This window comes from Capricornis sumatraensis, chromosome 1 (assembly GCF_032405125.1).
Source record: "Capricornis sumatraensis isolate serow.1 chromosome 1, serow.2, whole genome shotgun sequence".
Lineage (NCBI taxonomy): Eukaryota > Metazoa > Chordata > Mammalia > Artiodactyla > Bovidae > Capricornis > Capricornis sumatraensis.
In genome coordinates, this window is record NC_091069.1 from 2,591,629 (window position 1) to 2,862,772 (window position 271,144).

Consider the following 271,144-nt stretch of genomic DNA (forward strand, 5'->3'; position numbering starts at 1 on the left):
CAGACCCGTCTGCCTCTCGGGCTCCAGGCCCGACTGCGCCCCTCCTGAGCACCGCTGGCCCCCGCGGAGACCCCCTCGGAGGGTCCCAGGGGCGGGTCCTGAGCCCACTTTGCAGATGAGGACCCTGACGGCCGGGGAGGTGGCAGCTGGCCCTCGTCCCTTGGGCACAGACCACTGAGTTGGTAGTGGTGCCCAGGGTCTTGCCAGACATCCCAGAGGCATCTTCTTCTGGCTTGAAGGAACACTTTGGCATCTTGTGGGGCGGAGGGGTCTACCCAAGGGTCAGAGGGGAGTGCCCAGGAAGGGGACCGGGAAGAGAGGCAGCCTCCTCCACACCCCAAGACTGACGAGGACCAAGTGCCATGGCCTTCAGGCTCCAGCACCTCCGATCAGTGTCAGGGACTCCTGGGGTCTTCAGGCCCCTGGAATCTGAGACTCAGGTCCCTGGTGCAGGAAGCATCCCACCCCAGGCCATCCCGGGCCACCTTGGGCTCCAGACAGGACTGCCTCTCCCACCCAGCCCCGAGGCAGGGAGGACTGGGGTCCCCGAGTCCTGAGACTTCCAACAGTGAGTGCCTGAAAATGTCCTCTGAGATGTCACTGGAGGCCTCGAGCGATGGCGTGCCACGGAACTCGCTTTAACAGTGGAGACACTCCCCCGGTCCAGGCAGCATCCGCCAGACGCACAGGCCCGTGAGCCTCTCAAATGTGCCTGGCAGAGCTGGCTCTTTAAATGTCAGCTGAGTCTAATTGATCTGAATGTCAATAGCCACATGGGTAGGGTTGCAGGTAAAATACAGGATGCCTGGTTCTAGTTGAATTTCAGATAGTAGGTGATTATCTTGCCTCAGTGTGTCTTAAATTTGGGGCACGCTTGCAGGAGACCTACCTAAAAATGACTCTCTTCCTCTGAAATTTAAATGTAACCCAATGTCCTGTGTTTTATGGGGCATCCAGCCCCCACGGCTAGCAGCTCCCCACTCGGCAGGGCATCTGCAGAAGGATGGGCAGCTCCCTGGACACGTGGGTTTGGGTGCCCAGGGTTCACCCAGGCGACACAGTCAGGGAGGCTGCAGCGCCCAGTGGGGGCTGGGTGAGGCGGGGGCTGGGCCGGTATAGGCCCACACTGGCCTCTCGGGGCCTGGGCTCGGCTTCCAGACCCTGCGGAGTAGCCGATGCCCTGCCGAGCACACGGATGCCCCGGGCCCAGGCTCATGGCCGCCTCTCCCCAGCACACTAGCAGCCCGGTCGGGGGAGGAGGGGGGCGTGGCGCACACCTCCGGCGGCCCAAACGGAGAAGTATTATAAACATTCGCAACAACGTAGACAAAACAGTCTATTGTAGCAGGCCCCTCCGCCTCCCCCAGGAGCTGGGGCGAGGCTGGCACGGCGAGAGGAGGGCTCGGGCCCCCGCCAGGGCGTCCTCTGTTTGCACAAGCGGAGGTGCTTTCGTCTGAGGGCAGTCTGCACGCTGTAGCCTTTGTCGCGTCTGCTACTGAGATTTCCTGTCTCTGCTATTCTCTTCCCCAGGAAGACCATCTGAAACCCAAAACTTCTATTGCCCCTTTTTAGAAACGGCTTTGCGGCTCGCCATCTCCTGCATCCCGGTCTGTTCCGCCTCCCGCTGCGCGGGGCTGCTGCAATTGTAGTTAGGGGAGGCCTGCTGGGTGCTGGTGCTGGGGCAGGAACTCGCCCTGGTCTCCGCCGCAGGGTCTTGGCGGCAGGAGCGGCAGGGAGGAGGGCCAGGTATGTGGGCAGGACGATTCTGCAGAGTCGGCAGGAAGCCCCGGGGTGTAAGACTCAGGCCTGCAGTTTAGCTGGTTAGCGCGGCTGTGAGCTGAGGGCCGGGGTCCGCAGACATACGGCACATGCCCCCAGGGACCTGGCCACCCCTCTCGAGGCTCTGTGCCCTGGAGCCTGGCTCTTCCCATCCCTGCGCCCGCTTTCCCCACTTTGACCGGGAGCGGCAGCCTCTCCCCGCCCGGCGCTCAGGCCCATGAGGGTGAATTAGGTCAGAGGCTGGCTGGACTGAAGAGGTCTTGGGAATAAAGGGAAGAAGGCAGAAGCAGGAGGCGGGAGGTGGGGCCAGGGGTGCTGGGAGGCAGTCAGGGTCCCACCCGTAGTTTCCCACTACGTCCCCAGGCAGGCTCACTGAGTCCCCCGGGTCCTCTCCCCCTCAATTTGTCCATTTGTAATAGCGCTCACTTCGCGTGGGTTTTTCCAAGATTAAATGAGATTATTGAACGCAGAGCACCAGCAGAGTATTTCTTTAAACGTCACCATTTAATGGTGTCGCTGTCATCATCAGTGGTCACGGACGAGGAAAGGAGTCTCTCGAAGGTAAGTAGAGGACCCTGACTCTCGGGGGACGTTCACCCCCAAACACTCCCATTTGACAAGGAAACAAAATGCTTCAGAACAAGCGTTTATTATGCATGAAGGGATTAAGCAAGGCGGGCTGCTCGGAAGAGGCAGGTTTGAGGCCGAAACTAGAAATGCAAGTGGACGGAACCACGTGGGCCTGTGCACACCTGGCCCTCGGACCTCTCCGGGGATGGCTTTCCAGTTCCGCACTCCGAGTGTAACCGTCTCCCTGAGCTCCTGCACCCTTCCTCAGAGCGGCGAGAGAACCGCTGCTGACCTGAAGGAGAGACGGTGCCAACAGCTGAGAGGGGAACGGTCCCTGCTCCCGTCGCTGGCGTGGGTGCCACAGAAATCACCGAGACTCGTCCTGGGAGCTCCAAGGAGCGCTGGCTCAGGACATCTCGGCACAGGAAGAATTCAGAGAGAGGCAAAGCGAGAGAACGGTGATTTAGGAGAGCAGGACGCTTAGGAGGCTTACGAGTGGGTGGGCGAGAGGGAGCCGCACCACGAGAGCTTAGTGGGCTGCAGTGTTGCAATCAAAGGCAAAGTGTGGGGGGGAGAAGACCCCCTTCTTCCTCCCTCTGGAGGAGACATCACGCTTGCATCATCAGCTCCTCCGCCACGTCAGGCAGCAGGGTTTCCTTGTCCCCACGTGGTCAAGCCAGGACCGTCACGGCACAGTGTAAATGAGCAGAAGGTGGTAACGTAAGCTAAAATAGGCGGATGGCCTCAGGTCTCGGTAGGATGCCGCCTTTCCCTTATATTCTTGTTTCCAGTGTGCCCCGAGGAGCATGTCCTCGGAATCATTAACTCGCTGAGCTCCCGGGGCAGGGCGTGGGGCTCACACCACCGTGGTTTTATGGTTCCGGGGCACATCTCGCGCTTCTGCCACACGGCTTTGTTGCTTGGCAAGCCAGCTTGGTTTTGTGGTCACGCGAACCTGCTTTCTTGAGTAATCATTAACTTCCACGGGTCTCCAGGACTTTTTTTTCTTTACTTAAAATCCCCTAGCGGGATTAACTATGTAATCCCCCTCTACTCTGCCCCTAACACCAGAACAGGGCTTCCCTGGTGGTGGTAAAGTGTCCGCCCGCCAAGGCAGGAGACACAGGACATGCGGTTCGATCCCTGGGTCGGAAAGATCCCCTGGAGAAGGAAACGGCAACCCACTCCGGTATTCCTGCCTGGAGAATCCCATGGACAGAGGAGCCTGGCGGGCTACAGTCCATGGGGTCGCAGAGAGTTGGACACAACTGAGCGCAGGTCAGCAGAGCAAGAGAGGCGATTCCATCTGGCGACTCAGGGTCCAGAGGCGGAGGAGGAAGCCGGCTGCCCTGCGTGGGCACCGAGCGGTCCCCCAGCCCCTCGGTTCACCAGGAACCAGGCAGACCTTCCAACTCCCACGGTCTAGCGGGGACAGCAGAGCCAGGAATAAGAGGCGAGGGCTGGGGGTCAGGAACATCCCTGCAGAGGGTGTGCTGTTCACTGACTTCAAGCAGATGGGGCGGAGCTCCAGGAAGAGGGTGAAAGGTCAAACAGGTACATCTGGGAACCGCAGGGTCTGAGTGACCATGGACGGCTGTGGGCAGGGCGAGGTCGAGAGTGGATGGGTGGGCTCCCGAGGGCCCAAAGGCTCTGTGGGAGGATTTTAGGGGGTCAGGTCCCACTGCCGTGAGAAGGGGGGCAAAGCCCAGGGAAAACAACAGAGGCTGCCGCCCAGCAGGAGGCCCCGGTGGGCCTGGCGAGGGCAGAGGAAGGGGGCGTGGGGGAGAGGGCAGTCCCTGAAAGAGGGCAGGCAGCGCGTGCACCGGGCTGGCAAATGCTTGCTGGCTGCCTGGCTGCCCCCCAGGGAGGTGTGTCTGCATCCTCTGAGAGTCCAGGAGAGTCATCGGAAGCTTCTGAACAGCCCGCTGGTTGTGCCAGGTAGCGTAGAGTCACAGCCAGCCCCAGGTCATGGTCCCTCACCCTCCTGCATGATTGTGGGGAGGCGGAGAGAGAGGTGAGGACCGGCTGGCCCAGCGGTCCATGACAACGTCATGCCCAGAGGGGCCAGGAGGCATCTGAGTCCCTCTGAAGTCTGAGAGCTCAGTTGGAGGGTCTGAATCCGCACCCAGCTCACACTTACCCAGTGTGGGTCAGACCAGTAAACAGGCACCTCTTTCCATATCTGCTGTGGTGAGGGCCGGCTCACAGCTCCTGGGAGAGCCCATGCTTGATAGATGGCTGGTCTGTGACCTCAGAGGCTTTAGCCTTGACCCCTTGCTGACTTGTCCTCGCAAAAGCCAGAGAAAGGGGAAGGGGCCGGCTTGGAGTGCCCACTCCCAGGGGCCATGCAACCCTAGGCGGCCTTCAGCTCCCAATACCTCCAGAAACAGGGGCCCCTGCTCATCCTGCTGGGGCCATCCAATGGCACTTCCCCTGTGCCCCTGCCCCAGCTCAGGAGGGCCTGCAGAGGCACACAGGAGCCCCTTCCACCAGCGAAGGGGCGCCATGCTGTGAAGTACCGCCCCTCCCGCACAGTGCAGAAGCAGAGGCTAGCGGCTCCACCTAGCCCTCTGGGAACCGGGCCACAGCTGGAGAGACTCAGGGCCCAGGCCAGGAGGCAGCCAGAGGCGGCTGCGACCACCCCACGTTCAGGGCCAGCCTGGGGACAGTGGAGAAGGAAGCGGCCGGCGAGTGCCTGCAGCCGCACATCCAGCCCTGCCCGCTGCCTTGTCTCCCATCAGGGCGGCTGGGCCCCCGGCGCCTTCACCGGGAACTTTTCGTTCTCACGGGAGCCTGTTGGCTGAGAGCCCCAGGTGGAGCCCAGTGAGCGGGCAGCCGTGGCCACATCTGGAAGAGGTTTGGCAGAGCCCCGGGCTCCCCGCGCCACAGCCGCCAGCCTCGGAGCTGCAGCTGATAAGCGCCCGCCACCAGCTGGGACTCCAAGAACCTGTTGGGCCCAGACTCACAGCCCCGAGTCCAGGGGTGGGCGAGGGGGCCAGGGGCACGGGGCACTGTCTGTGCCAGTTCCAGAAATCGCATCACGGCAGGCCCCAATCGGCAACCTCGCTGGCTCCGAGGGCCGGCTCATCCCTGCTGCAAACGCCTGCTTTTCTGCACGAGGTTCCCAACGCTGTGTCCTAGGGATGGGCATCGTCACCCCCCACGTCAGACTCCAGAGCCTGGAAGAGGCTTGCACACCTGTGATCGGCCCTTTGTCCCCATGCTTCTTGGCCATCCCCCTGCACAGACTGGAAGATGTGGATGGCCGTGTGTGGCTGTGTCTGGGGTCTCAGACCAAGAGATCTGAGATGTTACCCTATCTGGCTTGGGGTTTCCCCATCCAGCTCGGACATCCCTGGGCTTCCTGCTGCCACGGAAGCCTCACTGAGGACCAACCAGCCAGGCCACCGAGCACTGCACCCGGCCGTGAGCGCTCAGCGAACTTGGCTGCTGGGTTCTTGGCCACCTCTGTGCAGCGGTGACCCCCTCCAGCTGCCTGGGGGCCCCAGGGAGCCTCCTCCTCCCCCTACCCCCACCCACAGCCAAGTCTGGGGCACGACTGATCACACTGGAAACCCCAGCAAACAAACCAGGGCAAGAATCAGAAAAGGAGCAGGAAGCGGAGGAGGCGGAAGGAGCCGGAGGACGAACGCAGCCCACACCTCGCCTGCCGGACGCTTGCCCACGCGGCTTTGTGTTAATACGAACTGACTCCTGGCCCCTCAAGCTCCGAGACAAGCCTTGAGATCCACTTTACTTTGATTTCCATGAAGACGTGTTCTTGATTCAATTGTGGATAAGGGGATTCTCAGGCGATTTTACCGTGGTCATTATTACTGATTTCTGACTGGTCCTGAGTTCAGCCGATGCTTCAAAATGGGCTGTAGTCACTTTACAACCGAGGGCGTGTGGTCAGTGCCCTGGGGGCCTTGGGGGAGCCTGGTCACACTCTGGAGGGGCCACCGGAGCCGGCGTGCCCGCTGTTTCGCTCAGACCGTCTGCGTCCTGACTAGGTGGTTGATGCCACTTGCCTGTGTCTGGTGCTCACTCAGTCATGTCTGACTCTTTGTGACCCCATGGCCTTTGCAACCCGCCAGGCTCCTCTGTCCTTGGGATTCTCCAGGGAAGAATACTGGAGTGGGTTGCCATCCCTTCTCCAGGGGATCTTCCCAATCCAGGGGCTGAGCTCGGGTGTCCTGCATTGCAGGCAGATTCTTTACTGCTGAGCCGCCGTTTAGCGGGTTTGTAAATCTCATGATCTGGGACACACAGCCTTTAGAACAAAGGATGTCAGGGCAGTTGGTTGTCCACAGTCAGAAACCTCACACCCTGTCCCAAAAATTAACCCAAAGAACCAGAAGGCTTCCAGCAGAAAACATAAGAGAAAGTCTTTGTGATCTTGGGTGAGGTGCAGAGTTCTAAGGTAGGACACCAAACGTGCAATCCATCCAAAAAACATCAATAAACTAGACTGCACAAAATTTAAAGCTTTTGCCCTTCAAAAGCCACCATTCAGTCAGTTCAGTTCAGTTGCTCAGTCGTATCCGACTCTTTGTGACCCCACGGACTGCAGCACGCCAGGCTTCCCTGTCCATCACCAACTCCCAGAGTTTACTCAAACTCATGTCCATTGAGTCAGTGATGCCATCCAACCATCTCATCCTCTGTCGTCCCCTTCTCCTCCTGCCCTCAGTCTTTCCCAGCATCAGGGTCTTTTCCAACGAGTCAGTTCTTTGCATCAGGTGGCCAAAGGATTGGAGTTTCAGCTTCAACATCAGTCCTTCCGATGAACACCCAGGACTGATCTCCTTTAGGATGGACTGGTTGGACCTCCTTGCAGTCCAAGGGATTCTCAACAGTCTTCTCCAACATATTTGAAGGATGTATACAGAATAAGGGTTTTCCTGGTGGCTCAGATGGTAAAGTGTCTGCCTGCAATGAGGGAGACCGGGTTCAATCCCTGGGTTGGGAAGATCCCCTGAGAAGGAAATACAACCCACTCCAGTACTCTTGCCTGGAAATTTCCATGCACGGAGGAGCCTGGTAGGCTACAGTCCATTGGGTCATAAAGAGTCGGACACAGCTGAGCAACTTCACTCACTTCACTTTGTACACAATAAAGACCTTGAACATACAAATAAACTTTTAAAACTCAATGAGAAGACAGACAACTGAAGAAAAAAAAATGGGCAAAAGATTTCGACACTTCACCGAAGATTTACGAATGGCCCATAAGCAGATGAAAAGATGCTCAACATCGTAAGTCAACAGGGAAATGCACTCACACTAAGGTGGCTATAATCATAACGACAGCACTTCACGCAGACAGAATCATCCAGTTCCCACAAGAGGTAAAACTAGAGAGGCTGATCGTGACTGCCTAGGACTGGGGGTGGGGAAGAAGCACTCGCCTGCAGATGGGCGCAGGGGGAGTTGGCGGGGAGGGTGGTGGGCGCTTCTTAAAGCTGGACTGTAGGACTTCGCTGGTGGTCCAGTGGATAAGCGTCCACCTGCCAGTGCAGGGGACACCAGCTCAAGCTCTGGTCCAGGAAAATCCCACGTGCCAGGGGTCGCTAAGCCCGGGCACCGCTACTGCGGAGCCACCCGCTCCAGCTCCTGAATCCCGTGTGCCTGGAGCCTGTGCCCTGCGCCGAGAAGCCTGGGCGCTGCCATGAGGAGCAGCGCTCGCTTGCCGCAACTAGAGAGCCCGACATGACCACGGAGACCCAGTGCAACCAAAGACGAGCCGGAGTGTCGTTCCATTCACAAAAGCATTGGGTTTAATGTGGGTGCATTTATGGCGTGGAAACTGCATGCCTAAACCCGTTTTTCGACAATTCTCCCATTCCACACGGTGGACTTGTGGCTTCTCCTTCTAGCTCTGCCAAAGTTTGCTTCATAATATATCTTGAGGTTTAGGTACATCCGAAAGAAGAACAGTTCTATCTTCCCAATAAACTGATTTCTGTTTATTACTAAGCAAGGAATGAACAACTCTTTCTAGCAGTTCTTTTTGACTTACAGGGTGTTTTTCTCTCTTTTTCCCCCAAACTTTAAACTTTTTACGTTGCACTGGGGTATACCCCATTATAGTTGAATACTCACGGGAAGGACAGATGCTGTCACTGAAACTCTAGTATTTTGGTCATCTGATGTGAACAGCCGACTCATTGGAAAAGTCTCTGATGCTGGGAAAGATTGAGGGCAGAAGGGGAAGACAGCATCAGAGGATGAGATGGCTGGATGACATCCTCAGTGCAATGGACGTGAACTTGGGCAAACGGTAGGAGATGTGATGGACAGGGAGGCCTGGCGTGCTGCAGACCTGGGGTCGCAAGGAGTCGGACACGACGGGGCGGCTGAACAACAACAACATAGCCGATTAACAATGCTGTGGTAGTTTCAGGTGAACAGAGAAGGATAGAGTGTGTTTTCCTGATGTGAAGACAGTCTTTTCCAACATTCTCTGGCTTAGTATTTGCATAAATGCTTCCTTTCTATCTTCTTGCGTCTTTATGTCTCAGTTAAGTTCCTTACAAAGATCAGCTGGATTTTGTCCTTTTTATCTGGCCTGAAATCATAAAGTCTCATCACTGTAACTTTTAACTGTTCTATTAGTTTCTATGTATTGTAATCGTCAATAGAGTTGGACTTATTTCTACCACCTTATTAATATTTTGTCTTTTTCATGTTTTGTTTTCCCTCTCTTTGCCTTCTGAATTCTCGAGCTTCTTTGTCCTGCCTCTCTCTCCATTGGTTTAGAATTTATGCACTCTATTTCCATTCTTTAAGTGATTGTATATCGAAGTCGATTCTAAATTAATTCTTTTTCTTCTCTTTTAGAACCTATTCATTCCAACCGACCACACACGCCCCATCCCTGCAGCTTTAAGGACAGCCTTACTTTGCGTGTTGCCCTGTCCTCATTTAAACCCCACACGGCACTTTTGCCGTCCACGTTTATCCAGATGTGCCCACATGCATAACAATGTCTTTGACTTCCGTCCTCTCTAACATTCCTGTCGTCCTTTTGGGGTCACTTTCCTTCCGCCTCCAGTATGTCCTGTAAAACTCTCTCCAGCGTAGCTGCTCGTGGGACGCTTTCTTGGTTTTCCTTTGCCTGTTACCGCTTTCCTCTGTTGACTTCTAGGTCAGGAGCCTTCTGCTTGTGGCGTTTTGACGATACCACTTCTCTATTTTCAAGCTCCCGTTGTTGCTACTGAGAAGTTGGCTTTCCACTTCAGAGTCCTTGAAGGCGACCTGTGTGTCCTCTCTGTCTCAGGGCTTCTGGCCTTGGTGCCCTGCACGCTCACTCTGAAGTGAAGAGGTGTGGACCCCGTGTTCTCATGGTGCTTGAGCTTCCTTGGGCTTCTTGTGCTTGCGGTCAGCTGTCTCTCATTGAATCTGCAGCCGTTCCAGCCTTAATCCTCTGCAAACACTGCCTCTGCCCCTCTCTCTCTCTTTTTCTCTGGAGCTCCAGCTAGCAATATACCTACCCTCTCACTCCAGCCTCTGTGATCTTTGTTTTCATATTTCCCAGGTGCAAGTTTCCTAATTCCTTTGAGTTTATCCTTCAGGTCACTGATTTCTCTCCAGTTGTGTCTAAGCTTGTTGTTACATTTATCCTTTGATTTTTAATTTCAAGCATTGGGTATATTTTACTTCTAGGAGGTGGCTTGCTATTTACTGACGTATTCAAGTCTCTCTTATTTTTTCTATAAAACTTATTCATTTTGTTTTCTGGGCCTGATAGTTTTAGCCTCTGAATTTCCTGCCGATCTGACTCTGCATGCATGCTCAGTCGCTCAGTCGTGTCCAGTTCTTTGTGACCCCATGGACTGCAGCCCACCAGGCTCCACTGTCCGTGGACTTTCCCAGGCAAGGATACCGGAGTGGGCTGCCATTTCCTCCTCCCAGGGATCTTCCTGACCCAGGGCCTGAACCCGCGTCTCCTGTGTCCCCTGCACTGGCGGCTGATTCTTGGCCACAGGCGCCGCCGGGGGCTCTGGCTCTGCTGCCCCCTATTTCGGTCCGCTTTCACTCATGGTGCCTTGTTTTCTCGTGTATGTGAAAGTGAAAGTGTTAGTCGCTCAGTCGTGTCTGACTCTTTGTGACCCCACGGGCTGCAGCCCACCAGGCTCCTCTGTCCATGGGATTCTCCAGGCAAGAATACTGGAGTGGGCAGCCTTTCCCTTTTCCAGGGCATCTTCCCAACCCAGGGATGGAACCCAGGTCTCCTGCATTGCAGGTGGATTCTTTACCAGCTGGGCCACCAGGGAAGCTTGCGTACATAGTGAACATTTACTGAGTTGCTCATTGGCTCTGGGACTCTGTGAAATGTCTCTGAGGCTTGAGATGCAGGTGGATTCCTTTAGAAAGTGCTTGCAGGACTTCCCAGGGGTCCAGGGGCTATGATTCCGCATTCCCAATGCAGGGGGCCCTGGTTCGACCCCTGGTCAGGGAACAAGAGCCCCTGTGCCACACCTGAGCGTTCCATGCTGCCACTAAAAGCTCCCACACGCCGCAGTGCAGATCAAAGGTCCCGAGCGCTGCAGCTGAGACGGGGGCGGCCAAGTAAACACACAGCTCTTTAAAAAAGAAAGCGCTGGCGATCCGAGAAGCCTTTAAACTAAAATCCCTCGTTTGCAGTTTGGGGATAACTGAGAGGAGATGGATTCAGGCTGCACGGGCCCCGAGGGCGATTCTGTGACGATGGATCCTTAGAGCCCAGTTCCTCCTCTCCTCAGCTCCCAGGCCTGAGACAGCAGAGCCGATGCGCTACCTGGAGGCCAGGCCCAGCGAAGCTGGATACGAGGTTGAGCCCTCGGGAACCCTGGATGCATCGAGGTGGTCCTCCCTTGGGCCCCCAGTACGCCCTCTCTGCGCTTTGTCTTCTGACCCTGAGATCAAAGGGCGTCAGAAAGCAAGAACAACAACAATAAAACCAACCAAACAAACAGGCAAACGATGCCCCGGTTCACCCGCCAGGACAGAGACGCTTCGATTCTCCCAATTCAACGTGAGGAGACAGGTTGTTCTTCCACCGCCATAGCCAGTGAACAACAGGACCAGCTGTCTGTTGGTGACCACCAGCTTCGGTCAGCCAGTCCGCGGGGGTCACGCCCCAGGAACGGCACGGGCTCGCTGAGGACCACCCAGTGCCTACCTCCTCCCCTCTGACAGTCCTCGGGGCCGGACGCCGCACTTAACTGAAACTCCGAGCCAGGCCGGCAGGAGGCGTGCCTGGGCTCGCGACCGCGGCTCTCTCCATCCTAAGGATCAATCCATTCAGCACTTTTGCTCACACTTGGGGGCGGCAGCCTCGTGGTCCCTCCCTCGAAGCAGAGCCAGTTTTGGCTTGGCTGCTCCTCTCTGGGCCCCCACTTTTGCCAGCCTGCCCTGAGGACTCCGCACCTCCTAGCCAGCTCAAAGGGTCTCCCAAGTGGCTCAAAGGTAAAGAATCCACTTGCCGATGCAGAAGCCACAGGAGATACAGGTTCAATCCCTGGGTCTGGAGGATCCCCTGGAGGAGGGCATGGCGACGCACTCCAGTATCCATGCCTGGATAACTCCATGGACAGAGGGGCCTGGTGAGCTACAGTCCACGGGGTCACAAAGAGTCAGACATGACTGAGCAACTGCTCACACACACAGGCACACACGCGCACACACACGCAGCCATCTCAAGGCAGCATTCAAGAAGTCCCTCCCTGGCGGTCCAGTGGTGAGGACTCTGCTCGTTCACTGCTTAGAGCCAGGATTCAATCCCTAAGATCTCACAAGCTGTGCAGTGTAGCCGAAAAAAAAAAAAAAAAAGACAGCTTTCAAGATGAATATCTTATTTTACCCAGAATGTGTAGCTACTTTTAGTGAGAGGCTGTGCACAGGTTCTTAACTGGGTGTCGTGATGGGAACAGATATCTTTCACCTTTATTTTACAGATGGGGAGACTGAGGCTTAGTATGTTTGTGTGTGCGCAGTCCTTTCTGACTCTTTGCAACCCCCATGGACTGTAGCCCACCAGGCTCCTCTGTCCGTGGGATTCTCCAGGCAAGAACACCAGCATGGTTTGCCATTTCCTCCTCCAGGGGATCTTCCTGACGCAGGGATAGAACCTGGGTCTCCTGAATTGGCAGGTGGATCCTTTATCACTGAGCCATCTGGGAAGCCCAGCTGAGACTTGGGGACACTCATAATTCACAGACTCTAACCTCGGAACCCAGACAAACTGCCTCCCGGCTCTATGCACTTAACCTCTGCCGTTGGCTTGCAGAGGCGCGGGCAAGTGCCCAACGAATGAGTCAGTAATTGGTGAGTTCATTCATTCACGCATCAAATATTCATTGAGCTTCTTCAATTTGCTACACGGTCTGAGGGCCTGAAGATACTGCAAGGGCCAAGGGTGACATCACTGCCCCCAGAGACTTCACATTCCAGAGGCCGTCAGGGATGGTCAGAGGCTCTGCATCTCTGCAGAGACCTCGGCCCGCACTGGCCACTCCAGCAGGGCCTCAAGTCTGGGACCCCTCCTCTAAGTGGGAACCCATTAAGAGGAGTGGGGGGACCCCTCCTCTAAGTGCTCATGCCTCTGGGAGGCCACAGAAGTGACCCCGCTGACCATGGGAACCCCGGGGCCAGGCCAGCTCTGTGATTTCCCAAGGTTCGTGGCCAAGCTGGCCTTGAACGCAAGCCCATGGTTTTCCACCCTGTCTCCATCAAGGTGAGAGTTCCAACAGGATTCAGGTGAGCGATTCCCGGCTGACATCTCTGCGCCCAGGAAGGGCAGCAGCCACAGCGGTCAACTGGCCTCCCTCCGCTGGTGACCCTGGTGGTCACGATGCAGGAGTTACCAGTCATTCCATCAGAAGCTGGCGCCACTCCTAATTTCACTAGCGTGACACCTTTGCCTGCAGGCGAAGGGCGCCCCAGGGACTGGGCTGTAGACAAACCTCAGCTCTGATGTTCCCCAGAGAACTCAGCACTTGCCCACAGTTCAGCCAGCCAAGCAGGCCTCAGCCTCCACCGTTACCCACTAGAGTCTTGGATCCCCGAAAGGGCCCTCACACCCATGTTCCTTGGTCAGCTGAGCAGCAGGGGCGGACGGTGGTGCTCCGGGAACAGCTGGGCACAGCTGCCTCCCAAGGACACTGCCCCCGGTGCGCCTGGAACACAGGGTCAGACGCCCTTCATTCCCCGCAAGGGCCCCACTCCAGCAGGCCAAGCCAAGGGACGGCGTGTCCTGGGGCGGGCTGGCCCCCGGCCCAGCCTGACAAAGCAGTGGCAGGGGAACAGAACTCCAAACCCGAGGAACGCGGGCCTCCTCTCTGCAGCTGCTGCCCCGAGCTGGGCGCTGTCTGTGGGGCAGGGTGGCGTGCTGGCCCTGGAGTGGTGGGGGTTGGGGACGGGGAGGTGACCTGAGCTTCTGGAGCCCGGGGCTGTGGCTTCCACCCCCGCCTGCTCCGGAGCCAGCACTGGGATCCGGGGACCTGGTGCAGCTTGTCCCGGAACCCTGCACACAGGCCACCGCAGGCCACGGGGCACTGCCCTCCCAGCCCCCGCCCAGCCAGTCAGGTGCTGGGACCAGGTCACCATCCGTCTCCAGCTAGAATCCCCACATTAAACCCCCCTTGCCCGTCAGACCTGCAGCCTCGGGTGGGAGTGGCAGCAGGGGGGTCTGGCCTCCGTGGCTCCCTGGCTCCGTCTTGTCACACGCCCACCCTCACCCCCAGAGCACTTTATGCCTCCATCGGGAAGTGGGGGGAGGTGAGTGGATGTTCGTGTGTAGTTGTGATGTGTGTTGGGGGAAGGGGTGAGGGATGGGCAGCAAGGTAAGTGGGTGGGGGGTGAATGGGGGGGTGGGGGTGAGTGCGGGTGAGTGGGGTGAGTGGGCGTGAGTGGGGTGAGAGGGTGAGGGGTAGGGGTGAGTAGGGGTGAGTGGGGTGAGTAGGGGGTGATGTGAAAGGATGAGTAGGTGGGGGGTGAATAGGGGGTGGGGATGAGTGGGGGGTGAGAGAGTGAGTAGGTGGGGTGAGTGGGGGGTGAGAGGGTAAGTAGATGGGGGGTGAGTGGGGTGAGTGGGGGTGGGGTGAGAGGGTGAGTAGGTGGGGGTGAGTAGGGGGTGGGGTGAGTGGGGGGTGAGAGGGTGAGTAGGTGGGGGTGAGAGGGGTGAGTGAGGGGTGGGGTGAGAGGGTGAGGGGGTAGGGGTGAGTAGGGGTGCGTGGGGTGAGTAGATGGGGGGTGAGTGGGGTGAGTAGGGAGTGGGGTGAGTGGGGTGAGTAGGGGTGAGAGGGTGAGTAGATGGGGGGTGAGTGGGGTGAGTAGGGAGTGGGGTGAGTAGGGGTGAGAGGGTGAGTAGGTGGGGGTGAGTGGGGCGAGTGGGGGGTGAGAGGGTGAGTAGGTGGGGGTGAGTGGGGTGAGTGGGGTGAGTGGGGGTGAGAGGGTGAGTAGGTGGGGGTGAGTGGGGTGAGTGGGGCGTGGGGGTGAGTGGGGGTGAGAGGGTGAGTAGGTGGGGGTGAGTTGGGGGTGGGGTGAGTAGGGGGTGGGGTGAGTGGGGTGAGTAGGTGGGGGGTGAGTAGGGGGTGGGGTGAGTAGGGGTGAGAGGGTGAGTAGGGGGTGGGGTGAGTGGGGCAAGTGGGGGGTGAGAGGGTGAGTAGGTGGGGGTGAGTGGGGTGAGTAGGGGGTGGGGTGAGTGGGGTGAGTAGGTGGGGGTGAGTGGGGGTGAGAGGGTGAGTAGGTGGGGGTGAGTTGGGGGTGGGGTGAGTAGGGGGTGGGGTGAGTGGGGGGTGAGAGGGTGAGTAGGTGGGGGTGAGTGGGGTGCGTAGGGAGTGGGGTGAGTGGGGGGTGAGAGGGTGAGTAGCTGGGGGCGAGTGGGGGAGTGAGGGGGTTGGACGTCATCTTCCCAGCACCCGGCCGCCCCATGTGCCCCTCTGCGCGCCCCCCACCTGCTCTCATCCTGCCTGCCTGCCTCTCCCCTGAAGGCCTCCCAAAGCGCGCCTGCTTCCTCTCCCGCCCCTGCCCCCGCCGCTCGCCCCTCGGCTGCTAAGGCAGCTCTTGCATCCAGGTGAGCATCACCCCCTGAGACCCCTACACCCCCGCTGACCTGGCCTGCCCTCGGCTCCCAGCCCTGCCAGCAGCTGCCGCCCATCAGCCTCCGACAGAGGAGAGCTTCCTGGTGTTCTCACTCATTTTCACTTCACTTTTTTTTTTTTTTTTAACCACATAAGCAATACATAGGTAGGTTCAGCTTTGGTCAAAGCAGCCATTTAACTCTCTTTCAAAATGGGAATTCCCTGGCGGTCCAGTGGTTAGGACGCTGCACTTTCCCCCAGGCCCAGGGTCACTTCCTGGTCGGAGAGCTAAGATTTCGCAAGACGTGAGGCCAAAAAAGTATAAATAAAGAATAACTCCAGTCATTGTAGAAAAATTCAAACGTGGTGAACAAAAAGACCGTCCAAAGCACCTGAGGTCGCTGGCACGTTTCTCTGCAAATGGGCGGCTGGCGAGGTGCCGAGGCGCCAGCCGGAGAGCTCACTCCATCCCCAGACGACCCTGAGAGGGGGGCCGCTCTCCTCACCACTTACAGTGAGGGGACAGAAGTGCGAGGTCAACGGTCAAGGGCGCCGATGGCTGGGAACCCGTGGGAACACCACCGGCTGTCTCTCCTGTGACCACACCCCGTCCCTCTGACCACGCCCCATCCCTCTGACCACGCCCCCATCTCTCTGACCACACCCTGTCCCTCTGACCACACCCTGTCCCTCTGACCAGGCCCCGTCCCTCTGACCACGCCCCATCCCTCTGACCACGCCCCCATCCCTCTGACCACGCCCCGTCCCTCTGACCACACCGTCCCTCTGACCGCGCCCCCATCCTTCTAGGTCGGCTGCTGAGCCTTTTCTCAAGTCTGTCACCTCACAGGGTGGACAGACGCTCTGGGTGGGGGGGGGGGGGGGTTGGTCCCTGTGGGGACGGCCCGGCCCCGGGACCCCTTCCCTGAGGCCAGGCCGGCTGCCCCCACCCCTGGCTGAGGCAAGAAGTCCAGCTCCTGAAAGAGGAGAGGCCAAGTCCACTCAGCGCAGTCTCCCAGAGGCGAGGGGCTGGTTCCAGGTCTCTGAGGCTGCAGTCCAGGTCCGCCAGCGTCGGGGAAGCAACGGAGGGGTCCACCCGGCAATGACGCTGCCCTGACCTCAGGCTGAGACGTAGGGCGTAGGTGAGCTGAACTTCCCACTTGGCAAGTCCCGTCCAATGGACAGTGTAAGCATCACGAGACTGTTGCCCCAGCAGAGTCCAGGGGACCGGTACGCTCAGCACACACAGAGAGAGCCAGGGCCGGGTCCTGCAGCCAAGCCACGTCTGGACCCTGAAGAGCACCACGTCTTGCAGGCAGAGAGGGGGCCACGGGGCGACAGTCAGAGGACACGCCTGGACCATGTCAGTCTCCAGCCTCGGTGGGCGAGCTGCTCCGGGGGCCATCCTGCTGTTAATACATTCATGCGGGGAGCACATCGCTTCTGCCGATGGTGTGCTCATACGGACCTCATTCCCAGGAGATGGTCACCACGGGCCCTGGCGAGCTGAACTGGAGGAAGGCCAGTCAGCCATGCACGTAGGCTGCCCACCTGGTGGATGCTGGGGAGGCCCAGGCCTGGCCAGGATCCTGGGCCATCCAGCCCACTCTCAGCCCCTCCCACAGCCAGGCCTGCTCCTGGGGAATGTTCCAAAGAGAGTGGGAATCCAACCCCAACAACCAGCGGCCCCCTCCTCCTCTGCCACCACCCGACTCCAGACCTTCCACTGCAAGCAAGCCCGTCACGCCGTCCCTTTAAGGACCACAGGGACCCAGGCTCCATCCTTCAGGCCTTAGAGAGCAAACCCAGCTCCTCACCTGTGAGCCAGAGCCGGGCTCCTCCAAGACCCCTCTCCTGGGGTGGCTACCCTGTCAGCCCCAAGACCTCAGTCTTGCCACGCCGGACAGCCCCTTAGACCCTGGCCTCCGCGGGGCTCCCGGCTCACAGACCCGCCAGGGGCTGCCCTCCCCAGGGGCTGCATCTCCCCAGACGGAGCCTCCAAAGGCCGGGGGCGGCGGAGGGCAGGCCCCCCGGCTGCTTCTTTCCCTGAGATCGCAGCCACAATTCCAAACACACGAGGCCGTCCAGGCCGACAGAGCAGCTGGGAGCCAGGCCTCAGCTGGGGAGACAGCGGACATAAAGCACACATCCGGCCCCACGAGGCCACCCCACTCCTGGCTCAGCCCCAGTGTCCAAGGCTGCCCCTCGACAGTCCACTCGGCCTCAGGCTCCAGATGCCCCGGATCCCGCCCTGGGGCCTCACGAGCACCTGGCCTGTCCCTGCAAGCCAGCACCCAGCCCCCTACACGGGCATTTACAGAGCTCAGGCGCCCTCAATTGGTGCCAGGTGTGGGTGGCCCCCATCCAGGCCGGCTCCCGGGCCCCCTCCCATGTGCCCACTTGCCGAGCTTCTGTCTCCTCCAGCAGAGCCCGAGCCCCCGCAGGGCAGGGCCGGTCCAACCCACCGCTCGGCCAGGAGCCGGGCACGAGGAGTCCCAGAGGAGGGTGTGGCCGGTGTCCCAAAGCCCAGGGCCCCCAGCCAGCCTGTCCCACAGGAGGCGGGAGCGCACGCGTGTCCAGCCACCCTTGTGGGTTCAGTGGGCCTGGCCTCCTGGCCTCCCTCACCCGGGGGGCAACGAGCATTCTGGGCCCCCTGAGAAGAAGAGCCGGTGGGAAAACAGGGTCAGCCACCAGCTCGAGCAGGGAGGACCCCTGCCCCAGGGGTGCCACCCATGGCGGGCACATGGCCCCGGTCCCCGGACGTTGGGGTGCTCAGCCTCCAGAGCCCACTCAGCTCCCACCCCATCTCCTCCCCCCGGAGACTCCTGGCCCTCCTGGAAACTCGCTGGGGGTGGTGCTGAGGCTGGTAGAGAGGTCGGGGTCAGAAGCTCGCCTGAGCCCAGGCAGTGCGCCCGCCCACCGGGTCAGGGCTGCCGGGCTCCCAGCCCCAGGGCCGCAGCCTTCCTCCATCTCTCTGCCCATGGCCAGTGGATGTTCCTGAGGGCTGGTCAGGGGGCAGAGGGCGGCCTGGGCCCAGGATGAAGCCCACCAGGTGGAATCCAGCCTCCCACGACCCCGAGGTCCTCCCTGGGACAGCGTGGTGGTCCTGGTGGAGACACTGGAGTCGCGGGACTGGGCTGCAGACCCACGGCCACACAATGGAGCCCCTCAGAGAAGATGGCCCGGCCTGGCCTGCTGTCGTGGCCTCTGGTCCGTGGCACTGAGCGCAGCCTGGGGGAAGGGGGAGACCCCTGGGGATAGATCCCACCTGTTATTTGGAGCCCCCAAGCCCTGCTACTGCAGATCAGGGTGAACCCACCCCCCACAGACGGCGGGCAGAGCCCAGGCACAGAGCCCTGCAGCCACCTCCCAGCACGGGGACGTCAGCTGGTCACAGGGCAGCTCTGAGCCTCGGAAGACAGACTCCCTCCCCCACCCCCCGCGTTACCAGGAGCGGGTTCTCAGTGTCTGCATACAGACTAGCGCTCCAGGGCGCCGATGGACAGCAGCTGCAAGGGACGGCCCTCGCTGACCCCTCCTCCTCCTCTGCCTCTCCAGGGGCCCCAGCGGTCCAGTCCTGGGTGACCCCCACGGGGCGCCCAAGCCCCCTCCCCTCCCCCAATCTCGAGGTGCCCTCGGGTCTCCCCCGTGGAACATTGTTGACATACTCTAAGCCATCAGCAAAACAAGATGAGAATTCAGTAATTGCTTTTGGCAGGGAGTCCCTGGGCCAGCACAGGGGCCAAAAATAACCGAGGAGAGGGTTCCCGGGCCACCTGCAGCCTCAGTGCGGGCTCCGTCTGAGCGCTGGAGAGGGGCCCCGTCGCAGGGCAAGGTGGGCGCAGGGTGGGCTGGAGGGACGCGGGAGCGGCGGGGACAGAGCGAGGCTGTCGCTTCCAACACTGCAAAGCAGGGAGCGTCCGGCCGTCCAAAAATACGTGACGTCACTCTCGAGCAGGAGGAGCAGCTGCTGGGCGACTCTGCGGCCCACACATAGTTGGCCGCGTCCCGGGAGAGGGTGTTGGCTGAGGCCGTGAAAAGGCGGAAAAAAACGCCAGGCTGGCCGGCCACGCTCGGCCCCAGCCCCGCCCTCCCCAGGCCCGGCCAGTGCTGGCTGCAGGGGAGGGGCGTGAACCCCAGGGTGGTGGGAACCGGGGTCACAGTGCACCTGGCCAGGGCGGAGGGCGGGGCAGGGAGACCCTGGGTCTGACCCTTCCCAGCGCAAAGGCCAGAACAGGAAGGAATGCGCTTCACCGGTCAGGCCTGACCCAAGTCCACGTCACAGGACCAAGCAGGGGCAGGCAGCCAGCACGGAGACTGGCCAGCCTTGCCCCAGCCTTTGCTGTTGCCCCTTCGTGCCCCAAGCAAGACACACCTGCCCATGAGGCGTGCCCGGCCAGAACCCCAAGAACATCCCCGGAAGCATCTGCTGGGGGCTGTCTGGCCGGCTCTGTGGTGAGGAGACCAGAGGAGTCCAGCCATGGTCGGGCTCTGGGGACTGGCCACCCCGCACCATGGAGAAAGCTGATGGTCCCCTCTGCCTACCCGCCTGCCTGCCCCTGGTGCCAGCCCCTCAGCCCCTGCCCCTTGAGGGGAGGGGGTTTCCAGCATCACCTCCCTCCTGCCTCTTTAACTCTCACCTTGCCAAGGATGCAGGGCAGGAGCAGGTCTCAGACACGGGCCCTGGAGGCCCCCGCTCCCTGTGGGAGGCCAGGCCAGCTGTCTGGGTCCCCTCGTCCTTCTCCCCCCAAGAGATGCCTGAAGGCCTCTGAGGACCATTCCCCAGTGCCCCGGTGCCCTGGGGCTCAGCACAGAAGAGGGGGCCCGGGTCTGGAGCACACCCACAAGCCCGCCCCTTCAGTCTCCAGGCCACTTCCACAGGGAAGGAGGAGTTGATGGTCCGTAGCAGTTAGCAGTGCTTGAGGCTGCGACACCCAGAAAACCAGCCCACACAACAAGGTGCCCAGCCTCCACACCCCCAAAGAACCAGCTCCTGCTTCATCCCTGCTCATCATCCTCGCCTGGGCTCCCACCTCCTGCTTGCAAGAGGGCTGCTGCACCGCCAGGCAACACGACTGCATTCCAGGCAGGAAGAAGGGGATAGGACCCGAAGCCCTGCTAATCAGGAAGGCGGCCCTCCCTGGACACTCGGGACTAACCACACCCCTGGCCAGAAGGGACTCACGTGGCCAGCCAGCTGCAGGGCGGCTGGAGGGCCTGTGAGGTGAGTAGGCACGCTGCCACCCGACACCATCAGGGCCCCTTGGGAAGGAGGCAGGATGGAGCGGAGGAGCAGCGTGGTCCCACTGACCTGTGGACCGACGAGGGAAGGAGGCTCGGCCTGGGGCTCGCCCACGGCCCCAGAGCTGGAGAGAGCCTGGCAGAGAGGGAGCCACGGAAAAGTCTCTCCCCCAGGGCGGGGCCTCCAGGCCCTGGGGGCCGTTTGAACCCTGCCTGGCAAACACCCACAAGCTCACACCCAGGCTACGAGGAAAGAGGCCAGCTCCATGCCATCCCCAGGCTCCCGTAGCAGGGCCAGACAGAGCAAACACGCACACGTGTGCGTGCACACACGCCTGCTTGTATACACACAAGTACGTGCGTGCATGCGTGCTAAGTTGCTTCAGTCGTGTCTGATTCTTTGCCACCCTAGGGACTGTAGCCCGCCAGGCTCCTCCATCCATGGGGATTCTCCAGGCAAGAATACTAGAGTGGGTTGCCAGGCCCTCCTCCAGGGGATCTTCCCGGCCCGGGGATCAAACCTGCATCTCCCGCATTGCAGGCAGGGGTTTTTTGTTTTTTTTACCGCTGAGCCACCAGGAAAGCCCACAGAAGTACATGCATGCATGCAAACACAAACGTTCATGGTACACATATATTCATGTACATACATGGGTGTGCATACGCACATTCACACACGCACACATGAGCATGTGTGCGGAGACGGGAGTCCATGGGTTCACGTGTGTGATGTGCGTGTACATGTGCAGCACACACGTTTGCAGCCCGTGGGCACAGATGTATACATGCAGACACACATGTACACATACATAGTCACACACAAGCTGCCAGCTCCCAGATCCTTCTCTGCCAAAGGGTTTGTTCCAGGAGCAGGCCTCCAGCCCCAGCCCGGCCCTTCCTGTCACCCTTGGCAACATCCAGCCCGCCAAAAGCCCAGACTTCCCCAATTTCAGGCATCTGGCTGCCCCAGCACCATTGGAGAGAGGGAGATGGAACAGCAAAAATCCCAAAGGGAACCACAGTGTTTATGAAATGGGTCACTGAATCACACAGAGCAATGCTTCCCTCACAGGTGTCGTTCCTTTCTGGACCAGCTTTGGACAGACCCCGTGCCAGCCTCGGGTTGGGGGCTGGGAGTGCAGAGGGGATTCTGCGGCCTGGAAGAACCACAGGGGCGGGCCGGAGGCCATGCTGCAGCCGCTGACACCCCAGTGAAGCCACATGGCATTTTCTGGGGCCTTTTCTGGGGCGCTGGACAGAAATGCAAACAGGAGGCTGCTCACAATCTGCCCTCACCCTGCGTGGGGCAGCGGGCAAGGCTGAGGCCTCGGGCAAGGTCCGGAGAGGCCGCTTCTCCCTGGAGAATGGAGGATTCTGCCTCAGGAGGGGTCCTGACAAGTGCTTGCTCAGTGAGAGTCGGGAGGGTCCCAGGGCCTCCAGCCCCGACCTGAAGGTCTCCACGGCCCACCCATCCCCAGAAATGCACATCTTCCCCTCCAAAGCCCAAGGAGGACCGCTGTGGGGCAGAAAGGCCCCGCGACCCTGGGCAGACGCCCCCTTACCGCCCCTCCCACCTGCCCCCACCAGACCTTACACACAGTTCTTCCCACCCCTCTGCCTCCTTCCCGATGCTGTTTCAGATCATAGATACGGAAACAGGAAAAGAACGCAAACAGAAAATGGCAAAAGAGGTTCCCTCTGGGTAACGAGAGGTATGTATGCTTGTCCACAGTCTCAAATTTTTAAAAATAAAACACCTTCACTTCCCGGGCCCTGATGGAAACCCCAGAGGGCTCTCAAAGCAAATGGCGTGATTCTCAACTTCAGCCACCAGGTGGCGGCCAAGACCAGCGCATCCCGCCTTGGACCCGCCTCAGCGCCGGGGAGGGCGTGGGGCTTCCTCCCGGGGTCCTCTGGGTCCCAGGAGGTAGGAGAGGGCGACACCCGGAAGGAGACTGTCAGCTGCGGAGGGCCACAGAATTCCTCCCTCCCGGTGGGCCCTCCCGACAGTGCCCAAGGGCAGGGATTGCCACCCTCACTGGATGACTGGGGAGCTGAGGTTTGGGCTGGGGCAGCGCCTTGTCCACCCTGGAACGGGCCAGCGTGGACAGAGCCTGAGCTGCAACTCTCGTCCCCCAGCTCAACCTAACCCACTCCGCAGACACCCAGGGGTCGCCTGGCTTCACTGCTGCACTCAGGATGCAGGGCGGGGGGGCGCACCCACCCGTGGCCTGCAGCAAGCCAGGATGAGCCGGTTTTGAGCCCGGTTGGCCTGAGCACCCACAGCCGCCCCGGACCTCGTAGTCCATCTTCCGCAGTCATCCCCAGGGGTGAGGCTGCAGCAGCGGCCTTCTGCAGCCGAGTCCAGGACTCATCGGGGTTCCTGCACTCCAGGGATCCAGTAGCGGGGGGCCCTTGGGGGCCTCCTGGGGTCCCACTGGGGTTGCCACAGGCAAGGGCGGAGCGCTGGGTGCAGGGTTTGGCCCAGGGCACAGCTGGGAGGCTGTGCCATGCCCGGCCCAGGGACACCCTGACCCTGGCTCGGGAACCCATGTCAGCGGGAGTCTCGGGGGGCACTGTCCCATACCAGCCAGACGGAGACCAGGAGGAACAAGAGGACCAGGGCTGCAGCCAGGGTCAGAGAGGGCGCCAGGTCCGAGTCCTCAGGGCCGGGGATGACGTCAGCCGGGGCATGGTGGGGGGCGGCCAAGGCACCAGACAGCTGGGTGTTCGAGACCTTCTCCCCAGGGGGCCCGGGCTGGCCCATCTGTGAGGAGGAGATGAGAGACAGGACTTCCTCTGGGAGGGGCCCACCTCACACCCACCGCCCCTCCCATCCGTCCCCCCATCACAGCAGGAGCCAGGGGCCAAGAGGTGCCACCGGGCAGTGACTCCCTGAGCCTCACTGTTTTCCTCTGTGAAATGGGTACGCGGAGGACCACGGAGGGAGGGCAAGGACCAGACGCGACAGCCCCGGGGGCCACCGTTGGCCCCGCCAAGCTTCCCACCTTCCCCCTCTCGATGACGGGGCCAGAGGTCAAGTTCAGCCCCACTGCTCCCTTCCCCGAAGACCTTTCCCCCTGTGCCAGGGAGTCTGGAATGCAGCTCGGTTAGTTTCCTGGGCAACTGGAAGCCAGCGGACTCGTCTGGAAGGCCCTCCTCACATTGCAGAAGGATTCGCAACAAGACTACCAGCTGCTCTCCGCCCGCACGGCAGCGAAGGACGGGAGCACCGGGCTGTGTCCATCTGACAGATGAGAAAAATGAGGCTCGCTCAAGGAAGTGCCCCCTGGAGCAGGATTCCCAAGAAGCCCGAGTCTGGCAGAGAGGGTTGTCGTGGCCTGAGACGCTATCCTCAGTCTCCCGCATGGGGAGGACTAGGTTTGGACTAGGTTGGTCGCTTGTTAAGCCCCATGCCCTCGATCAGCCAGCAAGGTCCAGGAGACACGGAGTGTCTCTGCCCAGCCCCTCCCAAACCCCCAGCCCCGCTGTTCTGCAGGACAATTACCTTCCAGCCATCGGGGCTCCCGCGTCCTGGGAGAAGCCTGCCCCAGAGCTGCCATGTTCCCCAGGGACAAGGGCCAGTGGGTGGCGGCCTGAATGGTCACCTCAGCGGCCGCCTCTCCTCTAAGGAAACCACCCCCTCTGGGGCTTCCCCCAGGGCGTGGCTAGAGCTGGAGGCGGGTGTGAGCCCCCCCACCGCCAGGTAGGTGTGTCCAGGGCCCTCCCAGGCCCTGCGGAGCCAGGTGCCTCTTTCCCCAGACAGCACTTTCTGCTTCCTCTCAGCTGAGGCTTCCTCGTGGGGGCTGAGGGAAGAGGAGGTCCTTCCGACTCTGCGACCCTGTGGACTGTAGCCCACCAGGCTCCTCCATCCATGAGATTCTCCAGGCAGGAATACTGGAGTGGGTAACCACTTCCTCCTCCAAGGAGAAGGGGCAGACTCAATTCCAGTTGGCAAGAGGCTTCTAGGCACTGGCTGTGTGCCCATGCTGTGCCAGGTGGGCGGGGGGGGGAGCGGTGGAAGAGGGGTATAGGCCCACCCCAGCGCCAGGGCCAGGTTCTGGAGCAGCCCGTCTGGAGCAGACCCAAGTGGGAGGGTTCGGAGGCCGGAGGACCACAGAAGTGATCTTTGCTGAAGGAAGTTAGCCCTTACCGGCAGAGGCGCTCGTCCCATCGCTAATTTTAAAAGCAGAAAAGGTAAGGGCTTCCCTGTTGGTCCAGTAGCTAAGACTCCATTTTCCCAGGGCAGGGGGGCCTGGGCTGGAACCCGGGCCAGGGAGATAGCTCCCACCTGCCAGAACTAAGATCCAGTGCATTCAAATAAATAAATATTTTTATAAGCATATTAGTTTGGGGGAAAAAAAGCAAAAAGGTGTGAAATAACCTTCAGTTCAGTTCAGTTCAGTCACTCAGTCGTGTCCGACTCTTTGCAACCCCATGAATCGCAGCACGCCAGGCCTCCCTGTCCATCACCAACTCCCGGAGTTCACTCAGACTCATGTCCATCGAGTCGGTGATACCATCCAGCCATCTCATCCTCTGTCGTCCCCTTCTCCTCCTGCCCTCAATCCCTCCCATCATCAGAGTCTTTTCCAATGAGTCAGCTCTTCACATGAGGTGGCCAAAGTACTGGAGTTTCAGCTTTAGCATCATTCCTTCCAAAGAAATCCCAGGGCTGATCTCCTTCAGAATGGACTGGTTGGATCTCCTTGCAGTCCAAGGGACTCTCAAGAGTCTTCTCCAACACCACAGTTCAAAAGCATCAATTCTTCGGCGCTCAGCCTTCTTCACAGTCCAACTCTCACATCCATACATGACCACTGGAAAAACCATAGCCTTGACTAGACGGACCTTAGTCGGCAAAGTAATGTCTCTGCTTTTGAATATACTATCTAGGTTGGTCATAACTTTTCTTCCAAGGAGTAAGCGTCTTTTAATTTTATGGCTGCAATCACCATCTGCAGTGATTTTGGAGCCCCAAAAAATAAAGTCTGACACTGTTTCCACTGTTTCCCCATCTGTTTCCCATGAAGTAGATGGGACCAGATGCCATGATCTTAGTTTTCTGAATGTTGAGCTTTAGGCCAACTTTTCCACTCTCCACTTTCACTTTCAAGAGGATTTTTAGTTCCTCTTCACTTTCTGCCATAAGGGTGGTGTCATCTGCATATCTGAGGTTATTGATATTTTCCCGGCAATCTTGATTCCATCTTGTGTTTCTTCCAGCCCAGCGTTTCTCATGATGTACTCTGCATATAAGTTAAATAAGCAGGGTGACAGTATACAGCCTTGACGTACTCCTTTTCCTATTTGGAACCAGTCTGTTGTTCCAGGTCCAGTTCTAACTGCTGCTTCCTGACCTGCATACAGATTTCTCAATGCCCACGAAAAAAGATTCATGAGCAATTCCAGCTTCATCCACTTAATAACCTTAAAAACCCCATAGGAAGGGGCTGTGAACAAGGAGAGTCATACAAGATTTATCCTTTAGCCCCAAACTGAAAATGGCCTGTCCAGGAGGGGAACCCCTCCTCCTGCCCTTCTTCGTTATTTCAGCTGGTCTGATAATTAAATGGACACAAGGCAGATCAGGAGGAAAACTAAACGAATTGAATTTCACACATACAGTGCTCTCGTAGACATAGAACCCAAAGAAATGACCGAAGGCAAGAAGCCTTTATGTTATTTAGACAAAGAAACAACAAATCTGTCAAGAACTGACAAGACAAAGACACTTAGGCTTGGGTACCAGTTAGTGAAGAAACTGGGCGGGTTTGTTACCAGTCTTGTTGCCCTGATTTCCCCATCTCTGGGGATGAGCCTGACTCTCTGCCTCCTGGTGCAGGAAGGCTAGCTTCCCCACGGGAAATTCATTCCCTTCTTTCACAGGGACAGAGAGTAGGGGCAGGGCCTCCTTCGGCATCCACTGCTTTCCTCAAGTAGCCTAAATTCAGAGTAATCAGCCGGCCACTTTGCATATTTTAGGGTGACTTGCCCTGAGCCCCGTGAAACCCAACCACCCGTAAAAGAGTAGCGCTCACACACACAGCAACAAGCAGAGAGTAAGCCACTGGAGAGCACAGCACAGATGAGTCTCGCAGACGCACCGCTTAAAGGAGCCAGAAAGGAAGCACGTACCCTCCAGGTCTCTTTCTGTGAAGCTCTGGGAAAGGTGAATGCAGTCGACAGTCGGAGACGGACGACCAGCAGCTGCTTGGGGGTGGGGGAGGCATACTGACTGGGAAGGGGGATTCTGGAGGGTGGTTCTCTGTCTCGACTGGGGGCCAGGGGGTGATACAGTTGTCAACACTCATCGACCTGCACACTTAAAGTGAGTTCATTTTCCTGTGTGTGTAGATTGTCCCTCAATAAAGCTGACTTTAAAAGAAAAAAAACAACAACAACCTGGGGACTTCCCTGGTGGTCCACTGGTTGAGAATCCACCTGCCAGTGCAGGAAACATGGGTTCAATCCCTGATCCGGGAAAATCCCACATAGAAAAAAAAAATTTTAATGGAAAAAAACTGGGGGGATGGGGAAGAGCCAAAAACAAGGGCAGGAGTCCATCCAAGAGTTCCAAGAGTAGGGCAGTCCAGTCCACGAGGACGGAAGCCAGCGACGGGGCCTCAGGAGCGCCCACGCGACTGGAAGGAGGTGCCTGGAGCTCTCTGGAGGTGATCAGAAGCTTCTTTTTTAATATGTATTTATTTGGCTGTGCCGGGTCTTAGTTGCCGCATGCAGGATCTTCAATCTTTGTTGAAGCATGTGGGATCTAGTCCCCCAACCAGGGATCGAACCTGGGCCTCCTGCATTAGGAGCTCAGAGTCTCAGCCACTGGACCACCAAGGAGGTCCCAGAAGCCTCTTTCGTGATCTGAGCTGCAATTCCTGAGGGGCACACAGAAGCTTACTCATTGTGCCGTACGTCTGACATGTTGCTACTGGGCTTAGATTTGGCTGCTTGAAGCTTGCAATCCAATACTCAAGGAACAAGTATTGGTGGGAAAGGAAAGCTTGCTTTGTATAGGAGGCCAGCAACCTGGGGGAGAAGGCCGACTCGGGTCCAAAAGCCAACTCCGCTCGCTGCTCGGGGGATTTCGGGATTTTCACAGGTGACAGAGGGCTTCCCAAGGGCTGGGCCGCATTGTGGTTAGTCACTCAGTCCTGTCTGACTCTTTGCGGCCCAATGGACTCAGCCCACCAGGCTCCTCTGTCCATGGGGGTCCTCCAGGCAAGAATACTGGAGTGGGTTGCCATGCCCTCCTCCAGGGGATCTTCCCAACCCCAGGGATCAAACTCAGGTCTCCTGAATTGCAAGTGGATTCTGTACCCTCTGAGCTACGAGGGAAGCCCAGGTAGAAGAGAACTGGCCTGCCAATGGAGGAGGCATACCAGACACAGGTTTGATTCACGTGTCGCCACTCCAGCATTCTTGCCTGGAGAATCCAACGGACAGAGAAGCCTGGCAGGTTATAGCCCATAAGGTCACAAAGATTCGGACACAACTGAAGTGACTTAGGTGGAGGGAGGGGGCCACATACCGAAACAGCACAGTCAGGTCCAACAATCATCTTGAAATCGGTCACACAGTGGTCTCATCAGCATCATCTTAAGTACAGTTAATTTTCAGTTCCGTGGTTGGCTTGGGTCCATTTCTTTGAGGCCTGCAGCACCTCATGTCGTGGCTACGATCTGGTCATCAAGGAGTTAACTCCTTCCACCTGATGGGGGTTTCAGAATCAGCCAACAGCTCACAGGAGATGACTCAGAGTATTATCTATAGCCTTTGAGGAGGAACTAAGAGGTCCTTGACTTTGTTTAACGACTAAACTTTATTATTTTTCCTGTTTGCTTTTCTTTGCTTCTGCATTTTTTCCCCTTTCTCTGAATAAGTTCATTCTATGGCTAATGTTTTTCTATAGACAAAAGGCAGGTGATGTTCTGTCCTGGGAAAGCCCCATCAGGTCCTGCTCAGGGTCAATGTCTTCTATCTCAATTTTCAAACTACGGTCATGAGGACCACGCAGCATTGTAGCTGGAGTCACCACTTATTGGATGTGCTGAGTCCAAAGACTATGTCCCTGATAGCAAGAAGAAAGTGCTTAAAAGACAGCGTGAAGTGTCACACGATCCGATGCACATCCAGTGTGCAAATTTGCAAACAGGTACGTGGAGAAGAGAGGGGAAGCTGACGCTGTTGGCAGAGCGCGTGGTTTTCCCACGTCTCTGCTTTGTCTATTCTAATATATATGGTTATATATACTGCAATGAGTATAAAAGAGAATTGTAACAACTTTTTAAAACTCTTTGCTATTTTGACAGATACAATTTGGAAATAATCCAAATGCTCAACAACGAAGGATCGGTTTTAAAATATACGTGGACGTCCATTCAGTACAATAGGGTCTGATTCATCTTCCTCTCTCCTCTCTGAAAAAGCCCAAAGGGAGAGTTGACACTATTGACTCAGTAATTTTTGTCATTGTGTGGTGTGTGCGTTCGTGTGTGGGTTGGGTTGGGTTTTTTATTTGGTTGGTTGGGGAGTTTTTTTAGGTTGGACTTCCAGGGAATTTTCAGTTTCTGCTTTTCCTATTTGTAAATTGTATCTTATTACCTGGATGATTTGCTACAAGCCCAGGTTACTCCCCCAGTCAGAAATAGGAAAATATACAAGTCTCGCCCACGGGAACCGCCACCCCCTCCTGCCTTCACGCCACACACCCTGGCTGAGGGGCCCCTGGATCTGGCGAGCCTGCCAGGTCTCACCGCGTTAGGGGACTGCGGTGACTCCAGACGCATTGTGGCAGGGAGAGGGCGTGGAGCGCAAGGCGGAGCCCACGGCCTTCCTTCGAAGGGGCACAAATATCCCCTGGGTGACCCTGACGCCTTGCGGCCCCTCTCTGGGTTTCAGCTTCCCCCGCTTATACCAACTGGGCCCCGGGTGGGATGCAGGGATGCGGTCTACGCCCCCAGGGCTGGTACCCAGCCTGCACCAGGCCCCGCACGACTTCCAAGAGTCTCCCCTCTTGAAGGCTCCTATCCGCCTAGCGAGCCCTGCTGCCTCCAGGGGCGCACGAGGGGCCTGCGGCGTCCAGGGAAAACCCTGCCTCCCGGTTCCGGTTACTCCGGCCGGGACGCGAGTCGGCTCCCGGGGAAAGCCCGGCCGCCCCACCCAGCTCGGCGCCAGCATCCTCAGCATCCGCACCACTCGCGGCCGCCCCATTGGCCGACGCCCGCTCTGCAGGGCCGCCCCGCAGCCAATCGCGGCCGGGGGGCGGAGCTCCGGGCTCCGCCGGATGCTTCCATCCGCTGCGGCCCGACGCGCCTCTGGACAGAGCCGCCCCGGCCACTCGCGGCGCGCCCGGGCGGGAGAAGCCGGTCATGCAGGAGCCGCTGCTGGGAGCCGAAGGCCGGGACTATGACACCTTCCCCGAGAAGCCGCCCCCGTCACCAGGGGAGAGGACGCGGGTCGGGTGAGAGTCGTTTGGCGTAGGGCCTGCGGGTGGAGGATGCGGATGGCCTGGTAACCTCCAGTGGGCACCTGGCTCCCCGACCTTGGGCCTCCACTGACTGTCTGGGAGTGGCCCCCAAGGGACCGCCTCGTTCAGACACGCTAGTCGGGGTTCCCCCCCGCCCCCCGAGTACTAGGCCAGCCCCCAGCTGACAGAGACAGGACCATGGATGCCCAGGGAAGGTGAGGGGTTTGCCTAAAGTCAAGCAGCAAGCCTTCTTGCGTGGCAAAGCTGGGGGCAGACGCCAGGGCTCCTGTTCTGGGAACAGCGCCCTGCACCCGTGTCCCAGCCCCAGCAATGGGCTGTCCTGATGCCCCGGGGGCTTCCCCAGGAAGCTGGTGCTCAGGCCCGGGAGGTGCCAGTCTGACCAGCTCTCGACCCAGCTGTCCCCAGCACTGCCCTCTGAGCGGGCATCCATTGTGCTCAGGCCAGGCAGCAGTTAGAAGTGGGGGGACTCAAAGATCCTGACAGCTCTGCACCGCCCCCACACACACCAGGGTCCTGCAGAACAAGAGAGTGTTCCTGGCTACCTTCGCTGCTGTGCTGGGCAATTTCAGCTTCGGGTACGCCCTGGTCTACACGTCCCCCGTCATCCCCGCCCTGGAGCACTCCTCGGATCCAAACCTGAATCTGAGCAAAACCCAGGCATCCTGGTTCGGGGTAAGAGCCGTGCTCTGAGCTAAGGGACAGGGCAGAGGGGCCGGGGACCCACTGCCCTCTGTCCCCAGCTAGGAAACCAGCCCCCTTCCCCAAGCAAAGCCACAGGACCCCCTCCAGGGCCCTGGTCTGCCCCTCCCCCACCCACCCCAGGTCGGCAGTAGGGGTGGGGGGTAGTGAGGCCAGACAGTGGCTCCGAATGAAAGCGGGAAGTGAAAGCTGATGGAGAAGGCGTGGGAAGGAGCAGGTGGGGAGGTGTCCCTTAAGATCTCTACCCAGCGGGGCTGAGGGTTCCCCAGACTGCCCCCCACAACAGAGCAGGCACCTCCCTGGACAAGGGAAGGCAGGACACTCTGGTACTGACGGGAAGAGCACTGCTGGGCCACAAGGGTGCCAGGAGAGATGGTGGGCGTGTGGGTAGGAAGAGCATGGGTCCTCGGAGTCCCAAGTGTCTAGAACTGCTGTCTTAGTAGCCTTGGATTTGCAACCTCAGCATGTTAGCTAAGATAATAACACCCAACACGCGCTCTGCACCTAGGCTGTGCCGGGCCCCTGCTTGGCACGTCCCACGAGAGCTTGTTCACTCCGGGGCCAACCCTGTGGCATGGGTGCCACTGCTCTCCCCATGATGTAGCTGCAGAAACTGAGGCTCAGGCTCAGCAGGATGCCCAGGTTGCTAACTGGGTCCAACTCCCTGTGTGCTCAGCAGGCAGTCCGAGAACCCCGAACCTTAGAATCCCAAGGGCTTCAAGTCACAGAACCCTCCTCTCTGCTATATGACAGTACTAAGCGTTTAAACATCCGGCTGGATAGAACCACGGCAGACACCTGTTGTGGCTTCCCTCACCAACAGCTGTCTGTGTGCTGCTTGTACCCCTCTGGGGACAGGAGGCTCACTACCATCCAGAGCCTCAGTCCTGCAGCCCAGGCTCCCGGGACAGCCTGGGAGAGCAGCTGTCTCTAGGCTCTGATGGGGTCGGGGTGGGGATGCTGGGTGCCCAGAGCGCCCAGACATGCCTGCCCCGCACCCTCCTCTGCAGTCCGTGTTCACCCTCGGTGCGGCCGCCGGGGGACTCAGTGCCATGGTCCTCAATGACCTCCTGGGCCGGAAGCTCAGCATCATGTTCTCAGCTGTGCCCTCGGCAGCCGGCTATGCGCTGATGGCAGGCGCCCACGGCCTCTGGATGCTGCTTCTGGGAAGGATGCTGACGGGCTTCGCAGGGGGGCTCACAGCTGCCTGCATCCCGGTAAGGCCAGGACTGCCCAACCTGGTCCCTTCACTGCATCAGTATTTGCACTGACCACCATGAGCTGAGGGCTCCTGGCTTCGGGGGCTCCCCCCCACAATCCAGGGGGATATGTTTGCCAGGGAGCCTCAGCTCAGCACCCCCAGGGAAGCTAACTTGGGGGAAATGTGACACCATGCCCCAAGTTGCCCCCAGTCTGGACTCCCCGAACTTCCTGTCTTGAGGCCTGGCAGACTCGTTGCTCAATCAGAGAAAATCCACATTGAGCAACGTAACAGGGAGGAAAAGGAAGTCCCTGCCCTGCACCCCTCCTGGGACCCAGCATGTTACCCATCGATCCCACGTCGGGGCTGGGCAGGCCCAGCTGGGCACGAAGCCCTAGGTCAGGGGAGCGGAGGCCAGAATCTGGGGGCCCTTGGGCCTCCACGCCGTCAGGGCTGAGTGGTTCTGCCCACTTGACTGTTCAGGCAGCTGAGGTCCTGCTGAGATCACGACCAGGGCGAGAACCCACGGAAGCCCCCACTCCCTTGCTTCCCGGGGCTCACTGGGCCACCCTGCTCATCTCAGCCGGGCCTGGCACGTGTGCTCAGCAGAGGCTGGGTGGGCTGTGTCTTGCAGGTGTACGTGTCTGAGATTGCTCCCCCCAGCGTTCGCGGGGCCCTGGGTGCCACGCCCCAGCTCATGGCGGTGTTCGGGTCACTGTCCCTCTATGCCCTTGGCAAGTATCATCCAGAGGCACACGAAACACCTCCTGCGTGCAGGCTGGGGGGTGGGGGGATGGGGCCGCTGAGCAGCAGGGGCTGGAAGGCACAAGCCAAAGCGTGAGTCACTCAACCGGGTCCCACTCTTTGGGGCCCCGTGGACTGGAGCCCACTTGGCTCCTCTGTCCATGGGATTCTCCAGGCAAGAATATTGGGGTGGGTTGCTATTCCCTTCTCCAGGGAATCTTCCAGACCCAGGGATCAAACCCAGGTCTCCTGCATTGTAGGTAGACTTTTTTACTGTCTGAGCCACCCGGGGAAGCCCGACCCAAGAGAGGAAGGGACAAACCTGCCCACGAATGAGCCCGCTGCCGGGAAGCCAGGGGTGGTGGCTGCCACTGTGCCGCGCGCCTCCGGGCAGTTCCCTGCCCCTCTCTGGTCACGAGGCCCCACCCCTAACTGGGCCGTGAGGGTTCTCTTAGGCTGGCAGTCTTGTAAACTGTCTTAATAGCAGAATGATTTCTGGCAAATAGTCTTAGGTGGGAAGTTCATAGATTGAAGTGATCAGGTCTATGGCCATAACACCCAGAATGCACCCGATCTTGTCAGATTTCAGAAGCTAAGCAGGGTCGGGCCTGGTTTATACTTGGATGGGTGAAAAGTGATCGGAGTGCGGCCGGCTTGCGGGGGGTGGTCAGTGTTTGCTGGTAGAGGCCCCCAAGGGCCTTGCTGCTCAGGCTACTCCTCCGTCACCCTGCTGTGACCCTTGGGGCCCTCCAAGGACCTGGGCCCTTTGATCAGAGTGCAGCCCGGCTTGGAGCAACCAGGGTAGGCTTCCTGTAGGAGGCGGCCCTGGGACTAACCCTGGAAGCCGAGTGAGGCTGCTCAGAGGCCCCCCGATGGGAGGGGTTGTGTCCAGCCCCGCCCCAGCCCCTCACAGCTCCTGTCCGCAGGCCTGCTGCTGCCCTGGCGCTGGCTGGCCGTGGCCGGGGAGGGGCCAGTGCTCATCATGGTCCTGCTGCTCAGCTGTATGCCCAACTCCCCTCGCTTCCTGCTCTCCAAGGGCAGGGACACAGAGGCGCTGCAGGCGCTGGCCTGGCTGCGAGGGGCCGATGCCGACACCCACTGGGAGTTCGAGCAGATCCAGGACACCGTCCAGAGACAGGTGTGTGCAGGGTGGGTGTCCTGCAGCGCTGTGGGACACGGGCCTTTCACGCCGGTGGCATGAGCCTCGGTTGCTTTTCCTGGGAAGCGGGGATGAGAGCAGTTCCCACCTCCAGGAGCAGGGGGTGGGGGCAGGACATCTTGGGGTCTGGCCCAGGGTGTGTATGCGCCGCACCATGGATGCCCGGGGACCCGGCCATGTTGTCAAGCAGGGGGTCTTGCCTCAGCCCACCCACTGACCGGGGAGCCTGGGTCCCTTGGGGGTCCCCACAGCCAGGGCTGCCCCAGTGACAGGGACCTTTCCTGGAAGAGGGAAGAAGGGAGCCTCCTACCTAGCCCCGGGCAGCCCAGGCCAGGGTGGCTCCAGCCGGAGGGGCCGGCACAGCCCCCCGCAGCGGCAGCCTCGTGTCTGCAGAGCAGCCGCCTGTCGTGGGCTGAGGCCCGGGACCCCCACATGTACCGGCCCATCGCCATCGCCTTGCTGATGCGCTTCCTGCAGCAGCTGACGGGCATCACGCCCATCCTTGTCTACCTGCAGCCCATCTTTGGCAGCACTGCCGTCCTGCTGGTGAGAGCGCGCCCCCGCCCCTCGGCCCCCGGGCCCAGGGAGGCCGTGCCCGCTGAGCGCCTGCCCTGTCCGGGGCCTCGGGCGCACCCGCGTCTCGTAACTATTTCTGTGCGCCCGCTTGTCCCGAGTAATGTTTGTAAGGCTTCCACGTGGTAAGCAAGATACTCGGAATTACAAGGGAGACCAGACTTCTAGAAGAACTGACCCCGTGGGAGCCACAGATCCCAGGTTCCGGGCATCTGTCACTCGCTGAGGAAGTCAGTCCCCTCTGCCCCCCTGCCAAAACCTCAGCTTCCTCCTCTGCCAACTGGAGATAATAGCCAGCAGGCCTTCACCCGCCTGTCCTGGGCTCAGAGATGAGATGAGATGTGAAGATTAGGGGCAGTGGTGCCAGGATCCAGTGCCAGCCCTGGGCTTATTGGTGGGCATGACGGTTGTGCCCCCTGCCAGCGAGGCCCCGCGGGCTGGGCTGGGTGACTGGCAGAAAGCTGCTGAGCCCGGGGCCTGACCCTGCGGAGCCTCGGGGGTGGGGGAGAGGCCCAACAGGCTAGGGTGGCTCGGCCTCAGGGCCCCCTCCTCGCAGCCCCCCAAGGATGACGCCGCCATCGTGGGCGCCGTGAGGCTCCTGTCCGTGCTGATCGCCGCCCTCACCATGGACCTGGCCGGCCGCAAGGTCCTGCTCTTCGTCTCGGGTGAGTGCGGGCGGTCGCCTGTGCGCCCTCCCTTTGCTCCTGCAGCTGCCGCACTCGCAGGCCTGGGTCACAGCTGCCCTGCTCACCTGGCGCAGGGCTGGACGTCCAGAAAGGCCGGCTGGGGCTCGCGGGAGTGACCTCGCACGCTGGGTGTGGCAACCCAGATGCCGGCGGGGTGGGAGCGGGCGGCACAGGGCGCAGGGTGCCGAGGGGCTCGGGCTCACGGGGTCCCGGCCCCCCGAGGGCCGCTGGTCTGTCCACAGCCGCCGGCATGTTTGCTGCCAACCTGACCCTGGGGCTGTACGTGCATTTTGGTCCGAAGTCTCTGGCCCCCAACAGCACCGTGGGCCTGGAGCACGCGGCCCTGGCGGGCACGGAGCAGCCCCTGGCCACGCCCACCAGCTACCTCACCCTGGTGCCCCTGCTGGCCACCATGCTCTTCATCATGGGTAGGGGTGCCCGTGGAAGGGTGGGGGGCGGGCCAGCGTCGCGTTTGGATGGGCTGGCGCTGCCATCTCGGTGGTTGGGGAGGGCCTCCCAGCTGCTCCAGGGAGACACCCCCCCCGGCCCCCGGACGGGGTCTGAGTGCACCCTTTGGCCCCTCACCCCTGGCAGGCTACGCCATGGGCTGGGGCCCCATCACCTGGCTCCTCATGTCGGAGATCCTGCCCCTGCGGGCCCGTGGCGTGGCCTCAGGGCTCTGCGTGCTGGTCAGCTGGCTCACCGCCTTTGCCCTCACCAAGTCCTTCCTGCTGGTGACGGTGAGTGCTCGGCCCGCAGGCCCCTCTGGCCGGTGCCGGGGGCCCATGAGAAGGCATCTCCGTGTGTCCCCTCGGCCTCAGCACATGCTCCCTTCACACCAGGCCAGGGACTGCCAAGTGACAGCGTGACGAAGGCTCTTTCGGTTCAGCAAACACTCGGCTCAGGGAGCTGTCGGGGGGAGTCAGGCAACTGACCCCCAGACCGAGGTGAAACCACAGAGCCAGGCCTGCCTGCCCTGCCGCACCCTCCCGGGCAGTGAGCGTGGTCCTCCCTCCAGTGGGCAACTTGGGTCTCTCAGCCGAGCGCTTCCCCATCCTAACTTGACTCTAGGCTCAGATTCCCAGCGGGCCTTGAAGCCAACCAGAGTCCCCAGTCCCCGGGCGGGAGGATCTGATGCGGACAGCTTGGGGAGGGCCTGTCCTGGTGCAGTCAGTGCGTCAGGGCAGGGTGGGGGCACCCACAGCTGGTGCCAGGAGAAGGCAGAGCGATGGTGGAGAGGGGGGTGTTGTGGGCAGAGTAGGAGCCTGTCCCAGGCCACGCGTGGTGGTGAGCCTGCTGCATGCAGGCGCGTGGGAAGGCTGCGAGTTAAGGTGGGCGTTGGGACCTGGGAGAGAGAGGCTGGTGTCTGGGGCCAGGGTGGGCTCCAGCTCAGAGGAGGTGGTCAGTCCCAGGGCCCAGCACCAGAGGAGGGCTGCCTGCAGCCCTGGGGGCCCTCGTACGCCCTGCTAAAGTGGCTGGATATCCTGCCGATGGTGGGGAGCCCTCGGGTATCTGACCGGGTGATGTGATGGACCTCTGCCCCCGCCCCTGGCTGGCTGGCACGAGCCGGGCCAGAAGCTGGTGCTGGGCTCCCCGTGACCCATACACTCTTCCCCCTAGAACGCCTTCGGCCTGCAGGCCCCCTTCTTCTTCTTCGCCGCCGTGTGTCTGGTGAACCTGGCCTTCACCGGCTGCTGTGTGCCCGAGACCAAGGGCCGGTCACTGGAGCAGATCGAGTCCTTCTTCCGCACCGGGAGGAGGTCCTTCCTGCGCTAGGGAGCGGCCCCGCCGGAGAGGGCCCCGCCGGAGAGGGCCCCGCCGGAGAGGGCGGTAGAGCTGGGCTCTGGCCCCGAAGCTGCACCCTGCACCCAGGAGGCAGCAGCAACCCACCACCGACAGCCCAGGCACAGGGGGGCAGCCCAGAGGCCTGACAGCCCCCGGAACACGTGCCGGGCCCGGGCAGCCCTGGGCAGGCAGCACCGCCGTCGAGCAGTGTCACACACTCATCCGCCGGACCTGCCAGCAGAGGCAGCCGTCACATGGCTTCGGGCCAGGGACAAGGCCTCGCTAGGAGACCTCGTGCTGAGGATAAACGGGGCCAGTGCTGGTGGACTGGCTCTGCACAGGGACGCCACCACCCCCGTCCAGCTGCTCCCATCACCTGGTGGCCGCGTGGGGACCAGGACAGGAAGCTGCACCTGTGAGGCCTATGGACACCACAGGGGACGTGCTGGACGCCCACCGGCCAGGGCACAGGACCCTGCATGGCCTCTGCCTCCTACACCCGCCCCGCTTCTGGGAACAGGAAGCGCTTGAGGCCGAGCTGTGTTCACCCTATTTATACCAATAAATGAGAGGAGGAAGTGGGGAGTACTCCCGTTGGGGGAGTCGCCCCCAGCGGCCAAGCCAGACCCAAGACTCAGCCAAGGTCACCAGAGCCTGCTACCCCAGGCCACCCCAGTCTGCCCACAGTGAGGCAGAAGGAAGGGGCGAGGGCTGGGTCTCCCCGGCTGTGAGGTTCCAGCTCCTCCTAGCTGTGCGCTCAGAAGAGCCACCTGCGCCGTCTGAGATGCTGGGACCAGGCTGCACAGCACCCCAATGACACGGTGGGTTCCCCCGGGGCCGGGGGCCCCTGTTCGGCTGCTCTGGGGTCGGGGTGTTCCTTCTGGACCAGAGGGAAAAGGTAACGAGCAGAGCACGGGAGCAAGCGTACAGACCGCCACCAGGCTTTATTGCTCAAAACACAAGCCAGACACGGAGAGTCGACAAGGAGCTCGGGAGGACAGGGCCCAGACCCCCAGGGTGGGCAAGTCCTGGCTACCTCGGTGGGTGACCTGCCCACTCTAGCCTGTGACCCAGGGGCTGGAGGGCCTCCCTAACACCCGCCCAACTTCCTCACAGGCCAGAGCCACAACCCTGCTCCACACACAGCCAGCTCTTCCCTCCTGCAGCAAGGAGACCCCCATCAGCAGGAAGGGCTCCGTCAGCAGGGAGACCCCTGTCAGCAGGGAGACCCAGCAGAAGCAGGAGTGACCCCAGAGCCCCACTTCCTGGGGAAGGATGAGCCAGGAGGTGGGCAGGGCCCTCGCTGCTCCAGGGAGGTAGACAGTCTGATCCACAGCACACACAGGAGACACACGCACACGCACACGCACACGCACACGCACACACCCTGCCAGCCTGGAGAGGCCTACAGCCCACAGCCCTTTGACCCCGGCGCAGGCCTAAGGAAGATGGTCCCAGAGGACCCCTGAAGGCACGTGTCCCGCCGGGCTGGCCGCACGGTAGACCCTGCCGCCCCAGAGCTCAGCCCAGCTGAGGGCTGGGGGCATGCTGCTATCCCCGGGACAGGGCCTGCCTCCCAGCCGCCAACCCTAGCAACCCCCAGAGATGAAGGTCCATCTGGAAGCAAAGACTGGGTGCAGCCCTGGGGCTGGCTCCAGAAGGTGGGCGCAGCCCCCCAGGCTCCTGGGAGGAGCAGGGGCGGAGCCCCAGAGCCGCGTACGGCTGGCCCAGGCCGGCCAGGCCCAGGGGAGAGGCCTGCTTCTGTGCTCGTCCACGGTGCCGGGACCAGAGGCCGGAGCACACCCCAGCCAGCGGTCAGGCTGCCAGGGCTGCCGGCGGGGGCACTGGAGGGGCGTCTGGGGGCTCCCATGGAGGAGACTGGCGGGGCCTGGGTGGTGGTGGGAGGCCAGACAGAAGCGGCCCAGGCAGCTCAGCTCACGGGGTATGCTCCTGCCTGGGAGGCCAGGAGGCCCGAGCGGATGTACCCCCACATCGAGACGGGACCCACATCCCCAGGAGCAGCTCCTCCCAGGCCTCCAGCCGGTCACAGTGGGTGGTCCCGCCAGCCACTCGAAGTCTCGAAATCCACCCCGTGGCCTGTGGCCGGCCAAGCCAGGCCAGCTGGAAACAGTGGGGCCAGGAGGGTGTCTGTGCAAAGCCCTGCAGCTGGTCACCCCGAGGCTCCCTCTGCTCACCCTGCTGCTGCTGGTGAGGCCCTCCGAGCTCTCACCCTGCCCCTTGGCACTTGGCTCAGGGTGATGCTAAGGGCGGGGCGTGGCGGGGGACAGAGAGAGGACTCCGGGCGTGGGGACAGGTGAGCAGGACTGAGAGAACCAGACGTGGGCTCCTCCCCAGACCCCTCGGGGTCCACGCTCCTCGGCACAAGCTCGCTCAGACCAGGAGGCGGGCGGGGGCAGGAGGGCCCCAACCCCCTCACAGCTCCCCCTCCAGGGCGTCCGTGAGCTTCTCCTCGTCCACCTGCTGCCTCTGCTGCTGGATCCTGGCGTAGGAGATTGCGTCGCCCCTGGGGAGACAGGGCAGTCAGCGCTACACGGGGGACAGACCCCAGACATGCAGCCGCCCGGCCTCTGCCCCGTTCCTGGCCTGGGGCCCTGTTGGGGGGCCCTCCCTAGCGCTTGCCACGCCCCCTGGTTTCCCCAGATGAGACCCTGTCACTGAGGATGGCAGAGACCCATCCTGTCGCCTCTGAGAGTGGCCTGGACTGCTGGGGATGTGAGTTGAAGAGGACTGGGGCCCTCGGGCTGTGCTCTGCGGGACTGGGGGGGGCATCGGAACACCGAGCCAGGAGGGGCCCGATGGCCAGAGGCTCTCCAGGAGCTGTGCCCCTGCACCCCTGCCAACTCTGCACCCCAGGGGTCCCGTGAGTTCTCCCACCTCCACCCCTTAGAGCTCAGACGCCCCGGAGGTGCTGATGAGGGTCACTGACGGTGGTAAACGGCCGCTCCCAGACCTGCGTCCCCAAGAGGCTCCAGAAGGGAGAGGCCACCCCCACTCCCCCTGCAGCCGGGCCGGGACCAGCGGACGCACTTTTTGCCCAGCGCAGACAGCCCATACAGCACCCCGGTGGCGAAGGCGATGGCGTTGCCCAGCAGTGTGGTCAGGGTCAGGCTGATGACGACGGGAACGACCGCCATCCTGCGGGAGGAGCAGAGGTCACGGGGCAGGCCCGCCCACCCATGGCCACAACACCACTTCCTGCTGCCCAGGCTCACCCAGCCCCTGCCCGGACAGCGGGCACAGGAAGGGACCCCGGGCATCAGCTGGGACACAGGCTCACAATCCAGCTTCACAGAGTCCTCAAACACCCATGAGCCTGTCTGCAGAATTCTGTGCATTGGGGAGAGAAACCAAGGCTTTCATCGGATTGTGGGGAGACCTCCCCGGTGGCTCAGTGGTAAAGATCCCCCTTGCCAATTCTGCAGACACGGGTTTGATCCTAATCCAAGAAGGTCCCCTATGCCACTGAGCAATGAAACCCATGGGCCACAGCTACTGAGGTCTCGCCCCATAGAGCCCATGCTCTGCAGCAAGAGAAGCCGGCACACCGCGACGGAAGCGCAGCCCCACCTGGCTGCAGCTAGAGAAGGCCCAGACAAAGCAACAAGGGGCTGGCACAACCAAAACACAAGCAAAATTATTAAAAAAAGAAGATTTTTGAAAGGGTCCATGATCCAAAAAGGTGGAAACAGCGCTGAGATGGTCCAAGCCCTCAGTGTGCATAGAGACAGAGAGAGGAGACAATTCCGGTGTCCGTTCAGGCCCCTGCTGGCCTTGTGACTCAGGGCAAGTTATTCAACTGAGGCTCAATCTCGCTACGGTGGGGTGGGATCAAATCTCAGAGGTTGTGAGATGGAGCAGGTAAGGCGTGTTGACTGCCTAACACAATGCCTGGAACAGCATAAACAGTAAATAAACTAAGGCTCCGACTGGCGCAATGAAACCAGCCACATCTCAACAAGGAAGAGTCCAAAGGTTAAGCTGCCTGGGGCTTTCCTGTGACGAGGCGCACGCGGAACGCATCTCTGGTGAGGCAGCCCCCGCTCTGTCTGGTCCCACTGGCACCACCTGGAGGAAGGCGGCCGCTCTGGCTTATGCGTCCACAGGGTCAGTGGCTGGTCCTGGTTGGGATGTCCAGACCAGTGGCAGCGATCTGGGCTAACACACACAGCCGGTACGCAATGAAGACAAGACTGTATGCCCTCTTCTTGGGCGCGACCAACTGAATTCTACCTGCGTGTCCATTCTGGCGGGATGTGTGATCGTGAGGTTTTACTGGAGTTATAAAATTTCCCAGTAATAAAATAATAATAGGAACCGTGAAGGGAAAAAGAGACCGTGGGAAAAAAATCTTCTGTTAAAACAAAATTAAAGGCAAACAGCAGGCTGGAAATATATTTACAGGGAACACAATAAAAGATGACGGAATCTTTAATACAGAAAACACACGCAGCTTACTAAGTAAGACATTAGGATGTCAACGGGTAAAAAGAAAACTAGACCATTGATTACCAAAAAAGAAAATGCAATTAGTAAAAAGCACAGAGAAAAGACTTCGCCTCTTAGCTAACAGACACAAATGTGAAAAGGCACACGGCCCAGGGCCAGGGACAAGGAGGAAGAAACCCAGGGAACCTCTTCAAATTGTGGAAGACAATTTAGCCACACACTGGAATCATTTAAATGACCATAATCTTTGACCCAGTAACTCCGCACCTGGAAACAGATCCTAAGGAAATCATCAGAAACACAGAAATTTTTAGCACCAAGATGCTCATCGCAGCCTGACCTGTACTTCAGTTGGCAAACTAAGAAAAGCGCGACACAGCCAGTGGGATAAGCATTTCTGTCATTAACAGTCATGTTATGAAGCCTTTGTGGTAAAACTGAAAACATCTGTACCATGATGTTAAGGGGGGAAAACCAGGACACAAATTTACTTGCAATGGTTAAAACTGGGTGAGAAACGGGTTTTTTAAAATGCCTGCAGACAGGCTGAAAGAACACATATCAAAATGTAACAGGTAGTGGGGCTTTGAGTAACAACTTTCTCTTCTCCAGCTTATCTTTAACAAACATACATTACTGTTAGCATTTTAACACACATTTAAAAAATAAAGGTCAAGGCAAAGGACATGCCGACCCGCACTTCATTCCTCTGTGATCAGACGCGGGGGAGGCGGTCTAGAACTGACCACACAACCACTGGCCTCCAGGAAGGGAAGAAACCTTTGAAATAAAAACCTCCGTGTTGACGCCTAAGGATAATCCAGATAACCACTCCTGCTGTTGCCTGGAGCTCTTAACAGCCTCCCAGACACCAGGCACTATTCTAGAAGCTGCAGGAGACACATCCTGAAGTTAGTTCAACCTGGGGGTTCAGACGCAAGGACTCAGATGCAGAACTTGTTACTAGAAGTGGGAAAATCTGAGAAAAACATATCTGGAGGCCCTATTTCCTGTTCCCCCTTCCGTGTCAGGACACCTCGGTCGGCCACTGTCCTGAAAGGCTTTCCAGAGGGACACAAGGATCTACCAGAATCCGCCCAACAACTCCCAGCGGATGGGCCGACAGCCCAGGCGAGCCTCCCTTCCCTTACCACCCTCGAAGCTGCGAGGCGCACGGGCCTCGCGGCCGGAGCTGCGGGCAGCGCAGAGCCGCTGGATCACGGTCAGCTGGTCCACTGCGCGACTCGGCACAAAGGCCCGTCCCCGTTCAAACCTCCCTGGGGAGTACACTGGGGTGGTCAGCCGACCCCTCCCTGCTCCCGGCCAACCCCGCCGCGTGGGGCAGAGGCAGGGTCTTGGGGAGCCGAGTCACGCCCAGCCCGCGGCCCCTCACCCGCAGTAGAAGACGGCCTTCTGCCAGGAGCGCAGCCGGTCTGCCTTAGCTGCCACAGTGTTCGCAAACTCCATGAACTGGCAGCAGAAGGGCGCCTCGCACAGCAGCAGGACAGAGGCATTCATGCTGGAGGGCCGGGGAGAGGAGCAGGCTGACACCGGGCCGGGCTGGTGGGTCCCGGCGCCTGTGTCCCCAGGATGCCACCCCTCCTGCTGCTGCCTCGGGGAACACCCCCTCCATGCTGCTCACCCCACCAGGCTCCGAGACGAGCCAGAACAGGGTAGCTGGAGCAGGGCTCCCAGGGCAGAGCTGAGGCTGGAGGCTGCCACGGCCCCCCTCGGGGGGCTCCCACGGAGGAGCCCAGGTCCCAGTCGCAGTGACCAGATCCTGGGCCCTTCCAGCGGGCTGGGCCCTTCCATCCCCCCAGCCTGGAGGGAAAGAACCCCTGTTTGCCCCAAGAACCCCCCCGAGCCCCAGAACAGGAACTGTTCTGCACAACTCACACCCCCCAGGTCCCCAAGTCCCCCGCACACCTCCAGCATCCAGCAAGCCTCATGGACCAGTGCTCCCAACTCGACCCCCGTGGGCTCCCCCAGCCCTCCTGGGAGGTGAGGCTCTACACACATCCCCAACCCCCCAGGCAGGACCGTCGCATGCTTACTCACACCATCCACACGCCGGCCGCGATGTTCAGAGGGTGGATGGTGATGCAGTTGAAGAGGCCCGAGATTGCACAAGCTGGAGAGAGAGACACACGAGCGGGAGTTGGCCGGGGGAGGCCACCCAGGGAGACAGCTCAAGACAGCGCGAGAAGCCCTTCCGACTCAGCCCCAGGCTCTCCTCACAGCACCCAGACATCTGCCCTCGGAGAGCTGGCCCCAGCGACGCCAGCACACGGCTCCACGGACCACGAGGACAGCTCAGGCAGGTGAAGCGCTTGCCCAGACCCCACGGCCAGGGCGCAGCGGGATCCCGGAGCTGGCTTGCTCGAGGGCTCAGCAAGGGCATCCTGCCCTCTCTCCGTTCCGGGCCTGGGGGAGCCTGCCCTCCGAGCCCCAGCTGTCCCGACACCCACCTTGCAAGGTGAGCAGCATCAAAGAGAGACCATCTATCAAGGGCTCGGGGCAGGGCAGGCGGCACCACGCACCACGTGGGCCACAGAGAAGCCCTCTGGATGTAGCTGCAGACAGGAATGCCCCTCTTGGAACAGAAATCGGGATCAGGTCAGCCTGGGTCACAATCCCCTCTCTGACCACAACCCAGCCCAGTGACTCTGGGTACGGTCTTTTCACCTTTCCAGGCCCATTTCCTCTCCTGAAGCCCAGCCCACCCACCTGGAAACACCCAGGGCCTGTGGCGGGGAGGAGGCATCCTCTGCTACCCGGGAAAACGGCTTCCCTGGGGCCCCAAACACAGAGCCGGCTCACCCCTCCCGATGGCCTCCCAAGGCAGGGTCTGTGCACTCGCCTCCCTCCGTCCCCAGGGCCCCAGCCTGCTTCGCCAAGAATTCCAGGAGCCTGCCAGGCAGGGCCAGGAAGCCAGTTGCTGGGCAGGAAGCTGCCCCCGCCCCGAGGCAGCAATGAGCAACCAGTTCATTAAATTTGCAACAGCTCCCTCCGCACCTGATCCCTGAGAAGGCCTGGAGCCCTCCTGGCGTGTTCCCGTGTAACCCTACGCAGACAGCAAGCGATGGAAGACGAAACCACGTGAAGTGAAGGGGACTGCCCCGTGTGACCCCCAAGGTCTCCTGCAGCAACAGACGCGCTCCGGCCTTCCAAAGGTGGCACCTGTCCTGGACCGACCGTCACACTCATTCGGGCAGCAGGCTCCCCAGGGCCACAGATATGAGTGCCCCAGACATGACGCTGCTTCTGCCCGACGGTCCACTGGGCTCAGTCTCGCCTGACAGAGGCCCATATGTCCTGCCTTCCACCTCCAATCGTGTCTACCAACAGCCAACCTTCCGGAAGGACCAGGTTTCAACCCAGACAAAGAGGCTCCAGCCAGGAGCCCTTTAACCATCAAGTGCTGGAAGATGTCCCTTCGGGGGCCTCTGATGCTTGTCGCAAGTGAGGGAGGTGTCCAGGGCCAGCCTGTCTCCTCCAGATGACAGCCAAGCCCCCGAGGAAATGCCTCTCCAAGGCCCCCTACCTGAGGAAGGTGGTGCTTCCACACAGCGACCAGAGAGAAGCAGGAGCTCTACCTGAACTCTAGTCTCATCTCTAAAACTCCCGTGTGCTTTGCAATTGACCCTGTGTTATATGCTTTTGGGAATCCACATGACAATCACGTTCCCAAATCTGCAGGGGAAAGTGACATTTCAGGGTGAAGCCACAGGTCTCTCTTCATCTTCACGGGTCAGTACCCCAACACCATGAACTCCTGATGCGGCCCAGGTATCCCACTTCAAAAGCACAAGCTGGATGGGATGCCAGAGTCAACAGGGGACTCAGCCTCATGGCTCAGCTGGTAAAGCATCTGCCTGCGATGCAGGAGACCCGGGTTCGATTCCTGGGCCGTAAAGATCCCCTGGAGAAGGAAATGGCAACCCACTCCAGTATTCCTGCCTGGAGAATCCCATGCACAGAGGAGCCTGGCGGGCTACAGTCCACAGTCCATAGAGTCGCAAGAGTCGGACAAGACTCAGTGGCTAAACCACCACCACCGGCAGAGCTGAGGACCCCAAGACAAAGGGAGGAGGGTGATGGCCCACAGGACACAGTCAGGCCCTCCACTCCCCACCCCATGCCTCATCAATGTCAGTCCCACAGCAGCCTCACTTTGATCTGCCAGGGAAACAGCTACCCAGACTCTGAAGGATCATACCGAGTCTCTCCTACAAAGTCAAAAGCATGCTTCCTCTGAATAGCAGTGACAGGGACTCAGAGGCCCTTTGGTGACTGGCAGAGGGCCCACCCACTCTGGCCTCTGGACAGGGGCACACCCTGCCTCCACCCGCCTGGGAGGGCCATGAGACTGGAAGGGGACCCTAAAGAGGTGCTGCTCCTTCTGGCATATCTGATCAGGGTCCGCCTGGCCCCGGCCCTCTGTGCCAATCCTGAGAATGCCTGGACAAACAGACACTCCCTCTCTAAGGCCCCGGGCTGTGCCCGCCCCGGTCCAGTAATTCACAAGGTTGTGGGTAGCAGCCTTTCAGCTAGACTGGCGCTCGCCTCAGAAGACCCGCCACGAGATCCTTCTTTCACTGAGTAGCAGGTCCACCTTCCTACATCTGCTCTTTGGAGGGTGGTTGTAGTAAAAGAGCCTGGCTTCCCGGAAAACTTGAGGTTGGGTGTGTGTCCAGGACAAGCCTGCATCCCGGGAACATGAGGATGCGTGGCGCTGCTGCGGCTGAGTTGACAGCCGGAGGCAGAACTGACATCAGAGGAAGCGCACGTCTCCAAGTGGACAGCGAGGACCCAGAGGAGGGGTCACCTTCCTTCCTCGGGGATCACCTGCTCCCTGACACCACCCGCCCCTTGGGAAACCTGGCCAGACCTGCACCCGCCCCACGTGTAAACAACCTTCGCCGGAAGGATAAGGCGGCCGCTGTCCGCACGCGCAGCAGAGTCAGCAGGCGGGGCTGCCCTCCGGCCAGGCGCGTTGTGGGAAGGGGGGTGGTGCGGCGGTGAGGCCACGTCGGGCCCGCGGCTCCCCGGGCGGTCACGCTCCACCACCCCCCCGCCGGAACGCGCCCTGAGTCCGGGCCACCAGCCGGTAACCATGGCAACCACAGAAGCGCCCGCTTCCTGCGAGCCCAGCGCAACCAGCAGACTGCATCTCGAGCGGCTCCCTTCCAGGAGGCACGCGGGGTAGGGGGCGCGGGGCCGGGCCGAGTACTCACAGACTGCCCCTAACACCCCCGACAGGCGACACAGCCAGCGGTACCACCACGTCATGCCCTCCTCCTGCGCGGGCTGCGCCGAGCTCGCGGGCGCCACCGCCGCTCCGCCCGCGCCGCTCATGGTGCCGCTGTCAGGCGCTGCCCGCCGCGCGCACAAAGAGCCGCGGAGCCGGCCGCGTAGTCCCGGCGCGCGGCCTTGTGGGAGAGGCGGCCGCTTATTAGCATAGGGGGCGGGGCTGGCGGGGCCGGGCGGAGGGAGGGCGCCCGAGAGGCCCGGGCTTATTAGCATAGGGGCGGGGCGTCGTGTCTTTAGCATGGGGGCGTGGCCCTCGGGAACCTGGACGGAAAGCGCCCGGGGGCCTCGCGCTTATTAGCATAGAGGCGGGGCTTCACGTTATTAGCATAGGGGCGGGGTCCGCTGGCGCGCCCCGGGCGGCCTCGCGTTTATTAGCGTAGGGGGCGGGGCCGCGGCGAGGCGCGCCCGAGAGGCCCGGGGTTATTAACATAGAGGCGGGGGCGTCGTGGCTGGGCGCGGGGGTGGACGCCCGAAGCTCTTGTTCATTAGCATATGGGCGGGGCGTCTCATTAGCATAGGGGCGTGGCCCGCGGGGAGGTGGACTGAGCGTGCCAGGCCCCCTCGCGCTTACTAGCACAGGTCCGGGCCCTGCCCCGCGGGACGCTCCGACGCTCTGCCTCCCCACTCAGACTAGCAGAGGGGCGGGGCGTCGCAGGGAAGCGACAGGAGCGCGGGTATCAGGGCCTCGGGACTCCAGCCTCCCTCCCTGCATAGACGGACGACCGCTGGCGGTGGCCAGGGGTTTTCTGGAATCGGGTGTGGATGTGGAGCCCGACTGCGGCCAGGGAATCCCCTTTGTGCGGTGGGCTGGGTTTTCAAGCCGTGTTCGGGGACTTTGGGTAAAGAAAACGCTACTCAGACGGAACGCTCAGTTTATTGGTACCCGAGGGGCTGGAAGAGTCCCGCCTCCCACCCCCTCGTGTTCTGTCTGTTGGAGGAGGCACTCAGACACCAGAGTCAGCTCACCAGGGCTGGACGGACACCTGCCAGGTGTTCATAAAGGTCAGGCACCTTCCTTTCCCTACTGGTACTGGGAGGAGGCATTCCACTGTGTCCACCGAGCAACTTAGGGATGCGCTTGGAGAGGAAGCTGAGGCAGAGGATCGGCTGGCTAACGGGCTCTCGTGTGGAGCGTCCAGTACTGGCCCCGAAGGCTGGCGTGTGCTTCCAGGAAGCCCTGGCTAAACTCCATCTCTGCCTGGCTGCCCTCTGACTCCCAGTAGAGCGTCTGTTGCCCACGAAATGCCGTTGTCCTCAGGCTGTGGATGTCCCGGATCTGGGAGAAGAGAGGCAGCCCAAAGGACCGACCGCAAATAATAATTAGCATAAGCACTTACTGTGTAAAGTATCGTACACCCAGGTCACACAGCAGCCCATCACGAAGACGCTGCTATTCTACCTGAGCAGCTGAGGCTCAAAGAAGTTGCACTCCTTCCTCAAGGACACACAGCCAGAATGCCAGAGCTGGGATCTGAGCCCAGATTTGTACAGAGGCCAGACAGCCTCCTGCAGGGAGCTGATACCTTACAGAGGCCAGTTCTCCCAGAACACACGAAAGCTCATCGAGGGAGGGCTTGGCCTACTCTTCTAGTAAAATTATCTGATGCGCTAAAATTATGCTTCAGTCCTGGGTGAACCGGCTGTCTACATCAGCTAGTTCCTGTATTTCATTCTTGTAGGGAGCTCAAGAAACATTTGCTGGGAAATAAGTGGAGGAAATTTATCTCCCATTCATTCACTGATTTTGAGGATTTTGGTCTGAAGTAGACTCAGTGGGCCCAGCAACCCTCCAGTCCAGTCCCCACCCCTGTCCCCAGGGACGGCTGTCGAGAATGATGGCAGAAGTCAGCCCCTTCCTGTCCCCATCCCAGCAGCCTCACCAAGATGTAACTGGCATCAGTTCCCTCAGCTCTGGTGCCGCTGTCCACGGTCAGGGCATGGATGGCGATCCTGGCCCGCGGGGCCACGTCGATGAAGATGCGACAGCCCCCCACGTTCCTCCCACCCGGACTCATTGATGGGCTCAAGATTTTACCCCGGGGTCCGAAGAGCTGCGTGTCACATCCTGCAGGGGAGAGCAGGTGGACAAACTGTGTGTGGACCATCTCACACACAGAGGATGCCCCAGGAATGGCTGCTCCTGGCAGAGGCCAGGGCAGCTCACAGCCGGGCAGCAGTGGGGATCAGTGCGGCACCACGGTCAGGATCAGGGGCCCCGGCAGAAGTCCCCACTGAACCCCACCTCTACCACTTCCTGGCTGGGTGACCCTAATGAAGGCTTTAAATGCTCCGGGCTTCAGTTCCTTCTGCAAAGTGAAGGGAACAAGAGCACACACTGGGCAGGACAGACTTTAAGAGATCTCAGCGAAGTCACACGTGCAAGAGAGCTTGACACCGACCCGGCCCGGGCGCAGCCCTCCCGAGTCTCTCCCAAGGCAGGTGCCTGTGCGTGGGGAGCCTGGGAAGTGAGGAGCGAGGACCAGGCCGGCAGCCAGGGCCTGTGCTCCATGCTGAGGGGCCAAGGAAGAAGGGTCCCAGGGTCCCACTTCCCATCTGAGGTCTGGGGGGCCCAGAAGTGCCTGGAACCCCGAGGGAAGCCACCTTCCAGCAGCTTGGGCTGCAGGAAGAGGGCAAGATCCCCAAAGCAAGCCAGAGGGCAATCCATGGATGCGCTGGGGCCCCAGGCTTGCAGGGCTCCCGGCCACTGTCCTGCATATGAGGTGTGCGCGCACACACACCCGGCTCTGCAGAGGATGAGCCAAGAGGACAGTGCACTCAGTGGGGCTGGGCAAGGCAGCATGCAGAAGGCCCTTAAAGGATCCTGAAGGACTGAGTGCCAGGCCAGGGTGTGGGGCCTCGGTGGTCTGAGGGAGGGTGTGAGCCCTTGTGCCACGGGGCCCCAGAGGAAGGGAGGCTGCACAGCTCAGGACCCTGTCCTGGGCACACGTGCAGGGGTGGGGTGTCGGGGGGTCCAGGAAGGCACTGCATTTCATTCGCAGTCAGCTCATTACTTTGCGACAAAGGTCCGTCTGGTCAAAGCTACGGTTTTTCCAGTAATCATGTACGGATGTGAGTTGGATCATAAAGAAAGCTGAGTGCCGAAGAATTGATGCTTTTGAACTGTGGTGCTGGAGAAGACTCTTGAGAGTCCCTTGGACTACAAGGAGATCAAACCAGTGAATCCTAAAGGAAATAAACCCTGAATATTCATAGGAAGGACTGATGCTGAAGCTGAAGCTCCAATACTCTGGCCACCTGATGCAAAGAGCAGGCTCATGAGAAAAGACCCTGATGCTGGGAAAGACTGAGGGCAGGAGGAGGAGGGGGCAACAGAGGATGAGATGGTTGGATGGCATCACTGACTCAATGGACATGAGTTTTGAGCAAACTCAGGGAAATAGTGAAGGACAGGGAAGCCTGGCGTGCTGCAGTCCGTGGGGTCTCAGAGAGTGGGACACACGGAGAAACTGAACAACAACAGCAGCTCAGTCCTCCGTCTGCCCCGCCCACCAGTCCATCAGTACTGGCTCCGCTGGCAGGTTCTGGGCGGGTGGGGAGGCTCCGTTGCCTCGCGGTACCTCGGTGGAAGGCTCCCGGGGCAGGCTGGCTTGAATACCGCAGCAGCACTCCGCCTCCGGGCCGCACAAGACGCTGCCTCACCAGCAGCGTGTTGGCTTGGGAGCTGAAAGCCATGCCGGCCGGCTTCCCGCACATCTTCCTCCACACGAGCCTGCCCCAAAGCAGCAGCATCTCCCCTGGGGAAGGGGCAGTGCAGTGAAGACCCAGCACCCCAAGTCCAGTAGCAGCCCAGTGGCCTGGCGCAGACTCAGCTGAGTTCAGGTCCCGACATGCCCATGCAACACTAAGGAACTCCATGTATAACTTAATCTCTTCTAACCTCAGTTTCCTCATCTGTGAAATGGGGACAACCACACCCCAGTCCTCAGCTGGCTGTAGTGATTACACGTGGGGAGGCACTTGGAGCATGCTCCCAGGCATGGGGCACCCTCGAGTGACCCTCACTGGCACCCCCAGACCCCGGCACTGGCAGCAGCTGCTCCTGTGGTCCAGACATACCAGCACTGCAGTTGAAAGAACCCTCCAGGACCCGGAGGGTCACCACTTCACCCAGGGGCCGCCCGATGGCCACCGCACAGTCCGGCCGCGTCGTGCCTCGCATGTCGATGATTCCCTTTGGCTCAAGGTGCTGCCGGCCACAGACACCTAGCCAGCGAGCAGCAGGAGGGCAGGTGAGCAGCGCTCCCAGGCGGGGCGTCCCCCGCAGGGCAGGGCCAGGGGAGGAGCCTGGGAGCTGGGGTGGCTCATGTCCTCCCAGGCCCCACCGGAAGCCTTCTCGGGTGGGAAGGGGGCTGCGTGGGCCAGCGTATCACCACCCCAGGCACAGAGCCATGCCTGCTGCGCCAGTGGGTCACACGGGTAGGGCTTTTGACTCTTCTCAACCTTCGGGTCCCTCTCCCCGATGATAGTAAAAGTGAGCTTGCACTTTCCCAGTGAGGCAGAGGGCCCAGCCTCCCAAGCCTACCCCTCCAGTTCAGCTGCGCTCAGCCCAGGGTCCAGAGTCCTGCAGTCACAGGTCCACCCCCCTGAGAGGCCCCCATGAGGAGCGCAGTCTGACTCTCCACGGTGAAGATGCCTTTGCCCCCCCTCCTGCAGCACCCCCACACAGAAAGAAGGAATCAAACTAACTGGTCTCCACTGGGCTTTCCTGGGGCCTGGGCAGGCGTCCTTGAGCTGGGGAGAGGAGGTGGGTGTGGGGCTGGGGCCACTCCGGGGACGCAGCTGTGGCAGCTGTGGTCTGGCCTGGAGCAGTGGCTTCCTCGTGGGGCGCCGGGCTGGCCGTCCCCTGCCCCGCACAGGGCCCGGCCTGGCAGCCCCGCACGGTCACCGGCTTGGGAAGGTGCTGGCAGAAGTCGGCGGGCACAGGCACCCGGGCCCGGGGCCCTAGGCAGGCGTCATGCCGATGCTGGATGCCCTCCCCACAGGAGACGGAGCACTGCCAGGGAAGAGGGACAGAGTGAGGCTGACCCTGCCGGGGCAAGACAAGCACAGTGGTTGACCAGAGGCCAGGCAGGATCCAATATAATCTCTGCCCAACGCAGGAGGAGAGCATATGTGCCCATTCTCCAGATGATAAGACTGAGGCTCAGAGAAGTCACCCTGCAAGGGTCACAGAGAGAGGAGTAGCATGGATTCAAACCCGAGTCTCTCCCTGTCGCCCTCCAGGCCTCGCTGTCTCCAGGCCCCAGAGTGGGGACCCGTGGCTTCCTCCTCCTGCCCTCCATCACTCACTGCAGCGCAGCGTCCACCCTGCCTGCCCGCCCCGCGCCACCTCTTCCAAGTGACCATCTCTCCACCCTGGATGCCCAGGCTCCTCCTGACGCTGGCGGCCGTGTGCTCCGCCTCTTCTCCCCTCCGCGCTGTGAGTGAGCCCCTCCAGGGGGAGGGACCCAGCCCTGTCTACCTTCGTCTCTCCAGGGCTTTGCAAGGTGCTGGGCACAGGATGGCAGCTGCTCTCCTTCCGGAGTTATCAGCCCTTCATCTTCCGACGTCTCCAGACCTCGGGGCCTCTGAAGGCCTACCTGTCCCCTGATACCTCTAGGTCTTCCATCCCTCGGTGTCCTAACAGGCCTGGCTCTCCCCCTCCTTTCAGGAGATCATAACCCCCTGCCCAAGGTCCCCATGCGTGAGGACCCTCGGCTGACACACTGGCCGGCCAGCCCCAGCTGCAGCGCTTACCTGTGTCCAGGCACTGACGTGCCACCGGTAGGCGCAGTCGGCGATGATGCAAGGGATGCTGGTCTGTGGCCGCACGAGACCCCCGCAGGCTGCCCTGTCCACCTCCGTGTCCTGGCCGCGGTCCAGCCGCACACAGGCCACCGAGCGAGTGGCCGTGCCAAGCCCACAGCTGGCCGAGCACGGGCCGAGAGACGTGACTTTCCACCTGCAGCAAGAGAAGACCCCAGGGAGAGGTTCGACTCCCCCAGAGGTGGCACTGCCCAGGGGGGCTTCTTGGACGGCCAGCCAGGACCAGTTCCGAGGCCCCCGGGGGGGTCCAGCAGCACAGTCCCTGGGCCCCTCCTGGCTGATCACGGGCTGAGTGGCACGGGGGAAGCTCTGCAGGAAAGAGAGCTCTGTTTCCTTAAGAAGGTCCCCTTTGTCACAGAACACCTGTGGCACCAGCTGCTGGCTGGGTCAAGAACAGGGACGGGGCAGCCGTGCCCTGGGATGATGGACAGCTGATCTCCGTCCCCATCATTCACTCCTGCACATGGTGATTTATCATCTTTCAGCAAATGATGACGACTGGTACATTCAGAGCCAGGGCTGAAGCCAGGCAGGCTGCCCTGGGGCCTGGAGTCCTAATCACTACACTAGGCTGCCCCAGCCCCAAGACCTGAGATGCCCCCTCCCAACCGCGTGCCTCCTGCGGGCTTGGCGCTGTTCCAGGTGCCGAGATACGGCCGGGAACCAGACCAAGACCTCCCCACCCGCCTTGGAGCACACACAGGTCTCCACCTCGTGACGTTTGGGGCCGGATAGGTCTTTGTCACGGGGCCATCTGAACAGTGAAGGGTGTGTGTAGGGGCACCCCCGGCCTCCACCCACTAGATGCCAGCAGCAGGTCGCCCCACCCCCACCTGCGTTGTGACAGTGTCTCGGGGGGGACCCCCTGCCTCCCTGTGATGGCACTTCGAGCAGAGCCAGGGGAGGGATTTCTGAGGAGACACATACAAGAGCAGCAGGAAGGCAGGTGCACAAGCATCGCCTGGAATGTTCCAGAACATCACGGAGGCCAGGGTGGCCACAGGGACATTCCAGGGGTGAGTGGAGCTCCTGTGTGCACGAAATTCCCATTTTAAAAATCCCACATCATCTCAAATATGATGCACAAAAATAAATGGAGTGCATGTTTTAGCGTGAGCGAGGAAATCAAGGGACACAGGTATGGACAGCAAACGGATCATAAAGGTACAGCGATTAAAACACTTTGACTTGGGGGTGGCGGTAGGTGGGGTATAAACCAACAGAGTCTGGTAGGAAGCCTCACACAGGTCCGACACAGGAGAAGTCAGGCGCAATGAAGGAGGCACCTCGCAGGGGCCGGGGGGGTGCAGCCAAGGCTGCCGCTAGCCGTGGTTCGGAAAAACGTTTTGCTGCCCTACTTCGCACGCGTGCTAAGTTGCTTCAGTCGCGTCCGGCTCTTTGTGACCCTACAGACTATGGCCCTCCAAGTTCCTCTGTCCATGGGATTCTCCAGGTGAGAATACTGGAATGGGTTGCCATGCCCTCCTCCAGGACATCTTCCAAGCCCCAGGATCGAGCCTGAGTCTCATGTCTTCTGCGTTGGCAGGCGGGCTCTTTACCACTAGCACCACCCGGGAAGCCCCCTACTTTGCAACAGACCCCAGATAAATCACAGATGAGTTTAAAGGTTTCAGCGTAAGTGAAGCCGTCCTGCGGTAGCATACTTCTTTAAAACCATGGAGACAGACAGAGGAAACAGATACGGAAGCATCTATGAAACCTGGTGGTGGGACGCGGGTGACTTGCATTCTTTTCTGGACGTTTCTGAGTGACACACAGGAGCACTGCATTATCTAAAGTGCAAAGTTGCCAAGAGAAGCCACGGGGACACTGGGAGCTTCCCCACCAGGCTCCCACCCGTCTCTGGACGCCCCTGGCGGGACCCACGCTGTCCCCGTGGCCTCGAGCGGTGCTGAGCCCCAGGTGGACAGCTCTCGGGCTCTGCTCAGATGCTGCCTCCTCCACCGGGAAGCCCCCAGCCCCACCCCCGTTAGAACCGACAGCGACTGAGTTTGCTGGAATGACCCCGGATGCAGCCTGCCAGGAGGGGGGTGGGGGTCCTATTTCCGGTGCCCCTGAGACGCCCGCCCCGTAACCCCCACGGCCCGGCCCCACGTCAGCACTCGGCAGGCGCTCAGGCTGCCCGCTGCCCAGGCTGGGGCTGCTGACCTGGGCGGGCAGGGCTCCGGGCTGCAGGCCTCCTGCTGCTCTGGGCGGGGCAGCCCCTGGCACTGGGTGTCCGGCAGGATCTCCTCGTCCATGTCCTCCCCGTGGGCCCGGGCACAGTACAGGATCCTCTGCGCCACCCCTCCTCCACAGCTCAGGCTGCAGGCCGCCAGCTTGTACCGCCACCTGGGGCAAACAGGAGTCAGGGGGCGCCCCGGGGGAGCGCGGCTTTCCCTCACGTCCACCCCAGACCGGAAAGGGCCTGGGAAAGGTTCTCTCTCCGGGGAGCCGCTTTTACGTCTCTTCCGGGAGGAGCAGCGCAGGAGACAGAGAACATTCAGAAGACCCCGCTTTGCAGAAGGGGAAGTTGAGGGCAGAAGCGTCCAGGAAAGCAATGGGGAAGGGGCCGGGCACCCAAGGGGCCCTGCAGTGACATCGGTCTCCAATAGGAATCCCAGCCCCACCATCACCCGGACCCGCCCCGCCAGGACTCCCAACCTTCTTCCCCACTGTGTTTCCACGTCACACCAACACCGTCCGTCAAATTATACGTATACACACAGACATATATATATATCTTCCCATCAATCTTTGTCATGCGTCCCCCCGCCCCCAGTCCCCGGCGTCTGCTCCGTGAGCACGGGGCTGCCTGACTGTCTTGTTAGCCGTGGTGTCCCCTTGTGACAGCTCAGCAGCTGGGCATAGCAGGTGCCCAGTAAAGAGCAAGTAACGAAAAACGAGCCACCAACTGCATGTGCCCACAGCATTCCAAGCCCTGTGTGATAAAGCCCCCACCCCCCAGTCTTCTGTGCACCAGTATGACCCCCTCCTGCGGGTGAGGACGCCAAGGCTTAGGAGCTAATGGGAGCACCCTGCAAGGATGCTCGCCTAGGACTACCTGCCTCCTTAGGGAGGGGCCCACCTGGCAGGGCAGGGCTCCGGGCTGCAGTCCTCCAGGGGCCTAGGCCGGGGCATGGGCCAGCACTTGGAGTGAGGCAGGGAGACGAGGCGGCCTTGGTCCATCCTCACACAGCGAACAGCCAGTGGCACCTGCCCGCCTCCACAGGTCACTGGGCACGGTGCCAAGGCTCGGGTCTCCCACCTGCAGGGAGGGAAGGCCAGCGCTCCGTAGGGAGCCGCAGCCAGGCTGGAGTGCCTTCCTCCTGGGGGCACCCAGACTGCTGCCCCTCTGCACGCCCTCCCTCCCTCAGACTCACCTGGCCGGGCACGGGGCAGCCTGGCAGGCCTCCCGCCGGCTCCCGGGCTTGCTTGCCAGGTCACACAGCTCTTCCCGTACGGGTGTCCTGAGGGCAGGGTCCATGCACACGAAATGCAGCTCTGCCAGGCCTGTGGGGAGGAAGGAGGAACCCCGCACCCTGAGAAGGGGTTCAGCGAGGACTGTGGGGGCCCCAATCTCTGGACAGCTGTAGCAGATGAGGCCTCCCTGGATTTGAGTCCCGGCTTCCCTCAGAGCTCAGTTGGTAAAAAATCTGCCTGCAATGTAGGAGACCCCAGTTTGATCCCTGGGTTGGGAAGATCCCCTGGAGAAGGGATAGGCTACCCACGCCAGTATTCTTGTGCTTCCCTTGTGGTTCAGCTGGTAAAGAATCCACCTGCAATGCAGGAGACCTGGGTTCAATTCCTGGGTTGGGAAGATCCTCTGGAGAAAGGAAAGGCTACCCACTCCAGTATTCTGCCTGGAGAATTCCATGGACTGTATAGTCCATGGGGTCGCAGAGGGTCGGACACGACTGAGCGACTTTCACTTTCTGCCACTTACCAGCTGTGTGACCTTGGACAAGTGACTTAACCTCTCTGAACCTCAGTTTTTTCATCTAATGGTGCCTGACTTGGAGGGATATTTATCAAGATTTTTCCAGGAGACTAGACAGTGCTTGACGGGCTTCCCAGGTGGCTCAGTGGTAAAGAACCTGCCTGCTAGTGCAGGAGTCACAAGAGACACGGGTTCGTTCCCTGGGTCAGGAAGATCCCAGGGAGAAGGAAACGGCCACCCACTCCAGGATTCTTAACCTGGGAAATTCCATGGACAGCGGAGCCTGGTGGGCTACAGTCCATGGGGTCACAAAGGTTGGACTTGACGGAGCAACTGAGTATGCACGCACACACAGAAAGTGCTTGGCACATAGTAGGCACTCAAAAATGGTGGCTGCTCTTTTTTATTGAGGGGCATTATAAGAGTTGTTACATTAAAACCTCTTACTGTGTCTACCGCCAAGATGTTATTAGGGCCATGTCCTTGAATCTCTCCTTTAGGAGTATCCACAAAAGAAATCTCTGGCCTCAATTCTAAACATGCTAGGGTTTAGCTGAGCAAGTGATTAGGGTTTTAGGTTAGTTAGTTAGTTAGTTATTTCCAGCCTTGCCTCGCAGCTTGCCAGATCTTAGTTCCCTGACCAGGGATTGAACTCGGGCCACGGCAGTGAGTCCTATTCACTGGCCCACCAGGGAATTCCCAGGGTTTTTAGTTTAAAACACTCTGTATCTTAACATTAATTTTTGCTTCTCTGGATTGGCTGCCAGAAAGCTCAGACCTAAGCTTGGGGCCCGCCTTAGACCTTAAGAATATGCTCTTGGGTCCCAGCACGGCTGGGTTTTATGATCACTTCCTACCTTCCAGCCAATCAACGGGCACGTTCACGTGGTTGCTGTGCTTGGCTGGCCCCAGTCTCCTTGCTTATAAGGTCATGTCTTTGTGTATGCCACCTCAAACGCTATTCTCGAGTTAGCCGACCCTCAGGAGTACCAGGGCCTCACCTTGACCGCAGGAGGCAGAGCACGGCCCTGCCAGGGGTGTCCACACGTGCGTGGCGAGCGCCTCCAGCCTGGGGCCACCGGTTGGGGACGCAGCCTCCCGCCCCGGGGACCGCACGTCCAGCTGCAGGGGCCAGGAACCGAGCAGGTGGGTCTGGGCCTCCCACCTCCAGACCCCCGGGCACCTGGCCCTCCACTCCCACCCAGCGCACCCCTTCAGGAGAGAACAGAAGTGGTCACCAGCACCCAAAGGCCACCCACCCATGGCTGCTTTCCCGGGAAGCTGGCTTCCTGGCCCCGGGGGTGCCTTCACGCCCCACCCTGGCCTCTGCCCCAGAATGAGCAGTCACTGTGGGGCAGGCAGCGCTGGGCCTTGGGAGCCAGATTAGCAGGCACACCTGGCCCTGAAGTCCCCCCCCCCCCCCCACCGCAGCCCAAGGGAGCTGGGGGCACTGTCCGGCATGCCTGTCTGAAAGCAGCGCCTCCCAGCTTGAGCCCATGGACGCTGGCGGGAGCCTGGCAGCAAAATGCCATCATCCTATCAGGCTCTGGATGTTTCAGGCTGCTCGCCAGTGGGGAGGGGGCGTCCCAGCACCCTGAGCTCTGCGTCGAAGTCTGCCCTCTGCCCAGGTGCCTCCCGGCGACAGCAGCCCTGCATGAGGGCAGTCTTCCAGCTCTGGCCAGGAAGCCAGCGTCACCAGAGTTCCCCTTCTCCCAGGGCGCTCACCTGGTCCCAGCTGGGAGGGCATGCCACCTCGACACAGGGCTCCAGGGCAGGCGGCTTCTCGTCTGCAGAGCAGGGCCCAGCAGTGGCCGACAGCCCCGTGCCATCTGCCCCTGGCATACACGTCGTGTTCTGCACGGCCGGGTCTGCTCCACAGGCCGAGCACGCGTCTGTCTCCCTGAGGACGGGACACGACAGCCATCAGGCCCTGCCTCTGCCTTCGGGCGGTTGTGCAAGCCAGCTCCTGGCACAGAGGCGGTGAACCTGCTCCCCAGTCTCCAAGAGCCCAGAAAGGGTTCCTCACAAAGAGGCAAGGCCAGGGGCCTTTCCCTGAAGCCTGGCTGAATGGCTGCGGGCCTCTGCTCAGCACCCAGGGTGCAGAGACCAGCCCTGACCCTCCCGCCTTCCAGAGGCAAAGGCGGGTCCCCAACCAGAAAACAGCGAGGCTCTGCGCAACCTAAACCCAGCGGTGCTGGGAGGCACGTGCCAGGTGCAGGCGGCTCGCCGGCTCAGGGACAGCAAACGTGTCTCCTGTGCCGGCCCTGAGAGCTGGAGGCGGCCTGGAGCGCCGTGTGGAGAGGACCCCAGGGCAGGCTCAGCCCTCACCAGGAGAGGGCAGTGACTGCTATGTCTGCCGCCGTCACACGGTGTGCGGGGGAGGGGGGTGCCCAGAGCCACCCGCCCACCACCAGCAGCCTAGGCCACCCCACCCCCGCTGCCCAGGTGACAAATCTGGGACCCAGAGAGGGAGGGGACTGGCTCCGGTCCCCCAGACGGCTAGCGGCAAATCAGCCTGATAAGTCTCCGTCAGCTGGAACGCTACGGGGTGGACGACGGCAATGACAAAGTGCCGTCTGTGGCTGGACATCTGTGGGTTTGCTCGGTCCTCACGAGTTCGAAAAAAGTTCAAAGAGAGGGGACTGGCCAGTCCAGGGCCTCTTGGGTGGGAGGGTAGAGGGGCCCGGCCAGAGGCCTCGGGAAGAGGGGACACCCCGAAACGGAAGGGCTCAGTGCAGGGACAAGCCCCGCCGGGAGGCTCTGCCTGGATCTGGCCTTGGTGGGCCCTGCCCACCCCGTGCTCACCTCTGGGGGCAGGGCTGGGAATTGCAGGTGTCCACGGCCGCCGGCTGCGGGGCCAGCGCTCGGCACCGTGAGCGGGCAGCGGTCCTCAGCAGGCCGCCCTGAGCCTCCACGCAGCGCACCTCCCGCTCCCGCAGGCCACCCCCACACGAGGCGCTGCAGGGGCCGAAGTCTCCAGCCGCCCAGCTGAGGAGAGGAGCAGGGCATCGCGCAGATCCATCTGTGACACGTTAGATCACTTCCCTGGCCGGGGCGGGGCCCAGGGTCCCTTCAGGGACCTAGACGCTGTGTGGGGGCCGCCGCCCAGCCCTCCAGCTCTCCAGGTGTCCCCGAGCCGCACCTGAGCCTGAGGGCGTCTGTTTGAAAGCGCCAGCGGCTGGCTGCCCCCGCCCCGCACCCGACAAGGACCGCCTCGTCCCTAGCATCATGCTCCCCCCGGGCTGTGGTCCCTCCCCAAGCCAACGCCACAACCCTTGCAGGCAGGGCGGTCCTCTCCGTGTGGTGGGCGCCTGAGCTCAGAGAGGGAGCGAGCTGCCCATAGACGGGGGCAGCAGGTCACACTAGGCTGACCAGCCACTCGGGTCTGCCCGAGTCTCGGTGTCCGCACCTGCCACCCGGGGACACTGCCAGGGCCAACCAAGGACTCGCCTGGGCCCTGCCGGCTGTGCTACGAGGGCCCCTGAGCCACCCCCACCCCCGGGGGGCCACAGCCAGCACTCACTGCGGGGGGCAGGGCTCGAGGGTGCAGGCCTCTGACCACGCCGCTGGGGGCCGGCTCCCGGCACAGCGGGCAGCCTCCACCCACTTGCTCCTGGACTGGTCCCAACAGCTGTAGGTCACCTGGCGCAGCCCTGGAGGGAACAGAGGGGCTGGGCCATCTCCACGGGGCGGGCGGCACGCTGGGCTTCCAGGTGAGCCCCACCCCGGGCCCCACCTGCCCCGCAGCTCACGGAACAGGGCCCCCGCAATGGGGCCCACGCCCAGGCCCGTCGCTGCTCGGGCTGGAAGTAGGTGAAGGTGATGTCGGGGCGGGCGGGGCTGCCGTACTCCTCGCCGTAGCGCCTGTAAACCTGCCGGCAGAGCGGGGGCTGTCACGGCCGCCTCCTTCAGGAAGCCTTCTGCCCTGCCTTCCTCCCTCTGTGTTCTTTCACTCAGCAAGCCGCCACTGATGCTGAGCCCACCCCACACGTAGCGGCCAGGACACTGCCCCCGGCTCCGGGAGCTCATGGTGGCTGGGGGAGGGTGGGCTGCAGGCAGGTTCAGCGACGGGTGTGCACAGGGGGCCAGGGAGCACACAGAAGGGCCCCCGAGGAGGCTGAGCAGGGTAGACAGCTGGAGGAGGCCGCGGAAGGGGTGAGAAGCCCACAGCTCTGGCTTCTGCAGCACAAGTGAGGCCCCAGGAAGGGCAGGAACCGGCTGCATGTGGGGCTCTGGAGGGGGCCTGGCAGTCTGGGCTTGGCCCTGAGGACACAGGGGGTTAAGGAAGAGGGCCCAGCAGGGAGGCTGGGCTTGTCTGTACTGCAGAAAGGTCCCTGGGTCCCGGGAGGAGCCAGCCTGGAGGGCAGAGGTCCCAGCCCCCGCCCCCACCCGTCACAGCCCTCTGCTAACGTGCGGGTTCTCGGCACACACACCACCCCCCACCGTCACCAGCAGATCCCGGGTCAGAGGCCCTGAACAGGACCTGGGAATCTGTGTTTCTATCTGCGCTGCAAAGGACGCCAACAGAACTGCTCGACAGTCAGCATTTGGAAGGAGGCTCCTTGGGGGTGGGGAGGGGACTGAGCTAGCTAGGCCACATGTGGAGCCAGGGAGGGGGTTAACCGCTCCCCAGGGGCTCGCTCTGGCCTGGCCTTCTGGGGGAGCCCCGCTGTCTCCCCAGCTGTGGGAGCAGGAGTGGGCTGCTAGACCAAGTCAAGGGCCGTCAAGACTCGGACCACCCCCAGAGGTTCTCTGGGGCTATTTCACAGCCTCCACTGCTTTCTGTCCAGCCCTCTAAGCACCTTTCTCAGCAAAGCACACACAGGGCCGCTCGCAGGCCAGGTCCCAGCGGGAAGGACCCGTGCAGACACAGCCTGGGCTCCATCTGCCCCAGAGAGACAGCAAGACCCACATCCACGCTGAGCTGCCCCAGGTGGCCAGCACTGCCTGGCGCACAGCACGTCCCCTCCCCGGGGCCCGCCCATGACCCCAGGATTGCAACCCGTGTGCACGGCGGGGCGGGGGTGGGGGGGGGGCAGTGCCAACGCTCTGCCGAGCGCGTATTGTGCCATATCTTGGAAAAAATAAAAGATGAATCTTCACAATCACTTTATCTCAGTGTGCTTAGCTTCGTTTCGCAGACGGGGGAAACCGAGGCTCGGAGAAGTAAAGCGTCTGCCCCAAGTTTCTGTGGAGCCAGGACTGAATGCTAGGCTGAGCCCCTACCGGGCTCTTGACCCCTGTGTCACCCTGCTCCTCCATCTTGGGCTGACTCTGCTCCTCCTGTTGGGACGACAGACTCCACAGGGGCCTCTAACCCCGGGCGTTGGCACGGCCTCCCCCTCTGTCTAGAGGCCCACGGCCTCCGTGGGCGGGTCTGACACAGCCCAATCCCCACTGCACCTGCACAGGGGACCCCCAACAGCTCCCCAGGCCCCCAGGAGGAATCCCAAGCCCCTCACACGGCCAGCAAGGGCCCTCAAGGTCTGCCCAGGCCTCTGGCAGCCTCGTCACCGGAGGCCCCCTTCCTTCCCGCCCCTGAGCGCCCCTCCACTGCAGGCCCTGGTTCCCCAAGACTCTCCCCTCCCTGCTAGCCCACAGCCTCAGCTCGCCCTCCCGGACCTCAGCTGCAAGGCCCCTTCCCGGGAAGCCCCCGGCCCCTCTGCAGGGCTCTCCCTCTGAGCCGCTCTCAGGACTCCAGGGGCTCCGGTGGGCTCTGAGTGGGACCCCAGCCCCCCAGCAGCCGCGGAAGGAGCGGGTGTGGCTCTGAGCCGATGGACAGGCCGACCCCGGCGGGGGCCGTGCGGTCACCTGGATCTCCATGTCGTCCCGGGTGGGGCCCTGGATGCGGATCTCCTCCCGACGGGGCAGCTGATCCTCGCTCAGGGTCACTCTGTACTCCACGCGGTTGTCCTCCAGGAGGGAGGGGTAGCTGGTGCTGGCAGAGATGCTCCCGTTTCCGGCCACGACGTAGCGGCCACGCACCCTCACTGCTGTGGGCGAGGTGCCATCAGCACCGCAGGGCCCCCCACCCTGGGAGCCAGAACCGCCCCCTCTCACAGACAGCCCTGTTCAGGGAGAGGGGACAACTGGGCCGGCGGGACGCAGCATCCAGGGCTTCACCTGCCACACCCGCCCCGGGCCCCCAACCCTCCCGGGAGCAGCCCTTCCTGGTGCCCCACGCACCGTTACTCTGCGCCTCCTCCCGGAACCTGGGGAGTGCTGTGGACCCGCTCCCTCACCGAGTGCGGGCACAAGGACCTCAGGGTGAGCACCCCAACCCAGATCCAAAGCGCACCCTCTGCACAGAGAGGCCCACGGTGTAGAGGGCGGCCTCACCCAGAGACAGGTCTGACCGGCGGCCTGTGCCTGACCTGATCCGTCTTTGTTTAGGGTGAAAGGTCAAATATGTGATTTAGGGTGGGGGCTTTGAGTTACCAAGCCTCAGCCAAGCTGGAGACTGACATCGGAATGATCCGGGCAGCGATCAATCAGTCCCTCAACCTCATCGACATAAGGAAGTCCCCATGACACCCGGGCACTGAGCTCAGGAGAGCTCCCAGGGTTGGCAGTACACCGCGTGTGTGGCTGCTCTCGAGGCTGGACACAGAGCCCTCCCTGACGCATCTCTGCCTTTGGCTGTCCCTTGTAATAAGCCGTAACCGTGAGCGTAACAGCTCTCCGAGTTCTGGGGGTCCACCCGGTGGATCCTGCAACTGAGGGCATTTGAGGGACCCTCACACTTGCAGGTGGCATCGGAAGGGAGGGCACCTTGGGGCTGTGCCCTCCAGCTTCACGGTCTGGCCAGCTCACCCAGGTGTGTGAAGAGAGGCCTGCGGTTGATGACGGAGATGCTGGTGAGGTTGGGAGTGACGGTCAGGAACGTGACGTACTCTAGCAGGAAGCAGAGGAGGGGGTGGTCTCAGGTCGCTGAGGTCACAGTCAGAGGGAGGGAACGTTAGCCCCAGAGGGAGGTGGGACTTAGCTCCTCCACCGACTTTGCAAAAGACCTGACTTCTTGTATGAACAGATCAAAGTCAAGGATTTTCCAAGCACAGCATCGCCCGTGCTCAGATGCCTCCAGCAGGAGAGGAGAGAACAGCCCAAGGCAGACGACCCGTGTCTGTGTTTTTCTGCATCACAGGTGCCGAGAGCAACCGTGAGTGATGGGCCACCTCATCACCGACCTGAGCCTCCTGGGGAGGCTGAGACCCGCTGGGAGGGCCCAGGACCGAGCTAGCACGCAGCCCCCCACCACCTGGGCAGCGGGCACCCGGGCTCTGGGCTGCGTGTTTTCCTGGAGGCTGGGGGCCCTTCGCCCCAGGGAGGCCCTACCTCTGGCCCTTCCGGCCGTGAAGGAGCCGTTCTGCGGCCGGCACGTGCTGCTGTCCCCGCCGCACACCTGGCATACGTCCCGCACCTGCCCGGAGTCCATCCTGCCATCACAGCCGAACGTCTGTGCAGAGGAGGGTGGGGGGTGAGGCCCCGGCGGTGTCTTCAGACAGGGCTGGCCTTTGAGGTTCACACAACCTCAAAGGTTGGTTCTGCCATTTCTGGTGTAGGAAGTGAGCTTGGAAACTTGCCCCAGGTCACGGCAAGGCTCTTGACTCCAAGCTCGGCCTGTTCCCCAGCACCACCCAGCACAGACTCTGCTGCCGCGGCTTCGTGGGGGCCGCACCCCCAGACCTGACCCCCTTGAAGGCCCCTTCATGCCCTGGCTTCTCTGGGGAGAGCCCTCGGAGCCACAGAGGGTAGAAGGGCACTCCGCCACGCACACACACTTACCCTGCAGCTGCCTGACACGCACAGGCTCAGGGCCCCATCCTCCTGAGAGTCGCCCAGCACACAGCGCGTGCCGTCCAGGAAACGGTCCCCACGCCGCACCATGAAGCTCTCGCCGACAGCCCGGCACACGTGTCTGCACAGGGCGTTCCCTGGGGACAAGCAGAAGGACAAGGAGCCCGGTGGGAGGGTGCAGGGAGCCGGGGACAGAGACTCTGCGAAGCTGGATCCAAGTGGGCTCTCACTGACCCCCAAGCGCCATCTCACTGCGCTCTTTGCGTTTGGGGTTGGCGTGGGTTTCACTTCCCACCTGCCTCGCCTCCCGAGGCAGTAATCGCATCGCCATGCGATGAGTGTGCAGACTCATGAGCCGAGTGCTTTTCCAGCATCACGCTACGCCTCCTGTCTCCGTTTTACAGACAGGAGATGGAAACTCAGGGAGGAGAGGTCAGGGCTGACCTGCCAGCAAGGGCCGAGCCGGGGCAGGGGGCATGCTCGGTGTGATACAGAGCCTGAGCCTGCTCGCAACAGCATCGGCATGACGCTGGACCTCCCCCAGTGACGCTCCCTACCCGGGGTCTCGAGCCTGCCCCCCCACCTGGGCCCACCTTTGCTGTACTGCTCCGCGGTCCCCCAGCGGTAGAAGGAGCTGCTGCCCCCCGGGGAGAGGTGCAGGGGCTCGCCATCTGTCTGTGCACACTGCTCGGACATGAACTCCAGCTGGGTCGTCTCACAGGCCTGGATGGAGGAGGCGGAGGACGGGCATAGGAGGGGCCGGGGCAGGGGGCTCGGTGAGGGAACCCTCGCCCCCGGGAGACAGCAAGAGCCCCCGCAGCGAGGATGAAGACGCGGGTTTGAGCCTGGCTCCTGGCTGTACCTCGGTTCCCTGCCCTGGAGACTGCGGTGTCGAGAACCTTCCTCTGCTGACAGGAGGATTCTACAAGAATCTAGGAGGACACAGGGCAGGGCCTGCCCCCAGCAACGAAGAGGAAAGAAAGCCAGACAGAGAGCTCGGCAGAAGGGAGGCCCCGTTTACGGGCATCCACTACATCTGTGCTACGTCTAGTCAGAGCTGCGGTTTTCCCAGTGGTCACGTATGGACGTGAGAGCTGGACTATAAAGACAGCTGAGCGCCAAAGAATTGCTGCTTTTGAACTGTGGTGTTGGAGAAGACTCTTGAGAGTCCCTTGGACTGCAAGGAGATCCAACCAGTCCATGCTAAAGGAGATCAGCCCTGAATATTCATTGGAAGGACTGATGCTGAGGCTGAAATTCAAATTCTTTGGCCACCTGATGCGAAGAACTGTCTCTGATGCTGGGAAGAAAAGACCCTGATGCTGGGAAAGGTTGAAGGCGGGAGGAGAAGGGGACGACAGAGGATGAGATGGCTGGATGGCATCACCGACTCAATGGAGATGAGTCTGAGTGAACTCTGGGAGTTGGTGATGGACAGGGAGGCCTGGCGTGCTGCAGTCCATGGGGTCGTGAGAGTCGGACACGACTGAGCGACTGAACTGAACTATGTCTGTGCAGGTATCAGTGTTAGAAAAGTCACAGGAGTCAAGAGCAAAGGGCCTCTGCACAAGAAGTTGAGCGCCCAGGTGGGCTGGCGTCCTGGCCTGCTCTGCACTGGAGTCTGAGGAAAAGAATTGGAGTGGGCCTGCTGAGTCCGCCTGGGGAAGGCGGGCAGGGAAGGTCTCACCACGTGCAGATCTTAAGTCGAGGCCAGGGGAGTGTCTCCACACCGTCTACGATGGCCTCGTGGGAAACACAAGTAAGGGCTGGAGGGGATGTGGAGACATCGGAACCCTCACACACTCCTGGTGGGAAGGCCAAATGGTTCAGCTGCCGTGGGAAATGGCTTGGAGGTTCTCAAGGAGTTAAATGTAGAATTACCATGGGATCCAGCAATTTGGCTGCTATTAGGTGTTACACCGCAAAGAGTGAAAGACTGGTACTCAAAAAAGCCCACGTACACACATATTCGTAGCAGCGCTACTCCCAAAAACCGAAGATGGAAACAGCCCAAATGTATCAACAAATGGACAACGGATGAAGGGATGAGCAAAAAGCGGTCCAGTGGAGCATTATCGGATAATATTCCATCCGGTGGAGTATTACTCAGCCACGAGAAGGAGTGGAGTTCTAATACACATGCTGCACATGAAAATACCACGCGCCGAGTGGAAGACGCCAGATGCAGGAAGCCACACGTGGTGTGATTCCCCTTATATGAGGTGTCCAGCGCAGGTAAACCCCCAGAGCTAGAAAGTGGACTGGTGACTGGCAGGGACCGGGGGGAGGCGGCAGGGGAGTGGCTGTTTAATGAGCTGGGGTTTGCTCTGGGGTGACTGGAACTGTTTGGAACTAGAGCAAGGTGGTGGTCGCGTGGTGCTGTGAAGGTACTGGTAACACAGAACCGCGCAGTTTCACACGGTTGACTTTATGGGTGTGAGAGTCACCTGAGCTCATAACTAAAACAATCGCCTGCACTCTCCCAGTGACGGCTTGGCTGTGGGAAGGAGGGGTGTTCTCAGCGCAGGGAAGTGCCATCCAGGTAAGGAGGGGAACACCTCGGAGGGGGCTGCTTTCAAGGGTCGGACGGGCCTGGGCTGTGTGCTGTGGTCCAGAAAGTGAAAGTCGCTTAGTTGTGTCCAACCCTTTACAGTCCATGGAATTCTCCAGGCCAGAATACTGGAGTGGGTTGCCATGCCCTCCTCCAGGGGATCTTCCCAACCCAGGGATCAAACCCAGGTCTTCGGCATTGCAGGCAGATTCTTTACCAGCTGAGCCACAAGGGAAGCCCAAGAATACTGGAGTGGGTAGCCTACCCCTCCTCCAGCAGATCTTCCCGACCCAGGAATCAAACCGGGCTCTCCTGCATTGCAGGCGGATTCTTTATCGACCGAGCTATAAGGGGAAGGTATCAATAAAACCACTTTTGCTCTCGAAAGTGCCCTGTGTGAACCACAGATCACAGCCATCCTGACCCCTGGGCTCCTCCAGGCCAGTGCCGCCTCTGACCGCAGCCCCTCCCCTGCCCAGGGAAGCAGGCCTACCTGGGTGTTGCACATCTCGGCCTGGAGGTCAGAACCTACGCACGCACGCCCCCCAAAGGCAGGTCTGAAAATGCCCAAAGACGACGGGGTGAGAGGTGACCCAGGGCCCCGAGCCAAGGAGTACGGAGCGGCCGCCTCCATGCAGTACCTGGGGTTGTCGCACCGCCGCCTCCTGGTGACCACGCCGCCTCCGCAGGAGCGGGAGCAAGGACTGGCGGGCCCCCAGCCAGACCAGTGCCCGTGCACCACCCGCACGGGGGCCAGCTCCGCCAGCGAGCGGCAGTGACCCTTGGAGCACCACTGCAAGAGAAGGATGGGACCCTGTTCAGCACCCAGGGCCCCCCACACCCAGGGCATCCCACATCCAGGGCATCCCACATCCAGGGCACCCCACACCCAGGGCATCCCACACCCACAGGCACCCCACACCAAGGGCCCCCCACACCCAGGGCCCCCCACACCCAGGGCATCCCACACCCAGAGCCCCCCACACCCAGGGGCCCCCCACACCCACAGGCCCCCCACACCCAGGGCATCCCACACCCAGGGCCCCCCACACCCAGGGCCTCCCACACCCACAGGCACCCCACACCCAGGGCATCCCACACCCACAGGCACCCCACACCCAGGGCCCCCCACACCCACAGGCACCCCACACCCAGGGCCCCGCCCCACACACACACACACGATTGCAACCTCCATGCTGCTGAGGAGCCAATGCTAAACAGAGGACAGCCAACACCTGCCCGCAGTGCAAGGACTGCAGGAAGGTTCTGGCCACACAAGGCAGAGGGGACACGCAGGGGAGCTGCAGGCCAGGTGGCCAGGGCAGGGCACACAGAGGCCCGTGGCCGAGTGGTCACAAGAAGCCCTGCCCCTCTGTGAGGCCGCTGACAACACACCCCTGTCCGCAGGCCACCACACCGGGCCCGGGAGCAGGCATCCCAAAGTACACTGCGCTCTCGGGGCCAGTGAGGAGGTCAAGAAGGGGGTCCTGGACCCCTGCCTGCTCCAGCAGAGTCACGAGGGTCCCGTAAGCCTGGAATAAAGCCACTTGCAGAGGGGGCGGGGCAAGCACTGGGCTGCCTACCTCTCCTGACCAGCGCACCTGGGACAGTGCCAGGGCCCTCTGCCCCAGTTTCCTGAGGTCCTGCTGTCTCCCACCCCAGGAGGAGGGCTTCAGGGTGCAGGTCTGGGCGAGCACGTGTGAGTACACACACGTGTGCACACGCACACGCACACACACACACGCACACGCTCCTCCACGCCCCGCTGACCTTCCCCACGCCACACTCTGTCCCGTCCAGGAGAGGAATAAGCAGGCGGCTACAGCTGCTGGGGTCCAGGGGGTCTGTGTGGCAGGACAGAGCCTGGCACATGTCCTAAGAGGGGGGACAGATGGCCAGGTGAGGGTCCCCCGGCCCGTGGGGTCAGTGTCCAGCCGCACCTGCCCCTCCCAGACCACAGGACAGGGGCAGAGCCAGCGCCCTGGGCAGTGGAGGACGGGGAGGGGGCCTGGCTGACCCCGTATTGGGAACAGGAGCAGCGGCCAGGGCCCACAGAAGTGTCTTCATCTCTTTTAAAATCGGAAGAAAAAAAAGATGGTCTTTTAGATCAAATAGAATGTCCTAATATATAGCATTAATACATTTGTGTTTATAGAAACACCTGTAATATCACATATTTTACGAAAACACTAAGATGTAATTCCCAGTATTTTGTAAGCAGGTAGGGCAGAGGCAAAAGCGGCTGCAAGCCCTGTGCAGCCCTGGGAGGAAGTCTGTCTTTAGGGCGCCTGCCCGCCCTCGGCTCCCCTCCCACCGCCAGCTCCCACCCCTGCTGTAAGGTTGGGCTTGGAGGTCACTTCCTCCAGGAAGCCCTCCAGCTCCCACATAGTTGGAAGCTGTTGGTAACCATCTGTTGCAGGATCAAGGTCCATGGGCTCAGGGGCTCTATCAGAGGCAGCTCTACATAATTTGCAGGGCTTCCTCAGAAGGAAAACGTGAGGGCCCTTGTTCAGAAATTGAGAATTTCCAGAGGCATCTGAGGGTCTGGGCTAGTGGGCAGGAGGGCGAAGAAGGGCGGTGGGGGCATGAGCGGGCAGAGGGAGGCCCCGGTGCGGAGGGGCGGGTGTTGGGGCACGTCCCCCACGGCCGGACTCACCAGGTGCTCCCCATGGAAGGTGCAGGCGACCGCCGTGGGGCCGAAGGCAACGCGGCACTGCTCGTCCGCGCCGTAGTAGAGGCCGGGCTGCGCCTCGGGAGGCCGCCCCGCGGGCCCGGGCCGCGGCGCAGGAGGGTCCCACACGCAGCGCGCCCGTCCTGCGCTGCGACAAGGCCGCGGTTCAGGCCGGGGCTGGACCTCGGGTGGGGGACCCCCGGGAGGGGGCGGGATGGAGGGGTGGGCACCGGAGGTGAGGGCGAGGAAGGCCGAGATGGAGGGGTGCCCCCCGAGACGGGCTGCGAGCCGAGGAGAGGTGGACTGGGGCCGCGACGGGAGCGGACACCGGGCGGAGGGCCGCTGGAGGGTTGGGCCGGGGCCCGGAGGAGCGGGGCGCGCAGAGCGGAGACGGGGGCGCAGGGAGGGACGGGGGCGCAGGGAGGGGCGGGGCGGGGGCGCAGGGAGGGGCGGGGCGGGGGCGCAGGGAGGGGCGGGGTGGGGGCGCGGCTACCTGAGCAGACTCAGCAGCTGCCGGCGGCTGCAGGGGGACCACGCCGGGCCCCCCAGGGCGAGGGCGGGCGCCGCGCCGTCCGAGGCCATCACGTGGCCACTGGGCCCGCAGCCGCTGCCCGGCACGCCGTCGTGCTCCAGGCCGAAGCTGCGGAGGAGGCGGCTCTGAGGGCGGCATTGACCCGGGGTAACCCGCCCACCCTCGACTCCAGCAGGCTCGCCAGGTGCCCAGCCTCGGTTCCCCCACCCAGGGAGGGAGCGCTGGGCCGGCCAGGTGGTTCTGGCCTCTTTTAGCCGATACACATCTAAAGGCTTTAGAAACGTGCAGGCCACACTCCACGGGGTTTGGAATCCGGGAGGACAGCGCTCCAGGGAGGGCCGTGGAGGCCCTGGTGCTGTTCACCTTCTTGACCTGGGCTTGATCGGTGGGGTGAACACAGCAAAAACACTGCATTCTGGAGAAGTGGAAAGGTGGGCTTCTGGCCAGGGTTTCTGCTCCCAATGGAAGGCAACGGTTTTCGATTCCTGTTTGTTTCTCCAAACAAGACAGATGGAGGAGGGACTTCCCTGGCAGTGGTTGAGAATTATTCATTTTCCAGTGCAGTGGAGGGTTGGTTCCCAGGGGAACTGAGGTTGCACATGGTGGGGGCTGGGGGGCACCTAAGACCCCATGCAACTAAATAAATGAATAAATAAATATCTTTTACGAAAAAGATAGATGGAGGAATTGTCATGGCCGGGTGGGGGGAGAAGTCAGGCAGAGATGCAGCGAGCTAGGGTAAAAGTGGCAGCTGTGGGTAGGAGCCCAGCCTTGTCCTAGAAGGGGGGATGGGAACTCCTCCACGCTGGCAGGAGGCCAACAGGCAGGATGTGGGAGTGGGGGCTGGTGGGCGAGGAAGTTAGGCACTTTTCACTTTAGGAGTCTCCGGTACTATTTGCATTTTCACAGAAAGCAGGTATTTGCTTTCATAATGAAAAGACTAAAAATCAGAAAAGCGAGCCGCCCTCCACTCTTGGTAAACAACACAGAGGAACCCTGCTGCTGCTGCTGCTGCTGCTGCTGAGTCGCTTCAGTCGTGTCCGACTGTGCGGCCCCACAGACGGCAGCCCGCCAGGCTCCCCGCCCCTGGGACTCTCTGGGCAAGAACACTGGAGTGGGCTGCCATTTCCTTTTCCAATGCATGAAAGTGAAAAGTGAAAGTGAAGTCGCTCAGTCACGTCCAGCTCTAACCAACCCCATGGACTGCAGCCCACCAGGCTCCGCCATCCATGGGAGTTTCCAGGCAAGAACACTGGAGTGGGGTGCCCTTGCCTTCTCCGACAGAGAGCAGAGAGTTGCCCAAAGAGCGTGTAACAGTCATACAAGGAAAAGTCTGAAAATAACCAAAGCATCTAACACTGGGGAATGGATTGAGTAAAATACGTGCATACCAAAAAAATCAACATATATTGTAAAAGAACATTTGAGAAAAATGCTTGGGATATATTCTTACATAAAAAGGCAGTTAACTTGGCTTCCCTGGTGGTCCAGTGACTGGGAATCCGCCTGCCGGTGCAGGGGACAGAGGTTCAGTCCCTGGTCCAGGAAGATCCCACGCGCCTCGGAGCCACTAAGCCCGTGCGCCACACCTACCGAAGCCCTGGAGCCTGCGCTCCGCAGTGAGAAGGCCGCACACCACTGCTAGAGGGGAGCCCCCGCTCGTGGAAACCAGAGAAAGCCCAAGAGGAGCCAGGAAGACCAGCGCAGCCGAAGATAATTAATTTAAAAAATGGTTACGTGGAAAAATTATTTTTAAAGGCAGGTAACCAACGTACAGCATGATCCCAATTTTGTGGATGAAAATGATGTATGTGCGTGCGAAGAAAAGATGGACGTTTTCTCCGTGTGGTGGGATTTGGGATGATTTTTACAGCCTTGTTTTCCTTTACATTAATTTCCTACAATAAGCACTTTTTAACTCCTAAGTTTGTTTTGCTTATATTTTGGGGAAAGAAAATGTTTTAATTATTCAGTAATGAAGAAGTATCAGATTCCCAGCCCTTGCCCCTCACCCTCCTGAGTCCACTGGGGTCCACCTGGCTCTTCCTGAAACCCCCACCAGCCACGACCTCCCCTCCCCAGGTCACGTCCTTGCCTGGAGCTTGGGGCCAGGGCATGGGACCCCTTACCTGTGCCCAATCTCATGGGCGATGGTGAGCCCCAGGTCAAAGCCGGTATCCTCAGTGATAAGGCAGCTCCAGGAGGAGGAGCAGGCGCCCCCCAGCTGGGTGACCCCCCGAACCTGCCGGTTACCATCAGGCAATTCCAGGTCAAACCTCAGGAAGAGAGAACAGACACCGGGGGGCGCTGAGATGCCTGCCCGCCAGCAGGCCACCTTGGCAGAGAACGGGAACAGCTCCCCGCGGGGGGCTCGGCTACCTGGTGATGTACAGGACCAAGTCGGCATGCCCAGGGTCCGTGTCGTCCTCGGGGTTGACTGTCTTGCTCCACTCACAGACGCTCAGCAGTGACGCGGTGATGTTGGCTGTGATCTTCGGAGCATCCTGGGAGGCCGCAACAGAGCACACACCTAGGGGCTCCGCCCCAAGCAGGGTGCTGACTGCTGCTGCAGCCTCAGTCCTCACGACAACGCTACTACCGTCCCAGGGCACAGAGGAGGGGCCTGGGGCTCAGCAGGGCAGAGCTGGAGCTCGGGGCCAGGGCCGGCAGGCAGGAAAACATCACCCCTGCTGCACATCCACTGGAGAAGTGAAGTGCAGGTCGCTCAGCCGTGTCCAACTCTGTGGCCCCGTGGACAATACAGTCCATGGAATTCTCCAGGCCAGAACACTGGAGTCGGTGGCCTTTCCCTTCTCCAGGGGAATCTTCCCAACCCAGGGATCAAACCCAGGTCTCCCGCATTGCAGGCGGATTCTTTACCAGCTGAGCCACCAGGGAAGCCCAAGAATACTGAAGTGGGTAGCCCATCCCTTCTCCAGCAGATGTTATAGACAGAGGTTAAAGACTGCAGAAACAGGTTTCCCGGGGACTGGGCTCCCGGCTCAGCACCAACCTCAGGCTGGGTCAGGATGACCATCTTCACCAGGTGAACTCGGAACTGAGCCCCCAGGGATGGGTCCCTCAGCAGCTCTGACCCCTGTGGAAGGGCGGGCAGGAGAGGTGACACGTGAGGGCGGCCACGGCTGACTTCGGGGATTCAGGAGTGGGGTGGGGTGCCTGGAGAGGATGCTCCCTCAGCCTGGGGGGAACCTGAGGTGCTAGTCCTCCAGCTGGAAGCCAGCCATAGAGACAGTCGGTCCTCCGGCCCCCCCTTTGCTCATGGCTCAGGAAGGCCAGCCAACACAGAGAACCCTCGAAACAACAGGATGCAAATAACTGCCATCCATCTAGAACGTTCCTTTCAAACACAGGTTTCCCTGGTGGCTGAGATGGTAAAGAGTCTGCCTGCAATAAGAGACCCAGGTCGCTCCTGGGGTCAAGAAGATCTCCTGAAGAAGGAAATGGCTACCCACTCCAGTATTCTTGCCTGGAAAATCCCGTGGCCGGAGGAGCCTGGCAGGCTACAGTCCATGGGGTTGCAAAGAGTCGGAACGACTGAGCGACTTCACTTTCACTCCTCTCGGCCTGGAGTCACCCTGTCCTTTCTCAGCTCCATCCAACACCTCTCTCATCTCTGCTCATCTCCACGAGGCAGCTGAGGACCTCCTCCCCTGTCCTGTGTCTCCTCCCTGGGCACCCCAATGAGAAGGCTCCCCTCCAGGTTCCCAGGCTTCCCATGTGATGCTAGTGGTAAAGAATCCACTTGCCAATGCAGGAGACACAAGAGACGCAGGTGTGATCCCTGGGTGGAGAAGATCCCCTGGAGGAGGAAATGGCAACCCACTCCAGTATGCTTGCCTGGAAAATTCCATGGGCAGAGGAGCCGAGTGGGCTACAGTCCATGGGGTCGCAAAGACGTGGGCAGACCTGAGCGACTGAGCAGTCTTACAGCCGGCTCCGCCCTCTTCCCGGGCATCTGCCGAGATGCCGGCTGCGGTCGCCTTGCACAGCGCTTGTTCACACGAGCTGGTCCTCTAGAGACGTGGCGTCCGGCAAAGAGGACGTGGCCGCCACCGGCCTCAGCTGGCCTGAGTCTGAGCCCGGCTTTCCCCTTACCTACCTGTGTCCTCAGGATCCTGTTAACTAACCTCAGGGCCCCAGTTCCCTCCTCTGCAAGAAGGAGAGAAACACTTCCATAGCTGTTGGCAGACTTAGCAACAACGCAGCCGGCACACGGTGGGTGCCTGGTCATGACGCTGGCCGTTACCACGACCGGCACCACCTGGGAAGGAGCCAGTCTGCAGCCTCCTACCTGACCATCGCTGGGCCTCATAAAACACGTTGACTGGCCAGAGGGAGCGTGGTTTGATGATCAAATTTCAGTATATTTGAGGCAGAGGGGCCCCCAAAGCTTGAAAACAAGAGCTTTCAAGTGACTTAGAGGGACTATTTTCCTCCTCTGGGGCTGGGAGTTGGAAACCCAAGCTGGCTTGTCCTGGACTTGAGCCAGCTTCTCCGGGGGTTGGAACCTTCCTTTCGTCCAAGATAGCTGGGCACACCTGACGCTGGGAACGAGGTGATGCCAAGCACCCCACCTTCTGACGCTGCCCGCCCTCCAGGGTCCACTCACCAGGGGAGCAGCTCGGGCCCTGAGCTGCCAGCCGGGGCATTGTTCTCCTAAGGTTTGCGGAAACTTCCCTGGCTGCCTAGGACGCGTGTGTTTCTGTGTATTTACAGGCGAACGCGCTCTGGCGTGGCCCGGCTCTAGCGGGAGAGCGATCACCAGCTTTGGGGCCGCCTGTTTCTTTGCTGCGTCTTTGTCTCCAAGATAATATTCAGTGGGACCTGTGCGTCCTGCCCCCGCTGTTACCCCAGAGGTCAAGTGAGGGGGAGCCCCTCCCACACGGGGGTGCTGGCAGGAAGGGCTCTGACAGAGCCCAGCATGGGGGAGCCCCACTACCAGCCAGTGTAAGCTGAGGGGCCCCCAGTTCAAAGGGACGTTGGGGGAGAGGCTAGGCTTGAGGGTCCCGAAGCACAGGGACCCAGGAGCAAGGAGCTAGCGGTTGCTTCTTCTTCAAACTCCCCAGTTGAGCGGGAGATAAGAACAGATAGCATCTCTCCCCACCCCAGGACCCTGAGCCTCAAATGCGACCCCAGCCTCAGGCTTACACAGAGTTCGACCCACCAGATAAGCCAGCCCACTGACGCTGTGCACAAGCCCCAGGTGCAGGGCGCTGTGTCCACAGGCTCCCGAGGACGGGCCAGCGGTGGCCTCCAGGGACCGCCGCCGCCCCCTGCCCCTGAGCCCACCCCGAGTCTGCACTGCCCACAGAGCCCGCTGCCCCAGCCCGCTCTCACCATGTTGAGGTTGGTGAGCACATAGCGCTCTGTCTCCTCCCCGTGGGTCCGCTGGACGTCGGGACCCACGGCCACCAGCAGCTCCAGGTGCAGGACATGCCCGGTCGCCCATCTCCGGAGGCGAGGGGCAGGGGGGCGGCCTGGTGAGGGAGCGGGCAGGGCTGAGAGCCGGGGTCCTGGAAAGCAGGTGAAACGGGGCTCTGGCCAGCGGGCCGGCTGACCTCAGGGCCCCCCATGGCCAGGCCTCACCAGCCCCCGTGCTCGTGGGCTTGGAGACGCGGTGGTGGGAAGCTGCCCCGTGCCATCCACTGTGGGGAGGGGGAGTTGGCGGGCCCCAGCCTCAGCTCTCGCGGGCAGCTGCCTCTGGCAGGGAGAGTGAGCGGGCAGTCTGCTGGTTCTTTTCTAGTAATTAATTTGCTAAGCATTTAGTTAGTTAGTTAATTAACCTATATAGAGTAACTTACAATGTGTTAGTTCCAGGTGTACAGCACGGTGACGCAGTTATGTGTGTATGTGTGTGTGTGTGTGGGTGTGTGTGTTCAGTTGTTAAGTCAGGTCTGACTCTGCAGCCCCATGGACTGTAGCCCTCCAGGCTCCTCTGTCCATGGGATTCTCCAGGCAAGAACACAGGAGTGGGTTGCTATGCCCTTCTCCAGGGGATCTTCCCGACCCAGCGATCGAACTGGAGTGTCCTGCTTGGCAGGAGGATTTTTCACCACTGCGCCACCTGGGAAGCCCATATACAAACCCACACACATGTATATGCGTTCTCGTCCAGATTCTTTCCCCTCTTAGGTTATTACAAAAAAACTAGCAGTTGAGCAGAGTTCCCTGTGCCATAAGCAGGACCTTGTTTATCTATTGTGTGTGTATTCAGTCGTGTCTGACTCTTTGCAACCCCACAGACTGTAGCCTGCCTGGCTCCTCTGTCCATGAGATTTTCCAGGCAAGAACACTGGAGCAAGTTGCCATTTCCTCCTCCAGAAGATCTTCCCAACCAATGCATGGAACCCAAGTCTCTTGTATCTCCTGGTGGGCTGCAGTCCACGGGGTCGCTAAGAGTCGGACGCGACTGAGCAACTTCCCTTTCACTTTTCACTTTCATGCATTGGAGAAGGAAATGGCAACCCATTCCAGTGCTCTTGCCTGGAGAATCCCAGGGATGGGGGAGCCTGGTGGGCTGCCATCTATGGGGCCGCACAGAGTCGGACACGACTGAAGCGACTTAGCAGCAGCAGCAGCAGTAGCAGTGTGTATATGTTAACCCCAAACTCCTAATCTACTGGTCCCCTCTTCTCCTTTCCTAACTATAAGGTTGTTTTCGGTGTTGAGCGAGCAGTTCCATGCTGGCCCTCCTCGAGCTGGCTTCTCAGCGCCTGTGGTTTTGTGCCCTCAGACAGCCACCAACTGAGTTAGGACATCTCTGCCCTCCTCGGGCAGGGAGTGGGAGGTGCCAAGCTCTCGCACGTCACTCACGCCGTGACTTTTAGAGCAGACGTCTCGCCCGACCCACAGGAGAGAGTTGGCCAGGTCTTGGGAGGATGGCTGTCTCAGGTGGAGAGACTTCATTCCACCCCCCTGGGCTGGCTGGGCATGCAGGGCAGTGCAAGGCCCAGGAGTCAGCTACTCTGTGGATTTTACATCCTCTGGTCACCCCAAAGCCCCACTGTGGGTACACTGGAGAACAACATCACGCCAGGATGGTAAGAAAAGCCCAGCACCCCACCGTGCTTTCAGCAGACGCAGCCTGGGGAAGGCACAAGCAGGCCTGCGGGCAACAGAGCCGACTCCCACAGTGGCTGTGCCCGGCAGTCCTTGCGCAGGCTTGCAGTGGCCACTTCTCATCTTTGGGCCTCTGGGTTCCCATCTGTAGCATGGGAACTCTCAGTGACCTCTGACCTAGGGCCCAAGGCTCCAAGGCCCATGTCAGAGAACGTGCTTTGTAGATGGTGAACGTCTGTTCAGGGGCGGGAGGTCTGAGCGTCCGCCAAGCAGACAGTCTGAGGGCACAGCTGGTGGCCATGCGCCCCCCGGCCTGCCCCGAGGGCTGGCACACCCTGCATGCTCGCGAAGGCGGCTTGAGGAGCTCGGCTGTTCCGCACGGCCCCAGGCATTAGGAGAGCCGGGCCCTCCCCCAGAGCCGTCCCTGCCCACAGCCCCCTCCCCTCTCAGGAGCTGTACCTGGAATGGTGGGGGCCCCAGGGGGTGGACCTGTGGATCAGGTGGGGCTGTGCAGCCCCCCAGAGATGCACCAGTGCCCGGTGCTGCCTCCTCAACGGCTGGATGTTGAACCTGTCTGCACCCACCAGGATGTTGCCCTCCTGGAGGACAGAGAGCCATCTGGTCTACCAGCCCTTCCCCCTGTGCAGTGAAGCGCCTCGCTGGGCCGTCACAGCACCAGGCACGGACTGGCCCTGGGTCTCTCCCAGGGCTCCTCCCCAAGTCCAAGGCCCAAGAGCCCATCTGTGGGGGCACAGAGGGGGACTCATGCCCTCTGGGGCTGCACCCACTGACTGCCACCTGCCGCCTGCCCGCCAGCCGGGTTCCCGTTCCCCGTCACGTGCTCAGGCTTCAGGCCCCAGACTGCAGGGCCTGGTGAAGACCACGGGAAGGATGGAGGGGGTCTCAAGGGCTGCGCTGGGCCTGCGCTAATGGACAGCGCTGCCTGTCACCGGGTGGACCCCGAATGCCCTGTCTTGGCCTGGGCTGAACCGCCCAACCAGGCAACCTGGCAGCGGGGGGGCGGGGGCTCTGCTCACTGCGAGACACAGTGGCGACACATGACGCCAGTCCCCGCAGCCCCCAAGAGGCCGGGGCCGCCTTCACCGCACCTCGGGGACAGCACAGGCCAGCGGAGGGGCCGGCCCCAGGTCAGCTGGACGAAGGGGCGCAGCTGAGCCCGAACTCAGCTCTGACTGCAAAGCCCACCCTCTTTCCGTCCCCCATGCCCCGGGCCTGCACTCAGCTCTGTCCCCTGCTAGCTGGGTGGCCCTAGGGAACGCAGCGGCTTCTCTGAGCCTCCGAGCAGCAGGTCCTCACTGGGTCAGAGTCTGGCTAAGACCCAAGGGGTCTTGCTCTCGCATCTGGGGGCTGGGGGACACGTCCGCCCCATGGTGTCCCCCCAGCCAGCCTGCGTGCCCACTCACCACGAGGCCCAAGCAGTAGGTGAGCCTGGCTGCTGCCTCCGGGGGGCAGCAGGGCCCGGCCTCCTGTGAGGCAGGGGTGGGGAGGCCCCCTCAGCAGCCACAGGGAGGCACTGACCGCGTGCTCGCTGGCGAAGGAAGCAGCCAGCAGGCCCAGCTCAGGCTGGAAGCAAAAGGAGACGAGCCGGCCCAGGGCTGCCAGGGAGCAGCACAGGCCCTGCAGGGCGGCCCCGCCAGCCCGCCCTCGGCCTCGTGCTTGCAGGCACAGGCCAGGGAGGCCACGTCGAATGGGGGCGCTGCGGGAAACAGGAGGCTCCGCGCTCACCCCTGCCCGGCCCTCCGGGTCCTCTTGGGGGTCCCCGCTGGCCCACCGGCCCGGCCCCGCACCTGACCCCGACCCCAGAGCAGTCACGAGCGGGACACCCCTCACTCTCGGCTCGCCCTGCCCCTGGTCCCCACCGGCCTCTGGATCAAAGTCCCCAGTGGTCCTCGTCGGAAAGGGGGCTGGCACCATGGAGAGGCCCACAGAGGCAGCCCAGGAACAGCGGGAAAAGGCTCTGGCAGGAGTGCGACCCAGTTTCCATCTTGCTTCTCACAGAAAACGTAAATGTTTACATCCTGGCCAGAAACCCACAGGACTTCCTGAGCCGTCGGCCCAGGCGAGGCGCCGGGCTGGGAGAGACCAGATGATGAGTGACCGTTGCCTCGAGATACTGAGTAGACTCCCAGGGTCAGAGCCCCAGCTCGCCCGGAACACCCAGACCAGTCTTTATCAACTTGGCAGACAGGGCCAGAGTTAATTAAGAGCAACAGCGGCGCCTCTGACTTCCTCCCAGGAGAGCCTCCAAAAAGTCGGGCCCCCTGACTCAATGGTGAGACGCCCCTGCCTCCCCCCACCCCCGTGGGCTCTGAGAAACCCCCTTGCAAGGGGGCCCGCCAGGACGCGTACCTTCAAAGGCAGCATCAGGGCCAAAGTAAGAGGTCACGTCCCCTGGCTCCAGGGCCTGCAGAAACTGCTGTGAGACAGAGAGACAGCACTGAGGAGTGAGGGGACACAGGGAGGGGAAGTGGGGGGAGCAGGCTGAGGGGCAAGAGAGGGGCCCTGGACGGAGCGGAGTGGCGGGGACGGCATCCGCCCTCAACATCGAGCGCACAGCACTGAGGCCGACTCCATCTCCAGGGAGCCCAATTGTCCCCTGAACCCCGAGTTCAGACTTCCTCCCCCTCTGCCCAAGCGTTGTTGGGCGCCCCTTCACCCCCCAGGGAACCCAGCCCTGAGCCCCAGAAGAGTCTGGATTCCCAGCTCCTGGGCTCCCCCAGCACCACGGCCCCGCGGGCCCACCCACCTGCCGAGGATCAGGGAGCGCCCAGCAGCTCAGGAGGAAGAGCACAGAGGTGAGGGTCCCCCGCATGCGCCTCCCCAGCGTGGAGGGAGCCATGCTGCCTGCGATCATCTGCCGGAATCCTGGCGTGCTCCTGGAGTGCCGGGCAGGCAGGCCTGCGGGGCTGGTCCAGGAGGCTGGGTTTACTCCCAGGCGCTTCCTCCCAGGGCAGGCGCTGGGGGACTGGGCGGCCTGCTGGCTCCTCCTGGCCATGCGTGGGGCTGGCTCTGATTCAGAGGGCTGCCACCCAGCCTGCCCCTAGGAGCACGGGGCTGGGGTTGGGGATTGGGGAGGGGTGGGATTCATCTCCCAGCGGTGTGACTGCCGCTCCCCCAGGGACACCCTGCTTTCCAGGGACATCCTGCACTCCCATGTCACCTCATTCCCTCCCTCTCGGCCACTGCCTGGCCTGTGTCTGCACCCAGCGGGTGCTCACAGCACTGGGCTGGGGGCACTGGGCACACTCGGCGTCACAGGCTCCCTGATCCCCTCCGTTTGTTGGGAGGCTCTCAGGAACGTGTGCCCCACTCCCTCCCACCTCCAGGAGGCCTTCCCCAGCAGGAGGCTAATGAGGGAGGGGGCCCCCTGGCCTGTGCCCACCTCAGCCCCCTTCGAGGCCCATTACACTAGAGGTGCCTGCCCGTCCATCTGGGCGCGTCCGCTTCCCCTCACAGCTCTCAGCAGCGGTCTGATCCTCCGCCCTTTATCTGCCACGGGCATCCCACCCCAGTGGGTGCTGCTCTTGCCCGACTCCATCTCTGGCAGTGCTTCCCGAGACCCAAACTGGCACACCGTGCTCATCCAGCCATCTCATCAACCTGGGCTGGGATCTGGACTGGGCGCCCCACCCGGTCCCTTGGCTCTCCCTCCCCCCTCCCATCTGACGTCCTCACGCCCCAGCTCTGCCCTTAGGATGACACGTCCACTGAGGCTCCAGGCCTTGTGATTGCCGTCTGGCCCCGTCAGCCCTCTGCCTGCCTCCCCAGCCCGGCCCCTGTGCTCACAGACCTTCAGCTACCCACCCCCAGCTTGCCGTCCGTCCCTCAAACAGCTCCAGTGTCCTGTCCACCCCCTCACCTCTGGTCTTCACAGTCCAGTTTCAGCCCAAACATCACCTTCTTCATGGCGCCATCTAAATACCCCTCGCCCCACGAGGGGTGCCACATTTAGGAAAAAAGTCAGGACAGCAGTGGAATTTGAATTTCAGATAAACAACGGAAGTTTTTTTCTTGCTCTGGTGTACAGGTGAAAGTAAATGGACGCAGGCAAAGTGGTTGTCTTGGGAGGTCTTACAAATAGCCGAGAAAAGAGAAGCAAACCACAAAGGAGAAAGGGAAAGGTCTGTCCCAGTGAAGGCAGCGTTCCAGAGAAGAGCAAGGAGGGGTAAGGAAGCCTTCCTAAGGGAACAGGGCAAAGCCATAAAAGAAAGTGGCAGAATGGGAAAGACTAGAGATCTCCTCAAGAAAGGGGACGTTTCATGCAAAGATGGGCTCAATAAAGGAAAGAAATGGTATGGACCTAACAGAAGCAGAAGATATTAGGAAGAGGTGGCAAGAATACACAGAAGAACTGTACAAAAAAGATCTTCATGACCCAGATAATCATGATGGTGTGATCACTCACCTACAGCCAGACATCCTGGAATGTGAAGTCAAGTGGACCTTAGGAAGCATCACTGCAAACAAAGCTAGTGGAGGTGACGGAATTCCAGTGGAGTTATTTCAAATCCTGAAAGATGATGCTGTCAAAGTGCTGCACTCAATATGCCAGCAAATTTGGAAAACTCAACAGTGGCCACAGGACTGGAAAAGGTCTGTTTTCATTCCAATCCCAAAGAAAGGCAACGCCAAAGAATGCTCAAACTACCGCCCATCTCACACGCTAGCAAGGTAACACTCAAAATCCCTCAAGCCAGGCTTCAGTAGTATGTGAACTGAGAACTTCCAGATGTTCAAGCTGGGTTTTGAAGAGGCAGAGGAACCAGAGATCAAATTGCCAACATCTGTTGGATCATAGAAAAAGCAAGAGAGTTCTGCTTTATCAACTACACTAAAGTCTTTGACTGTGTGGGTCACAACAAGCTGTGGAAAATGTAAAGAGATGAGAATACCAGAACACCTGACCTGCCTCCTAAAACTGGTGTGCAAGCCAAGAAGCAACAGTTAGAACAAAACATGGGACAGCAGACTGGTTCATAATCGGGAAAGGAGTACAAGGCTGTATATTGTCACCCTGCTAATTTAACTTATATGCAGAGCACATCATGGAAAATGCTGGGTTGGATGAGTCACAACCTGGAATCCAGGCTGCCAAGAGAAACATCAAGAACCTCAGACACGCAGATGATACCACTAGACCAGCAGAAAATTAACAGCAACTAAAGGACCTGTTGAGGGTGAATGAGGAGAGTGAAGAAGCTGACTTGAAATTCAACATTCAAAAAACTAAGATTAAAAATACACGTGTATCTCATCCTCATTGCAGCACTATTCCCTATAGCTAGAACACGGACGCAACCTCGATGCCCATCGACGGATGGATGGACAAGAAAGCTCTGGATATACACACAGTGGAATATTACATAGTGAGTGAAGCCGCTCAGTCGTGTCCGACTCTTTGCGACCCCGTAGACTGTAGCCTACCAGGCTTCTCCGTCCATGGGATTCTCCAGGCAAGAATACTGGAGTGGGTTACCATTTCCTTCTCCAGGGGATCTTCCCGACCCAGGGATCGAACCCGGGTCTCCCGCATTGAAGGCAGACACTTCAACCTCTGAGCTACCAGGGAACTCAGCCACAGAAAGGAACTCATTTGAGTCAGTTTTGATGAGCTGGATGAACCTAGAACCTGTTAAACGGGTGAAGTGAGTCAGAGAGAGAAAGATAAATATTGCATTCTAACGCACATAAACGGAATCTAGAAAAATGGTTCTGAATAATTTATTTGCAGGGCAGCAACGGAGAAACAGACGTAGCAAACAGACCTATGGACATGGGGAGAGGGGGAGAGGGCGCGATGCATGGAGAGAGCAACATGGAAACTTACATTACCGTATGGAAAATAGATAGCCAACGGGGATTTGCTGTCTGGCTCAGGAAACTCAAACAGGGGCTCTGTGTCAACCTAGAGGGGTGGGGTGGGGAGGGGGATGGGAGGGAGGGTCAAAAGGGAGGGGAGAGATGTGCGCCTATGGCTGATTCGTGCTGAGGTTTGACACGAAACAGAAAAATTCTCTAAAGCAATTATTCTTCAATAAGAAATTAATTAAAAAATAAAACTAAGATGATGGCATCCAGTCCCATCACCCCATGGCAAACAGAAGGGGAAAAAGTGGAAGCTGTGACAGATTTTATTTTCTTGGGCTCCAAAGTCACTGTGGACGGTGACTGCAGTTGTGAAATCAAAAGACGCTTGTCCTTGGAAGGAACGTTAAGACAAACCTAGACGGTGTATTAAAAAGCAGAGACATCACTTTGCTGACGAAAGTCCATATAGTCAAAGCTATGGTTTTTCCAGTAGTCACGTACAGATGTGAGAGTTGGACCATAAAGAAAGCTGAGCACCAAAGAATTGATGGTTTCAAACTGTGGTGTTGGAGAAGACTCTTGAGAGTCCCTTGGACAGCAAGGAGATCCAACCAGTCCATTCTAAAGGAGATCAGTCTTGAGTGTTCATTGAAAGGACTGATGCTGAAGCTGAAACTCCAATACTTTGGCCACTCGATGCGAAGAGCTGACTCAGCTGAAAAGACCCTGATGCTGGGAAAGATCGAAGGCGGGAGGAGAAGGGGACGACAGAGGATGAGATGGTTGGATGGCGTCACCGACTCAACGGACATGAGTTTGAGTCAACTGCGGGAGTTGGTGATGGACAGGGAGGCTTGGCGTGCTGCAGTCCATGGGGTCGCAAGAGTTGGACATGACTGAGCCACTGAACTGAACTGAACTGACAACACTTGTCCCAGCGCTTTATCCTTGTTATCGGATGCTGCTGGACTGCGGAGAGCCACTTGGGGTCGTCCCTCCTGGCCCTGGACCTCAGTGTCCCCGCCGCGTAGGCAAGACGGGCCGGGGTGGGAACAGCGGCCGGCGGACAGCGGCCCGCAGGACCGGGCGTCGGCTCCACGCCCGCTGCTCCCCGGTCCGGCCGCCCAGCGCCCCCTGGCGGCCGCCGGCCGCGCTCCCCGCCGGCCCGGCCTCGGTGCTACACCAACAGCGGTCCCCCTCGCTCCCCTTCCGGCGCTCGCCTTTCTCGGCCCCGGGCCGGCCCTCAGAGACATCCCGGGCTTCTTCCAACCCGACCCGGGGCCTCCAACCGCGGACGCCGCTCACCAGGGCGGCGGCCCTTCTCCTTAGCAGCCGAGGAGGCCCGCCCTTCTCCCGGATGTGTGGAACCAGAGGCGAAGTCTCGGTTTCCAGCCCGGTTGGGGAGAGAGAGAGCACTTCCCGGAAACCGGTGCCCACGTGATGGGGGCGCGTGCCGGGCGACTTCCGGGGTCCCGGGCGGCTTCCGGGGTCCCGGACTGCGGCCAGCCGGGCTCCAGGGCCGGCATGGTGAAAGCAAGGGGAGCAAGGGGGCCGGCCGCCGCGCGCGCCCCGCGTGGCCCCGCGCCTGACGCTGGGCCCGTCAGGAAGCCGAGGCGGAAGAAAAGGGTCTGGAGGAGCAAAGCGCGAGAAGCTGGTGGGGCGCCGGGGAACGACCCCGGAGTGGTCGCGGTGCGGCCCCCAAAGGCCCCGGAGGACTTTTCCCCGAACTGGAAGGCGCTGCAGGAGGCAAGTCCGCGGGGGGCCTACGGGCAGAGAGGGGGGCGGTGTGTGGGTCCCGGGGGGCGCGCGGGCTGGAGTGGACCCGGGGAGCAGAGCCGATCGCAGAGGCCGGAGCGCGTGGGCTGCGGAACAGCAGAGGCTGGATGCAGAGGACCCTGCTGACAGTTCAGTTCAGTTTAGTCGCTCAGTCGTGTCCGACTCTTCGCGACCCCCCTGGACTGCAGCACACCGGGCCTCCCTGTTCATCAGCAACTCCTGTCCATCGAGTCGGTGATGGCCATCCAACCATCTCATCCTCTGTCGTCCCCTTCTCCCGCCTTCAGTCTTTGCCAGCATCAGTCTTTTCCAGTGAGTCAGCTCTTCGCATGAGGTGGCCAAAGTATTGGAGCTTCAGTCTCAGCATCAGTCCTTCCAGTAAACACCCAGGACTGATCTCCTTTAGGATGGAGTGTTTGGATCTCCTTGCAGTCCAAGGGACTCTTAAGAGTCTTGTCCAACACCACAGTTCAAAAGCATCCATTCTTTGGTGCTCAGCTTTCTTTATGGTCCAACTCTCACATCCATATATGACTACTGGAAAAACCATAGCTTTGACCGTATAGACATTTGTCAGAAAGAAACGTCTCTGTTGTTTAATATGCTATCTAGGTTTGTCGTAGCTTTCCTTCCAAGGAGTAAGTGTCTTAATTTCGTGGCTTCAGTCACCATCTGCAGTGATTTTGGAGCTCCAAAAAATAAAGTCTGTCACTGTTTCCTCATCTATTTGCCATGAAATTCTGGCAACACTGGGCCTTTAATCGGTGACCACTGCTACTGATCACTGAGCGCTTCACATGTGCTTTAGACACTGCTGGATGAGCTGAGCTGATGTGTTCATATTTAACCTGAGACCGACTCTGAGATCTTTTATCATCTGCATTTTACAGATGAGGAAGTGGGCCTGAAAGGTTAAGTAGATTGCAACCAGGTCAGCAGAGCCAGGAGTCAGACCCCATGCCCCCTCCCATCAACTCCCTGCTCGTAATGCCACTATACCTCCTTGCCTTTCTGGGCCATCAGTGCACCAAGACTTGCAGATTACCTATGGGCCACTATCTCCTGGGTGCTGTTGTCGGCTGAGCTTCACTCGTAAATCACCTTCGCCAGAGTTGGCTGCTGCTGTACCGCTGTTTTCTGGATGCGGAGACTGGGAGGGGTTGAGGGACATGGCCCAGGGTCACACAGCGAGCGCCTGGGGTGCAGGTGCACAGGGCTGGGTGGGAGTTCGCACTCTTTGCTGCTGCCGACCCTCATGGTGTCTCCTCAGCCTCTTCTGAGCTCCTGAGATCTCTCCGGGAGCCTCAGAGTGGGTGAGGGGGAGCGCAGAGAAGGGCTTCTGAGACTGTTAACCTGCGCCTTAAGCAGGGAGTCCAGATCATTCTCCTGTCCTGATACATAGACCATGAAATTCCCTCGGGCAACCCCAGGGGTCTCAGACTTCCTGGGCTGTAACTCTGCCTCTTTCTTACAAGAAAGTAAAGCAAAAAGAAGCGAGCAGAGGGATGGGTATTTATTGTGGGAAGAAACTTCACGTTTTCTCTAATTCATACAAGAAAGGCAGCTCTCCTGTTGTTTAAACATCACGGGAACAGCTAGGTAGGAACTGCCTCCTCACTCAGCTGGTTGTGGCACAGCAGGGTCTTAACCGAGGGCGCTGGGCTGGGAGACCTCAGCCCTCCCTGGAGGGGAGCAGGGGTATGGTGGTCCACCCCGTGTCATTGGACGTGACCATCTCTTCCTGAGACCCTCACAGCAGGAGCAAACCAAGAAATCTGACTGAGGAAGTGGCCACCGTGCATCAGCTCGGAAGGAGGAAACTCTGAAATAACAATGTGGGAACAGGCTGCTTTTAGACACAGACATGCTTTTTTTCCCGTCTCTAGTGTGTGATTTCCAAATTACAGTGTGTCGTGTATTTTGTTTTGGGTTCTATTAGCTGCTGAAACAAAGGCCACAGACTCCACAAGAGCCTCCACTTCCCTCTCAAACGGATTCCAAAAAGCAGCCGCAGCGTGTCCAGCAAAATAGAAGCTCGATCTCAGATAAAGCAAAGAGAGATGCGATGGGGACAGAAAACACAGACCCTGAGGTCACAGGGGCCTCTGGGCCCTCGGGATCACTGAATAGCAGGAAGATACAGGCGCAGCCCAAGGAGAAAGGGGCCGAGAAAAGGACCAATGGTGACATTTCTCGGCAGCAAGGCGACATCAAACATAAGAAGCGGAAAGATGAGGAGCCAACTGCCCCCTTGCCTCCAGCCCTGCCCACCAAGTACGTACCACGGGACGTGATGATGGACGCGGCCTCCCCAGCCGCCCTGTGCCTCAGCCTCCTCCCCGGTCACAGCCACTGAGGCCTCTCTCCCTAAGGAGGCCGAGGCTGTTGGCCCCTCTGCCACCTTATCCTGGCGTTGTGGGCTTCTTCGTGGGTAATTCAGGGTGATTCAGCTAGTTTAGAATTAACCTGGGGTAAGTCTGTCCCCCTAGAGCGCAGGTGTCCTGGCATTGTGGGTTTCTTCGTGGGTAATTCAGGGTGATTCAGCTAGTTTAGAATTAACCTGGGGTAAGTCTGTCCCCCTAGAGCGCAGGTGTCCTGGCATTGTGGGTTTCTTCGTGGGTAATTCAGGGTGATTCAGCTAGTTTAGAATTAACCTGGGGTAAGTCTGTCCCCCTAGAGCGCAAGTGTAGCAGAGGCTGACCCTGTCCCATAGCTGCGGTGCCTCCAGGGCCCTGAGCAGGGCTTGGCACCTCGTGGGCCCCCAGGAAAGACTTGTGGAATGAACGAACACCAGAGCCAGAAAGACTTGAGTTCAAAACTGACCCCTGCGTCTTGCCAGTTGGGTGGTTTGGGGCCAGTTCCTGAGGTGCCCTGAACAGCAGCACGGCCACCAGTGCTGGAGCTGAGGCGCCCCTGCTGCCCCAGTGCATGCCGGTTATGCAGCAAAGCCTGGGTGTCGCCCACGCGGGACCGGTCAGCAGCTGCCTCTGCATGGCTCGGCAGGGGGTGGCGTGTCTGTGAGTCCGCCTGGCTGTGTGTCGCCGGGGGCTGAGGACACAGTGGCTGAAGGTTTCAGGGCCTGCGTGTGTCTCGGTGCCAGGCGCCCTCTCGGGAAAGAGTGGTCCCAGCTGGGCCCTGCATCGAGAAGGGGCCGTCAGGGGGCGGGGATGCACTGATTCACCCCGAGGTGTGGTCGGGATCAGTCCTGCGAGGGAGGAGCCTGTGCGGGCAGAGGCCAGAGGGCCTGTCCAGTCGGCCAGTGCGTCTCGGAGGAGAGGACCCGGCTGCTGAGCATCCCAGCCCGGGCGCCCCTGTCTGCGGGCTCGGCACGGGGACGCTGCGGGCACCAAGGGGTGTCTGAGTCTCCATTTTCCTGGCAGCGTGTTTATCTGTGGTCCCTAAATGTCTGGTAGCTGTTCGTTCTGTCATTGAGAAGGAAACGTCGCAGCCGTCACACCCGAGTAGGGGCGCAGGTGTGTTTCCGTCTCGTGTTTTTTGTGTTGCTCTGAGGTTCCTCCATTTTAGCTAAAGGGTGTATTTTTTAATTAAACGGGAAAGTGCCAAGGTGATCACCATGGCCGGTGGCCAGGCACACGGGCCTGAGCCGCCCTGAGAGCGGGCCATGCTCACCACCGCGCTAAGCCCGTTCTCCCCTCTGTCTTTTAGAGATGACATCTGGTTTGACGATGTTGACCCAGCGGACATCGAAGCGGCCATCGGCCCAGAGGCAGCCAGCATAGCGAGGCGGCAGCTGGGTCAGAGCGAGAGCAGCGCCACGCTGGTGAAGGAGCGGCCCTTCAGCGGGTACGCGGGGCGCACTCAGCCTCGGGGGGCGGCGGGGGCTCTTCAGGAAAGGGCTGCTTCCCTCCCCTCCTGTCGTGTGGGCAGGCAACTCGGCACCTGGCCAAGCCCAGTCCTCAGCACGGCACTGAGTGGTGGAACCGGGTCCTGGGTCCCGCGGGGTAACCTGGAGCCTTGGTTCCTCCCCAGGCTGACTAAAGCCTTAGCCATGGACTGCGAGATGGTGGGCGTGGGCCCCAAGGGGGAGGAGAGCATCGTGGCCCGCGTGTCCCTGGTGAACCAGCACGGGTGGTGCGTGTACGACAAGCACGTGAAGCCGACCCAGCCGGTGACTGACTACAGGACCGCGGTCAGCGGCATCCGGCCCGCGGACCTGGCGCAGGGTGGGTGGCTCAGCCGGGCCCAGCCGCCACGGGGGCCCGGCAGTCTTTCCTCCCTCCCAGGTGGGTGGGCTTTGTGTTGGCCTGGCTGCCTCTCGGCCACCTGACTGTCGGCTGGGCCAGTGTCCCCAAACTGCGGTGTCGCTGGGCAGCGGGGACGGACGGGGTGTCAGAGGAAGAAGGCCGCTGGGAGGTGAAGACGGGCCTGGGGAGGCGGCACAGGCAGCAGGGTCTTCTAGATTATTGGGAAGCCGTGGGGATGGGGCGAGCAGCGGGAGGCCTGGCCTGGGGCAGGTTCTCGTAGGTTCCCTTGGGATCCCTACATTGGGAATGAGGTTGGGGGGGCGGGCGGAGGTGTCCCACCTTGGGACACATCCGGGGCCCTGGTCTGTAGAGTTTGCCCTTGGGCGAGCTGTGCTCAGGGGCCTTGAGATCTGGGGCCTGGAGGGATCCTGAGGGCGGGGGCTCGAGGTAGCTGCCCTCCTCCTCTGGGTGCGTGGTCTCTGCCGTCCGCGCCTCTCGGGTCCTGGAGCACGGCCCGTGCTGCGGCCTGGCTGCTCCTCGGCCCCAGGCTCTGCCAGTCCCGCCTGGGCCGGGTGGGCAGCCCGAGGGCACGAGCTCGGTTGGCGCAGCCTCCCCTTGGCCCGCCCTCCTGAGGCCTTGACCCACCCCGGGTCTGACGGGGCAAGAGCGCTCGCTCTCAGCACAGCACTGAAACCTCTCCCGTGCGTGGCTTCCAGGAGAAGAGTTTGAAGTTGTTCAGAGGGAAGTCGCGGACCTGCTCAAGGGCCGGGTTCTGGTCGGACACGCGCTGCACAACGACCTCAAGGTGCTGGCCCATGCCTCTGTGTCCCGCGGCGTCGGAGGTGCCGTGCGCGCCTCCCGCCGTGGGTGACGTGCCCGCAGTGAGAGCTGGGGCAGGGGGCAGCTCCTCACACACCCGGGTAGACGGAGCCGTGGCTGACGCTGCCGCCCCGCCCAGCGACGACCCCACTCATCCGGGCAGAGCCCCCTCCCCGGGCGGGGGCACCCCCGGTGCCTGTTCCCTTGGAACCCCGGGCAGGCCCCGTCTCACAGGCTGGCCCACGGCGGGCGGCAGGCCAGCTTTGAGGGCCCCTTCCTGTGCCCCTGAGGGTGGGGCTCGGCCGTGCCCGCCAGGGTCTCTGCCCTGGGCTGCACTGGCCCGCCCATTGGGATGAGATGCTTGGGCAGCACGTGCTCTCAGCTCGGAGGCCCTGAGCGCTCAGCCTCCCGCTTCAGCCCCTGTGCCCTCCCCACCCTGGTAACCTGGGCAGACTTGCCTTCCACCCTCTCCTGGGCCTGTCTTGAGATCGTGGGGGGCCCCGTTTCATCCCTGACTTTCTGTGTGTATGTGTGATGCAAACTCAAATACGGGACCAACGGCTGCTGGCCCCTTGGTGACTGAGCCTCCGCCTTCCCCGCTTGGAAGGCTGTGTTTCCGTCCGCGCGCTCTTCCTGCTGAGCGTCGCCTGTCCCGCGATAATTGCCCCCGGGAGTTCAGCCTCTCATCAGTGCCTTGTCCTGTCTGTGTGCCAAGTGTGGGATTCTGAGAGAGGGGTGCACCTTTCTCCAGATAAACACCGAAATGCCTGTCGTGCCTTCCTCCTCCAGGCGCTGTTTCTGGGCCACCCAAAGAAGAAGATCCGGGACACTCAGAAGTACAAGCCTTTCAGGACCCAAGTGAAGGTACCTGAAACCACGTGGTTCTGAAGGCATGGTTCACGTGATTACGGGTTCTGGTCCCTGGAAGCTGGCTTCCTGGTTAAAGGTGTTTGGGTTTGGTTTGGTTTTCCCTTTTAACCTTTAAAACTAAGAGGAGGGACTTCCCTACTTGCCCCGTGGTTGGGACTTGGCGCTTCCATTGCCGGAGGCCCAAGGTCAGTCCCTGGTCAGGAAACAGAGATCCTGCATGCTGCAGTTCAGCCAAAAAAAAAAAAAAAACAGTGAATAAATAAATGAGAATCACAGGAGAATTAGACATTAGGAAAAAAAAGTAATCTTAGAGAAGACTTGGCCAACCCAAAGTTAGCTCCCCTGAGGGCAGTGAGTCCTCTCTCATCTGTGATCACACCCCCAGCTGCGGGTCAGAAGGCACGTTGTGTGTGTTTCAGAGGCAGGGCCGCTGCCCCGACAAGCAGGGACCCCCCCACGAAGAGCAGGGCCACTCCCCCCGCCCCACGAGCAGGGCTGCCCGGAGCCGACGATGCATAGTCCCTCCCTGGTCCTCCGCTGGCCAAGCGGGCAGTCACCAGCCCACACAGCCACTTTGCGTGGGAGGGACACTCACAGTCCCTTGGGTCAGTGCTCGGCGGGCCACCCCCTGCCCAGGCCCCACCCGAACGTGGCGATGTCCTCCCCTCTCCCCGGCAGAGTGGACGGCCGTCTCTGAAGCTGCTTGCAGAGAGAATCCTGGGGATCCAGGTGCAGGAGGCGGAGCACTGTTCAGTAAGCACGTCCCGGGTGACGGGGCGACGGGCCTCCGGGTCCCGGGTGACGGGGCGACGGGGCGCCGGGTCACGGGTGACGGGCCTCCGGGTCCCGGGTGACGGGGCGACGGGCCTCTGGGTCCTGGGTGACAGGGGTGAGGGGCCTCCGGGTCCTGTCTAGATTGCAGACCCCCAAGGGCTGAGGGTGAGGCTGCGGGCCCACAGAGCCTGGCCCTCTGGGCATCGAGCTGGGCCCGCAGCCCTCCCATCTGCCTCCCGAGTTGTGTGGCATCCGGGGCCCCTCGTGAGCCAGCACGCCCATCCCTCCTGAGTGGGAGCCGTTGTCAGTGGTCGTCCTCGCCCCACGTCTGGCGGCAGGACTCGGGAGCTGTGGGATGGACGGGGGTGGGTGGCCACACCGGCCACCACCAGGATGGCCGTGGTGATGGCCCGTGTCCCCCAGGTCCAGGATGCACAGGTGGCGATGAGGCTGTACGTCCTGGTGAAGAGGGACTGGGAGAGCCTCGCCGGCGACAGGCGGCCCCCCGCGCCCGAGGCCCGCAGCCAGGACGCCTAGCAGGGCCCCGCCCCAGGAGACCGTGGCGCCCGCGGGAGCTGCAACCACATCAGATGGCGGTCGGAGCCCCGGAGCCCCGGAGCCCCCGGAGTCTGACGCTCAGGGCGGGTTTCAGAATCGCGGCAGCAGCAGAGGCGCGTGGCGTGCGTGCTGCTGCGCTGAGCCTCTCCCGCACGGGGGCCCCGGGGCTGTCCCTGCGGTTCCCCGGGGCCAGGGCGGGAAGCATCTGGTTGTCTGACGGGTCTTCATCACCTTCCTCTGGGGGGCCCCTTTCCCTCACTGCCGTCGGCAACGGGAAGAAAGGAACACTGGGACTCGGGCGTGGACCGCACAGCTGCCCCATCGCCCCCTCATTGAGGGATTTTTCTCTGCCACTCGGGGGCTTGGGGGGATCTCCTGAGGCTGGGGTTCCGCTCGCCCCACCCGTGCACACCCACTATATTCAAGTTCTAGTTTTAGAGCCCACAGCAGGCAGGGGGGCTCGGGCTGCCCAGTGTGGTTTTCCCGGAGGTGGGCGCCCCCCGACCTGAACGGACGAGTGAGCGTGGGTGCCTGGGCGGGGTGCAGGCTCTCCGAAGACAGGAACAGCCTTCTGCACTGAGGGGAGCGTGCAGTGCCCTAGGCTACGCTGAGCCCCCGCCAGCCGTGTGAAAAGTCCAAAGCCACCACGAAGGTTGTGTGACATAAATGCCTGTTTTTACTTGAGCTGTGCCTTGTGGAGGCCCCGTGTCTGAGAGGATGGCTGGGTCTCACCTCTCCTGACCCCCTGCCCCCCAGGAGACGCCCGTGGCACTGGGCACCCGGTCAGGTACAGGTCGATGAGGAGAGGAGGGCCAGGCGGCTCCCCAGAGTGGCGTCTACCGGCCGCCCTCAGAGCTGGGCTGGACGGCCGCCTCCAGTCTGTGGAGCACGCTGGCTGCGTAAGAAACGAGCTCCTGCAAGGAGAAGGCGGCTGGCTGTCCTGGGCGGTGTCTGGGCGGCCCCCCCTGCCCCGTGGGGTGTTCCGCAGCCCTATCGGGGCCCTGCAGTGAGGCAGGGAGGGCCCGCCAGCACTCACCAGGCTGGAGGTGAAGCGTCCGTGGATCTCCACAACCAGGGGCTGGATGCCGCTGGACGCCAGCTCAGACAGGATCTCCTCTGCGGGCAGAGGGGGTTCCTGAGGTGGGTGCGACAGGGCCGGGCCTCCACGCTTCGGGGCTCAGTGAGAAGCCCTGGGACTCGGGAGCACGGTGTCTGGCCCAGCGCGTTCCCGCCCTCGCCCCCACCACAGCCGTGAGCCGGGAACCCGCTGTAGGCGGCCAAGTAGGCCAGCAGCAGGCACACGCTCTGCACCACCTCCGGGTCATCACAGCACAACCGGTAGCTCTCCCGGATGAGGTCCAGGCCGCCGCCGGTCTCCCTGGGCACCACCACCTGCAGGGCGGCCAGCTCTGGGCAGGGGGTAGAGGGCGTCGTTCCCTGATGGGTAGGCCTCAGGGTCCTCCAGGAGATGGGGGATGGCCATACTGAGTTTGTGGGGTTGTCGAGAGCCCAGAGCGCTGTGGGCAGCAAACCTCAGCCGGCTGAGGACACCATGGTGGCCCCGGGGACCGCAGCAGTCAGGCCTTGACCACTGCACACCTTGGGGGTGTTCTCCGGCAGAGGGCACCTGTCTCTCCACCCCAGCAGTCTCCCAGGCCAGGGGAGGGGGTGCCCCCACGCGAGGAGGCCCGTCAGGGCAGGTTAGACCCGGCTCCTGATGCCATGTGATCAGGTCCCCTGGAGTCCCGGGGGAGGCAGACACCCCAAGGCGTCAATAAATCCTGTAACCCTAACCCAGACTCTGACTCAGGTCTGGCTCACTGGGTTCTGACAACCCAGCTTCTGTGTGCTGAGCCACGAGCCTTTTGCTCTCGGCTCCAGGCCCTGTCCCCAGCCAGTTTGATGGGATCCCAGATGGAGTGGGGGCAGGCCTGCAGCCTAGGGTGTCTCCATAGAAAGGGGAGACCCTGCCCCACCCCTGAGCTTCTCTAGGAACGAGGGTCACCCCATCTAGCCTGCGTATCCAAGCAGACCAGACCTCACAGGCTGAACCACCCTGACGCAGCGGGCAGCCCTGGCTGGACTCCAGGCCCCAAGCATCTCTAGAGGGCTGTGGTCCCGAGTCGAGTGCAGAGCCTGGCCGGGGGGCTAGGTGACAGCCGGGGTTCCCGTGGCGGTGGGGTTCAGACCCCATCTGCTGTGCTGACTTCGGAGCCACACCTGGAGGAGCACTTCTGCTCACACCAAGTGTGTTCGGGCAGAGGAGGTGGTCATGATACAGGGTCACACCAGCAAGTGTGACGTGGGTGCAGAGGATGCGCTGGGACTGTGGGTGTTTCTTTTCCCTGCTTGAGTGTGTGCATGGTTTTGGTCTGTGGGCCACCAGCAGGCTTCACTGGGAGGCCTGTCCCCCCGCCTCAGAGCGGCAGCCCCGCTGGGTCCAGGCTCACCGGACACCTTGGCGAGGCTGGCCAGCCCGCGGTAGGCGTTGTTCACCAGCAGAACTCGGTCCTGGTGCAGCCGTATGCTCTGCAGGAGCAGGTCCACCACCTCCGCACACTCCTGCTCCTGGATGCAGCCTGTGGAGGGGCCAGCACACCTGTGTCCAGGGGCCCGGCCAGCCCTCCGGCCCTGGGCCCCCAGCTGCTCACCCAGCAAGGAAAGCAGCCACAGAACTGCACAGCCAGCTTCAGCCACGTCCGCATCCCCGGGGAAGGTGGCCAGCACCTCGGCGACGCGAGCCGGGGCTCTCTCCAAGGGGGCCTTGTTCACAATGATAGCTGCAACGGGATGGGGTGAGGAGGAGGGGTCGCCCGCTTCCTGGCAGGGGGAGAAGGGCCTGCTGTGTGTGTGGCCCCCGCCCGCCACAGGGACAGCAGGAGCTATGGGGTTCGAGGTCCGCTGTCCTCTGAGATGGGGAAACGGGAAGGCCGATTCCAGCCTGCTAAGCAAGTCTGGGCAGGCATCAGACCCCAAGGAGAGGCTTGGAGCATCTTGCACCCAGCTGTGCTCAGGGCCCTCCAAAGCTGGGAGACCTCTTGGGAAAATGACTGTCCAGGTGCTGGAGCGCCAAGTGGGACCTGGAGAGGGAGCCATTCGGCTGGTGGGGGTCCCCCTTTCTGAATCAAAAGTCAAAGAGAGGTCGCCCAGTGCTAGAGCCAACCTGTGAGACCAGGGATGCCAGGGAGTCCCTGATGTGTGCAGGCAGAGGGCCTCCTTGGGTGGGTGGGTGGGGGGCCTAGGGTCAGGGTCTGCCCCTTCCCTTCGCTTTTCCCAGCTCTTGGCTGATACCCCAGCGGGAAAGGGTATCAGCCCCGGGCCCACTCACCATCCACCAGCAGGGCCCAGAGCAGGCTCAGGCCATGGATACAGATGTCCCTGTTCCTGGGGAGGCTGTCCAGGCGCTTCAGGATGTCCTCAAACAACCCAGCCCTCTGCAGCTCGTCTATGCCCAGTCCTGTGGGTGGGCCCTGGAGTGAGGCCACGGGGAGCCCCTCCTCAGGAGGCCTTCCCTGGGGGCCCCTCCCTTCTGCCCTGACCTCGGGCATCACGATCTCCATGCGTGCTTAGTCACTAGAGCCTGCTCTGGGCCAGCCTCGTGCCCAGCTTGGGACCCAGAAACGGGTACTATTGGTCCATCCCCTGGGCCACCATTCCAGCACCTCCCACCCCGTCACTGGGCTGGGCCCAGCCTCCAGGGCTTCTCTGCCAAGGTGTTTCTCTCGGGTGGTGAGCAGACATTGCCAGGTGGCCCTGACTTACACCTGTCGTCCCAGCGTGACGGCGCATGGCAGCCCTTTTCACTCCCTGCTGTGAGATCAGTGGACTGCGGTGGGCTGGTTAGTGCGGCCAGGCTCCAGGTGAGGGCCTGGGCTCTCTGGGGCCCCAGCTTCCCTTTCCAGAGGTGAGTGGTCAGATGAGAGTCAACTCGGGTAAGGCCCTGGGGGGTGACCCTCTCCCATGCCACCCCTCGACCGGGACTCGCCGGTGGCCATTGTGAGGTGGGGCGGAGGGGCAGCAAGGGCAGGAACCTGAAGCCCATGGTGGTGTCGCCGCCTGGCAGGGCCCGTGCCCGTAGGCAGAGGGATGCACGTGGGCACAGGGCGGCTGGAGGCAGTGTCTGTGCCCCCATGGAGGGGCTGGGTGCCGCCCGCCCTGTGCCTAGCGCCCGAGGACGGCCCAGGCAGCACCCACCTTGGCTGGCCACGATGGTGAGCAGGCTGTAGACCGTGGCCAGGAGCTGCTCCTCCACGGGGTGGCTCTGCAGGATGCTCAGCAGCACAGCGGCGATGGTGCTGGTGTTCACGACGGTGGCTGCCGCGTCCTGGGCCAGCGCTGCGCAGGCCACGGGAGAGGAGGGTTTACTCTGGGCTGGGGGCTCGGGGGGCCTCCGTGATTGCAGGGAGGACGCTGAGGTTAGGGCACAGAACGGGTCCCCACAAGTGCTGTGTGACTGAATCAAGGACCGCGGGGCTGGGAGCCCGTGCCAGAGTAGACATTTATCAGAGTGGACACATAAAGCATTACGCAGGAATTCAACCTAAATAATAAAGTTCAGAAACGTAGTGAAATACTTCCAGTTTAAAAACCAGGTATTTAAAGCTTTCTTTAAAGACTCCAGGAGGAGCCCTGACTGTTAGCTGCAGCCTCTCTCGCTGCCCCCTCAGCTGACCCCCTGGAAGCCCATGCTAGGACCCCGCCCAGCCTGCCTGGGGTGGGGGGGGGGGTGGTCACACCGCAGAACCCCCCCAGTCCAGCTCCTCCTTTTGTGCCTGGAGACCAGCCAGAGCAGGGAGGAGTTGGCCCAGGCCCAGGGCCCCAGAGCAGGTCACAGGCAGGCCCTGGGTGCTGCCCCAGCCTCCTGGCCACACTGCCGTCATCCTGGGGTGAGGTTGGGTGGCAGAACACCCAGAGGGTCTGGATGCCAAGGCCAGATCTGGTGACGGGGGGTTGGGGGAGCCCACCCAGGCCCATGGTGGATGTCGGGAGGTTGGGGGAGCCCACCCGGGCCCATGGTGGATGTCGGGGGTGTGGGGAAGCCCACCCGGGCCCATGGTGGGTGTCGGGGGGGGCAGGGGAGCCCACCCGGGCCCAGGGTGGGTGTCGGGGGGTTGGGGGAGCCCACCCGGGCCCAGGGTGGGTGTGGGGGGCCGGGGGAGCCCACCCGGGACCAGGGTGGGTGTCGGGGGGGGCGGGGGAGCCCACCCGGGCCCAGGGTGGGTGTCGGGGGGGGCGGGGGAGCCCACCCGGGCCCAGGGTGGGTGTCGGGAGGTTGGGGGAGCCCGCCTGGGCCCAGGGTGGGTGTCAGGGAGGCAGGGGGAGCCCACCTGGGCCCAGGGTGGGTGTCAGGGAGGCAGGGAGAGCCCACCTGGGCCCAGGGTGGGTGTCAGGGAGGCAGGGGGAGCCCACCTGGGCCCAGGGTGGGTGTGGGGGGCCGGAGAAGCCCACCTGGGCCCAGGGTGGGTGTCAGGGAGGCAGGGGGAGCCCACCTGGGCCCAGGGTGGGTGTTGGGGCCGGGGGAGCCCGCCTGGGCCCAGGGTGGGTGTCAGGGAGGCAGGGGGAGCCCACCTGGGCCCAGGGTGGGTATTGGGGCCGGGGGAGCCCGCCTGGGCCCAGGGTGGGTGTTGGGGCCGGAGGAGCCCGCCTGGGCCCAGGGTGGGTGTGGGGGGCCGGAGAAGCCCACCTTGGCCCAGGGTGCGCAGCAGCAGGGTGCAGGCACGCAGCTGTATGTCCAGGATCCTCTGGTGCTGCCTCATGACGGTGAGCAGCACCTCCACCAGCTCCGCCGGCCACGGCAGACCTGGGGGGTGGACAGGAGCAGGTGGGGGAGGGGCGTGGGCCAGGCCAGGGACCAGCCCCCCTGGGAGTCGGGGGCATCGTGCGTGGGCCCTGGGTGGTCGGACACTGTTCGTCAGGTGTGCGGGGTGCCTGCCACAGGTCTGCCGTGCCAGCTCCCTATCCCAGCAGCTCTACAGGGTCAACCCTCCGCTGATGAGAACTCAGCTGGTGTGACTCCAGAGCGCCAGCACCCTTGGCTGCGGCTGCCCTCAGAGGGGACGTTTGTGGGCCCCTCAGACTGTCGGCTTGGCGGCCCGGGACCTGTGCTGAGCATAGGGAGGGGAGCAGGCCATGGCAGCAGGGCCCAGGCCCAGCTGTGCCCTTCCCACTGCCGTCCTCTCCCCCAGCCTGTGTCCTCATGGTGAGAATGACAAGGTCAGAGGTGCTGGCGCCAGGGAAGCTGAGTCATGGCTGGCCCGTCTCCAGACAAGGTGCCTGAGGCTGGGGTGGCCACCAAGGCCCCCTTGGGAAGGGACCCAGCACCGCCCTCTTTCCCCGGGAGCAGATTCTCCTTGCCCATGGACTCTGTCCTGGCCACAGCCCAGCTCAATGGGATCGCGGGGAGGGAGGAGGGAAGGGAAACGGCCGAGGGGAGGTCTCCACGGCCTCAGGAGGGCGCTGGGGCTTGGCCTCCGTGATCTCTGCAGCCCAGCCACTGGGACACCCTGCTATGGAAGGATGGACGATGGACAAATGGATGGTGGGTGGATGGAGGAGGAAGATGGACGATGGATGGAGGGGACAGGTGGTGGGTGGATGGAGGGGAATAATGGACGATGGACGGTGAGTAAAGGAGACGGATGGTGAGTGGGTGGATGGATGATGGACAAATGGACGGCGGATGGAAGGGACCGATTGTGGGTGGATGGGTGCATGAATGTAATATTCAGGCTGGTGAGACAGGCTGAGTGCAGAGATCTTCCAAAACCATGTTTTGGTAGAATTAACGATATTAGTATTAACACTTCATGGTGATGCACTCTTGAGAGGTGAATAGGTTGGTGCGTCTGCGCAGGCAGTGAGCAGCATCTGCGAAAACGTGAAATACTCAGGCCTGCACATCTGGGGTCTTACTACGCAGAAGCAGACGGAGCGCTCAAACGCCCCGAGGTGGTCTGTGTGAGCTCGGTTATGACCCTGGGAAGTCAGCAGCCACTCATGCCTGACCAGAGGGACGGTGGAGAGGTGGGGTGTCTGTGTACCGTCTGTGAAAAGCAGGTGGAATGAGGCCACAGGAGATGGTTCTGACCCCGAGTCACCCACCACCCACCACCCTCGGCTCAGTAAGAGAAGTCCAGGCCCTTGCTCCCGCCGATGCTGAGGGATCAGGCCTCGGAGTCCAGCCAGGAGCGCTGGAGGGGGCGGGGCTCCCCAGGAAGCAAGCGCACAGGGGCGGAGTGGAGCTGGGACCCGGGGCTCTACCCAGCTGGTCTTCAGTCATCCTCAGGAGCCTCTTCAGGGCCCTGAGCTGGACTTCGGGTCGGCTGGAGAAGTTCTGCATGACCTCTGCAGGGGACAGGGACCGTGGGGAGTTCTCGGCTCAGGGCCCATCTGTGAGCCCCCACCACCACACAGACACACGTGACCAGGCGTGAGGCCACGCCCTTATCCCCACCTCCTGGGCGGAGCCACCGGGCCAAAGTCCAGGGTCAGCCTTGGCACCCACCCAGGGGGCTCAACTAGGGCGACTCCCTCCAGGCCACTCAATTAGCGAGTGGTGGGCTTCAACTGGACCCACCTGTCCACCTTCAAAGCCCATGACCACGAGACGGGGCGACTGGGCAGCTAGGACCCAGGGGGTGCCCCTTCCCCAGAAAGGGAGGCAGGGGGCCACTGAAGGGGAGGAGGGAGTGAATGGCCCACCCACACCAGGGGCAAGGGGGTTGGAGGGTGGAGCCAGGCCTGAACTGAAGGTGACCTCCAGACCCACCGTCCACCCAAGAGCAGAGATGTGGCCCCGGCGGAGGGGTCTACTGAGCAGGGCCACGCTTGGGATGGATGAGGGGCAAGCCCACTGGCCACACGGGAGGAGCAGTCCCGGGGACCCCCAGTTTTATAAAGAGGCCACAGGGCCCCCCCTGCGCCGGCCCCTGGGCCCCCGTCGTCACCGAAGATGCTGGCCACGTTGCTCTCCAGCAGCACGTCGATGATGAACTCGGGCACCACCTGCCGGCGCAGCACCTGGGCGATGCCGGAGGACCGGAAGTTGCTGCGCACGAAGGTGAAGTGAATCACGTCCCTGGGGAGGAGCAGAGAGCCACCGCCTGCGCCCGCGCCCCGCTCGCCGGCAGCTGCGTGGCCTCCACCTTCTGTGGGCGCCCACTTTGCAAGCACCTCTCACAGCAGGCGCCCCAGCATGTCCCTTCCAGGAGGGACCCAGCACTCGCACCCGAGTGGGCCCCTCCCTCCATAATGTAGACCGAAAAAAAAAAAATTCCCGGCTGTGTTGAAGGAAAGGTGAACAGAACTCAGGATGGATCATTTTGTTCTTCTGACTTTAAAATACCTTAGAGTTCAAACATGCTTCTGAGCCCGGGGCCGTGGCCCCTGTGGGGTCAGGGCTCAGAGACGCGGCCACAGTTTGGGACGGCCCAGCTCGGAGGAGCCACTGTCTGTGGATGAAGCACTTTGTGGCATTGAAACCCTAAGTGGCCGCTGAGAGATTGAGAGGGGAAGACAGTGACAGACAAGAGTGAGGTGGGACCCCAGCGCCTGAGCTCACCTCACGGTGACTCGCTCCGCGGGGTCGGCCTGGAGCATCAGCGGCAAGAGGGCCTGGAAGGTTTTCACGTCGGGGACCTTCCTCTCCTCCATGGTCCTCAGGACGCTGCTCAGGCTGGCGGGGGAGCTCCGGATGGACCTGCGCAGGTGCATGGCTCCCAGCGTCTAGGGGAGAGAGGACCGTGTGCGCTCTCCCTGCGGGAGGGAGGAGGCCTGACCCTGGGCAGAGGGAGCTGCGGTGGCCGCCGCTGTCAGGAAGGCATGGAGGCCTCCTGTGCCCCAGAGTTCTGGTCCAAAGAAGAAATGCTGGTTCGGAGAAAAGCCAGTGGCTGTCTCACTGACTGGAGGGAGTGGGGACAATCTCCCTCCACGGCCAGGACCCCACGCTGGGCTGGGTAGCGCACCTGAACTCGGCGGATCTCGTCCCCGAGGGGCGGCTGTGGCAGGCAGGTTGGCATGTTACCAGCATCGCCCCCACACAAGGGCCCAGCGGGGTGGAGTGCCGGGGGCTTCACACGGGGCACACCCATGGCAGGAGGATGCCTTGGGGAGCGTGTGCCCCTCTCAGGGCCAAGGTGGGCTCCCGGGGCCTGAGGGCCGGGGGCGGGCGGGAGGCCCTCACGTCCAGGAAGGAGCAGCTGGCCATGTCCAAGATGATGCAGCCCAGGGACCAGACGTCGGACTTCTGGCTGAAGGAGAAGCTGAGGGCTTCGGGGGCCATCCAGGACTTCTGGAAGGGGTCTGTTGGCAGGAGCGAGGCGGACCATGCGTGAGTCCTGTGCACCCCGGGGAAGCAAGCAGCTTGAAAATGGGCCCCTGGTCACTCTCCTCGGGGGAGGGAGAGACATGCTGTCTGAGGCCCTGGTCAGTAAGATCCTGGCCCGTGAGGCTGGGGCCCACCAGGCCGGCTGTGTGCGCCCCTGAGCCCATGGTGGCTGCAGGAACACTTGGACGGGGCGTTTCCAGGAAGGCTGAGACCTGTGTGCTCGTTCAGCATCTTGCCTCTACATGCCAGGACCTCGAGGCAAAGCTCTAGGTGCCCTGCTCCAGTTCCTCAACTTGAAGCCCAAATGGGGAGCCAGCAGAGCAGGGTCCCTGTCCAGCTCTCAGGGCCGGACCTGCCTCGGGCACCCCTCCCTTTCTGGACCCCCACTGCCCAGACAAAGTAAAGGGGGGCTCCAAGGACCCCTGCCATTTACACTACCAGCAGACCGGCCCATCCACGCACCTGCCTGCCCACCCACCCGTCCATCCACCTGTCCATCTGTCTGCGTGTCTAGCCACCTGCTCACCCGTCCAAGGGCAGCATGCCACCAGTACCTGCCGGCCCAGGACTCTGCCGTTCTCCCGTGGAGAGCCGCCCTCTCCTCTCACCGCCCTGATGGCTGTTAGGCTTGAAGCCCAGCTCCCTTTGCCCTGTGGTCTTTTCGGAGGATAGAAACGTCTCTCTGATTCTTACCTCTACCATCTCCTGGGTTACTCTGAGGGTCAGTAAAGAAATCCAACCCGAGGGGCTTCCCTGGTGATGCATTGGACCGGTTCAATTTCTGGTCCGGGAAGACCCCACAGGCTGCGGAGCAACCAAGCCTGGGTACCACAACTACGGAGCCCGAGTTCTGGAGCCTGCGAGGTGCAGCTCATGAAGCCTGCATGCTCCAGGGCCCGCAGACCACAATTGCTGAAGCCTGTATGCCTAGAGCCCGTGCTCCGCAACAAGAGAAGCCGGCACACCGCATGTAGAGAGCAGCCCCCACCGTCTGGAACTAGAGGAAGCCGTGCAGCGATGGAGACCCCGTGCGGCCACAGATAAATAATGAAACAACCCGATCTGGTGCCCGGCGTCCACCAGCCCTCCCCGCGCGTCCCTCCCCCTCCTTCCTGCGGAGGCCTCCCTCCCCCTCCATGAAGGGGAACATTTTCTGGGTGTCTTCTGGACCCTGTGTACGTCCCACCCCTTGGCTGCACCCTGCTCGGTTACAGCCCAGGCAAGGGGGCCTCTGTGGAGTCCACAGGGGTCTGGGGGGGGCAGTCTCGGGGGACCTTCTGAGCAAGCAGAGGTTTGCTGTTGCCCTGTTCCAGCTCCTAGAGTGGCCCTCGCCCTAGACCCCTCTCGAGGGAACAGCTCCCACTGCTCCCAGCCACTGCTGCCCCCAGCCCGGATGGCCAGCCACCTTCCTCTGCCCGGACGTTCCACTTGGCCTTGTCGGTCATGAGCGTGTTGGAGCTCAGATCCTGCAGTTTGCAGTGGTCGTTGCTGACGAGGGCGATGTTGGAGGGCTTGAGGTTCCTGCAACCGAGAGGCGCGCCCTTCAACCTGCTGCCTGGCGGGGCCGCGTCTGCGAACCCTCCACTCCCACCACACCTAGGGCCCCCATCCCTTCTCCCTCCTCAGTAAATGCCCTGTTGGGACCACTTTTAAAATAACACTTCTCGTAAGTGTGAGTACACTCAGTCACTTCAAGTGGGGAAAACAAGGCAACTACAAGCGGGGAAACGGGCGGTCCGCCCGCGGCCCCTTCACCGCCAGCCTTCCAGATCTCAGCCGAGGGCTCGTTGGGGCCTGGCTCCCATCAGTGACTCTAACAGGGTCCCGAGCGCTCCCGGCCTGTGTCGGTTCACGTGTTTCTCTCCTTCAAGCACGGACGGGTCCGTCCGATGACGACTCTAGAGCATAGCTGCACTGCTGCTGTGACTCCCAGGGTCAAAAGCTCGGCCTGGGAGGGCCCAGAGGCCACGGGTGCTCTCTGCTTCTTTCCTTGCACTTTAGAACCTCCTGCCCCTTGTGTGCCTGGGGAGGGTCGCGGAAGGGGTGGCACTCCCTCTGAGTCTGGGAGGTGCTCCGGGAGGAGCAGGGCCCGCCCTCGTCCAGGCGTCCCTCCCTCCCATGGGCCTGCCCCTGGCAGACGCTGCCCCGGGAGGTGCCACCCCCGGGAGGGGCCTGGCCACCCGCTCACCTGTGGATGACGTCCAAGTGGTGCAGGTAATCCACTGCGTCCAGCACCTGGCCCAGCATGTTCCGCAGCCACTGGGGAGAAAGAGACGCCGGGATGGGTGGCCGGGAAGTGCCCGCCCTTCACAGGCAGCTCGGAGGCTACTCAGCACAGCCCGTGGGGTCTCGTCCGTTTCCGCCCTGTGGGTCGAGATGGGCCTGAAGCCAGTGGCCAACAGCTCAGAGCCACCACGGGAGCTTCTGCTGCGGGCTGCGTGGGGGCTCTCAGGACAGCAAGACCTCGTCAGTTGCAAGGCCCTGGGTTCCAGCTCTACCTGCACCCCACTCCTCGAGGGTGCCAGAGATACTGAGTGCTCAGCTCTCACTTGGGACTTTCCTGTCCAGGTCATTAGTGTGAAAAGAGCCCTGAGAACATTCTGGAAGCAGTTTGTGTCAGCAACAAGATCCATGTAGTTTCTAGGGAAGTGGTTTTCACACTGTGTTCCTTAGGATCCTGGACCTCACCTAGGGTGCCAGAGAGGGGCTGAGGGGCAGGACCTCGGACTTCCTACTCCCACTGACCCCAGGCCCCTGAGTAGAGTGCCTCTGATCTCCTTACTGGGGTTCTGAGAACATCCTGTGCTTGACAGGGTTCTGCAAACAGAAAGTTTGAAACCCACTCTGAGCCTGTCTCGAGGCCCACCTTGGGAGAGGAGCCGGGTGCCCCTCGGAACACCCCACCACCACCCACCCACTGCCAGCGGGGAGACGGTTCCCAGAGGCCCACAGAACAGAGGTGTGTTCAGAGCAAATGTCGTGTGGTGTGGGTCACAGACCTACGTGTGAAAGCGAGATAGAGCCAGTCTGAGGACAACCGAGCAAGACATTACCCTAATCCTGGGCCAAGAACAGCTTCCCCGAGGGCTCAGAAGGCACCAACCGGAGGGAACACTGATGAACCGCAGCTGGTGACAGCTAAGGAAGTGAACCGGCAGCCGCAGACTAGGAGGAGACGCTTGGACACTGTGTCCAGAATACAGACACAGCCTGTACGAATCAGTAAGATGGGCGACTGTGTTTAAACGGGCCAGGGCCTGGACAGACACCAAAGACGATATCCAAACGACCAAAAAGAGCTCACCATGGCCACGCTCAAAATCAGTGAAGCTGAAATGTGATTTTTAGTTAAAACCAAGAAGGCTGGGACTTTCCTGGCGGCCCTGTGGTTAGTACCTGTGCACCCAATGCTGGGGGCGTGGGTTTGACCCCTGGTCAGGAATGAGCTCCCATACACTGCAAGTGAGCGTTCACACGCCACAGCTAGAGATCCCGCGTGCCCCAGGGAAGACTGAAGATGCTGCATGCTTCCACTGAGACCCGGCGCAGCCACGCGAAGAAACGCGAGGAAGAAGATTGACACGGAGCAGTGTGGCCGGGATGCACAGCCCGAGGGCCGCGCCTTGAGGGCCAACACCAAGTCGACTAACCGTCCAGGAAACCTGGCACGCTGGCCGCAGCAGTGCACGCAGCCACTCTGTGACCCGGCAACTCCATGCCAAGGGACTCCCCCAGGAAACAGATGTTTCGGTCCATCAGACACCCGCCCTGCAGTGTTCATGGCGGCCCTTGCTCACAACAGCCCCAAGCTGGAAGCAATCCAGATGCTCACAGCCCTGGACCAGGTGCGCGACGGAGATGCGGCCATCCGATGGAGCCGCACCTGGCTGTGGACAGACATGCTCTCCTGACACCCAGTTCAGTTCAGTCGCTCAGTCATGTCTGAGTCTTTGCGACCCCATGGACTGCAGCACACCAGGCCTCCCTGTCCATCACCAACTCCCAGAGTTTACGCAAACTTATGTCCATCGAGTCGGTGATACCATCCAACCATCTCATCCTCTGTCGTCCGCTTCTCCTCCCGCCTTCAATCCTTCCCAGCATCAGGTCAGTTCTTTGCATCAGGCGGCCAAAGTATTGGAGCTTCAGCTTCAGCATCAGTCCTTCCAATAAATATTCGGGACTGATTTCCTTAAGGATTGACGGGTTTGATCTCCAAGGGACTCTCAAGAGTCTTCTCTAACACCACAGTTCAGAAGCATCACCTGGTGTGAGTCAAGCATGAGTCGCCTGACACACTCACAGGTGAGTAAATCTCAAAGCACCAGGACGGACAGGAGGAGCCAGACACAAGCAAATGTCATGCTGTCCGAGCCCATCTGTGGGAACTTCAGGGACAGCAGGGCATCTCCAGAGGCGGCAGTCAAGCCCTGGCACCGGCTGGGGGCGTCTGGAGGGCCAGGAGCACTCTGACCTCATGGGAGGCGGGGATGGAGTGTCCGCCCATGCAAAACGCAGCCCACTCTACACTTAAGATCTGTGCACATTACGGCAGGCAAATACCGTCACTCATAAGCGTCAGAAGAAATGAGCCCGGGCTCCAGTGGTGCCTGCCCCCGGCTCTGCCCGTGCCCCTCTGCCCCCGCTGTGGGGCCTCACACGGTCCAGGTGGGCCCCAGGCCTGGCGCCCCTGACAGCCTGTCTCACCTCGGAGTCCACGGCTGTCTTTGCCGCCCTGTTCTTCTCAATGACGTTCTGGAAGCTTCCCTCGTGGTGCTCCATCACCAGGCAGAGGAAGAGAGAGGAGGTCTGCTGGGGACACAGCCCCTTAGCCGGGGCCCGCTCGGCCCCCTTAGCCGGGTGCCAAGTTCGGGCCCCGGGCAGCCCAGGCCTGGGACCTCCTGGGCCATCACCGCTCCAGGACCTTCCTCCCCTGGGCTGGCGGTGGCTACGGCAGCACTGCCCCCATCCCCCAGGGGCTGGACACGGCCCATCTCGAATGGCTCCCCGCTCCTGCCCCACTTGGGCTTCTCTTAAAGGTGCCTGAGTCCACCATAGCACACGCAGGCCATGGTGCCTGGGGCCCTGGCACCTTCATCCCTTAGGGCTCAGCCGAGACCCACTCCCTCTGAAGGAGACGGGACCCAGCAGCCCCCAGCTCAACCCCATCTGGAGTAACCGGCAGGCAGGCCTCGGGGTCCCTGGAAAGACGAGGAGTCAGACGACCACCGGGACCCAGCGCAGGGCTTAGGGGCTGCCAGGCCCAGACTTGAGAGACATTGGGTTGTTGCCAGCTGGTTTCTGCCAGCCTTTTCCTGGAAAGTGGGATAATGAGCCCCACGCAGAGGCTGTAGGGTCCCAGGTGAGATGCTGCCCAGAAGCCCCGCATGGCCCGGAGGGTGCAGAGCCGGGTGCGCCCCGCAGAGGTCCTGCCATTGGCGCTCACAGGGTTACAGTCGGCAGGGTGGGGGGCCCTCTGTGCCTGCCGAGTCCGCGGGGCCGGCTCCGACCGACCTCACTCTTCCACATGATGAAGAGCTCCTGGTAGATGGAGATGTGGGCGTGCTGAAGCTTCAGCAGCGGCACCAGCTGTGGACAAGGGCAGACGGGGTGGAGGTGTGGGGAAGACCGCCTCTCAGCCAGCTCCTCTACCCAGGGCAAGGGTGGGGTCCCGGGAGGGTGGGCGGCCCGGAGGTTAGGAGCCAGATGGCCCGGGGTAAGTCCTGTCTCCAGGATGTGCTGGCTGTGCTGTGTGACTGAGGACAGGCTCCTCAACCTCTCTGAGCCTCCCAGCCCCATCTGGAAAGAGCAGTACCCACGGTATCTGCCTCGTGGGGTGTCAGGGGGACCGGGTGAGCTGATGCCGGCAGAATGCCTGGCACGCCGGAAACAAGCAGAGTCCGGGATGTCTGGGGAAGGGGGCGTGGCCAAGGGGAGGGGGGTTACTGCTGTGCCCTGGCCCCCTGGCCTCCTGGCAGTGGGCACTACAGGTCCCAGGCCCCTGCCCTCAGCTCCAGGTGCTTTGAGAATGATCGCAGTTAGGCGGCAGAAGTGGCTTCCTTAGCAACTTGGAGCCAGATGGACAGCTGCTCGTGATGGCAGGTTGGGTGTGAAAGGCAGTGGCCTAGCAAGACGTGGGAGGGAGTGAGGGCCGGCGGTGATGCTTGCGGGGGTATGGGATGGCCCCCCACTTCTTTCTTCCATGAATGTGGCCTGGGTCCACCACTGTGCCTCAGAAACATTGTGCATGGAATAGCTGCTGGTAAAGCTCAAAAGCTCATGATTCCAGAAAGAAGAGAAACGGGTGGCCCTTAGATGGAAGGGGAGACATTTAGCTTTGTGTAAAATTCAAACAACTCAGAGCCTTTGCCCAGCAAACTGAAGTATACGCAGCTGTTTCTGCTCTTATTATAAATCTGGATGTTACCGTCAGTGCCGACAGGCAGATCTAAGGAATGTAAAAGAGTTTATATTTTCTTCGTTAAACAATTCTCTATTTTCCAAATTTTCTGTTGTAACTGATACTTTCAAATTAAAGAAAAAGATCTTTTAAAAGATGGTTATTGGTAGAACAGCCTAGGGACCTAGCCAACATTTAAAGGTAATCTTCTCTGAGAACATATATTCTAAGTTGTCGGCACCTGGATTGAGAAATGTTTGGGGCACAGACTCCGGTCATGACCTGGGGGGATCTGGCTCCACAGCAGCAGCCAAGAGCTGGTCGTAACTCTCCAAGCCCCCCGCAGCTCCCACCCTTCACTCCACAGGCGGGTGCCGAGCAGGCTCTGCGTGTCCTGCATCACACCCTCTGGAGAGCTGATCCCCCAGAGAGTTACCTCCTCCAGGGCCTCGCTGGCCTGATGCTCGTCAATGCATTCCACCTGGAGCAGCACAGGAGAGCTCGGTCAGTCGACACGCAGTGGACACCCCCATCAAGATCGCCACCACCGCCATCACCACCGCCAGCATCAAAATCCCAGTCACTACCATCACCACCACCACCAGCACCATCAAAATCACCGTCGTCACCACCACCAGCACCATCAAAATCACCACCACCAGCACCATCAAAATCACCACCACCAGCACCATCAAAATCACCACCACCAGCACCATCACCCCCATCAAGATCGCCACCACCGCCATCACCACCACCAGCATCAAAATCCCAGTCACTACTATCACCACCACCATCAGCACCATCAAAATCACCATCATCACCACCAGCATCAAAATCCCAGTCACTACCATCACCACCACCACCAGCACCATCAAAATCACCATCATCAGCACCACCAGCACCATCAAAATCACCACCATCACCACCAGCAGCAGCATCAAAATCACCATCACCACCGCCAGCATCAAAATCCCAGTCACTACCATCATCACCACCACCATCAAAATCCCAGTCACTACCATCACCACCACCATCAGCACCATCAAAATCACCATCACCACCACCAGCATCAAAATCCCAGTCACTACAATCATCACCACCACCACCATCATCACCACCATCAAAATCAGCATCACTACCATCATCACCACTACCACCATTATTCACCAGGGGTGCCAAGCTCCTATCATTCGTGACCCACCACACAGCACCAGATGGGCCTGGAGAGGCTCTAAGGGATGGATCCAGAAATACTTTAAGCAGTGAGATCATCTTTGCTCCTATTGCAAGGATAAGTTTAGGACAGCATAACATAAACTCCAAAGCATCATTAACCATTTTCAGACCATTTTGAAAGCCGGAAAGAAAACAATGTGTCGCCCCAGAGCCAAAGAGCTTGGCAAAGTGCCAGCCTTATCCTGCATTTCTCACTCGGGTCGGGGGGGCTGTCCCCAGCGCTGGACGTGGCTGCTGCGGAACGTGTGCCGAGGGAGGCAGGGCGCTGGGCAGAGGGGCACCAGCTTCCATTCTGCGCCAGCCTTGGTGGCAGCGACTGTGGGTGCACACTGTCCCCGCATCTTACCAGATCCTCACCCAGAACTTCTGCTCATAAGATCTACCAGCAGAGAACTCCTGTAATCAGCTGATCACAGAGGAAACTGCAGATAGAGAGTGGCTCCCAGACCCACGTGAAGACCCTGAGACGGGTGCGCTGTGTGTCCCCTTCTTCTGCTCAGGGGCTTGTGCTTAAGTCATTTTGGCCAAAAACATACTGAGAGCTTTAAAATTATCACCTCTTTTTGACCTGGAAATCCCACTTCTAGGAATTTATCCCAAGGAGATCACGGATCCTCAAAAAAAAAAATTAACCGTAAGATTGTTTATCAGAGTTGCTTATTGTTGTTTAGTCACCAAGTTGTCTGTGACTCTTTGTGACGCTATAGACCCCATGGAGCCCGCCAGGCTCCTCTGTCCATGGGATTTCCTAGGAAAGAATACTGGAGTGGGTTGCCATTTCCTCCCCCACGGGATCTTCCCAACCCAGGGATTGAACTCGAGTCTCCTGTAAAGGCGGATTCTTTACCACTGAGTCAGGGAAGCCCTATCAGAGTGGCTTCTACAGAGTGAAAAACCAAGAAAATGTTAGCGCTTGTTGTTCTGAGTGGATAGCTGGGGGGGTCAGTCCTCGAAGCCAGCCCACAAAGGGGCAGGAGGCTGGTACGGATTCCCAGCCTGGCTGCCTCGGGGGAACTGCTGCAGAGACAGGAGGCCTGGCACAGCGGACGGGTGTTGGCAGCAGCCAGCAGCAAAGCTCTGGCCTCGACCCTCCACTCTTCTGGGCCACCTGGGCCTGGACATGCCAAGAGGCACACTGCACATCCCCCTGAAGCGCGCACTGCACCCTGCCGTGCCAGCCCTGGTGAGGAGGTAGGGGAAGGGCCCAGGGTTGGTGCCCTGCCCTTAGACTTGTGTGACCTTGGGCAAGTCCCTGCCCCTACTCCCCAGCCAACCTTCTTCAGTTCAGTTCAGCTCAGTCACTCAGTCAAGTCTGACCCTTTGCAACCCCATGGGCTGCAGCACGCCAGGCCTCCCTGTCCATCGCCAACTCCTGGAGCTTACCCAAGCTCATGTCCATTGAGTCAGTAATGCCAACCAGCCTCCTTATCCTTGGCTATAAAGAGGGGTCATCGGTCCCACTTTGTTGAGTTGGTGGGCGGTTAAACAAGATGACAATGATGCCTGGCACCGTGTCCATGTAAATGGGGAGTATGGTGGTGGTTGCTGCTGGAATAAACATGAGCATTCCTTCCCACATCGAGGTGGAAGAGTTGAGTCTCCAGGGAACCCCAAGGAGCCTCATACCACCCCCACGGCTCCCCCCACAGCCCCTCGCCACCCCTGGATTGCCTCCAGGACTGCTGGCAGACAGGAACCCGGCGGTCGTATGAGGAAGCCTTCCTCTAGGGTAGGGGAGGTCCGTGTGTGTTTGGGGCATGGCCCCACTGGAGTGCCTCGGGCACGGCCTCTCACCTGCTTTATCACGTGTTTGACTTTGGTTTTTGTCTCCTCTACCACGAGGTTCACCCCCAAAGCCCCAGGATTCAGCCAGTCCAAAATCTGCCAGCAAAAGAGAAGCTTTCAGGAAAACGTACCCATCTGTGTACTTCCCAAAGTGTGCCCACCTCCAGGGTCTGTTCCGGTCCTCCTAAGTTTCTTCGTGGGCTGGCAAAGAAGGAAATGACCCAGAAGGCTGAGGAGGCCTGCAAAGGCAGAACCTGAGCCCGTCTCTCAGGGGCCGATTCTGGAGCTCCATCCACCACCCCAGGCCCCTTCTCCAATCTGTGGTTAGGACCAGCCAGCCGTCCGAGAACCAGCACCTCCCTGGGGCAGACGGTTTCTTCACTCGCTGTAGCCCCTTAGGATCCCAGCTTCCAGCGGCCACCTCCAAAATGGGCCGCCAAACAAGAAAGTAACTGGTCCATAATTGGTGCAATCATAAGCCATGGCCCGTGTGAGCCTGGCATGTGCCAAGTGCTTTACAGCCACCCACACAGTTGGCACTGTTGCTTGTCTCCTCATTTACACTGGAGGAAACTGAGACGCCAGGAGCTGGGGCCTTGCCCAAGGCCTCAGAGGGCCTGGCCTGGCCTGGGAGTCGGGAGCCTGACTCCAGAGATGGTGCATGGACGCATGAGGCTGGTCGGCGCGAGCACATTCGTCAGAGGATGAAGGAAAGGGGGCTGCAGGAGGCAGAGGATTTCGTCCAGGTGGTGGAGCCCTCAGTCTACGGACCCTCAGAGTCCAGGGCAGTTTTAGGGTTCTGTAACCCAGCACCTGCAGCCTGAAGCCTCTCGGGGGTGGCAGGGGTGGAGACCTGAGCAACTCATGCCCCTGTAAGAAGGCTCACACTCAGGCACATTCAGCAGGCAAATGAAACAGTAAGATGCACTGGTGTCTCAGATCAAGGCTTTTTTTCCTCTTAAAAAGTAACTTTGCCTTTAAAATTCTCTGGTCACCCAGAAACTCGTCTGCTTTACCACTGCCTCACTCCCCACCCTAGACCACCCCCCCCCACACCCCCCCCACCCATGTCGCTCCAACACAAAACGGGATTCTCACAAACTGAGCAAAACCTAACTTAACGAATCATTGTCAGATTAATGAATCTTTTTACAAAGACCGACTCTAATATTTAATAAAGTGGACATTTTATGCATTTGGTAAACATTCAAATGCACTCATCCCACATGCTAGTAAAGTAATGCTCAAAATTCTCCAAGCCAGGCTTCAGCAGTATGTGAACAGTGAACTTCCAGATATTCAAGCTGGTTTTAGAAAAGGCAGAGGAACCAGAGATCAAATTGCCAACATCCGCTGGATCATGGAAAAAGCAAGACAGTTCCAGAAAAACATCTACTTCTGCTTTATTGACAATGCCAAAGCCTCTGACTATGTGGATCACAATAAAGTGTGGAAAATTGTGAAAGAGATGGGAATACCAGACCACCTGACCTGCCTCTTGAGAAACCTACATGCAGGTCAGGAAGCAACAGTTAGAACTGGACATGGAACAACAGACTGGTTCCAAACTGGAAAAGGGGTACGTCAAGGCTGTATATTGTCACCCTGCTTATTTAACTTCTATGCAGAGTACATCATGAGAAACGCTGGACTGGAAGAAACACAAGCTGCAATCCAGATTGCCGGGAGAAATATCAATAACCTCAGATATGCAGATGACACCACCCTTATGGCAGAAAGTGAAGAGGAACTAAAAAGCTTCTTGATGAAAATGAAAGAGGAGAGTGAAAAAGTTGGCTTAAAGCTCAACATTCAGAAAACGAAGATCATGGCATCCGGTCCCATCACTTCATGGGAAATAGATGGGGAAACAGTGCAAACAGTGTCAGACTGTATTTTTGAGGGGCTCCAAAATCACTGCAGATGGTGACTGCAGCCATGAAATTAAAAGATGCTTACTTCTTGGAAGGAAAGTTATGATCAGGCTAGATAGCATATTCAAAAGCAGACACATTGCTTTGCCAACAAAGGTCCGTCTAGTCAAGGCTATGGTTTTTCCAGTGGTCATGTATGGATGTGAGAGTTGGACAGTGAAGAAAGCTGAGCACCGAAGAATTGATGCTTTTGAACTGTGGTGTTGGAGAAGACTCTTGAGAGTCCCTTGGACTGCAAGGAGATCCAACCAGTCCATTCTAAAGGTGTTCTTGGAAGGAATGATGCTAAAGCTGAAATTCCAATACTTTGGCCAACTCATGTGAAGAGTTGACTCATTGGAAAAGACTGTGATGCTGGGAGGGATTGGGGGCAGGAGGAGAAGGGGATGACAGAGGATGAGATGGCTGGATGGCATCACTGACTCGATGGACATGAGTTTGAGTGAACTCCGGGAGTTGGTGGTGGACAGGGAGGCCTGGCATGCTGTGATTCATGGGGTCACAAAGAGCTGGACACAACTGAGCGACTGAACTGAACTGAAACACTCAAATGGCTGTCTGAGGAGGTCTTACAAATAGCTGTGAAAAGAAGAGAAGCAAAGGAGAAAGGAGAAAAGGGAAGGATACAGCCATCAGAATGCAGAGTTCCAAAGACTAGCAAGGAGAGGGAAGAAAACCTTCCCAACTGATAAATGGAAGGAAATAGAGGAAAACAATAGAATGGGAAAAACTGGAGATCTCTTCAAGACAATGAGAGATACCGAGGGAACATTTCATGCAAAGATGGGCTCAATAAAGGACAGAAATGGTATGGACCTAACAGAAGCAGAAGATATTAAGGAGACAAGGATACACAGAAGAAGTACACAAAAAAGATCTTCATGACCCAGATAACCACGATGGTGTGATCACTCACCTAGAGCCAGACATCCTGGAGTGCAGTGAAGTGGGCCTTAGAAAGCATCACTACAAACAAAGTTAGTGGAGGTGATGGAATTCCAGCTGAGCTATTTCAAATCCTAAAAGATGATGCTGTGAAAGTGCTGCACTCAATATGCCAGCAAATTTGGAAAACTCAGCAGTGGCCACAGGACTGGAAAAAGTCAGTTCTCATTTCAATCCCAAAGAAAGGCAATGCCAAAGAATGTTTAGACTACCACACAATTGCACTTATCTCACATGCTAGCAAAGTGATGCTCAAAATTCTCCAAGCTAGGCTTCAACAGTATGTGAACCAAGAACTTTCAGATGTTCAAGCTGGATGTAGAAAAGGCAGAGGAACCAGAGATCAAATTGCCAGCATTCGTCAGATCATCGAAAAAGCCAGAGAATTCCAGAAAAACATATATTTCTGCTTCATTGACTACACTAAAGGCTTTAACTGTGTGGATCAAAACAAACTGTGAAAAATTACTCAAGAGATGGGAATACCAGACCACCTGACCCGCCTCCTGAGAAATCTGTGTGCAGGTCAAGAAGCAATGGTTAGAACTGGACTGGAATAATGAGCTAGTTCCAAATTGAGAAAGGAGTACATCAAGGCTGTATATTGTCACCCTGCTTATTTAACTTATATGCAGAGTACATCATGTGAAATGCTGGGCTGGAAGAAGCACAAGCTGGAATCAAGTTTGCCAGGAGAAATATCAATAACCTCAGATATGCAGATGATACCACCCTTACGGCAGAAAAAGAAGAGGAACTAAAGAGCCGCTTGATGAAAGTGAAAGAAGAGAGTGAAAAAAACTGGTTTAAAATTCAACATTCAGAAAACTAAGATTATGGCATCCGTCCCACCAGTTCATGGCAAACAGATGGGGAAACAATAGAAACAGTGAGATACTTTATTTTGGGGGGCTCCAAAATCACTGCAGATGGTGACTGCAGCCATGAAATTAAAAGACACTTGCTCCTTGGAAGAAAAACTATGACAAACCCAGGCAGCATATTAAAAAGCAGAGACATTACTTTGCCAACAAAGGTCCATCTAGTCAAAGTGAAAGTCGCTCAGTCATGTCTGACTCTTTGCGATCCCATGGACTATAGAGTCCATGGAATTCTCCAGGCCAGAACACTGGAGAGGGGGGCCTTTCCCTTCTCCAGGCAATCTTCCCAACCCAGAGATCAAACCCAGATCTCCTGAATTCCAGGTGGATTCTTTACCAGCTGAGCCACCAGGGAAGCCCAAGAATACTGGAGTGGGTAGCCTGTTTCTTCTCCAGCAGATCTTCCTGACCCAGCAATCGAACTGGGGTCTCCTGCCGTTGCAGGCAGATTCTTTACCAACTGAGCTACAGGGAACCCCTCATCTAGTCAAAGCTATGGTTTTTCCAGTAGTCATGTATGGATGTGAGAGTTGGACCATAAAGAAAGCTGAGCACGGAAGAATTGATGCTTTTGAACTGTGGTGCTGGAGAAGACTCTTGAGAGTCCCTTAGATTGCAAGGTGATCCAACCAGTCAATCCTAAAGGAAATCAGTCCCGAATATTTATTGGAAGGACTGATGCTGAAGGTGAAGCTCCTGTACTTTGGCCACCTGATGTGAAGAACTGACCTGATGCTGGGAAAGATTGAAGGCAGGAGGAGAAGGGGACGACAGAGGATGAGTTGGTTGGATGACATCACCGACTCAATGGACATGAGTCTGAACAAGCTCCGGGAGTTGGTGATGGACAGGGAGGCCTGGCAGGCTGCAGTCCATGGGGTTGCAAAGAGCTGGACGCAACTGAGCGACTGAACTGACCTGAAACATTCATTTCTCTTTATTTTCCAACTTTCCTTTTGTTTTGTGAATTTTTTTAGGCCCTAAACATTTTCACAAGCCCTGGAAAAGGCCCAGTTTCCCCCAGCTGGGGACTACTGATGGGGTGTCTTAGGAGCCTGAGGGCTGCAGATGTTGAATTCTGAATGTTCTAGGGTTTGCAGGAGCTGAAGCGCATGGACCTGTGGGGAAAAAAGGATGAGGTGGTTTTCTAGCATCCTATATTCAGGCTGGAGAGGCCTTAATTTCATCCGTCATTTTAGAGAGGGGAAAACCCAATGGAGAGGGGCAAAGGACACCCAGGAGGTCACCTATGAGCTAGGGGTAAACACTGGCTCAACATGGGCGCCTTGCCTCCCTGGGGTCAGACGTGGAAGCAGGGCGGCTTTTCAGGTGTGCTGCGCTTAGTCGCTCAGTCCTGTCCAACACTTTGCAGCCCCATGGACTGTAGCCCGCCAGGCTCCTCTGTCCATGGGGTTCTCCAGGCAAGAATACTGGAGTGGGTTGCCGTGCCCTCTTCCAGGGGATCTTCCCCACCCAGGGATCGAGCCCGGGTCCCTCGCATTGCGGGGCGGATTCTTGACCCCTGGGGGCCACAGGGACTGTGACCGTTAAACCGGTAGGAACTGGGGGTAGTGGCAGCAGGACCGGGTCCTGGGCTCGGCCCTGACCATCGGCCCCTCGTCGTCCCCGCCTACTCGCCAGGGGACCACTCGGCACCTGGTACTTTTCCATAGGGTCTTCAGGGGAAGACTCGGCCTCCCTGTCCCTCTGCGGGGCGCTGGGGTGCACCTCTGGCCCGAGCCGCAGTCCGACCCCGGACTGAGCATGCGCAGTGAGGTCCGCGTCCGGTGTGCGCCCATCCCCCACCCGGGGGACACCCATCAGCCCCCGGGAGCTCGCTGGCCGACCCCGGCTCTCCCTGCCCGAACAGCGCCGGCTGCAGCGTCCTTTCGGCCGGCCAGCCCTCAGGGGCGGGGCCTCGCGCGGGGAGGGCGGGGCCTGAACGCGGCGGGGAGGGCGGGGCCTGGGTGCGGTGGGCCGCGAGCGGCCCCTTTAAGGCGCGGCCGGGGCGGGCCCTGCGGCGCGGCCCCTTTAAGGCTTGGCCTACGTGGCAGCCGCTGGAGCCGCGGACGCGGAGCGAGGCCGGCCGCGGGGTACTTCCTGTGGAGGCCGCAGCGGGCGCTGGCGCCGACGGGCCGAGCGCCGAGGGAGCGAGCGAGCCAGCCAGCCAGCCAGCCGAGCCTCCCGCCGCCGCCATGGGCCAGAACGACCTGATGGGCACGGCCGAGGACTTCGCCGACCAGGTGCGGCCTGCGGGCCCGTCCGCCCGGGGCGCCCCCCCTCCCCGGCCCTCCTGCTGGGCCCCCGGCCTGGTTGCCTCCGGGCGCCGCCCGTGCCCCGCGGAGCCGGCCCCCGGCCCCCGGGCCGCCCCGAGGCCTGGGCCGGGCCCCTCCCGATGCCCCCGCCGGGCTCGCTCCCCCTCCCCCAGCCGGGGCCCTGCCTCCCGGGCTCGCCGCCTGCCCGCGCCGGGGGCACCCCCAAACTCGGCCTTGGGAGGCCCAGCCCGCCCTTGCGCCGCCTGCGCGCCGGGGCGCCCTGGGTGTCTTGCCCGGGCTTCGGGCGCCCAGCTCTGTGGGCCTGTCCTCCCCCCCTGATCCGGCCCGGCTGGTCCTAGACGCCGAGGGGCGTCAGCGGCTGTCCCCCCGCCTCCCGGGAAGGGGTCTGAGGCCCCGGGGTGGGATGCGGAATGCTTGGGGAGCGTCCTCGCCATTCTGCATGGCTGGGTGGTCCCTGCACGCTTGTCCTTCCACTGGGCACTCTTAGGGGGCGGATCCTGAACAGGGGGGTTGGTCAGATTGGAGGCCTGAGGGGGTCCTCCCGGTGGAAAAGGGGGCGCCCTGGTTGGCACCCCCGCTGCAGAAAGCCACGGCACTGTTTCTTTGCTCTGTCCCAGACGTCTTGGGTTCATGGGGTCCCTTTGACCCTTCCCTTCCATCCTCCTTCCCTGTCTGGACTCTGCCCCGCGATGAAATGAATGGGTATCTGTCTGTACATACAGCTAGGGGGAGGGGGACGCCTGCCTTCCTGTTCGCGAGTCCAGGAGTGTCCAGGTGGCATTCCTAGCAACAGGAAAGCGAGCCCTTGAAACCGGCCACTGAGTCACTGCTAAGGATGTTCGGAAACTAGGCGAACAGAACCAGGTCCTGCAAATGGGACAGAGCTCTCCCGCCATCTCCTTCAACCAAGTGTGGCCCGGAGACCACGGCGGTGATTCTTGAGCCGTGTGCCTCTTGCTTCTGAAAGTGTCCCGTTATGTCTACAGACCGATAGGAAGAGCTGCAGCTGGCCCAGCCGCCATGCTCTCTTTGGTTTACTTAATGGGTGTGTGGCTTCGTCAGAGTTAAAAGTAGTGAGGTTTAAGTTTCTGTTTTTATGGGGGTGGTTATAATTCATCGTACTCCAAGGCTGGACTCACTGGAAGGTGTATGTGTGTGAGAGAGAGATTTTTAAACAATAGTTAAGTGAGCTGTTTTCTAATCAGTTATTGGTGAACAAGATTTCCTGTTGTTCCCCTGACGGATGAGATCTCTCTAGCATGGCCTCCCCGTTGGGTTCTTGCAGCCCCACTTTCCTGTGAGCTGCTTGTGTTATAAAACTGTGGGGCTAAAACGGTCAACTTGAAGAAATGTTTTTCCCTCAGGTCACGATTTTGTGTTTACAATCTAAAAATTGTATCCCTTGCAAAAACAATTTGTATAGAAAGCTCTCAAAAACCAAGCCAGCCGACTTTGTCCGCTTTCATTGACATGATTTTAGTGACCCAGTTTTGTTTCCCCAAGTAGCCGCCACCTAAGAAGACGGCTCAATTCAGCCCTGGTAGCCGTGAGAGCCTCGTACACTCTCTGCAGCCCGGAACAACCCCGGTTTTGCAACTGAATTTCATAACTGAATCTAGATAAAATGTCTCCACTCAAGTTGCTGCCAACTATCAAATGATAAACCCTCCTCTTGCCAAAAAAAAAAAAAAAAATCAGACTCTTTACGTAATCCTTTCTTTTTTTCCTCCATGCATTTCGTTTGCTTTAAATGAAAGAAGCAGAATCTTGGAACTGGAAAGGCCCTGGAGGGGCACACAGGATCAACCTGTACCGGTTTCACTGCTGAGGCGCCTGGGGCCTGGGGCCACAGCCCCGGGCAAAGCCCAGTATCACACGCAACATGCTTCTCAGGCTTGGGGTTTTTCTGTACGAGAGCACGCTGCCTAAGGTCTGGAAAAGCAAGGCCACGTCTGCCGGGCAGGGCAGGCTCCTGCGGTCAGTTTTTGAGGGCCAGAGCCCACCTTGGGGGTGACATCTGCCCGCAGACACCTCCATGCCCTTCCGTGGGAGGGCAAGGCCGGGCCGTGCTGTCACCACCGAAGTTAGGAGCTGCTTCTGCCACCCGGCCTGGTGTGAGCGAGAGGCATGGATGGGTGATGGGGTGCAGAGCAAAAGCGATGGCTTCCTGTGGACAGAATCTGGCCAGGCTGGGCTGGCACTTTTGTTTTTTGACATTGATCCACATAGTGTTAGAACAGCTGCCAACAGTAAAGGTGTAGAAAGTCCCGGCTTTTAAGATGACAGTGATCTCACTTGAAGGGATTGGGGGGAAATGTCATGAAAGTCACTGATGTGACTAGTAAATATAAGCATGACATACCTGTCTTTTCTAACCTCATCTTCAGAAAACAGAAGCAAAAATAAGGGACAGAAAGTCAGCCAGAAGTGAGCAGGGTCTCAGAAGGGCCACGTGTCCCCTGAGAGCTACGGCAGTAATCCGGAATCTTCGACACTCCGGCATGGCGCCCGGTCGTCCGTGGACACTCCTTGTGTTGCCTGAGGGTCCCGGGAGCTCGGGCCACAGTGCTTCCATCTTCAGATGCAGAGCGGGGTGGGGGTCTGTGTGGTCTTGAGTGGCACGTGGTGGCCTGCCACATGGAGTCGGCACGCTGCGACCTTCATTCAGGTCTGTAGAGGCACGAGTGTGGGTGAGTGGTCTGGCTCCTTGCGGCCAGCAGGCTCAGCTGCCTCTTTGGCATCAGGCTCCTTGCCCTGGGTGGCAGGGACAGCGTCCTCCTGCTGGAGAAAGTGCTGAGAGAGCTGTCTGCGGAAGCTGGCATTCGGAAGCCATCTGAGCCTGGGTCTGAAGGGGCCAGAGACTAATGAATTCAGCAATCCAAAATGACGCCCGTCCCCTGCAGCTGGGACTCAAGGCCAGGCTGCAGGCTGTGACTCCCAGGCACATTTGCCCCAGTAAATAGGAGTGTTAGCACTTAATGGGCTGCGTCACCAAGGTGACAGATAAGCCGCCTGAGGCCTTGCTTTCCGTGTGGCCTTTGGTATTTCCACCTGTCCCCTGGCAGGACAGAGCCAGTGCTGGGGGCTCACACCTCCAGGAGCTCCCTTTGGCCTCTGGTCAAGCGCTGGGGAGCGGGGGATGGCCCTGGCGGGACACTGAGCCGGGCCTCCGTGGCCCCCGGGTCTCGGGGCTGTGCCTTCACCCCGTGTGGGGCCACCGGGGTGGGTAGGGTTCGGGACAGCGCTGGGTGGCTTCTCTGTGTTCTCCTCCTGTTCCTTTGCCATCCCTCCCCCACAAGGGCTTCCGGCCTTACACCAAAAAGGAGCGGGGAGAGGGCAGAGAGGAGCCGGCTGACTCACTGTCCCCTGCTCCAACCTCAGACAGGAGGTTCTGAGAAGGCGCCCTGCCTCCCTGCCTCTTGGGGAGCAGGGTGGAGGCGCAGGCGCGGGGGTGGTGGGGCTTCTCCCAGAAGGCCCCAAGCAGCCTGGCACTGCTCCTCGCAGTGGCGCTGTGTCCCGTATGGGTTTTCGGTGGGGAAGCCAGGCCCTCTCTCTAGGCCAGGGCCGAGCAGCGCCTCTTCTTGGACCTCCAGGTGCTGCGTGGCTTTACAGAGCACTCGGGGAGACTCACTGGGGGTCCGAGGGCCCTGGTGGATGTGCCCCTGTGAGTCACCTGGCTCAGGTACCAGCCCTGACTCAGCCTGCTGGGCCAGAGGTCACTGGCCGCAGGCTCTAATCTTCTGGGGTGTGCAGGCTCGGAGCGGCCCTGGAGAAGGGTAGCCCCAGTTCTCAGGGTGCATGGAAGCCTGACCTGCCTCTTGCCTCTGCCTGCAAGTTCTCATGAACCAAGAATGGCAGCCTGCTTTCCTCAAGTCCCTTTTGTCCTGAACACTGAGAGAGAGTAGGTTTCCCCGTGTTCTGTGGGAGCTGCGGGTGGCTGTGTGACATAATGGCCGTGTGACGCGATGGCCGTGTCCCAGAGCCACGTCCCAGGTTGGATACAACTGCTGCTTGAATCCCTGCTGCTGGGAAACCACAGCCCCTTGTACGGAAACCTTAGCTCTGTAGGTGAGCCCTCAGATGGGGTCCTGCTTAGGACCCATATGCCATGCTTGACCGTGAGCTTCCTGCGAAAGGCCTGCCCCCCAGAGGCTGAGAGACCCGGTCCCTTGTCCTGCAGGCCCTACCCACTCAGCGTCTCCTTCGGCCTTCCCCTCGTGATCCTCTGTCTGGGCGCAGGGCGTGCACTGCCCGTGACCACTGTGGGTGCATGAGCTGCAGTCAGCCCCTGGCCTCGGGGCCCATGGTGTGTGCAGGAGGCCAGCTTAGTGTGAGCACTGGCCGGGCGGCCTCTGGGTGCCTGCTTTAGGGGCTCCTCTGCCGTGCCAGGGGGCTGCTGTCTGCAGCAGCACCGTGTGGGCCCAGGGGCCAGGTGCTGAGAGCATAGCGTGTGCAGGCGAGGCTCACGTCGGTTCTGCTCCCATGCCATCCCCCTGGCCACCTTCCTCCGTGTTCAGTCCAAACAGGTGCTCGTTAGAGGGTGGCTGGTTTCAGAGAGGCTCTGGATCGGCCTGACTTATAAAATAGCCCTAAACCTAGCCCACATTGTTGTTTAGCTGCTAAGTCACGTCCAATTCTTTGTGACCCCATGGGCTGTAGCCCACCAGGCTCCTCTGACCATGGGATTTCCCAGGCAAGAATACTGGGGTGGGTGGGCTGTCATTTCCTTCTCCAGGGGATCTTTCTAGCCCAGGACCCACACCTCCTGCACTGGCAGGCGGATTCTTTGTCACTGAGATGTGCTTCGTTCAGAGCACAGACACCTGAAGCTTTGCAGTGTTTTCCACTCAGAGAGCTGTCTGTACTGGCATGTCTGCACTTGGAGGAAGGACTGAATTACCTGTCGGAAGAGAACTTCTCTCTGCCGCTCTCTAATCCCCTTGACCCAGACACTCAAATTAAGAGCGCAGACGTGTCATGGAGGCTTTAAACACTGCCTCCATCTTGCGGTTTAGGGGCCAGTGGAGGCGAGTTGGCCCCAGCCTGGGATTCACAGTCTGCACTGCCCCCCCGACGGGCGGTGCCAGCCTCGTATGGCTTTCCCCAGGTTTCAACACTCTGCTGAGGCCCGTGTTGTCGCCAGGGCTTCTTGGCTGGTGGCTGGGCCTACCGGGCTGGGTGATTACCCCATTGCTGGGCGTTTTGATTCAGGCCCTGAGGCAGAAACAGGAGGGTGTGTGGCCTCTGCTGTTCCCACAGCTCCTGATCTCAAGTGCTTCTACCCTACATGGACTCCAGAGTTCATGTAGGTATATTTGGGACCTCTTTTTTTTTTTCCTTTTAAAGACAAGGTCCACTGTCTTCTTTTTTCCTCTGCTCATTAAGGTTGGAAAGAATCTTCACGACTATTAACCCAGTGGTCCTCACTTTGTAAGATAGTAGAGAACCCCTGCCCCCACCAAAGCATTCACTCAGCTTGTCCACAGTGTGCTGGCCGTCAGGGGGTCAGAGCCAGGGTGGGCGCACCAGCCGTCAGCCTCGGCTCCGGGCCCGCCTGCTCGCCTGTCTGTGCGTCTCCCTCTCTCACTGGGACTCTGGCGCGATTCCATGGGCGTCAGGGGCCAAGCAGATGTGTGCAGAAGTGACACCTCGGGGCCTAGGCTCTGGGACTTGGAGAGGGTGGACACCTGGCTTGTCACCCCTCTGTCCTCAGGCCAGGCTGCTGTGGCCCAGAGCCCGGGGGAGGGGAGGCGTCTCTGTGCTGACTAAGCCAGAACTGACAACTAAAGGTTGGTCTAAACAGCTGGCGGCTTGCTAACCATGGTGGACGGCTTTAGCAGTGCCTAGGACTTTCAGTCAGCTTTTCAAAACACCAAAATGGAAGAAACGCTCCCAGGCACACCTTCTTCTATTCCAGCAGCAGGTTACCCAGCCTGAGAGGTTGTGACACTCAGTGTCCCTTCGAGGGGTCAGATTCACGGGTGCCCTTCAGACTCTGGCTGCTGACACACGAGTCACGTGGGCGGGCACCCGATCTTTCTCCCCAGTTCCTGCTGTTACCGTATCACAGGGTGTCTTTCCCTTTGTCCCTCCGCTTTGAGTGCTTGGGAGGGGCAAGTGCATGCGGTTCACCTGAATGACGTTCGTGCCTCGGTTTCGTGCGTGTTCCTTAGTCAGCCGTCGTGAACGGCCTGGCTGGCGCAGGGCAGGAGGCGGCTGTGTCTGCAGGCGTTTCTGTCACCGTGGGGGCGGGGCTGTCCCAGCAGCTCGAGGGTAGTGAGGCCAGGCAGGCTCTCACGGCCTTCGTGGATGCCCCGCGACAGACCCTGGGCGCGAGCCGGGGCAGCGGTACTGCGGTGGAGAGACCCGGGCCAGGGCTTCGCCGAGGGCCCGCTGAGTCTGTCGTGGGCCAGTCTGGCTTCCCACGCCCTTGACTGAGGTGGACGTGCTGTCCTGCAGCAGTTCCACGTGTGATGACTGTAGTTGACACGCACACACTGGCTGAAATCACAGAGGAGGAGGTCGGGGGCCGGCCTGAGGTCTCCCTCTCCTCCAGGCAGGGTGCCCGGATCCGCCCCCCCGCCCCCTGGGCAGTGCTGGGAGCGGCTGCCAGGCCTCCCCCCACCCCGTCCCACTGCCCCTCACCATGGCTTTCCCGGCCCTGCAGTTCCTGCGTGTCACGAAGCAGTACCTGCCTCACGTGGCCCGCCTCTGCCTGATCAGCACGTTCCTGGAGGACGGCATCCGCATGTGGTTCCAGTGGAGTGAGCAGCGGGACTACATCGACAGCACCTGGAGCTGCGGCTACCTGCTGGCCTCCTCCTTTGTCTTCCTCAACCTGCTCGGACAGCTGAGTGAGTGGCACCCGTGCCCCCGCGGGTCTCCTGGGCAGCGGCCTGGGAGCCAGCCCTGCCGGCCCTCGGCTGGCTGCTCTGTCTCTAGTCCTGGCCACATTTCTTTGCGGTCCTCGGCTCAGTGCCCAGAGCAGGAGGTGCAGGGGGCTGGGGGGCGGCCAGTGAGGAGCCGAGGCACCCCGAACCCAGGGTCTGGAGAGGATGCCAGCTGCAAACGTAGAAGGGTGGGCCTCGGACGCCTGTGCGGCCGCGCGGGCTTTGGGCCTGGCTCCCACCGGCCGTCCCCTGTCCTCGGGGGCCAGGACAGGGCTGCAGCTCCTAGCAGAGCTGCCTGTGACACACGGCGACTCTAGCCAGGAGTCCGCTTTCTGGACCAGGGCTGTCGATAGGTAGAGGCCATCCCCGCCAGAGGCTGCTTTTTGCTCGGGCGGGTGGCTGGGCTGCCGCGGCGCCAGCAGCCAGGGGAGGGGCCGCAGCCCTGACCTCAGCCTCCTTGCAGCTGGCTGCATCCTGGTGCTGAGCAGGAACTTCGTGCAGTACGCCTGCTTCGGGCTCTTTGGCATCATCGCACTGCAGGTAAGTGGGTCTCCCTCTCACCCTGCTTAGAGCTGAGCCCCGGGGACAGAGGCCGTGAAGACTCAGCCCCACTTGCCTTCAGCCGGCTTGGGGCCAAGCTCCGCTTCCACCGTTGGCCGCTTCCCCGAGCTCCTGTGACAAGGCAGCAGGTCACAGGGCTCTCTACTTCACAGAGGACACGCAGCTACTCGTGAAACGCTTAGCTCACAGTTCATCTGCATCGGGTCTTGGAGCCGCCATGTCCTCCAGAACTGTCTGGGCCCAGCTCTGAGGAAGCAGGGGCTTGTTGACAGTCCAGGCCACCACCCACCCCAAGGGACGCTGAGCCCGTTGCTGAGTTTGGGGCTGTTGATGTCCCGAAAGGGTTTTGTCTGTCTTGTATTTAGGTTTCTCACGTATGTTGGAAGAATTGCCTGATGCTGTTAATTCTGTAGAAACAGAAATTTGTTTGGAAACACTGAGACTGAAAATGCTCTTTCCTCTTCCCTCAGACGATCGCCTACAGCATTTTATGGGACTTGAAGTTTCTGATGAGGTAGGTATCTTCTGGTTGGTAACTAGTGTATCTCCTCGTGTCTCTAAAGTCAGTAGCTGTTGGTTGAAGTGAGTTTCTCTGGGTCAAAACCATGCTTCTTAGACTCTGTAGTGGACGTTGGTGAGGCCTTTTCCTCCCCATCCCCGAACCACCACGTCTCATGAGGGCTCATGGGTCCAGGGGGAGCGCCGGTCAGCAGGAGAGCCTGGCTTGGGCCCCGCGGTGGGTGCAGACGCATCTGTGTCTCCGGTCCTGTCCATGGGGGTCAGCGGGGTCCCCTTCCTGCTGGGGCCTCCGACCCGGTCCGCCCGGCACTGGCAGGGCCAGGGGGCCTGAGTGACCGCTTCGGGGGTGTGTCCCGCAGGAACCTGGCCCTGGGAGGAGGCTTGCTGCTGCTGCTGGCCGAGTCCCGATCCGAAGGCAAGAGCATGTTCGCGGGCGTCCCCACCATGCGCGAGAGCTCCCCCAAGCAGTACATGCAGCTCGGAGGCCGAGTCCTGCTGGTCCTGATGTTCATGACGCTGCTCCACTTTGACGCCAGCTTCTTCTCAGTACGTCTCCCCCGGTTGATCCCCCAGCCTGTGCGCTGCACACTGCCGAGGGGCCGTCAGAATGGTCCCTGACACTGCTGAGTTCTCGGCGCCAGGAAGCTGCCCTGGCCTCACCGCAGAGCCCCTCCAGCTGGGGGTGCAGGCTCACAGCAAGCACACCTGCCTGCAGCGTGTACTGTTTGCACACCAGGGGTTGGGGCTGCAGAGTCGAAGGCTTCATCCTCGGCCCTAGGAGCTCATAGAGCTGGGGCCCTGGCTGGGCAGGGTCCTCAGGAGGGCTCTTGGCGCTGGGGGCAGGGAGCGGTTGGTCCTGAGCAGCTCGGGGGAGTGTGGTCCCAGCTAACAGGGCCCCTAGGGTCGGCCGTGAGTGAGTCCCACTAGTAACCCTGCCTGTGAACCGCAGACCTCTCTCCGTCCGGGCGGCCGTCTGCTGCCCTCCGCGCAGTAGCGCCTCTTCTCCTTCCCTGCTTGTGATGCTGGCTCTCAGCACGCCCCGTTACTCCACCCTGGCGCGGAGCCTACAGGGACGCGGGCAGCTGGAACTGGCCTGCGTATCAAGCAGGACACGTCTCTTCTTCACATTCATTCTTGTTCCATGCCTTTCAACCCGTGCAGATCCTTCAGAACATCGTGGGCACGGCGCTGATGATTTTGGTGGCCGTCGGCTTCAAAACCAAGCTGGCCGCCTTGACTCTTGTCGTCTGGCTGTTTGCCATCAACGTGTACTTCAACGCCTTCTGGACCATTCCTGTCTATAAGCCCATGCACGACTTCCTCAAGTACGACTTCTTCCAGACCATGTCGGTGATCGGAGGCTTGCTCCTGGTGGTGGCCCTGGGCCCAGGGGGTGTGTCCATGGACGAGAAGAAGAAAGAATGGTAACGGAGTCCTCCCTGCCTGGCTGGGACCCACGGCCGTCGAGGACTGGTTCAGGGTGGGTTTGAGTAACTGCCAGCGTCTCCTGTACCCTCTTCCCTTCCCTCCCGTGGTAAAGGCACAGATGTTTTGAGAACTTTATCTGCAGACACCTGATCATTAATGGCTAAACCTGCTATGGACCCACAGCCTGGCATCTGACTGTGCGGAGCCGGCCGGCCGAGGCCAGCGCCCCCCGCCCCGGGGCAGGGCCATGGCTTGTTGGAGTGAGCATCTTGCTTGGCTGTGGCCCGTCGGCCCAACTTTTTTCTTTTTTGGGGTGGGGGACCTTGAAACTGTACTGTGAGCAGATACATTTGTGTATCATTCAAAGCAGTCTCCCTTTTTTTTTTTTTTTTTTTTGAAGTTTACCTTTTTAGCTAAAACTACTCAATGATTCGGGGTGGCCCAGCCCAACATCAATACACTGGTTTAGGCCCACACCAGTGCCTTCCCCGTGGCCTCCGCCCTGCGCTGTGATCCTGTTATAGGGCCGGTGAGAGCGTTTAGAGAAACCCCAGACCCCAAGAATACGGCAGTATTAGAGCAGGGGCTGGAGCTGCAGTTTACGGCCAGGGCGTTCCTCAGAGAAGCAGCCGGGGTCGGTGCAGTTTCCACAGGGTGATGCCTGGGAGCGCGAGGGGCTCATGGCGGGGACAAGGCCCTCAAAGGCCACCCGGAGCCCACAGGGGCCGGAGCCCAGGCCTGGCAGCACGTGTGGGCCTCATCAGTGCCCAGATGGGGAGCAGCCGCCGCCGTGGGCAGGGCTGGGCCGGAGCGGGCGCTCAGACCAGTTACCTCAGGCCGACCTGTCCCAGAGCTGCAGCCGGCGCCCCACTGCCCGGCGCCCCCGGCCCGCTTGCTCCCTGCCCTCACGAGGCCGCTGCTTGCTCAGATTGTCTGTTTGCTATGCTGAATGCAGCCCCAGCTACTTTCTACGATTTGTGATGCCTTACCGACTGGATCTTGATCCTGTATTTAAAGTTTTCTAACATTGCCTTATACTGTGTTTCTCTTCTTGGGGGTGGGGCCGCGAGCTCTTCTCACTGTTCTCCGCTCCTCCACCTGGTAGCAGAGGCCACGAGGTGACGGCAGCCCCCGTGCCGCCCCCGGGTTCTCCTGGGGGCCAGGCCTTCCAAGGTCTCGCAAGCCTTGCCTTGGAGCGGGCCCCATCTTCTCTGGATTCATCTGCTGGGGGTGCGAGCCTGACCCAAGGGCCTTCCCCAGGGCCAGTCCTGAACCTGGATCCACACGGACCTTCGTGTCAAGCCAGGGTGAGGGGAGCAAGCCCCCCACCCCGACCCACTTGAGCCCCTGGCCAGCTTCACAGGACCGGGGGAGGCTGGCTCTTACCCACTAGAGCTGCTAGAACCTTCCCTACAGTCTGGAGCCAGCTAACCCAAGGGGAGCCATCGCCACCTTTCCAGCACCACCCGTGCCCCCCCCACCCTGAGCCCCCCACTTCAGAGGCTCCTTATACACCACCCCCAGGAGCCCACTTCCCTACTCCCCGCGTGTTTATAAGGATGGAGGGCTTTCTACTTCCGCCCCTGGGGTGCTCCCACGTGATGGGGTTCTGACTCTGTCTCAGTCTGGGCAGGGTGCTCTTTCAGCGCATGCCTGCCCAGTTAACCCAGCCTCCCGGCCCCAGGGACAGCCCGCTTGGCTAGGCCACAGCTGCCTGTGGCATTGTTTCTGGCGGGGTACAGTTTTTAGTTTGCAAAAACTGAGACTGCCCCCGTGGTGGTCCCCGGCCCACCTCCCCTGTCCCTGAGTGGGCTAGTGCTCAGGGCAGGGGTGGATGCTTATGTAAGAAAAGGAAAAAGGACCTACTAAATTGGTTTTAGCAAAAAGAATTTCTGAAACACACTTTTTTTTGCTCTCTGTGGGAAATAGGTATAAATCTCATGCTGTATTTTATATCTTAGTTGTGTTTGAAAACATTTTGATTTTTGGAGACACGTCCAAATAAATAATGGCATTTGTTGTACGCAGTGTGGTCCTCTGGTGTCCTCCAGCCAGGTGGGGCTTGGCCAGGGCCCTCCCTGGGTGCCCCCTCCAGGTGTCGCCGGAGACCGCGTCCAGTCGGAGGTCTTCCTTCGGGGTCCCTGCCGCTCCCTGGGTGTGGGGTCAGACCGCAGCCGTGCAGGCAGCAAACGAGGAGTGCGTGGAGCAGGTCTTGGGAACTGGACCAGTGGGGACCCTGGCGGGCAGCTTCCGAGGACTTTCAGAATTCTCTCAAGATGTGTTTTCCCCAGCGACCTTTCATCAACCTGACTGTTTAAAAGAGCTGAAGCTCTTAGGTTTGCGGTGGTGACTTTTGAACTTCTTTTTCAAGGAGCTGGATCGCATCTGTGGCACAGAGAATTCCCGTCAGCGGGGGCATTCGGATGTGATACCGGGGTGCTGTGAGCCTGCCTCCCAACCCCAGCCCGCAGGGAGGAAGGGACTTTAGTGGGAACCCCTGGGCAGCTTTCTGCCTGCGGCTTCCGTGGCAACTCGGCCGGGCAGTTAAAAGGCAGCACTCGGACCCCAATCGCACAGTCCTGCCCCCCCCCACCAGCCCAGTGCTACGTCACTGACGGAACTTCTTTCCTGCCCCAGTCTCAGAGGTTCCGGGGGCTCTGATCAAGTCCCCTCCTCGAAGTCCCTGCGCTGCTCTCTGGACGCCCCACCTTAGACCCAGGGCCCTGAGCCTGCTCCGTTCAGCCCCTTCTGCGCAGACCAGGAAGCAGCCCCACCCCCACCGAGCAGCCCCACCAGCGCTTGTCTTGTATACTGCTGGCTTGAAATTTCAGCTGTGGGAAAAAAAAAAACGTTTCTGATTTTTTTCTAAAGCTGAAACCCACAGCTATACGAAGCCGCTGCCGCGCTGGCAGCCCGGGGGCCAGCACTACCTTCCTGCGCTTGAGGACGCACTCCTGGCCCGCTCCCAGGGCCCTGCCGTCTTCAGGGCCCAGCTCTTGGGGACATCTCGGCTTCTCGTCCTCGTCCTCGGTCAGAAAGTCGTCAGTGCTGTCCCCAGGCCCAGTCGCTTCCGGGTCCTTCTTGGTGAACAGCTCAGCTGCAAGGGGTAGAGGTTTAAGTGTACCACCTGTGCCGAGGGGTCAGCCAGGCCCAGGACCAGAAGCGGACACACAGCGGGAGGGAGCTGCTTGCTGATGGAATCCGCGGGGGCAGCTGTGACCGAATCCCGAGGCCGGGTTGGGGGGCCGCTCTAGCTTACGCGGGTACAGGTCTGTCATGCTATCATCACTGTCGCTCGGGGCGGCGCCATCATTGCTGGACGGGGGTTCCCAGAAGGCTTCTCTAGGATGTGGCAGCCCATCACCGTCCTGGTCTTGCCTCCTCCTCCTCTTGTGCAGGAGGCAGGCCGGCACGAACTCCACGCCCTGCTCCTGACACTCCTCATCTGCAAGACAGACCGGTATGCTGCCTGGCTCCCTCGCGTCTCCCCATGGTCCCCCGGCACACAGCTGGGCTCGGCCTGGGCCCTGCCTCCCCAGGGAAACGTCAGGAGAGCCTTCCGCTCGGCTCCTCCTGGGACTGCAGCCAGGTGCGTGGGGGTGCGGGCCAGGGGCAGGACAGCGGAGAACGAACCGGCCTGGAGCACCCATTCCTTCGGCTCCAGCCAGTTTCCAGGAAGCCACGCCAGCCTGCCACCCGGAGACTGAAGTCCCCTCAAGCACAGCAGCTGGGACCCCTCCCTGGACGGTGTGCTCCATAAAGGCCCGGCTCTAAGCCTCCAGTGCACTCCCATCCAAAGCTGCCAAGACCCTCTGTGGTCTTGTCCCCACCTGCCTGGTGGCACAGTAGCCGTCCTACAGAACTGCCCCCCTAGCCGAGCCGAGCACTCCCCGCAGCCCCTCAAATCCTGTCTGAAGAGAAGCCCTGAGAGAGCCTCCTGCGTCAGGCAGGCCCACCTGGCTCAGCACCATCTTCTTCGGAGCACTTGACCTCTCCCGCGCCACTCTGGGGTCTGCTGCCCGCCCTGTGCTGCCCCTACCATCACCCTCTCCTCACCGTGCTGGGACCGGGCCTGGCGCACCCACCAAGGGCCACCAAAGGCTGACCAGGCTGCCGGTTCTGCCTTCTAGGGGTGCTGGTCCTGGGGAGAGCACGCAGGCACCCAGACACCCACGTCCCGCGAGGCTACTCACACTTGCGCAGCGCCCTCTGGTACCGCCGGCCCTGGGTGTGCCTCAGCACGTGCTCCGGGCACTTGTTGATGTGTCTCAGGGTGAGTTTGCAGAACAGCTGGTGCCTAAGGGGCAGTTCACAAGCCAGGGTCCAGACCCACAGCTCGGTACCACGGCCACGGCTTAGAGTCCCCCCTAGAGAGGCTGGTGGGGGCGGTCTCTACCACGGCCACGTCTTAGAGTCCCCCCTAGAGAGGCTGGTGGGGGCGGTCTCTACCACGGCCACGTCTTAAGAGTCACCCCTAGAGAGGCTGGTGGGGGCGGTCTCTACCACGGCCACGTCTTAGAGTCACCCCTAGAGAGGCTGGTGGGGGCGGTCTCTACCATGGCCACGTCTTAGAGTCACCCCTAGAGAGGCTGGTGGGGGCGGTCTCTACCACGGCCACGTCTTAGAGTCACCCCTAGAGAGGCTGGTGGGGGCGGTCTCTACCACGGCCACGTCTTAGAATCACCCCTAGAGAGGCTGATGGGGGAGCTCTCTACCATGGCCATGTCTTAGAATCACCCCTAGAGAGGCTGATGGGGGAGGTCTGCCGTGTGGCTTAGGCATCAGGATTCTTCCAAGCTTCCAAGCAACTGCAGCCTGCCACTCCTCCAGACAGCCTCACTGTCCACCCAGAAAACAGGCCCAGACAGCCTGGCCAGCCTCCCCCGACTGCTCCAGCAGGAGAGGCATGTGGACCACCGCTTCACAAAGGGCTGGACAGTGCGACTGTCTGCCACCCCCTTCATCTTGACTACTACTGTCAACCGTGCCCTCTCGGCTAAATCAAAGCTCTCCTTTAAACTAAAGAAGGAAAATGGCCACCTTCAGAACCTCAGGTCACAAAGCACAAGTGCACCAACCCTCTACGAAGCACACAGGCCAAGGTGGCAAACCTTGTGTTTACAAAAAGAAAACGAAATATCAACTTCAGATATCCAGATGGTACCACTGTAATGCACTACCATCCAGTAGTCATGTATGAATGTGAGAGTTGGACCATAAACTAAGCTGAGTGCGGAAGAACTGATGCTTTTGAATTGTGATGCTGGAGAAGACCTTTGAGAGTCCCTGCTACAACAAAATCAAACCAGTCACTTCTAAAGGAAATCAACCCTGAATATTCACTGGAAGGACTGATGCTGAAGCTGAATCTCCAATACTTTGGCCACCTGATGCGAAGAGCCGACTCAATGGAAAAGACCCTTAAGTTGGGAAAGATTCAGAGCAAGGGGAGAAGGGGATGACAGAGGATGAGATGGTTAGCTAGCATCACCGACTCAATGGACATGAATTTGAGCAAACTCCAGGAGATGGTGAAGGACAGAAAAGCCCGGTGCACTGCAGCCCACGAGTCGCGAAGAGTCGGACACGACTGAGCGACTGAACACGCCCACATACAGACATGAGCAAGACGGGGACCTCACTTGGGGTCCTAGGTGACTCACAGCTCCAGAACTGCCCCCTGCATCTCAGGTCTCCTATCAGAAGGGAGGGTGGGCGCTGCCAAACTGGCCGCATCTCTGAGGAGCGCTCACTCTGCGGAGAGGGGTCGGGGCTCCGGAGTCTACCCAGTCCCGGCCAGACTCAGCACTAGGAACTGTCCCTCCCCCGGCCTGCCCGGCAGTTCCCGGCCGCCCCGCCCCGGCCTGGCCACGTACGGGTTCTTGGTGCTGGGTACGATGTGCGGCTCGAACTCGGTGTAGTCGAAGGCCGGGGAGGCGCGGACCAGCCGCCGGTACTTCTTGCCGCGGGTGTAGACCTGGAGCTCGGGCAGGCGACAAGGCAGCTCGTGCCCAGTCAGAGCGCACCGCACCTGCGGGCGGGAGCGCGGCGCGGTCACGGGGTCCGGGCGCTGGGGGTCTCGGGGCCCGCCGTGGGGTTCCCGCACCCCACCCCCGCCCCGCTCCCACCTTGCAGGCGCCGGGCTCCAGCCGCAGGCTCGGGTGCTCGCGCAGAAAGGCGCGCACGTCTGCCGGCAGCTCGCTCATGGTTCTGCGCGCGTAGCTGGGCGCCGACCTTCGCCGGAACCACGTGGGGCGGGGCGGGGCCAAGCGACGCCCGGGAAGCACACGCCTCCAGGGCCCGGAAGTGAGCGGGCGGGGCGATGGCGGCGGCGGCGCGGCTCCTGGGGCTGCGCGAGGCGGGGCTGCGGCCGCTGCTGTGCGCGGCGGGTGCGGGGCCGGTGAGCTGGCCGGGGCGGTGCGGCCGGGCGGGGGTGCGGCCGGCCGGGCGCGCCCTGGGAGTGGGCGAGCTCAGCCGGCCCCTCACGTCTCCGCAGGCCCCGGCCAGCGTCGTCTGGAGGAGCGTCCTGGGGATCTCCCCGCGCGCAGGTGAGTTCTCATGCAGGGACGCCCCAGGCGCCCGGGGAAAGCCTTTCCGTCCGTGCGTCCACTTTGCCGGGGGGCGAGGGAGTCGCGATAAGCTCTGAAACTGCCGCCCCAGCCTCGGGAGTCAGGCCCTGGGTGCGCGCGGGCTGTTCTCCGTGCTGCCGCCCTCCCGCCGCACCCAGCCGACAAGTGCAGCCACTGCCCGAGGCCGCCTCTGGCTGAGGCGGGGCCGAACCGAGACCGAAGCTGTCTGGAATCCTAAAGGAAAGCAGGACTTGTCAGTACCGTTTGCATGTGGTCCCCGAGGTTCAACAAAGGGTGTTTGTGTATAGAGCGCTGTGCACCCTGGAAAGGCGGCTGTAAGTCTTACTCCAGGCCTGCCTTTTTTTAACCATCCCTAACACCTAAGATGCTTTCCATTGATGGAACTCACGCTCTGAGAGCTTAAAGGTACCTCTTGTGTACGTTTTTCCAATTTTAAATTTATGAGCGATTATCGTTCTGAGAGCTCTGTAAACCACTCTCCTGAAGTGTATGACGTCCTGTCTCTGCAGAGCATGGGCAAGTCCTTGCGTCTAAGTGACAGGATATGTCTCAGCATGTTCTTGCAGGAAAGCCATGAGGTGGTTCCATGAGTTACCCAGGGTCATGGTGGGTGGCAGAGCCAGGCCCTAATCGCTGGATCTCATTCAGTCGGTGACTGTCTGCTGAGTGGGTGTCCTGCGCCGGGCGCTGGGTTAGGAGCTGGGCTAGGAGCTGGGCTGGACGCAGCTGCTGGTTGGTTGCAACTGCCCATGCTGGCCTGGCCCTCCTCCTGTTCCACGTTCTCTCAGGCAGTCAGGGCAACTTTGAGGAGCTGGCTGCTCCAGTTCTTTGTTCAAGGGCTTCCGGCCCCATGCCCGTGCTGTGACATCTCCTAGGGTTGGCCTGGAGGCCCCGCAGGTGTGGCAGCTCTTCAGCCGAAGCAACTGCCACAAAAACCGAAGATGAGGGCTTCCTCCGCTGGTTTCTGCTTCTCATTCCTGTGACTGCCTTTGGCCTGGGGACGTGGCAGGTAAAGGCTGACGTGGCTCTCCTGGCCCTGAGCCCTTGACCGTGCTGCCGCTCACTTGGGCTTACGCTCTGTGCCCACAGGTCCAGCGTCGGAAGTGGAAGCTACAGCTGATCGCAGAGCTGGAGTCCAGAGTTACGGCCGAGCCCATCCCGCTGCCCGCAGAGTGAGTTTGTGCGGCTGGGCTGGGCTGGGCTGGGCTTGCTCAAGGTCAGCAGCGGGGCCTGGCTGCGGCTTGCCTTCCTGACTCATCAGTGGTCCTGCTAGGCTTCTTGCTGACACACACGTGTAGAAAGGCTTCTGGGCTTCACCTGTTTCCAGGCCTGGTGCACTGAGGGCTTCCGCAGTGCCGACGGCCTTCCGTAGCAGGAGTTCTTAGGTGGCGGGAATGCAGACGTCTGTCGCGTCTGGACATGAGTGGTGTTATGAAAATGTGCCTAGTGATTCTCCTGGCTTCTTTCCCTCCTTTAAAAGCACTCCCCAAGGACAGCTGTCATCATGACGCTTCCCATTCAAGGCAGCAGACGGTGGGTCGTATTTGCCTTGCAGATGGTCGCTTTGGCCCCTGTGTTTTACTGAGTTCAAACAGGCGTCCACAGCTTTAAGCTTTTCTTGAAAACGAGGGCCTTTTGGCAGCAGATCCTCGTTCCCATGTGGCTTCCAAGGACTCAGCCCCGCTTAGAGGGCACAGCATGCAGCCCCCACGGTGCTTGTGCATCACCTTCTGCTCCGGCCACGGTGGGCGTCGTGGTCTGCAGACCCTCAAGTGGGTCTCGGCTCTCCTTCTCCCACCCCATAGCCCAATGGAACTGAAGAACCTGGAGTACAGGCCCGTGAAGGTCAGGGGGCACTTTGACCACTCCAAAGAGCTGTACATGATGCCGCGGACGATGGTGGACCCTGCCCGGGAGGCCCGGGAAGCGGGCCGGCTCTCGTCAGCGGCCGAGAGCGGAGCCTACGTGGTCACTCCCTTCTACTGCACTGAGCTGGGGTGAGTGGCGTGTCAGGGGAGGGGTGCTGAGTGGCCTGGCATAGGTACTGGTTCCCACGTTCCTCCTCAGCCCCCAACCCCGGGGAATCCAAGCTACCCAGACAGCTCAACTCCTTGGAGAGTTTGAAATGTCATCCTGGTTGTCATTAAGACAACTAATTACTGAACTTCATCGGCGTTGTCAAGCTCCAAAGGGCAAGGAAAATTAAACCGGCCTCTTTGGAGAAAACCGTTTAGTGGCTGACACATTTAGTGATTATGGGGCGATGGGAGGGGCCAGCAGAGGAGCCCCAGCCTCGCATGGAGGGTTTTGGGTCAGGGGAGCCTTCCCAGGAGTGTTTGAGTAGGAAATGGTATGTACTCAGCACCACCCTCGCAGCACCACTTCACCCCCAGCCCCTGACCAATATCCAAAGCCAAAGCATCAGCCTAGGAAGGGAAGCCCAGGGCCAGCCTTCACCTTCTGGTTTCAGGTGCAGGATGGGCCCTGGTGCGGCGGCTAGGACAGGACAGGGAACTGAAGGCAGGAGTTGAAGGGAGAGGCGGCAGCAGGCGAAACAGCAGAGGTTGGCGGTGGGGAGGGCGTGACCCCCCCCCCACCAGCTTGCTCTGCTTCAGTCTTCCCCTGGGGCACCCAGTGGACTGCTTGCTAGTCATCACTTGCATTCAGAACCTCTTCCCTGCCTGAAACAGCGTGTTCTTAATACTCTAGATTCACCATTCTGGTAAACAGAGGGTTTGTACCCAGGAGGAAGGTGAATCCGGACACACGGCAAAAAGGCCAGGTGAGGGGGCTAGACTGTCCTCCCTGGGAGGAGCCGTCCCAGCTCTGCAGAGACGGCATCTCTCACCCTCCCTCACAGGTTGAGGGAGAAGTCGACCTGGTGGGGATGGTGAGGCTCACAGAGACCAGGAAGCCTTTTGTCCCCGAGAATAACCCGGAGCGGAACCACTGGCATTACCGGGACCTGGAGGCCATGGCCAGGCTCACAGGCGCAGAGCCCATCTTCATCGACGCGGACTTCAGTATGTCATGGCCAGCACACCCCAACACCTCCCTCCTCCCCTCCTGTCCTCCACACCCCGGCGTGTATCAGTGGCAGGAGTGTGCCCACCTTGGCTGAGTGCCCCACAGCCACCGTGAGGACACCTTCCATGTTCCTGCAGAGAGCACAGTCCCTGGAGGGCCCGTCGGAGGGCAGACCAGAGTCACCCTGCGCAACGAGCACCTGCAGTACGTCATCACCTGGTGAGCCGGGCCTGGCCTCGCCCACACTCCCCCCCACCCCACCAGCCCCTGGCAGCGTGCCCACCCCCCAGGCCTGACAGCGCGCTCTGCTTTTCAACCCAAGGTACGGACTCTGTGCGGCCACATCGTACCTCTGGTGCAAGAAGTTCCTAAGTCGGACTCCTGGTGTGTGAGGAGGTTAGCAGAAGTCAGCCTGTCCCTGAACAACTGAAGCCACTTAGAGAGATTTGGTTTTATGCTGATCATGTGCCCTTGTATTAATAAATCTCTACACCACACGAAGTGCCGTTCTTTCCGCCCAAACTCCAATGCACCACCTAGGACAGCCTTTTGAGAAACTGGAGACGTGCACACACAGGGCTTCCATGTGGCAGCAGTGAGGCCCTGCAACAGCCCACACACAGCTGGCGTAGCCCCTGCTCGCCACACACGGGAGGGCAAAGAGCCTGCGCAGAAGTGAAAACAAAACCGGACACACAGCTGATGAAGGTGTTGTCGCCACCCCCAAACTCTCACTCCAAAACGCCTGACACCAGCTGGACAAGAATCTTCTTTATTACTTTTATGTACAGAAAACTCAACAGTGCACACTCAGCCCAGCTTGGTGGCCAGCTCTTTGGCCTTCGCCTTTTCCAGCTTGGCGATGCGAGCCACTGACTTTGGCCCCAGGACATTGCCTCCCCAGTGACGACGGATCTGTGGGAGAAGAGGCAGTCAGCCTGCTGTTCATTTCCTGAGGCTTTCAAACCACGCTAGTGCATGCAGTTCTATTTCCCTGTTCCCAGCTGACTGGTGTATACGACTGCTCAGACAAGAGCAGCCAGTCTGACTAAAGGCTTCACTCAGAGCCAGTATCTGGAGTGAACACGCTTCTTACCTCGTCGTATCTGTCATTGTAATTGGTCCTGATGGCCTCCACCAGCTTCGCCAGAGCACTCTTGTCCTCCCTGACAAAGCAGAGGGAAGTTCAGGTCACTGGCCTGTGAAGTTAGCCCCCTCCCTCAAAGCAGACAGGATGTCAGTTTAGACCCAACACAAGCCTCTTGCCTCAGATACAACATGACCACATGGCTTCTTCAGGTGAAGAAATTCATAACCATCACTGGCAAAGATTCAGAAAATGCTCTTTTTAAAGCCTGGTCTTTAAGGTAAGATCCTGACAAACCGTGGGAACCTGGGGTGGGGCAGGGCGGCCCCCAGTGCCGGGAACACCGGCTCCGCTGCACTTACGAGTTGACCTGCGTGAAGGCCACGGTGGTGCACGTCTTCCTGTGGACCAGGCGCCCCAGCCGGGCCTTGCCCTTGATGATGCAGTAGGGGACCCCCATCTTGCGGCACAGGGCGGGCAGGAAGACCACGAGCTGGAAGACAGCGTTAGCGCTAGCGCCATCTGAAGCTAAAGCAGTAATATAAAAAGGCTAGCGTGGTAGCCATCGCTCAGAGTTAAAAAGCTCATGTGTTTGCACTTCAAGGTTTAATTCAGTAAGAAATTCACATCATCGCAAAAGCCAGGAACTGCACCCCTTGTCAGGACTTCCTTATATGAAAAGCTGACCGTCCGTGTCATTCCACCAGAGCCTGTCAGGCCCAGCATCTAGCTTGGCGCTGTCTTCCTGGTACAGACAAGCACCCACCAATCTAAGCCCAGCAGTTGGCACAGGAGAAGCAGCCACACACACCTCGATGGGATCCACGTCGTGAGCCATCACCACCAGCTGCGCCTTCTTGTTCTCCACCAGGGTGGTGACCGTGTTGACCCCTAGAACACACAGCCAGTTTGCATGAGGGCGGGTGGGGCTACTGTTCCCAAAAGCAGTTCCACTGCAGCCTGGCTGTGACTCAGGGTTAAAAAGCTCGGATTTTACTCTCCACAGTGATTCCAGGAGAAGAAATTCATGCATCATTGCCAACAGCCTGCCCCACAACTCACCCTCTTCAAGGAGAGGTCCACTCACCTGCTCGGAGGACAGGCGGCCTCTTGGTGGGGACATCACCTTTGCCGGCAGCCTTCTTCTCGGCTCGGGCCAGCAGCCTCTGCTTCTTCTCCTGCTTCGTCTCTGGTCTGTACTTGTGGGCCAGCTTAAGCAGCTGAGTAGCTGACAAAAAAAAAGACCACCGTTCAAATTTGAAGTTGCAGTATTTGTCACTTAACATAACAAATGCTCGATCACCATCCTGAGTACAACCAGAGTCCAAGAGATCTCAGACCCAGTTCATTATCCCATCAGTATATCATGCTGTGGAACGAAACGAGGAAAACCAGCCTATTAAAAATACCCACTACCCCTTCAAAAGCCTGAGTTCTAGCAGGGCCAAAAAAGGGTGTCAACCACGCCCAAGAAAGCCCTTCCCAACAGTGTTTTTAGGCCACAGAACCTCACCTGTCTGTCGGTCCAGGGCCTGGGTGAACTGGTTTATCGCAGGAGGCACTTTCAGCCGCTTATAGAGAATAGCCCTTTGCCGCTGCAGCCGGATGTAGCGGGGCCATTTGACAAAGCGGGTGAGGTCCCTCTTGGGCTGGATGTCCTGTCCTGTGAAGTAAAGAGTAACTAGGTGAGGCTCAAGCTCCTTGTCAAGTTCAGGTACAGAGACACACTCAAGGATGTAGGTGCATCAGCGATCTTGGTGGTTTAAAATGTCATCACCGTCTTCCAGGGAACAGACTCTTGCATCACTTGCACACAAACACCAGAGAACACAGGGAAGACTACAGCGCCACCTCTTGCTCAACAAGCAACCGAGGCGCAGTCCGCCCCATCACCTCTGCTCCGGGAACACCAGTTTCTTGATGGCCAGCACCCAGGCTCCACGGTAACCATGCTCGGGCTTACAGTGAGGCCACCGAAAAACGACCATCACTGTCCCCCACCCCCGGCTCAAAGCAAGAGATTAAGAGCCAAGCACAATTTAGTTAGAAAGTGGCAAAACGTGAGAATTCCAACCCACGTAAGCCTCGATTCCAACCCCAGTGAAATCTAGAATAAGCCACGACCTTCTGTTCAATTACTGTTTTTCTCTATCGAGGATTAGGTGAAAACACAACATCTCGCGTTTCTTACTCACCAATGCCAAAATTCTTGGGCCTCTTCTCGAACAGGGGGTTGACCACCTTCTTGGCCTCCTGCTTCTTCACCACGGCCGGGGCCGGGGCCACCTTCTTCCCCTTGGCCTTCTTTCCCTTCGGCTGGGCGAGAAGAAACACCAGCTTTCGCCGCCGCCTCTGCCGGTTTCTCTGCAGAGGGGCGGGTCCCAGGGGCCATAGCCCCCCGAAGACGAGTGCGGACGGCGGGCGACCCCGCCACCCCCGAGGGCAAGCCCGACCCCTCCCTGTGTCGGGCGCCGCGCGGGCCCGGAGGCCCCCCGGCTCGTACATCAGCGATCTTGGTGGTCAGGAGCGTCCTCACCATCGCTCAGATAGCAAATATTCATTCACATCATCTGCACGAGGCCGGCGGGCCCGCGATCCCGCGGCGCCACCCCTTCCCCGCGACGGGGACAGCCTCTTCGGGGACCGGCAGGCTCCAAACAGCAGAGGCAAGCGAAGACACCGCGCGGGCCAAGATCCCCTGAGCGGGCCCCCAAGAAATGGAGGGGACCCCCACCCCCGGGGCACCGGCGCGCTTCGGCCCCGTCCGTCCCCGAGCCCCGCACTGCGGCGCTGCCCGCCTCGGATCCTCATCCCCCTCTGCCAGGCGAAGTCGGGGAGTCTTATCCAGCCCCAAGGCCGATGAGCGAGGTCCTGCGGGGCGCCCCTCACTCTGGGCAGTGGAGGGACCCCCGCGCAGTCGCGCTCCGAGGAGGATGGCAGCGGATAGAGCTCAGACGGCAGAGCCAGCACCACAGGGAGAAACCAAACTCACCATCTTGAAAGGCTGGCGTAGAGAGAAAGGACGGGGTATTGTGGGTAATTTGTAGGCGTCCTCGGAGATCGCGAGAACTGGCGCCGGCGCGGGATTTCGGATTTAAAGAGAAAGAACTCCCTTTTCCCCCTGCTCGGTCGGGGGCGGTGCCTAAAGCAGGAAGAGCCGTGGGAGGCCCGGGGCAGGGCCGCGGAGACTGACCCGCAGGGGCGCGCGCTTGTCCCCTACTCCGCCCCCAGCGAGGTACGCCGCTGAGGGAGCTGGGGCGTCGTGGCTCGGTCGGCGTCCTTCTGGTGGGGTTTACTCCCCCGCGAATTCGGTCGGGGGCCCTCGCCGGGCGGGAGCGCGCGCAGCCCGGAGGCACCTGGCGCGGGGCGAGAGGGCGGGCGGTCCCGGGACGGAGGAGCCCCGACGCCTCGTGGGGCGGCCCTCCAGGGGCCGCGGCGTGGAGACGGGGGCGGCAGAGTCGGGGTAGGACCCGAGCGGCTCTTCGGGCCCGCGCGGGCCGACGGGGACGTGCGTGAGCCTGGCCTCCGAGAGGGCTGCGCCGGCGCCGGCTGGGTAGTTGTCGGGGTCCTGCCGAGGGGGCGCGAACCAGAGGAGAGCCCGTAGCGCGTGTTTGGCGGAAAGGGCACCTCCGGAGAGTCTGCCCGAGGGTCCTACCCAGGCTGGTGCCTGCAGCGAGGAGAGAAGCCGGAGCTGGCCTGCTCACACCCAGACTCGGTTCCAGGTGCCCCCCTCAGGCCCCGCCATGGCCCAGCAGAGAGCCCTGCCGCAGAGCAAGGAGACGCTGCTGCAGTCTTACAACAAGCGGCTTAAGGACGACGTCAAGTCCATTATGGACAACTTCACCGAGATCATCAAGACCGCCAAGGTGGGTGGGGGCCGCCGGTCTCCGGCTCCCTTGGAGACCAATACGGTGGTGAGCAGAGCTGAATCGGGGCGTCCGCTTTCAACCTCCCAGCCAGGTGGTGGCCATAGTGCAGTGAGCCCATAGGCAGGGCCCTCGTGCCCATGGGGAGAACGTTTGGGAGGGCCTGGGATGGGGGGGGGGGGGGCGGTGACCGCAGCAGACAGGTAAGTCAGCCGGCTAATTACAGGCCCTGGGGAGGCATCTGTAGGGGACTGCAGTCAGTGCCAGGACCCGGCATCACTTACTGGCAGCAAGGGGTTGGATGACGTCCTCACTTCTCCGTGCCTCGGTGTCCCCTGCAGCATGGCAGCCTTGTACTGGTGGATGAGTTATCCACGTAAAGCGGTCACTGTGGGGACTGTCGTGAGTGCATGTGGTTGCCGAAAACAGCTGGGGAAAGCCCCTCATGTGGGCAGAGAGAGGGTCGGCGGCTGGTTCTGGGCAGGCAAGCCCGCTGACTGGAGTGGGCTGGAATTCTGCATGACTGTTCCAGTCCTGGAACTCGTTTGAGCCTTAATAGTGTCGGTTGGGTTCCCTGGTGACTCAGAGGTTAAAGCGACTGCCTGCATTGTGGGAGACCTGGGTCTGATCCCTAGGTAGGAAGATCCCCTGGAGAAGGAAATGGCAATCCACTCCAGTATTCTTGCCTGGAGAATCCCATGGATGGAGGAGCCTGGTGGGCTACAGTCCCTGGGGTTGCAAAGAGTTGGACATGACTGAGTGACTTAACTTTCACTAACTTTCAGTGTCAGGCTGAGCTGTGAGGGCCCTCTGTGTGCCGTCCCGTTTAATCGTCACAAGAATGCTATAGGGCAGGTCATTGCTGTCCAGTTCCTTTTCAGAGGAGGGAACAGGGACTCAGAAGCTTTAGCATCCTGCCCCAAGTCAGGATATTCTGTGAATATCCAGCAGGGCTGGAATTGGGACCTGGGAAATCTGGGTCCCTACCATTTAGGGTGCCCTGACCCCTGCCCGCACCCTGGCCTGGTGGGTGGGTTGGGACAGCTAATAGCCTGGACCTTGGACAGAACAGGTGGGGCAGGACACCTGGCTTCTCCAGAGACCGTCTGAGACACGTGGAGTGCGCTCAGGTCTGTCCCGGCTTCAGGTCTGCCCACCAGGGAAGGTGGTCGAGGCTTCAGTGAGAGTTTCCTAAGACGATGGTCAGGTGCTTAACACAGTCCCTGGCACCCAGAAAGTGCTCAGTAAATGGTCACTTAAAAAAATACATTGTCCTTTTATTCATCCATTCAGCAGGTCACTGACTGCCCAAGCTAAAAAGATGGGGGCAACCCCTCCTTGCACCTGGCACAGCAGCCTTCGTACTTGGGCATCTGTTGGTCCTATGAGGGTGCCCGTTACCCCTTAGAATGGGGCGGGGGGTGCTGGTGCACGAAGCCGGAGGTCTGGGGGCGGCGCCTGGTGCAGAGAGCACGACGGGCCACAGGGCGTGGCGAGTGGGGGTGCACTGCCGTCGCCGCCGGGCACCTGTGGGCCAGGGCACCTGCCCACGCTGGACTTTCTCGTTTGCCCCGCAGATTGAGGACGAGACGCAGGTGTCAAGGGCCACTCAGGGCGAGCAGGACAACTACGAAATGCACGTGAGAGCCGCCAACATCGTGAGTCGCCAGGTGGAGGGGACAGTCTGGGCTCCAGAAGCCTGTGGTCCCTACTGGGGTTTCCGGGGGGCAGAGGGGCAAACCGCTTCTCAGGAGACTCCCTTCCAGGGGAGGGCTTTCCTCAGCAGCTGAGGGAGGGGCTGGCAGGTAGTGGGTACGGTCACGATGTCGAGTGCTGGGCAGGGGTTACAAAGAGGTCAGCCCTTCCTCTCTGAAGGTCCTCTGTAAGTGCAGGCTCTCTATAAACGAAGGTTCCTTGTAAGTGAAGGTTCTGTAAATGCAGGAAGCAAACGGCCAGACGAAACAGGACAGGCGTCTTGACCCCTTTCCATGCCACAGGATAAGCAAAGCCACCAAGCATTTCCACGGGTCCACACCCACGCTGGAAATGCATACCACAGGGTCCTAAACGGGTCCCCCCCAACTGGCAGGTATGCTGGTCCTGAGGAAGAATAGGGCAGGTTAAACGGATGGCAGCTTTGTCTGGGGTTTGAGGTTTTCAGAAGCAGGATACGTGATTGAATAAAGCGTGCAATTGGCCGTCACACCTGCAGGAGTGGCAGCCAGAGGCCCAACGGCACCTGCCTAGGCAGTGACTCACGTGCCTGCGGGGGCTGCCAGGGACCCCGCCGCCCCCTCCTCGCCTTCTCGTCCCTCACTTCTGACGACGACCCTGTGTGAGTGCCGTGGCCCCAGTTTGCAGAGGAGGCCACCACTGCCATTGCCTACCCAGCGTCAGGCACGGGGGGGCAGGCAGTCCCTCACCACGCCCCCAATCCCCGCGGCCGCAGGTCCGAGCTGGCGAGTCCCTGATGAAGCTGGTGTCTGACCTGAAGCAGTTCCTCATCCTCAACGACTTCCCGTCGGTGAACGAGGCCATCGACCAGCGCAACCAGCAGCTGCGAGCCCTGCAAGAGGAGAGTGACCGGAAGCTTATCGCGCTGCGGGACGAGGTCTCCATCGACCTGTACGAGCTGGAGGAGGAGTATTACTCGTCCAGGTACAAATAGGGCTGCACCCCGCGCACGGCGGACCTGCGGACCGGGGCCCGGCCAGCAGGCGTGCCAGGCCCCACCTAGCAGCCTTGTTTCCAAATCCTTCCTGGTCTCGGCAGCAGAACCCTTTGTCTGGGTTTCACAGCAGACGTCAGGGTCAGAGCGTCTGATCAACAGACAACTGATACTGCCTACTGGGGCCCAGGCATCAGAATGAAAATGAGAACCTCGAAGGTTGGGTGTGCCAGGCCAGCGTTTCTGTCTGGGAGGCCAGCTCTCCGAAATAACTGTCTAATCCAGATCTAAATAGCCCAGCCACATGGGGCCAGTGCTCTTGGCTACCCAGCCCCCATCCAGGACCCCAGTGCTTGCCCAGGGTTGTGATTGCCATGGGTGTCACTGAATACCCACTCTGTATGTGTGTGTCGGGGTGGGGGTTCCTGGGAAGGAGGAGGAGAAAATCCAAACAGAGCGTGGCCTTGAACGCCAGGCCTGGGCACTTATACCACTGAGTTCTCATTCAGTTCAGCGTCATTCAGACCACAGCCCTCCTGCACGCTGGGCCCATTACAGCAGCGGGCAAGGCCTGTGACACCAGCTCTCGTGGCCTGCTTAGAATCCTGAAACCCAAGGCAGTTTGAGCTGGAGGGGCCCCAGGAAGTCAGAATCCAGGTGTAATTTACTCACGGGGAAGCTGAGGCTGGAGAGGCCTCACACATCCGTCCTTGTTAGCTTGGAAAAATCAAGACTCAGTCCAGCAGACACCAGGTTGGCACCCCCTCGCCCTCGCTGGACAAATGTGTCTTCCTGTCATGGATTTTCATTGCCCCTTTCTGTCCGGTGGTGGCCAGGCTGGAGCCACAGATGCCCAGAGCCAGAGTGTCTGTGGGTTGAGGCTGGATTTCTCTGTGTGGGTTCCAGTGCCGCCCCTCACGGTCACTCACACCTTTACCTTCGTGGGAAAGGACAAACATCACTGCTCAGTTGGAGTGGTTTAAACTCTTCCAGAGGGTTCTGGGGCCATCTCTCATCTCTGATGTGTACTGGCTCAGCAGACACCTAGCAAATGCTTCCTACATACTAGCCTTCAGGGAGGGGTCCAGAGTGGTCCCTGGGGGGGTTTCAGACCCTGCTGGGGACGTTGCTCCTTATGTCCTTGTTTGCCCCCCTGTGGCCCCCATGGGCCAGGGCCATGGACTGAATGTCTGCAGGAGAGCAGCTTAGGCCTGCCTTTTGAGGCTGAGAGCAGTGGGGGCTGCAGGAGAATGCCTGAGAGCCAGGCTCCTCCTGTCCTGGCTTTGGGCCATCAGTCTGGCCCAGAGGGGTTTCTAGTCCAGCCTGGGGTCTTCGAGAGGCTGAGGCCCTCCGTCTGTAAATGCCTGTGGCGGCCGGGGCTCAGCTGAGTCAGGGCCAGCCGGTTGTGGGCCCCTCCCTGCTCGTCCCCTACACAGGCGGCGTGTCCCGCTGCACCTCCCCCCCCCAAGCCACCAGCGCTCAGCTCGTTCTCCACGTGCATCCCCGCTGCCCACACGCTCGCTTCTCCACTTTCTGCTCACGATTTGCTGTTTCTCTCCCTCTCGCCTTCCACTCTCCTCGAAACTCTGCTCTGTGTCCAGGATGGTTCTGAGGCTGGATGCTGGGGGCGGGAGCAAGGGAGGGCGCATGAGGCAGGATTTGGGAGGAAGCCAGTGAGACGTGTGGGGACGGGGCAGGCCCCACTCGCCCCCTGGATGCCTTCCGCGAGCCATGCTCTGTCCACGTGCATCCTTGCTGAGGCCAGCCATGCTGTCCCCGTATTAGACGAGAGCTGGTGCTTTCACTGTGGCGTGGCCGCAGATCGTCCCCGTGTTAGAGACAGGAGCCTGAGTTCAAGGCGCTGGCGTCCTGTTTGAAGTCACAGAGCTGGTGCAGGGCTGCAGGACAGAACGCCAGGGCCTCTGCTCCTAACCGCTACCCCATTCAGGCTGAGTCCCAGACCCAGAGAGGAGACAGCGTCTCTGTCCCCAGGGGCCTTGAGAAGCGCAGGGACTGTGGAGACCACTTCTACATGCTGGTTCCTGCAACTGGAGAATGGAGCGTGTGGTCAGGCTGGCAGCTCCCCGCTAGAGGAAGGCAGCTAGAGCCAGGACAGGAAGGGGTGGCAGGAGGGACACAAATGGGTCAGTAGAAGGGACCTGCTGAGGTCACACAGCCTGCCAGTGGCTGGTCCCAAAGGGGTCCCTGTGGAGCCCCTGGAGGGCCCAGAAGCAGGAGCAGCGCCCATGCCTCCCCCTCAGCCAAGCCTACTTGGTGGAGGGGCCCGCACACGGGGGAGGAGGGGGATGCAGGTCTGCGGTGTGGTCTGTGTTTCCTTAACTGCTTCTATCTTGCTTTCCTTCCCTGGCTTCATCTCTGCCTGCTCCTGTCTCTCCCTGGGTTTCTGGTGGTGGAAAAGCTCAAGTCTATGTGAAGCTAACGATCTGCCTCTGTGCGAAGCTTACTGGAGGCTGGACCAGGACACAGACTCCGCTGACTTCCTCTCAGCCCCTCTGCTCGCGTCCCCAGAGCCCAGTGCTGGCGGCCCCCTGCAGGCTGCAGCCCCTGCCCACTCCCACACTGGTGGCCCCGGCCCCACGGAACACACCTGAGCCTCCCAGAGCTCTGCCACCCTCCCCACTCCAGGGCCCCTAGGATCTTGGGAATGAGATCCAGTCCTCACCCCAGCCTCCGCTCCCTTCAGCCTGGTTCCCGCTTGGGGAGCCACTGTGGCTTCCTTGGGAACCTTATCAGCCCAGGGACAGCCCACCTAGGAGTGCTGGGGGGAAGGAGTGCCCCCTACCATTTTAGGATGGCCCATCCTTCCTATTTGCTACTTTCTGGGCTGGCCAGAAGGGAGTTTCCAGGAGAATTTGTCCCGTTGAGGACCTAGCAGCAGAGCAGGAGGATGCCCAGTGTTGGGAAACCTGACCTGTGCATACTGTTTACCATGGGGGAAGGGGGGAGGTGCTCAGAGTGGACAGTACTAGCCAAGGCCTGGCCTCCGTGCACAGCTCTGCCGACTACCTCACCCTGAGGCTCCTCTGCTAGCTGACTGCCCCTGCAGGGCTGTGGAGAAAGGGGGCTGCCCACTCTCACGGAAGTCAGGCAGGGTCCTTCCTAACGCTGCTGCTGCATACACTTGGTTATTTTTGTAATAAAAGACTGTTGAATAAAACCACCTCTGCCCTTTTGCATCGGTTGGTTCCTTTTCTTGCTTTTGGACCACTCAGTCTCCCAGTGGCTGTCGGGAAAGAGCCCTGGGCTCTGCCTAGTCAACCTGGGCCCTCGGGTCAGCTTTCGGGCCCCGGGGTGCTCTATCAGCATGGGGTTCATGGCTGAATTTCCACTGCCTGGAAAGAGCCGACTAGGACCTAGAAGGGCCTTGATGGTAGTACTTCGTGAATGTATGAGAAACTACCGTATCATGTGGCCCGGGCGCCTGAACCTCCGGCTGCCCCCAAGTCGGGGCTGTGGTTACCGGCATCTCAGGGAGGGAGGAGCTCCGTGGTCTCCGAGCTGGGGAGTGCAGTGAGAGGGGCAGGACTCAACCCAGGTGGAACACGAGGCCGCGTGCCCGGAGCCAGGCTCACCTGAGGGGGGCGGGGGCTGTTGCCCCAGAAGAGCCGGGACGTCAACCCTGCGCCCTGTCTCCTTCCCAGAGGGAGGTCAGCGTCCCAGTGTACGGAGGAAATGGCAGCCCGCGACCCGACACCTGCGATACTCGGAGTTTATCACTAGGCACCGAGGAGCCACACACTCGGCAGGGACACCGCCGCGTGTTTTCTTCATCTTTTTTTCTTTTCTCGCATCCCCGGGGCTTGGAACCTGCCTGGCGCGCAAGTCCTTTCCGGGCGAACGCGGTCTTGCCAGCTTCCCCTTGGGGGCCGAGCTCCAAACAGGCCTCAATTACTACAGGTCTATTCCAGTCACCCCGTAGGTTACCGGGCGCCCGGGGCGTACGGGCAGCCGCCTCTGCCCCACAATGCTTTGCGTCCCGCCCCACAGTGCTTTGCGTTTCCCGCCCCAAAGGCTTCTTCCGGCGGCATCGAGGCCCGGTTAATCGATCGCAGCGCGCCGGCGGCTCGGCGCTCGGCCAGCCGCGCCTGCGCACGTGGTGATTTCCGGCGAGCGCCGCTGGGCGGGTGAGGGTCTTGTCTCGCGTGCGGGGCCTGTGGGCCCGGCGGCGGCCCGGGACGCGGCACCCCGGCTCTCCTCGCTCCGAGCAGGACGGCGAGCGAGCCCCGGCCATGACTTCTCTGTTGGCGAAGGACGCTTACCTGCAGGGTCTGGCCAAGAAGATCTGCTCCCAGCCCAGCACCGAGCCGCAGAAGCGCAAATCGGGTAAAAGCGCAGCCCGGGGGGCCGGGGCGGAGAGCGCTTCGGAAAGGGTACCCCGTCCACCCCCGCGGCGCTCGCGTCCCCACTCCGCTGCACCGCCCCTGAGCCGTCTTCAGGCGGAGTAGAGCCGCAGACGCGTGAAGCAGGCCTGCGGAGTACCAGAGGGAGGTACCGTGAGAGACGCTCAGGGCCGCGCCACTGCCCTGGCCCGTTGGGGGCCCCCGTCTCGGGGTCCGAGGGGGCTCAGCCGTGCGCCCCACCAGGCAGGAAGCTCGGCTGGGGTTTGGAGGAGGTGACTCTGTGGAACAGGCTCGGCCAACTCTCCACATTGAGTGGAAAGACTGATGTGAGCGTTGATGAGAAAAATGACTTACTCAGCCCATTACTGTGGGCAGTGTGGGGAGAAGGGAGGAAGAAGATGGTTCCTGCCGATGGCAGTGTACGAGGCAGGGGTGACAGGCCCCCCTCATAGACACAAATAGGCGAAGCAGACAAAAACGCCTTGTGGGGAGCCGGGGCTGGTAAGTCCCGTCCAGCCTTGGAGGAGAGGGAGAGCGGCAGGGAGGGGCGTGGACCTACCAGAGGAGACACGGACTTTCGTTATACCCGGAAAACCTGTTCACTCTCGGGGTTAAGGGAATTTCTCATCACTCAGTGAAAAGTTAGATCTTTCTAGTTCCTCTCCTGTGTACTTCTCCCGGAACCAATTGGCTCCCTACTTGGTGCACTCATTTTTCATTTTCCTTTTAAAATGTAAACATTTCCTCCACTTTTTTCTTTTCCACATCACTTATGGGATCTTAGTTCCCCAACACACATTGAACTCAGCCCTTGGCAGTGAGAGTGTGGAGTCCTAACCACTGATTTCAGTTCTGTTCAGTCGCTCAGTCATGTCTGAGTCTTTTCCACCCCCATGGACTGCAGCACCCCAGGCTTCCCTGTCCATCACCATCTCCCAGAGTTTGCTCAAACTCATGTCCATCAAGTCCATGATGCCATCCGGCCATCCTACCATCGGTCAGCCCTCCCACCCCATCCTGACTCCTACTCCTGCCTTCACTCTTTCCCAGAATCAGGATCTCCAATGAATATTCGGTGTTGGTTTCCTTTAGGATTCACTGGTTTGATCTCCTTGCAGTCCAAGGGACATCAACTCCCAGAGCTTGCTCAAACTTCTGTCCATAGAATTGGTGATACCATTCAACCATCTCATCCTCTGTCGTCCCCTTCTCCTCCTGCCTTCAGTCTTTCCCAGCATCAGGGTCTTTTCCAATGAGTCAGCTCTTTGCATCAGGTGGCCAAAGTATTGGAGCTTCAGCATGAGTCCTTCCAATGAATATTCAGGACTGATTTCCTATGGGATTGACTGATTTGACCTCCTTGCAGTCCAAGGGATTCTCAGGAATCGTCTCCAACACCACAGTTCAAAAGCATCAATTCTTTGGTGCTCAGCTTTCTTTACGGTCCAACTCTCACATCCACACATGACTACTGAAAAACCATAGCTTTTGCTATATGGACCTTTGTTGGCAAGGTGATGTCTCTGCTTTTTAATATGCTGTCTAGGTTGATCATAGCTTTTCTTCCAAGAAGTAAGTGTCTTTTAGTTTCATGGCTGCAGTTGTTTTGGAGCCCAGGAAATAAAGTCTGTCACTGTTTGCACTGTTTCCCCATCTGTTTGCCATGAAGTGATGGGACTGGAGCCATGGTCTTCATTTTTTGAATGTTGAGTTTTAAGCCAGTTTTTTCACTCTCCTCTTTCACTTTCATCAAGAAGCTCTTTAGTTCCTCTTCACTTTCTGCCATAAGGGTGGTATCATCTGCATATCTGAGGTTATTGATATTTCTCCCGGCAATCTTGATTCCAGCTTGTGCTTCATCCAGTCCAGCATTTTGCATGATATACTCTGCATATAAGTTAAATAAACAGAGTGACAATATACAGCTTTGACGTATCCCAATTTTGAACCAGTTCGTTTTTCCATGTCCGGTTCTAACTGTTGCTTCTTGACCTGCATACAGATTTCTCAGGAGGCAGGTAAGGTCATCTGGTATTCCCATCTCTAAAAATTTTCCACAGTTTGTTGTGATCCACACAGTCAAAGACTTCGGTGTAGTCAGTGAAGCAGATGTGATCCAGTGGATGTTGGCAATTTGATCTCTAGTTCCTCTGCCTTTTCTACATCCAGCTTGAACATCTGAAACTTGTCAGTTTATGTATTGTTGAAGCCTGACTTGGAGAATTTTGAGCATCACTTTGCTAGCCTGTGAGATGAGTGCAATTTTGTGGTAGTTTGAGCATTCTTTGGCATTGCCTTTCTTTGGGATTGGAATGAAAATTGACCTTTTCCAGTCCTGTGGCCACTGCTGAGTTTTCCAAATTTGCTGGCATATTGAGTGCAACACTTTGACAGCATCATCTTTTAGGATTTGAAGTAGCTCAGCTGGAATTCCATCACCTCCACTAGCTTTGTTTGTAGTGATGCTTTCTAAGGCCAGCTTGACTGCACTCCAGGATGTCTGGCTCTAGGTGAGCACACCTTCGTGGTTATCTGGATCATGAAGATCTTTTTGTACAGTTCTTCTGTGTATCCTTGCCACCTCTTTTTAATATATTTTGCTTCTGTTAGGTCCTTTATTATGCCCATCTTTGCATGAAATGTTTCCATGGTGTCTCTTAATTTTCTTGAAGAGATCTCTAGTCTTTCCCATTCTATTGTTTTCCTATATTTCTTTGCATTGATCACTTAGGAAGGCTTTCTTTGCTGTTCTTTGGAACTCTGCGTTCAAGTGGGTATATCTTTCCTTTTCTCCTTTGCCTTTTGCTTCTCTTTTTCTCTCAACTATTTATAAGGCCTCCTCAGACAACCATTTTGCCTGGACTGTCAGAGAATTCCCTTTCCACCTGTTAACATGAAAGCGTGTATGCGTGTTTTCAGTCGCTCAGTTGTGTCCTGCTCTTTGCGGACCCCATGTACTAGAGCCTGCCAGGCTCCCCTTGTCCATGGGATTTTTCCAGGCAAGAATACTGGAGCAGGTTGCCATTTCCTCCTCCAGCGCATCTTGCTGACACAAAGATCGAACCCACATCTCTTTAGCAAGTGGATTCTTTACTGCTAGCTCCACCTGGGAAGCCCAAAACGATATACCCCGTTTTGGGCTATATAATTTGTTGTGGGACATGCCATCGTTGTCCCTGTGGATGGATATTTGGGTTTTCCTAGTTTTTCACTCAAAAAAGGATGCTATGATGAATATCTTTGAGGCCAGATCTATCTGCACACCGGGAATGAATTTCACAAGTAGACCGCTGGGTCAGCGTGTTACACTCTTCAGGGATTGATAAGTGTGACCAGTCTGCTTTCCAGGAGGTGTGTGGCTCTGAGCTCACAGGAAGGTCCCCACGACTCCCGTCTCGGCTGGCTTTTGGCGTCCTTCCGGAATCAAAGCCTTTGCAGGGCCTTCTTAGCTACTGACTGCGTCACAGGGACTGAAGTGGCAGCCCTTTCTTGTTTCTTGTTTCAGCTGGCAAAACTCAAGTCTCAGATGCTGCTGCACCCCCCAGGAAGAAGAGGAGGAAAGCACAGAAGAAACCCCGGGAGCGTGAGGAGAAGACTGTGAAGCCCAGGGCCCAGGCCTCCGCGAAGTCTGAGGCCAGGAAGCCAGAGGCGGCCGAGGAGGAGGAGGGAGCCACCAGCTCCACCAGAGCCCCGGCGGGTAAGGGGGCCGGGCAGGCAGGCAGGGCCCCGGCAGGTGAGGGGGCCGGGCAGGCAAGCAGGGCCCCCGTGGGTGAGGGGGCCGGGCAGGCAAGCAGGGCCCCCTGGGATCTGGGATAGGTGTTGTATGTGGCCCTCTCTGGTCATAACAGCACGATCAGGTTCACTGGGATGGTGTGAGGCTCTGCAGAGGACAGATCGCAGGGTCTCTGGGTGGATGGGAAGTTCAGGAAGGGCACAGACGTCCCAGGTCATATAGTAACTGGGACGGGGAGGGTCATGGCCGTGTCCTCTGAGATCCTGAGAGGCCTGGCACGCCGAGCTTCACTGCCCTCAAGTCTCTGAAGTGATGTCGTGAGAGCTGCCTCTGGGTGTGGGTGGGTGCCGCAGAAGTTGGAAGAATCCAGAGATGGGTTTGGCCCGTGTTACACAAGCAAGCCCTGCCCCGGAGGTGAAGAGTTGAAGAGGTGAAGAGGTGAGCTTCACTAGAACTGCAGCTTGAAGAGGTGAAGAGTTCACTAGAACTTCCCTGCAGGTCCACCAGTGGCCACTGGACAGGAGTGGGGGTGGGGGGCGCACATGGAGGCTCAGGCTTGGAATCCGGCACCGGGGCGGGGGGGGGCACAGAAAGGTCGGGAGGGGTTCTCCTTCTGGATTTCTGATCCTTCTTTGCAGGTGGCCAGGCCGCAGAGCCTGACTCTTTGTTTGCCTTGGACGTTCTGCGGCAGCGCCTGCATGAGAAGATTCAGGAGGCACGGGGCCAGGTAGGTGTGGGGTGGGGGGCGGGCACGGGTCTCTGGGAGCTGCAGGGCTTTCCCCACCCCACCTGGAGGAGGAGACACCCCGTGCTCTCGGAGGTCGGCTCCCTGCTCTGCCAGCCGTCACAGGCCTGGCAGGAGGGTCTTGGCACCTCTGTTCTGCAGGAGGTCAGGTGCTGTTCGTGTCATCTGGGGGGCAGTGCAGGCTAAGCCCCCATGTTGAGCTGCTGGCTCTTCTCTGCTGCGGCCTTTGAGAGGCTCGGGCTCCTCTCTCAGCAGCACTTCCTGGGCGTTCGTTCTTCTGATTGCCCTGACGGCCCCTGAGGTGAGCCAGGGCCTGAGATGAGGTGACCTGCCCGAGGGGACCGCCACAGGACCGGCGCTCCAGGACGTGAACCAGCCTCAGTGCTGAGTGCTGAGTGGGGTCGCCTCCCCTCCTTTCCCTGGGGACCTCCCCAGGCCTCTGCCGTGGGGGACAGGCCCGAGGGCCCTGCGTTCCTGCGGTGGTCCAGAGCACTCTTGTCTGCCGGGCGGGGCTCAGTGTAGCACCGGGGTCTGCACAGGCAACACTGCCTTGTTCTGACCGAACCTCCCGATTTGGTGGTGGCGGTGCCCCAGCCCCCTGCCCTTACCCCGTCTGGCCGGATGGAGGACGAGGTGCCCCTTGTTGGGTCATTGGGTGGACTTAGTGGCCCCTTTTGGGAGGTGCCCTGGCATGTGGTCTGCGCCTGGAATCTGGAAGCTGTGGTTCTCACAGGGTCCCCTCGTCCTTGTCTCGGGCGCACTCTGGGGCCAGGTCATCTCGGGGAGGAACGCCGCACCCCGCCGGCCCTTGTCCTGACCTGACTGCACGTGCTAAGCTGGGGGCCCTGTTATAAGAACCTTATGAGTGAGCGCGGGATCACCCCACAGGGCAGCGCCAAAGAGCTGTCCGCCGCTGTTTTGGAGAAAAGACGCCGGAGGAAGCAGGAGCGCGACCGGAAAAAGAGGAAGCGGAGGGAGCTGAGAGCAAAGGAGAAGTCAGCCAAGGCACTGGAGGGGGCGGAGGCCACCGAGCCGGACCCGCAGGTGCCCAGGGAGGAGACGCAGGCGCAGCCGGGGCTGCTCTTCAACAAGGTGAGCGCCGTGCCGCTGGGCTGTGCGCGCGCCCTGTGCTTTCGTCAGGCGGCCAGAAGTGGGCCCCTGGGGCGGGCGGGGAGCGGCCCTCAGCTCGCGTCGCCCTCTCCCCCGAGGTGGAGGTGACCGAGGAGGAGCCGGCCAGCAAGGCCCAGCGCCGGAAGGAGAAGAGGCAGAAGCTGAAGGGGAACCTGACACCGCTGACGGGCAAGAACTACCGGCAGCTGCTGGAGCGCCTGCAGGCGCGTCAGGCCCGGCTGGAGGAGCTGCGGGACCGGGACGCAGGGCAGGCCCAGGAGCTCGAGGCCAAGATGCGCTGGACCAACCTGCTGTACAAGGCCGAGGGCGTGCGGATCCGCGACGACGAGCGCCGGCTGCAAGAGGCCCTGAAGCGCAAGGAGAAGAGGCGCGCGCAGCGCCAGCGCGCCTGGGAGAAGCGCACGGCGCACGTGGTGGGCAAGATGCAGCAGCGGCAGGACCGGCGGCGGCAGAACCTGCGCAAGAAGAAGGCGGCCAAGGCCGAGCGCCGCCTGGAGAAGGCTCGCAAGAAGGGCCGCATCCTGCCCCAAGACCTGGAGCGCGCCGGCCTGGCCTGAGGCCCCGGTGCCCGACCCCCGTCCCGGGCGGTGCAGGCTCCGGTGGAAAGTGGACTCTGCCTCGTGCCCCTCACCAGTTTGAGGCTCAGGCACCCCCGTGCAGAAGAGCCTTCAGATCCGGGGAAGGGGCTGACCCAGATCCAGCTCCAGCCTCCTCTTATTAGACCAGAGGCTCCCTGCAGGTTGTGGGGTAGTGGACCAGGGAGCTGTGAGGAGGGAGCGGGCACCTAGGGAGGGCTTTGCTGGCCGCCTCTTCCTCTCATTGTCACAGCAGCAGGAAAGGAATGGCCTTCGTGACTGTGGTGTTAGCCCCGGGCGCGCTTGGGAAGGGTGAAACCAGCTCCTGCAGCAGAGCTGAAGCGGAGCTGATGGGCTTGGCAACGGAGCAGGCAGGGTGTCCTCAGGCACCTGTAATTGAGTTACACCAAGTTGATGTGAAAAGTGGGTAAAGAGTAGAATTTAAGGTGAAGATGGTTATTAAAAATTCTAACTACTAAAAGATAGTGTTACTGGCGTAGGAGGGAAAAGAAAATGGAGCTGGCTGGGTGGTATCAGTCTAGGGGGAGGTGGGAGAGAAGGGGTAGAACCTGGAGAACTACGTGGGGTGGATGGAGGGTCCGCAGTGACAGGTAAGTGCAAGCCCACAGGCAGGCAGTGAGGGCGGAGATGGATGGTACGGTATGTGGATTGTATTTCAGGAAGACTGTTCGTAAAATTCTTCAGATTAAATTCCAGTTAAGAAACATGGTAACCAAAATGATGTGTTACTAGAATTTAAAAGGTATTGCTAGAGAGAAAAGATGGCACTGAATGATAAAAAGGGTTCAGATCGCCTGGAAGGTCAAACAGCCTTGCACCAGGAACAGCTGCAGATCTATCAGAAGCTGGCACACCTGCAAGAAGTCAGGTCACAAACCCAAGTGGGAGACGTTTAACATCCGCTCTAGGGACTGGTGATCAAGTAGACAAATCAGATGGATCTGGAAGATTCGGATGAGAGCATTCATAAGCTTGATCTAGTGGACACACAGAGACCCATGTATCTGGAAACAGTGTGTCCTAGGATTTCCCTAGTGGTCCAGTGGTTTAGTTCAGTTCAGTCGCTCAGACACGTCCAACTCTTTGCGACCCCTTGGACTACAGCACACCAGGCTTTCCTGTCCATCAGCAACTCCTGGAGCTTGCTCAAACTCAAGTCCATCAATTTGGTGATGGACTCTGTTCCAATGCAGGGGTACGGGTTTGAGCCTCGTTCCTGGTTTCTGTTGACCCACTCTGCCCCTGGCAGTTGCTCCCAAATTAATGTCCACGCGTTGCAGTCAGGAGAGTGGGGAGTGTAACCCCCTGTGGGAGTCACAGGAGGGTCTCCCGGGGCCTGGTGGGCACGTGTCATCAGGTATCCGCTCCTTCCCCTGAGGCCTGGACGGCCAGGAAGCGTGCCCCTCCGGCCTAGGGTGCTGCTGTGGCCTTGGTTTCACGTGGCTGGGGTGTGAAGCGAGCAAACGGTGCGTTTCGGTGGCAGGTGGCACGAAGCAGCCCTGGCCAACAGGAGTCAGGGACGGAAGGGTGAGGACGCAGGGAGCACTCACCTGGCGGAGACCGTCCGCGTCCAGGCGTAAACATGAACGCACTGCGGGCCGTCCGCACTCCTGGCTGACCCGGGCTGGGAGCTAATGGTGCACAGGAGCAAGGATGCGCCACACTGCGTTCAGGGCAACAAGCGTCTCACTCGCAGCAAAGAGAACGTTACCGGTGAGTCTAGGGAGCTGGATGCCAACCTCTTGGGTGCCGTGTGCCTCGAGTGCAGGTGAAATGCAGAATGAAGAGAGAAAACGTCCAACAGGCCTCGTACCTCATGTTTTCAGGACCAAACGACAAGAGTCTCCAGGTCAGAAGGGCCCCCCTCCTGGTCTGTCCAGTGAGTTGGATAAAGATAGCCCCAACCGGGACACGTTCATGGACTGTGGTTCACCAGGAACCGGGGTTCCAACAGTCCTGCAAAGACAGGGTAGACTTAGTCCACTGGCCCCCTTTGGGTGAAGCTGGGGAGAAGGTTCCAGCCAACCTTTCCTTCTGCTTGGGGGCTCCAGGACTTGAGTGAACTCATGGTTAGAAATTCAGTGAGGGGCTGTAAGCAATTGAGTAGCTCAAGTGAAGCTTCTGTTCAGCAGAGCTGCTGTCCAGGTGCAGAGGCAAGAGAGCTGTCTCCAGACCCCCATGGGCTGGCTCACTGGGTCACTGCACTGTGCGCTAGCTTGGCCAACAGTTGAGGAACCTCACACAACCATGCCACAGCGTGTTCCCTGCTGCCCTCAGGCCCCCGGTCTGCACTGGCCTGGGAGCTTGGTTCCGCCCCTGTGTCTCCCACGGCATTCCGTCCAGCCTTCAGAGAGCCACTGTGGTGCCTCTGGTGCTTTTCCCAGGACCTTGGGAGAGGCTGAGTCTTACGTAGGCTCCCCAATCTGAGGTGGGTAAGCAGGTAACACCGCTAAGACCCTCCAGCAAGCCTGCCCCTCTACTGAGAGTGCTTAGCTCTTGTAAGGTATTCCTAGGGGTTTCTGTAAAGTTCACTTAACCTTAGTGTGGGCCACTGTGGGTTCCAGGTTTTGGCTGAGCAGCAAAGGAAGTAATGGGAACTTTTCCAGTTCCCTAGCCAGCCCACTAGGTCTTGCTTCTGGAAGGAACCGTATCTGAAACTGCCAACTCCTTTCTTGGCCAAGCACTTCTAGAATTAGTTCCCACATAGTTCCCTGATTTTATTTTTTCCCCCAAACTTTTTTTCTTTTTTTTTTAGGGAGCTCTTCTCCCCCCCCGTTTTTTTGATGGAGAAGGGGATGGCACCCCACTCCAGTACTCTCGCCTGGAAAATCCCATGGATGGAGGAGCCTGGTAGGCTGCAGTCCATGGGGTTGTGGTGAGTCGGACGCGACTGAGCGACTTCACTTTCACTTTCTCCCTTTAAAAAAAAAAAATTTCATTTTTGGCTGTACTGGGTCTTCACTGCTCAGGCTTTTCTCTAGTTGTGGTGAGTGGGGGCTCCTCTCTATAAATAAATGGGCGTTATTCCAGTGGCCTCTCGCGGACCACAGGCTCAGTAGTTGGGAGACACTGACTTAGTTGCTCTTTGCCATGTGGGATCCTCCCGGATCAGGGATCGAACCCATATCATCTGCATTGGCAGGCAAATTCTCTACCACTGAGCCACAGGGAAGCCCCTCAAACTCTTCTGACTGACTTTGTAATTGACCACATGGGTCCTGCTGAGACCTCACTCATATGTATCAGTCTAGAGACAAGGTGAGATGGGGGTGAAATGGAGGAGACAGGTTTCACCTTGGAAATAACGCCTCAGATGAGAGTTTTTAGATATGACAGGGATTGATTTCTCAAGGTGGTCCTCGGTAGGTTGGATATTCAGGGTGCCTGAGGTACCCAAGATTGTCCAAATACCCCCATTTCAATTCCCGGGACTGATGAGTGCTCCAGCTTTCTCGTGAGAGATCTGGTAAGGTTGTGAATTCACCTGTTGGTAGGATTTGCTGGTGAACTAGCTGAAATTTTGGTCTTCTGTTAACTCAGTCTTGGCAGTTGCAGACTCAGAGATTCTTCTACAAAGTAAGAGAGAGTTCCTGATTCTCAGCCCTTGTCTTAACCTAAACCTTTAGGACTTTGAGCCCGTCATTGCCTGTTGACTACCAGCACTGTTAAAGGAGACCTCCCCACCCCCAGCCGCCCTGCGAAGTCCTTGAGTTTCTCAAGTCTTACTGTTTTTAAGGTGGTGTCAGCTAGTCTCAAAGTCTGGCCTTCAAAAGATATTTGTCTCTGGTGTCCGCATCTCCAGATAAGTGGCTTTGTAGCTGTGTGCCAGTATATCCAGGGCCCCCCGCCCCCGCCCTTGGTACTATCTAAATCACTGCCCTCTGCTAAAATCATGGGCTTCCCAGGGGGCACTAGTGGTAAGGAACCCACGTGCCAATGCAGAAGACACAAGAAACATGGGCTCAGTCCCTGGGTCAGGAAGGTCCCCTCGAGGAGGGGATGGCAACCCACTCCAGCATTCTTGCCTGGAGACTCCCACGGACAGAGGAGCCTGGCGGGCTACAGCCCGTAGGGTTGCCAAGTGTCAGTACGACAGAAGCATCTTAGCATACACAGCTAAAGTCCAGCCAGATAACAAGCCCCAGACTTGCCCCGATTCATTCATGGCAGGCCACGTTATGGTGCATTCACAAAAGTGCTGTTTAGCAAAAGTAGGAGTTTAAAGCCATGTGTCTTAGCAACTAGGAATAGAGGAAAGTGCCCTCAACTGGGTAAAAGTTTACCAAAAGTGTAAAAATCCCATCATACTTAATGCCATCATCAGAGTTTTCTTGCTAAGATCAAGAACAAGGCAAGAATGTCCCTTCTCGTGGCTGCATTTCAGCGTCACACTGAAAGTCCTGGCACACGCAATAAGACAAGAAAAATGAAACACGCAGACGGGGAAGGAAGGAGTCGAACTGTCTGCAAAGGACGTGATCATCTATATAAACATCCAAAGACAACAGAACCTGAAGCTAATAAGTGATTATGTCAGGGTTGCAGGGTAAAAGTAAACATAAAAGTCAGCTGCTTCCCTGTATACCAGTAATGAACAAATTATCATTTTCACTATGTGATAATTGATACACGCGTACCTCAGATATATTGCAGTTTATTGCAATATCCAGGTATTGCAGATAGTCAGACCCCCACAACAAAGTGAACATTGCGTGAAAGTCACACCTTTTCCTTTTGTGTCCCAGAGCATATAAAAGGTTTGCACTATATTGTGCTTGGTTATTAAGTGTGCAATAACATTGTGTCTAAAAAAATGCACATACCCATACCTTAATTTTAAAATTATTACCAAAAAATGCTAACCATCATCTGAACCACCAGTGAGTTGTATTAAAATCAAGGGCCACAGATCACTATAACAAATACGATAACAGTGTAAAGTTTGCTTTCAAGATTGTGAGAGTTGCCAAGATAGGACATAGAGACATGAAGTAAGAAAACACTGTTGGGAAAATGGTGCGAACAGACTTGCTTGATGCACCAACCTTCACTTCTTAAAAAAGCAGTATCTTTGACGTTCAGTAAGGCAAAGTGCAGTAAGAGGTGTGCCTATAAAGGGGAATCTCGCTGAAATAGAGCTGAAAGGACAGAAGCAGAAGCTCTCATGCACAGGTCACTCAATACAGTGTCCATAGGAGATGGGCCTTGCCTCTCAGGCAGGAAGGACACCACTACTGCCAACAGGAGGGAGAGAGTTTCTCCTTGCCTGGTGATCGCTCAGTGTCAGGCTGTCACAGCTCAGCTAGAGAAGACCCACTGTGCGTCAAATCCCAGCTTGCTCCAGTGGACACTTAATTTTTAGTTTCCCTTTCCAGCTTCCCCTTCTGCTCTATAAAAGCATTTCCTTGCAGCTTCCATGGTGCCCGGTGGTAAAGAATCTGCCTTGCAGTGCAGCGTATGTGGGTTCAAACATCGGTCAGGGAACTAAGATCCCATATGCCATAGGGCACCTTAGTCCACAAGGAAGAGCTACTGAGCCTGCGCACCACAGCTGGAGAGCCCATGCACTGCAGGGAAAAGGTCCCATATGACACGGAGAAGATCCTGCGTGCTGCAACTAACACCTCACGCAGCCACTAACTCCTTAAAAAAGTCTCCTTTTCTTTACTGGACTTGCGAGCAGTTCACCGTAGTTGCAGGTCCTGAACTGCAATTACTTGCTGCTCCTGGACAGGCCTTGTTTTGTTGCTGGTGGTAAACTAACTGGCTGTCTTATTGCTTTAGGTCAGCAATTAGCTTCCCAAAAATGAAGTAATTGGGTATAAGTCTAACAAGCCGTATACTTGATCTATATACCAAAACTCTGATGAGAGAGACCTAAAGAAGTAAATAAATGGGGAGATATTCTATGTTCATGGACAGGGGGCTTGATATTGTCACGATGTCACTGCTCCCCAACTTGATCTACTTGCATTTTCAGCAAGTTATTCTGGATATTGACAGATTTATTCTAAAGTTTATGTGGAGAGACAAAAGACCCAGAATAGCTGAGTCCATATTAAAGGTTCAGAAGGACACAGGTGGAGGACTGCCACGACCTAACTTCAAGACTAATAAAGATACGGTAATCAAGACAGCATGGTGTTGGCCACAGAGGACCCGGAAATAGACTGACAAACGTAGTCGACTAATCTTTGAAAAGAGAGTAAAAGAAATACAATGGAGCAAAGACAGTCTTCTGAACAAGTGGTGTAGGAGAAACTGGACATCAACCTGCAAGCAAATAACCTAGACCTTACACCTTGCACAGAAATTAACTCAAAATGGATCACAGATCTAACTATAAAATGCAAAACTATAATACTGAAAGAAAGTAACAGTGGAAAAGCTAAATGACCCTGGGTGTGGTTATGACTTTTAGAGACAAAATCAAAGGCATGATACATGAAAAAGGTAATTGGTACTAATGACCTCATTAAACACTTGTGCTCTGTGGAGTACAATGCCAAGGGAATAGGGAGAGACTTAATCTTCTAAGCCACAGACATAAGACATAGACTAGGAGGAAGTATTTGCAAAGGATGCAACTGATAAAGGACCATTATCCAAAATATTCAAAACAAGAAACAAAACCCTCTAAACTCAGCAATCACAAAGTGAATGTAATTCAAAATGGGCAAAAATCATGAACAGATAACAGGGAAGAGATTCCGACGGCAAATAAGCGCATGAAAAGATGCTCAATATATGTCATTAGAGAAAGGCGAATCAAAGCAACAACTAGATATCACTAACACACCTGTTAAGGTAAAGTTGCTCAGTCGTGTCTGAGCCTTTGTGACCCCATGGACTGTAGCCCAGGCTCCTCCGTCCATGGGATTCTCCAGGCAAGAGCGCTGGAGTGGGTTGCCATTTCCTTCTCCAGGGGATCTTCCCGACCCAGGGATCGAAGCCGGGTCTCCCGCGTTGCAGGCAGACGCTTTCCCGTCTGAGCCACGAGGGAAGCCCTAGCAGACCTGTTAGAAATGGCGAAAAGGCAGAGCACTGAGCGCGCTGAATTCTGGGGAGGGCACGGAGCAGCACAGAGCGCCATCCATTGCCAGACGCAAAGTGATACAGCTGAGTTAGAGCACACTGGCAGTGTTTCACAAGATGAAGCAAGTTCTTATCACGCGACCCAGCAATCATACTCCTTAGTATTCACCCAAATAAAGTGAAAATTTATGTCCATACAAAATCCTGCAGAAGGATGTCTAACAGCTTTATTTACAGTTGCCGAAACTTAGAAGCAATGAAGATGTCCTTCAGAGCAACCTAGATGTCCACTGACAGATGAGAAGAGAAAAAATTGTGGTACATATATACAATGGAATATTACTCAACTATAAAAAAGAATATATTCAACTCAATCCTAAAGAGGTGGGTGAACCTAGAGCCTATTACGCAGAATGAAGTAGGTCAGAAGTTCAGTTCAGTCGCTCTGTCGGGTCTGACTCTTTGCGACCCCATGGACTGCAGTACACCAGGCTTCCCTGTCCATCACCAACTCCCGGAGCTTACTCAAATTCATGTCCATTGAGTCAGTGATGCCATCCAACCATCTTATCCTCTGTCAGCCCCTTCTCCTCCTGCCTTCAATCTTTCCCAGCATCAGGGTCTTTTCCAGTGAATCAGTTCTTCACATCGGGCGGCCAAAGTATTGTGGCTTCAGCATCAGTCCTTCCAATGATTATTCAGGACTGATTTCCTTCAGGATTGAGTGGTTTGATCTCCTTGCAGTCCAAGGGACTCTCAAGAGTCTTCTCCAACACCACAGTTCAAAAGCATCAATTCTTTGGTGCTCAGCTTTCTTTATAGTCCAACTCTCACATCCATACATGACTACTGGAAAAACCATAGCTTTGAGTAGATGGACCTTTGTTGGCAAAGTAATGTCTCTGCTTTTGAATATGCTCTCTAGGTTGGTCATAGCTTTTCTCCCAAGGAACAAGCATCTTTTAATTTCATGGCTGCAGTCACCATCTGCAGTGATTTTGGAGCCCCCAAAATAGTCTCTCACTGTTGCCCTGTCTATTTGCTGTGAAGTGATGGAACCAGATGCCATGATCTTCGTTTTCTGAATGTTGAGCTTTAAGCCAACTTTTTCACTCTACTCTTTCACTTTCATCAAGAGGCTCTTTAGTTCCTCTTCACTTTCTGCCATAAGGGTGGTGTCATCTGCATATCTGAGGTTATTGATATTTCTCCTGGCAATCTTGATTCCAGCTTGTGCTTCATCCAGCCCAGCGTTTCACATGATGTACTGTGTGAGAGTTAAAGAAGCTAAATGAGCAGGGTGACAGTATACAGCCTTGACATACTCCTTTCCAGATTTGGACCCAGTCTGTTGTTCCATTTCTGGTTCTAACTGTTGCTTCTTGACCTGCATACAGATTTCTCAGGAGGCAGGTAAGGTGGTCTGATATTCCCAACTCTTTAAGAATTTTCCACAGTTTGTTGTGATTCACACAACTATCCACACGCAACTATAAAAAAGAATGTATTCAAGTCAGTCCTAATGAGGTGGATGAACGTAGAGCCTATTATACAGTGTGAAGTAAGTCAGAAAGATAAAGACAAATACTGTGTATTAACACACGTGTATGGACTCTAGGAAGATGGTATTGATGAACCTATTTGCAGGGCAGCAATGGAGACACAGATATAGAGAGCGGAGTTGTGGACACAGTAGGGGAAGGAGAAGGCGGGATGAGCTGAGAGGGTACGGAAACATATACATTGCCATATGGAAGACAGATAGCAAGTGCGAGTTTGCTGTGTGACCCAGGGAGGTCAACCTAGTGCCCTGTGGCAACCCAGAGGGGCGGGGTGGGGTGGGCGATGGGAGGGGCGTTCACAAGGGAGGGGACATATGTATACCTGTGACTGATTCGTGTTGATGTATGGCAGAAACCAACACAATATTGGAAAGCAATTATCCTCAAAAAAAAAAAAAAAGATGTCCTTCAGGAAGCCAATGGATAAATAAATGTTGGTCCATTCAGACCAACATAAATACATAATACTAAGTGAAAGAACCCAATCTGAAAAGATGACAAACTGATCGATTCCAGCTATTTATGACAGTCTGGAAAAGGCAAAACTATGCAGACAGTAGAAAGATCAGTGGTTGCCAGGGATTAAGGGGAGATGGAGGGACGAAAAGGCAGAGCACAGAGGACGTTTAGGGCACTGAAGCGATTCTGTACGACCCTGTGATGGTGGGTGCACCCCATTATACATGTGTCAAAACCCATCGGGTGCACAGGGCTTCCCTGGCGGCTCAGATGGCCAAGAATCCACTTGCAATGTGTGAGGCCAGAGTTCGATCCCTGGGTCAGGAAGATCCCCTGGAGATGGGAATGGATACCCCCTCCAGTGTTCTTGGCTGGAGAATGCCATGGGCAGAGGAGCCTGGCGGGCTACAGTCCTTGGGGTCACAAAGAGTCAGGCCCGACTGAGTGACGGATGTTTTCACTTTTCACTTTCGAAGAGTGTACAGCGCCAAGAGTGACTCTTAGTGTAAACTGGACCTCGGGTGATGACGGCGTGTCCGTGTAGGTCCATGGATCACCATCTGCGGTGCAGGATGCCGGTAGTCGGGGAGGCTGTGTGTGTGGAGACAAGAGGTTCTATGGAAACTGTTTATACTTTCCACTCAATTTTGCCGTGAACCTAAAACTGCTCTTAGGAAATAAATGTAGGGACTTCCCTGGCAGCCCAGTGGTTGAGCCTTCATGCCTCCACTGCGAGGGGCATAGTTTCAGCCCCTGGTCAGTGAGCTGAGATCCCGCATGCTGCTTGCCTTGGCCGAAAGAGTAGCAATAGTGAAGTTTATTGGTTGAAAAACAGAGTGCTCGTTGAGACAGTGCTTTTCCCTGGGAGTGTGGTGTGTCACTTCTGGTCACACTTCGCTGCCCAAAGCACAGCACACGGCTGCAGTTCTACATGGAGAGAGAGAGCAAGGCTGTTCTTCAGAGCCCTCATGCCTGCTGAGCAAATGCCACCTGCCTCCACTCTTGGCACAAATTTTTATGTCAATCAGGACTCTTAGATCCAATTAATTTAATTGCATTCATTAATTTAAGCAGAAAGAGAATTTAAAAGATATCAGGGCATATCCAACTTGAAGATTCCTCTAGTCTCCTTTCAGAAAGTACCACAGAGCAACTCGGAGAGAAAAAAAAAAAAAAATCACCCCCTGGAGGTAGCTAAAGATGCATTTACTATCCTGGACCATACAGAAGTGGGCAGGGTGTGGAAAATAGTAGAGAGGCGTCAGGAGAGCCAAATGAAGGGAGGAGGGGTTGTGCTGGGCTCCAGATCTCCGGAACCAGTGGAGAGGCCCCTTCTCCAAGGTGCAAACACAAAATCCTGCTCTGGCAATGAGGATGGCATGGGCAAGGCCGCAGTCAGAGCCTGCGTGGAGCTCTGCTTGAGCAGCAGAGGGCAGGGCGTTGAGTGGAGACCTGCATGAAAAGGTTTATTGGCAGGACTGTTGGAGGCTGGGATTAGAGAGACGAAGCCCTGGGAACAACCTTAAAGCTTCCTTTTCTGACTCAGGGATGTAAAGGCTAAAGGAACTTACACATTAAGGAAATCCTTATTGCCCTTAATTATGATCTTGTTCCCTCCCACAATGACGCTTGTGCAACTATCTATGCCAGGAAATACCTTATTTGTGGATGAGTTTCAAAATGGGAAACAGCAGACGATCTATGCAATAAGATTACAGGATTAAAAAGAAGAAAAGAAAAGGTGAAACTTGTGGAAAATGAAGAAGCCATACCAAAAAAAATTTTTTTTAAACAGATGGACTTTTGTCTGATATTTCTCCATGAATTTCCAAAAAATGAAGCAATCTCCTCCTTAAAGGACAAAACAGAAAAACATGAGCTTCTGGAGGAAATATTCAACAGAAGGGTTTAAAAATCTAAGTGAGACAAACGCAGAGAGAGTGGAAAAAAGAAATCATCCCAGATAAGTAAAATTAGAATTAGCATATGAAAGGATGACTGGCTGTGTTGTGTTCATCGCTCAGTTGTGTCCGACTCTTTGTGACCCCAGGGACGTAGCCCACCAGGCTCCTCCGTCCATGGAATTCTCCAGGCAAGAATACTAGAGTGCGTAGCCATTCCCTTCTCCAGGGGATCTTCCTGACCCAGGGATCGAACCCGGGTCTCCCACGTCACAGGCAGATTCTTTACCATCTGAGCCACCAGGGAAACTCATATGAGAGAATAAACCCTCCTAAAAACACTGTAAGGGACACAGAAAAAAAGAGTCATGATTATAGGGGTCCCAGAAGAAGAAGGCAGGAAGAAAGGGGCTGGGAGCATGCTTGAAGACATAACAGCTGAAAATCCCCCTAACCTGGGAATGGAAGCAGGCATCCAGTCCAGCAAGCAACGACAGTCTCAACGGGAAGCAACCCAAAGAGGGTCACACCAAGACACACACTAATTAAAAGGGCAAAGATTAAAGATAGAGAGGGAATATTATAATCAACAACGGAAAAGTAACATACAAGGTAACTCCCATTAGGCTAACCTTTCAGCAGAAACTCTGTGAGCCAGAAGAGAGTGAGTGGCATGATATACTTAAAGGGGTGAAAAGGATAAACCTACAACCAAGAGTACTCAGCAAGGCTTTTATTCAGATTTCATGGAAAGATCGAAAGTTTTACAGACAAAAGCTAAAAGAGGTCAGCACCATCAAAACAGCTTTACAAGAAGTGTTAAAAGAACTTCTCCAAGTTGGAAAAAGAAGGCCACAGCTAAAGCTCCTTGGTAAAGGCAAACATATGTCAACGATAGTAGGAAGGTTAAAAGACAAAAGTAGTAAAGTCATCTATATCCAAAATAAGTAGTTAAGGGATACACACACACACACACAAAGATGTCAAAAGCTAAATGTCGAGGGTGGTGCAGTAAAAACGAAGGGTCGTTAAAATGCTAGTGAGGTTATATTCCAAATCCTCTGAGCTAGGCTTCTCGGTTTCTGGAACACCGAGAACTTCCAGATGTTCAAGCTGGTTTAGAAAAGGCAGGCGAACCAGAGATCAAATTGCCAGCATCTGTTGGATCATAGAGAAAGCAAGGGGATTTCCAGGAAAACACTTACTTCTACTTCATTGACTACACGAAAGCCTTTGACTGTGTGGATCACAACAAACTGTGGAAAATTCTTAAAGAGGTGGGAATACCAGACCACCTTACCTGCCTCCTGAGAAACCTGTATGCAGAACAAGAAGCAACAATTAGAACTGGATATGGAACAACAGACTTGTTCAAAATTGGGAAACAATTACGTCAAGGCTATATATTGGAACCCTGCCTGCTTAACTTATATGCAGGGTACATCATGCAAAATGCCGGGCTGGACCACTCACAAGCTGGAATCAACATTGCTGGGAGACATCAACAACCTCAGAGAGGCAGATGATACCACTCTAATGGCAAAAAGCAAAGAGGAATTAAAGAGCTTCCTGATGAGGGTTAAAGAGGAGAGTGAAAAAGCTGGCTTAAAACTCAGCATTCAAAAAACGAAGATCATGGCATCTGGCCCCATCGCTTCCTGGCAAACAGAAGGGGAAAGCATGGGAGCAGTCACAGGCTTTCTTCTCTGGGCTCCAAAGTCGCTGAGACAGCGACTGCAGCCACGAAAGTAAGAGACGCTTGCTCCTTGGAAGGAGAGCTGTGACCAACCTAGACAGCGTATTAAAAAACAGAGACGCCACTTTGCCAACAAAAGTCTGTATAGACAAAGCTATGGTCTTTCCAGCAGTCTTATACAGATTTGAGAGTTGGGTCACAAAGAAGGCTGAGCACCGAAGAATTGATGCTTTTGAACTGTGGTGTTGGAAAAGACTCTTGAGAGTCCCTTGGACAGCAAGGAGATCAAATCAGTCAATCTTAAAGTAAAGCAACTCTGAATATTCATTGAAAGGACTGATGCTGAAGCTCCAATACTTTGCCCACTTGATGCAAAGAGCTGACTGATTGGAAAAGACCCTGATGCTGAGAAAGATTGAGGGCGGGAGGAGAAGGGGACGACAGAAGATGAGATGGTTGGATGGCGTCACCGACTCAATGGACATGAGTTTGAGCAAACTCTGGGCAATAGTGAAGGACAGGGAAGCCTGGTATGCTGCAGTCTGTGGGGCACAAAGAACTGGACAGGTCTTAGTCACTGAACAGCAGCACCAACAAATGTATATATATATATGTATGTGTGTGTGTGTGTATGTATATGGGGGAATGTAGTAAATAACTCTGGAATATCTTTTTATGGTGGCATGTTGATGGGACTACAAAATGCCGAAGTAGGACGTGCTCTCATCTTCTCCTGCAAGAACTAAATTACAACTCGCTGATGGCAGGAGAATGTTGGATCCCACCAAAACAAGATCCCCCACATCCAAGGGCAAAGGAGAAGCCCCAGTAAGACGGTAGGAGGGGCGAAATCGCATTTAGAATCAAACCCCATACCTGCCAGAGACGCTCAGAGGGCTCAGACAAACCTTGTGAGCACCAGGACCCCTCAGAGACTGAGCCAGAACTGTGTTTGAGTGTCTCCTGAGGGGGTACAGGCCAGCAGTGGCCTGCCACAGGGGCAGGGGCTCTGGGTGCCGCAGACCTGGGTGCGGCATAAGCCCTCTGGGAGGAGGTCGCCATTAACCCCACCATAGAGCCATGAGAACTTACCCAGGACTGGGAAACGGACTCTGGGAGGGCACAGACAAACCTTGTGCACCAGGACCCAGGGGAAAGGAGCCGGGACCCCACGAGAGACCGACCCAGACTCGCCCGGGAGTGTCCAGGAGTCCCTGGGGAGGCGTGGGTTGGCGGCGGCCCACTGCAGGGTCGGGGCACTGAGTGTGGCAGTGCGTGCCCGGGACCTTTGGAAGGAGGTCGCCATCATCTTCATCACCTCCACCGTAGTTTGGCCTCAGGTCAACAACAGGGAGGGAACACAGCCCTGCCCATCAACAGAAAACTGGATTAAAGATTTACTGAGCATGGCCCTGCCCATCAGAGCAAGACCCAGTCTCCCCCACAGTCAGTCTCTCCCATAAGGAAGCTTCCGTAAGCCTCTTATCCTTCTCCATCAGAGGGCAGACAGACTGAAAACCACAATCACAGAAAACTAACCAAACTGATCACATGGGCCACAGCCTTGACTAACTCAGTGAAACTATGGCCATGCCATGTAGGCAAGACGGATGGGTCACGGTGGAGAGGTCTGACAGAACATGGTCCACTGGAGAAGGGAATGGCAAACCACTTCAGTATTCTTGCCTTGAGAGCCCCATGAACAGTATGAAAAGGCAAAAAGATAGGACACTGAAAGATGAACTCCCCAGGTCAGTAGGTGCCCAATATGCTACTGGAGATCAGTGGAGAAATAACTCCAGAAACAGTGAAGAGACGGAGCCAAAGCAAAAACAACACCCAGTTGTGGAGGTGACTGGTGATGGAAATAAACTCCGATGCTGTTAAGTGCAATATTGCACAGGAACCTGGAATGTTAGGTCCATGGATCAAGATAAATTGGGAGTGGTCAAACAGAAGATGGCAAAAGTGAATATCGACATTTTAGGCATCAGCAAACTAAAATGGACTGAAATGGGTGAATTTAACTCAAATGATCATTATATATACTACTGTGGGCAAGAATCCCTTAGAAGACATGGTGTAGCCATCATAGTCAACAAGAGTCCAAAATGCAGTACTTGGATGCAATCTCAAAAACGGCAGAATGATCTTTGTTCGTTTCCAAGGCAAACCATTCAATATCACAGTAATCCAAGTCTGTGCCCCTTGGAGGAGGCGGACACAGGGGGGCACCTAGCTGATGGTGGGGGGAAGGGGGTCGAGGCCACTGTGCTGGGTGGAGGCTGCGGTGCTGGGGAGAGAGAGGGGCGGGGGTCCTTACCCTCCTTTCTTCACCAGGCCTCCAAACCTGGTACCTCCAACAGCATCTGCCGTGCAGTCGGCCACAACCCTAGTCACCTAGCATGTGAACCTTTATGCAACATCTTGTGGACACGGTGACAAAATGTGTGCCAGCCTGCCCTCGGGGCTCGCATTCTGCAGGGGACAGGAAGCACTGTTCAGTGGTGTGGGCAGGCCTTCCATGGGGCAGTGCCCAGTGCCTGCAGGCCTGGGGAGTCAGGGAGAACCCCGGGGGAGCCGTGCCTAAGGGGGCCCTGGAGACCAGTTGAAGGGGAGGAGTGCTGGGGCAGGTGTGGGGCTGGGGGAGAGATGAAGGATGGCTAGGGGGGCCACAGGGAGTTTGCTCTGGTGGGCTTCAGGCAGCAGGGGAACCAAGGTGGGTGGGTGGGGCACGTGGGGGGCGCGTTGGATCTGTGGGCCTGTGTTCAAAGCCTTTCCCTCTAAGGTGACCTGGCCACACAGCTGCTGGGTGGCTGAGGGGTGCAGAGAGCAAGGAGCGAATGCTGTTTATTTGGCCGAGAAGGAAATGGTCCTGGGTATCGAGAATCTGGAGATAAGGCGCCAGGAGCCCCGGCCGGGGGAGACTGGATTGACCAGACCAGCTCAGGGCAGGGCTGGGGCCAGCCGCGGGGAGCACAGCCACGGAGCCCAGGGGCAGGGCCCGGCAGGCCAGGCGCAGAGGCAGAGAAGACCGGCGGGATGCCCCCTTTGGTGAGGCAAGGGCGGAAGAAAGTTTGAGGAAAGAGCCAGAGCTGTAGGGAGCTTGTGGCCTGTCTGGATGGGCTCCTTGGCAGCCGGGCTTGAGCAAGGTCACCTTTATCTTCCCTTAATTTCCACTGAGTGAGGCTCTGCCCAACCTGTGCGCTTAGTATTTGGAACTTCGACCCAGCTTGAGTCACTGCCCCGTGAGCGCGCCCCGTTCCTTTCTCTCCTGGCCGCGTGCTGACCGCTGCTCCTGCAGCCGCACGGGTGTCCTCGGCCCTGACCTCAGGCTGGGGCTCCGGGGTCCCACGCTCTGTTCCCCAGGCCTCGATCTCAGTGTCCAGCCCCACGGGTGCTCTTGCACTTGCCCCCAGCAGACGTCTGGCCATCCCAGGCCTGGCGAGCACTGGAGACCCTCCCTCTGCCTCTCCCCACGTCCCCCGCCAGATCCATCAAAGCCCAAACTCCTCCTGGTAAGAAAAACCCAGTCCCAGGAACTGGGAGACGTGGTTTCTGGGAAAGCAAATATCCTTATTTATTCATCACGAGCCTGTGGTAGAAAATACAACACGGTCGATTTTTTAAAAAGCGTGAAGAGGAAGCTCACACACAGCATCAGTAATTTTAAAGTGTGCGGCTCAGTGGCGCCGAGTCGATTCACAATCCTGTGGAGCCATTGTCTGAATTTTGTCCAGAACGTTTTCATCGCACCCTAAAAAGATCCAGGACCCAGCGAACAGTCACTCCCCATTCCCTCCTAGTCCTTGCCCGCCGACCACCAGTCTGGGTTCATCTCTACAGACTCCCCTCTTCTGAATACTTCCTATAAGTGGAATTATGTGATTGATCTGGGTCTTTGTGTCTCGTTTCTTTAACTGACCACATTGTTTTTTGAGGTCCATCCACGAGGTGGCATGCATCAATACTTCATTCTTTGTTATGGCTGAATAACACTCCGTGGTTAGAGTAGACCACGCTGTTTAACCATTCATCTGTTGATGGACACTGGGGTTCTTTCTACCTTTTGGCTCCTGCGAACAGTGTTGCTGTGAACGTTTGGGTGCGTGTACTTGTCTTTGTGTCTGTTTTCAATTACTTTGGGTCCATACCGAGGAGTGGAATTGCTGGGTCATGGGATAATTCTGCGTTTACATTTTGGGGGAACTGCCAAACGGTTTACCACGGCGACTGCACCACTTCCCATTCCCATGCAAAGCGTGAGGGTTCCAACGTCTCCACACCCTCACATCACTTGCCATTTTCCTTCTCATTTGGATTTGGTGTGAAGGGCTGTCTCACTGTGGCTTTGATGTGTGTGAGTGTCGTTGACGGCTGGGGGGCTGAGCATCTCTTCACGTGCTTCTTGGCGATATGTATTTTGAGAATCGTCCATTCTGAAAGTGAGTGCTGTTTGCTGTGTCCTAAAGTTTCCTTATACATTCTGGACACTGGCTACTGATCAGATTTACAGTTTGCAAGTATCCCGCCCTCCGTCCTGCGGTTGCTTTCCCGCTCTCAGGAGTGTTCTTTGCTGCACAAAAGCTTAGACTCCAGATGAAGCCCAGCTCACTGTCTCTCTTTCCTTCTTATGCTTCTGGAGGTGCATCTAACAGCCCCCCACTGAGTCCAAGTCAAGAGACCTGTTTTCCCCTGAGAGCTTTTGTTTATGAGCTCTTACATCTAGGCTCACAAAAATTAACTAAGAAGGGATTTAACTTTCGTGCATATGGTATGAGGTAAAGGTGACTGTTGATTTTCCGTCAACTCTTTTTTTTTAAAAAATTTTATTGAAATATAGTTGATTTACAATGTGTAAGAAGAGGTGGCAAGAATACACAGAAGAGCTGCACAAAAAAGATCTTCACGACCTGGATAATCACGATGGTGTGATCACTCACCTAGAGCCAGACATCCTGGAATGTGAAGTCAAGTGGGCCTTGGAAAGCATCGCTACGAACAAAGCTAGTGGAGGTGATGGAATTCCAGTTGAGCTGTTTCAAATCCTGAAAGATGATGCTGTGAAAGTGCTGCACTCAATATGCCAGCTGTAGGGAACTATGTTTAAGGAAGTTTGAGAAGTGCTTGCAAACGAGACTCTCAACCTGAGCTGAACATTCTTGCAAACGAGATGTTCAGCTAAGAATCCTGTTTGTTCCCGTGGGAAAAGAACATTTCTTGCACACAAGGATGTTTCTCTGATTCCTCAAAAGGAACAGACCCTGGGACAAAACGGATTCTAAGTTGATAAGGAAGTTCCCCCAAACAAAGTCTTAGCTGCAGTAAATAAGTCAAGGTAAAGGTTATTTCGCCCTGCGCCTGCGCACTGTATAGTCTCTGAATCCTAGTGCTTGGCAGCTTGCCCTGTAGGTTGTTGTGCAAGGGATATAAAATAAAGTAGCTGTAAGAAGCAAGTGTTAAAATATAAAGATTCAAACCACTCTGCAGTGTTGGTGTTTCATTCCGTCGCCGGCACCGGCAAATTTGGAAAACTCAGCAGTGGCCACAGGACTGGAAAAGGTCAGTTTTCATTCCAATCCCAAAGAAAGGCAATGCCAAAGAATGCTCAAACTACCGCACAATTGCACTCATCTCACACGCTAGTAAAGTAATGCTCAAAATTCTCCAAGCCAGGCTTCAGCAATACGTGAACCATGAACTTCCTGATGTTCAAGCTGGTTTTAGAAAAGGCAGAGGAACCAGAGATCAAATTGCCAACATCCACTGGACCATGGAAAAAGGAAGAGAGTTCCAGAAAAACATCTACTTCTGCTTTATTGACTATGCCAAAGCCTTTGACTGTGTGGATCACAATAAACTGTGGAAAATTGTGAAAGAGATGGGAATACCAGACCACCTGACCTGCCTCTTGAGAAATCTGTATGCAGGTCAGGAAGTAGCAGTTAGAACTGGGCATGGAACAACAGACTGGTTCCAAATAGGAAAAGGAGTACGTCAAGGCTGTATATTATCACCCTGCTTATTTAACTTCTATGCAGAGTACATCATGAGAAACGCTGGACTGGAAGAAACACAAGCTGGAATCAAGATTGCTGGGAGAAATATCAATAAGCTCAGATATGCAAATGACATCACCCTTATGGCAGAAAGTGAAGAGGAACTAAAAAGCCTCTTGATGAAAGTGAAAGAGGAGAGTGAAAAAGTTGGCTTAAAGCTCAACATTCAGAAAACGAAGATCATGGCATCCAGTCCCATCACTTCATGGGAAATAGATGGGGAAACAGTGGAAACAATGTCAGACTTTATTTTTTGGGCTCCAAAATCACTGCAGATGGTGACTGCAGCCATGAAATTAAAAGACGCTTACTCCTTGGAAGAAAAGTTATGACCAACCTAGATAGTATATTCAAAAGCAGAGACATTACTTTGCCGACTAAGGTCCGTCTAGTCAAGCCTATGGTTTTTCCTGTGGTCATGTATGGATGTGAGAGGTGGACTGTGAAGAAGGCTGAGCACCGAAGAATTGATGCTTTTGAACTGTGGTGTTGGAGAAGACTCTTGAGAGTGCCTTGGACTACAAGGAGATCCAACCAGTCCATTCTGAAGGAGATCAGCCCTGGGATTTCTTTGGAGGGAATGATGCTAAAGCTGAAGCTCCAGTACTGTGGCCACCTCATGCGAAGAGTTGACTCATTGGAAAAGACTCTGATGCTGGGAGGGATTGGGGGCAGGAGGAGAAGGGGACGACAGAGGATGAGATGGCTGGATGGCATCACGGACTCGATGGACGTGAGTCTGAGCGAACTCTGGGAGTTGGTGATGGAGGCCTGGCGTGCTGCGATTCATGGGGTTGCAAAGAGTCGGACACGACTGAGCAACTGAACTGAACTGAACAATGTGTTAGTTTCAGGTATACAGAAAAGATTCATATATATAATCTTTGTGATTCATATATATATATATATATATACACTGAATCTTTAGAATTCGTATATATATGTTAGATTCTTTTCTATTATAGGTTACTACAAGATATTGAGTCAAGTTCCCTGTGATATACAGTAAGTCCTTGTTGGTTATCTCTTTTAAATACAATAGTGTGTGTATGTGCTAGTCTCAGACTCCTAATTTATCCCTCTCCCATCCTTTCCTCTTTGGTAACCATAAATTTGTTTTCTATGTCTGTGAGTCTATTTCTGCTTTGTAAAGAAGTTCATCTGTATCATTTTTTTAGATTCCACATATAAGTGAGATCATATATTTGTCCTTCTCTTACTTCACTCAGTGTGATCATCTCTGGGTCCATCCATGTTGCTGCAAATGGCATGATTTCATTCTTTCCCTGTGGCTCTCCCAGCCCCAGCTCAGCAAAGGCTAGGACCTTCCCTTGGGATGCTGGTGGAAGGACCCTCTCCTTCCCCGGTGGCCGGCACCCAGGGATGGAAGCTAGAGAGGGGAGAGCGTCCAGGTTGTAGGTTGAGCCTGTGAGCCACTGCTCAGGAGGCTGCTCCCCATCCACCCTGGTTCCCTCGTCCCCCTCCCTCGGCTGGGGGTAGGGGGGGACCGGCGCATGAAGCGTGAGCTGGGGGAGGGGGCCGAGAGAGGGCTGCCATCTCTGCCCCTCTCTGAGCTGGTGAGCTGGGCCGTGTTCGATTTCTGAATGAGGCCCACCGGCCTGAGGTTCCCGCTCCCCAGATGGACCTCCCCAGAAGACACAGGAGACAACTTCACTGAAGCTCCTCTTTACCGCCAAATGCTGGAATTCTCTGGAAACAGAAGCTTCCCTCCAGAGAGGATGATGGGGCCCAGTGAGTGTCCAGGGCCTCTGGGCTGTTCAGCGTCAGGTGGGTGAGGCACCAGGTGTTTGAGAAAAGCAGTCCCCAGGGTGACGGCCAAGGGGGGTGTGGGGGTGAGGCAAGCAGGGGTCTACCACCCACACCCCTCACCTGGCTGAGGGCCAGAGCGCGGGGCAGGGCTTGGCCCTGCGAGCAGGGGGAGCAGCCCACGGGGCCCCTCTGTGATCTGAGGTGTGGGCAGAACGCTGCCCCCAAGCTGCGGGGGGCAGCCAGCTTTGGGCATCCAGCCAACAAGTCTGGTTTCCGTCGTGGGACTGACCTGGCTGGCGGCCCTGGGCAGATCTGGGCAAACAGGTGAGCTGCTGAGGCCCCTCCCACCCTGAACAGGCAAGCGGGATTGGCCCTGGGGAAGGGGCTGGACCTCAGTCCTCAGCTCTGGCTCTGAGCCTGAGGTCGGAGCTCCCTTCAGCTTCTGCTGCGCTGGCCGCAGCCTCCCATCCCCGGCCTCTGTCTCCAAGCACCCGGCTTGCAGGTCCTCCCAGGAGCCATGGATCCCAGAGGTGAGTGGGGAGGGCCAAGGGCTCCAGGAACAGGGCTGTGGGCACCTCTCAAGGGATCTGACCATCTGGCCAAGCGTGCCCAGCGGGGTTAGAGCCGGCGGTCCTGAACTGGGAGACGGGTGCGGAGAAGGCTTTGCGTGTGTGGTGGATGGTCGCCGGCAGGAATGGTGATGTCTCCCAGGGAAGTAGGGCTTCTCTGCTGGCTCACATGGGTAGAGAATCCACCTGCCATGCAGGAGACCGGGGCTCAGTCCCCGGGCAGGAAAGATCCCCTGGAGAAGGGAATGGCTACCCACTCCAGTATTCTTGCCTGGGGAATTCCACAGACAGAGGAGGCTGGATGTGCCCAGGTGGTGGAGGGTGGAGGGCAGACCCTCGAGGGCAGCTGTCCTGATTCAACGGCCAGGTCTCCCCCAGGTAGAAGCACCCCCAACAGCCGCATCTCCGGAGCTCTCTCTCTTTCCTCCACTTGTCTGGGCCCCAGAGAAGGGAGCAGGTGGTCACTGAAGGACTTCCTTCTGCTGCGAAGACTGCTCAGTCAAAGCCCCTCCCGGGTCAAAGTCTCTCGCAGTGCCAGTGTGGGAAGTTGGAACCCAGGACATCTGGGGAGTTGGGGGTTGGTGGGGGCGGGGTCAGAGCAGGAAGCAGGGTGGGAGTGAGGGAGGGACGGAGGAGCTGGCCAAGGGGCAAGGAAGCTCTGTAGGCACAGCCTGCGTCCTGGATGGCAGAGCCCAGCCCAGCCCTAACCCGATGCAACAAGCGTCAACCAAGGCCACCTGTGAGGCTGGGGGTCGAGAGGCAGAGGGGAACAGACCAGAGTGGGAGAGGAGGAGGAAGGGGCGGCGCGTAGCTAGGGTGCTCTGTGCCCCCGGGGTGGGGGGTGGAGGCTCAGCCTGGCCCCCTCCCGCCCCACCCTGTGGCTTCCTGGCAATCATTCCTCTCTCTCGTGGGAACCGCCTGCTCTCATCCCCACCCTCCCAAGCCCTGGGTGGGCCAGCCCAGCTCCTGTGACTGCCCATGCAAAACCCAGGCTCTGCGGGCAAGTGGACTGCCAGGCACCTGGATGCCTCAGGAGCCGCGCACAGGGCCATTCATGTGCCCCCTACACAGAGCCCAGCTCAGTGAGCACCCGCAGTGCAAGCTCCAGCTGGGGGGGCGGGGGGAAGGGGGGCACCCTGCAGCCGGCAGGGGGGAGGGGGCACCCTGCAGCCAAGGGGAGGGAAGGGGGGCACCCTGCAGCTGGGCGCTCCTGGGGGCACCCTGCAGCCAGGGGGTGAAGGGGGGCACCCTGCAGCCGGGGGGGTAAGGAAGACACCCTGCAGCCAGGGGCCGCTCCTGGGAGCGCCCTGCACCCAGAGGGGGGAAGGGGGCACGCTGCAGCCGGGGGGGGGGGGTGGGTAGGGGGGCACCCTGCAGCTGGGGGGGTAGGGGGGCACCCTGAAGCCAGAGGGGGAAGGGGGCACCCTGCAGCCGGGGCCGCTCCTGGGGGCGGGCCGGGACACTGGGACCTGACTTGTGTGCGTGTGCCCCGGGCCGGCCCAGGCACTGTTCATTCACCGCAGCTGGGGCCCGTTGCACTGAGCCTGCCAGAGCAGCAGCCCGAGGCATGAATGGGAAAACTGGCTCTGTGGGTCCCCTTCTCCTGGGTTCTAACCAGGGCTGCAGTCAAACCCCAGCCCCTGGAGTCTCCCCTTGCTTGACTGGTGGAGAGAGGGAGGGAGGGACCCGGGACTCCCACCATCCTTCAGGGGATCAGTGGGAGCAGGACCCAGTCCTCTGCCTGCTCACGGGAGCCCCTGGGTGCCAGGGTGGGGGCACACATCTCTCGGAAGACCGGGTGCGCGGCCGCCTCTTTTTTCTGACAGCTGACGCAGAAGTTGTCTTTCACTGATGGAAGGAGGCAGACTGAGTTGGCTTAGGCTGGGTCTCAGGGCAGGGCTCCTGGAGGAAATCCTTTTCCCAGACAGACTGGGTGTTCCTGGCTCAAGTGGTTCAAGTTTGTACTGGTTCCCTAAAGCCGTGTGTCCTCAGAGTCTGCTCTTCATGACCAAAGCAGAGAGGCCCCTGTGAGGGTGGTGCGTGGGAGCCGTGGGGACCAGGGCTCTTGGCCTTTCCCAGTCAACAGAAACTGACCAGAGGCCGGACAGTAGAGATTGGCCAGAGGCCAGAGGAGAAGTTCAGGCAAGGTTTTACTGGGGGCTCTGCGGCAACAGAGGGCAGTGAGAAGTGACAGATTCCCTTGCTTGCTCGCTTACTGGGGGGGGTGGGGGGTGGGCAAGCTTGTTCCTTCTGTGGGCTGAGGGTATGGGTGTGTCCAGGTGTGGGACTGCAGGGCTGGCCTGCCCACCCCTCAGGTGCTGTTGTGAGCAGGGCACGTGCGGGCTACCCGGCTTTTGCCCCCTATCCCCTGCGTTTGTTCCTGACTTTTCTTTCCGAGGTGATAACTAAGGGTTGGTTTGGGGTTTTTTTGTATCTTTTGTCCAGAATTTACCCCAACTGTGCACGCATGAAGTTATTTTTAGTGCCATAGAGTTTCTTTGTGTCTTGTTGCTAGAGGGTAGGTGTGTCTAGGTGCAAGTGTTGCAGAAAAGGCTTCCGGGTCCCAGCCCGTCTCACTTCCCACTGAGAGACTCTACACCCTTATTTGTAAGGGGTAGGGGACCGAAGGTCTCTCCTTCTGAAACTTCTTCCTGCTGGTCTTTCCGGAGACCGTAGGTTTCTCTAGAGGTATAGAAGTCCTTTGCTGGCTGTTCCAAGGACCTGCAGGGACCTGAACCACCCTCCACAGGAATGGGTTGAACTCCTTGAGCCATCATGAGCCTTACTTCAAACTTTGGAGCCTAGTAGACACAAACTCAATCAAAAGGTTAAACAAACAAGGGCTAGAAAGAAGAAGAACGATAGTCACTAAAGGGCCTGGACGAGGAAGGGATCAGGTGAGCTTCGAGAGGGCTCCCTTAGCTGTTGACCAGTCAGTGGATGACGTCATCCCTGCCATAGGTCATTCTGCTTGGATGTATATTTTTGTTTATATCAGGATTAAAGTTCAACATGTTTCTCTACTTTTAGAATGGGAGATCTGGCCCTGTTGGTTCCAGGTGTCCTTCCTGGGCCGAAAAGTCACAGGTTTGCGACACTTGGGAAGACAGTGGGGCGCTAGAGGAGATATGGCATAAATCAACGTCGACTGAAAAGAAAAGGGCTGTGAAAATGAAGACCTCCCGGCAGACAGCTCTTTATGGCTTGCAGGATCCAAGAGAACAGACTAGCAGGCCACTTTCCAGTCTCCCCAGCTGTACTGAGTAACAAGCGTTGGTGACTGAGTGTCTGCTGAGGCCAAGGCTTTCCCAGAGTCGGTTCTAGCTGGTGTGGGCCTCGGGGCTGTTTTCTTTGCCTCCCAACCTGCCCTGCTGTTCCTTTGGATAAACTGAGAGTTTTTGCTTTGCTGCCCATGGCTTTGGCCTAAGATAGGCTGTTTTCTATCTGGAGATAGCTGTCTGCTCCCAGGGTTTGTAACATATCTCAGATATTTGACTCGTTGTTTTGAGAGCTGTGCCTTCATTTGGGAGAACTTGTGAACCCAGGTCTCAAGGAAATTAAGGGCTTCGGTGCTCTTCTGATCTGAGGCCTCCGTGGTGGGATTCCATATTAACATGCTGTCTGCATACTGTAGAATAGCCTCTTCTTTGGGGTGTGTTTCCCTCCATTCTTTCCCTAGGGCCTGGGCAAACAAGTGTGGGCCGCCTTGAAACCCCTGAGGCCGCGCTGCCCAGGCATATTGCTGCACTGGGCCCCACCGGGGGTCAGTACACTCAAAGGCAAACAGACACTGAGAGGAGGGATGAAATGGGATTCCAAAGAGGGCACTCTTGAGGGCAAGCGCAGTAAGCTGCTTGGCTTCTCCAGGAATCTGGACCAATAGAAGGGCTGGCCACGCAGGGACTGATAGGGACCGCCCCCTGTGTACAGTTCTGTGTACAGGTCTTGGACTATTCAATATTCCCCCACTGACTTAGCAACTGGCAGAATTAGGATATTGCAGGGGGCGTCCCTGGTGGCTCAGACAGTGAAGAATCTGCCTGCAATGCAGGAGACCCCAGTTCGATCCCTGGGTTGGGAAGATCCACCAGAGAAGAGAGTGGCTACCCACTCCAGCAATCTTGCCTGGAGAATTCCACAGACAGAGGAGCCTGGCGGGCTACCGTCCATGGAGGGTCGCAGAGTCAGACCCGACTGAGAGACCAACACTTGCTCACTATGGAGACTGATGGGGTACTAAGAGGCCACGGTTTCAGAATTTATCTGGGAGCTGTCGCAAACTTTTTTTGCTTCCAACTTTATGTCTTGTTAGGATAAGCGGCTTCTGGCTTAAGGTTAATTTTTACAGATTGGATATTTATAGACTTCCGAAGGATTCTTTTGCCCCAAACTTCAGGGAAGAGGACCTTGCTCTTGTGAGTGATCTTTCTTATTCAGAGTCAAGAACAGGGGCTGCCTGGGGTCTCCTAATTGTCATATGGCTGAGAGGGAGCCATATTATGGTCTCTCCCCAGTAGTGGGAAGAACTTCCTGGTGGCTCAGACGGTAAAGTGTCTGCCTACAATGTGGGAGACCCAGGTTCGACCCCTGGGTCGGGAAGATCCTCTGGAAAAGGAAATGGCAACCCACTCCAGTACTCTAGCCTGGAAAATCCTGTGGACGGAGAAGCCTGGTGGGCTACAGTCCATGGGGTCGCAAAGAGTCAGACACGACTGACCAACTTCACTTTCTGGTAGTGGGGTAGGAAGCTCAAGCGCAGCCACAAAAGCGTGTGAGAGGCCCAGGGGAGTAACTGCTTCAAGGTTTTCCGTCAACAGCTGTTACTGTGTAGGTTTTAGAGGAAAGAGGTCCAGAGGGAGAAATCAGGACAGGGTAAGTGGCTCCCGTATTGATTTTAAAAGTCAGTCTTCTTACCTGCCATGTCAAGGACCACCCACGGCTTCTTGATGGAGACAGACAGCTTGTTGAGAGGAGTCACCAGAATCCCCAAGCAGCCTTAGTCGTCCAGCACAGCTGTCTCGGGAGTGGGAGCCCCCTTCCCCTTTGGGACTGGGGATAGTCCCACCTCCAATGACCGTATACAGACTGGGCATGGACCGGAGGGTTCTTTTTGGCACTTTTGGCCCGGTGGCCAGTTGACTTGTATTTGAAGCGCTCATCCCTGCTGGCTTTACCTCCAGGAGGACCGTTAAGCTTCCGTGGCCCCCTTGGGTCGTCCTGAGGTCGCACGGCTAACAGCATGGCCGTCAGTTTAGCCTGGGCCCTGGCCAGCCTGTTTGCACGCCAGGTTTTCTCTTCCTCCTCGGTTTGATCTGGATTATTAAATAGCCCAGAGGTCTCCTCTAGGAGCTGGGGCATCGGGGTCTGTGGGCCGAATTGTAACTTTTGCAGTTTCCGCCTGCTATCAGGGGCAGGATGGCTGATAAAATGTTGTCCCAGCAGGGACTGACCCTCAGGAGTGGATGGATCCAGGTCAGCAGATTTTTTTGAAAACCACAAGCCGTCCCTGAAATAGGGCTGGGTTTTCTTTTCCTTCTTGGGTTGCTCCTTCAGCCTTTTCACAGTTAAATGGCTTTTTGATGTACTTTCTCATCCCTTCTAATACACACGGTAGCAGGTGCTCCCTGGCTTCTGTTCCCTCCTGGGAATTACAGTACCCTCGGGATTCCTGATTTGAGACTGCGTCTCCACCCATATCAAAACGTTCAGGTTGGTGCCTGGTCAGTGTGCCCCTGGGCTGCCACCCAGACGCTGTTTTTCCTCAAGTGTACAGCAAGTAGATAAGACTGTTTGGACACCCTTCCAAGTTAAAGGCCAGAGTTAGGGCCTGAAACCTTTCAACAAACTTCCTAGGTCTTCAGAAAACTGGCTCAGTCGCTGTTTGCCTTGGGTTAAGTTGGTTAAAGAGAAGGGTACACGTCCTCTGCTTGGACTGTCCTTTTGCCATTTGCCACGTCCCTAAGTTAGTTCAGTTCAGTCGCTCAGTTGTGTCTGACTCTTTGCGACCCCATGGCGTGCGGCACGCCAGGCCTCCCTGTCCTTCACCAACTTCCTGAAGAGGGCATTCCCGACTCTGGCTTATAGGAAGTCGCATTATGAATCACCCCGAGGGACTAGTCTCTCCCTCCTGGGGTAACGGAGAGTGTAAAGGAACATAGGTGGAGTGAGGGATTGGTCAGAGGGATCTGGGGAAGCCGGTGCCTCTGGGGAAGCAGGTGGCTCCGGAGAAGCAGGGGAAAGATTGGGGAGGGTTAGAAGGAGGTCACCTAACGTGTCGGGAGTGCTTTACGACTCCCCCGGCTTTTCACTACAGGAGACGCGTCAGGTGGGGTTTTGGTAAAGGACCATGAAGTCTTGGACATACAGAACCTCAGTTCATCTTCCCATCTTGCAACAGTAAAGATCCAATTGCAAGATAGTATTGTAATTTAGAGACCTATTTTCCGGTCATTTTTCTCATAGCCCCAACTTATCTAAATGCCAGGTAATTCTTGTAGACTTCAAGTTTTTTTCCCTTTTCTGCCCATCTATTTTTAAAATGTCCAATTTTTTAAGGATACATTCCAGAGATGTTTCTTCTGTCTTAGAAGAGGATCCTTCCATGTTGATTAACCTGCAACTAAGAACGCTTCTGGCACCCCACTCCAGTACTCTTACCTGGAAAATCCCATGGACGGAGGAGCCTGGCTGGCTACAGTCCAGGGGTCGCTAAGAGTCGGGCACGACTGAGCGACTTCACTTTCACTTAAGAACGCTTCTAGAAATGAAATCCATCCTGGAGACATTTACCAGAAGGCTATTATCAGAAGAGGGTCAGGGTGTCCTCTGAATTTCCTTCTTACCTAATGAGATTTGGGGCATTGCCCACTCTCCCTTGGATTCCCTGGTGGCTCAGACAGTAGCGTCTGCCCTCAATGCGGGAGGCCCGGGTTCGATCCCTCGGTGGGGAAGGTCCCCTGGAGAAGGAAACGGCAACCCACTCCAGTATTCTTGCCTGGAGAAGCCCGTGGACAGAGGAGCCTGGCTGGCTACAGTCCAGGGGTCGCAGAGAATCGGACACAACAGAGAGACTAACACTCTTACTCTCTTTCCCTCCTTGTTTAGGCATTTAGTCTGAACAGGGATTCCACTGGTCTCATGCAAGCCAGGCAGGTGGTTGCCCTGGCCTGGATCTGAGCCCTGACAGTGCCGTGAGTTCTACATGACTTTGGGCAAAGCTATTCCTTCTATGCAAAGTTCCTCCCGGGCTGGAGCTCCTGTAATGAATTCTTGTGGGACAATGACGCCCACACCCTCCTCTGCAAAGCCCTCTATTTCCTCCCCTCCCCTGAGCACTAAGAAAGGAGGAGCCTTGTTTCCAAGGAGGAAGTTCAGGGTGGCCTAGGGGACACCTGAGGCCCTGTGAATTGTTGTTCACTCACCGAGTCACGTCTGACTTTTTGATCCCATGGCCGGCAGCCTGCCCGGCCTCCCTGTCCCTCACCACCTGCTGGAGCTTGCTCAAACTTACGTCCGTCGAGTCAGTGATGCCATCTAACCATGTCATCCCCTGTCGTCCCCTCCTCCTCCTGCCCTCAATCTTGCCTAGCATCAAGGTCTTTTCCCATGAGTCGGCTCCAAAGTATTGGAAGCATCAGTCCTTCCAATGAATATTCAGGATTGCTTTCCTTTAGGATTGACTGGTTTGATCTTGCTTTGAATATTTGAAATTAAAAATCTCTGGCTTTAAATCACTTCCTTGGTTAGTGGTTGATTAAGTGTTCTCTGTTCATTTCACTTGACCTGTCAGCAGCAGCCTGGGGACACCTTTGGGTGTGGTTTGGCGGTGTCAGGGCACACAGATTTCAAGAATCTGTCAGGGAAGTGCAGCCTTTGAGACCCCTTCCCTACTCCATCCCCACACCCTCCCCCTCCCTGGACGTGCGACTCAGGACAAACACCGTGGCGCCTTGCCTGGCGTTGTGCCCAAGTGCCTTATCCAGTCCAGCCCCGAGGCCTGGCGGCCCAGCTCCCAGTCTCCCTGGCTCCTCCAACGCCAGGAGTTTTCCATGGCCTCTGCATCATCCGGTCTCTCCCTCCTCTCTCTGGTCCAGCTCACCTCGCTGCTTCCACCCTTCTGGGGCTCACTTCCCGGTCCTGAGCTGCTGGCCCTACACCTTTGTGGGAGCACAGGAGAGCTTCTTGCATTTTGCCCAAAACGGTCTTTTGAGGCTCACCTGTGCAGCCCGCTCTGTTTCAGAGGTGGGTGAGGCATCAGGGGCTCAGGAAGTCAGCTGGGATGTGCCAGGAACCCAGACCAGCTTCCAGCTCTGAGCCACGGGGCAGCTGGGCTGTACAAGGTGTGGGCCGAGAAGATTCCATCCAGATCTCTGTGCCAAACACCGTCGAGAGAAGGGACGCAAAGAGTCAGAACACGTGTCCCGGTGCCCCCAGCCATCCTGCTCAGGGCCAGGGGAGATGCCAACGGGGGAACCTCGAGGTCGGGATGTGGCTTTGCTGAACGGGACCCACCTTCAGCCCACTCTCCCGTCAGCTCACCTGGCCCACTGAGCCCCATCAGTGGCAGGAAATGAGCCTCCAAGCCCACCCCATTTGTCGGCCCACTTTTTTTTTTTTAAGAATTATTGTGGTAAAATATACATAACAAGAAACTTACCATCTAAACCACGTTTAAGTGTACATTCCAGCGACATTAAGTACACTCTGCAGCCATCGCCACCATCGTCTCCAGAATGTTTCGTCTTCCCAAGTGGAAACTCTGTGCTCCATCCCAGCCCAGCCCCTGACCCCCACCACCTATTTTCTGCCTCTAAGGGTGTGACTCCTCTAGGGACCTCAGAGAAGTGCAAAACTGCAGGATTTGCCCTTGGTGACTGGCTTACTCCACTTGGCGTGATGTCCCTGAAGTCCATCCATGTTGTTTCTCGTGAAAGGGAAAGTGTTAGTCGCTCAGCCGTGTCCGATTCTTTGTCATCCCATGGACTGTAGCCCATCAGGCTCCTCTGTCCATGGGATTTTCCAAGCAAGAATACTGGAGTGGGTTGCCATTTCCTTCTCCAGGGCATCTTCCCAACCCAGGGATCGAACCTGGGTCCCCTGCATTGCGGGCAGATTCTTTACCGTCTAAGCCACCAGGGAAGACCCTGTTGCATCTCACGACAAGCCTTTATAAGGCTGGCTCGTGTTCCACAGTATTGATGCCCCACGATTTCTTTATCCATCATCCATCAGTGGATGTTGGGGTGCGTCTTCTTTTCAGCTCTTGTGAATAATTCTGCTGTGAACACCGGTGTCCAAATATCTGTTTGAGTCTCTGCTTTTACCTCTTTTGGGGTATATGCCCCTGAGCAGAATTGCTGGATGGTAAAGAATTATATGTTTGATCTTTTGAAGAACTGCCATACCTTTTCCCACATGACCAGGAATACATCTTGAAGTTGGAGCTGACACGGTCGATGGTGAACTGAATTCAGGAAAATGAAGTGTTAAAGACGCCTCGGGGTTTTTTGTTTTGTTTTGTTTTACGGCCACCAACCAGGGCTCGTGCTTGGGACCAGCAGTGAAAGCCCCGAGTCTTAACCACTGGATTGTTGGGGAATTCCCAGGCTCAGATTTTTTTAATGCTTATTTATTTGGGGCTGCGTTGACTCTTCGTTGTGACACACAGGGTCTTCCTCCTGGCATGTGGGACCTTCTGTTGGGGTGCACAGGCTTCTCTCTAGTTGTGACTCGTAGGTTTAATTGCCCTGCAGCATGTGGGGTCTTGCGCTTCCCTGGAGCTCAGTGGTAAAGAATCTTCCTGCCAATGCAGGAGATGGGGGTCCAGTCCCTCAATCAGGAAGACCCCTTGGAGAAGGAAATGGCAATCCACTCCAGGAGTCTTGCCTGGGAAATCCCATGGACAGAGGAGCCTGGCGGGCTATAGTCCATGCGGTTGCAAAAGAGACAGCTATTACTTAGTGACTAAACAGCAATGATGACCTCTGGGACCTTAGTTCTCCAGCCATGGATTGAACCCCCGTCCCCTGCGTTGGAAGGTGGATTCTTAACCCCTAGACCACCAGGGGAGTCTCAGCCTCGGACCTTTAGGTGCGTGGTGATGCCCATTCCTCAGACAGGAAGAGGGTCCCTTGGAGGTGTGCTGATGGGGGCCTGCACCTCCTGTTTGGCCATGAAAAGGTCGATGTGCCCTCAGTGGGGATGGCCATTCCAATTTCCTGGTCCGCAGGGCCATAGAGCGGTGAAGGCTGCAGGCATGACTAGAGGGTCGGCAGCACAGACATGGTCTTTAATGCTCTAGCACAGCTAGGAGCCCCTGGGCGGGGAGTGCGGGAGCAGGAGGGAGCTCAGGACCATGCCTGGAGCCTCCAGTTCTCATGAACGAGACGAGGAAGAGCGAGGGGAAGCAGCCCGAAGAGTCCAGCTGCGGCTGATGCGCTCACTCAGACAAGGACGGAGGCATTGGATTAGGGAGCTGAGCCTCTTGGAGGCTTTGCGTAGGGAAGCTTCAGTGAGGCACAGGGTGAAAGGCTGGCTAGTGAGGGTTAAGACGGTTCTGGAGAAGGATTGGAGGGCTCAGGTATAGAGGATTTTCTTTTCCAAGATTTTCTCTGATGGGATGCTCAGATGAAAAGGGAGGGGCGCCAGAGGCAGACAAGTCGGAAGAAGATTGTGAGTGATGTGCAGACGTCACATTCTGCCGCACCCCTGCTCTGCTCACGGCCATTGTTCCTGCTCACCTGGTCCTGCACACACCTTATTACCAGGGCACAGCCAACACCCCATTGCTCACCCGGAGGGTGAGAACGGGAGTCTCAAACAATCTTTATCTGCCCACCCTTTCTATCATGAGGCTGAATGCCATTCAACATGCATTGTCATCTCACACACTTTGCCCTTAAGAAAAATTCAACAATTGCTCATATTTATTAAGTCATAGGAGGTCTGGAAGAAGCACAATTGGAATCAAGATTGCCGGGAGAAATATCAATAACCTCAGATATGCAGATGACACCACCCTTATGGCAGAAAGTGAAGAGGAACTAAAAAGCCTCTTGATGAAAGTGAAAGTAGAGAGTGAAAAAGTTGGCTTCAAACTCAACATTCAGAAAACGAAGATCATGGCATCCGGTCCCATCACTTCATGGGAAATAGATGGGGAAACAGTGGAAACAATGTCAGACTTTATTTTTTGGGCTCCAAAATCACTGCAGATGGTGACTGCAGCCATGAAATTAAAAGATGCTTACTCCTTGGAAGGAAAGTTATGACCAACCTAGATAGTATATTCAAAAGCAGAGACATTACTTTGCCGACTAAGGTCCGTCTAGTCAAGGCTATGGTTTTTCCAGTGGTCATGTATGGATGTGAGAGGTGGACTGTGAAGAAGGCTGAGCACTGAAGAATTGATGCGTTTGAACTGTGGTGTCGGAGAAGACTCCTGAGAGTCCCTTGGACTGCAAGGAGATCCAACCAGTCCATTCTGAAGGAGATCAGCCCTGGGATTTCTTTGGAAGGAATGATGCTAAAGCTGAAGCTCCAGTACTTTGGCCACCTCATGAGAAGAGTTGACTCATTGGAAAAGACTCTAATGCTGGGAGGGATTGGGGGCAGGAGGAGAAGGGGACGATAGAGCATGAGATGGCTGGATAGCATCACTGACTCGATGGACGTGAGTCTGTGTGAACTCCGGGAGTTGGTGATGGACAAGGAGGCCTGGCGTGCTGCGATTCATGGGGTCGCAAAGAGTCGGACACGACTGAGCGACTGAACTGAACTGCGGAGGTATTATTAAGGGAGTCAGGGTTTCCTGTGACACGAGCTGTGAATGTTTTTCCCGTTTCGGTTTCTTTTGCCTCTGTCCATGGCTCTCTGTAACCATGCATAAGCTTCGTTGGGTCATATTTATTTGCCTCCATTTAGGGATATTAAGAAAATCTTTTGTCAAACTTAGGCTTTTCTCCTCTCCAGGATTTAAAAAGCGACATGTTATTCTGGTTTATTTACATGTTTATTTGATGTGTTTATTGTACATTTGGAGAAGGAGATGGAAACCCACTCCAGTATTCTTGCCTGGAGAATCTCATGGACAGAGAAGCTTGGCAGGCTGCAGTCCATGGGGTCACAGAGTCAGACACGGCTGAGCAACTAACACATGGTACATTACCCGGTTCAGAAATAAAAATGATTCTTCGGGAGATAAGCTGCATGTCACGTCCACCTGGTCACCTCCGGGATTGCTCCCCTGCTCTGTGTGCACAACTTTCTCACTTACTTCTTGGGCTGCCTTTTTAGTTCAGTCAGTTCAGTTCAGTCGCTCAGTCGTGTCCGACTCTTTGCGACCCCGTGAACTACAGCACACCAGGCCTCCCTGTCCATCACCAACTCCCAGAGTTCATCCAAACCCATGTCCGTTGAGTCGGTGATACCATCTAGCCATCTCAGCCGCTGTCATCCCCTTCTGCTCCTGCCCTCAATCTTTCCCAGCGTCAGGGTCTTTTCCAGTGAGTCAGCTCTTCCCATCAGGTGGCCAGAGTACTGGAGTTTCAGCTTCAACATCAGTCCTTCCAATGAACACCCAGGACTGATCTCCTTTAGGGTGGACTGGTTGGACCTCCTTGCTGCTGCCTTTCAGGTTTTTAAAGTGTAAATGTAAGTTAATATGATTACATGTTCTTTCCACCCTCTTTTCTTGCACAGTGGGTAGAATATTACTTGTACTGTTCTGTACTTTGCTTGAAGCATGACTTATAAATTCCAACAGCATTTGTTTTTGTTTTTTTTTTAACGGTTGTATAGTATGCTTTGTTGGACACACCAAAGCCAATTTAATCAGCACGCCCCCCGCCAGCCCCGCCACAGAGGAACCCTTGGGTCGCTACCGGCCTTCTGCTCTCACGTACAAAGCCTACCAGTCACTCTACCCGTGTGTGGCTTCCTCTGCCCTGTAGCTGCTCCGAAGTGAATCTGCAGGGTCACTTGCTGCATCTGCCTCTGGGTAGATACTGTCTGATCTTCCTGCGTTTTGAGCTCTACCCTCATCTACCCTCTACAGCGGTGTTTCTCGACCACCCTCCACCTCCACACACACAGCGGTGGCACTGTAACGGGAGATATTTTAGAAGATCTTACTGAGTCAGCTTAAGCTTTGGAAGGCCGCACATCATTGATGTCCAAAGTTTTTTTGCACTCCAAGGGTCAGTTTTCACCCTCTTGGAGGTGATATGCCTACTCGCCCTTCTCCCGGCTCCTACCCTGCCTTGAGATTTCATGCCACACCAAGGCGTGAGCAGGTGTGGGCCACACAGTCCACTCAGTCCCTCCTGCAGAGCATCCAAACATCGCTGGCCTTTTCACCATCTGATGGTGAGAAACGGGATCTCGCTGTGACTTCATTGCTTTAATTTTTAAAACAGCCTCAGGAATAACTGACATATAATTGAGGGTTCGATCCCTGGGTTGGGGAGATCCCCTGGAGAAGGAAATGGCAACCCGCTCCAGTTTTCTTGCCTGGAGAATTCTGCGGACAGAAGAGCCTGGCAGGCTACAGTCCATGGGGTCCCAAAGAGTCGGACATGACTTAGCGACTGAAAACCAGCAACAACAAGCTTCACGTATTCACAGTGTGCTGTTGGGAAATGTTAGCATTTGTGAACCTGCATGAAGCTATCGCCACAGTTGGGGTAACAAACAAACCTGTCACCATCAAAGTTTCCTCTTGCTCTTCTGTGACCCGTTCCACCTTCCCCACCCCTGCCACACAAGGCAGAACCCCCTTTCTGTCCCTATAGACTACTGTGCATTTTCCAGAATTTCATATGCAGGCAGCTGTTCCGTAATGACTCCTTCTCATCCGGCCTCTCATTATTCTGCAAATCCTCCATGCAAATCTGTGTATCCAACTCGTTCTTTCTGCCACGGTGCAGGCACGCATCAATTTGCGTATCCTTCCATCTGTTGATGGATATTTGAATTCTTCGCTATGGCAAATAAAGCTGCTGTACCATTCCTGCACCAGTCTTTGTGCAGACACGCTTTCATTTCTCCCGAAAAGGCTGGGTCATCTGGCAGGAAATGCCAAACTGTTTTTCAGAGTGGTTGTGTGATACTACAACCCCCGCCACAAGCATATGAGAATTTCTTTTAAAAAATTTTTTTAATTAATTTATTTTTAATTGAAGGATAATTCCTTTACAATATTGTGTTGGTTTCTGGCACACATCAACATGAGTCAACCATAGGTATACGCTTGTCCCCTCCAGCTTGAGTCTCTCTCCCATCTCCCACCTGTCTAGGTTATCGCAGAGATGGTGGCTTCACATCCTCACTATCATTTGGTATTACTGACCTTTTAAATTCTAATAGATATATAACAGTATATTACTGTGGTGTTATTTTATACTTGAAAATGATTTCTTTTTAATTTTAATTAATTTATTTTTTGGCCTCGCCACATGGTTGGTGGGATCTTAGTTCCCCGATTAGGGATTGAACCAGCACCCTTGCCAGTAAAAGTGCAGGGTCCCAACCACTGGGCCATGAGGAAATTTGTTTTACTGAGATTTTAATGTACATTTCTCTAATGACTAATGATGAACATTTTTGATAAACTTTTTTTTGCCATCTCTATATCTTCTTTAATGAAGCCAAGTTGGTTCAGAACATACATATATGTATTGGGTTGGCCAAAAGTTTTTCTGTAAGATTTTATTGCAAAACCTGAATGAACTTTTTGGCTAACCCTATGCATAGAATTGATGCCTTCAAACTGTGGTGCTGGAGAAGACTCCTGAGAGTCTCTTGGCCTGCAAGGAGATCAAAACGGTCAATCTTAAGGGAAATCAACCCTGAATACTAGTTGGAAGGACTGATGCTGAAGTTGAAACTCCAGTATTTTGGTCATCTGATGTGAAAAGCTGACTCATTGGAAAAGTTCCCGATGCTGGGAAAGATTGGGGGCAGAAAGAAGAGGGCATCAGAGGATGAGAAGGCTGGATGGCAACACCGATGCAAAGGGCATGAAATTGGGCAAACTCTGGGAGATGGTGAGGGACAGGGAGGCCTGGCATGCTTCCGTCCATGGGGTCACAAAGAGCTGGACATGAGTTCAGTCGCTCAGTCGTGTCTGACTCTTTGCGGCCCCATGAATTGCAGCACGCCAGGCCTCCCGGTCCATCACAACAATATAAATAATATGTGTGTGTTTTCATACAATTGGGTTTTAGATGCAGCTCCTTTATCAGATATGTGACTTGGAAATAATTTTTTCCTGGCTGATTTGTTTTTCTATTCTCCTAACTGTGTCGTTGACAGAGCAGAAGTTACTCATGTTGATTAAATCCAATTTATGAATTTCTCTTCTGGATATGGCTTTTGGTGTTGTATCTAAGAACTCTTTACCTAATCCAAGGCCATAAAAGTTGTATTTTTTTCCTAAATGTTTTATGGTTTCAGCTCTTATATCTTTGTCTATGATGCATTGCAGTTAATGTTTGTACGTGGAGCGAAGTTCATTATTCCTGTGTGCAGACTGCCAATCTGTACACAAGAAAATGAAGTCTGTCGCTGCTTCCACTTGTTCCCCTCCTATTTGCCATGAGGCGGTGGGACCAGATGCCAAGACTTCAGTTTTCTGAATGTTGGGTTTCAAGCTAGCTTTCCCCTCTCCTCTACCCGCCTCCTCAAGAGGCTCTTTAGTTTCGCTTTGCTTTCTGCCGTTAGAGGGGTGTCATCTACATATCTGAGGTTGTTGATAATAACAATTGATTTTTGTATATTGACCTTGTATCCTGCCGGTTTGCTAAACTCACCTGCTCACTTGTTAGTTCTAATAGTTCTTTTTAAAACTAGATTCCATTGGATTTTCTACAGAGATGGACATGTAGTATGGGAATACAGACCCATCTGCTTTTTCCCATCTGGATGCATCTCTTTTCTTTTTCTTTTCTTAAAAGCAGCTTTATAGAGGTAAAGTAGGCATGCAACAAGCCACACATTAATTTAGAAGTATAGAATTTAATAACTTTGATGTGTACACCTGCAGAACCCATCATGGCAATTACGAAAATTAACATAACTCTCACCCCCAAAGAGTCCTGTGCTCATTTGCAGTTCTCTCTGCCGTGCTCTGCCCACCACCATCCCCAGGCAACCACTGTTCCGTTTTCTGGCACTACAGACCAATCTGCATTTCCTAGAATCATATATGAATGGAATCTTCCAGGAAGTACTTGTTTCTATCTGGATTTTACCACGCAGCATAATTTGTTTTAAACTATGACTGTAAGCTGAATTGATCTAATTCTCTCAGACACAGAAGATGGAACAGAAGGCTCTCAAGTACAACAAAATCTTCCTATCCACTTGAAAATCTTGTCCATCCATTAAATCAAGCCCAAATTGGGCATATCAAGTTCCCTTAAACATTTAAAATATGGGACACATAGAGTTTATACAAAATTATATAGTACAGTTACCAAATTCATTGTAAACTTGTATAAGCTCAAGTTTTTGTTTTGTTTTAATTTTTATTTTTTTATTGAAGTATAGTTGATTTACAATATTGTGCTCATTTCAGGTGTACAGGAAAGTGATTCGGTATTATATATATATATATATATATATATATATATATATATATTCTTTTTCAAATTCCTTTTTCTTATAGGTCATTATATAATATTGAGTAAATCTCTCTGTGCTATACAACCAGTCCTTGCTGGTTATCTATTTTATACATGATCGTGTGTATATGTTAATCCCAAACTCCTAATTTATCCCTCTCCCCCTTTTTACCTTCTGATAACCATCAGCTTGTTTTCTGTCTGCGGATCTATTTCTATTCTTTTGGACCTTTTAAAAGTGATGCCATATGTGTGTCTTTTTCCCTCTGGCTCACTTCACTTAGCGTGATAATCTCCAGTCCGTCCACGTTGCTGCAAGTGGCGTGATTTCGCTCCTTCCTTATGGTTGAGTGGCGTTCCACTGTATATACTCATACGTACGCACCACATCTTCTTTTCCCATCCATCTGTCGACGGTCATTTAGTCGCTTCCGTGTCTTGGCTGTGTATGTGCGAACAGCATTCCCACCTGAACAGCATGTGCGTCTTCATGCCTAGCCGAGGGAAGCAGAGGTGTCTGTCCTTGACCAGATGCAGCTCTTTGGCCAGTGCTTCTGGGCTGCACTCAATGCACATAGATTTCTTAGTTCAACGCTTGGGAGCCCCTCAGGACGCTGCAACTTGAGACTTGGGGCTCTGAGACCTGGTGTGGTGGCTGTGGGTGGGGGCTTACTCAGGACGCTGTTGTTCAGTTGCACAGTTGTGTCCAACTCCTCACAACCCCGTGGAGTGCAGCACGCCAGCCCGGGGCTTGCTAAACCCACAGCCTCCAGCCAAGATTTTCTCAGCACATATGACACAACTTCCTTCAAACGCGCACGTTCCCTGGAGTGTGGCATCCCTGCAGGGTCTCCCAGGCCTGCCTGTTTCTGTTGCAGGTAACCCTGGTGTGAGCTCCTGCAGCAATAGGGATCCCGGTATTTAGGAGGCTGGGAATCCCCTTGGCAGGCTGGATTTGCGACCTTAGTCTCTCACAGTCCTGCGTCTCGTCGCTCCCCCCCCCTGCTGGTCACTCATGGCCATTGCACCTGCTTCTCAAGAGTGTACGAGTGGTCCTGGCCCCCAGGGGCCTGCCAATGAGCAGGGGCGCCCAGGGCGAGGCTCAGTGGGATTATGGCTCCAGGAGAGGTTACAACCCACCTTCCCTGTGAGCATAAAGGAGGGAGAGGCCGTCCCTGGCCAGTGCCTGGTTTTGGCCTCGACAGGGTGACAGGCACCAGGTGACCCAGGCTTCCTCTTCACAGATTTCTGGGGAAAGAGCACCAAGTCCTGGCTGTGTCTGATCCTGCTCTTTGCTGTACTTCTGGGCTTCTACAGGTAAGGAGGATGGGAACAGCCCGGGGCCCTGTGGAGGTGGGGACTCATGACCTCAGCGACCGGAGCAGCTGTGAAGGGCGTCGTGATTCCCATCGTGCCGATCTCGTCGGGGCAAGGCTGAGACGCCGGCGCCCCGCCAGCCCCTTGCTCTGCTCCCAGGCGGTTGACAGCCGTTGCTGTAACTGCAGGCGAGGGGCTCACCTGGGAGGTGGGTGTAAACGTGACTGTGGGTGGGGAGGGCTCCGGAAGGCAGTGCTCGTAGCTCTTTAGAAACACCAGTTACATCAACATATGGGGCTCCCAGAGCTTCCCAGGTGACACTCGTGATACAGAACCTGCCTCCCAGTGCAGGAGACATAAGGGACGCAGTTTCGATCCCTGGGTTAGGAGGATGCCCTGGAGGAGGACACGGCACCCACTCCAGTGTTCTTGCCTGGAGAATCGCCATGGACAGAGGAGCCTGGCGGGCTACCGTCCACATGTTCACAAAGAGTCGGACACGACTGAAGTGACTCAGCACACAGGCACGCATGGGGCTCACGTCGCACTTGACACAGATTTATGGAGACTAGATGACAGCTTTTCACTGCATTGGAATACGCTATTTTATGTTTTAAACCTGGCAGCTGTAAAACCGTATTCCCTTCAAAGAAGCTGGGCAATACTTTTTCCGTACTCTGGTTCTTACTCCACAAGAGGCTGAAATTACCCCCAGACTCGTTTGGAGGTGCCAAATGTTTATCTACTATCTCAGACTGCAGATTGCATAGGTATTTAGGTGTTAGTTGTTAGTTGTTAGAGCTATATACACTTTGTCACTGATGACTTTTGCAAAGAAATGTGTTAGAAAGAGCCTCCATTTATGGGGTGTTCATTCTGTGTGATGCCTTGAGGAGAATGCATGATGGGCGTTCTGGACTCTCCACAGCCTGTAAGATAACCATGATTGCTGCTGTTTAGTTACTCGGTCGTGTCCACTGCTTTTGTGACCCCGTGGACTGTAGCCCACAAGGCTCCCCAGTCCATGGGCTTTCCCACACAAGAATACTGGAGTGGGTTGCCATTCCCTTCTCCAGGGGATCTTCCTGACCCAGGGATCGAACCCGAGTCTCCTGCCCTGGCAGGCGGATTCTTTACCACTGAGCCACCAGGAAAGCCCAAGACAGGCATTACTATTCCCATTTTATACCCCAAGGAGGAGGCTCCAGAGGTTAAGGAATGAGACCAAGGTCATAAGGTAGGAAGTGGCGAGGCCAGGGTTCCAGCCCGTCCACCAGACTCCAAACCCAGGTTGCCAGGTCCCTCAGGGAAGGTGTCCTCTGGGATGAGCATCGAGTCTCAGGGCTGATGGCGTAGGGATGGCAGGCTTTGGAAAGTGGAGCGCGCGTGCAGTGGGACAGGCCCGCACGTTCACCTCCATGAGTGTTTCCTGAGCACCTGTTTTGAGCCTGGTGGTTTGGAGGGCACCAGGATGCCCTTGTCCATGGGACGGCTCCCGGTTCTGAAGGATGTCAGGTCTGTTAGGAGTAGACAGGTGCCAGACAGTTACAGCCGACCGGCTGTCACAGGAGTGGGCACAGAATGTCCTGGCGCTCCTGGGAGGGATGCCACCCCTCCTCGATCTGCCAGCACTGGACTTACTGGGGCTACCTGGAGCAAGTCTTGTCTGAACAACAAACCGAGCTCATCACATACACATCTGGTGCAGGGTCGGGAAGTGTGCGACTTTCCTTGCGTGGGGGCTGTTGGCAGGCACAGGGCCCCTCCTGAATTGCTGTGCCACTCCCCTGGGCACCCATCTCCATCTCAGAGCCGCCTCTGCCATGCTGTCGGTCTTGGGGCCACGCTGGTCCCGCAGCGTGACTGGCAGGTGACCAAGCCTCCTCTGATCTTCCCCAGCAGGAGCGCTCAGTTCTCTGCAAGCAGCCTGTCCGCATATTTGATCCTTAGAACAAGTGCTCAGTTCAGCGGCTCAGTTGTGTCTGACTCTCTGCGACTTTATGAACCACAGCACACCAGGCGTCCCTGTCCATCACCAACTACCGAGTCCACCCAAACCCATGTCCCTCGAGTCGGTGATGCCATTCAACCATCTCATCCTCTGTCGCCCCCTTCTCCTTCTGCCTTCAATATTTCCCAACATCAGGGTCTTTTCACCTGAGTCAGCTCTTCACATCAGGTGGCCAAAGTATTGGAGTTTCAGCTTCAACATCAGTCCTTCCAAGGAACACCCAGGACTGATCTCCTTTAGGAGGGACTGGTTGGATCCTTACAGTCCAAGGGACTCTCAAGAGGCTTCTCCAACACCACAGTTCAAAAGCATCAATTCTTCAGCGCTCAGCTTTCTTTATAGTCCAGCTCTCACATCCATACATGACTACTGGAAAAATCATAGCTTTGACTAGGCAGATCTTTGTTAACAAAGTAATGTCTCTGTTTTTTAATATGCTGTCTAGGTTGCTCATAACTTTTTCCAAGGAGTAAGTGTCTTTTAATTTCATGGCTGCACTCACCATCTGCAGTGATTTTGGAGCCCCCCAAAATAAAGCCAGTCACTGTTTCCACTGTTTCCCCATCCAGAACACGTGCTGGAATTGCATAAAGATATTCTTCCTGATAACACAAGGACCCCAGGGAGCCCTGAGAGGGTGTGGCACATTCTGGGTCGTGCCTTCAGGAGTTTGGAGACACGGTGGCCATGTCTTGCAGCTTCCCGCTGTGACTCAGCTCTGAAACTGCTCATCCCCTCTGGACTCCCCCTATTTCCAAACAGTGCCCAGGTCTGGCGGCCTGTTGAGTCTGGGGTTCTGACCTCTCTTCTCTTTTGTTGTTTTTGGCCAAACTGCGCAGCACACAGGATCTTATTTCCCCAACAAGGGATTGAGCTCAAGCCCCTTTAGCGGAAGCTCCGAGTCCTAACCGCTGGAGTGCTCTTCTTTATCTAATGCAGCCTTTTTGGATTCTCCCTCTGGCAGCCTCCTCTTCTATATGATTCCTGTTTCTGTTCAGTCCTGTCTGACTCTTGGTGACCCCATGGACTGTAGCCTGCCCGGCTCCTCTGTCCATGGGATTTCCCAGGCAAGAGTACAGGAGTAGGGTGCCATTTCCTCCTCCAGGGGAGGGGTCACACCCAAGTCTGCTGGGCCTCCTGCATTGCAAGTGAATTCATGCTGAGTCATCGGAGAAGCTAATCTTGTGTTTAGATTTCATTTCATCTTCTCCCCACACCCTCATTTTTGTCAGGTTTTATCTTGTCTTTTTTTTTTTTTAAAGAAAAAACAAACCTGATAAATATTGACATCCAAAAGAGTCATCTTGAACTGTGGTGTGGAGAAGACTCCTGAGAGTCCCTTGGACTGCAAGGAGATCCAACCAGTCCATCCTAAAAGAAATCAGTCCTGAATATTCATTGGAAGGACTGATGCTGAAACTGAAACTCCAATACTTTGGCCACCTGATGTGAAGAACTAACTCACTAGAAAAGACCCTGATGCTGGGAAAGATTGAAGGCAGGAGGAGAAGGGGCCGACAGAGGATGAGAAGGTTGGATGGCATCACCGACTCAATGGACATGAGTTTGAGTAAACTCCGGGAGTTGGTGATGGACAGGGAGGCCTGGCGTTCTGCAGTCCATGGGGTCACAAAGGGTCGGACACAGCTGAGCGCCTGCACTGATGCTGCCTGACTGAAGAGCCGTCCGGCTTCTGAAATACGTTTTCTTCTAGAGCAAAGTTTTTAAAAGACTGGACTTTGCCTCAGAGATTCCTTTCATAATTTTTTATGGCCGTAGAATTTTTACATTTTTTGCTTGCATATAACTTAAAATTCCATCCTGGTTTGAATATGAACACTTTCCAGCAAGCTTCAAAAGCTCCCAGGGACGTCCCTGGCACTCCAGTGCTTAAGACTCCATACTTCCAGTACAAGGGGCGCAGGTTCAAGCCCTGGTTACGGAACTAAGATCCCCACATGCTGTGTGGCGCTCTATGTGGCAGGGTTGCTGTAAAACAGAGAAGAGGCTGGCTCTCAACTTTAGAGTGTACACAGACCACTTAGGGAACCTGTTAAAAATGGAGATTGCCACACATACACATCCCCTCCGCACACACACACCCCTCCTAACTTGCTCAGGTCTGGATTCAGGAAGTCTGGATTTGCCTCTGAAAACAATTCCCCAGATGATTCTGATGCTGGGATCCCCTAGCCACAGAGAGCAAGGCCATGAGCAAGCTATTACAAGCTAATACTTACAAGCTATTCAGTTCAGTTCAGTCACTCAGTCGCATCCAACTCTTTGCGACCCCATGGACTGCAGCACTCCAGGCTTCCCTGTCCATCACCAACTCCTGGAGCTTGCTCAAACTTAAGTCTGTCGAGTCAGTGATGTCATCCAACTGTTATGCCCAGTGTCTGAGTCCCCAAAACTGAGAGAATAAGAAGTCCACAGCAATGCAAAAGCATAAAGGGGTTTATTGCTAGCTCGAGCTAGGGCTCAGGTCTCATCCAGCACAGTGGAATCTTGACGAGAGCCCTGAGCTCTGAATCACAGCTGCTTATATACAGGCAGTCTTTTGTTTCAGCAATAGTGTAGTTGGTGTGTGGTGATTGACTCAACCTTGGGTCATCGTGGTGATTGACCTAACCTTGGCATCATCAGGGGGGACCTTGGTGTCATCGGGGACCTTGGTGTTATTGGGGACCTTGGCATCATTGGGGGGACCTTGGTGGGGCTTCCCAGAATTATGACTCATGCTTACAAGAACCTGAGGCTTAGGCCTAGTGTGGCCTGTCGAGCCTGCCATGGCTCAGGTCAGGTCCCAACACCAACCATCTCATCCTGTCATCCCCTTCTCCTCCCGCCTTCAATCTTTTCCAGCATCAGGGTCTTTTCCAGTGAGTCAGTTCTTTGCATCAGGTGGCCAAAGTATTGGAGCTTCAGCTTCAGCATCATTCCTTCCTAAGAATATTCAGGACTGATTTCCTTCGGATGGACTGGTTTGGTCTCCTTCCAGTCCAAGGGACTCTCAGAATTCTTCTCCATTACCACAGTTAAAAAGCATCCATTCTTCAGCACTTGGCTTTCTTTACGGTCCAACTCTCAAATCCATACACGACTACTTGAAAAAACCATAGCTTTGACTGGACGGACCTTTGTTGGCAAAGTACTGTCTCTGCTTTTGAATATGGTGTCTAGGTTTGTCATAGCTTTTCTTCCAGGGAGCAAGGGTCTTTTAATTTCATGGCTGCAGTCACCAACTGCAGTGATTTTGGAGCCTAAGAAAATAAAATCTCTCACTATTTCCATTGTTTCCCCCATCAACTTGCCATGAAGCGATGGGGCCGGATGCTATGATCTTCGTTTTATGAATGTTGAGTTTTAAGCCAGCTTTTTCATTCTCCTCTTTCATCAAGAGGCTCTCTAGTTCTTCTCTTTCTGCCATAAGGGTGGTGTCATCTGCATATCTGAGGTTGTTGATATTTCTCAAGTTATTAGTTGGGGTGATGACATGGGGTTAAAGTAGGGTGGAATGGGGGAAGGGGGGATTAGGGCACCGCCTGGGGGATCTGCCTGTGCACGCCATTCTCTCCTTCCACCCACGTGAGATGTCCCACTGGCTCCACTCGGGCCTCACACCTATTTTCTCAGGAGCCAGAGACCAAATGGTCAGAATGCTGTGTTGAAGTGTCAGCCTCACAACCACAGCCTGTCCGCTCTCCTCTGTCTGGTGATGACTCAACTCTACACTCTTTTGTCCCCCCAGCAACGTGTTCAACCTGATCCCCAGAAGACAGACAGAAGAGTCTCAAAGGTAATGGATGGGTCTTTGGAGTCAAGGTGGTTCCTTCTAGAAAGATCTATAACAGAAATAAAAATAGAATGTGCAGTGAATTGGAGGTCCTTATAATGAAAGAGGCACTCAGTTCCCGGCTGATTCCGAGTTCCTCTCCCTACCATGTTTTCGCAAACCTAAAACACTACAAAGACATAATCCTGTTTTCTGGTGGAGAGAACCCCTTCATGGCTGGCAGCAGCTCCAGGCCCAGGTTTGGGGACGAGCAGTGACCAGTGTTCAGTTCAGTCGCTCAGTCGTGTCCAACGCTTTGCAACCCCATGAACCGCAGCATGCCAGGCCTCCCTGTCCATCACCAACTGCCGGAATCTACCCAAACCCATGTCCATTGAGTGGGTAATGCCATCCAACCATCTCATCCTCTGTCATCCCCTTGTCCGCCTGCCCCCAATCCCTCCCAGCATCAGGGTCTTTTCACATCAGCTGGCCAAAGTATTGGAGCTCCAGCTTCAGCATCAGTCCTTCCAATGAACACCCAGGACTGATCTCCTTTAGAATGGACTGGTTGGATCTCCTTGCAGTCTGAGGGACTCTCAAGAGTCTTCTCCAACACCACAGTTCAAAAGCATCAATTCTTCAGCGCTCAGCTTTCTTTATAGTCCAGTGATCAGTGTTGATTCCATGTAAGGCCATCCCCAGTAGCCAGTCCGTGACAGGGCGCCCTCTGACCCCATTAGCACCCAGATGGGAAAAGGCTCATTTTCCCTCCCAGAGCTAATTCTTCCGCGATCGTCAGTCTCTGGCTGACCGACAACAGATAAGCTGAGCACTCCTGACCAGCCTCCTGCAATAGCCCGCAAGGCAGGACCTCCAAGTCAAGTCCAGCCCAGCTCCCTCCTCTGTTCAGGCCTTAGGGCCCAGCAAATCCTTGCTGGGTAGAAGGGTGGATGAATGGGTTGAGCTGACCGGGCTTTTCTGTCTCAGCAGCCTTGAGGCCCACCACCTGCAGGGCCAACGGGAGAGCCTGCCTTTGAGGTAATGACTTTCACCTCTTCCTTTTTATCCACAAAAGTTGGCATTCCCGAGCCTTGGCAGCAGCTGGAGAGACTTTGCTTGGTCTTCGGGACTGGAACAGCCGGGCCCCTCCCCTCCAAGTTTCATCGGTGGGGAGGGGACAGGCCGGGGGGAAGGGGCGGGGCTGGTGAGGGGCGGGGCTGGTGAGGAGGGCAGGGCTGGTAAGAAGGGGCGGGGCTGATGAGGGGATAGGCAGACGGAGAGGGGCGGGGTTTGTGGGGAGGGCGGGGCTGGCAAGGAGGGGCAGGACTGGTGGGAAGGGACGGGGCTGATGGAGAGGGCGGGGCTGGTGAGGGGATAGGCAGACGGAGAGGGGCGGGGTTTGTGGGGAGGGCGGGGCTGGCAGGGAGGGGCAGGACTGGTGGGAAGGGACGGGGCTGATGGAGAGGGCGGGGCTGGTGAGGGGATAGGCAGACGGAGAGGGGCGGGGTTTGTGGGGAGGGCGGGGCTGGCAGGGAGGGGCAGGACTGGTGGGAAGGGACGGGGCTGATGGGGAGGGCGGGGCTGGTGAGGAGGGGCAGAGCTGGTGAGGAGGGACTGGTGTGAGGGGCGGGGCTGATGGAAAGGGTCGGGGTTGCTGGAGAGGGACTGGGTTGGTGGGGAGGGGCGGGGCTGGCGGAGAGGGGCGGGTTGGGGAGGGTGGGGCTGGTGGTAAGGGCCGGGGTTGCTGGAGAGGGACTGGGCCGGTGGAGAGGGCGGGGCTGGTGAAGAGGGCGGGGCCGGTAGAGAGGGGCGGAGCTGGTGGAAAGGGGCGGGGCTGGCAGGGAGGGCCGGGCTGTGGGAAGGGGATGGAAGCCTAGCCTTTGCCTGGTTAGCGCCCTCCCCTCTTGAAGGGGCGCTTAGTTATCAAGGCAGTCCTTTTTCCGGAAGTGACTGGGAGCCTGTTCCCTCTGCAGCCAGGGTGAAAATGGCGTGGTTCTGCAGCGGTTGCTGCTGGAGAAGAAGGAGTCCAGGTAGGGCGGCAGCGGGGCTCCCAGGGCTGACGGGGCCGTCGCCAGAGCTTCCCTTCGGATCGCAGGGCCGACCTGGGGGCCCGTGGCTCCCCACCCCCCCCGGAGCGGGGCTCTCCCCAGGCTGGTTTGTCACCATCTGGCGTGGCATCGCTTCGGGCAGACTCAGGCACCCAGACACCGCCATCGTGTCCAAGGTGTCTTCGCTCTGCTCCCCGCCCCCGGTCCCCTCACCTGCCCACACGGCCGAGCTCCGCAGCCATGCGGGGCCCTCCTCAGTAGGGGCTGCGACGTGATGGCCCTCAGAAGCCTGGCCGGGCTGCACAGCAGTGCTTCTCCCAGCGCCGTCAGCTCTGAGCGCTCTGTTTTCCTCCCTCAGTGAAGGTGACGGCCACCTGGACACCTGCAGGATACCCGAGGTACCCAGGTACTGTAGACCACGTCTTTGGGCGGTGTCTGGGCAAGTCAACTTGCTGTCTCCCCGCTCCACTGTCCCCCTCACATCCCCTTTGAGTCTAATTGTGAGATTTATCAGGAGGGAAGGAGCAAGGGAAGCTGGGAGGAGGCTAACGAGGGGCAGAAGAGAATGGGAGCGGGGAGCGGGCGTCAGATGGTGGGGTCACAGATGAGCCCCCCGTGACCTCGGCCTCCTGGCTGTCCCAGCTCAGCGGTCTTACCCAGGGTAGACTAGCTGTAGCTTCTAAGCCCTCAGCTCTGTTGAAAACTGACAGGGTTGCCAGGGAGGGTATGGAGGGTGAAGGAGCCAGCAGGAGAGCGGAGGGGGGCGGTGAGGTGGCTCCAGACGGGATGCAGCCGGTGGACGGGTGGGAGAGGCCTCCCCTGTGCTTCCCACTCCTGAATAAAGCAGGACACCAAGACCTTCCTCATAACGAGTTAGACCGCAGGAGAGTCTCTAACCTCAGCTGAGCATTAGACGGGGAAGAGCCTCCTAGCCCATTCTCACATTTCCACCCCATCAGTTTATCTGCCTGTTTATCCCTAGGGATGCCCCTGACACCCCTTGGCTGGGGGAGGGGTGGGAGGTGGCTGGATGAAGGAAGATGGGAGGATGGAAGGAAGGAAGCCCCTGTGGCTGAGTGCCGCCTCCTGGCAGAGCTGCCCACTGAACCAGGAAAAGGCCCCTGGCAGCTCTGGCGTTGGTGATGTGAGTGTCTGCTCACACGCACGTCTTGTCCGCAGGTTGCTTTACCCCAAGGCTCAGCTGCTCAAGCCCTCGTAAGTAGACAGAGTTTCTGCCGTGACTGCGACCGGTGGGTTCCCTGCCACCGCCTACCTTATGGTTGCCTTTCTCTCACTTCACTCCCTGGTTCCAGTCTTTCCTTTGCCCTTTTCCTTTCCTTTCTGTCTGTGCTATGGGAGGCTGGGCTAATTTTCAGTGGGTTTGGTACACATTGAAGGACCGATGGAAGGTGCCTCTAATTTGTGGTCACCAGGAGCTGTGCAGAGGTCCACACCAGGCATGGAATCTTCTCTTGTTTCTTCTTGGGGAAGGAAGTTGGGGTCTGGGTTGGGTTATCCCTGAGGCCTTTCCATGAGCATCAGTGTCTGAGGGCTGATAGTTCCAGCTTGCCTTCACATACAAGTGTCTGTCTCCTAATCCGGGCCTCCTTGCCTGTGCCCACACATCCTGCTTCCACTGCCCAAGAGAGTGCCAGCAGCCTGTCACCGAGGCACTAGATCCCCGAGCTTTGGGATAGGAAGTTGCCCAGAGACCCGCTTTCATCAGCCCTGTTTTATGGGCAAGGAAACTGAGGCTCAGAGAAGTGAAGGAGGTTGCTTGAGGCCCCTCTGCCGGAGTCCAGCTCCAGCAGCCAGGCATTCAACCTGAAGGGGTGAGCGGTTTTGGCGAGAAACTGAGGCAGCCTCTCATTTTTCTTGGACTGCCTGTTTATTTCAAGCTTATGATTTTCTTTTATACTTTTACAAAAGCATTAGGTCAGAGATTTGATATTTTTAGTTCCCATTGACCCAGATTTATTTTTCTCAAAAAATCATTGTTGCCCCTCAAAAGGAGTTCCTTCCTCAGCGATTCTCTTATCTACTTCTTCTCACGTGTCCTTGTGAATACGCTGTAACTCATGCTAATGTCTGGGCTGCACACCACATTCCTCAGTTTAGTTCTTATCTTTCTAAGTCCTGTTTGCCACTAGTATCCTAAGCTCACTATTTCTTAGAAAGGGCTTCTAGCTAATAATATCTCTAAAGTCCCTAATTTCTATAAGCTATAGTAGAATATGCTAACATTATAGCAATCCTTAAATCTTTAGCTTCTAACTATTTTAATTATTCCTAAGCCCTAAATTCAACAAACTCCTGTGCCATAAACACTTTTCTCACAAATGGACTTCAGATAGCAATCCCTCCCATAGCCTCAAGCTGCGGCCTGCGTGCTCACCCTGGAACAATCTTTTGTAAAAGTCCTTGAACAAATGTCAGTGATTAACTTTATGAATTATTCTTTGAGCACAGCTGCAGAAGGCTTTATGCCTTCTCATGCTCCTCTCAAAAACAATAAGCACCTTAATATTCTCTTCAGTCAACTCAGCCGAAGAAAGGAAAAAACAAGTCAGAATCACAAAGCCTAACTCCTTCATTCCAGGTCTGTGCCTATGGAACAAAGGGAGGGGGTTTAGGGCCGTGCCTCCATTTTGTCAGTAATGCCTAACGCGGCTCCCGACACCCCTCGGCTGGAGAGGGACAGGTCAGGATGCAAGCTGAGTGGCCTCTGTCACATCCTGCCACGTCCCTGCCAGGGGACCTGGAGGCGCTCACTGTCATTTCTGAAACCCACATACACACCTCCTTGAACTTCCAGAGCCGCCAGCCACGTGTGGCCTTGAATGCTTGAGACAGGACTGCTCCAGGATGAGCTGGGCTGTCAGCGTGAGGTGCCCAGTGGGCTCCAAACACTCAGTCCATGGAAAGTGTGCTAGGAGTGGGGATTAACCTAGGCACACCACTGTATATAAAGCAGGTGAACAGCAGGACCCACTGAAGAGCCCAGGGGCTCTACTCAATATCTTGTCATGTCCTATATGGGAAAAGAACATGGAAAAGAATATACAGGCATGGAGGTATACCTGCACCACTTTGCTGTACACTTGAAACTAACGCAGCATCGTCAATTAACTATACTTCAATCAATACATCAATTACGTACTGAAATGATACTATTCTGGATATGTTGGGTTGCACAAAGTCTATCATATGAACAGTCATTTTGCCTGGTTCCTTTTACTTTTCTGTGACTCCCAGACAGTTTTTAGTGGCATACATTTCCGGGGGTCAGCACACATCTGGAGGGGCAGGTTGGCATGAGCTTTTTTTGTGGATCCTGGCAGGGTGATGAACGAGAGAACACTCGTGAAATAAGAGTCAGGGGAAGGTGAAAGGGGTCCTTGCCGGCTGGAGAACGGAGAAGGGGCAGAGACCACAGGACACGAAGAGCCCCTGCGAGGGGAGGGGGCTTGAAACTCAGCTCTGTCTCTGAAAGAAAACCTTGTTCTGTCTACTCACAGCAAGCGTGGGGGTTACCCACCCAGGTGATTCTGACGCTCCCTGCAGTCTGCACAGACGCCGCAGGTGGACGGACGGTCAGCCTCGCAGCCTGCCCCCACTCAGACCCTTGTCGCATGTTCCAGATTGTCAGCTGAGCTTTTGACCGACGGGCTATAAATCATTTCTCACCACCCGCTCCTTGGGTTGGATGGTTTGCTGGGATGCTCCCAGAACTCAAGGAGACTTTACTTACTAGATTCTTGCCTTGTCATAAAGCATGCAGCCCAGAGACAGTCGGATGAAGAGGTAAATAAGGCCGAATGGGGGAGGGACGGGCGCCCAAGCCCTCCCCGGAGCACCCCTCCCCCAGCCCCTTCCTGCATCCACCAACCTGGAAGCACTCTGAACTCCACAGTTAAGGGCTATTTATGGAGGCTTCATCTCACTGGCGTGATTGATTGTTAACTTGACCTCCAGTCCCTCTCTCTTCCCAGGAGGAAGGGATTATCAGTTCAGTGCAGTGCGGTCGCTCAGTCGTGTCCAGCTCTTTGCGACCCCATGGACTGCAGCATGCCAGGCCTTCCTGTCCACCGCTAACTCCCGGAGTTTACTCAAACTCACGTCCATCGAGTTGGTGATGCCATCCAACCATCTCATCCTCTGTCATCTCCTTCGCCTTCCGCCTTCACTCTTTCTCAGCCTCAGAGTCTTTTCCAGTGAGTCAGTTCTTTGCATCAGGTGGCCAAAGTATTGGAGTTTCAGCTTCAACATCAGTCCTTCCAATGAATATTCAGAACTGATTTCCTTTAGGATGGACTAGTTGGATCTCCTTGCAGTCCAAGGGACTCTCAAGAGTCTTCTCCAACACCACAGTTCAAAGGCATCATTTCTTTAGTGCTCAGCTTTCTTTATAGTCCAACTCTCACATCCATGCATGACCACAGGAAGAACCAGAGCCTTGACTAGATGGACCTCTGTTGGCAAAGTAATGTCCCTGCTTTTGAATATGCTGTCTGGGTCGGTCATAACTTTCCTTCCAAGGAGTAAGCATCTTTTAATTTCATGGCTGCAGTCACCATCTGCAGTGATTTTGGAGCCCCCCCAAAATAAAGTCTGTCACTGTTTCCACTGTTTCTCCATCTATTTGCTGTGAAGTGATGGGACCAGATGCCGTGATCTTTGTTTTCTGAATGTTTAGCTTAGGAAGGGATGTGAGGCACAAGGTTCTAAGTTCCAAGCTTATAATCCTGGCTTGGTCTTTCTGGTGACCAGCCCCTATCCTGAACTACCCCAAAGCCCACCAGGAGTCGTCTCATCAGAACAAAAGATGCTCCTACAATCCAGGACCTCCCAAGGGTCCTAGAAGCCTAGTGCCAGGTAAAGGGAGGGCTGTGGCAGAGACCAAATGTCTATTTCTTGTTATGGCAAAGTTCCCATGTGCTGAGAGAGGGCTTAGTGCTTGCCCTCCCTTGAGACTGTGCTCCTCCTGGAAACGGGGCCTCACAAAAGGATGTCTCGGGGCCTAGCGCATGGCTGGTGCTCAGGAGGTGTGCTGAGTTAGGGCAGTGAAGGGATGGGAATGTTGGGTCCTCAGTGCTGAGCTTATGCTGCCAAAAGCACTGGGTTGGGAGTCCGGAGTCCTGTCTGCTCCTACCTCTGCAGCTTTGGACAAATCCTTCTCTCTGGCCCACACCCCTGTGACCTGCTCTCACGTGCTGTGAGTCTTCTCCCCAGGAGAGTCGACGTGCTGGTCATGACCCCCTGGTTTGCTCCCATCATCTGGGACGGGACCTTCAACTCTGCCATCTTGGATGCGCAATTCAGAGACACCGCCATTGGGCTGACCGTGTTCGCCATCAAAAAGTAAGTGACGGAAGCTCACCCAGGGTGAGCCAGGGAGCCGGCCTGAGCTGCTGGGCAGCACTCCGCTCTGTTTTCCGGGACAGGGTGCTCAGCTCACAGGGTGGGTGAGCGTGCAGAGGCAGCAGTGACTTTGGGTGTAGGTGAGCGTGGGCTGGGTTGTGCAGGGGCCACTGGGCAGTCATATATATGTGTATATGTGTGTGTGTGCGCCGTGATAGCACGCAGCGACATGCGTGCGTGTGAGCTACCTCACTTCAGTGGCGTCCAGCTGTTCCTGACCCTCTGGACGGTAGCCCCCCAGGCTGCTCTGTCCATGGGATTCTCCAGGCAAGGACACTGGAGTGGGTTGCCATTTCCTCCTCCAGGGGATCTTCCTGACCCACGGATCAAGCCCCTGTCCCTTATTTCTCCTGCATCGGCAGGCAGGTTCTTTACCACTAGCGTCATCTGGGAACCCCTGCTCAAAATAGCAGTCCCACAGCTGAGAGGCATCACCCCAGAGGTTACTGTCCACCTTTTAGAGACGGGCAGCTCACTTCACCATTTCCAGTACCAGCCACTGTGCCAGGAGGTTAACCGCACCACAGCCCAGACGCTGGTGCTCCGTTACCCCAGTCTGTCACCCTGGGGGGCCAACTGTTTGCAGTGACCTTCTCCCCGCTTGCAGGTCACCTTTTCACTCTGTGGATCGTTTCTCTTGCTGTGCAGAAGCTTTTCAGTTTGATGTAGCGGCGTGCGTTTATTTTCTGTTACGTGTGGTTTAGGTGTCATGCCCAATAAGTCACTGCAAAGATCAACGTGCAAGAGCTCCCCACTGTTTTCAAATAAGTATCTTATGGTCTCGGTCTTACACGTCACTTCAATCCATTTCAAGTTCATCTTTCTGAGCATGTAAGACGGAGGGCTGTTTTCCTTTTTCTGTGTGCCAATATTCAATTTTCCCACGTGCTGCGGCTAAGAGCCAGCATGAGGTGGTGAATATCCTGACTGCTGCCTCTAAGACCTTGAGCGACCATATACATACATATTTTAAAAAAGAAGACTGTGTGAGTGTAAAAAAATATGTCAGATGGCAAATATGAGCTCTAAAAACTAACTAAGTTTGGGCAAGGGGATAGAGAGTAATCTGTTTTCATGTTTATTTGCTCCTTTTTATTTATTTTTTACTTGAAGGATAATTGCTTTACAGAATTTTGTTGTTTTCTTTCAAACCTCAACACGAATCAGCCATAGGAATACATCTCTTCCCTCCCTTTTGAACCTCCTTCCCATCTCCCTCCCGTCCCACCCCTCTAGGCTGACACAGAGCCCCTGTTTGACTTTCCTGAGACATAGAGCAAATTCCCGTTGGCTCTCTATTTTCCATATGGTAATGTAAGTTTCCACGTTACTCTCTCCGTACATCTCACCCTCTCCCCTTGTCCATAAGTCTATTCCCTGTCTGTTTCTCCACTGCTGTCCTGTAAATAAAGTCTTCAGCACCATTTTTCTAGATTCTGTATATATGCGTTAGAACACGATATTTATCTTTCTCTTTCTGACTTGCTTCACTCTGTATAATAGGCTCTAGGTTCCTCCACCTCATTAGAACTGACTCAGATGTGTTCCTCTTTGTGGCTGAGTCATATCCCATCCTTGTCCTGCTTATTGAGCTGTAATTGGCACGTGGTCAGATGGACACGTTCAAGTGCACAGCCTGCTGGGCTTTCACATCTGGTTGCGCTGGTGTAAGTGCCAGAAGCTCTGGGGCGTGTCCAGGCTGGGCATGAGTCAGAGGATGGGACGCCCCTCTAGGGTGAACACCGCAGGGGAAAGGTTCCAGGCAGAAGGTGCAGAGGCCTGGGGGCGGATGGATGGCGTGCGTCAGGAACATCAAGGAGCTGGCCGGCCCTGACGGAGGAGAGAGCAGACAAAGGCAGAGCAGATCTCGTAGGGCCTGGTGGACCGTTGCCCGATCTTGATTACTTTTTTTTTTTTTTAAGACAAGAAGCCATTTATTTTATTTTTTTTTAAAAGCCCAATGGCATTTTTTTTGAAAATATCTATTTGTTTGGCTGTGTCAGGTCCGAGTTGTGGCACACATGCTCCTTGCTTTGGTAGGTGGGCTCCAGAGTGCTCGGGCTGAGTGGCATGTGGAATCTTAGCTCTGCAGGCAGGGATCAAACCTGTGGGCCCTTCATTGGAAGGAGGATTTCTGCCCACTGGACCACCAGGGAAGTCCCAGAAGCCACTTATTCTATACCCAGCAGTCGGAAGCTCTTGGCCCCCCAGCCCTGGGTCGCCTCCCCTCCGCACTCTCCCCACTGGTGAGCACCAGCCTGTTGTGTGTATCTGTGAGTCTGTCTCTTGCCTTAGATTCATTTGTTTGCTTTATTTACACTGAACACCACAGGGAATGTTGTTGTTGTTCGGTTGCTAAGTCTTGCCCGACTCTTTGTGACCCCATGGACTGCAGCACACCAGGCTTCCCTGTCCTTCACTGTCTCCTAGAGCTTGCTCAAACTCACGTCCATCGAGTCAGTGATGCCATCCAACCATCTCATCCTCGGTCGTCCCCTTCTCCTCCTGCCTTCAGTCTTTCCCAGCATCAGGGTCTTTTCCAGTGAGTCAGCTCTTCGTATCAGGTGGCCAAAGTATTGGAGCTTCAGCTTCAGTCCTTCCAATGAACATTCAGAGTTGATTTCCTTTAGGATTGATTGGTTTGATCTCCTTGGGGCCCAAGGAGCCCAAAGACTCTCAAGAATCTTCTCCAACACCACAATTCAAAAGCATCAGTTCTTCGGTGCTGAGCCTTCTTAATGATCCAATTTTATAGCCAATATTTTACAATACCTTTAAAAGGAGTATAATCTATATAAATTTGGGATGACTATTTTGTACTCCTGAAACTAATATAATATTGTAAATCAACTATACCTCAATTAAAAAAAAGACAAGAAGCCATTGGATGGTCCTGAGCTGGGAGACAGCCATCATTTGGATACTATCAATCATTTGAATTTTTGCCAAACTTATGGATTAATCAAATATCTTATGGTTGGGAACATTTGCTCAACACCAAATAATCTGAACCCCTCCTCTCACTAGCCAGTCAGGGTCTGTTACTGTAATGCTTAGCTAGTGGAATGGCGATGGTTTTGTTTCTGATTTTTAATTTTGGTAAAAGGCATGTAGGGCTTTCCCAGCGATGCACTGGCAGAGAATCCGCTTATCAATGCAGGAGCCTTGAGGACTCGAGTTCGATCCCTGCATTGGGAAGATCCCTTGGAGGAGGAAATGGCAACCCACTCCAGTATTCTCACCTGGAAAATTCCATGGACAGAGAAGCCTGGTGGGCTACAGTCCATGGGGTCGAAAAGAGTCATGGCACCACTGAACACACACAACTCACAAAATGCACATAATATAAGATTTACCAGCTTAACTATTTTTAAGTGTACACTTCAGCACACATTACAGTGTACACACTGAAGATGTGGTACCACCGCCAGAACGGTTCTCATCTTGCAAAACTAAAATTTCTGGGCCGATTAAACACTCGCTGCTGGTTCCCCACTCCCTCAGTGTCTGGCAACCACCCTTCTATTTCTGTGTCTAAGGCACCTCATCCACGAATCATACAGTACTTGACTTTTTGTGGTTGGCTTATTTCACTTCGCATAACATCCTCAAAGTATGGCTAAGGTTTCACAAACTGTTTTTGCCCAAGGGGACTCTTCTGCCGGCTGTTTGATTCTAACACCCACCCTCTCCTTCCTGTTGGATTTAGATACGTGGTCTTCCTGCGGCTCTTCCTGGAGACGGCGGAGAAGTACTTCATGGTGGGACACAAGGTCACCTACTACGTCTTCACCGACCGGCCGGCGGATGTGCCCCAGATCGCCCTCCGGGCCCGGAGGCAGGTGGTGGTCCTCCACGTCGGGAGCTACAGACGCTGGCAGGACATTTCCATGCATCGGATGGAGATGATCAGCAACTTCTCGCGGCAGCGCTTCCTCCACGAGGTGGACTACCTGGTGTGCCTGGACGTGGACATGAAGTTCAGCGACCACGTGGGCGTGGAGATCCTGGCGCCGCTCTTCGGGACCCTGCACCCTGGGTTCTACGCCGCCGACCGCCAGTCCTTCACCTATGAGCGCCGGCCCTTGTCTCGAGCCTACATCCCGAGAGACGAGGGTGATTTCTACTACGCGGGAGGCTTTTTTGGGGGGTCGGTCCCTGAGGTTTACCGGCTCACCACGGCCTGTCACCAGGCCATGACGGCCGACCAGGCCCAGGGCATCGAGGCCGTGTGGCACGACGAGAGCCACCTGAACCGGTACCTGCTGTCGCACAAGCCCAGCAAGGTGCTGTCCCCCGAGTACCTGTGGGACGAGCGGATGCTGCAGAGGCCGCCCTTACTCCGGAAGCTGCGCTACGTGGCCGTGCCCAAGAACCACGGAGAGATTCGGAACCGATGAGAACGTACTTGCCAAGAAAGTCCGTGGGTGTCAGACCGCAGCACATGTCAGTGGTCTGCCCCCTTGGTGAGGGATTGGCCAAAGGCTTGATGGAACCACTGAGGACGTGCTTTTTAAGGAAGTCCGTGGGACTCGGGTCGCACCTGGTGTCAGTGGTTCTACCGTCTCGATCAGGGATTAGCCGAAGGCTCGATGGCACGGGTGGAGCCATCGGCTTACATCGTCTTCTGCAGGGAACTCCACTGGGCAGACAGAGCCGGCCCTGCAGTCTTCATTCCCCTCTCATCCCGCCTCCTCTTTCAACGTGACTCGTCCTCCAAGGGCTTGACCAGATCCCCTTCCTGGGACGCTTTCTTTGGTTCTCTCTTCTTCCAGTCGTTGAAGGGAATTTCTCCTTCCTCTGACAAAACAACAACAGAAAGAACTGTATTTTCGTCAAGCGCTAAGGATATACCTTTGGCAGTGTCTGCCTTTCTGCCTACGTTACCCATTGGTCTTGCCCATTGTAATGAGATCCTGAGGGTGGAGATCAAGATGTCTTCATCTTTTTATTCATCAGCACATACCTCAGTGCCTGATGCCCAGGGACTTTCAAAACTGTTTGCATTTAAGTTTCAGGAAGGGACTTCCCTGGTACCCATCCAGTGGTTAAGAGGTTGCCTACCAATGCTGCGGACACAAGCTGGATCCCTGATCCCGAAGCTAAGATCCCACATGCTGTGGGGCCACGGCTACTGATCTGGCGTGCTAGAGCCAACAAGAGAGGCTACCTAAAGGAGTAGCCCCTACTTGCTACAACTAGAGAAACACCCAGAGATCACGCGCAGCCAGGAAGAGGCTGTGTGCCACAACGGAGACCCAGTGCAGTCAAAAATAAATCAACGAATTAAAAAAATAAAGTAAATTAATTTAAAAATCAAATTAAAAGTAAATGCATAAATTTAAGGAACTCTTTGTTTTGCAGTTTCTTTTTTTCCCCCAAAACTTTCTTTAAATTTTTTATTTTGTCTTGGGGAATAGCAGATTCACAACGTTGTAGTTTCAGATGAAAAGGAAGGGACTCGGGTACATACACACGTATCCGTTCTCCCCCAGACCCTCCTCCTCCCATCCAGGCTGCCACACAACACTGAGCAGGGCAACACTTTTTTTCCTTAACTAATTTTTTTGGGGAGGACGGTGCTGTACTTTGCTGCTTGCAAGATCTTGGCTCCCCATCAGGGCTTGCATCCAGTTCCTCGGCAGTGAAAGTTTGGAGTCCTAACTTCTGGGCCACCAGGGAATTCCCTACACGTCAGGGACTCCTGAAAGCTACTTTACCATGCGTGACGGGGGGAGGCCCAGCCTGGAAGCACCTCCGGCTTTGGTTTGCTTGTGTTGGCAGCTTGTTGCTTTGGGTGGTCTGTCATTTTCTTATTGATCTGCAGGTGTCTGTTAGTATTTTGGATGTTAGCACTTCTAGTAGACACATGTTAAAAATATGTTCTTCCAGTTTTTAGGTTGCCATTTCAACTCTTTTAATGTAGGTAAATTTTAGAAATCATCCCCTGCTTTGAAATCACCCAAATAGCCTTCTGGTTATTCTCTGAAAGCTTTTATGTTCTTGCCTCATCCTTAGGTCTTTGAAAGTGAAAGTCACTCAGTCCTGTCTGACTCTTTGCAACCCCATGATGGAATTCTTCAGGCCAGAATACTGGAGTGGGTAGCCTTTCCCTTCTCCAGGAGATCTTCTCAACCCAAGGATCAAACCCAGGTCTCCCGCATTGCAGGCAAACCCTTTACCAGCTGAGCCACCAGGGAGGACCTAAGATTAAAGACTTAGGGCCTAATCTCCTGGAATTGCCTTGTGTGTGATCTTAATGTAAGGGCCCATTTTAACTTTTCTTCCTCTGGGTAATCATTATCTGAACACCACTTATTGAAAATGTGTTTGAAAACTTATTGAAAAGCTCTCTTCCCTACTGACTTGCAGTGTCATTGGTCACAGGACATCGAGCGTCCGTATGTGTGTTTTGGGGGCGCTTGGTCTGCGTGCCGCTGGTCTGTCTGTCCCTATCATCTTAGTCACTCTAGGTTTATGCGTAGATGTTGGGCTCTGACCGGGCAAGTCTTCCCACCTGGTTTCTCAAGAATGTCTTGACTGCTCCTGACCTGTTGCATTTCCATCTAAATTTTAAACTCTTTTGTCAAATTGTACAAAGGAGCCTTCTGGGCTTTTTGAAAAATCAGAATTATGTTGACGATATCTGGCATCTTTTCAATAATTGGGATATCCCAAAGTAAGAACAAATCTCTCCGTTTATTTAGGTCTTCTTTACTATCTTTCAATAATTTCATAGGTTTCCCCATAAAGGTCTTCCAAATCTTTTTTTAAAGATTCAAAAATCTTTAAAGACTTCAAGGTTTTTAAAATCTGTTTTTCTCAACATTTTATTTTGAGAAATTTTAAGCACACAAAAAATGTAAGAAATTGTGCAGTGAATATTCACATCAGTTCAGTTCAGTTCAGTTCAGTTCAGTCACTCAGTCGTGTCCGACTCTTTGCGACCCCATGAATCGCAGCATGCCAGGCCTCCTTGTCTGCCACCAACTCCCTGAGTTCACTCAAACTCATGTCCATCGAGTTGGTGATGCCATCCAGCCATCTCATCCTCGGTTGTCCCCTTCTCCTTCTGCCCCCAATCCCTCCCAGCATCAGAGTCTTTTCCAATGAGTCAACTCTTCACATGAGGTGGCCAAAGTACTGGAGTTTCAGCTTTAGCATCATTTCTTCCAAAGAACACCCAGGACTGATCTCCTTTAGAATGGACTGGTTGGATCTCCTTGCAGTCCCAGTGACTCTGAAGAGTCTTCTCCAACACCACAGTTCAAACGCATCAATATTCACATACCTATCGCCTAAATGCTACCATTAACGTTTTGCTGTGTATTGTGATTGTACCACTCATATATGTCATCCATCTGTCTGTTCATGCCTTCATCCACCGTTCACCCGCCCGTCCGCCCGTCTGCCCGTCCGCTCAGGAAGATGCATTTCCTGTTTCTTCATGTGTCTGCTCACTCTTCACTGTCTCCTAGACATCGTGATCATTTGTTGTGGAGTGAGTTTCTTTTAGAGTCTTTAGGGAAAGGTTAACTCTTTTGTTGTAGGAGGTAGGAACTTGGGTGGCTCCAAATCTCAGGCTCTCTCTCCTCTGTGGTGGGTGGGCTGCAGCTCGATTCTTCGATTCCTCTTCTAGAGTCAGCTCGGTGGCTCGACGTCTACCCTACACGTGACTAGTCCACACATCAGCCAAGGACTTGGCTGAGGTCACACGCAGGATTCAGGGCTCCTTCTCTCTGTCCCTCTCATTTCTGGTATGTTCCCTTATAGTTTCCAGCTGCTGTGGCCACCCCAGACTTGTCTCCTTGTTCCTCAAACAAGTAAGATGTGAATGTTTTTCTTCGTTGAGTTTTGGTTGCATGTTGCTGATGGGCTTGTAGCTTTGGACTCACAGCTGTAAGTAAAGGAATCGCTCCGATGTTATCTCTTTTTCCCAGTGAAGATTTTCCTTCCAGATCTTCACTTTTCATCACTTTCTAAAGGCTTCAGGTAGTTTTGTAAAAAAATGTATATTTTGGCTAAAGTTTATAGTTATCATGTCCAAGAAGGCGAGTCATCTATGAACTACTCATCCACTACTAAAAGCGGAACTCCCTAATTTTCTTTTATATACACTGCCCATGGGTAGTAAGTTTCATTTCTAGGCATTTAATGGTTTTTATGGCTATGATGAGTGGTGTTATTCCTATCACCAGGGTCAGCAGACTTTGTCTGTGAAGGGTCAAATAGTGAATGTTTTAGGGCTTATGGGTCATTCAGCCCCTGTCGTAACTAATTTAACTCTGCACTTGGTGCAAAAGCAGCCATAAGTACATAAACAAATGAGTGGTTTTATTTCTAAAGACAGGCAGTGGGATAGATTTAGTCCACGCGCCATAATTTGCTGGTCCCTGCTATTACATTTGTCAATTAGTTATTACTGGTGTGCAGTGCATGAGAAAGCTACTCATGATTATACAGTGTCTATATCACGCATCCGGTTATATTATTAGACTCTTTTACGAGTCTTAGCAGGCTTTCTTCCGATTGATTCTCTTGAATTTTCTAGGCAGATCATCACATCAGTGGTTAATAATAATAAAAATAATAATGCTTTTGTTTATTTCTTCTAGTAGCCCTGTTGACTTTCTCTTTTCATTCCCTTCTGATACCTGGCCAGCTCTCAGGGTCACGATGAACAGGAAGACCCATCTGGGTCTCGGTGCTCCGAGACCAGCTCATTTAGGGCACGTGGCCACTGAGCTGCTTCTTGCTCCCTGTTCTTGGTTCCCTCCGTTTGGCAACAAGTTGGTAGAAATGTGTCCTCGGTTCAGCTGTTCCCCAGGTGTCCTCTGACAGGAATGCTGGGATTTGCACAGCCCCCAAACCACTCTTCCGTGGATTCCACACACATCTCTGCACAGGACATCCACCCAGGTGGTCTGTACCATCTCTGGGTGGCCCCGTGGTGTGGGCTCCACCAGGAGCTCCTTGGGCAGCAGCCCCTCCTGTGGGGTGACTACGTCATGGCCTCACGGGACAAGGCTTGGTATCCTGGGCCACGTCCCAAAGCTCTTGTGCCCGGTGTTCACATCTCTGGCCAGGCTGGTTTTATTCCTCCTTTGACCCAAAGGTCCTCAGAAGAGCAATTTCCCCCCATTTTGGGGGCGTGGTCTGGTTTCCCTGTGGTGCAGCCTTCACTTGCTCATGTCTGGATTCGCTGTATTTCAGTCCGAGCGCTTGTTTAGCACCATTAGTCTTCCTGCTGGTTGGTTTCCTTCCAGGTGTGTACACACAGCACTGTGTCCCTGAAATCAGAATCATGGTGTGTCTCTGAAGTCAGAATCATGTAAGGAGCTATGTGTTTACTTTGGTGATATCGCCTGCCAGCCAGTTGGTAATAAACAGATTTAACTATTTATTCATTGTCCCTGACCTGCTGATTCTGGTGTGTGTGTGTGTGTGTGTGTGTGTGTAAGCCTAAGTTTACTCACACTCAATCTACTTACCTCTAACTTACCATTGTGCTTGCTGTGATTCTTTATTTTACTCCCCGCGAGTCTTTATTTTTCTTTTGCTCCTCCTTTTTCCTTTTCCTAGCTCTTGCAGGACGCCCAGAGCAACACCGAACAGTGACTGTTAGAAGAAATACTCCCCAGGGCTTCCCTGGTGGTTCAGTGGTAAGGAACCTGCCTGCCAACGCGGGAGACTCGGGTTCGATCCCAGATCCGGGCAGATCCCACGTGCAGCAGAGCAACTAAGCCGTGTGCCACAGCTGCTGAGCCTGGGCTCTCGAGCCCGGGAACCGCAGCTCCTGAGCCCACGTGCCTCAGCCGTGAAGCCTGCACGCATAGAGCCTGCGCACACGGCAAGAGAGGGCACAGCAATGAGGTCCACACGCCGCAACCAGAGAGTAAGCCCCAGCTGACACAGCAAAGAAAAGCCGCGTGACAACAGAGACCCAGCATAGCCGTGAATAGATAGATAGATAAACGCATTGTAAAAAAGAAGACTCCCTGTCCCTTCAAGTGTCCCTCTCTGCTTTGCTGTTGCTTAAACAACAGTGAGACTGTTTCATCATCTTGGGAAGGTAGACATCTGAGACCGAGGTGTTGGTTGGTTGGGTTGGTTCCCTCTGAGGCCATCAAGCAAGTTCTGCTCCATTCCTCTCCCTGCCTTCTAGTGATTTGCTGCTGATCTTTGCGGTTCCTTGGATTGCAGATGTTGAACCACCACCCACCTCTGCCTTCATCCTCGAGTGGTATCCTTACTGTGTGCATGCCCAGCCCTTCTCAAGCAGAAAAGAATTCATGGACTAGAGCACAGCAAAGTCTTTCATCAAAAATAGCTCAATGGGGACTTCCCTGGTGGTCCACTGGCTAAGACTCCATGAGCCCAATGTGGGGGTCCTGGGTTCGATCCCTGGTCAGGGAACTAGATCCTGCATGCTGCGACGAAGATCAAAGACCCTTTGTGCCACTGCTAAAACCTAGGACAGCCAAATAAATTGACTAATTTAAAAAAGCTTGATGAACAAATCATCTCTCGAGATTTAAAAAAAGAAAACAAATCTGAGCTTCACCATCCCTTCATTTTTAGCGTGGTTTCCTTCTTCCTCTTTCTTTCCATCATTCTGGTACCTTGAACTGGGTTTCTTAGGTGGCACAAGGGTAAAGAATCCACCTGCCAGTGTAGGAGACTCGTGTTTGATCTCCAGGAGAAAGAAATGGCAACCCACTCTTGTATTCTTGCCTGGTAAATCCCATGGTCAGAGGAGGCCGGCAGGCTACAGTCCACGGGGTCACAAACAAGTCAGACACAGCTTAGCAACTGAACAACACATCCCGAAGGACGCTGTCCCGAGGGTCTGTCACGCTCTGATGTGCTAAATGCACACTCCCTTGGTCTTAAATAAAACTGTGATTCAAAACAACCTCCTCAGACTGCTTGCAACCAAACTGTCAGCCCCAAGACTTTGCCGTGGGGAAGTTCTGGGACTTCCCTGCTGGGGTGCAGGTGGGGGGGCATCCTTCTCATATTTCTTACTGTAACTGGGGTGTTAGTGGTGATTCATCGTAGGAACCAGAGTTCGTTGTTATTTCAAGATAACTTCTCTTTATTAAATTTAGAATGCCTTAACTGTAAATTCCCCTGCCCAACTCAATGGATTTTGAGTTTTGTCAACTTGTTTTGTCATCTACTGTGATATATAATCTCTCTCTCTCATACCATTAATATAAGTGAATTCCAAAGATTATTTCTGAATTTAATTATCCTCACAAACCTGAAGTAAATTGTACTTGGCCATGGTAAAATTATTTCAGCATAATGATTTATTATTTATATCATATTCACCAGTAAGATTGATTTGTGGTTCCCTTTTGGAATCTTCCCAGTAAAATTGTTATTGTGATCTATGTAGTCTGAAAGTGAAAGTGTTAGTTGCTCAGTCATGTCCGACTCTGTGACCCCATGGACTGTAGCCCGCCAGGCTCCTCTGTCCATGGAATTCTCCAGGCAAGAGTACTGAAGTGGGTTGTCATTCCCTTCTCCAGGGGATATTCCTGAGCCAGGAATCAAGGCCAGGTCTCCCGCACTGCAGGCGGGTTCCTTACTGCCTGAGCCACTAGGGACGCCCTCAGATGGTCTAGTAGGCTGAACTGAGAACTTCCTTATTTTTTAGGCTCCGAGATATTTGAATAATCTTGGACTTTGGATTTGCTTCTATGATGTATGGTGGTAAATATTTGATGAGCTTTTCTATTTTCTCCTAGGTTACAATTCCTTCTGTTGTAATTTATTCAAGTTTTCCACCTCAAGTCAATTTTGATCATTTATATTTTCATGTGGTTTTGATTTTATGCTTATTTTTCCTTTAACTTTACTCTTCTTTTTTTTTTAGCACCCTTCTTGAGTAGGGTGCTTGGTTACCAGGGTCATTTATTTTGAATGATACTTGTTTCTAAGAAAAGCATATGGTTTCAACTTTCCACTTGAGGAGAGCATAAGTTCTGTCTCTGGGACCTTTACAGCCAGGGTCTGCATTGTCACTCATTTCGAAAGAGAACATTTCATGCAAACATGAGCACAATAAAGGACAGACACGGCCAGGACCTAGCAGAAGAAGAGTAAGAAGGGGTGGCAAGAACACAAAAAACTATAAAAAATAGGTCTTAGTGACCGGGAGAGCCATAATGGTGCGGTCACTCACGTAGAGCCAGACATCCTGGAGGGTGAAGTCACGTGGGCCTTAGGAAGCATTGCTGCAAAGATAGATGAGGTGATGGAATTCCAGGTGAGCTATTTAAACTCCTAAAAGGTGATGCTGTTAAAGTGCTGCGCTCAATATGCCAACAAATTTGGAAAACTCAGCAGTGGCCACATGCCTCGAAAATGTCAGTTTTCATTCCAACCCCAAAGAAGGGCAATGCCAAAGAATGCTCAAAACACCATACACTTTGAAACAGTCTGATTTTTCTCCTTTGTAGTTTAAAGTTATTTAAAGACTCACTAACGCTTTGTGAGTTCAAGCAGTGAGTCTTGCTTCTTGGCATCACGCCTTAGGTCTTTGTCTCTAGATACACTGTTGTTGTTCACTCCTGCCCAACTCTTTGTGACCCGAGGACTGTAGCCCCCAGGCTCCTCTGTCCATGGGATTCTCCAGGCAAGAATACTGGAGCGGGTTGCCATTTCCTTCTCCAGGGGATCTTTCTGACCCAGGGATCGAACCCACGTCTCCTGCTTGGCAGGTGATTCTTTATCACCGAGGCAGTTGGGAATCCCTTCCAGATGCATAGTTTTACAGAAAGAACGAAATGAGCAGCACATGCTAACTTTGCTGTACTGACCTGACATTCACTTTTTGTGGGTAATGCAACCCAGAGCGGTTTCCCCTGCCCTTGGACATGGCACGCCACACTGGTGACTGATATGAGACAGTGGCTGCCACGGAGAGAGGTGGCAGTGATTGCCTGGAAAATGGGCTGGAGGGAGATATGGGGGAGTGATGGAAATATTCTCATCCTGTTACAGGCGATTAAAGGGTATATTGCAATTGCCAAACATATTTGGTGTGTTTAGTGTATGTAAATTATATTGCAATTAAAATACCGGAACAATCCCTGCTTGTCAGTTACAGCATCCCACATGTTTGGATTCCATTCATTTCCCTGGACTTCATAACAAAGTGCTACCAATTGGGTGCCTTAAAACAATGGAGAAGGAAATGGCAACCCACTCCGGTATTCTTGCCTGGGAAGTTCCATGGACAGAGGAGCCTGGTGAGCCAAAGTCCATGGGATCACAAGAGACCCACCACCAGAACAACAGAAATTTGTCCTCACAGTTCTGAAGGATAAAGTCTGGAGTCATGGAGTCAGCAGGACTGCGAAATATAGACACTCACAGTCACTTACGCAGCGTGTGAGCCAGGACCGGTGATCCCTGATCGCATCGTGTGTTCCCCACATTGTCCAGCACCGTTAGGAGCCACCGGCCAACCTCATTATGCTTGTTGGTTTGACAGGAATGTCCCAGAGGATCAAATACATGATCATCCAGAGCTTGCCTCTTACACAGACATGACTGGGGCCCCGGGGGGCTGTTTTGTACATCCTGCTTGCCCATCACTGTGTCAGAGCTTCTTCACTATTGGAAATGGAACCATCAGAGCATTTCCACCAAATCAGATTCGGGAACCTTACCTGAAATCCCAGAGCCAATCCATAAACTCGCCCTTAAGATTCTCTTCCTCCAGAGTCATCCAAGCACAGAGTGTGTATTAACCTGGGTTCTCTAGACAAACAGACCCAGTAAGATATGCATATTTATGGACAGAGATTCATTCTGAGGAATCGGGTGATGTGATTTTGGAGGCTGGCAAGTCCCAAATCTGCAGGTGGGCCAGCGGGCTGGAGGCCGAGAAGAGCTGGTGCTGCAGCTTGAGTCTGAAGGCATTCTGGGGGCACAGCTCCCGCCTCCTAGGGGGCCCTCTGTCTGCTTCCTCAACGTCCTTCAACCAGCCGGGTGCGGCCCACCCCCATTCTGGAGGGTGGTCTTCACTGATGAAGCCTGGAACACGGCAGGGACGAGGTAACATGTGCTCAGTGAAGGAGAGAGAGAATGAAACCACAGAGGCAGGAGTCTACTCCAGATGAGCCTTTGCTGGGGGTGAGGACCGGCACCGGCCCTGCATGGAGGCATGGAGGCCTCCCAGCTGTCCTTCCGACACCGAGCCTGCTTCCCCTGCGCTGTGCTGACCTCCTGGACCTTCATCCGACGCTGCCTACTCCTGGGGGCAGCGCTGCAGGAGAGGCCCCTGAGGAGGGACGTCCTGGACCCTGGACCCTGCGGGACCGTGAGCTCACGCCTGACTCTGCGACCCCGTGGACTGTAGCCTGCCAGGCTCCTCCGCCCATGAGATTCTCCAAGCAAGAATACTGGAGTGGGTTGCCATTTCCTCCTCCAGGGCGTCTTCCCCACCCACGGACGGAGCCGGCCTCTCTTAAAGTCACCTGCGTTGGTAGGCGGTTCTTGATCACTAGCGCCCCCTGCAGGTGGCTCGTACGTTCCAGCCACCCAGCAAGAGGCCCAACAGGTATTTCTCGGGTGAGTCTCCCAACAACCCATCAGGCTGGCCCAGTGATTTCCCTATTTCACAGACAGGGCAACTGAGGCTTAGAGCCTTGCCCGAGGCACCAGCTACAAAGAGGCTGAGCTGGAGTTAGGACCCCTCCGTCCCCGACTTGGATCATTCCTGACTGCTGTCCCACACTGGGGGCCTCCTGGCGCTCAGGGGTCCTGGCTTCCCTGTGGGCCACACTCTCCTGGCCTTGAGCTTCCTGTGAAATCGGGGGTCAGAGCCACGCCTCTGTCTGGGGCTGGCAGTGACGGCTGGGGAATGGCCACCAGCCCTGGGCACTGTGGGCTCTCCCAGTACCCAGACCAGCCTATCCCCACCAGAGGACGAGGTTCCTCTCTGGGAACCAGGACCAACGACTCGGAACGTCAGAGCCCAGAGGTCCCTCCTGTAGCATCTGGATGCAGCTTCAATGTCAGGTGGGCCCCGAGAGGTCTGACAGGCACTGGGTTCAAATCCTGCCTCCGTCATTCTGTAGGGCGCAGAGGGGGCAAGTCTCTCTCTAAGCCTCAGTTTCCTCATCAGTGAAATGGGGGCAGTAATCCCTCCTGGGCCGGGGCCTGTCCTGCCTCTCGCGCCCCCAGTGACCCACAGGCCCATGAAGTCCTGGGTATGAGAATGCGTGAGTCCAGCCCAGCCTGGTCGTGGTCCCGGGTCTCCACCCTGGGTGACTGTGGCAGGACCCACTCTGAGGCGCGCGCGCCGCCGGCCTGCGGGGCTGCTGGGCCTCGTGTCCACGGCCAGGCGCGCACACCGGCCCGAGGGCAGCGCGTGCGCGTGACGCCGCCCCGCCGTGCCCGCCGTGCCCGCCGTGCTCCCGGCGCAGTTGATCCAGTCAACGGCTCTGCGACCCCCGCGTCTCCCGGGCCCTGGGATCACCCCGGCCCACCGAGCCGGCCGCAGGGTGCTGGCGCGGTAGGTTGCCATCGTCGGGAGAGGAAAGTCGCCGAACATCCACCCCCACCCCTCTGTCCTGGCAGCCAGACGCCATCCCGGGGCCCAGCTCAGCGCGTGGCCACAGCGGACGTCTACTCCGGAGAGAAAGGACAGGCCGCCCCACCCCTCCTCGTCTACGCCCTGTCCTGGCCCCCTGTCTTCTGGAAGGACCCATGGAGGGGGGTGCCCACCGCCCTAATGGGTGAGGGTTGAGAGGCAGTTCCTGCTATGAGGGAGCCTTCTGGGTGCTCAGTGATTTCACCCCACCTTGTAGATGAAGAGCAGCCCCATCAGTCAAGGTCACTCAGCTCTAAGTGACCAAGGCCGGCTGTGACGGGGGGACTCGGAACCATTGCTGTTCACCTCCACCGAGCCCGCGCTGACCATCGCAGGCCTTGTCCTGTGCTGGACTCCGCCAGCCAGGCCACCTCCTGAGACTGAGCACTTTGGGTGCCTTCATCTCCCAACCTTTATCCCCTCAAAGCCTTCCAAGGTCAGAGTCGCTGACTCCATCTTCAGCAGAGGAAACAGGCTCTGAGAGTTGCTGCAGGAGCTGGCCTGTCACAGGGCTGGGACGTGGCCTTGCTTTAGGTTTGAACCCAGGTCGTTCTGACCCCAAATCGGTTCCAGCACAGGAGCCTTGGAGATGGCTCTGAACCAGGTTGGTGGGGAGTCTGTCATTTGGGGGGCAGTGGGGAGGGGGCGCTCCAGGCAGGGGGCTCTGAGGTGGAGGGCTTGGAGGGGTCCCAGGGGGAGGAAGGCGGTAGGGAGGCTGGGATGGGGCAAGGGGTGCTCACGGGGGAGGGAGGGTGGACCAGACCACACAGGCCTGTGAGTGTGGGGCGGGGGGTTGGAGGTCACCGCAGGTTGTGTGTGGGGACAGGACATGAGGGGCTGTCCTATCAGATCTGCAGCATCCTAGATTTGGAGGGAGCAAGGAGGGCACCCATGCATGCTGCCCCGCCCCCAAGCATGGGTCTCCAGTAACCTACCAGGAGGAGGAGGCCGCCTCAGTTTCCCCCTGCGCACAGTGGGGGCTGTGGTGGTCGTCTGCCCCGTCTCAGGTTGGGGCCTGCTGCCCGGAGGGTCCACAGGTGGCCTCTTGTCAAGGCGGCCATTCAGCAGAGGTCTGTACCCAGGGACGTGTGAGTGAGGGGACTGAGGCGTCGCCCTCCTGGTCAGCATGAAGCTCTTGTCCATGTTGGGTTCTCATGTCCAGGCTGACATGGATGAGGCAGTGTCGTCCACCTGCCGGATGGAGAGTGACAGCGAGGGGCTGGGCCGCGGTCCCCGAGACCCAGCGTTCGTGTGCCCGCGGCTCCACGACGTGCGGGCAGCTGAAGGCCAGGTGCGGCTGGAGGCCCCGCGGGGGCCCGAGGTCCCGGAGGATGAAGACAGTGTCGACTCCCAGAGCCCATGGATGGCGAGAGCAGTGGAGGCCCTGGACTCTGCGGGCGCCCCATTCCAGCGTCCCGCACTGGGGGCCTCTCGGCCACTTCTGTGGTGTGGAGGGGGCGACTGGGCACCGGAAGGAAGAGCTGGGAAGAGCTGTTCGGGGAGGGGGGTGGCGTAATCACCCTGTTTTCCTGGACACCAGGGGCCTCGGGGTCACAGCCCACGTTGTCGTGACACACTGCAGAGTGGGGGAGCTGGGCACGTGCTCACGCAGCGCAGGGCAGCGTCCCCACGGCTGAGGTCGGCGCCCCGCCTGAGCTGCTCACGGCCACGGGGTGGGAGCTGGCCCTGGCCCTGGAGTCTGTGGGGGGGACCTGGTGACTGATGGAGGGGCCAGCTCCGCAGGGGTCACACCCGCTGGGTGAGTGGTGCTCTGGGGTGTCCATGGGCATACCCAGGGGACTGTGTGACCTGTACCCGGCAAGGTGCAGGGGAGGTGCGCAGAGGGCAGGGTCTGGATGGTGGACAGGGCGCCGTGCTGGTGGGCAGCGCTCCTCGGGAAGTCAGCTGGAGCTAGCCTGGTGGACGGGCTCCAGGGCTGGGCCGGCTCTGCCTCTGGCAGCTGTGCCCAAAGTGCTGCCCAAGCCAGTGGAGATGGGCGTGGCTTATCTCTGGAGGGGAAGCCAGAGCGCACTCTGACTCTGGAGCTGGTCCACAGGTGAGAAGGTGTTCGCAGCTGTGAGTGGGCCACTGGAGGTCAGGTCAGCCTGACCTGAGCAGCGTGTTATCTTGGCAGCAGAGGTTCAAGTTGAAGTGCGCTCGGGTGCTCTGGACTGTCTTTTTGGGAACAAAGTGCCCAGCTGGTCTTGGTCTCCAGTCTGTAAGTGCTTGGCTTCCCAGCTGGGTGTAGACCCAGCAGGGCACCCTGTGACTGGCCAGTGAGGGGGCGATGAGAAGGTGCTGTTGGCAACCTTGAGCCCCTTCGGCTACATGTGGGGGAGGGTTGAGCTGGCTCCATGCCTGACCTCACCCCTCTGGTGACGGTCAGCATCTCCAGGACACAGTCATGGTGGGCGGTGGAGCCAGTGGCACTGAGCACATGGTGTTGTCAGAGGTCTTCACCTCTGGTGGGGCGGGGCACAGGAGGGTCAGCCGAGCTCTGGAGGGGGCCGCAGGCCGGGGCGAGGGGCCTGCTCGGAGACCGCAGGCAGGTTCATGGTCGTCGGGCGGGGATTGAGTGTAACTGCTCGGTGGGCGTGGGGCTCCTGTTGTCATGATGAAGATGCTCTTGACCTGGGGAACGGCGATGTTACACAGTCCAGAGGCCGTAGTTAACAAAGCGCCCCACTTCAAACTGACGGAAGATGACATTATATTGAATCTAACATTTAGCATATTAAATACAAAAAAATCTGTACCATGTAACAGAAATAAGGTGTTGCCTTCACAGGCGAGCTTCCCTTGTGGCTCAGCTGGTAAAGAATCCCCCTGCAATGCAGGAGATCTGGGTTCAATTCCTGGGGTTGGGAAGATCCCCTGGAGGAGGGAAAGGCTACCCACTCCAGTGTTCTGGCCTGGAGAATTCCATGGACTGTGTCGTCCGTGGGGTCGCAAAGAGTCGGACACGACTGAGTGACTTTCAGAGGCGAGGTGGAGGAGGTCTCCGGGGTTGTGGCCGGAGCTTAGCGACGGGCACTGAGGGTGGAGCTGTGGATGAGGCCTGACAGATGGCGGGCTCCACCTGCGGAACAGGCCTGGGAGCTGGTGCCTCCTGCGAGGCTGGAACATGGCTGTATCAGGCAACCGTGCTGGAGCTGGTTGCGGAACTCCTCTAGTTCTGAGATTGATTCCAGTTCTGGCGCTGATGCCAGATTCAGTGCAAGAACTAGCGACTGAAATGGCTTTAGCTCTGGAGCCGGGGGCTTTGAGCTGGAGCTAGCTCTGGTCTGGAGCTGGGGCCCGAGCGGGCACTCGTCTACGGGTGGGGCACGTTCTCGCGCTTCAGGGGGCTCCAGCCCTGGAGCTGACTCCAGAGCCGGTCTAGCTCCATAGCTGGTGGAGGATGTGCTGGAGAGGCCCTGGCTCTGCCCCCTCCCCACAGCTGCGGCCATGGCTGAGATGCTGCCACCCCCCCCATGGGTGGGCTCTCTGAGGGCAGGGCCAGGGTGGGCTCACCACAGTGACCCAGGGGCCTGCACACAGCAGGGACCAATCACAGCGCACAAGGCCCGAGTGAACGACCCCGGAATCTCTCCGCTTCCTCATCTGTAACATAGCACCTACCTCTTAGGCCTGTTGGGAGGATCGCACTGGTTCAATAGAATTTACTTGCTTACCTCGTACCAGGCAGTGTTCTAGAGGCCTGGAAACATTGAGCTGAACAGGCCTGGAGCCGACTGGGGCCGGGGTCAGATGAGTTCGGGGCCTGGGCAGGCGTCCCAGCTCAGGTGGGAGCCGCAGGTCCCACAGGCGACCCTGTCCAGCCACTCAGGACCTAGCGGGCGGGGGCTGTGGTGCAGGGGATGTGAGGCCCTTGGTCTGAGTGCCCATGCTGCCCATCACCCCCGCATACCTGCTCCCTCCACTGTCCTCAGCCTTGCCCTCCATAAAATGGGCCTGTGAGGATGTCTGTTCCTAGGTTCTGTCACGAAGGTGGCCTTGATCTTTTCAGACAGAAGGTAACTAGCCATTCTCTGTCCTCCCAGCAGTAACTCAGAGGGCTGAGCTCGAGTCCACCAGGGGAACCAGACGGTGCTCCCAGGGCGTTAGCTAGAGTCCCCCTCCCGCTCAGTGGCTGAGCTGGGCCAGAAGTCCTGGGCTCACAGACAAAGCTGCGCCCCAAGGTGCTTGGAAAAGGCAGCCCAAAGTCCGGGGGCCTGTCCAGTGAGCCTCAGCCCGGCCTGCGGTCAGCACCAGGGGCAATCTTTCCAGGTCAGCGCTCAGAGGTCTTCCTCCCTTCCCCCTTCCTCCTTATTTTCTACCCCAGTAACACCTTGTTTCCTCACGTGGACGGTCATCACGTATCCTCTCCCCTAGTAGAGGGAGCTGGGGTGTTTCCAGTCTTCGCTCTGATGAAGGTGCTGGAAATAAAACATACCCGTGGCAAGTGTAGAGGCGTTTCTGGGGGATGGACCCCTGACCTGGGACTGCTGAGTCAGAGGGTCAATGCATCTGTAATTTTGACAGACATGACCAGACTGTCTCCATCGGAAAGAAGCGTGTGTTCCCATCAATGATGACTATAAGTTCCTATTTCTACACGGGCCCGGAGCATATTTCCAAATTCTGGGGGTTTTGGAGTCATAAGACCGAACTGTTATCTGTGTGTGTGACATGTCTGATAATGACCTTTGTGTTCCTTTATCTGCACGGCTGCTTTTCTTCGTTTCTAGGGACGCCTTTTTTTTTTTTTTTTTTTGGCTGTGCCTCTTGCAGGGTCTTAGTTCCCTGACAGGGGATTGAACCCGGGCCCGTAGCAGTGAAAGCCTGAGTCCTAACCCCTGGACCACTGGGGAGGGCCCTTGGGACTGTTTACATAAGAGGACGGGAGCCGCTTTGACGTGTGGTGATAATGATTAGTTCCAGCTGATTGTTTCCTCTTTTCAAATTGATGTGCTCTCGCCTCATGTATTGTTAAGATGTTTCTTCTCCCCTGATTTAACACAGACTCTATAAAATACCGCAGCACATATCTCATTGTGGAAACTGGGTCTTTTCATTCTCCGCTCCCATCTCTGCCTTCTGAATTGCTGCCGCAGAGGACATTGTTGTGGTCCCTGTGTGCACAGTAGTGCTTTCGTACGGTTGTGGGGTTCTCTCTGCCTCATTGCCCTGCATGCTGCCCTTCTGGCCTGGGGGCTGAAGCCTGGGGCATTCTCCATGGCATGGCTTTTTGGAGCAGTTGGGTTTGTCCAGCGGGACCCCAGCCCTTCTGGGCCCCCAGGGCTCATGAAGCAGCTGGTGAGGAGAGGCTAGCAGATTCCATGCTGGAGTGGGAGTTCTGTGGGAATAACGGGATCATGATGGAATAGCATTTGCCAGTCCCAAGTAAGTGAGGCAGACAGCAGACAGATGCCTCAGAGCCAGGAACACGGGAGCGTCCGAGTGTGTGAGCAGACCCTGGGACCAGAGGGACAGCCTGGGGGCAGAGACAAAGGTCTTCACTGTCGTTCTATTATTCACTTAGTTTATATATGTTATATATTTTATTTTTATTTTACTTTTTGTCCTCACCATGCCGCTTGTGGGACTTGGTTCCTTGACCGGGGATCAAACCCATGCCCCCTACAGTGAAAATATGAGTCCTAAGCACTGGCCTGCCATGGAATTCCCTTTCTGTTTATTTTATAAAGCATGACTCTCCTGTCTCAGCTTTATGTTTGGAAAGCTCTGGGCCCAGGGAATACCATGGTCTACAGTGTGAATACCAGATTCCCCTGGTCATTCGGATCATCTCCGAGGAAGCAGCCTGACCCTCTCCAGAACACACACCAGCCTCACCCCCCAGGAAAGAGCTCTGATTGCCCTTCTTTGGGATTGGAATGAAAACGAACCTCTTCCAGTCCTGTGGCCACTGCTGAGTTTTCCAAATTTGCTGGCATGTTGAGTACAGCACTTTCACAGCGTCATCTTTTAGGATTTGAAATAGCTCAGCTGGAATTCCATCTCCTCCACTAGCTTTGTTTGTAGCAATGGTTCCTAAGGCCCATTTGACTTCACACCCCAGGATGTCTGGCCCTAGGTAAGTGACCACACCATCGTGGTTACCCAGGTCATTAAGACTTTTTTTGTATAGTTCTGTGTATTCTTGCCACCTCTTTTTAATCTCTTCTGCTTCTGTTAGGTCCATACAGTTTGTCTTTGATCGTGCCCATCTTTGCATGAAATATTCCTTTGGTATCTTTAATTTTCTTGAAGAGATCTCTAGTCTTTCTCATTCTATAGTTTTCCTCCATTTCTTTGCATTGTTCACTTAAGAAGGCTTATCTCTCCTTCCTATTCTCTTGAACTCTGCATTCAGTTGGGTGTCTGTCCCTTTCTCCTTTGCCTTTCGCTTCTTACCTATTTGTAAGGCCTCCTTGGACAACCATTTTGCCGTTTTGGGTAACTTTTTCTTAGCCAATGGGAAAGCAGGCAGCTCAGCCAATGGGAAAGCAAGCAGCTCAGCCAATGGGAAGCCCTCACCAGCCCTGAACTCGCACTTTCCTCCAACGGATTTTCCTCCAAAGCTCGGTTTCCCAACTGCCTACTATTCTCTGCAAAGTAACTCTATTCTGTTTTGCAGACTTGCCTATAGTTTTTGCTGTGGTATGCTTGTCCTGATAGCAATCCTCTTGCCTTTTCTGATGAAACCCACTGTTAGTAAAATCACTGTCTGCTTTTCAATAAATTTGGATTCCTTACTCCACTGGCCCTAGTCACCCCAGCCAGGTTCTTTCAAATCCAAGTTTCCTTTCCCTTGTGTATCTGGTAACAGGGAGCACAGAAGGCCACCAGAAGCCCCGAGCGTCTCCTGAGTTAGCTGCGCCTCTTTCTCACTATCCGCTCATCCATCAGCCCCTCACTCTCTCCTCCTCCCCAAGCCCCTCCCATCTCTCCCGCACCTGATGACCTGGCCGAGCAGTCAATTTCAGGGTGCTTTCCTCTCTCTCCCAGAGGTTCTGCCCACCCGGTAACAGTCCCCCAATTCTACTGTGGGCACTGTTACCCCTGCTAGCCTCCCGGGGAACCAGACAGACAGCTGGACAGGTATCAGGGGGCAGCAGCCCATAGCTAGCCCCCTCATCCTCTGGACCTGCCGTGCCTCCATGCCCTTCCCACCAGCAAAGCCTCTGCCCCCTGTCCTGCCCAAGGGGCCCTGATCTGAGCCAATGGCACAAAAGCTTCTATAGAACTCTTGGTGTCCCAGACATTTTCTTAAGAGCTTTCCCTGTATTAGCTCATTAATCTTCACCTGATTCTTACCTTTAAAAGGTAACCAAGGCCCAGAGAAAGGAAGTGACCTACACAAATTCAGTAGTAGAGACATGATTTAGACCCAAAGAACTGGTCCAGAGGCTGCCCTCTCATCCAGTCTACATGCTCCAGCACTTGCTGGAGCCCCAAACCCGTTCCTGTCCAAATCTTGGTTCTTAAGGGTTTCTTTAAGCCCTTTCTGCTCTCCTCAAGCCCTCAGTTCTTTGCCCCAAGGCTCTGGGCTGGACCATGGAGAGCAACTTCGGTTTTGGTCCATTGAGAACTAAGAAGGGTCTGAGATTGGACCTCTTGCACATTAACAACTGAACCTGTAACCAATTCCTAGCTGCCAGAAGATGACACGGGGTTCCAGGGTCAGAGACAAAGGAATTTACAACTCTCCCCAAGGCAGCGAGCACACGCTTCATGTTCCCAAGGGGACCCTGTGCCCTCCCAGCCCTGTCCTGGTGATGGGATGCTAAAAGGTCCCCAGGGAGCCCATTTCTCCTCCAGCCTGGACTATGGAACTCCAGGGGCCTTACTTAGGCCTCTTGTCAGACCCATCTCCTGAGAACTAAACCTGCCTGGGAGGCATGTGTGCCTGGGCATGAAGATCTCATCTGTCAGCCTGTGTTCATGGCTCTGCCACCAGCATTCAGGAGGCGCCTGCATGGGGTAGGGGGCTTCCCAGGTGGCGCAGTGGTAAAGAATCTGCCTGCCAACGCAGGAGAAGCAGGAGACTGCGGGTTCAATTCTTGGGTCAGAAGATCGATGGAGTAGGAACTGTCAACCCGCTCAAGTATTCTGGTCTGCAGAATTCCATGGACCTAGGAGCCTGGCGGACTACAGCCCATGGGATCGTAAAAAGTCGAATACGACTGAGCACGCGCGCAGGCGGAAGCCTTCAAGGAATAGGCGCTCCATAGCTGGGGGAGAATGAAGGCGTCCAGGCAGCAGGGAACCGCCTCCTGTGCCCTCCCCACCGGTGGGTGCCATCAGGCCACTTCCCACCTCTTTCTTCCTCCTCATCTCCTTCCAGGGTGCACTCCCCAGCAGGGCACTCAGTGTGTGTGTGTGTGTGTGTGTGTGTGTGTGTGTGTGTGTGTGTGTGACACGCGCACACTTGAGCCCATGTGCGGATGCTCAAAGGAAAGGGTCCCACGTGGGAGGGGTGGGCAGGGTACCCCAGGACCTCAGGCCGTCTGGTTCCCAGAGCAAACCCCATGGCAGGGCTGAAGCCCGGCCTCGGAGCCTGGAAGCCTGCCTTCCCCTCTGCGCGGGGCTCTCCTGGCCTGTTTCCTAACTGTCCCGTGAGGGCTTGGACAAGGACTGCTCAGGAGGCTCAGGGCGCTCACTGCGCTGACTCTCCCTCCTGGGGGCTGGGGCTGCGCTGCAGGCTCTCAGCCCTCCCCGCGCCCTCGGGATGGGGTGCGGGGTGACCCGCCAGGGGCCGGGGCCTCGGTCACCCCGCCCCACGCGGCCGCACCGCGCATGCGCGTCCCCCCTCCCGCCCCGCGCGCCCGGCCCGCCGGCCCCCCGTCGGCTGCGCTGGGGCCTGTGTCCCCTGGAGCTCCGACTCCGCCCCCGCCGCAGCCAGGCCGGCCGCCGAGCGCTGGGCCGCGTGGTCCTGGGGAGCAGGAGGCAGGCCAGTCCCCGCGCAAACCCCCAGCCCTCCGCCTGGACCCCAGGGCCCGGCTGGGTGAGTCGCTGGCAGGGAGAAGGGGAGGCCACCACGTCCCCGCGCCCTCTGCCCACGTTGCTTGTCTTTCTGACAGCACCCCAAGACTGAGGTCCGGCCTGTCCCCGCGGGCAGGCCTGGCTGGTGGCCGAGGGTCAGAGGGAGCCGTGGAGAAGGGCGCCCAGCACCCCTATGGGCGAGAGTTGGGGGGCAGTTACTGTTAATAGTGAGCCCTCTCGTCACTCAGTGATGTCACCGTAGATGAGCAGCAGTCCCAGCACTCAAGGTCATTCAAGTCTAAGAGACCAAGTCCAGCCGTGACTGGGGCGGTCAGAATCATGGCTCCTCACGTTCACTGAGCCCACGCTGAGACCTTGTCCTGGGGGACTCCCCCAGACAGGGGACCTCCTGAGTCCAAGCACTTTGGGTGTCTTCCTCTCCCTGCTTTAACCCCAGCACCCTCTCCCAAGGTCAGAGTCACTGGTCCCGTTTTCAGTGGAGGAAACTGAGGCTCAGAGAGTCACCGCGTGAGCCGGCCTGTGACGGGCCGTGACGTGGGCCCGCTGTGGGTTTGAGTCCAGGCCAGCCTGGCCCCAAAGGCTGTCCTTGCACAGGAGCCTGAGGCTCTGAGTCCGGCCTTGGAGGTGAGTCCATTGTGGATGGGGGTGACGGGGTAGGGAGGAACTTGGGAGGGTCCCTTGGGGAGGAAGGCAGTAGGAAGCCTGGGGTGGGGAAGAGAGGTGCTCACAGGGGAGGGTGTCTGGACAAGACCACACAGGAGTGTGGGGCCAGGGGTCAGAGGTCAGTGCAGGGTGAGGGGAACAAGGTACAGGCTGTCTGGTCAGAACCCCCACTTCCTAGCTCCTAGATTCAAAGGTGTTTTGGTGGACCTGTGTTCCAGCCCTTATAGCATGGATCCCAGAGAACCCCCCAGAGACACGGAGGCGGCCTCTGTCTCCTCCTGTGCTCAGTGGTGGCTGTGCAGTCCTCCTCCTCCTCTCAGGGAGGGGCCTGCTGCCCTGAGGGCCCAGGGGGGCTTCTCGTCAAAGCCCTTCGGGTGCCGTCTGGACCAGAGAGGTCCAAGTGAGGGGCCGGGGGGATCAGCAGGGCGCTCTGGCCCTTGTCGCTCTTCTGAGGTCCAGGCTGACATGGATGCAGGGCGTCCCTCACCTGCTGGTTGGAGAGCAGTGAGAAGCTGACGTTGCAGACCCTGAGACCCAGCCCTCATGTGCCCGAGGCTGCCAAGGGCGTGTGGAGCTGAAGACGAGGGCTGCTGGAGGCCGAGGGCCGTGGGGATGCTGAGGACGGGTCTACTCCTGGCCCCCGAGGAGTGGAGGATCAGCAGAGCCCAGACCCCGCCAGGCGCCCCGTGCCAGCGTCCACCTCCAGGGGCCTCTAGGAGCCGGGGCGTCTTGGTCCCCTCTGGGTATGGAGGGAGTGAAGTGCGCTGGAACTGGGAGGGGCTGTCCCAGGGAAGGGGTGGGGCAGTCATCTCCTCCCCCTGGACACGAGGGCGGCCAGGCTCGTGTTGGAAAAGCTCACGTTGATTCCCTGCTTGGGCCTGGAGTGCACACCGAGCAGGGGGGCACCTCCCCAGCCGCTGAGTTCAGGCCGTCTCCTTCGCTGGTCCCAGATCCTGGAATGGGAGCTTCTGCTGGTCCTGGGCTCCGTGTTGGGGAACTGGTGGCTGGATGGAAGGACCGGCTTTGCCGTTGTCAGATCTGACGGATGGATGCTCTTGAGTGCCCAAGGGCATAGGCACCAGGGACCCAAGCCTGGAAGGTGTGAGGGAAGCACCCAGAGGCAGAGTCTGGTGGTGGTGGGTAGGGCCCTGTGATGGTGGGCAGTGCCCCTTTGCAAACTTCAGCAAGTCCTCTTGTTTGCAGATCACAGACAACACCTGAGGCTGTGGTCTGTGAGGGGCCAGGTCAGCCCGTCCATGGGAGCCACCAAAGCCTGGGGGCTGGCAAGGTTCAGGGTGAAACTGTAGTTGGGCAGGGGATGGCCATGAAAAGCACCTGGTAGCCTGGTCCACTCCAGTGTGTGACTGTTGTCTGCCCAACAACGCAGACCTGGGGAGTTGACCGGCTGTTGTCTGGGGCTGGTGAGACGATGCCCTTGATTAGTTCAGCTCAATCACTTAGTCGTGTCTGACTCTTTGTGACCCCATGGACTGTAGCACTCCATGCCTCCCTGTCCATCGCCAACTCCCAGAGTTTACTCAGATTCATGTCCATTGAGTTGGTGATGCCATCCAACCATCTCATTTTCTGTCATCCCCTTTTCTCCCCTCCTTCAATCTTTCCCAGCATCAGGGTCTTTTCGAATGAGTCAGCTCTTTGCATCAGGTGGCCAGAGTACTGGAGTTTCAGCTTCAGCATCAGTCCAGTGAATATTCAGGACTTATTTCCTTTAGGATGGACTGGTTGGATCTTCTTGCAGTCCAAGGGACTCTCAAGAGTCTTCTCCAATACCGCAGTTCAAAAGCATCAATTCTTTGATGCTCAGCTTTCTTTATGAGCCAACTCTCACATCCATACATGACTATTGGAAACACCATAGCTTTGACTAGACGGACCTCTGTTGGCAGAGTAATGTCTCTGCTTTTTAATCTGCTGTCTAGGTTGGTCATAACTTTCCTTCCAAGGAGCAAGCGTCTTTTAATTTCATGGCTGCAGTCACCATCTGCAGTGATTTTGGAGCCCCTCAGAAATAAAGTCTGACACTGTTTCCACTGTTTCCCCATCTATTTGCCATGAAGTGATGGGACCAGATGCCATGATCTTAGTTTTCTGAATGTTGAGCTTTAAGCCAACTTTTTCACTCTCCTCTTTCACTTTCATCAAGAGCCGTTGATTAGACACAGAAGAGCAAAGTAAAACCAAGGTTAGCAGAACAAAGGAGATAATGAAATCTAGAGCAAAGATAAACGGGACAGAGGAGCACCCGAGAAAATCAGTAAAACAGTCGTTTCTTTTAAAGATGTCCCAAACTGGCAAGTATGGGAGAGTTTTATGGAACAAGTTACTTAACCTAAATGAAATGGAAAAATTCTGGAAACACACAAACTACCAAACTGATAGAAGAAATAGAAAGCCTGGTTAGCCTATAATCATGGAGACTGAAGCGGTAATAAATTCTCAATAAAGCCAAGCCCAGAGCCCGGTGTTTGATCTCAAATAGTTAGAATGCCAGTTCTTCCTAAACTCTTCAGAAGACAAAGGAGGGGATACTTTTAAATTCACTGTGAGATTCATGCTGTGATGCCAGCATTAACCCAATTCCAGAGTAGCCACAAGAAAAGACATCTACGAGCCAAAATTCATATGGATAGAGATGCAGAAATCCTCAGTAAAATCCTGGCAAACAACATTGAAAGGACGATACATCATGACCAGCCTCCCTGACAGCTCAAGCAGTAAGGATTCTTGCATCACAACAGACAGAAGACACGGGTTCAGTCCCTGGGTCGGGAAGATCCCCTGGAGAAAGAAATGGCAACCCACTCCGGTATTCTTGCCTGGAGAATCCCACAGACCGAGGAGCTGATGGGCTACAGTCCATGGGGCTGCAAAGGGTCAGACACGACTGAGCGTCCAGGCAGCAGATGACCGATGACCCCGCTGTGCAGACAGGGAGACGGGAGGCCCCGAGAGGCACACAGCTTGTCCAGGGTCCCATCACTGTTGACGAGGAGGAGCCGAGTCTGAACCCAGCTGTGTCCCCAGAGCGGGGCCCTAGCTGCACCCAGGCCTCCCCGTTGGTGTCATCATGCAGGGACATGGCATGAAGTGGGGGTGACCCCTCGGCAGCCCTGAGGGCCCTTGGGGGGCTAATGTTTGAGCAGGGACCCCAAGTTATAGAAACCCCAGGAAGTGACATCCCCTCCCCGATGATAGAGCCCAACAGAACTGGGAACCCTGTAACCAGGCACTTCATCCTAGAGAAGCCCCTGCCCAGCTGGCCTGGCCAGAACCCTCAGTGAGCAGCGTGTCATGTGTGTCCTGAGGTCCCGAGGCCGCACCCACAGACATTGTCTGATCATTTGCCCGGAAGAACCAAAGGTGACACGGGGAGGCCCAGGGCAGCCCAGTCCTGACCCAGCCACCTCTGGGATCCCACGAGGGAGCCCTCCGACCCCTCCCCGTGTGTGTGGGAGGGAGGGCTCATGTCGGGTGGGCCTGTCCCGAGCGGGAGCAGGCTGAGGGGTCAGAGGGCCGGCTGTGTTAACCCCCCAGATGAAGATAGCAGGAGGGAGTGGGGGACCTGGGGACCCTCTTGGCCGAGGTTTGTCCCCAGTCCTGGGGGCGGATCTCACTTCTTCCTGGGACAGGTCTGTGCACAATCTGGGAGCGGAAGGTCCAGGGGCGGGAAAAGCATCATCCTCGTGCAGGCAGGTCTCTGGGTCCTCAGGCCACCGGCCCGAGGAGGTGGAGGGCCAGGGCACCCCCTCCATCCCCGAGTGAGAGGCGTCCATGTGGGCGGCACAGGCTTGGGGGCGCACCGGGGCAGGAAGGGGTCTCAAGGAGGGCCGAGGTGGCTGGGAACACCCACCTGCCTCTGCCTCCTGCAGGGGACCCAGGGCAGCGGGGACGCGCCTTCCTGTGAACTGCCCGCAGCACCGGATCCTGACCCGGGACCCTTCTACCTGCTCGCCCGCCTTGAGCTTGCCTTCCCCCACCCCGATACTTCTGTTTCTAATTTCTGCTTTTCATTCTCTTTGCTTACGGAACCTTTTAGCTGAGGCCTTGCCGCCACAGCGTTTAAACCTTTACGCATTGCATCACGCACTTCCTGAGCACGGGGCACACTCAGGGTGCTGAGCGACCCTCCCCGCGGTTTCACTCCAGAGGAAACCCCGACCCAAGGGCTTGCTCCCTGGCCGCACTCACCGTCCCAGATGGACCACACTCCCTCAGTGCATCTGCTTCCGACCTAGAGGACCAAAAGGCGCTCGCCCCCGCCCCCGCCCCCAGCCCCTGGCAGCCCAGAAGCTGCTTTCTGTTCTGCCTGCTCTGGGTGCTTCCTATAAACGGAACCAACTTACAGGTGTCTCTTCGATGTAGCCCAGATATGTTAAGTGGGGAGTGGTTAATTTTTTTTTAATTTGAAGTAGCATTCTTGTTAAAGGGAAATTCTAGGTGAATTAAAAATAAGGTGTAAAAATTGAAGTCTTTTGTAAATACATGTACAGTCTCAGGGTGGAGACCCCTGCTCTAAGCGTGGCCCCAGAGCCAGAAGACAGAGGGAAGTGCCTGGCTCCTCCCGTGGCCAGTCATGCCGAGAGCTGGGAGGACAGACCACGAGCCGGGATGAAGCCCCTCGCGTCCCAGGGCCAGAGAGCGGTTTGACACTGCTGTGGTCCCCAGATCTTGAAAGTCTGTTCTAAAACGGGACAGAGGACAGACAAGGGCACGTCTAACAGGAGGCAACGCATGTGGTTGGTGCACGTGAGAGACGCTCGGCCTCCCGGCGGCACGAGAACGTAAACACTGGAGACAGCAGTGTCGCCCCGGCCCTGGCGGGTTTCCAGGCTGGTGACGACCAGCGCTGGGGACAACGTGAGGAGAGGCCAGCAGACCCCCTGCAGGGAGGTGTGGAGGACACGCCTCTCTGGGAGAACCGTGGGTGGGACCCCAGGGCCCCACAGGCGCATCCCTTTACCTGCAGGGCGACTCCCGGGAGCTCACCCACGGGGCTCCTCGCGTGTGTCGGCGGGGAGGACCCCAGGGGCGTGTACCTGCAGGGCGACTCCCGGGAGCTCACCCACGGGGCTCCTCGCATGACGCGTGTGCCTGTGCACTTGCGGTGTCGGGGGGAGGACCCCAGGGGCGTGTACCCTTCTGAAACGTGGTTCTCCCAGCTGGACTCTGACCAGTCCTCTTCCTCCCACATTTTCTGGGGCCCCAAATCAGAATTTCCGAAGAGCCCCTACTATGGGACGTGGGCCATTTGCCATTTTCCATTCTCGGAATCGTGCTGAAGGGAACATCTGTGCCCATAAATCACTACTTCAGGAAGAACCCATGAGGTGGATTTTCTGGGTCAAAACGTACAGTTTTTACAATACTGGCTGCAGTTTCCAACATTGGTGGTCTCTGCCCACTTTGAGCCTTGCTTGGGAAAATGGGGCCAAGGAAGAAAGACCCCGAGGGCTGAGACCTCAGGGAGGAGGAGAAGTTGGGAGAGGAAGTGATGAAGGGACCTGCGAGGGACCTGCCGGGAAGGGACTGTCTCGCCCCTTGGCCCCGACCTGGCCCCGCCCAGTGCTAGAGCTGATCTGAAGCTGGGACAGAGCTGGCTCAGGTCCAGAGGGCTCTCCTCCTGGAACTGGCAGTGGTGTCGGACTCAGCTCCGCCCCCAGGGGAGGCGTGCCAGCCAGGTCTGCCTCCGAGGTGTGGGGACCTGGCCTGCAGCTGGGCTGCAGCTACTACGGTCAGCGGCTCTGCCTCTGGAGTGGCTACTGAGGCCAGCGTTGACTCCTGGGTGGGCGCTGGTGTGGCCCCAGCCTGGGTGCGGGAGCTGTCCCTGGTGCTGGAGTGGGGTGGCCTGGGGCTCACGCTGACGCTCGTCCGGGGCTGGGGCTGGTCTCTGTGCCTCCGGCTGCATAGCCAGTCCTGGCTTTCGCTCCGTAACTGGCCCTCAGCCTGGTGGTGGAGCCGGCCGTAGCTCTGGCACTGGGTCCGCCTCTGGAATCGCTGTCAGGGCAGACGCTGGCCCCTAGCAGGCGTGGAATCCGGCCCAGGAACCAAGGATAGAGCTGCCTCTGTGCCTGAAATGGCATCGCACTGGGGCCAGAGCTTGGCCTAGCTCTGGTGTGGGTGCCGGAGTGCCTTCTCCCAGGCCGACACTGGCTTCTGGCAGCCAAGCTGGCCCTACAGCCGTGACTGGAGCCGGCTCCAGCTCTGAAGCCGATGCTAGAGCCGGTGCTGGAGCCGCTGCCTCCTGGGAACCTCACACTGGCTCTGTGAACTGGCTCTGCACTGGTTCTCCTTCTAAGTGGGCACTAGAACTATCACCCGGGCTGGCGCAGGAGTCAGTGAGAGAGCTGCTGCCTCTATGTTGAGGCGGCGCGCTGGCTGATGTCCAGGCTGGCTCCAGCTCACGGGACAGCACCAGCCTGCCTGGGAGCGGCACTGGGGCGGCAGCTGGTACTGGTGTGGGAGCCTGGCTGGCTGTGGAGCCAGCGCTGGCTCGAGCCGTGGAGGCGCTAACAGAACTGCCTCTGGGAGTGGGTCAGTGCTGGAGCCCGTGAAGGAAGTGACCCTGAGTCTGGAGCTCCGGGGGGCCTGGCTCCAAAGATCACCGCACTCTCGGGCTGCTGCTGGGAGTTGGCTGGAGCTCTGGTACTGCCCTGGAGCACTCGGTGTCCGGGGCTTGTCCTCCCGCAGGCTCTGCTCGAGGGAGCTCTGCTCAAGAGCTGCCAGGAGCACTCGCTGTGTTCCCAGAGCCGCGCTGGAGCAGACCGAGTGCAGTTCCATCGCCCTGGGATCTGGGTGGGGTCTGATCCAGACTCCAGGGCTGGTGCCCAAGCTGGTTTTGGAGCTTACCGGGGTTCGGGGGCTTTCCCGTGAGCTGATGTCGGAACTCGTTCTTGCTGCGGGGCTGACTTTGGATCAAGTGATAGAGCTGGCCACCATTCTTGGCGGCACTTACTCTAAGCCTAGAGGTGGCCCTGGGTTCGGCTCTTGCTCTGGAGCCCGCGTGACCTCTAGCTGTCGGGCATATGTTGAAAAGGGCTCTAGCTCCAGATCAGGCTCTGGCGCTGGGGCGAGATCAGGCGCTGACGGTGGTGCCGGCTTTCGAGCTGGCAGTCCAGCTGGCCATGGAGCCGCAAGACGATAAAAAGTTCACCAGCCTCGAGTCCATAGACTGTATGCGTGTGTGTGTGTGTGCATCGAGTACACGTTTTTATCTCCTTACCACATAGCATAAGGTAGAACGTAAGATGCACCCACAGTGGTGACCTTCACATCCCAGTACTTCAGTTACCGGGCGTCGAGGAGAGGCGAGTAAGCCTCCGCCAGCATGCTGCGTGCCCCGGGGAGCGGGTCTGTGTGTGTGAGTCGCACCTGGGAGCTGTGTTTTGTTGGGAAGCAGAGTGGCTTACTTACTGCCCTCACTCCGAGACTCAGCACGGCGCCAGCAGAGCTGTGGGTCCCGCGTCAGGAGAGGGCGGGCTGAAACGGTGGCCTCACCTCATTCGGTCAGACTGGTGATTTAGTCTGCACGTGTTGCGGTGTGCCTGACGTGTACAGCTAGCTGCCTTCAAGAAAAGAAGTGAAAAGAGTGAACGGGCTAGTCGCTCAGTCGTATCCAGCTCTTTGTGACCCCGTGGACTGCAGTCGGCCGGGCCCCTCTGTCCATGGGATTCTCCAGGCAAGAACGCTGGGGTGGGTTGCCACGCCCTCCTCCAGGGCTCTTCCTGACCCAGACATCAAAGCTACATCTCCCTCGTCACAGGTGGATCCCTTCCTGTCTGAGCCGCCAGGGGGGCCCAGGAGAAGACTACTGCCGATAATGTGGGTGGGCGTCCTCAGCTGAAGGGCTCATGAGCAAAAAGCAAGGGTTTCTGGACAAAGAGGTCTGCCTCCAGGTGCAGCGTCTAGGAGCCTGCAAGCCTGGCCTGCGGACTTCGGGCTCCTCAGCCCGCCAGTGCACATGAGCAGCATTAAGGTCAGGTCTCTCTCTCGGTACACATAACATACACACACGTGTGTGTGCGCAGGTGTGTCCCGGTGGAGGGCCCTGACACGCACCGTCCTTCCTGCTCCCCCTTACCATCAGTGTCCTCTGAGGCCTTGGGCTCGGTGCCCGGTGGCCTGCAAGCATGGTGCTGCCTTCTGGGCTCATGAGGTTGAGGTTACGAGCAAAACTGAGCCGACACTGTCCTGGCTGAAGACACACGGGTGACTCCCAGAGCCCGCTTACCCCGCGGCAAGTCAGAACGTGGTCAGAGAGCTTACACTCGTGAGGTCGGCCGATGGCACGGTCAGACTCCTGGAGCAGAAAGGTGGACAGGTAAGGGCTCAGGAAAATAAACTAAACCCAAGATTTTTCAGAACGCAGACTTCCGCAACAGGAAAGTCTGCTCAGAATATGTTACCGTCCCTTCCACACAAGCCTTTGCCGGGCCACTGCCACCTTTCCGCCACGCAGCTGAGTCCATGCTGTTTCCTGGGACGCTGTCCTCTGACGCCAAGCATTCTCACTGTGCAGTCTGCAACAGAAGAGGCAATTGTGTGTGTGCAGGCGAAAGGAGCCACCACCCCTGGAAATCGTCAGTCGTGTTGGAACTTCGAGCTTGTTGTTTGAATGTCTCTTGTTTGTAGTGTCCGGCAGGCTGGCCCAGCCCCAGTTACACAGCAGCCGGGGCAAGGACTGCAGGACCAAGAGGTCTACACTAGTCCTTCAGCTGTCTTGCAGCAAGTGCTTAGTTTCGGGATTCTGATTTGCTTCCAGGGAGGTTCTGTGTTTGGTGAGGGAGAAAGAGGAAGACAGGGAGGCAGATGATTTCATGGCTTAAAAGATGCTGTGAAAGCTTTTCCCACTAAGTGCAGAAAAGCTATTTGACAAAACCCAACACCCTCTCATGAGAAAAGCACTCAAGAAACTAGAAACAGAGGGCGTTTCCTGAGGACACCCTGCGGCTCACATCACACTCTGTGGGGAAGACTGGAGCCTCCCCCGGGGGGCAGGAAAGAGGAACAGGGACCAGTCCCGCCAGCTCACTGCCGCACTTCACTGGAGGTGTGAGCCTCGTCCATCAGGTAAGAAAAAATACATAAAAGGCATCTAAGCTGGAGAGGTTGAAGCAAAATTATGTCTGTCTGCAAATTTCACGACCACGGAGAATACATAGGAAGACTATTAGCGCTAAGAAGCCATCCAGCAAGGCTTCAGGGCAAGTGAGTGAGTGGTGGCCACCCCGTCGTGTCCTCCTCTTTCGACCCCATGGCCTGCAGCCTGCCAGAGCCCTCTGTCCCTGGGACTCTCCAGGTGAGTGTACTGGAGTGGACTGCCATCTCCTTCTCCAGCAGCATACAGGATAAACAGCACAAAATTCAACTGCACTGGAATGTCAACGGGGGCAGCCACAGTGGAAAACGGTGTGGAAGTTGCCCCCCAAATTAAAAATATGTGGAATTACTATGTGGTCCTGCAACCCCACTTCTGGGTGTTTATCCAGAGGAAATTAAAACACTGACTCAGAACGATGTCTGCGCCCCATGTTCACTGAAGCCCTGCCACAGCAGCCGAGACGCAGAAGCAGCCTGAGCACCCACTAAGGGGCGAGTGGCCAAAGAGGATGTGGTGTATGCGTGACGGAATATTGTTCAGCCATAAAAGAAGGAAGTCCTGCCATCTGCTGCAACATGGATGAACCTTGAAACAAGCTGAAGCGAAGTGAAGTTGCTCAGTCGTGTCCGACTCCTTGCGACCCCATGGACTGTAGCCTGCCAGGCTCCTCTGTCCATGGGATTTTCCAGGCAAGAATACTGGGGGAGGTTGCCAGTCCCTTCTCCAGCAGATCTTTCCAACCCAGGAATTGAACCCAGGTCTCCTGCATTACAGACTGATTCGTTTCCAGCTGAGCCACCAAGCAAGCCCAAGAATCCTGGAGTGGGTAGCCCGTCCCTTCTCCAGTGGCTCTTCCTGACCCAAGAATCACACCAGGGTCTCCTGCATTGCAGGAGATTGGATTTTTTTTTTTTTTTTTTTGGATTCTTTATCAACTGAGCTATCAGGGAAGCCCTGTGCAAAGTGAAACAAGTTAGAGAAAGACAAATACCATATAATCCACTTATACTCGGAGTCTTAAAGAAAAAAACGTAGGGGTTACTAGATGCAGAGAACAGCATGGTGGTTCCAGAGGTCGGGGCTAAAGGAGCCAAGATGGGCCACACTTTCAGCTGTAAAATAAGTGAGTCCTGGAGACGCAGCCTACAGCGTGGTGACTGCAGTTCGAGACACCAGACTGAATATTGGAAAGTTGCCCAGAGAGCAGATTTTGAAAGTTCTCATCGGAAGGGAAAATCTGTGTAACGAAGTGAGGTGGTGAATGGTGACTGACTGGGGTGACCATTGGGCAGTATATACAAATATCAGATCATTGTCTCATACACCTGCAACTAATATACTGTTATATGTCGATTTAAAAAACCACCTGGGGCTTTCCTGGTGGCCCAGTGGTAAAGAATCCGCCGGCCGATGCAGGACACACAGGTCTGACCCCTTACCTGGGAAGATCCCACATGCTTCAGAGCAGCTAAGCGCGTGCTCTAGAGCCGGGGGGCCACAGCTTCTGAGCCCACACGCAGCAACTATGGAAGCCCGTGTGTGCAGAGCCTGTGCCCCCAGCAAGGGGGCCACTGCAGGGAGAGGCCTGCGCACCACACCCGGAGGGAAGCCCGCGCAGCAACCAAGGCCAGCACAGCCGAAGATAAACTTTAGAAAGTCAGCTGTATTTCTAGAGAGGAACACACTATGCCAATGAATATAAGAAAGCAACTTCAGTTACAGTAACATTCAAAAGATTAAAATATTCATAAATCAATGTAGCCCCCAGAGTTAAGACTTGCATAATGAAAGCCACAGTACATTATTGGAAGCAATTAAAGAAGGCCAAAATAAGTAGAAGGACATCCCATATGCATGAGTCAAAAGACTTGGTGCTATTAAGACGGCAATACTTCGCAAACGGAACTACAGGTTCAATGCGACCCACAGCAAAATCTCAGCTGCCTTTTCTTTTTCTTTCTTTTTTTTTTTTTTTTGCAGAAATAAACAAGCCAATGCTGAAATCCATTTGGAAATGCAAGGAACACAGAATAGCTAAAACAGTGTTGAAAAAGCAGAGCGAAGATGGAGGCCTCGCACTTCCCAATTTCAAAACTATTATGAAGACAGTGTGACCCCAGCGTAAACATAGACACACAGACCCACGAGGCAGAGCGGAGAGTCCGGAAACAAGCCTGCACGTCTGGACTCGGGCTTTGATGAGCGGCCAGACAATTAAACGGGGAAAGAGTAGTTTATTTGAACAAACGGTATTGGGACAGCCAGGGACATCCACGCGAAGAAAGAACCTGGACCCTTCCTTACAGCCTCACAGAGACTGACGCAAACCAGATCAGACAGCGACACAGAAGACAGAGCTAGAAGACTCTCAGAGGAAAACGTGGGCGCAAAACGTGACCTGAGTTAGGGAATGGTTTCTTATATACGACACTTTCTGCACAAGTATAAAAAATAAATTGCATGTCATGAAAATGTAAAATGTGCATCAGAAGACAGTATCTTTCTAAAATGAGATATTGACAATATCACTAAAATGACACCCTGCTGAATGGGACAAAACATCAGCTAACCATATATATAAGAGACTCGCATGAAGAATACATAGTAAATGCTTACAACTTGATAATAAAAAAAACTAATAACCCAATTTTTTTTAATGGAGAAAGGAGGTGAGTAAACATTTCTCCAAAGAAGATATACACGTGGCCAATAAGCACGTCAAAAATGCTCAACATCATCGGGAGGGAAAACAGACCAAATCCACAGTCAACAAGATGCACAGTCAAATCTACATCCACTCAGTCGACTCTGCAGCCCCCGGGACGGCAGCCCGCCGGGCTCCTCTATGCACGGGATTCTCCAGGCAAGAGCACTGGGGTAGGTTGCCGTTTCCTCCTCCAGGGGATCTTCCCGACCCAGGGATGGAACCCAGGTCTCCAGGAATCCCAGGCGGATTCTTAACCAGCTGAGCCCCCAGGGTAGCCCTCACTCCACCAGCACGGTTTGATTAAAAGGACAGATATGGGAAGGGTTGGCAAGGATGCATAGAAATTGGAATTCTCATACGTGGCTGGCACAAATACAAAGCAGTGAGGCCCTTTGGAAGACAGCCTGGTGATGCTTCAAAATTTAAAGGGCTTCCATATGATCTAGCATTTCTACTCTTAAGACTATGCCCAAGAGAAATAAAGACAGATGAAAATCTCACATGCAAATGTTCATAGCATGGTTGTTCAGAACAGCCAAAAGGCGGAAACAGCCCAAACATTCCATCATCTGATGAGTGGATAAGCAAAGTATGGTAACTCTATGCAGTGGAACATTATTTGGCAAAACAATGAATTATTGATCTGTGCCACAAACATGGATGAACCTTTGACATCGTGCTACATTAAAGGAGTTGTCACACAAAGCCACACATTGTACTATTCTATGTCTGTGAAAAGGCCAAAATAGAGATAAAAAGTAGATCAACGGCTGTCTAGGCCTGTGGGGATAAGGGAAATGGCGGTGACTGTTAACGGGCCCAGGGTTTTCTCTGAGGTGGTGAAGATGCTCTGCTATGATGGCGACGGTTGCACAGCTCTGTGGATACACTAAAAAGCTCTGAATCATACTGAGATATATCATGTCTCATATAATCATATAATCTCATATCTCATATAATCATACTGAGCTTCCAGGTGGTGCTGCTGCTAAGTCGCTTCAGTCATGTCCAACTCTGCCACCCCATAGACAGCAGCCCCCAGGCTCCTCTGTCCCTGGGATTCTCCAGGCAAGAATACTGGAGTGGGTTGCCATTTCCTCCTCCAATGCATGCATGCATGCTAAGTCGCTTCAGTCGTGTCCGACTCTGTGTGACCCTATGGACAGCAGCCCCCAGGCTCCTCTGTCCACAGGATTCTCTAGGCAAGAATACCTAGTGGGTTGCCATTTCCCAAGTGGTACTAGTGGTAAAGAATCAAGATATCCCTGGGTCTGGAAGATCCCCTGGAGGAGGAAATGGCTCCGCACTCCAGTATTTGTGCCTGGAAAATTCCTTGGGCAGAGGAGTCTGGCGGGCTACCGTCCATGGGGTCGCAGAGTCAGCCACGACTGAGCACATATATTTCAAGTGGGTGGATCATGTGGCATGTGAGTTATATCTCAGTAAAGCAGAGTTGTTTTTTTTTTTAATTTTTTAAAAAAGTAATGTTCTTCCCATCCAACTTGGAGATGTGTCGTGGTCCCAGAATAAGCAGGGCTGGGCACTTGCTAAGGCCTCAAATGCTGGCCTGCTCCAAGAGTATGGGCCACAGCCCCTTAAACCCCACCGGGGGGAAGCAGGGGAAGACACCCTCAGAAGAGGCTGGGGGAGGCTCCAGCCAGCAGCTCGGCACGAGCGCATGCCTTGACCCTCCCAGGTTAAAAGAGGTTAAAAGAGTCTCTCTTGGCAAGAGGACAGGGAAGAAATTTTATCTTTGTGGTTTCGACGCAGCTAATACACGTGTGAAATGCATCAAAGGGGAGAAACATGACCAAACATGGAGATGACATTTTCCACAGTGCGATCCAGACGCTGAGGTTTGCTTACAAAACTTGTCCATGTCAGGGATGGAGATGGGATTCAACACTAGGACTTGGAATTCGTGAGTATTTCAGAGACTGACTCACCAGGTATGAGACTCAGGGGACTCTTAAGCGGGTTGAACACAAACCCTCCCAAAAGATGAGTCAACGTGTCCAGAGGTCAAAACCAAATTTTGATGACGTGGGAGGAGCAGCACGTGGGCGGTGAAGTTTAACGGGACTTTCCGTGACACATGGGTATAAATGACCTTCACTGGACTAATTCACCTTAGAGCTGGTCCCCTCTGGTTTGGGCGTTTACTAGCCTATAACTTTTAAAGAGTTAAAAAAAACCATTTGTATCACCTGTTTCATGGCTTAAAGAACATTTGGTAACAACATCATCAGCTGTCAGAGCTGAGAGAACCTTTGGAAATCACCTAGCCCCACTGTCCCAACTCATTTTACAGATGAGGACATTGAGGCCCAGGGAGGGTGACTGACCCAAGGACACCCTGGGAGTTTCCCTGACATCTGGTCCAGGGCCCTTTCTGAGGAACTGTGGGAAAACTCTCCTCCCTATCTCAGATTTTAGAATTTTTAGAATATGAGTCTTTCAAAGAAAGCTGCCTTTTTTTTTTTTTTTTTTTAACCATGAAGCGATCCTCAAGCAAGATTTCAAAGGTAACAAGTTTTTGTATCATTTTAAGGAAAAGTCCAAGTCTGATGTTTCATTTTCTCCAAAGAGTAAAATGTGGAATCACTTTCTGTCCCTGACACGGAAACAGGACCGGAGAAGAGGAACCTTGAGGGCGCAATGGCCGTGTTCAGCTCAGCCCCAAACAGATCTGCACAGAATGACTGGAGTGGTGACTCGTGTCCCGGGAGTCGACCCACAAGGAAGAGCCTCAGCTCCTAACAGATGAGGCATAAATGAGCCAAGACAGTGTGTGTCTCAGCCAGGCACATCGCCCGGGTACCCCCTGCATGGGCCTCGCCCCCAGCAGTGGGCTGGGCGGGGGTGGCGGATCCGGCTTCCTGGGGTGCCCTGGCTGAAGGTCCTGGCTCCGTCACTGGGGTGACAGGGGTCTCCAGCTCACCTTCCGGCATGTCCAGCTCGTCCCCCCTTAGACGAACAAAAGCAGAGCTTGACCGCTCCGGACCCGGGACGCAGCGCCGGAAGTTCATGGTCCTCCCAGCCCCCCAGCCCACTCCGGCAGGTAAGGGGCCCCGAGGGAAAAGTCCGAGTCTCCTTCAGAGGCCAGTCTCTCCTGGCATGCGACACGCTTCTGAAACCGACGCGGGTCCCCGGCTGCTCCAAAGTCAGGGGCTGCAGGTTCTCTGCAGACAGGTGTCACCCGAGCTCCGTCCTCCAGCCCTCGGCGCCCGGGACGAGGCCCCACGAGGGCGCTTCAAACGCCGCAGCGGACGTGGGGCTGGCAGGGCAGCGGCGGGGTCGGGGGAACCTGGCGCACGGGGAGCGGTCGGTGTTGCGTGTGCACGCGCTGTCCGCGGGCCCGGGTGCGCGCCTCGCAGTGGACGCGACTCCCAGAAGCCCCGCTCCGGGTGCACCCGAGGCCCCCGTTGGAGGGAGGATCGTGCGCCCCAAGCGCGACCCCTCCACCCACCCGACCGGGAGAGCCCCACCTGCACCCAAACTGGGCCGAGTGATGCGGGTCCACCACCAGCCGAGAGGGACAGCTGGGAAACTGAGGCCGGAGCAGGCAGGGTCTGCCTGGGGCCATGAGGCGCCACCAGGTGGGCAGAGTCCAGAGAAAAAGAGGGGGCTCCCACCTCCCAGGTCTACTCTAGGATGAGTCCCTCAGGTCCTGCAAGACCCCTGCCCACCCCTCCCAAATGGGACCCGTTCCCCTGGGCGTCCCCACAACGGCGCAGGTGTGCACACATACACACCAACACACACTCACTCACTCAGTGCCCTGCCAGGGGTCAGAGGGGAGTGCACGCAGAGAAGCCGGAAAGGATGAGATGAAAGAGCTTGGGGGCAGCTCTGCCAGGGGGCAGGGGATCCTGTATCCTAGCAACATCCTCGGCCCCTACCTAGTATGGGGAGGGGAGAGGCCAGGCTGCTGGTAGGTGGTCCCCACGCTTCTCAGGAAGCTCCCTCAGCCGGCCGTCCACAGGGCTCCTCTAGAGCACGGGGGCCTGAGATCTTGTGTCCATCGCTCCGAGCATATAAATGAGTATGAACCCCCTAGAATGTTGGGGGGGAGCAGAGAAGACCCCATTCCTTCTCTGAAATTGGGGTTCTTGACAAGGTGACCCCAGGGCTTGCACAGCTGGAGAAGTCACTCGGTTTCCCGTTGATGGCCACCTGCACGCTGGGGTCCTTCGGGTCGTCTGTGGAGGCTGCAGGTCCTGTCTCTCTGGCCCCTGGGGCCCAGGAGAGCTGGCATTGCTTTGCTGCGTAGATCAGCTGAGCCCCTCTGGGCGGGGGCACCTGCCTTCCCATCCTCTCCCCTGCCAACTGCCCAGGGTGAAACAAGGACTCAGTGCCAAGCCACAGCCAGCCGTCTTGTGGGCAGGGCAATGGGCCTCATATTAATAAATTTCGTCCTCAGTGTTGCAGTCCATGCTTAGGTGGGGAAAGAATTGCCCGACAAGAGACAGAGTGAGACAGAACAGAGCTGATGAGAGCGAGAGCTGCGTTAGGACAGCGGGCGTCCTGACGAGCCAGTGACCGTCAGAGACCCTCTGCCTGTTTGTTTGTCTTAAATTCTATCTTTAAAATCAGAGGATAATTGCAACATTGTGACGGCTTCTGGCATACATCAGCGTGAACTGGCCGCAGGTTTGCACATGTCCCCTCCTTCCTGAACCCCCCTCCCACGTCCCTCTCCACTCCACCCTTCTAGGCAGTCAAAGCACCGGCTTTGGGTCCCTGCGTCATGCAGCCACCTCCCACTGGCTGTCTGCTTTACATGTGGGAATGTATATGTTTCAATGCCCTTCTGTCAGATCATCCCGCCCTCTCCTTCCCTCTACTTCCTTATACGGGGAAGGAGGAGAACAGGACGGCCTTACATGAGACAAAAATGGACAAGCCATACTGTCCAGGAGGGCTCAAAACTCCTGCAGCATTTGCAACGTGGTGGAAAGGGCGACGGGGGTCTGGCGCTTCCTGTTCTGCGCGGGCTCAGAGAAGCTGAGGAGCGGTGATTCTGACCGTCCCAGCGCACTGCTGGCCTTGGTCCCTGGGAGCTGAGTGAGCTGGACCTGAGACCACTGCTCATCTATAAAGTGGGTGAAGTCGCGGAGTCCCCAGAGGGCCCCCTGACGACAGTAAGTGCCCCAATACACCCTCATCTGGGTGGTGGGCCTCCGCCGGCCCCCACCTACACCAGCCTGGGCTGCATACAACTTCTGCCTGGGGTCCTGTGAGAGAGACAAATGGGGTGGTGGGAAGGGTAGAGAAGGCAGAGGAGGGGCCCCAGACCTTCTCCCTGCCCCGACCGGGTGTCTGTTGCCCCTTGCGGGTCCCCCTAACCCAGCCATGCCCTGAGCTGGACCCTGGGATGGAGTCTGGTGACCAGCAAAGCTGGAAGGGGTAGATTCAGTGACCCTCGGGTCCCCAGATGTCCAACCCAGCCAGCCCACTGTGCTGCAGCCCACCCGTCCGGGAGGGTGGGCTCAGGGCCCAGGGAACTTGGGCCGGGGCGGGGGGGATGGTAGAGGGGAGCGGTGATCGCAGAGGCGCATGCGCGCTGTGGGCGGGGTCACGTGCCCGCACCCTCCGCATCCTGGGGTCTTCCGCGCGCTCTTGGCCGTGATCCTGAGGCCCAGCCGACAAGCAGGAGGGAGGCCAGTATGACCCCGAGCGGGTGTCCACCACACCCGTCCAGAGGAGAGAGCCTGGGCGCGTCCTCGCGGAGCTGGGCTGATGCAGGTCCCCGTCCAACCCGCCATGAGGCCCCGGCCGGGGAGGTGGGCAGAGTCTAGAAGGACAGGATTGGTTCCCACTGCCCCAGCCGGCCTCACCCCTCCCCCAGCCGGCCTCACCCCTCCCCAGGGGTTTCCTCTGGGATGAGAGCGCCTCAGGTCCTGGAGGACCCCTGCCCACGAGGGGGCCAATTTCTCTCAGTGTCCCCACGAGGGCGCAGGTGCACGTGTGCACACACGCTCACACTCACTGACTGTCCTGCTGGGGGTGAGAGGGGTGTGCACACGGGGGGAGGGGAGAGGGGTGAGGAGGAGGTTGGGGACAGAGATAGTGACCCCCAGCAACATGCCCGGCCCATAGCATGGGAAGGAGGTCGCCAGGGTGCCCCCTGGGCCATCCCTAGAGAGGCCTGGGGAAGACAGGGCCTGGGGTCCTGTGTCCACCACTCTGGGCCCCGGGAACTAGGATGAGGCTCCTCCCCAGCGTGGAGGGGCTACAGGAGGGGAGGCCCCAGCTTACTCCCGTGTAGAGGGGGTGCCTAGACGGGGTGGCCCCGGAGGCCCCATAAGACTGCAGGAGAGTCTGCTGGCCTTGCTCCCCCATCCATGACCCACTGTGCTCCGAGTCCTTGGAAAAAGCTTTCTGCTCCCGGAGGTCCTTCTGAGCAGGGGGCAGCCTGGGGACGTGGGGGACTGGGGACCTGGGCGGGGCAGAAGGGGGCAGGGACTGGACCACCCATCGGGGACCAGTGACAAGACCCTCCTTGCTGGCCTCTGGGGGTCCTCATTTGGACCCCTGGTTGGGGTGAGGAGGCCTCCGGAGTGACCTGGGCACGGGGACAGTGGAGGGGGGAGGCGGCGAGGGAGGCGCTGGGGTCCCTCTCGCCCAGGAGTGGGCAGGCTCTGCTCCTTCGGGGGTGGGCCCTGGTGGAACCACTGCCTTGCTGAGTTGCTGTCATGCCCCGCCAGCCTCCTCTGTCCATGGGGCTTTTCTGGTAAGAGTATTGAGGGGCGGCCTTTTCCCTTCTCTAGGGGATCTTCCCAGAGTGTGTCCTGCATCGCAAGCGGATTCTTTACTCGTTGAGCGATCGGGGAACCTGGACCCCAAACAAGGGATTTGGTCTCTGCTTTTCCTACCTGGGGCTGCAGTGCTGGAGATGACCACGAGGGGGCGGGCAGTGCCCACTCTGCTCCATGGCGGATAGCCCAGGGTCATTCTGTTGGCAGGCACCTTTTATTGTTAGCCTCCAGGCCCACAGTGTCAGCTGCTCAGAGGCGGGAGGGGGCTCTGAGACCCTCTGTTGATGGTTCAGCTACTGCCTCCCCAGCACGAAGAACAGGGGCCATGTCGGGCCTGGGGGTGGTGCTGACATGGCAGATGGTTCCTGCCCTGCAGGAGCTCGCGGCCTGGAGGGGCAGGTGGACGAGAGCAGGTGAGCAAGTCCACGTGAGAGAAGAGCACACACTCCAGGGAACTGAGTCAGGGTCCTGGGGGCGGGCCGGAGCCCTGGGGGTCTACAGGGCTCCACGGGACACCGGTGCCATGACCAGAAAGACAGGGGCGGCCAGCCCTGCATGCTCGGAGCAGCGAGCTGGGGTCAGAGGTGCGGCCAGCCCTGCATGCTCGGAGCAGTGAGCTGGGGTCAGAGGTGCGGCCAGCCCTGCACGCTCAGAGCAGTGAGCTGGGGTCAGAGGTGTGGCCAGCCCTGCATGCTCGGAGCAGTGAGCTGGGGTCAGAGGTGCGGCCAGCCCTGCACGCTCGGAGCAGTGAGCTGGGGTCAGAGGTGCGGCCAGCCCTGCACGCTCAGAGCAGTGAGCTGGGGTCAGAGGTGTGGCCAGCCTTGCGCGCTCAGAGCAGTGAGCTGGGGGTGGCGGAGGGGTGGGGGGGCGGCGGAGGGGTGAGGGGGCTGCGGAGGGGTGGGGGGGCGGGTGGTCAGAGACTCGGAGGAGGAAGAGATTTTGGCCAGAGGGCAGGTGAGGCGGGAGCCGGGGTGGCCGGAGGTGGAGGGGGAGGGGAGGAGGGGGGAGGGGAGGAGGGGGGAGGGCAGACCTGGGCCTGGACAGATGTCCTGGGGTCTGTGCCCTGTGATGGCGTTCCCCTCACTTCCAAGAGCAAGGGGCTTCCCCCGTGGCTCAGCGGTAAGGAATCCTCCTGCAACGCAGGAGCCACAGGAGACAGGAGTTTGATCCCTGGGTCAGGAAGATCCCCTGGAGGAGGGCATGGCAGCCCACTCCAGCATTCTTGCCTGGAGAATCCCATGGACAGAGGAGCCTGGTGGGCTACAGTCCATGGGGTCACAAAGAGGTGGCCACGACTGAAGCGACTTAGCACACACACGCATGAGGGCAAACCCTGACCCTCGCACAGCGTCTGTGACCAGGATGCAGGCTCCGCTCAGATGGGGACCTCTGCCCCGAGGCTGCCCAGGAGGCTGGGCTGTGGTCCCAGCTGAGGCGCCATCAGGGCGGGACTGTCTTTGAGGTCATTGGTGGATTCCGTTTGGACGGGGGTTCAGGTCTTTCCTGTCTGTGGGCCAGGACCCAGTGTCAGTTCTTTGTACTGGAGCCTCGGGGCACCTCATAACCTCTGATCCTGCCACTCTAGAACACTGCATCCGAGACAGGGAGACAGAGACAGGAGAGAGGAACCCAGGAGGAGGGACCAGGCGGAGTCACAGACTTTGCATCGGTGAGTCTTGGAAATGACAGCATACCGCCTTTGCCTGATTCTGTTCATTTGAACCCAGTCCCAAAGCCCCTCCACCCTCAGGGAGGAGGCACACAGGATGTGGGCCTGGAGGCGGGGATGCTGGGGGCTGTCATGGGGCTCGCCATCCACAGGCAGAGAGGGGACAGGGCAGGAGGACCTTACCCACTCACCACTCACCTGTGGAGTGAAGACTGAAGCTCAAGGAGAAGCAAGGGGCAGCGGATGAGATGGTTACCTAGCATCACGGACTCAGTGGACATGGACTCTGGGAGATAGTAGAGGGCAGAGGAGCCTGGCACGCTGCAGTCCATGGGGTCGAAAAGATCAGACGCAACTCAGTGACTGAACAACCACTGCAAGGAGAGTAACTGTAAGAGAATCGATTCCAAAGGAATGAAGAACTAAAGACCAGAGCCTTCCCACCCTAGCAGGCAGTGCCCCATTCTCACCCCGCCCACCCCTCGTGTGCCCTGAGCCACGGTGGGGGAGGGGGATTCCAGGGCATGTGCGTTTCTGGAACCCGGTTCCCCCTGGTGGACGTCAGCCAGTCCATCCTCTTCCTCTTCTGAATTTTCCGGGGCCCCCGAAACGTGTAACTATTGAGTCCCTTTCTGATTTTTCTCTCCCATCACTGTGCTGAAGGGAACATGTGAGTCCATAAATCTTTGTTTAGCTCAGACCCCCAGAAGGAAGATTCCTGGTCTAATGCAAACATGATCTTAACAGTGGTCACACTTTCCAAACTCTGAGGTCTTCTCGGCCACTCTGAGCCTTGTTTGGGAAAGGAGCAGTCCACATGCTGGGGCTGAAGCCCCGAGGAGGGCAGCTGAGAGGCTCAGCCAGCAGGGAAGGCGACCGAAGGCCGGAGACCGCTGCTGCCGCCACCCACCCCGGGGCTCAGCCTCCTGCTGCCGGTGGCCCCCCCAGGAGCTGTTCAGGAAGGTGGTCCCGTCCCACTGCCTGGGCCCCAGGAGGGCAAGGAGCGCCCGGCCACCACCGTCTGCGCCACCGCCACCCAGTTCAGCGGCGTGGCCCACCGCGTCATCACCACCTGCCTCGGGAACTGGAGCGTGTCTGCCCGCCACAGGGCCAGGGTGGTGGAGCACTGGATCCCAGGGCCCAGGGCACCCGGGAGAGGGCCCAGGAACCCCTGTCCAGTTCTGGAAGCTTCCTGTCCTTGGAGAATTGGGTCTGCAGCTTGCCAGCTGGTCACTGTGGCTGTTGGGTGGGTAGGAGGGGAGGGGTCCTTCTATCCCAAAGCCAGCTCAGCCTGCCCCCACGAAACCAGGCCCCACCACTCACTATGGGCTTCAAGGAGGGGGCACCCCATCTGCCCAGGAACGTGGTGTGGCTGGAACGCTCTCGGTTAAGTGGCCCAAGGGGCTGCCCTGGGAGGCAGGTCTGGGACTCCCCACTCTGGCCCCAATCACAGAGAATCCTGTTAGTAACACTTTTCACAGTGGTGTAGCCCAAACAGGCCATAACCTGTGAGCTTGTGAGGCATCTCAGGACAATGGAGCCATGGTGGGTCCTCCTTGACACCACCTCAAGGCTTCCCCAGCGCTCCCGGGCAGCCCCCATCCCAAGTCAGAGCCGACACCTAGGTGACCCCTCCTGAGCGGGGCTTGACGAAGGTCTCTGCACTGTAGGAGAGGTGAAGAAGGCTTTCGCAGGACCTCAGACCCACCTAGGGGCAGGGGCTCCAGGGGGCTATGGCAGATGAGCAGCACAGTCAAGCCTCCCAGAAGGCGGAGGCCCTTCTGCAGGGAACAAAGAGCTGGCCCCAGGTTAGGGGCGCTCGTGGGCTGGGGCAGTCACTACGGCAGGCATTAGTTATGAAGTGCCCCTGGGCTTCAAGCTTCCCTAGTGGCTCAGATGGTAAGGAATCTGCCCACAAGGCAGGAGACCAGGTTCGATCCCTGGGTCAGGAAGATCCCCTGGAGGACACGCACACTGGGCCTTGCCTGGTTCTGAGTGCTTTTGTTGTTGCTCAGCCATGTCCGACTCTTTTCAACCCCATGGACTGCAGCACGCCAGGGCTCTGTCCATCACCTCCTGGAGTTTGCTCAAACTCGTGTCCATTGAGTCGGTGATGCCATCCAACCATATCATCCTCTGTTGTCCCCTTCTCCTCCTGCCCTCAATCTTGCCTAGCATCAGGGTCTTTTCCAATGAGTCAGCTCTTTGCATCAGGTGGCCAAAGTATTGGAGTTTCAGCTCCAACATCAGACCTTCCAATGAATATTCAAGGTTGATTTCCTTTAGGATGGACTGGTTGGGTCTCCTTGCAGTCCAAGGGGCTTTCAAGAGTCTTCTCCAATACCGCAGTTCAAAAGCATTAATTCTTGGGCGCTCAGCTTTCTTTATGGTCCAACTCTCACATCCATACATGACTACTGGAAAAACCATAGCTTTGACTAGACGGACCTTTGTCGGTGACTAGACGGACCTTTGTCGGTAACAAGACGGACCTTTGTCTCTGCTTTTTAATACGCTGTCTAGGTCAGTCATAGCTTTTCTTCCAAGGAGCAAGCGTCCAAGTGTTTTGCAGAAGCTAGCTCGAGCCGTCCCGCCCCCCACGGAAGGCAGGTCCCATCCCACCGTCGGAGGCGCGGGGGCCGCGCGAGGATCGCCCCCACCCAGGGCGCTGCTGGCCGGAGGATGCGACAGGGGAGCTCAGCGAGGGCCGCGGGCGCCCCGCAGGCGGTGCGGCCGGGAGGGTCCGCTAGATGGCGCCGCGGCGCGGGCGAACTCGGGGAGGGCGCGGGCTGGGCCTCGCGGGCCGCCGTCCGCGCTATAAAAGGCGCGGCGCGCGCTCGCGCGTCCTTTCTGGGCGGCGGGGATGGAGAGGACGGTGGCAACCCGTTACGGCCTCTGGATGGGAGGCCGAGCGCCCGCCTGCCCCAGGGCCCGCCTGCGACCGAGCCCCGCGCCCGGCGTCTCCGCCCGGGGTGCTCTCCGCAGTTTCCTGGCTTGGAAGCCTCGGGAACATGGCGAGGCTGCGGTGGCTTAACGGGTGAGTTGGGACATTAGGGGCACGTGCCGCGACACCCCCACCCCGCCCAGCCAACCTTCCGGCTCGTTGCGGTGGGAGCCGAAGCGCAGGAGCTTTTAGCGTCTGGTTTTGTTTTTAAACGTACTGATCGCCTCTCTATACTGGGCCGTCTCAAAGCTAGGCGGTCTGCGGGTTATCCGTGGGTGTAGCGTGGCGGGTGTGGGAGCGGGGTCCCCTTCCCGCAACATTGCGGGGGAGGGGGGGAGCGGCATGCCTAGCGCGGCCCTTCTGTCCCCTGGGGTCTGCACGCTGTATTTTAACCTCGGTTTTCCACACAGCCCGAAATGAAGCAGGGAGTCAACCGGAAGGTACCTGGTTTGGGGTGCAGACAGGTGTAGGCCTGGAGGTCGAATGCAGCAAAGCCAAGCCTGGGTGGAGGGCCTCGTCGCGCGCTTCGCAAGCGCATAGGCAGTCCCGGGACTCGGACCCACGGGTGTCATGGTCTTCCCCGCGCTGCCCCTAGAGGCGTTGCAGGTGTGGCTGCCGTGTCACGTCTGCGTCATGAGGTGGCAGAGAGGAAAGAGGCTCGGTCTACGCCCAGTGTTCTGGCCGGTGGACCTCTGGATGATTGATAGTCTGACACTTGACACAGTGCCCACCGAGGGTGGGTGTGTGTTGCCAGAAGCCTGTCGTGTAAGAACGCCTTATAATTCTCTCCTGGCGCTTGGCTGGGCCCCAGGACACCCCGAGGTTGCCATGTGAGGAGCGGCAGCAGGTGGGTGTTTGCTCTCTGGCTCAGCGACCAGCAGGAAAGATGGGTGGGTTTCAGTAAGGCTGACCTGCTTGCATTACAAAATGGTGGCACTGAAATTTCCCTTTCAAAGGTGAGCTCAAAGCCACCTAGCAACTGACATAATTGAACTTGTTTTAGGTGGATTGAAATGTTACAGGATATTCACACGAAGCTACTCTGCCTCTTAAAGGAAATTTTATGGTAGATTTTACAGCTAGAAACTCTTTAAAAGAAAAAGTTGCCAGATAGAAAGATAGTTCCAAAGACCAGCTGCAGTAGCCTACGGTGAGGCCTGTTTAAATTCCAGAGCGTTTTTTCTCTGTCGCCTTGTTAATTGTACTTTTCTGATCCATTGATTTATCCAGTGTCTCACTGGTAGCTCCCTGGGAGAGAAGGTGCAGAGATTTCTGAAGGGGGCGCAGGGGTCCTCCTGGATGGGCTTCCTCGGTGACTTGGTGGTAAAGAATCCGCCTGCCAGTGCAGGAGACCCACGAAACTTGGGTTCAGTGTCTTGGCCAGAAAGATTCCCCGGAGAAGGGAATGGTAAGCCATTCTGGTATTTGCTGGGAAATCCCATGGGCAGAGGAGCCTGGCTGCGCTGTGGTCCCCCGAGTTCATCAGACACCAGCCTGCTGCGGGCATTGGCACCGGCAGACCGTGGCAGCCTCAGAGCTGACCGCCAGGGGCTCCGTGCCAGCAGCCCCCTTCGTTAGTTTTAAATGCTCAGTAGTAGCTTCTCTTCGCGGGTTCTGGACCAGCTGTTCTTGTTATTTGATACAGGAAGGACGGCGACTGTTAGCCTGTGAACGAAGGCGAGAGTGAGCAGCCTCATGCTCCTGACCAAGGTAAGAAGCTGTTCCTTGAGGCCTTGGGGGGTGGGCGCTGCCCTGCAGATGCCGGACTTGCCGGCACCACGGGTGCGGCCGCCCTGCTGTGCCTGTGCCATTGGGGCAGAGAGGAAGCGGCTATTTCTACGCTCAGTGCTCAGAACCGTGGGCACTAAGAATGGTTTGTAGCCGGACATCACCGAGCACTGCCCAAGGGAGCCCCTTGTTCCCACGTGCGCAGAAGAGAAGGCCAGGGAGGACTGAGTGAGCGGACAGGCATGCGGCAAGCTTGGGTCCGGTGGGATTGACCAGGAGAGGGCCTGCTGGAAACGATGGTTCTGTGCGGGAGGACTTTTTAGGAGTCCTTGGGCACCTGTGACGTGCCTCCCTGCCTGAGGGCTGCTGAGCTGGTGTCGTGTGCCACCCGGCCTCCGAGTGCTCGTGCCCTGAGCGCCCGGTGTAAGGAGCCCCTTGAGGGAATGCCAGGGGGTGTGGCCGGCAGTACTGCTGCAGGAGGGCAGGGTCTGGGAGGAGTCGCTGCTTAGATTCTGTCTCAGATCCGTAAGCGCGGCTGGTCCATGGGGGGGGAGAGCTGCAGGTGGGACTCTTCAGGACACGTGTCAGGACAGGTAAGTTGGGCAGGAGGCTGGCGGGTCTGACACCTTCTGGACCCTCACAGTGACAGTGGTTTGCCAGAATCTGGGTATGGGCAGTGTATGAAATCCTGGAGGGGAATCGGGTCATTAGCTGACGGGGCACCTGGGTGGCAAGTTAGGGGTGTGTCGGGGAGAGTGTGCAGCCTGCTGGAATCAGTTGTGGGGGTGTTCGAGGACCCGACAGTGAAAGCTGCCCTGGACAGAACTGGGGGGCAGGATGCAGCTGGTGACTCCCTGCTGGCAGGGGTGAGGGTCTCGTGACGGTGGAAGCCGGCTCCCCTGAGCTCGGGTGAGCCAGCCGTTTTTAAGAATGATCTTGAACTTGTGGCTGCTACTAGATTTTTGCCCACATCTCGTGTTCTGCGCTTGCATTTTCTGTAGCTTCTCCGCTGGAGCGGGGCCGGGGTGACGCGGACTTGCCGGAAGTCAGCGGCTGCAGGTCACAGCAGGTCCAGTCTGTCCACCTTTGAGCCTGGAGGCGGCATGTCCTTCCCCACCCTCTTGAGGACCCCCACTGGCTGAACCCCCTGGAAACTGCGTGGAATGTTCGGGGGATGAGGCTGAGGAGGCTTGTCTTTGCCTTCCGGAACCCCGCTGCTGTCCTGAGGTCTCCACCCAAGGTAAGGAGGCTTGACCAGGGAGGGGCCTCGTCCGGCTGCTCCAGCACCGGGAGGCATGCCTAGTGGGTTCCCTCGGTTTCCTGTCTGCAGGTGGGAACCTTGGAGAGCAGCCCAGCAGCCATGTGCCGCCAGACCCGAGGGCAGTACAGAGCCTGGGAGAGGCATGGCCTTGGAAATTTCTCTGAAGAAGAATGTGCGGGCTTATCGCATCGTGTGTTGAAAAGCAGTAGCGGTGTGTGCTTCTCCCCCTGGTGTGGCTCAGCAGGGTTGGGGCAGCAGCTGTGTGCGTTACAGAAGCTTGAACAGAGGCCACGTGGAGCTCGGAACCAGAGATGACAGCCCAGCAACAGGGTCAGGGCTGGGGCCGGGGCAGGAAAGCGCCCGAAGGCAGTGGTGTCCGCCTGCAGTGGCCGCAGCCCTGCAGGCACCCCAGGGCGTGGTCCTGAAGTCCTCCAGCTGGGAGGTGCAGGATCTTCTGTGCAGGCCACCCCACAGGCCTGAGCTGTCTCTGGATTATACCCCCGCCCAAGGGGAGAATGTCAGTGAGGTTTGCAAATGAGTCCTGAGTGTCTCACAGCTGGAACCTTGAGGCCCCTGCTTTCAGCAAAGGTTGTTAGAGTGAATGGAAAGATCTCCTGTCTTGGTGAAGGAGCATGTTCCCATGTTGGCACAACTATAAAGAATAAATGGATCTTGAGTAAACTGCCTTGACTTTGTCCGTTTATCAGCCGGGGCCCCACCAGGAGCTGAGAGTATGAGGGGTCAGAGTCCTGGGCACTCTTCCTGGACAGTGACAGCTTTTTGAAATGGATGGAACCCGAATTTCCCCTGTAATTGCGTGTGCCCCTGCTTACATCCCCATCCACGTGTGGTCCAGGTCAGGGCTGGTCACAACTGGGAACCATGGGCTCCGGTCAACTCCAGGCAGCCCACTGCCAGGATGTGGGTCCAGGGGTGGCTGCCCCCTCCCCTTCCCCATTCCCTGCAGTAGACTCTCCAGGCTGAGTGGGGTGGGGGTACTCAGTGGGTAAAAGTGGGAAAGCTGGCTTGAGAGGTCATCGCATCCTGTCCCATCACTTCACGGCAAATGGGGAGACAGTGACACTCTCTTCTTGGGCTCCAAAGTTTCTGGGGACAGGGATGACGGCCATGAAATTAAGAAGAAAAGCTGTGGCAAACTTGGTGTATTAAAAGGCAAAGGAATCGCTTTGCTGACAAAGGTCCGTGTAGTCGAGGCTATGATTTTCCAGCAGACCTGTATGGGTGTGAGCCGGACTACAAAGAAGGCTATGCTTTCAGACCAGTCAATCCTAAATGGAAAGCAGCCCTGAATATTCACTGGAAGGACTGAAGCTGAAGCTCCAATCAAGCTTCAGCCACTTGATTCGAAGAGCCAACTCATGAGAAAAGACCCTGATGCTGGGAAAGATCGAAGGCGGGAGGAGAAGGGGACGACAGAGCAAACTCACGGAGACGGTGAAGGACAGGGAAGCCCGGCGCGCTGCACGCAGTCCCCAAGGCCGCAGAGTTGAACACGACTTGGTGACTGAACAGTAGTTCACAGAAAAGCTTTATTTACACAGAGTTCTCCAAAGTAACAAAACCTTGGCCTGGGCAGGTCCCAGGCCCAGCCCTTGGTGCTTGGGCTCTGAGTCCTTCCCTCTCTCCTGCCAGCTCCACTGTCCTGTCGGGAGCCCAGATAACCCAGGGTGGGGGGCGGCGGGGGCATCGGGGGAGGTGGTGGTACAGGGGCAGGAACCGCGTGGCTGCCACGCTCTGGCGGCAGAGGGCCTCGTGTGGGAGGCGGGGAGAGGCCCGGGGTGGGGCCCGCAGCCCTCAGGTGTACTTGGTGTTGGAGATCTCTTTCCAGAGCAGGGTCTTGAGGTGGCTGAGCACCAGCGAGTGGTGGGCCTCCACCTGGCTGGCCAGCCCGCTTAGCGTGGTGCAGGTGCGCAGCTGCCTGCCCAGCTCGGCACGCAGGCCGGCGGGGGCGCCGGGCAGCAGGTAGTCCCGCAGCAGCTCGCACACCTTGGCCAGGTTGGGCTGCACCAGGTCGCCCTTGCACTGGCGCAGGAGCGTATCGCAGGGCGCCCGGCAGTCGCGCCCGTAGGTGCAGTCCGCGCTGCGCTCGCAGTGGCGGCCCCGAAGGAAGCGGCGCACGGCGGCCTCGGGCGCCACCTGCTGCAGGTCGGCCATCCTGAAGTCGTACTTGGCGGTGTAGCCCACGTTGGCCAGCGTGGTCTCGCACATGTAGAAGGTCCCGTAGGCGCCGTGGAAGAGCTCCTCCACGAACTCCAGCAGGCCGATGGCGATCTTGGCGCGCCAGGGCCAGGCGGGCCCCAGCCACTGCTGCAGGGCCCCGTGCAGGGCGGGCGGCAGCAGCGGACGCAGCAGGGCCGGGAGGGCGGCCGCGGGCCCCGAGCTGCGCGGGACGCCCTCTGTGACGTAGAGGTCCCCGCAGTGGCCCAGCAGCGGCGCGGCGTGCCCCTTCCCCCGCAGGGACAGCAGCAGCAGGAACTCGTTGCGCTTCAGCAGCGCCCACACCGACTTGGCCTCGGCCAGTGACACCCTGCTGTCCTTGTTGAAGTCGGCCATGAGCAGGACCTGGCCGACCAGCGCGGGCAGCGACGGGAGGTCTCCCAGATTAGCCTGAGGTTCGGGACCAGGAGAGAGGGGAGGCGGGACGTGGGCGCGCAGCTGCAGGCTTGGCACCCGATGCCACGCATCGGCCCGATGGGGCAGCCCGGCCTCCAGCCCCCGGGGTGAAGCAGGCAGCAAGGCGCTGGGGAGGCCCCTCACCACTCCTGGAAAGCCCACCTGTGCTCTCCCCGCAGCGCTCGGGGAGCCCGGGGACTTCCCCCATGAAGGTGGGAGCGCTGCGGGGGTCGCTCACCCCTCATCTGCCGCCCCACCCACCCCCGGGTCCCACCTCCTCCCTGGCCTCCTCCCCATGGATGCCCTGCCCCCTGCCCCCTGCCCTCTGGCTCCGGGCGGGTTCTCATGCCTGTGGGTGCTCCCTGAGCCTCGTGCCTGTGGGATCTGCTTGGAATTGGCGGGCTAGCCAGATACCCCCATCCAGCTTGCTGCCTGCCCTGTGCACACGTCCTTGGGCGTGAACTTGACATCCCCCCGCCCCCAGGAGGGCCAACTGACCTTGAGAAAGCTGAGGGTCATCTCCCGGAACTCCTTGATAGAGGTGCCCCGAGTGGGCTTGTCAAACAGCACCAGATCCCGCCGGGGGGCCACGTCGGCCCCGGCCTTCCAGCTCAGGCTCTCCTCCAGTCCACACTTGATGGTCACCTCCTTGCCCTGCCAGAGCCCGCTGTACACCTGCCGGAAGCACAGGGCCCCGCTGTGTACACGGCCCCCTGCAGCCGCGCCACGGGCGGCAGGGCCCCGGGGGCTGAGCCCCGCCGGGCCTACCTGTTGGCCTGGCGCGGAGGAGAGGCAGGTTCTCCACTCCACCTGCTCCAGGTTGCACAGGTCCTGGCAGATGGAGCCCGAGATGATGCCCTTGCGGTACTGGTCACACTGAGGAGAGCAGGGAGACGCAGGAAGTGGCCTGGGGAAGCGAGGGCTCCATCCGCGGGCCCGCCAGCGCCTCATTAGCCAGACGCACAGGGAGGGGCTTGCAGCTCTAATCAGGTCGAGCTCTGCAGGAGCCGCTGCCCTCACCAGGCCCTTCCTGCCTTCAGACAGGGCCTTGCAGCCCCGAGTCCTGCAGGTGTGGGCTGAGCTGAGCCGGAAGGTGAGGCCCTTCCCAGGGCGGTCCCCAGGTGGGGGGATGGGGGGTCTGTGGCATCTGAGCAAGCGTGGGGTGGATTCCTGGGTGTGCATCACTGTTGCCATGGTGCCCAGGCCCTTGGTGGAGCAGGCCTGCAGGAAGGGAGCGTGCCGGGGGCGGGGAGGCCTGAATGCTGAGGCCCTGGACTCACCTACGGGACCGGGGAGGAGGCTTCTGTGCTGCGGCTTCAAAGCCTGACACCGGTTCATCAGGACAGAAAAGGGGAGCCCCTCCACTGCAGGGGTCCGCTCTGACCCCCTCAGACCCCCCCGGAGCTGCAAGGCCCTTCGTGGGGGGGTCTGCCAGTGCGGGCAGCCAGGATGGGCCAGGGTCAGGGCCTGCCGGCCACGCTGCCCACCAGGGTGGGAAGGGGCTTCCACCGAGGCTGAGGTGGGCAGTGTGGCCGTCAGCCTCAGGTGGGGCAAGACCCCTCCCCTCCCAGCCTGTCTCCTGCCTACAAACTGGGCTGAGGTGGGAGCCGGCTGAGCACCCTGGGGTCCACGGGTACCTGGTCCGTGACCCCGGTCCTGCCTTCCCCCCAACACACACACCCTGGGTGACCTTGGACAAGCTGTGGAATCTCTCGGAGACGGCTGATACCCCCATGAGGTGGCCAGGTCTTCTCGGGAAAGGAGGGGCTATCCCCGCGGCCCAGCAGCCGGGGAGACCACTCTGGGAAGACGGAAGCTGCAGATCCTCTGGTTGGGAGGGGCACGTTCCTTGTCTGCTCCCCCAGGGCCCCTCAGTCCTCTGCATGTTGGGGGCGCTGCTGCGGGCACACAGGAAGTGCTCAGAAAACACCCACCAGCTCTGAGCAGCTGCTCACTGCACCCCACTGGCCAGACCCCATCTCGTGTGTCCTCCCAGGTCTCACTGCCCCAAGAGACCTCTCCACCCACCCGGACAGCCCGGGACCTCGCCTGGTGCAAGGGGCCCCCAAGCAGTACCCCTCCCCGCCCCTGCCCAGAGGCCAGGCTCCCTCTACACACACACCTGCCCCTGCGTGTCCCCAGCCCACCAGGCTGGGGGCAGAGCCGTGTGCCTGGCGCCCAGCTCGGGTCTGACCCCTGGAGGGCCCCAGCAAGCATTTCTGGAAGAAACAAGGCCTTTTCCCCCGGGCTGGGTGCCGCACCCTTGTGCCCATGTTGGCCTGCCCCCAGCCAACGGTCTATGATCGATGGGCCCCTCACAAGTCCTGTCACGTGGGCTCTGGACCCCTCCACCACCACCTCTAGACTGTCCCGAGTTTGGCCCCCATGGGACCTTGGGCAGAGCAGGCCTGCTGAGCCCTTCCACCGTGCCACACAGCCCCCCAGGAAGAGCGCCCTTCACCCTGCAGAGGAGCAGAGAATCCAGGCCCCCACCAGGAGACAGGTTCAAGGCCAGGCGTCTCCCACTGCCCCCACTTCAAGACCCCAGGAGCTCCGCTGGGGCGGGTGCCCCCAGGCATGGATGCCTCAGGCCCCGTTAGCCCGACGAGGGCTCACCCCTGCCCGGGAGGCTGGCAGAGTCAGGGCCCCTTCGGCTGGCATCACCTCCCGCTCCACCAGTCACAGGGCATCCTTCAGCAGGAGCCGTGAGCCAGTGGAGCAGTGCTCGTGGGCACACACGCACTCCCGGGGACAAGCACACACAGGTTCACGAGAACCCTCACACACATGTGCGCAGCCCTGCTCTACCTGCCGTAGTGGCGACTTAGCGCGCCTCCACCCCCAGGCCCCGAAGACCACGCCCTGCAAGCCTCCTCTGCTGGACCCCGCCCCCCCGCCCGGACACGTCTACAGCTGGCCCTGTCCACCCATCTGTCTGTCTCTCCACCCCCAGCCACGCCCCTGTGCTCCATGGGGCACCCCTTCCTCCCGGGCCCCCACCCACGGCCTGCATGGATAGCCCCGCAGGACGCAGCCGGACCCTCCCTAGAATCCACGGGGCGGGTGGGCCTCAAGCCCCGTTTCTAGGCTGCCCACCGTAGGAGCGCTGGCTGGGGGCGGCCGGAGCGCACAGACGGCCCCGGGCGACACTTACGATGACCACTCTGCAGACGTGGCCGCGGCAGAGCTCCGCGTAGGACGAGTAGTGCACGTAGGCCAGCCAGCTGCCTGCGAGGACGCCCAGCCACACGAGGAAGACATACTTGACCCTCAGGCCTGGGAGCCGGCCCTGCGGGGGAGGGGGCGTGAAGAAGTACAGCATTCTAGGTGCGTGGACCTCGCCTCCTAGACCCCAGCCCCCAAGCCCCGCCTCCTAGACCCCAGCCCCCAAGCCCCGCCTCCTAGACCCCAGCCCCCAAGCCCCGCCTCCTAGACCCCAGCGCCCAAGCCCCGCCTCCTAGACCCCAGCCCCCAAGCCCCGCCTCCTAGACCCCAGCCCCCAAGCCCCGCCTCCTAGACCCCAGCGCCCAAGCCCCGCCTCCTAGACCCCAGCCCCCAAGCCCCGCCTCCTAGACCCCAGCCCCCAAGCCCCGCCTCCTAGACCCCAGCCCCCAAGCCCCGCCTCCTAGACCCCAGCCCCCCAGCCCCGCCTCCTAGACCCCAGCCCCCAAGCCCCGCCTCCTAGACCCCAGCCCCCAAGCCCCGCCTCCTAGACCCCAGCCCCCCAAGCCCCGCCCCGGTCAGTGTCTCCCTCCCACTCCGCGCACCCACTCTGGTGCAAGGCAGGGGCCTGGTGTCTCCCAGACCTTGAAATCTCACAGGCAGGGAAAAATAAATTCCAAATGAGGAGGATTTAGGGTAGACAACTCTATTTTGCTGAATAAAGAGATTTGGAACAATTTTTTCCACCTGTCCTGCCCTCATTTCATAATGACGTAACCTCTGTAACAAGGTCAGGCTGGAAAGGCACACCCCCCACCCCAGGCCCCTCACGCTGGGTCGGCACCCTGCACAAGGTTCCTCCCACTGGGGAAGACTTCAGGCTGGACCAAGGCCAGCAGGGAGCACAGGGCTTGGAGGCGCAGTCACCCTGTGAGCTTTTAAGGGACCCAGCCTCGCACACCCCCCATCACACCAGCCAAAGGGTAGACACAACCCGCGGACCCACTGAGGAGGGAGCGGGCAAGCCAGATATGGCCCATTCACACGCGAAAACGGTGTTCAGCCATGAAAAGGCAAAGAACTCCGACCCAGGCTACGGCATGGATGACCCAGCAGGACATCATGTCCAGTGAAATGAGCCAGACACAAGAGAGATCCTGTGTGACTGCACCCAGGCAGCAACCTGGAGAACTCAGACCCACAGACACAGGAAGGGTGGGGACAACGGGGAGCGGTGGGGAGAAAGGGCGGCCTGCCCAGGATGGCGCGTGAGTGTTTGAAGGAGACAGAGCTTGAGTGCTTGAGTTTGGGAAGATGAAACGAGTTCTAGAGATGGATGGTGGTGGTGGCTCAACAACGGGGATGTGTTTAACGCCCTTGAACGGTGCACTTAAAAAATGGTTAAGATGCTGAATTCACACGATGTGTAATTTACCATAATAGAGAAGAGATAACTAAGATACTCAGCCCCTGGCCCCGCTGCCAGAGGCTCCATCCCAGGAGCTGCTTCTCTGGAGAGCAGCTCTCCCAGGCTGATGAGCGGAATCACAGGGTGGGGGGGACCCAGAGCCCTGCAGGAACTGGGGGGCACTGTCTCCCATCCAGCCCCCAAGCCAGGATTGCAAGAGCATCAGCTTCCTTCCCCACCCCCGTCCTGGCAAATCACGGCCTCAGTGGCTGCTGCCCAGCAGCAGTCAGCTGATGGGCCAGAGCTACCAGGCGCTGCTCTGTGGAAGAGCTCAGACACCCTGACTGGGGCAGCTGAGCCTCAGAGAAGAGGGCCCGGGAGAGCAAGGGGCTTCAGACCAGCCTGCTCCGGAGCAGGGCCTCTACCAGCACTGGTCAACACATCCCACCACCCCTGGGTCAGTGGAGTGGCTCCAGTCCTGGTCAGCCCTGGGCTTCTCATCGGAGGCTGGGGCCCAGAAATGGGGCCGGCGGCTCTCCCCTGAGGACGAGGCAAGGCCTCCAGGCTCAGGTCAGGCAGCTGCGCTAGTTTTTACAGTTCCTCCAGGAGAGGCAGGGTCTTCCCCTCCTGCTCCTCGGGCCGAATCCCTCGGCCGGCCGCCCCGGGAGGCGCTGCGGTAGGCGCGGCTCGGAGCCGCGGAGGCCCGGGGTGGCCCTGGCCAGAGTCGCAGGCCCACTGGTCCTGCCACCACATCTGCTTCCGCCAGTTTTGTTCAAAGGGAAAAGCAGGAAAGCAGGCCAGCGGGTGGGGGGCCGGGGAGCCAGGGGCGCGGCTGGGGGCAGGGTGAGGCCAGAGGACTGCCAACCGCCCTGGGGGGACAGGCGGCACGAGGGCGGGCTGTCGCCTGCACTGGCCCCAGGGGCTGACCTGGGCCAGACCCAGGTTCGCGGCCTGACCGCAGGGCCCACCTCGGACACGGCCCACGCTCCCACCAGAGCCCCTCCACCTCCGGCCTTCCCTTGGCGGCCCCGCTCCATGGACACCGTCCCCAGCGCCGAGCTCTGAGCGACCCCCAGGCCCTGATCATCGCAGGCGGGCACTTCCTCCGAGGGGAGTCCCTGGCCCTACCCCCTGCCCTGCCTTGCCCCTGTGGCATCCTGACGCCCAAGGGTGAGCATGCCCCCAGGACAGGGGGAGCTCACTCAGTGTGCCCTAGTCGGTGGCTCCCCGCACCCCCCAGACTGCCCGGCTCCTAGTGGAGAACTTGGGGGGTCCCTCGGGGGACACAGACAGCATGATGACCAGCAGCCTCGGGGCCAGGGGCCCACGTACACCGTGGCCTCCACCCCTCACCACCAACACAGGAGTGTGTTTCACATATGGTAAACTGAGGCTCAGGGTGTCTCCTCTCATTAAGGAGGCGGGTGTCTGGGAACCAACCCAAGCCACTGGGAGCCCATCACCTCTCCTGTCCAGGCTCCTCTGCCGTTCCCAGGCTGAGCTCAGAGGCCTGACACCCCCAGTCCAAGACCCACCACACTGGACTGGTTGGTCAAGGCCTTTCCCTCAGGATGGGGCCGCTGCACCCCCACCTCCCAGCGTGGGGGAGACCACAGACCCTCAGCTCCCACCGGACCCAGAGATGAGTGGAGACCACTACCCCCCCAAGACCCCTGGATGGCAGGAGGGCTTCTGGCGCACACCACTGCGTGCCTTACCTGGCTCCCACCCTTCTCCTCAGAGGGGACCCCAGGGAGGTGCGGGCGAGTCTGACCAGGGCTGTCTCCTTCTGCCCAGGGCCTGGGGTCGTGAAGGTGGCAGATTTGGCCTGAATAATTTGAGGCTCGCATTCGGCCCGGCTCAGACCACCCCAAGCAACCATGACAGGGATCACGGTAGCCGGCCCCCAGAGCAGCCTGGGCCTCCCCTGCAGACAGCAGGGTCCCGAGAGGGCCGGGGATCTGTCCAAGGTCGCTGTGGGGAGGGCACACTCCTCTTCTCGGGCTGGCTGGGGGAGGGTACGCCCTTCCTAGGGTGCTTCTACGGGTCCCAAGTTTTCCATCACAGAAAGACAAACCTGGTCTCCTAAGTAGAGGAAAGCGGGGCGGACCTGGTGTGGCTTCGGGGCCTGCGGGAGCAGTTCCGGCCCGCGGCGGAGCGGGGGCCTTCTGCAGCCCCAGAGGCACTGGGGCCAACCCCGCAGCATCCGCTCACCCGATCGGCAACCTCCACCCCGGGCCCCGCCTGCCCCCGGTCCCCCAGGGACCACGCACCCGGGCCCTCAGCGACCTTGAGTCCGGAATCCGCCCAGGGTCCCCGGGCTGGATGCCGCGCGACCCCGCCGCGGCCCGGGCCCCAGGGCGGGAGCCGGCCCGGCCGGGGGCGCGCCTACCTGCAGGCCCTTGGAGAAGGGGCAGAAGAGTACCAGGTGCGCCAGGCGCCGCAGCCGCCGCATGGTGGGCGCGGGCCGTGCGCGGGCCCGGCTCGCCTCCGCTCGGCCTCAGCCCCGCGGGCCGGCCCGCCCGCATCGGCCGCCGCGCCTCCTCCCCGCCCCGCGTCCGCGCCAGAGCGCTCGCCGCTGACGGCCCGGCGGGTGCGCGGGGAGGGGGCGCGGCGGGGGCGCGCGGCGGGGGGAGGCGGGGCGCCAAGGCGCGCGAGGGCGCGTGGCCGCGAGGCGGGCGGCGCGGGGTCGCGCGGCGGGGAGGGAGGCAGGGGCGGGGGAGGCGCCCGCGGCCCCGCCTCCGCCCCGCCGCCCCCCGCCGCGCCCCGGGGGGAAGGGGGAGGGCGCCGAGGCCCCGCCCTCCCGCGCCCCCGGCCCGCCCCCGGCGGCGCAGACAAGCCCCTGCGTGCAAGCCCCCGTCGCCCGCAAGGCCGCCACGGGAGGGGCCTGCACGGCGGGGGCCGTCACGCGCCGCTCGGTGGAGGAGAGGCGGGTGATGGGGCCGGGCAGCCTGCGGAGGTCCCCCGGGGCAGGGGCGGACGCGCGGGGCGCGGGAGGCGCCGGGGCCCGGAACAGTCGTGGGAGACCCCTAGTGGGGTCCCGCGCCGACCACAGGGCCTGGAGGGGCGGTGGATACTGCGGCAGCATTGGCCTCTTTCTCCCGCTTTTTAAAGACAGTAAAACGCACTGTTGCACCGTGCGGCTGTGCCGGTGTTCGCACAGACAGCCCGTGGGCACCCCCGCTTGCAGGCTGCAGAGCAGTTCGGGCCTCGCTTTCTTCCAGGCTCCCCCGCGCCGGGCCCAGTCCTGGGGAGCTCCGGCTCGGCCCCTGCACGACAGAAAAATTGAAAAAAGCGGCCGCAGCCTCCAGGTCTGGCTTCTGTCCCTGGGCAGAGGCCTGGACGCTCAGCACCTCTCTTTGCCAGCATGGGCACCAGGCACCAACTCGATTAGCCGGTCAGTCATCTCTTGAAGGCCCCCGGAGTTGGTCCTGGCTTGGGACATCAGGAGCAGAGCCGCCATCAAGTCAGAACTCAAGGTTCTGTGTGAAGGACATTCCCTTTCCCTGAGGTGATACAGGCTGGGGATGCCGTGGTAGGCGTAGGCACCCTGCATGTGGGAGTTCTGGTGGCTCCACTTTCCCATCGGCACTTGGTTTCGACCCTTTTAAAATTCTAGCCATTCTACGGGGAGCCTGTAAGTGCAGTTTCTTTGTGGTTATTTGCATTTCCCCAAAGGCTATTGATGTTGGCTATTTCTTACATACTTAGTTGCAACCTGTATATATTCTTTGGCAAAGCATCTATGCAAACTTGTTGCCCAGCTTTTTTTTTTGGTTATTGTTTGTTTCTTTGTCGAGTTTTTTCTCTAGTTGCCGCGGGTGGGGGCGACTCTTCGTTGCCGGGCGCAGGACTCTCATCACAGCAGCTGCTCTTGCTGCAGAGCGTGCTCTAGGTGGACGGGCTTCAGTAGCTGTGGCTGGAGGGTTCGAGCGCAGGCTCAGAAGTCGTGGCTCACAGCCTGACTTGCCCCGCGGCATGTGGAATCTTCCCGGACCAGGGATGAAACCAGTGTCCGCTGCATTGACAGGCATACTGGCATCCACTGAGCTACCAAGGAAGTCCTGCTGCTGCTGCTGCTGCTGCTGCTAAGCCGCTTCAGTCGTGTCGGACTCTGTGCGACCCCGTAGACGGCAGCGCACCAGGCTCCCCCGTCCCCCGGACCTACACGTTCTTAATTTGGATGAGGTCCAGTTTGTCCATTTTCCCCTTGTATTCATCTGTGCCTGTCAAATCTAAGAAGTCTTTGCCTAACTCAACCCAGGGTCACAAAGATTTTCTTCTGTTTTCTTCTAGGAGTTTTACAGTGTTAGGTTTCGCGTTTGGGTCAGTGATTCAGTGGAGCTCATTTTGGTACATGGCTTCGCAGGTGGCGCTAGTGGTAAAGAATCTGCTTGCCAAAGTAGGAGATGCAAGAGGTGTGTGTTCGATCCCCGGGTCAGGAAGATCCCCGGAGGAGAGCACGGCAACCCACTCCAGTATTCTTGCTTGGAGGATTCCACAGACAGAGGAGCCTGGTGGGCTGCAGTCCATAAGGTCGCACAGAGTTGGGCACGACTGAAGAGACTCAGCACATGGATCAAGGCAGTGTTTTGGCTTGGGGTTTGGGGGTTTCTACACATGGATATCCAATTGTTCTAGCACTTCTGTTGAAAAGATGAGCCCTGTGATGGTTTTTGTAGCGGACTGTCTGCGGAGACACCGCCCTGCAGGCAGCCATCCCAGTTCCTGGACAGTGGTTTCCAGCAACCTCCAGAGGGCAGACTTCCTGCTATTCCGCCAGCACCAGTGACCTCTGCTGGCCCGTGAGTCACAGCTGGGCTCTCCCGCCAAGATCTCAGCCTGGGCATGGGGGCTCCAGCTCAGCTCAGCATGGTACTTTGCTCTCTTTCCTTTTTGGCTGTGCTTTGTGGCTTGCAGGATCTTAGTTCCCCAACCAGGGATCGAATCTGGGTCTTTGGCAGTAAAAGCATGGAGTGCTAACCAGGGGACCACCAGGGAATTCCTTACAGGTTACCTCTGTCTGTTCTTCACTTCCATCTGCCTTTGCAGTCAGCAATTCTTGAAGCAAAACTCTCCCTGTTCAGATTGCCATGTGGCTTTTGTCTCCTAATAGGGACCCAGTTGACACAGGTCTGGTGCAAAAGTTGCTCACTGTTCAGTCGCTAAGTCGTGTCCCACTCTGCGACCCCATGGACCGCAGCATGCCAGGCTGCTGTGTCCTCTACTGTCTTCCCGGAGTTTGCTCAAATTTATGTCCATCGAGTCGGTCATTCTATCCAGCCACCTCATCCTCTGCTGCCCTTCTCCTCCTGCCTTCAGTCTTTCCCAGCATCAGGGTCTTTTCCAGCGTCAGTTCTTTGCATCAGGTGGCCAAAGTATTGGAGCTTCAGCTTCAGTTGTTCCAATGACTCTTCAGGGCTGATTTCCTTTAGTGTTAACTGGTTTGATCTCTTTTCCGTCCAAGGGACCCTCAAGGGTGCAAAAGAGACATGGGCATTTTTATTTATTTATTTTTCGGCTGCCTCACACAGCTTGCAGGATTTGAGTTGCCCAGCTCAGGGATTCAACCCAGGCCTTCAGCAGTAAAAGTGCTGAGTCCTAACCACTGAACCACCAGGGAGTTCCCAACAGGGGCACTTCTGCAGAACTTATGGAGACCCACTCTGCCCCACAATTTGGACCATGTGGTCTACCCTCAGATACCTGATGTCTTCAACCAAATGGTAGTAATACTTGGATTGAAGACGGGGATGGGCTCCTAGGAGCATCCAGACCGTGGGACCAGAATTAAGTTTCCATCACCTTGATCCCTTGTGGACCATCCAGGCTGGCTAAAGGGTCCTCTTAGAAAAAGGGAGGGGCGTCTGCTCAGGAGGGCATGTGTAGGCTTAGGATCGGGGTCAGATTCTGGTTATCCCCAGAGAATCTATAGAGCCCCACCCCGCCTTTCATTCTGGCCGTTGCCATGGTGCCCATAACAGGGGTCCCTCTTTGGGGACAGTCATATTCAGCGCTGAGCTGCCTAAGGCAGGAGGGCCTGGGGGGGCCAGGAGCGGGCACAGAGGGAGAGTCGGAAGTCTCTAAGCGAACTTTGGAGAAGGCCGTTCCAGTGCTTTGTGACCCTGTGGAATGTGGCCCGCCAGGCTCCTCTATTCATGGGGATTCTCTGGGCAAGAACACTTGGAGCGGGTCGCCAGGCCCTCCTCCAAGGGATCTTCCCGACCCAGGGACTGAACTCG

The 271,144-nt window shown here is 57.6% G+C and overlaps 13 protein-coding genes, 2 long non-coding RNA genes and 7 other non-coding genes across 30 annotated transcripts; 10 read left to right on the forward strand and 12 right to left on the reverse strand.

Annotated features, from left to right (window-relative positions):
* The first annotated feature begins 30,007 nt into the window (after positions 1 to 30,007).
* On the forward strand, positions 30,008 to 37,492 carry SLC2A6 (solute carrier family 2 member 6). 2 transcript variants are annotated; one of them, XM_068981201.1, is made up of 10 exons: positions 30,008 to 30,129; positions 30,666 to 30,828; positions 31,866 to 32,072; positions 32,691 to 32,790; positions 33,727 to 33,938; positions 34,353 to 34,505; positions 35,089 to 35,197; positions 35,461 to 35,646; positions 35,813 to 35,958; positions 36,839 to 37,492. In XM_068981201.1, exons 1-10 carry the CDS (start codon positions 30,038 to 30,040, stop codon positions 36,992 to 36,994), a joined length of 1,524 nt encoding a protein of 507 aa, XP_068837302.1. In that variant the 5' UTR covers positions 30,008 to 30,037; the 3' UTR covers positions 36,995 to 37,492. The 2 variants fall into 2 exon arrangements, with proteins under 2 accessions (XP_068837302.1, XP_068837310.1); XM_068981209.1 differs by lacking the exon at positions 35,461 to 35,646.
* A 1,831-nt stretch (positions 37,493 to 39,323) lies between these two features.
* Positions 39,324 to 46,839, reverse strand: CACFD1 (calcium channel flower domain containing 1). 2 transcript variants are annotated; one of them, XM_068975797.1, is made up of 5 exons: positions 46,708 to 46,839; positions 43,529 to 43,601; positions 42,864 to 42,989; positions 40,052 to 40,159; positions 39,324 to 39,527 (listed from the first exon to the last, which is right to left on the reverse strand). In XM_068975797.1, the coding sequence occupies exons 1-5, from the start codon at positions 46,826 to 46,828 to the stop codon at positions 39,437 to 39,439; spliced, it is 519 nt and encodes a 172-aa protein (XP_068831898.1). In that variant the 5' UTR covers positions 46,829 to 46,839; the 3' UTR covers positions 39,324 to 39,436. The 2 variants fall into 2 exon arrangements, with proteins under 2 accessions (XP_068831898.1, XP_068831899.1); XM_068975798.1 differs by lacking the exon at positions 42,864 to 42,989.
* A 910-nt stretch (positions 46,840 to 47,749) lies between these two features.
* ADAMTS13 (ADAM metallopeptidase with thrombospondin type 1 motif 13) lies at positions 47,750 to 80,070 on the reverse strand. Its single transcript, XM_068983255.1, has 29 exons — positions 79,948 to 80,070; positions 79,551 to 79,617; positions 75,459 to 75,634; positions 73,114 to 73,197; positions 72,480 to 72,604; positions 72,230 to 72,376; positions 70,062 to 70,208; positions 69,554 to 69,716; positions 68,668 to 68,772; positions 67,539 to 67,690; positions 67,391 to 67,454; positions 64,940 to 65,069; positions 64,335 to 64,483; positions 63,885 to 64,005; positions 63,363 to 63,443; positions 62,361 to 62,542; positions 60,286 to 60,421; positions 60,073 to 60,202; positions 59,355 to 59,537; positions 58,275 to 58,449; positions 57,551 to 57,671; positions 55,993 to 56,122; positions 54,779 to 54,961; positions 52,541 to 52,745; positions 51,491 to 51,797; positions 50,861 to 51,007; positions 50,362 to 50,538; positions 48,664 to 48,848; positions 47,750 to 48,059 (listed from the first exon to the last, which is right to left on the reverse strand). Exons 1-29 carry the CDS (start codon positions 80,053 to 80,055, stop codon positions 47,895 to 47,897), a joined length of 4,245 nt encoding a protein of 1,414 aa, XP_068839356.1. The 5' UTR covers positions 80,056 to 80,070; the 3' UTR covers positions 47,750 to 47,894.
* Positions 80,071 to 84,509: 4,439 nt separating this feature from the next.
* Positions 84,510 to 92,745, forward strand: REXO4 (REX4 homolog, 3'-5' exonuclease). Of its 3 annotated transcripts, XM_068983269.1 has the most exons (9): positions 84,510 to 84,755; positions 86,096 to 86,098; positions 86,725 to 87,059; positions 88,452 to 88,589; positions 88,776 to 88,969; positions 89,707 to 89,795; positions 90,599 to 90,673; positions 91,358 to 91,432; positions 91,877 to 92,745. In XM_068983269.1, the coding sequence occupies exons 1-9, from the start codon at positions 84,534 to 84,536 to the stop codon at positions 91,988 to 91,990; spliced, it is 1,245 nt and encodes a 414-aa protein (XP_068839370.1). In that variant the 5' UTR covers positions 84,510 to 84,533; the 3' UTR covers positions 91,991 to 92,745. The 3 variants fall into 3 exon arrangements, with proteins under 3 accessions (XP_068839370.1, XP_068839361.1, XP_068839374.1); XM_068983260.1 differs by lacking the exon at positions 86,096 to 86,098; XM_068983273.1 differs by lacking the exons at positions 84,510 to 84,755; positions 86,096 to 86,098 and adding an exon at positions 85,049 to 85,097.
* Positions 92,746 to 92,847: 102 nt separating this feature from the next.
* On the reverse strand, positions 92,848 to 116,714 carry STKLD1 (serine/threonine kinase like domain containing 1). The gene is made up of 20 exons (XM_068970242.1): positions 116,565 to 116,714; positions 116,174 to 116,455; positions 110,767 to 110,853; positions 108,173 to 108,217; positions 106,851 to 106,925; positions 106,044 to 106,145; positions 103,525 to 103,595; positions 102,742 to 102,857; positions 101,193 to 101,311; positions 100,572 to 100,735; positions 99,958 to 100,088; positions 99,272 to 99,355; positions 97,695 to 97,811; positions 96,206 to 96,346; positions 95,340 to 95,468; positions 94,663 to 94,791; positions 94,462 to 94,590; positions 93,280 to 93,420; positions 93,048 to 93,127; positions 92,848 to 92,925 (listed from the first exon to the last, which is right to left on the reverse strand). The coding sequence occupies exons 1-20, from the start codon at positions 116,712 to 116,714 to the stop codon at positions 92,848 to 92,850; spliced, it is 2,370 nt and encodes a 789-aa protein (XP_068826343.1).
* On the forward strand, positions 116,629 to 128,204 carry SURF4 (surfeit 4). The gene is made up of 6 exons (XM_068965189.1): positions 116,629 to 116,760; positions 123,461 to 123,647; positions 124,147 to 124,223; positions 124,715 to 124,758; positions 125,123 to 125,309; positions 125,925 to 128,204. The coding sequence occupies exons 1-6, from the start codon at positions 116,713 to 116,715 to the stop codon at positions 126,189 to 126,191; spliced, it is 810 nt and encodes a 269-aa protein (XP_068821290.1). The 5' UTR covers positions 116,629 to 116,712; the 3' UTR covers positions 126,192 to 128,204.
* Positions 128,118 to 132,408, reverse strand: SURF2 (surfeit 2). Its single transcript, XM_068965202.1, has 6 exons — positions 132,320 to 132,408; positions 132,068 to 132,222; positions 130,385 to 130,488; positions 129,451 to 129,636; positions 129,122 to 129,288; positions 128,118 to 128,576 (listed from the first exon to the last, which is right to left on the reverse strand). The coding sequence occupies exons 1-6, from the start codon at positions 132,395 to 132,397 to the stop codon at positions 128,493 to 128,495; spliced, it is 774 nt and encodes a 257-aa protein (XP_068821303.1). The 5' UTR covers positions 132,398 to 132,408; the 3' UTR covers positions 128,118 to 128,492.
* Positions 132,409 to 133,750: 1,342 nt separating this feature from the next.
* SURF1 (SURF1 cytochrome c oxidase assembly factor) lies at positions 133,751 to 136,289 on the forward strand. Its single transcript, XM_068988082.1, has 7 exons — positions 133,751 to 133,790; positions 133,871 to 133,953; positions 134,587 to 134,778; positions 135,491 to 135,563; positions 135,642 to 135,804; positions 135,946 to 136,027; positions 136,131 to 136,289. Exons 3-7 carry the CDS (start codon positions 134,591 to 134,593, stop codon positions 136,198 to 136,200), a joined length of 576 nt encoding a protein of 191 aa, XP_068844183.1. The 5' UTR covers positions 133,751 to 133,790; positions 133,871 to 133,953; positions 134,587 to 134,590; the 3' UTR covers positions 136,201 to 136,289.
* Positions 136,290 to 136,577: 288 nt separating this feature from the next.
* RPL7A (ribosomal protein L7a) lies at positions 136,578 to 139,415 on the reverse strand. The gene is made up of 7 exons (XM_068988080.1): positions 139,091 to 139,415; positions 138,409 to 138,558; positions 137,983 to 138,123; positions 137,707 to 137,786; positions 137,258 to 137,388; positions 136,905 to 136,974; positions 136,578 to 136,723 (listed from the first exon to the last, which is right to left on the reverse strand). Exons 1-7 carry the CDS (start codon positions 139,398 to 139,400, stop codon positions 136,619 to 136,621), a joined length of 987 nt encoding a protein of 328 aa, XP_068844181.1. The 5' UTR covers positions 139,401 to 139,415; the 3' UTR covers positions 136,578 to 136,618.
* Positions 137,071 to 137,135, reverse strand: LOC138093735 (small nucleolar RNA SNORD36). Its single transcript, XR_011146140.1, has one exon. It is a non-coding gene; the product is annotated as a small nucleolar RNA SNORD36 (small nucleolar RNA).
* LOC138093725 (small nucleolar RNA SNORD36) lies at positions 137,460 to 137,532 on the reverse strand. Its single transcript, XR_011146138.1, has one exon. It is a non-coding gene; the product is annotated as a small nucleolar RNA SNORD36 (small nucleolar RNA).
* On the reverse strand, positions 137,862 to 137,936 carry LOC138093730 (small nucleolar RNA SNORD36). Its single transcript, XR_011146139.1, has one exon. It is a non-coding gene; the product is annotated as a small nucleolar RNA SNORD36 (small nucleolar RNA).
* On the reverse strand, positions 138,637 to 138,707 carry LOC138093752 (small nucleolar RNA SNORD24). Its single transcript, XR_011146145.1, has one exon. It is a non-coding gene; the product is annotated as a small nucleolar RNA SNORD24 (small nucleolar RNA).
* LOC138093748 (small nucleolar RNA SNORD24) lies at positions 139,396 to 139,470 on the reverse strand. Its single transcript, XR_011146144.1, has one exon. It is a non-coding gene; the product is annotated as a small nucleolar RNA SNORD24 (small nucleolar RNA).
* Positions 139,471 to 140,077: 607 nt separating this feature from the next.
* On the forward strand, positions 140,078 to 146,486 carry MED22 (mediator complex subunit 22). 2 transcript variants are annotated; one of them, XM_068976791.1, is made up of 5 exons: positions 140,078 to 140,130; positions 140,618 to 140,761; positions 142,339 to 142,419; positions 143,211 to 143,419; positions 145,849 to 146,486. In XM_068976791.1, the coding sequence occupies exons 2-5, from the start codon at positions 140,639 to 140,641 to the stop codon at positions 146,039 to 146,041; spliced, it is 606 nt and encodes a 201-aa protein (XP_068832892.1). In that variant the 5' UTR covers positions 140,078 to 140,130; positions 140,618 to 140,638; the 3' UTR covers positions 146,042 to 146,486. The 2 variants fall into 2 exon arrangements, with proteins under 2 accessions (XP_068832892.1, XP_068832975.1); XM_068976874.1 differs by having other exon boundaries at positions 143,211 to 145,969.
* On the reverse strand, positions 142,069 to 147,390 carry LOC138083220 (uncharacterized). The gene is made up of 3 exons (XR_011145169.1): positions 147,023 to 147,390; positions 144,102 to 144,366; positions 142,069 to 143,327 (listed from the first exon to the last, which is right to left on the reverse strand). It is a non-coding gene; the product is annotated as an uncharacterized lncRNA (long non-coding RNA).
* A 197-nt stretch (positions 147,391 to 147,587) lies between these two features.
* Positions 147,588 to 154,478, forward strand: SURF6 (surfeit 6). Of its 2 annotated transcripts, none has more exons than XM_068977477.1 (5): positions 147,588 to 147,773; positions 151,296 to 151,523; positions 152,162 to 152,250; positions 153,157 to 153,360; positions 153,477 to 154,478. In XM_068977477.1, the coding sequence occupies exons 1-5, from the start codon at positions 147,680 to 147,682 to the stop codon at positions 153,954 to 153,956; spliced, it is 1,095 nt and encodes a 364-aa protein (XP_068833578.1). In that variant the 5' UTR covers positions 147,588 to 147,679; the 3' UTR covers positions 153,957 to 154,478. The 2 variants fall into 2 exon arrangements, with proteins under 2 accessions (XP_068833578.1, XP_068833585.1); XM_068977484.1 differs by having other exon boundaries at positions 151,296 to 151,487.
* Positions 154,479 to 155,629: 1,151 nt separating this feature from the next.
* Positions 155,630 to 210,699, forward strand: ABO (ABO, alpha 1-3-N-acetylgalactosaminyltransferase and alpha 1-3-galactosyltransferase). The gene is made up of 8 exons (XM_068970686.1): positions 155,630 to 155,708; positions 192,913 to 192,985; positions 198,748 to 198,795; positions 199,762 to 199,812; positions 201,181 to 201,228; positions 202,002 to 202,037; positions 206,055 to 206,183; positions 209,953 to 210,699. The coding sequence occupies exons 1-8, from the start codon at positions 155,630 to 155,632 to the stop codon at positions 210,641 to 210,643; spliced, it is 1,155 nt and encodes a 384-aa protein (XP_068826787.1). The 3' UTR covers positions 210,644 to 210,699.
* A 43,939-nt stretch (positions 210,700 to 254,638) lies between these two features.
* Positions 254,639 to 258,359, forward strand: LOC138081722 (uncharacterized). 3 transcript variants are annotated; one of them, XR_011145066.1, is made up of 4 exons: positions 254,639 to 254,802; positions 255,940 to 256,419; positions 257,439 to 257,677; positions 257,768 to 258,359. It is a non-coding gene; the product is annotated as an uncharacterized lncRNA (long non-coding RNA). The 3 variants fall into 3 exon arrangements; XR_011145067.1 differs by lacking the exon at positions 254,639 to 254,802 and having other exon boundaries at positions 254,821 to 256,117; positions 256,355 to 256,419; XR_011145065.1 differs by lacking the exon at positions 254,639 to 254,802 and having other exon boundaries at positions 254,821 to 256,419.
* LOC138093980 (small nucleolar RNA SNORA17) lies at positions 255,294 to 255,425 on the forward strand. Its single transcript, XR_011146184.1, has one exon. It is a non-coding gene; the product is annotated as a small nucleolar RNA SNORA17 (small nucleolar RNA).
* On the forward strand, positions 256,467 to 256,600 carry LOC138093930 (small nucleolar RNA SNORA43). Its single transcript, XR_011146175.1, has one exon. It is a non-coding gene; the product is annotated as a small nucleolar RNA SNORA43 (small nucleolar RNA).
* Positions 258,360 to 259,513: 1,154 nt separating the features above from the next.
* On the reverse strand, positions 259,514 to 267,357 carry DIPK1B (divergent protein kinase domain 1B). Its single transcript, XM_068986786.1, has 5 exons — positions 267,295 to 267,357; positions 263,487 to 263,621; positions 261,101 to 261,208; positions 260,831 to 261,007; positions 259,514 to 260,326 (listed from the first exon to the last, which is right to left on the reverse strand). The coding sequence occupies exons 1-5, from the start codon at positions 267,355 to 267,357 to the stop codon at positions 259,514 to 259,516; spliced, it is 1,296 nt and encodes a 431-aa protein (XP_068842887.1).
* Between the last annotated feature and the right edge of the window lie 3,787 nt (positions 267,358 to 271,144).

Excerpts from the sequence above, each read along its gene's own strand:
- SLC2A6 (XM_068981201.1), top strand. The coding sequence starts at position 30,038 with ATGCAGGAGCCGCTGCTGGGAGCCGAAGGCCGGGACTATGACACCTTC. Across the intron at positions 30,130-30,665 it reads GGGGAGAGGACGCGGGTCGG|GGTCCTGCAGAACAAGAGAG; the intron begins GTGAGAGTCGTT and ends CACACACACCAG. Across the intron at positions 32,073-32,690 it reads TCACAGCTGCCTGCATCCCG|GTGTACGTGTCTGAGATTGC; the intron begins GTAAGGCCAGGA and ends TGTGTCTTGCAG.
- CACFD1 (XM_068975797.1), bottom strand. The coding sequence starts at position 46,828 with ATGAGCGGCGCGGGCGGAGCGGCGGTGGCGCCCGCGAGCTCGGCGCAG. Across the intron at positions 43,602-46,707 it reads GGGGGTGTTAGGGGCAGTCT|CTTGTGCAATCTCGGGCCTC; the intron begins GTGAGTACTCGG and ends CTCTCTCTCCAG. Across the intron at positions 42,990-43,528 it reads GCGGCCGGCGTGTGGATGGT|CATGAATGCCTCTGTCCTGC; the intron begins GTGAGTAAGCAT and ends CCGGCCCTCCAG.
- ADAMTS13 (XM_068983255.1), bottom strand. The coding sequence starts at position 80,055 with ATGATCGCAGGCAGCATGGCTCCCTCCACGCTGGGGAGGCGCATGCGG. Across the intron at positions 69,717-70,061 it reads CAGCTGCTGAGTCTGCTCAG|CGCAGGACGGGCGCGCTGCG; the intron begins GTAGCCGCGCCC and ends GCCTTGTCGCAG. Across the intron at positions 67,455-67,538 it reads CGGCGGTGCGACAACCCCAG|ACCTGCCTTTGGGGGGCGTG; the intron begins GTACTGCATGGA and ends GGGCATTTTCAG.
- REXO4 (XM_068983269.1), top strand. The coding sequence starts at position 84,534 with ATGGTGAAAGCAAGGGGAGCAAGGGGGCCGGCCGCCGCGCGCGCCCCG. Across the intron at positions 87,060-88,451 it reads CCTCCAGCCCTGCCCACCAA|AGATGACATCTGGTTTGACG; the intron begins GTACGTACCACG and ends TCTGTCTTTTAG. Across the intron at positions 88,590-88,775 it reads AAGGAGCGGCCCTTCAGCGG|GCTGACTAAAGCCTTAGCCA; the intron begins GTACGCGGGGCG and ends GTTCCTCCCCAG.
- SURF4 (XM_068965189.1), top strand. The coding sequence starts at position 116,713 with ATGGGCCAGAACGACCTGATGGGCACGGCCGAGGACTTCGCCGACCAG. Across the intron at positions 124,224-124,714 it reads TTGGCATCATCGCACTGCAG|ACGATCGCCTACAGCATTTT; the intron begins GTAAGTGGGTCT and ends CTCTTCCCTCAG. Across the intron at positions 124,759-125,122 it reads GACTTGAAGTTTCTGATGAG|GAACCTGGCCCTGGGAGGAG; the intron begins GTAGGTATCTTC and ends TGTGTCCCGCAG.
- STKLD1 (XM_068970242.1), bottom strand. The coding sequence starts at position 116,714 with ATGGCGGCGGCGGGAGGCTCGGCTGGCTGGCTGGCTGGCTCGCTCGCT. Across the intron at positions 106,146-106,850 it reads TCATCATGTGGAAGAGTGAG|ACCTCCTCTCTCTTCCTCTG; the intron begins GTCGGTCGGAGC and ends TGTCCCCAGCAG. Across the intron at positions 101,312-102,741 it reads GAACGTCCGGGCAGAGGAAG|ACCCCTTCCAGAAGTCCTGG; the intron begins GTGGCTGGCCAT and ends TCCTGCCAACAG.
- SURF2 (XM_068965202.1), bottom strand. The coding sequence starts at position 132,397 with ATGAGCGAGCTGCCGGCAGACGTGCGCGCCTTTCTGCGCGAGCACCCG. Across the intron at positions 132,223-132,319 it reads TGGAGCCCGGCGCCTGCAAG|GTGCGGTGCGCTCTGACTGG; the intron begins GTGGGAGCGGGG and ends TCCCGCCCGCAG. Across the intron at positions 130,489-132,067 it reads GTACCCAGCACCAAGAACCC|GCACCAGCTGTTCTGCAAAC; the intron begins GTACGTGGCCAG and ends ACTGCCCCTTAG.
- SURF1 (XM_068988082.1), top strand. The coding sequence starts at position 134,591 with ATGGAACTGAAGAACCTGGAGTACAGGCCCGTGAAGGTCAGGGGGCAC. Across the intron at positions 134,779-135,490 it reads TTCTACTGCACTGAGCTGGG|ATTCACCATTCTGGTAAACA; the intron begins GTGAGTGGCGTG and ends TTAATACTCTAG. Across the intron at positions 135,805-135,945 it reads CTTCATCGACGCGGACTTCA|AGAGCACAGTCCCTGGAGGG; the intron begins GTATGTCATGGC and ends ATGTTCCTGCAG.
- RPL7A (XM_068988080.1), bottom strand. The coding sequence starts at position 139,400 with ATGTACGAGCCGGGGGGCCTCCGGGCCCGCGCGGCGCCCGACACAGGG. Across the intron at positions 137,389-137,706 it reads ACGACGTGGATCCCATCGAG|CTCGTGGTCTTCCTGCCCGC; the intron begins GTGTGTGTGGCT and ends GCTGTCTTCCAG. Across the intron at positions 136,975-137,257 it reads GCCTTCACGCAGGTCAACTC|GGAGGACAAGAGTGCTCTGG; the intron begins GTAAGTGCAGCG and ends CTGCTTTGTCAG.
- MED22 (XM_068976791.1), top strand. The coding sequence starts at position 140,639 with ATGGCCCAGCAGAGAGCCCTGCCGCAGAGCAAGGAGACGCTGCTGCAG. Across the intron at positions 142,420-143,210 it reads ACGTGAGAGCCGCCAACATC|GTCCGAGCTGGCGAGTCCCT; the intron begins GTGAGTCGCCAG and ends CCGCGGCCGCAG. Across the intron at positions 143,420-145,848 it reads GAGGAGTATTACTCGTCCAG|CTCAAGTCTATGTGAAGCTA; the intron begins GTACAAATAGGG and ends GTGGTGGAAAAG.
- SURF6 (XM_068977477.1), top strand. The coding sequence starts at position 147,680 with ATGACTTCTCTGTTGGCGAAGGACGCTTACCTGCAGGGTCTGGCCAAG. Across the intron at positions 151,524-152,161 it reads GGCAGGCAGGGCCCCGGCAG|GTGGCCAGGCCGCAGAGCCT; the intron begins GTGAGGGGGCCG and ends CCTTCTTTGCAG. Across the intron at positions 152,251-153,156 it reads TTCAGGAGGCACGGGGCCAG|GGCAGCGCCAAAGAGCTGTC; the intron begins GTAGGTGTGGGG and ends ATCACCCCACAG.
- ABO (XM_068970686.1), top strand. The coding sequence starts at position 155,630 with ATGGTGCACAGGAGCAAGGATGCGCCACACTGCGTTCAGGGCAACAAG. Across the intron at positions 201,229-202,001 it reads AGGATACCCGAGGTACCCAG|GTTGCTTTACCCCAAGGCTC; the intron begins GTACTGTAGACC and ends TCTTGTCCGCAG. Across the intron at positions 206,184-209,952 it reads ACCGTGTTCGCCATCAAAAA|ATACGTGGTCTTCCTGCGGC; the intron begins GTAAGTGACGGA and ends TGTTGGATTTAG.
- DIPK1B (XM_068986786.1), bottom strand. The coding sequence starts at position 267,357 with ATGCGGCGGCTGCGGCGCCTGGCGCACCTGGTACTCTTCTGCCCCTTC. Across the intron at positions 261,209-263,486 it reads ACGTCTGCAGAGTGGTCATC|TGTGACCAGTACCGCAAGGG; the intron begins GTAAGTGTCGCC and ends TGCTCTCCTCAG. Across the intron at positions 261,008-261,100 it reads CCTCCGCGCCAGGCCAACAG|GTGTACAGCGGGCTCTGGCA; the intron begins GTAGGCCCGGCG and ends TGCTTCCGGCAG.